This window comes from Polypterus senegalus, chromosome 18 (genome assembly GCF_016835505.1).
Source record: "Polypterus senegalus isolate Bchr_013 chromosome 18, ASM1683550v1, whole genome shotgun sequence".
Lineage (NCBI taxonomy): Eukaryota > Metazoa > Chordata > Cladistia > Polypteriformes > Polypteridae > Polypterus > Polypterus senegalus.
The window spans coordinates 56,157,729-56,403,748 of NC_053171.1; the positions used below are offsets into that span (position 1 = coordinate 56,157,729).

A 246,020-nucleotide genomic window follows, 5' to 3' on the forward strand; every position below is an offset into this window, starting at 1 on the left:
TGTAATGCGTTTTTTGAACAGGTTTCATTCATCGAAGTGATCACTACCCAAATTGGTACTCGTGAATCTAAGATGTTTAACAGGCATTCCCGGTATTAAGTTGTGGATTTGCCTGCGAATATTTTGTGGCAGCGTGTCTATGAAAGTAATTTAAACATAAGCTTTACATCTTGCTTTCCTATTGATATGTGTGCAAAGGCTTGTTCAGCGTCAGAGGGTTTCCGCAGTTGCTGCACTTATGAATATGCTAAGCACAGTCCTTCACCCTTGAATACTTACCTTATATGGTCAGGCACTCAATTACATAGGAGGCGTGATGATGCGGGACGCAACTCCGCCTCACACTGTGACCGAACTGCAGGCTATGGCTATGGCCGTATATATAGATGAAAGTAGGTTCCAGTTATGACCGTTACACGTAGAATTTCTAAATGAAACCTGCCTAACTTTTGTAAGTAAGCTGTAAGGAATGAGCCTGCCAAATATCAGCCTTCCACCTACACGGGAAGTTGGAGAATTAGTGATGAGTGAGTGAGTGAGTGAGTGAGTCTGTCAGTCAGTCAGTCAGTCAGTGAGGGCTTTGCCTTTTATTAGTATAGATCAGGAACTGAAATCTCTCATTCCTAGAAGTTTTCAGTTCTTTCACTTTGCAGTCCAAATTGTGCTCAAGTGAATCCAGTGTGCTTTAATTCTCATTGAGACATACCTAGAACCTGATAGGAGTCCACCGCTGGTCAGTTAAACTTAACTGACAGTTTACATGTATAGAAGGGCCCACAATTCACAGTGCATGTCAGTACAAACACCAAGCCATGATGTCCAAGGAACTCTCAGTGGGCCTCTGTGATCAAAGTGTGGTGAGGCATGGAGGAGGACAGGGGGACAAAGCTATTTCTAAAGCTTTGAATGTTGCCAGCAGCACAGTGGCCTCGGTGATCGTGAAATGGAAGAAGTTTCAAACCACAGAACTCTTCCTAGAGTTGGCCATCTGGTTCAACTGAGTAACTGGGCAAAAAGAGCCCTGATCAGAGAAGGGAACATGAACAGAACTTCAGAGGTCCTCTGCTGAGATGAGACAAACCACTGTAATGACAACCATCTTAGCAGCAACTACATCAGCTAGCCGAAGTGGCTGGATGGGAGCCACTCTTGTGTAAAAGGCAGGTGACAGTTTGAAGGACTCTGAGAACATGAAGAAAAATATTATCTGGTCCGATAAGACAAAAAAATTAACTTGATGGGCAAACTTCAAGCATTATGACCAGGCTGTGTTGATCACCTGTCTAATACCATCCCTATGGTGAAGCATGGCAGTGGCAGCATCATGCTATGGACATGCTTCTCAGGAGAAAGTAGACCATGAGACTGGTTAGAATTGAGAAAGAATGAATACTGCCAAATAAAGAGTGGTCCTTGAAGAAGACCTGCTCCTGAGACCTGAAGATGGCAGTTTACAGACACTTCCCACTCAATCTAATGGAACTTGACAGAAAGAATGGAATCTTCTTTCTCTTTCTGCTGTTCCCATTAGGGGTTGACACAGCAGATCACCATATCTTCCTGTCCTAGTCATCTTGCTCTTTCACACCCATCATCTGCGTGTCCTCTCTCACCACATCCATAAACCTCCTCTTAGGCCTTCCTCTTTTCCTCTTACCTGGCAGCTCTATCTTTAACATCCTTCTCACAATATACTCAGCATCTCTCCTCTGCACATGTCCAAACCAACTCAATCTCACCTCTCTGACGTTGTCTCCAAACTGTCCAACCTGAGCTGACCCGCTAATGTCTACATTTCTAATCCTGTTCATCCTCGTCACACCCAGTACAAATCTTAACATTTAAAGAATGGAACAAATTGTCCAAATCCTGATGTGCAAAGCTTCTAGAGACAGACCAAGAAGACTCAAAGCTGGAACTGGGGGCTTCTACAAAGTACTGAACTAAGGGTCTGAATACTTCTATTAATGAAAGATTTCAGTTTTGGATTTTCAGTAAATTTGCAAACCTTTCTAAAAAATGTTTTCACTTTGTCATTATGGATTATTGAGTGCTGATTGATGGACAGAAATGTCAAATGTATCCATTTAAAATTAAGTCTACAACACGGTAAAGAATGCAGAAAGTAGAGGTGTCTGAAGACTTTCTGCATCCCCTGTATCTGCTACGCTGTTAGAAAACTCCATTGGCCTGTGCATGTGGCCAACAGCCAGACTGGTTTGGATCAGCTCAAGGAGTTGGGGAAACTGGGCCAGATGGTGTTGACTTTGAGTCCCCAGTAAGTGTTGTGATGCAGAGCTGGCAGTGTGAATGTGTAGACAAGTAGAAGAGGGGGGCATGAGAAATCAAGTAAGACTGTAACAGTGCCATTGTCGTTGGAGGGTGGCCAAACCAGGGGAAAGCGGTTTGGGCTCTGGAAGAACAAATGGTCCGTTAAGGGTTACCTACCTGCCAATGCTGTCAGGGTGTTGATTCCATTTCTTTGTCTCAAACCCCCCACCTCTTCACCTCCTGGTTGTTACAATGTAAATGAATAACTGCTATGTAAAACTGAAAGATACTAAAAGATGTAAAATTTGGCAGATATAAAATGAATACAGTAATTTTACCACATTATAAGGGAATCAAGTCACTTTTTAAAAAAATGCATTTTAAGTATAGTGAACAAGACAATACTTTTTGCATTAGGAATGCACAAACATTTTATGTAATATGTTTTAACAGTTATTTTCAAACCTTCTTAATCCAGTTCAGGGTTGTAAGCAGGTGTGGCTGCAGCCTATCCTGGTGGTACTAGATCCAAGGCAGGAAAAGTGTCAGTCAATCACAGCTTATGCTCAGCACTCAGGTCAGGGACCAGTAAGGACACGACACACACACACAGATCTGGGAATGTGAGAGGCAAAATTGGAATACTTGAACATGCAGACTCTGCACCTTCAAACCAGCTATCCAATTCACCACTCTGCTGCCTTCCTTAATCAATCTTTCTATCTATCGATAGAGTGACTGGCCATCTTTATTAGGCACACCTCTTCAACTGCTTGTTAACACAAACATCTAATCGGCCAATCACAGGGCAGCAACTTAACATATTTAGGCATGTCGATATTGTCAAGACAACCAGCTGAAGTTCAATCCGAGAATCAGAATGGTGAAGAAAGGGGATTGAAGTGACTTTGAACATGGCATGGTTATTGAGGCCAGACATGGTGATCTGAGTATTTCAGAAACTGCTGATCTACTGGGATTTTCACATGCAACCATCTCTAGAGTTTACAGAGAATGGTCTGAAAAAGGGAAAATATCCAGTTGTCTGGGCGAAAATGCTTTGTTTTAATGTCTGTGTTTGTGTCCAGTCCCTCTGAGCAATCTGATTGGCCGGTTTCACTGTGGTTGCTCAGTTAAAAGCAATCGAGACTGGAATTTCAAGGCAGAAGAAGGATACCGAGGGAAGGTGAAGGAGAAACACTGAGAATCGCCATCAAAGATGGTAAGTAATCATAAGGACTATGAATGATTCTTTCACAGCAGATAATGGTGGCACGTCTAACATTAGTGGTATTCAAAAGGTGGGCAGGAGGTGAGCGAGGCCCCTCAGATTCTTCAGTCGAGAAGCAAGCTTTATGGTAATGTAGTTGAGATGGGAAGCTCCAGGCAACAGAGGCTGAGACACACAAGGACACCAAAGAAAGGTGAGGGAGAGAGGGATGCCAAGGGTACAGAGTAGGTAATGGGGGCTTGTTTACCATTGTGGGTAGTTTAAAGGCTGACAGGAAGCAAGCAATGTGACTTGAAATAACAGAGTCTGAGTAGCCGGCTTTACAGGAAAGAAAAAAAGAAAGGAATTGCCAGCCAAGACACACATTGGTATTGAGGAAAGGTGTAGGAGGAACACTGAGAGTCAAAGATGGGAAGTAATTACAAGAATATGAATGGTGTTTTCACAATGGAAAATGGGGGTCTGTCTAACTGGTAGTTAAAAAACAGACAGGAGGAGAGCGAGGCCACTTGAAATGACAGAGTGTGATAAGCCAGCTTTACCGGAATGCGATCAAGAAAGGAATCGCCAGCCAAGACAGGTTGAGACACGTGAGGAAAGGCGTGGGACGAACGCTGATGGTGCGCGTAAGGCAAAAGACATCACAAATCAAATATTTTAAAATGTACTCTGCTAACTTAGACAGATAACATCGGTGGTGTTATAAATTTGAAATATTTAAAATGCAGATCATTTTCTCCAGTCATTCATCACTCATCAGTACGTTTTCAGTTGCAAAAGGCAAAAATGAATCTGTCAGTTTTCCTACATATAGTGACTGCAGTGAAAATCTCAAAATCAGAAATCATTGTAGGGAAAGTCGTGCACTGCTGGACACATCCGCTTCCTTCATGTTTTGTCTTTTCAGAATGATGGTTGACAAGGACCATTGATGGCAGAACTGGGGGACCACCTGGACACGTTTAGCCTGTTATGATAAGTCAGTAAAATTTAATGTTTTGCTTTATAAAAAGAATCACAAAAACAATGCCATTGCACAACTCATGCCACTGACCCATGAAGAACAGTGGACCTATTTCCTTTTTATCTGTGACATTGTAGTCTCAATGTCAGCACTGCTACAATTTCCATCGGATGGAAGGATTTTGTTGAGGCTGACAGAAGGGTGCCTTGACAGTGCGCCACATGTTGGATGAGAAACGAATGTGAAAAAGTTTTAGTGTCAATTTATGGAAAGGGAAAGGGAACGGAAACTCATCTGTGTTGGTCACCACTATAGTGGGACAGTAGAAATGAAACAGTCGGGAGATCAAATCAACTGAGACGATTGATTCATAAAAAGATTTGATCTTCTGGAACGTTTGATACATCACATCACAGTAAGATCTAGTGGCAGAAAGTAACCAATAAACATTTTGAAGCCAACGTAACCTGTTCTCCAAAAATGTAGTATAAAGTTTGTATCTCTCTCTCTCTCTCTCTCTCTCTCTCTCTCTCTATATATATATATATATATATATAGTAACAAAGGCGCTATATATGCACCCGACCCGACACAGATTGGACATGGGAGGCATGTATAAAACTAAATAAACTTTTTTATTTTCTTCAGCTGGAGGGTACGTCTTCCCCGTGTCCCCCAGCCACAACACAGTCCCAAGCACAAACTCACAAATTAAACCGCACTTTCTTCTGCTGCACCACCACTCCTCCTAGGCAACCTTGTTCTCCTTTGCCCGACTCTGGCTCCCCGACTGTAGGAAGGTGGCCCCTTTCATAGTCACCCGGATGTGCTCCAGGTGCTCGTTGATGTCCTTCCGGCAGCACTTCCTGGTGTGGCGGAAGTGCCGCATGTGCACTCGGGAGCACTCCGGGCATCCCTGAAAGGTCCTTCCTCCACCTTGCCAGGTGTAGTGGAAGTGCAGATCTCCTGGGCTCCACAATGTTCGAAGCGCCCCCTGGCGGTGGCCACGGGCCCCAGTGGGTTTGAGCCTCCTTGCACCGTCCCCGTGGTCCCCTCACTATCCAGGGCAGTTGCCCCCTCGTGGCCCAGGGGACATATAGACCATCTCCCGGTCCTTCCCAGCCTCCTGCCACAATATACAGTGGTGTGAAAAACTGTTTGCCCCCTTCCTGATTTCTTATTCTTTTGCATGTTTGTCACACAAAATGTTTCTGATCATCAAATACATTTAACCATTAGTCAAATATAACACTAGTAAACACAAAATGCAGTTTTTAAATGATGGTTTTTATTATTTAGGGAGAAAAAAAAATCCAAACCTACATGGCCCTGTGTGAAAAAGTAATTGCCCCCTGTTAAAAATCACCTAACTGTGGTGTATCACACCTGAGTTCAATTTCCGTAGCCACCCCCAGGCCTGATTACTGCCACACCTGTTTCAATCAAGAAATCACTTAAATAGGAGCTGCCTGACACAGAGAAGTAGACCAAAAGCACCTCAAAAACTAGACATCATGCCAAGATCCAAAGAAATTCAGGAACAAATGAGAACAGAAGTAATTGAGATCTATCAGTCTGGTAAAGGTTATAAAGCCATTTCTAAAGCTTTGGGACTCCAGCGAACCACAGTGAGAGCCATTATCCACAAATGGCAAAAACATGGAACAGTGGTGAACCTTCCCAGGAGTGGCCAGCTGACCAAAATTACCCCAAGAGCAGAGACGACTCATCCGAGAGGTCACAAAGACCCCAGGACAACGTCTAAAGAACTGCAGGCCTCACTTGCCTCAATTAAGGTCAGTGTTCACGACTCCACCATAAGAAAGAGACTGGGCAAAAACGGCCTGCATGGCAGATTTCCAAGACGCAAACCACTGTTAAGCAAAAGAACATTAGGGCTCGTCTCAATTTTGCTAAGAAACATCTCAATGATTGCCAAGACTTTTGGGAAAATACCTTGTGGACTGATGAGGCAAAAGTTGAACTTTTTGGAAGGCAAATGTCCCGTTACATCTGGCGTAAAAGGAACACAGCATTTCAGAAAAGAACATCATACCAACAGTAAAATATGGTGGTGGTAGTGTGATGGTCTGGGGTTGTTTTGCTGCTTCAGGACCTGGAAGGCTTGCTGTGATAGATGGAACCATGAATTCGACTGTCTACCAAAAAATCCTGAAGGAGAATGTCCGGTCATCTGTTCGTCAACTCAAGCTGAAGCGATCTTGAGTGCTGCAACAGGACAATGACCCAAAACACACCAGCAAATCCACCTCTGAATGGCTGAAGAAAAACAAAATGAAGACTTTGGAGTGGCCTAGTCAAAGTCCTGACCTGAATCCAATTGAGATGCTATGGCATGACCTTAAAAAGGCGGTTCATGCTAGAAAACCGTCAAATAAAGCTGAATTACAACAATTCTGCAAAGATGAGTGGGCCAAAATTCCTCCAGAGCGCTGTAAAAGCCTCATTGCAAGTTATCGCAAACGCTTGATTGCAGTTATTGCTGCTAAGGGTGGCCCAACCAGTTATTAGGTTCATCGGGCAATTACTTTTTCACACAGGGCCATGTAGGTTTGGATTTTTTTTCTCCCTAAATAATAAAAACCATCATTTAAAAACTGCATTTTGTGTTTACTTGTGTTATATTTGACTAATGGTTAAATGTGTTTGATGATCAGAAACATTTTGTGTGACAAACACGCAAAAGAATAAGAAATCAGGAAGGGGGCAAACAGTTTTTCACACCACTGTATATACACTGTATATGTTATATATATATATATACACACAAACACACACACACACATGCTCACCGGCCACTTTATTAGATACACCTTGCTCATGGACCCTGTGATCATCGGGGGTGACTGTGTGAAGAGGGTGCAGACCTATAAATACCTGGAAGTACAGCTGGATGATAAATTGGACTGGACTGCCAATACTGATGCTCTGTGTAAGAAAGGACAGAGCCGACTATACTTTCTTAGAAGGCTGGCGTCCTTCAACATCTGCAATAAGATGCTGCAGATGTTCTATCAGACGGTTGTGGCGAGTGCTCTCTTCTACGCGGTGGTGTGCTGGGGAGGCAGCATTAAGAAGAGGTACGCCTCACACCTGGACAAACTGGTGAGGAAGACAGGCTCTATTGTTGGCATGGAGCTGGACAGTTTGATATCCGTGGCAGAGCGACAGGCGCTCAGCAGGCTCCTATCAATTATGGAGAATCCACTGCATCCACTAAACTGTATTACCTCCAGACAGAGGAGCAACTTCAGCGACAGACTGTTGTCACTGTCCTGCTCCACTGACAGACTGAGAAGATCGTTCCTCCCCCACACTATGCGACTCTTCAATTCCACCTGGGAGGGTAAATGTTAACATTATTCAAAGTTATTGTCTGTTTTTACCTGCATTTTTATTACTCTTTAATTTAATATTGTTCTTGTATCAGTATGCTGCTGCTGGAGTATGTGAATTTCCCCTTGGGATGAATAAAGTATCTATCTATCTATCTATCTATCTATCTATCTATCTATCTATCTATCTATCTATCTATCTATCTATCTATCTATCTTTTGCCTTCAGAACTGTCGTAATTCATGGCAGGGAGTCAACAAGGTGCTGGAAACATTCCTTAGTGATTTCGGTCCATACTGACATGATAGCATCACTCAGTCGCTGAAGATTTGATGTGAATCTCCAGTTCCACCACATCTTAAAGGTGCTTTACTGCAGTGGTCCCCAACCTTTTTGACACCAAGGACTGCTTTTATAGAAGCAAATTTTTCCAGGGACCGGTGAGGGGGGGTTATTCAGGGCGGTTTCGTAGGGCAGTTTTATACACAATTTACATTACGCTTCCATTATTATTAAGTTATAATATCCTAATAGAAATTATACAACTTATCATAATGCAGAATCAGTGGGAGCCCTGAGCTTGTGTTACTGCAACCAGACGATCCCATCTGGGCACGATGGAAGACAGTGACACACGAAGTGTGTTGCTTATGTTCAGTCTATTCCATAATCTCATTTTGGTTGCTGTCACTGCAGAAAACGCTGCCTCACAAAGATAGGATGTTGGAAATGGAAGCAGACTTTTCAGTGCTTTGGTGGCAACCTCAGGATATTCTGCCTGGACTTTAATCCAAAATGTATGGAGATCTGAAGTTGTCTCAAAAATACTTTTAAGGCCACCATCATTTGCAGCCTCAATCAGGCGATCCTCTTCAAGCACAGGAAAAGTTGATTCACCTGGCTTATTCACAAATGGGTCACAAATCCATTACTTCCCATTACGGGGATCTTTTGTGGTTGGGAATAATGTTCAAACTCTATTGAAAGCTGAGACAGGTGATCATGCACCAGCTGAGAGAAAGAAGTCCCTGGCTTGTTATCTTTAACAACCTCTGCTAATGTTTGAAACGTATCAAAAATCCCAATGTTCGCTTGTCGGCCCCAAAAATCACGTTTGGCTTTGAATGCAGCCACTTCATCTGCCAACTTGAACACAGTGGTCATTCTTCCCTGAAGTGACTGATTAAGTTTGTTGAGCAGGCTGAATATGTCACACAAGTAGGCAAGTTTTGTGACCCATTCTGCATCACTAAAATGTGCTGCTAGTGGTGAGTGTCTTTTCTGAAAAAAATCACTGGAACGGCTCTCGTAACCCAAAACCTCTGGTCCACTAGTGATCTTCTTTTAGAAAGCCATCTCAATTCTGTGTATAAGAGAAGACGTGTGTGCTCTGCATCCATCTCTTCACAGAGATGCACTTACAGACATGAGTTTAGGGCATGTACTTTAATGTGGTTGATCATTTTAATCACATCCTGCAAAACGTTGTTAAGTTCAGGTGACATTTTTTGGCTACCCAGCATTTCTCTATGGATGACACAATGCGTAGACTCACATTCAGAAGCAACCTCCTTGACTCGAGTAGTGAAACCAGAAAGCCGTCCAGTCATGGCAGCCACTCCATCTGTGCATATACCAACACAAAGTGACCAATTCAGTTTTCCTGACATGTAGTCATTCAGAGACTTGAATAGCTCTACAGCTGTGGTGTTGGTTGGCAACAAAAGTGCAAATAACATATCCTCATTCACATCCTCCTGAAAAATATATAGCACAAAAACAAGCATTGCTGCCTTGTTGTCAACATCAGTAGATTCACTCATCAGCCTGGGTTGCGTAACACGGTGACTCAATAATCCTTTCTAACAATTGTGCCTCCATATCCATTGCTGTTTCATCAATCCATCTGGTTACGGTGCTCGCTGAAAGAGGAACACCAGCCACCTTTTGAGCTGCAACCTCTCCTAAAAGTTCACGGCAAATGTCCTTAGCAGCAGGCAGGATCAACTCTTCACCAATTGCAAAGGGTTTCTTAGCTTTGGCAATGCGGTCAGCCACTACGAATGAGGCTTTCAGTGCAGACACATTTACTGAAGTGGTGGCCTTCAAAAATTGCTTCTGCTCTTCCAATTCATGTTTTTTTTTTCTTTTGAAAAACTCCAAAGTCTTGTCTTTTAATGCAGAGTGCTTGGTCTCCATGTGGCGAAGCAGTTTTGAGAGTTTTCATGGTTTCGTTGGATAGTCGCTCACCACATACAGTATTATACAAAGCAGGCATGGACAATGCGAATCACCTGTTGCAATGAACCTGTAATTTAAATAGGACTCTTGGTATTTTTTTTTAAATGCAGCTCTCTTTTTATTGGCAGTCTTAGAGTCTTCTGCTGTCTCGTCATCATTGGGTCTTTCCCCCTTTTGAAAGAAGCTTTTCAGTGATGTTTCTGTTTTACTCATTTTTGCCAAGGTGTTTAAAATTGTCACTGCCAAAACTCTCCTCCTTTGCCTTTAAGCACTCCATCTCACAGCTCCACACACGCCGGCTGCTTCCTTCAAGATGGTAGCTGCAGCTGCTAACTGCTGCCTCTCCTGCTGTCACCGCCAACCAGGTACCCCCTCTCCCTACCTCCGGGTATCTTCTGCCTCCGCCCCATGTGCTGCTGCTCCAGTGCCGCCTCAGATTTTCCTCCTCAGGCTCCTCTAGCCTGGCTGTTTACCGAGTCTGCAGGGTGGGTAAAGGTGGGGTGCCCAATAGTGCCTGTATGCCTGTAGTGCAAATAGTATGAGTTCGTATCTCTCTCAGCTTGGTCTATGTCCTCTCTCTGCGCCGCTGCAAAGCCCCGCCAAGTGTCATCAGTGAAGGGGGCAGCTATTTTGCTGTAGCCCTTCACTGAATGAGTCTCCGGCAGTTCTCTCGCAGCCCAGCTGTCAGACGGCTGGCTGTGGACCAGGAGTTAGGGACCCCTGCTCTACTGTATTGACATCTGGTGACTGTGGAGGCCATTTGGGTCCAGTGAACTGATCATCATGTTCAACAAACCAGTTTGAGATGATTTGAGCTTTTAACATGGCTCTATATCCTGCTGGAAGTAGCTATCAGAAGATGGGTACACTGTGGTCATAAAGGGATGGACATAGTCAGCAACAATGCTCATGTAGGCCGTGGCATTTAAACGATGCTCAGTTGATACTAAGGGACCAAATGTGTGCCAAGAAAATATCCCCCACACCATTACACCACCAGCACCAGCCTGAACAGCTGATATAAAGCAGGATGAATCCATGCTTTCATGTCGATGACCCCAAACTCTACGCCTACCATCCAAATCTCACAGCAGAAATCGAGACTCATCAGACCAGACAACATATCTCCAATCTTCTACTGTCCAATTTTGGTGAGCTCATGTGAATTGAAGCCTCAGCTGCCGGTTCTTAGCTGACAGGAGTGGCATCTGGTGTGGTCTCCTTCTGCTGTAGCCCACCTGCTTTAAAGTTCAACATGTTGTGCATTCAGAGATGCTCTTCTGCATATGTCTGTTGTAGCAAGTTGTAATTTGAGTTACTGTTGCCTTTCTATCAGCTTAGACCAGTCTGGCCACTTCTCTTCTGACCTCAGCCATCAACGACGCATTTTTACCGAGACAACTGCCACTCACTGATATTTTACCTTTGTCAGACCATTCTCTGTAAACCCTAGATGGATAGATGGTTGTGTGTTAAAATCCCTGTAGATCAGCAGTTTCTGAAATACTCAGAGCAGCTCGTCTGACACCATTAACCAATGCCACGTTCAAAGTCACTTCATTCCCCTTTCTTCCCTATTGATGCTTGGTTTGAACTTCAGCCGGTTCTCTTGACAATGTTTATATGCTGAAATGCGTTGAGATGCTGCCATGTGATTGGCCAATTAGGTGTTTGTGTTAACATGCAGTTGAGCAGGTGGCCAGTGAGTGTATTATTTTATATTGTAGTTAAAGGAGAAACATGCATCAAAGTACTTTTTTGTTTTTTTCTGAGCCTTCAACACCTGTCAGGTGTCTTCATTGGGGTCAAATGAGCGGACATAAGGGGAGAATGGGGCTTCGTGTGGAAGGACGAGGGTGTCATTGATGGTTTAGTGGCTTCATCTCTGAGCTGGACATAACCAGAATGCAGGCCAATGCATGTGTTACACAACTACAGCTCTTCTGCACTTTTCGGGGTTTCCCCTTGTCCTAACTCGAGCTACGGTCCAATCAAACTTATGCCCTGATGAGTCAATGTGGCTGAACACGACCGATTTTGGATCTTTTATCGTCACAACATTTTGATGGTCCTGGACTTGCACGCCCAGTTTCTTACACGTTTGTCCTACGTATGTGGCAGTGGCCTATGTACAGTTTATCTAAACGTTTAATGTAGCTGCTAAAACACCTAATGAATAAATCAGACAATTACACGCACAATTCTGAGATGACATTAAGAGGCTTACACAAGAGGTCCCTGGACACTGACAGATTAAGAAAACCTGTGTGCTCGCATGCAGCGGGAATCGTTTTCAAGTCATGAGCCATTAAGTATTTTACAAATCATCTCTTCATGGTTGGTTACTGTATGGTGCCCGTTATGGATGTACAGTAAATAAGTAAAAGTTCTTTGTGGAACCTTTGTGTGTTGAGGTCTTCCCCTCCGGTATCGCTCTGGCACCTTCGTTTCTAAGAGTGCAGACTCGCGGGGTCAGAGCCGAACTGCTTATGAACGTCTGCTCCACGCACGGACCTCACGTTCACACGCACCAATGTGCAGATCGGAGTGGAGAGACCGTAAAACACGCGCTCGTCGACACGAATGGAACCTCACAACGTACACCGTTTCCATTAATATTTTCAGAGTCAGTCGCCAATGGAGCATAGGAACATCCAGCCAGCGAAGACCCTGGAGAAAATAAATCAATGGTTGTGGTCCACTGTCATGTATAATACAAAGTCAGGTGAACGCCTCTCAGTTTTACGAAGAGAGTTTCGCAGACGGGCACAGCAGCTCGCCCACTCTCTTTTATTTCCCAGGCGAAGGTTTGAATAATCATAACGAGTGTTGTTAGATGTGATTTTAAAAAACAGCCATATCACGCCCATCTTTTTACTACACCGCCAGATTTCGTGAAATCCGAAGACATCGGTAATTTGAACTAAATACATCAGCACTATCTTCCTCCACGCGGGGTGAGTATGTGAAGCAGGCGGAGATTGCGGGAGGGTTAGCCAGGGCCTCGCCCTTCAATCCCACCCCTAACATTGGCAGCCAGTAATCCCACCCCCGGAGAGCCCTCACGGGCGGCACTGCTTTCCGCCTCGCAGGTTACGAATTGGCTGCATTTGCTGGCTAGAAATCTCCAGGTAGGCTTCTTTTCAAGATAAGCGATATCAAAAAATATGAAATATAAAAGGAGAAGTTAAACGGGTTAAAAACACAGTAGTACGGAAGCGCAGCTACAATGCAGTAAATGTGACGGCGAGACAGCGCAACGCCATCGTCCAGCTGTGCTACCCGCAGCGACGGATCGCCGCACACAGAGCAGGGAAGGAAGGAAGAGCCTATCTTCTGGAAAATGCGATGAATGCAGCGGAGCAGCTGGCATCAAAGAGGGAGTGCCTGGCATTACTGGAGGAATATCTCCCGAAGCCCTGCCCGAAAAGGCGTCTCGCCAGTACGGTCACACAGTCCGGTGAGTAAAGGTGGGCACTGCCGACGTTCGTTTAGGAGACGTGCCAGCGGGGATCAGCACAACTCGCCGGGCTTGGACCACAAGCACGGGGAAGCCGGGAGCGGCAGAAGACAAGAGAAAGAAGAAGCGCCGCACAATAATGAAGCGGCTCCTGCACGAACGACAGACACGGGAAGCGCCATAAAACCAACTTTAAGGCAGTCCAGATTCGGAACTTGTAGCTTTAAAATCTAAAACCTGGAGCAGTCGGTGCTTCTCTGGAAGCTGCCAGCCGTGAAATGCGCCGTTTATGAGAATGAACACAAAGTACTGGAACTGGAGGCACTCATGAACTTTGGGAAAAGCCCGGCGGACCGGACTTCGCGTAAAAGTTAAGAAACTCGTGCTCACCAGTTGCAGCGGTGACGCCTGCAGCATGAAATCCAGTCTCGTAAAGACAGCAAGGGGCGAGGCTGGGCATCCTCGGATTCTGCACATTCGGGGACCCCCTGAGCTTCTGCACAGAGCAGACCTCTTCAAACGAGAAGGGATTCAGTGCTACAAGGAGAAGAAGTACAAGGAAGCCATTGGCAAGTTTCATAGAGCTCTGCTGGAGATAAAGGGGCTGAATAGCCTACAGGGTGGGCCGCCAGCTGAGGGTCTGCCACCCGAGAGACCCCCTGGAGCGAAGACACTGAGAGATGAAGACAGGGAGCTCTTGGAGCACACGAAACTGGAGTGCTATAACAGCCTGGCAGGTAAGCTCTTTAACATGTTGGCTTCTGGGAATACTGGCAGACGACATGTATATGAATATAGTAAAGTAATATAGAGTATTAATTATATATTATATTAAGATTTATGATTCATCTTCTCCCTTTGTGCATTTCTGGCGAGCAAAGTGAGCAGGGGACACAGCCCCCTAGTATATATATATATATATATATAGTGACAGATAGGGGGCACTCTCGCTCCCTTGAACCCCTGTCCACGACTCCAGACACCAGGTAAAAGTCCAAATGTTGACTTTATTAAATTGCCACAGTGCACAAAGCACCCTGTCCACCACTGTACTCATAAACTACACAATAATAATAAACAAATACAATACAGTAATCCCTCGCTATATCGCGCTTTGACTTTCGCGGTTTCGCTCTATCGCGGATTTTACAGTATATGTAAGCATATGTAAATGTATATCGCAGATTTTTCGCTGCTTTGCGGGTTCTGCGGACAATGCGTCTTTTTACTTCCTGTACATGCTTTCTCAGTTGGTTTGCCCAGTTGATTTCATACAAGGGATGCTATTGGTGGATGACTGAGAAGCTACCCAATCAGAACACGCAGTTAAGTTCTCCTGACTGAGAAGCTAACCAATCAGAGCACGCAGTTAAGTTCCTGCCTGCTGAATGCAGTGTTAACCAGGAAGTCTCGTCTCGCTCATTCCGCATCAACGTGTTTCGCTGTGTAAAGAGTTGTGCTCTTTTGTGTTTATCTTTGTGCATAGTCAAGCCCTTCATTATGGCTCCAAAACGATCTGCTACTGCTTCAGGGGCCGTGCTCAAGCGCAAGAAGATGTTAACGATTGCCGAAAAGGTACACGTTTTGGATTTGTTGAAGGCTACGATTCTTTTTATTTAAAAAGTAGGAAAGGAATATAAGATCTACGACTGCAGTGTCCTTTTAACCAGGGTGCAAAACGAGTTGTAAGTGGATGTAATAAGGCAGTAGTCTGGATGGAATCTGCTTTAGCGATTTGGATTGAAGACTGCCAGAAGAAGAACAACGGCAGTGCTTCACAATCACCTGAAGAGGCTCCTTTAAGGGCTGTAACGCTCTCCTTTGTTGTGCAGTAAAATTAAATTGATCGTTATCGGACAAGTCAACGTGTCATTGTTGGTGAGTAACCATAATTAATTTTCTACTTACAGTACTTAGTACATGTACGTACGTTTAGTGTCACTGCACACACATTTACTGTATACTATTTTTATTGCATTGGACGTATTTATTGCTGGTGGCCTGTATATTGTAATGGCTGTAACATATGTGATATCGGAGACACTCAATATCTTTAAAATAATTTTTAGGTTTTACTGTATATAAACAGTGTGTTTACATACATAATTTCAATGAATCTTACCTAATATCTAAGAGAATACAAAGGGATTATGCCGTATAACTCTGCGGGGAATGTTTGTAAACAGTGTGGGAGAGTTTACAAGGGCTTAAAATATATAAAAATAACCATACAAACATATGGTTTCTACTTCGCGGATTTTCACCTATCGCGGGGGGGTCTGGAACGGAACCCCCGCGATCGAGGAGGGATTACTGTAAACCAATCCTCCAGCTCCCAGACGCGTTGCCACCCTTCCACCCAGCTCAGCTCGCCGTCTGGGAGCTCTCACAGTCCTTTTATATTCCCTGACCCGGAAGTGTTCCCAATCCCCAGTCTATGTGATCTTGTACCACTTCCGGGTCAGGTAAAATGTTCTTTTCTTCACCCTGGAAGCTCGTCACCCTTCCTTTGACGAACATCCGGGTTAAAGGGCACAAATAAGTCTTCGGTCCTCCCTGCAGCTCCCTCTTCCAGCCCCTGTGGTATCCAGCAGGGCTGAGGATGAAAACTACAACGTCCATGACTCCATGCTAGTCTTTGGGGCACCTCCATAGTGCAGGGAGGGCTTCATCTGGCGGCCTGGGCGTATTGGCCAGGATGACAAGCCGGCCACATCTCACAATATATATATACACACACACACTCTCATACACAAACACACACAGATATTAAATATACCCATCTATCTTTGAAACCATTTATCAAGAACAGGGGTATACTGTCAGTTTATTTTTAGGCAAACCCCAAAATGTTTAATATTTTTGATAAAAATTGATCATTTTTATGAAGACACTATTACATTGATTTAAACATATAGCCAAGATATTACTAATTTTTCTAATTGCAATTACTGCTTGAAATTATTTATTTTTATTATTCACATTTGACTGCAAAGCCCCATTTCAGTAGCCAGTGACCTAATGGTGCAGTTCCTTCCTTAGCTTATCTTTAATTATTCCTGCATACACGCTAATTGGTTATTAGAGAAACCTTTTCTAACTGCATTAGCGTCACTGAAGCCTGCTATTCTGTTCACTTGGGTTACAAGGTACTGGCATTATTAAAGGTCAATTCTGGGTTGAAAAAATGGCTAAAATGAAACAGTTCTCTTAAGAAACACGTCAATCTATCATTTTACAGAATGAAGGTCAGCCCTTGTGACAGATTGACCAGAATTTGAGTCAACAGCCATTAGCAACACTAGTAATGTCCTGATGTTTTTAAGTTAATTTGATGGTATCTTGATAAAAAAAAATATGAATACCAAAAACATTCAATTTATTTGGGTTTGTCTAACATAAAGTATATATTACATGTCTGTTCTTGCTAAACATGTTTCAAATACAGATGAATATATATATATATATATATATATATATATATATATATATATATATATATATATATATATATATATATATATATGGTCATATGAAAAAGTTTGGGAACCCCTCTTAATTCTTCGGATTTTTGTTTATCATTAGCTGAGCTTTTAAAGTAGCAACTTCCTTTTAATATATGACATGCCTTATGGAAACAGTAGTATTTCAACAGTGACATTAAGTTTATTGGATTAACAGAAATATGCAATATGCATCATAACAAAATTAGACAGGTGCATAAATTTGGGTACCCCAACAGAGATATTACATCAATACTTAGTTGAGCCTCCTTTTGGAAATATAACAGCCTCTAGATACCTCCTATGGCCTTTGATTAGTGTCTGGATTCTGCATGGAGGTATTTTTGACCATTCTTCCATACAAAATCTCTCCAGTTCAGTTAAATGTGATGGCTGCCGAGCATGGACAGCCTGCTTCAAATCGGCGCATAGATTTTCAATGATATTGAAGTCAGGGGATCTGTGACAGCCATTCCAGAACATTGTACTTCTCCCTCTGTATGAATGCCTTTGTAGATTTCGAACTGTGTTTTGGGTCATTGTCTTGTTGGAATATCCAACCCCTGCGTAACTTCAACTTTGTGACTGATGCTTGAACATTATCCTGAAGAATTTGTTTATATTGGGTTGAATTCATGCGACCCTCGACTTTAACAAGGGCCTCAGTACCTGAACTAGCCACACAAAACAGCATGATGGAACCTCCACCAAATGTAACAGTAGGTAGCAGGTGTTTTTCTTTGAACGCGGTGTTCTTCTTCTGCCATGCAAAGCGGTTTTTGTTATGACCAAATAACTCAATTTTTGTCTCATTAGTCCAAAGCACTTTGTCCCAAAATGAATCTGGCTTGTCTAAATGATTTGAATACAACAAGTGACTCTGTTTGTGGCGTGAGTGCAGAAAGGACTTCTTTCTTATCACCCTGCCATACAGATGTTCTTTGTGCAAGTTGCGCTGAATTGTAGAACGATGTACAGATACGCAATCTGCAGCAAGATGTTCTTGCAGGTCTTTGGAGGTGATCAGTGGGTTGTCTGTAACCATTCTCACAATCCTGTGCATATGCCACTCCTGTATTTTTCTTGGACTGCCAAACCTGAGGTTGAACATCAACTGCGCCTGTGGCCTTCCATTTCCTGATTACATTCTTTACAATTGAAAGTAGTTTAAACCTCTGAGATAGCTTTTTGTAGCCTTCCTGTAAACCATGATACTGAACAATCTTAGTTTTCAGATCTTTTGAGAGTTGCTTTGAGGATCCCATGCTGTCACTCTTCAGAGGAGAGTCAAAGGGAAGCACAACTTGCAATTGACCACCTTAAATATCTTTTCTCATGATTGGACACACCTAAAATCTCATTATATGCAGATGATATGGTACTGTATATATCAGACCCAGAAAATTCTGTGCCTGCAGTCTTAGCAGCACTCACAGAATTTCAAAAGATCTCTGGTCTCAGAATTAATCTGAATAAAAGTGTACTCTTTCCAGTGAATTCTCAAGCATATAATATTAGATTAGACACCCTACCTTTTATCATTGCAGAACAGTTTAAATACCTCGGGGTAAACATCACAAGTAAACATAAAGCTCTATATCAACAAAAGTTCACCTTCTGTATGGAAAAAATTAAACAAGACTTGCATAGATGGTCAACCCTTCATCTCACACTAGCTGGAAGAATTAACACTGTTAAGATGAATATTCTTCCTAAGCTCCTTTTTTATTTCAAAACATCCCAATATACATTAATAAATCATTCTTTAGGCAATTAGATTCAACAATAACCTCATTTATTTGGAATTCAAAACATCCACGCATCAAAAGAGCAACCCTACAAAGACAAAAGGCAGAAGGCGGCATGGCTCTACCTAACTTCCAGTTTTATTACTGGGCAGCAAATATACAGGCGATAAGAACCTGGACACAAATAGAAGAACATACACAGGCTTGGACCACAATAGAAGTAAAATCCTGCAGTACTTCTTTGTATTCCTTGCTCTGCGCTCCAATAAACACACGTTATCGGCAATATACAAATAACCCAATTGTGCTCCACTCACTTAGAATCTGGAACCAATGTAGAAAGCATTTTAAGACGGAGAAGCTTCTATCTGTGGCACCCTGGAAGAGAACCACCTCTTTCAACCTTCACAAACATATGCAGTTTTAATATCTGGAAAAAATTTGGAATTAACTTGCTTAGAGATCTTTATATAGACAACGTCTTTGCATCCTATGAACAATTACATTCCAAATTTAACATTCCAGCTACACATTTCTTTCACTATCTTCAAATCAGAAACTTTGTTAAACAGAACCTTCCAGATTTTCCTCATCTTGCACCCTCATCCATGCTGGAAAAATATTGCTCAATCTCAAGGACTTAGACTCCATCTCTACAATATATAAAATCATTTTACAATCCCTCCCTTTCAAAGATCCAAGAGGACACTGGGAAAAAGATCTCTCAATTAATATATCAGAAAAGGAGTGGAAAGTAGCAATGCAGAGAATTCACTCGAGCTCCATATGCAAAGCATACAATTATACAACTTAAAATTATATATCGAGCACATCTGTCTCGACTAAAACTCTCCAAAATGTTTCCAGGGCATGATCCAACCTGCGAACGTTGCAACCAAGCCCCAGCCTCACTGGGTCACATGTTCTGGGCCTGCAACAAATTAACATTATTCTGGACAAAAATTTTTAATTACCTCTCAGACAGCCTTGGACTCACAATCCTCCTAACCCATTAACAGCTGTGTTTGGTGTTCTTCCAGAGGGGCTTAAAGTGGAGAAAGACAAACAAATTGTGATTGCATTCACTACACTTTGGCACGCAGGCTTATTCTGATAAACTGGAAGAACCCAAACTCTCTTCTTTTAAGTCAGTGGGAAACCATGTGTTATATTATTTGAAATTGGAAAAATCAAATACTCAGTTAGAGGATCCGTACAGACATTTTTCAAAACATGGCAGGATCTAATCAGTAATATTTTAAAATAAGTTCATAAAGCACAGAGAATTTATTAATTTAGGTATGTTTACAAGCCTTAAATTTAACGCCGTTTGCCTTGCTGTCTCTCTCAGGGGTGGGGATCGATTTGTCCTTAACTTCATTTTTCTTTTTGTAAAAACTTGATTGCTTTGTATGGATCGTAGTAAAATTAATAAAAAAAAAAAAAATGATTGGACACACCTGTCTATGAAGTTCAAGGCTTAATGAGCTAATCCAACCAATTTGGTGATGCAAGTAATCAGTAATTGAGGAGTTACAGGCATTCAAATCAGCAAAATTACAAGGAGACCCACATTTTTGCACAGCCAGTTTTTCACATTTGATTTAATTTCATACCACTAAATACTGCTTCACTAAAAATCTTTGTTCGGAAAACACGCCAGTACTCAGATGTTCCTAGGAAATGAAAGACATACCACTGTTATCTTTTTTGTTGAAAGTAGAGTACATTATTATGCAGGCTTTAGAGAGGGGTTCTTAAACTTTTTCATATGACAGTATACAGCATGTAATATCAACCTTTAAAAAAAAAAGTGAGTGTCTGTGTGTGTCTTTGGTTGCTATATCTCTGTTATACGCCATTTGGTGTGAGATTTGTAAAAGCACTGCTAATGCTTCTGATGCACCATGTGTTAGAATGACAAATGCAGTGCATTTTATTAGTACACTAGCAAAATACCCGCGCTTCACAGCAGAGAAGTAGTGTGTTAAAAAGTTATGAAAAAGAAAAGGAAACATTTTAAAAATAACGTAACATGATTGTCAATGTAATTGTTTTGTGACTGTTATGAGTGTTGCTGCCATCAAGGATTTGATTATCATTATTTCTTTCAATCAGGTTCGTATTTGGAGGATGTGTTGTGTTCAAGTTACATTCCGTGTTTGTCACCCGTTGTAAAGATAACAGGTTTCATTCATTGAAGTGTTCACTACCCAAATCGGTACTCGTGAATCTAAGATGTTTAACAGGCATTCCCGGTATTAAGGTGTGGATTTGCTTGCGAATATTTAGCGGCAGCGTGTCTATGAACGTAATTTAAACTTAAGCTTTACACCTTACTTTCCTATTGATATGTGTACAAAGGCTTGTTCAGCGTCAGAGGGTTGTTCGTTTCCTACTGCATCAATAAGCAGCTTGTCTTCCTCTTTATCTGAGACATCACACACTGCTTGCACGGGTTTACCTTTCCCAGTCCTGCAAAGTCAGTTCATGTGAGCTGCTCGGAGTACATAAATTGAAGGTTCTCAGCTGTGCTTGTGCTATCTTGTGCGATCTTGCAATGTCCACGGCTTTATTTAATGTTAGCTCAGACCCGGCACTTAAAAGTTTCTCTTGCACTTTTGCTGAGTTTGTGCCAAACACTATTCTATCCCTGACCATCTCATCTTTGTTTGCATAAGCACAGTCCTTCACCAGCAATTTTAACTCCGTTACAGCAATTTTAACTCCGTTACAAAGTGATCAAAAGTCTCGTTTATACCCTGTGTCTTCTCATTAAACTTGTATCTCGCAAATATCGTATTTGTCGTAGGCATGACAAACGCCAGCGGCAGCCTGTCTATGAACTTAATTTAAACTTAAGGTTTACACCGTGCTTTGCTTCCGAAGTAGCTGCACTTATGAATATGCTTGTATGCATCACTCGCTTCATATTCTTTTGCTGCCTTCTCAATTGTGTAATGCGTTTTTTGTTCAGCACTCTTTGGAGCTCTTGCTTGTTCTCTGCGTACTGCGTTCACAGTCAGTTCATGTGAGCCGCTCGGATAACATGCATCAAAGGTTCTCAGCTGTGCTTGTGCTCTCTTGTGCGATCTTGCGATGTCCACGGATTTATTTAATGTTAGCTAAGACCCGGCACTTAAAAGTTTCTCTCGCACTTTCGCTGAGTTTGTGCCAAACACTATTCTATCCCTGACCATCTCATCTTCGTTTGCATAAGCACAGTCCTTCACCTGCGAATATTTAGCAGCAGCGTGTCTATTGGATTGCTGCTGACGGATGGCCTTATATGGGCAGACACTCAATTACGTGGGAGGCGTGATGATGGGGTATGCAACTCCGCCTCTCACGGCCACCGAGCTGCAGGCTATGGACGTATATATGTACGTAAGTAGGTTCCAGTTATGACCATTACGCGTAGAATTTCGAAATGAAACCTGCCCAACTTTTGTAAGTAAGCTGTAAGGAATAAGCTGGCCAAATGTCAGCCTTCTACCTACACGGGAAGTTGGAGAATTAGTGATGAGTCAGTGAGTGAGTGAGTGAGTGAGTGAGTGAGGGCTTTGCCTTTTATTAGTATAGATTCATTACAAATTACATTCCAATTGATGGTGCACTGCAAACATCAACGCTGAGGTCTATGTTAATTACTTAGATTCCAACCCATCTTAGACTGGTAGCACAGCTTGTATATTTTATATATATATATTTTAAATTTTAAATTTATATATATGTATATTTATGAAACACATCCACACACAGAGTCATGACACCCACTAATGATGTCACACTTTAACAATAGAGTTTTCATAGAGATACAATGAATGAAATCGAATAGCATCAAAATGCCATTGTAAGCAGTTGTATTACAGTATTAATATATTTATGAATGTAATACTATTATTGTATTTGAATAATAATTTATGTGATGTATATATTTTGGTTATGTTAGCTTAGGGCAGGTCAAGTGTATACTTCATGGGTCACTGCCGCAAAAAGGACACAGAGGCAGGCCCTTGTATGTTGCTGTTGCTCGGCTTGGTTTTCACTGCACACAGAATGCAACAACGCAGACACGATACCTTGAATTCAAAGTCAGTAAGGCGGAAATGACATCAGACATAGAAGGACACACACCTGACCCCTAAATATACGCTACCGGGCTTAACAATGAAATCGACTAACAACGCTATAGCCGGAACCATCCACCATCACTGAGCGAGACACAACCATATACAATATATTTTATTTTATATATATATATATATATATATATATATATATATATATATATATACACATAAAAATTACACACATATATATATTATTTAGAATAATTATTTATACTATACTGTACTATACTATATAAAAATTATAGTATATATAATAGTAGTAAATTCTCAAATCCACTGTGGTGGCATACAGAGACAAAATTATGAACATTTTGTCACTGTCCAAATACTAATGGACATGACTGTATATATGTACAATACTAATAATTATGATAATAATACATTTTATTTATATAGCGCCTTTCCCATGCTCAAGGTGCTTCACAGAGTCTTAAAAAACAGCAGGGTATATGTAACATTGGATACAAATGTTTTCCTGAATAGAACAATGAAACAGATGATAAAGCATTAAATAGAATAAAGGACAATAAACCAGAGTAAAATACTAAGTCAATACTAAAAGAAAAACCTAACAAATAACCTAATTTGTGATATAACACACACACAAATTATCCTGAGCACCTGGACAGAGAAGTAAACTGAAAGAAAGGGCAGAATGTTAAGTTAAGTTAAAAGCCTTCCTAAACAGATGAGTTTTAAGTTGTTTTGTAAAAGAATGTATGGAGTCAGCTGATCTAATTAATTTCGGGATGTCATTTCAAAGTCTGGGTGCTATGGAGCTGAAGGCCCTGCTATCACCCATAGAGTGCAGGTTAGTGTGGGGCACAACAAGATTACCAGAATCAGCGGACCTTAGTAGGTGAACAGGAGCCTAGTGCTTTAGAAGGTCACTGATGTAGTCCGGTGCAAGGCCATTTAAAGCTTTGTAGGTTATTAATAGAATTTTATATTCAATCCACAGGGACAGGGAGCCAGTGAAGGTGAAGCAGGATGGGTGTGATGTGCTCACTGTTGCTGGTTCATGTCAGGACTCGTAGCTGAGTTTTGAATAAGCTGGAGCTGTGATATAAGATTAGAAGGGGCACCTGCCAGTAGGGAATTACAATAATCGATGCGGGATGTGATAAAAGCATGGACAAGTTTCTCAGCATTAGAAAAGGAGAGGAACGAGCGAACACAGGATATGCTGCGGAAGTGAAAGTAAGAAAGTTTCTTAATGTGGCTTATGTGGGAGGAATAAGAAAGGGAGGAATCAAAAATGACACCAAGATTCCTTGCATCAGAAGAAGGTCTGATGAGATCACTGTCAAAGTGACTGGGAAGGAGCTCATTTTCTTAAGTAGCGCTTTTGTCCCAATTTGCAGGAGTTCAGTTTTGTTGCAATTTAATTTTAAAGAGCTCCATCTAGGTTTTAATTTCAGTTGTGAACTTTGTGAAAGTTGTGAGCTGAGAAAACTGTGATGAAGTTGCCCTTTTGATATTGACAGAGTTGACTGTCATCTGCGTAAAAATGATAACCCAGTCCATAGCTATGAATAATATGGCCAAGAAGAAGCATATAAATACAGAAGAGAAGAGGGCCGAGGACAGAGCCCTGAGGAACTCCTTGTGTGACTGGCACTGAGCTGCATCTGCTGTTGCGAAGACTAACAAACTCTTGCCTATCGGTCAGATAGGATTTGAACCACTGGAGGGCAGTGCCAGAGTACCCAGCATGTTCTCCATTCTGGACAGTAGAATGTCATGTCTGACAGTGTCAAATGCTGCACTGAGGTCTAACAGAATTAATATGTTGGTTTGTCCAGAGTCTGCTGCCATAAGCCATATATATAACTGCTCAAAAAAATTAAAGGAACACTTTGAAAACACATCAGATCTCAATGGTAAAAAAATCCTACTAGCTGTCTATACTGATATGGACTGGATAATGTGTTCGGAATGAAAGGATGCCATATCGTTTGATGGACGTGAAAATGATCAACCTACAGAGGGCTGAATTCAAAAACACCCTGAAATACAAAGGGAAAAAAATTATGCGGCAGGCAGGCAAGTTAATTTTGCCAAAATTTCATTGCAGCAACTCCAAATTGTGCTCAGTAGTTTGTATGGCCCCCATGTGTTTATATGCATGCCTGGCAATACACGGCAGGGTGGTGGGTCATGCTCGTAATGAGACAACAGATGGTGTCCTGGGAGGTCATTTTTCAGGGCTCTGGCAGTGCTCATCCTGTTCCTCAATGCCCAAAGGAGCAGATACCAGTCGGTCCTGCTGATGGATTAAGGGCCTTCTACTAGGGGCCCTTTGCAGCTCTCCTAGAGTAACTGCCTGTCTTCTGCAATCTCCTCCATGCCCTTGAGACTGTGCTGGGAGACACTGACCTTCTGGCAATGGCACATATTGATGTACCATCCTGTAGAAGTAGGACTACCTGTGCCAGCTCTGTAGGGTCCAGGTATCGCCTCATGCTACCAGTAGTGACACTGACCATAGCCAAATGCAAAACTAGTGACAAAATAGTCAGAAAAGATGTCAATGACCTCCACCTGTTAAACCATTCTTGTTTTGGGGGTCGTCTCATTGTTGCCCCTCTAGTGCACCAAAGCAGCTGAAACTGATTAACAGCCCCCTCTGCTACTTAACTGACCAGATCAATAGCCAACAAGTTTCATTGACTTGATGGTACACTCGGATTAAAAAGGGTTCCTTTTATTTTTTTGAGCAGTATATATATATATATATATACTAGTAGTGCTGGGCGATATGGAAAAATCATATATCACGATATGGATTATTTTATATCACAATAACGATATATATCACGATATAACACCCACAATAAAGTACGTTTCCAGTTATTCTCTGAAAAGTTTGACAAAAATATCATTGCATACTTTTTTTTGCAACTTTATTTTGAAGTGACATTTAACTGAACTGTCACAAAACCACAAGATGGAGTTTCTTTGCGAAAAAGTTCATTTTTATTCTTGATTATCACTTATATAAAGGGTAGAGTATGCATTGCATAGCTACAAGACATTATCATTCATTTGTCATAGCCTATTTAATGCAATATTTTCTTTAGTAATTGATAAAATTAGGTTAGAAACGATAGAAACGATAGAAGAGAAATAGGACGATAGACACTTTTCTATCGTCCCCACGATATATATCGCCATATCGCCCAGCACCATATACTAGACATTAAGCCCGTTAAAATAACGGGCGGTAGAACAGTAGTGCATAAACATTTGTATGAACAGTCTATATTAAATGGCAAGGGACCTTGTATGTGGCTGTAATATGTGTCACTGTATTGTGTGCCTTTAATTTTCTCTCTCAGTAATACTGGTTTGTATTTCCGTGAAATGCCTGTAATTTTGTCTGACAGTTCACGGTTCACGACCATAATTCGTTCCAAAACTCTGCTTGTAACCCGATTTGGTCGTGAACCGAAGTAATTTCCCCCATAGGATTGTATGTAAATACAATTAATCCATTCCAGACCATATGAACTGTATGTAAATATATATTTTTTTTAGTTTTTAAGCACAAATATACAGTAGTTAACTATACCATAGAAAGCACAGCGTAGTAGTAAACTAAATGTAAAAACATTGAATAACACTAAAAAAACCTTGAACAACAGAGAAAACTAACACTGCAAGAATTTGCGCTATAGCCTTATGACCCTCTTGCTAAAAACCAAGCACAGGGGAAAAAAATGGACATTTGAAAAATCTGTAATTTAATAAACAACCAAGAAAAGTAACATTGCAACAATGCACGCGTGTGTGTGTGTGTCTGTCTCTCGCCTGTGTGTGTGTGTGTGTCTGTGTCTGTGTGCCGTGTGTGTGTGTGTGTGTGTGTGTGTGTGTGTCTCTCTCTGCACAGGGAATGCACAGGAAGAGACTGAACACGTGCTGTGTGGCCCCGCGCATACGCACTTCACCAGGAGACACACACACGGACACCGCGCGCCTGTGTGTGTGTGTGTGTGTGAGACGCACGTGCACCTGTGTGTGTGTGTGACTCGCGTGTGCCTGTGTGTGTGTGCATGACTCGCGTGCGCGCCTGTGCGTGTGTGTGACGCATGCACGCCTGTGTGTATGTGACTCGCGCGCGCCTGTGTGTGTGCGTGACTCGTGCGTGCCTGTGTGTGTATCTGTCTCTCTCTCTCTCTGCACAGGGAATGCACAGGAAGAGACTGAACACGTGCTGTGTGGCCCAGCATGCATCACTTCACCAGAAGACACACACACACGGACACCTGGACGCACACAAGGGTTTTATTAAAGAGGATGATACACACACATATATACATACATACATACATACAGCCTTGTGCAAAAGTACACTCCACAAAACTTTCTTTCTTTTTTAACATTTGTGGGTATATTAAGATTTGATCCTTATTTAAACATCATTAGATACAAGTGAAGGAATGAAAAAAAAAACAATGAAAGTTTGTCATGGCAGTAATGTATTCAGTGAAGCATGATCAGATATGCCTTATGCATTTGTGGAAAAAGTATGCCCACCCTGGGCTCTACTAGCTAGTATTGCTCCCTCAAGTCACCATTTCCTCTAACTGTCTAGAAATCTCTAACATCGACTGATAGATAGATAGATACTTTATTAATCCCAAGGGGAAATTCACAGAGAGAAAGGTTTTCCCATTCTATAATGCAGAATGTGTGAGGTTTGAGGGGTGTCTTGCATATGATGCCCATTTACAATGCCCCAACCCCACCTCCATCCCACCCAGCATCCATGGGATTCAGATCCAAGCTTTGACTCTCAATTTCGTTCCTTTCAGCCATTCCTTGGTACTTATTTTGTCTTTTTTCGCTTTCTTCATCATGTAAAGCACTTTGAGCTACATTATTTGTATGAAAATACAATATATAAATAAATGTTGTTGTTGTTGTTTACTGGTATGTTTAGACTTATTGTCATTCTGACCTTTGGTTGCCTCGACCTTCTGACAGATGGGCTCACATTATCCTCAAGCATCCTATGGTACAATAAAAAAAATTCCTATTGGTTCTGTGATGGTCTGCTACCCAGGCCGTAATGCAGCAAAGCAGCCCCAAACTAGAATATTTCAACCACCATGCATTACAGCTGGCATCAGGTTCTTGTGGACAAATGCTGTCTTTGGTTTTTACCAAACATATTTTCATGTTCTGTGGCCTAATAACTGTATCTCTGCTTTGGCTGTCCATGGCCCATTGTTCTAGAAGTCCTGGGGCCTCATGTATAAACGGTGCGTATGCACAAAAATGTTGCGTACTTCCGTTTCTACACTCACATCGCGATGTATAAAAACTAAACTTGGCGTAAAGCCATGCACATTTTCAAGATAGCTCAAACCCAGGTGTACGCAAGTTCTCCGTTCGGTTTTGCAATCTGGCTGCACCCAGCGTCAAAGCAGTGCTACTCTTCCTGTGTGGTTTCCCTTTCCACATCCCTGACGCAGCTTTATCAATTACACTAAAATTAACCGCATATTGTTTATTAGTTTAAGGCATCTGATTGTAATTAACCTGTAACAATATAATGGTCCATGGAATGGTCAAACTATTCCAATTACCTTATCTGCTTTAGTGTTGTTGCTTTCATTGCACCTACTTCTTCTTCTTTCAGCTGCTCCCTTTAGGGGTTGCCACAGCGGATCATCTTTTTCCAAATTACTCTCACTGCACCACTCTGAGCATTTTTATCACTGTATCCGAGTGTGGAATCACAGCCGTACAGCAGCTGATCGGAAAGAGAATTATCGGTATACAGCATCAAGCACATGCTGCCTCAGCCATGCTGCCTAATTTGAACTGCTCTCATACGGAAAACGCTTCAGAGCCTTTCCTTCTAAGCTTACAGATGGCTTAATGTCTACTACAGAGCTGATTGTGTGGTGATTGGTTACTTGGAGAAAGAAAAGTAAGGACAGGAATTGGGGGTTAGCACGTTTGAAAGAGACAGTACTGCTGCAATAAATAATTTCATTGAAGGTCGCACATGGCGCAGCAAGCATGTTGCGTGAGGCAGGAACAATCTCTGGACGGGGTGCCAGCTCATCACTATCACTGCGCCACCGTGTTCCCATGTTTAATAACATGCTTTAACTCCTATCATCATGACAATGATATCAAGTATACATCTCAGTATTTTAATTATTCAGAGAGCTGTAACATCACAAATGTAATGGATTCTGTGTCCTGTCGGAGGAAGAGAAAGCCCGAAAGCATGTAGTGATTCACATACATAGAGCACAAAGAAGATCAAATACAAATCAAAGCATTTAAGGCGCACCTTTAGTTACAATGAGATTTGAGAAACTAGTAAATTAAATGATTTAAATATGAAGTTTATGATGTTCTACTTTAATGACAAAATGAACTACGTAATTAAAGTGGAAATTTCGAGATTAAAGTTGACATTTTGAGCTTTTTTCCCCACTGTGTGCCTATTTTTTTTTTCTCTGTACCCTAATAATCTTTCATATGACACTCAGACGGTGGGTTACAACTTGCCTTTTCACGGCGACTTTGATATCTGACAACATTTTTTTTATTGTGCGACTTTGTGAACTTGAGCTTTCGAGTTTCTCCGACACTCTATGTCACTCGATCAACTTCCTTTTGTTGTTTATACCACTGTTTAAACCAACAAATAGAAGAATTTCAGCAAATACCAAGTGGAGGCAAGGAAAAATGTACTATTTTCCCATTGGCTTTTGCCTTTGCCTTTGCCTCACAGAATGCTGAGCTTAAGGGCTATTTAAATTCATTTGCATATTCAAAGAGGCATAATTCTGGGAGGAGTTAAGGAGTGGCAGCAGGCGCATGCATTACTTTTCACGCTGACCGGGATTTATGTAGCAGAAGGACGTGGAAGTTGGCGTTCTCACAGATTTATGCATCTGAATTATTTTGTGGGTACACACATTTCCACTTTTGTGCATACGCCATGTTATAGTGTGAATTCTATGCATGCAGTTATGCATGAGGCCCCTGGTCTTTGCCTAGACATTCATGATAAAGCTTTAGCCTTGCCCTGACATTGTTTATGGTTTCATCAAGACACTCCTCCCTGGTAATTTGTGCAGTCGCTTTCTAGTGGTAGACTTTGACATCAACAGTGGCAAGGGTGAGCTGTAGGTCTTGTGGTGAAATTCTGGACTTCTTACAGATTTCTTTAAGCATCTTGTGCTCTGCTCTCAGGTTGGGGCAGCATGGCCTGAACAAGTAAGCAGCTGTTTGAAATCTTCTTCACTTGTAGATGAACGTCTGAGCAATGGAATAGCTGATTTCCAGTTGTTTGGAGAGGTTTTGAAATCTCTTCCTAGACTCCTGGGTATCTACTGTATAAACTTCTTCAGAAAGCCTCAGAAAACTCTTTTGCTTAGGCGTGGTGATAACGCACAGTTCAGCAACAAAGAGCCGACCAAACTAAATGTCTGAGGTTTCACTAAGAGGTCAGGTTCCTCTCCAGTGATGCTCTACTCATTTACACTTCATCTGGTACACCCGATTCCAACTTTAGGTATTCAGGCTAGTGATAAATGTAAGGTGTACTTACTGTTTCAACATGCAAACATTGCTCATTCTACTAGGCTTTTGTGGCACACTAGGCCTGTTAAGAAAACACATTTTACAGGGATGCAGGCATCCAGCTGCCCCTTCCTCAACTTGCATTTCAAACTAAGTGACTGAACTCCAGCTTGTGTCAGGATCTGCCTAGACTTGATTACAAAGTTTAAATTAGTAGTGAACTGACATCAATCCTGAGGATCCTCTGCAGACCTCTTGAGACGGAAGGCGCAAAATAGACGTATTCAAAGGCCTTCAAAGAATGGCAACGAAGATGGACAAAAGAACTGACCTGTTAGAAGACACTGGTTTTGTAACTGGTAGTGACGTTAATCCATCAGGAGAAGGTTCACTCTTCCTTTAAGGCTGCATGCACCCCATCTCTCAAGGAAGAAGCAAAGAGGGGAGAGAACAGCATGCTAAGAGAAGTTCAGGGGTTCTCTCTGGACACCCTCTCTGAAAAATGACTGAAAACATCTGAATCCTGATTTCTTAACCTAAAAGCTATGAGCCGTGCTTCCTTGGAGAAGCGAAACCAACAAACCCTTCACTTTGTGAGCCGAGAGCTGAGATCCAGTTTGCCACACTAAATAGTGGACCAGTCTGAAGGCTGAGGAGCAGCCATTGCTTCAAGAAGGGGACTTCAGCATCTAAACTCTTGGGCCTTTTCCGTCTGAAGTGGCAAAAGACAGCAGAAGGCAAGCATAGGAAGCAGCAATACAGCACTGACAAGAATCACACAGCAAAGAGAAAGAGGGCATCAAATGCATGAAGAATCCTCTACTTGAACTTGGAGCAGCAACAAAGGAAGAAGTCCACACAACGTCGGACATCATCCATAAAGACTTTGCACTGTAAATCTGTGCCAAGATAAAGTCGAACTCTAAATATCAGTAAACAGTCAGCCTATATGTTATACTGTAGGTTTGTCTGTCTAGTCTGTCTCCGTGCAGTCTTATATGTTAATATACGAGGGGGAGTCAAGCTAAAGTTAGAAATGACAGCATCAGTTTTGTTAAGGTTCATTCCATTTTCTGATAAATCCCATTTTCTAACTTTAGCTTGACTCCCCCCTCATACATTTGCAGTTATCGTACTTCTATAATCCGTGTGTTTATTAATAGATTGTGTTATTCTGTTTCTAAAAACAAGTGGGCTTCAGTTATCTTGATATAATTCTAATGGCTAGATACCTACAACAGAGAAAGGCAACATAAATAAACTTGAAGCCTTGCAGAATTATTGGATTAATGACTGGTATTGCTGGGAAGTTAAAAATTTCTTTTTCACATCCCACATTATTATGCTGTCCTCCTGGGTGGCATTATATTGATTATTATTTATCAACATTATTATGGCATTGCCTGTGCGGGCAGAGTCAACACTGAAATGACTTTTTCAAAGGTAACTCTAAGAGTTAAAATACACTCAGAAAGTGCAGAATAAAACAAGCAGAATCAAGCATTCACAGGCACATACATTAGATTAGGGGTCTCCAACTCCAGTCCTGGAGAGCTACTGTAGCTGCAAGTTTTCATTCCAACTCTTTTCTTAATTAGTGACCAGTTTTTGCTGCTAATTAACTATTTCCCTTTATTTTAATTGACTTTTCTTGAGACTCTGACCACGGAATTGATTCTTTTTTCCTTAAATGGCACCTAAACATAAATTTGATGTGAAGTGAGCCAAGAGCTAAATAACTAAGTTTTGGCCTCAAACTCCAACCAGCTTCATTCCATTCAGTTTCTTAACTTGAAGCCGATTTTTGTTGCTAATTAAACATGTTATTTATTTCCATGGTGCTCATTCTGCTATGGCAGACATTTCCAAAACTGTTGATTTTCTTTTTTAAGAGTGCTGTCAAAATGTTTTGTGGACCTGAGCAGATCAACATTAGTGAGGCCTTCACCTTTCTTTGTTTTCAGTTATTGTTTGATGGACACAGGTTGTTGTTTATGTGTTGGTTCAATCTGTGTCTTAATATTGCTTGGTTGCTAATTGAGGAAAAAGAAATAATTAAGGAGCCTAAGTCTTTTTATTTATTTTATTGATTTTATTGTAGTCATTCCATACAAATAGATCAATTTTTACAAAAAATAGAATTGAAAACAAATCAAACCCCGAGCAACCGAGCATGGCCAATGGAATAAAACTTAAAGCTAGTACAAATAAATAAATTGATGAGTTTAATAGGCGGATAAAGATAAATGGAGAAGGAAAAGAAATGGGAAGAGAATCTACTTCCTCAGTGCTTTATGAGCTTATTCTGAAATATTATTGATTATATCCTGCCAGGTTTTGAAAACGTTTTGCACAGGTCCTCTAAATGAGAATTTGATTTTTTCCAATTTCAAATAATGTAAAACATCAGTTACCCACTGACTTAAAAGAGGAGAGTTAGGATTCTTCCAGTTTAGCAAAATAAGTCTGCGTGCCGAAAGTGAAGTAAAGGCAATCACAGTTTGTTTGTCCTTCTCCATTTTAAACCCATCTGGAAGAACACCAAACACAGCTGTTAATGGGTTAGAAGGGATTGTGACACCAAGGCTGTCTGAAAGGCATTTAAAGATTTTGGTCCAGAATGATGTTAATTTGGCACAGGCCCAAAACATGTCACCCAGTGAGACTGGAACTTGAATGCAGCGTTTGCAGGTTGGATCTTGCCCTGGAAATATTTTGGACAATTTTAAGCGAGACAGATGTGCTCAATATATAATTTTGAGTTGAATAATTGTATGCTTGCTGCATATGGAGTTCGAGTGAATTCTCTGCATTGCTACCTTCCACTCCTTTTTTAATAATGTTGAGTGAGAGATCCTTTTCCCACTGTCCTCTTGGATCTTTGAAAAGGAGGGACTGTAAAATAATTTTATATATTGCAGAAATGCTGTCTGAGTCCTCAAAACCAGCAATATTTTTTCCAGTATAGAGGAAGGTGGGAGATGAGGAAAATCGGGCAGGTTCTATTTAACATAGTTTCTAATTTGAAGGTAATGAAAGAAATGTGTTGCTGGAAAATTAAATTTGGAATGTAATTGTTCATAGGATGCAAAGATGTTGTCTGTATAAAGATCTCTAAGCAATTTAATTCCAAATGTTTTCCAGATATTAAAGACTGCATATGTTTGTAAGAGTTGAAAAAGGTGGTTCTCATGCAGAGGTGCCACAGATAAAAGATTCTCCATCTTAAAATCCTTCCTACATTGGTTCCATATTCTGGTTGAGTTAATGACAATTGGGTTGTTAGTATATTGCCGATAACTTGCATTTACTGGGGCACAACGCAGGGAATATAAAGAAGTACTGCAGGATTTTATTTCTATTGCTGACCAAGCCTGTGTATGTTCATCTACTTGTGTCCAGGTTTTTATAGTGTATGTTTGCTGCCCAGTAATAAAACTGAAAGTAAGGTAGAGCCATGCCACCTTCTGCCTTAGGTATGTGTAGAGTCACTCTTTGCATACGTGGGTGTTTTAAGTTCCAAATAAATTAGGTTATGGTTGAATCTAATTGCTTACAGAATGATTTATTGATGTATATTGGAAAGTTTTGAAATAAAAAGAGAAGCTTAGGAAGGATATTCATCTTAACAAACCCAAATTTCTCTAATGTAGTGAAAAGGTAGTTCCATTCAATCATATCAAATACTTTTTCTGCATCCAACGATAATAATATCTCAGGGGTGTTTGACTTTGCAGGTGAATATATTACATTAATCAGGCATCGGAGATTGGAAGCTAAGTGAGATATTACCGAAGGCAGCACTTTCTCCATCCTTCTAGCTAGGACCTTGGAGAGTATCTTAACATCATTATTTAGAAGTGAAATTGGTCGGTATGATACACATTGTAATAAGTCCTTATTTTGTTTAGGGAAGACGGTGATTAATGCTTGGTGAAAAGTTTGAGGTGGAATTTGATTGTCTCTAGCTTCTGTAAATGTTGCTAATAGGAGGGGAGCTAGCTGAGTGGAGAATTTCTTATAAAATTTGACAGGGTAGCCAGCAGGGCCTGCTGCTTTCCCGCTTTGAAGTGACTTTATAGCATCTAGCAATTCTGATAGCACCAGAGGTTTATCCAATTCCTCTGCAATAAAAGTATCTATTTGTGGTATCTGTAATGTATCCAGAAATGCATTAGATTGTGTGTTGTCTTCTTTGAACTCAGTAGAATATAAAGATTTATAGTAGTCTCTGAATGTGTGCATTATATTTATACGGTCAATGATTTTATCTCCGTTCGTGTTGGTGATTGCTGGGATTGCATTGCGAACTTCTTGCTTGTGGATTTGTTGAGCTAAGAGCTTATTAGCTTTCTCTCCATGTTCATAGTAATGATGTCTTGAGTTAAAAAAGAGTTGTTCAGTTTCTTTGGTTGTTAAGAGGTTGAGCTCTGAATGCAGAGCCTGCCTTTTCCTATGAAGAGCCTCACTTGGACACCTGGCATGTTCTTGATCTATTCTAGTAATTTCACTGGTTAGCTCTGATACCTTCTTGGTTTCTAATTTATTTCTGTGGGAAAGATATGAAATAATCTGTCCTCTTAAGAAGGCCTTTAGAGTTTCCCAGAGTATTCCTGCAGAGACCTCTGAGGATGTATTTGTCTCTAGGAAGAAACTGTTTGTTTGGATATAAATTCAGTACAGTTCTTGTCTACTAATAGAAGCGGGTTAAGACGCCATCTGCGAGATGAGTATGTGGGGCATAATAATTTTAACTCAAAAGATCAGAGGGGCATGGTCGGAAATAACAATAGCGTTGTACTTGCAAGATTTAATCATAGGCAAGAAATTATTATCTATAAAGAAATAATCAGTTCTTGAGTAGCAATAATGCACTGGTGAGTAGAAGGAATATTTTCTTGAGTTTGGGTTTAGAAACTCTAGGGTCTGATAAGTTGTGGTCAGCTATAAACTTTGTAATTATCTTTGCAGTGTTAGATGTCATCCCCCCTGTGACAGGATACCTATCTAAGAGTGGATTTAAAACACAATTAAAGTCCTCAGCCATTATAATTTAATGAGTGTTCACATTGGGAATGGATGCAAATACATTTTGCATGAATTCCTATCATCGACATTGGGTGCATAAACATTTATCAAAATCACTTTACAGTTAAATAAGTTGCCCATGACAATCACATATCTCCCTTAAGGATCAGATACTACATCTGATACCACAAAGGAGACTGTTTTATGTATGAGAATTCCCACACCTCTAGTTTTCTTTGTAAAGCTGGAATGGAACATTCGGCCAGTCCAGTCTTTCTGCAACCAAAACTGATCCTTGCTTAATAAGTGGGTCTCCTGTAAAAATACTATTTTAGCGTTTAGACCTGTTAGATGAGAGAATACTTTCTTTCTCTTTAATTCGTGATTCAGGCCTTTAACATTCCAGCTCACAAAGTTAACTGTCCCATCATGGAGACATTGATTCTGAATTTTTGATGTCATTTTGTAGTCTTAACTGGAAGTGACACAGCTTTAACATTAATTTCCAGTTTTCCCACGAGTTATTGCGATGCAGGCTATTGTTACGTTGGATGTTATAATTATAAGGATTAATAGGATAGATTAGGTATAGCTTGCTCTCTTTCTCTCCCCCCTTATCCCCCCACCCCCTCCATTTTGCCTCCCCACGTGAGGCTGGACCCCACTTCACAAAGTCCCAGTCCTCTGACATACCTAAAGACAGAGCACGTCCAAAACAAAACAAGCCCCCAGCACTGGCGTTTGAGGATTAAAAGTAGAGATATCTATTGCTGATAAAATCTAGATACTATAAGCATACAATATAATCTTCAACAGTCTTGAAATATTAAGACATTAAACCCAGGGGATGGTGTTAAAAATGGCCCTGGATAAGCATAGTAAACCCTGATGCGATAATTACAATAACAATAAATCAAGGGTATGATGTTAAACAGACTCCTTTTACAATAGTTAAAAAAAAAAAAAAACTACTTTAATTTCTTCCACACATACGCATGTAATTGTAATTAAAACATAAAACAAAAAGTGGCTGAGAAGAGAAAAGGATGTATAATTATGGTACTGTATCGTTGCAAGCGGATCAGACAGTAGGTAATATCTTCTTGCCATGCCATGCCGGGATGCAACTCACTATCATTATTCAAAAAAGTAATTTATTTCTTTCTTCATATTTTTCTGAATGTCTTTCTTAAGCTCGTTTATGGCCATGGCCACTGTTCTGATCATTTCCTTCAGTTCGGACAAATTGTTTTGACTTTCGTGCTCTGCGGGTGAAGTGGCAACCCCCGTTACAGCCGATGCGTCTGTCTCGCGATGAGTAGATGAATGTGCAGATCGCAAGGCCATCTCTAGTTTTAAGTGATCTTCTGGAATTGGTGAGCTATCGTGACCTGCATCACTTGCCTTCGCCCCCATTTTCGTTCTCGACTGGAGATGATGCTGTGGAGCGGGGTCCTGGGAAATCTGTGCTTTTGCCTGCCTGTTCAAGGTCAGTCTTTGAAAGGCCATACCTTGCACCTGGGCTTGATATCTGTCTAGACTTGGGTGTAGTTTTAGGTTTTCTTTCCGTTTCTTTCTGACCCCCTTTCTTGTTATTCATGTTGTGAACGCTGGCCCGGACACAGACGGACATCGTTGGCTCCACCACACACTGTTTATTTACAATAATTATTTTACAATCACGTGCACAAACCCCAGTGCCTCTTGCACCGATCCCCCAATTGTCCAGGCCACACAGTCCTTTGTGCCTTTCTCTCTTGACCGCCTCCCGTTCTCTCTCCAGCTCTGTCCACTTCCACCCGACATCCACTCACGACTGCTGGGAGGCTGCCCCTTCTATGGGAACCCGGATGGGCTCCAGCTGCTTCCCGGTACTCCTCAGCAGACACGCCCTTGTGTGGCGGAAGTGCCGGCTGCGCACCCGGAAGCCGTCCGGGTGTCCCCTGTCGTCTTCCCCCCAGCACTTCCTGGTGTGGCGGAAGTGCTGGGCTCCAGGGCTGTTCAGGCAGTGGGGCGGCGCCTGGCGGTGACCACGGGCCCCTACAGGGCTGGGCTTCCATGCCCTCTACCCGAGGCCACCAGCGTAACCAGGACGGACGCCCCCTCGCGGTCTGGAGGAGGTACAAGCCCTCCTCTGGTCCTCCTGGGCATCCCGCCTGGGCTCCACGATGTTTATATACTGTAGTAGAAACTCCTCAAAGTCGCCGTGAAAAGGCGAGTCGTATCCCACCATCTGATTGTCATATGAAAGCTTATTAGGGTACAGAGAAAAAAAAGGCACACAGTGGGGAAAAACAGCACGAAATGTCAACTTTAATCTTGAAATTTCCACTTTAATCACGTAGTTTATTTTGTCATTAAAGTAGAACATCATAAACTTCATCTTTAAATCGTTTAATTTACTAGTTTCTCAAATCCCATCATAACTAAAGTAGCACGTTAAATGCTTTGTTTTGTATTTGATCTTCTATGTGCTCTATGTGTGTGAATCACTATGTGCTTCTGGGCTTTCTCTTCCTCCGACAGTACACAGATTCCATTACATTCGTGATATTACAGCTCTCTGAATAATTAAAATACTGAGTTTTATATGTCATATCATTTTCATGATGATAGGAGTTAAAGCATATTTTAAACATGGAAACACGGTGGCGCAGTGATTGTTCATGTCTCACGAAAGGTGCTTGCTGTGCCATACGCGACCTTCAATGAAATAATTTATTGCAGCAGTACTGTCTCTTTCAAACGTACTAACCCCCAATTCCTATTCTTACTTTTCTTTCTCCAAATACCCAATCGCCACACAATCAGCTCTGTAATAGACGTTAAACCATCCGTAAGCTTAGAACGCAGATTCTTCAAAACTTTTAAGGAACATTGAAATATCTTTGTAGTGCATGTTTAGTTATTATATCCATCTATCCTTCCAGTGTCGTGCCAGCACCAGCTCGCTAGCGCTGCAACACCGTGTCCTCACATGTTTCATTATTAACAATATAGATTATTTAAATTAAGTTAAAGTTTTATCTGTATAATATAATATACATGTTTTGCTGCATTTCATCTTAAAAATGATATCGTCATCCTATGTAAATACGCACTTTATGTGCAATATTATAACTGTATTGCAAGTTTACTGTGAGATGATTGTACTAATATGTACAAACAGTTCTACAAGGAGCACTTGATGGACTGATTGAGTGCGTTTATAGTTCTTAGGATGAAACTGTTCCTGAACCGCAAGGTCCGTACAGGAAAGGCTTTGAAGCGTTTGCCGTGTGAGAGCAGTTTAAATAGGCAGCATGGCTGAGGCAGGTTGTGCTTGATGCTGTATACCGATAATTCTTTTTCCAATTAGCTGCTGCAAAGCTGTGATTCCACACTCAGATTCAGTGATATAAATACTCCAAGTGGTGCAGTGAGAGTAATATGGAAAACGATGATCCGCTGTGGCAACCCCTAATAGGAGCAGCTGGAAGAAGAAGAAGGTGCAGTGAGAGTAACAACGCTAAAGCAGTTATGGTATTTAGAGTAGTTTGATCATTCTGTGGACCATTATATTGTTACAGGTTAATTACAATCAGATACATTAAACTAATAAACAATATGCGGTTAATTTCAGTGTATTTATAAAGCCGCGTCAGGGATGTGGATCTAAAAAAGAAAGGGAAACCACACTGGAACAGTAGCACTGCTTTGACGTTGGGTGCCGCCAGTTTCCAAAACCTAGTGGAGAACTTGCATCGCCAAGCATTTAGCTACTGTGAAAATGTGCCTGGCTTTACGGCAAGTTTAGGTTTTCTTCATTGCAATTTGAGCGTGGAAACGGGCTTACGCAACATTTTTGTGCGTACTCACCGTTTATACATAAGGTCCCAGAACTGGAGTTGGAGACCCGTGCAGTACATGATTTGTGGCCTACAAGACACTGGATTGCTGATTTGCATAGAAAGTCATGCAATCGCAGCATTAAAATGGGTGAAACAGGGAAATTGAACTTGAACTTGAACTAGTGATGCCTTGTTATTTAATTTAAAAAGGGTTTTAAAAACAGTAATTGGAAAGAGAGGCCCACTAGCTTGGCAAACTCTTTTTGACAGCAAGCTGGACATATTCCATCGAGGTTTAGTGTTTGCATAAAAATTCATCATGGTGCAGGAAGAAAAGCTTAAGGCCTTAGAAAAATGAATGGACATGCATATTAGTGAAAAAAGTAGCCTGCCAGCTCACCTACTTGAAACTAGTAAAAGTCTTCAGCTTCGCATAAAAGGGAAATCAGACAAAGTAGAATCCTTGCTTCAAAATGCAGAGGCAAATGAAAGGGGTCTGGGCAGCCAAAGTGAGACGCTGTGCATGCCCATATCTTTAGGTGATTGTGAGCAGCATTTATATGATACTTGATGACAATACTACAAAGACAATCAGATGGCAGCCACTTCTTGGTTCTAACATCAGTTTGGAAGCTGGTGAATGTATATTAAGATTAGTGGTGGTCTTGGAGGGCAAAAACTCACCTACATCTTAATGGTTCATTTTGTTTTCTTGCACTGTTATAAACACTGCCAACAAGTGTTCAGACATGTGCCTGCAGCACATAAATGGCCCTTGGTGGCGTAACACACATGGCTAAGTCGTAAGCTTAAGTATAAATCAGCTTTTAGGAGTGGCGATTTGTTTCTATCATCACTTGAGGGATGAGTGTTGTAAACTCCAGGTACAAGGCGACTCTCTGCTCTTTGTGATATTCATAACAAATCACCAGAATGGCATGTTTAAGGCTGGCACGTTCATTCAGTAAAACAATTCAAAAACAGACTATTTGGGTGCCACAAGAATAAAAACCCTGCGTGTGATGAGGAGATGAATGAAGCCAGTGGGAAGTCTCCATTTGCATGGCTTTCCATTTTGTTATCAAAAGCACAAAATTGAGCCATTACCAGTGAGTGGGTGTGTTTCACTGGAGTGCTCTGCTCAGAGCTCATTTGTAGTGCAATTGGGATGGGCACCAAATTCTCAAGATCCTGAGCTGGTCAGAAAAGAGATGCTTGGTTTTCAGTAAACAGGAAGCCCTCACATATGAATCTTCAAGTTATGAACTTTCAAAGATGCGAACGTGCATGTCCAATACATTAAAAATTATTTAAATAAGTGAAAAACTAACAGTTTTAGCATAATTTCAAATTTTAGTTAGATTGTGTGTCTGTCGCTAGGTGGAGTTTAAAACCCACACCATTATTGTTCAAATTCTCAGTCACGTGTGTGAATCCTCTGCAAGTGGGTGTGCTTTTCGCTATATCTCTGTTTATGTTGAGTTAATGTGCTTTATTTCAAGCCCAAGATGGCCATAATTAAGTGGGTACAACAAGAACATGGGGATACAGTTGGAAACTCGTTGAGAGAGAACCACATTAACATACAAAAGCAAATAGCGTGGTGGAGCACAGGCGCAATAAGGACCTTTGGCTGGATCTTGTGAGCAGCTTGTTCTCATCGACTTGTCCTACTATACTCTTAACATATTTTTTGTCCTTGCTTCAAATCCTTCCATGAACCTTCACTTACCAGGCATCAATATTAAGTGATGGACAGTAAGTGTTGAGTGATAATGCCATCTGATTGCTAACTTTGTGCATGGAGGTCGGAAGTGGACTTAAAGACAATCAGGAAGGCTCGTTCACTAGCGGTTACTGACAACAAAAATAACTTTTAGTTGTTAAAATGCAGTACAAATCTATAATTAAAATACAACTATTAAGTTTTAAAACACTTAGTGTACTGTACAGTACAGATCGATAGGAGTTGAAGAGAGGTAGGTTAGTTCTGCATATGTAGGCTACCTGATAGCATAAACAGTGATATCAGCTGACAGAGAACAAAGGAAACAAAAAATAACTTTATTATTTTTAAAATACACAAGAAATCTGTAACAAAATACAAATGTTAATTTATAAAAGTATCTTCTTATGTTCAAAGAGCTGTAGATGTTTGCTATAGGAGTTGAGGTTTGCATTGTGTTCATTGGGTTCCAAGGCTAACTTTACTGGACTTACGAACAAAGTGGACTTGCAAACACACACTCAGAATGGAATTTGTCTGGACTTACTGTAACCCATTTCTGCTTTCTCCCCTCAGCTTGTATGCTGCAAATGGAGTTGGTCAACTATGAACGTGTAAAGGAGTATTGTCTTAAAGTGCTAGTGATTGAAGAAGAGAACTTTCAGGCATTGTACCGCACAGGAGTGGCCTACTATCACTTGAACAACTATGAAAAGGCCATGATCTACCTAAAGAAGGCCAAGAAGCAGAAACCTACAGGTCAGTTTCAGATCATTTCAATTTTGTTTTTGTGATGAAATTTTTATTGCTAAAATGAAAAGGTACACAACAAAAACAGTTGGCAGGTACCTAGCACAAAAAAAGGAAAGCTGGACAGGAGAAACTGCTGCGAGAAGCAGCCCGCATCCTGTTCCTGACCAACTGAACAGCATGAGTCCAGCTGTGGACAGCAGACCTCGAAGAGTCATTGATCAGGGATAAAATGTAAATTTCTAGAAGGTTAAGATTATAAAATGAAGACTTCCAGATTGCATGATAAGATCAAGAGGTTTGCAATGAGAGGCTAAAAGCAACATATCTACAATTAGCCATCCCCTGTGGCTCCACCCGTGTAGTAGTGAAACAGGACAATGAGAGGAGGCTCTGCCTGGCTCCCCACTCGTGATGTCACGCTTCCCCTTCGCCTCGGTCTGCAGGCTCTGTTACGAATTAGCACAAATATATCGTTCATGTAAGCAAACTATGATTCTTAGTGGAATGAGTGAAGTCGCAAAATCGAGCGGAGTGTTAAAGCAAATTATAGAGTAAAACCCGATCTAAATCCATTAAGTAGTTCTCTCTTTCCCTAGCTAAGCAGAAGTAAGAAACGCCCGAGGCTGGCTCATGAGTGAGGAGGGCCCTGCCCCTTTCCCCTGGGCTGGTGCATGTCTCTCCGATTTGCACAAATAAATCGGTACTGCAAGTGAACTATGATACATAACACAATGAAAGAAGTCGCAAAATCAACTGGAATGGTCAAGCAAATTATAGAAAAAAAACCCAATCTAAATCCTTTAAGTAGATCTCTTGTGAAAAGTGGACAGACATACAGGCAGATGTTGGATTTTATATATATAAAGATGATAGCAGCCATTAAAAACTTCAGCTGTTGCAGAGAAGTGGATAGTGAGGAAACAGAAGAAACATCCTGGAGAAAAACATGAGGGGACAAAGGAATCGGGAAAGAAAGAATCATAGAGAGGGATTGAGGAACTGTAAGGGGGTGAAAATGACATAGCCCATTGCATGATGTCTCCAGTGGGAAGGGTACAGTCTATGGGCAAATTTAATTTGTGTTCTGCTGATTAGTATTTTAAGAGCATTTTTTCAAAATTCAAAATCAAATATATTTTCAAAAACAGTTTGCCACAAACGATGGAGAAAGGTTTTTCAGCGAACTAGACATGACTGGGAGAGTTTTGAGGGATGCTTTACAGAAGAGGAAGCAGAGAAGATTAGAGTAGAGATGAATAGGAAGAGGGGAAGTGGAGAGATAGATGGCCTAAATCAACACTCCGACTCCTTAAATACATCTCCCAGCACCAACATACCAGACTGACACCAAGGGGAGGAGGAAATTGGACAACCTCTGATATTCAGGGCAGAATTGCAGAATAAAAGAGTGTGGAGGTGCCGTCTTGGCAGTAGATCAGTTTTGCAACAAACCTTTTAATCTGAATGGGTTAGGATACAATTGGGCTAACAATAGGAAAAAGGAAGTTTAATTTATTAGAAACGGAAATGAGGTTGAGCAATGGGATAAAATATATTTTGTTCCTATAGAAAACCAGGAATGAGGATGCTAAGGATGGGCAGATCCAGCTCAGGACTGGTCTTAAAGTAAAAGCAAGATGGTATAATTTAAAATCAGGGAGGGAGACTCCACCATCCGACCTGTTGCAGATTAGAGTGGAGTGTTTAATAGATGGTCTCTTGTGACTAAAAAAATGAAGACACTGGAGGCTAAACTTTACCAGTGTACAGCTATGGTGCAATGAAAGCTCACGAGCACCAAGAACCACTAGTAGTAGCTATTTATGTATTGTATCAGGGATTCTACACAATACCCAAGACTCCAGAAATGGTTCCAAGGGACACTAGAGTATGTTCTTGCCTGGGGCCTATATTCATCTTTGAGCCATATACCTATTGAGACTGGAGTTGAGAGGTAAGGGCTTACATGCTGGTGCCTTAAACCGACCCCCCAGAATGCAGAGGAGAGGCTAATCATGCATTCTTAGCTTGTTACTTCGTATTCCTACAACAACTCCAACAACACATGTCATGGTCATATGCATTTTCCAAATCTGAACTCCTACAAGTTGGCACTAAAGTGCAACTTAATAAAATGAGCTCCTTCCCAGTCACTCTTAACGGTGATCTCATCAGACCTTCTTCTGGCACAAGGAATCTTGGTGTCATTTTTGATTCCTCCCTTTCTTATTCTGCCCACATAAACCACATTAAGAAACTTTCTTCTTTTCACCTCCATAACATATCCTGTGTTCGCTCATTCCTCTCCATTTCTAATACTGAGCGACTTGTCCATGCTTTTATCACATCCCGCATCGATTATTGTAACTTGCTGCTGGCAGATGCCCCTTCTAATCTTATATCACAGCTCCAGTTGATTCAAAACTCTGCTTCAAGAGTCCTAACTCGAACCAGCAACAGTGAGCACATTACAGCCATCCTGCTTCGCCTTCACTGGCTCCCTGTGCCTTACAGGATTGAATATAAAATTCTATTAATAACCTACAAAGCTTTAAATGTCCTTGCACTGAACTACATCAGTGACCTTCTAAAGCACTAGGCTCCTGTTCACCTACTAATGTCCTCTGATTCTGGTAATCTTGTTGTGCCTCACACTAACCTGCACTCTATGGGTGACAGCAGGGCCTTCAGCTCCATAGCACCCAGACTTTGAAATAACATTCTGAAATTAATTTTTTTTTAATATTTTTATTCATTTTATTGCAATCCATACAAAGCAATCAAGTTTTTACAAAAAGAAAAATTGAGTTAAGAAGAGATCGATCCCCACCCCTGAGAGAGACAGCAAGCCAAACAGCATAAAATTTAAGGCTTGTAAACATACCTAAATTAATAAATTCTCTGTGCTTCATGAACTTATTTTAAAATATTACTGATCAGATCGTGCCATGTTTTGAAAAACGTCTGTACGGATCCTCTGAGTATTTGATTTTTTCCAATTTCAAATAATATAACACATTGGTTTCCCACTGACTTAAAAGAAGAGAGTTTGGGTTCTTCCAGTTTATCAGAATAAGTCTGCGTGCCAACAGTGTAGTGAATGCAATCACAATTTGTTTGTCCTTCTCCACTTTAAGCCCCTCTGGAAGAACACCAAACACAGCTGTTAATGGGTTAGGAGGGATTGAGAGTCCAAGGCGGTCTGAGAGGTAATTAAAAATTTTTGTCCAGAATAATGTTAATTTGGTGCAGGCCCAGAACATGTGACCTAGTGAGGCTGGGACTTGGTTGCAACGTTCGCAGGTTGGATCATGCCCTGTAAACATTTTGGAGAGTTTTAGTCAAGACAGATGTGCTCGATAAATAATTTTGAGTTGTATAATTGTATGCTTTGCGCATATGGAGCTCGAGTGAATTCTCTGCATTGCTACTTTCCACTCCTTTTCTGATATATTAATTGAGAGATCGTTTTCCTAGTGTCCTCTTGGATCTTTGAAAGGGAGGGATTGTAAAATGATTTTATATATTGTAGAGATGGAGTCTAAGTCCTTGAGATTGAGCAATACTTTTTCCAGCATGGGTGAGGGTGCAAGATGAGGAAAATCTGGAAGGTTCTGTTTAACAAAGTTCCTGATTTGAAGATAGTGAAGGAAATGTGTAGCTGGAATGTTAAATTTGGAATGTAATTGTTCATAGGATGCAAAGACGTGTCTATATAAAGATCTCTAAGCAAGTTAATTCCAAATTTTTTCCAGATATTAAAAACTGCATATGTTTGTGAAGGTTGAAAGAGGTGGTTCTCTTGCAGGGGTGCCACAGATAGAAGCTTCTCCGTCTTAAAATGCTTTCTACATTGGTTCCAGATTCTAAGTGAGTGGAGCACAATTGGGTTATTAGTGTATTGCCGATAACGTGTGTTTATTGGAGCGCAGAGCAAGGAATACAAAGAAGTACTGCAGGATTTTACTTCTATTGCGGTCCATGCCTGTGTATGTTCTTCTGTTTGTGTCCAGGTTCTTATCGCCTGAATATTTGCTGCCCAGTAATAAAACTGGAAGTTAGGTAGAGCCATGCCGCCTTCTGCCTTTTGTCTTTGTAGAGTCGCTCTTTTGATGCGTGGATGTTTTGAATTCCAAATAAATGAGGTTATTGTTGAATCTAATTTCTTAAAAAATGATTTATTAATGTATATTGGAATGTTTTGAAATAAAAAGAGAAGCTTCGGAAGGATATTCATCTTAACAGTGTTAATTCTTCCAGCTAAAGTAAGATGAAGGGTTGACCATCTATGCAAGTCTTGTTTAATTTTTTCCATACAGAAGGCAAAAGTTTCTTGATAAAGAGCTTTGCGTCTACTTGTGATGAAATTAATTAGATCAGCCGACTCCATTCATTCTTCTAAAAAAAAAACTTAAAACATCTCTTTAGGAAGGCTTTTAGCTTAACATTCTGCCCTTTCTTTCAGTTTACCTCTCTGTCCAGGTGCTCAGGATAATTTTTGTGTCTGTTATATCACAAATTAGGTTATTTATTAGGTTTTTCTTTTAGTATTGAATTTAGTATTTTACTCTGGTTTATTGTCCTTTATTCTATTTAATGCTTTGTTATCTGTTTCATTGTTCTTTTCAGGAAAACATTTGTATCCAATGTTACATATACCCTGCTGTTTTTTTCTAAGACTCCGTGAAGTGCCTTGAGCATGTGAAAGATGCTATATAAATAAAATGTATTATTATTATTATTATCTACAAAGCACATGTAGACTGGGTTATCACGCTTTTATGCACCCTCCAGCAAATGTGGCAGGGAGAACGGCTAGTCTACTGTTCCCCGGCCAGGATGGAATCCACATTGTTCCTCCTGTATCTTTGGCTCAACCATCAGATAGATTTGTCCCTCCAAGACCTAAACAGGGGGACCAACACTCCAGTCTTCCATTCCAAGGGTGCTTTATCTACCCTCCATGTCCACATGGAGATGTCTACCTCTCCAGTCGGATTTCATCGACCCCAGCAGCCTTAGCAGTATGTAGTCCTCGGAACACCACAATGACTTCAGCAAAACTGGACATGTCCAATGCTGCCTCCTGGTAAGAAGATTGCGCAGTGGGGTGAGGAGTTCCTCAAAGGGTTCCTTTCATTACTTGACAATTTTGTACATAAGACATCAGCACCTCTCCATCCATGTTTAATACTGTCTGAGGAAATTCATGCCTTCCCCTCCTAAGGCGCTGAACAGTTTGCCAAGAACAATCTCAAGGTCACACCACAGTCTCCAAAAATGGCCCTTCCCGACTTCTCCCATTCTTGAGCTTTTGATTCCACAAACCCCTTTTGCAGCAGTTCTCTTAGCCTGTCTGGTCTCTACTGTTTCAGGAGATCCTACAGAAAGCATTTCTCTGAAAGCCACTTTCTTCAGTCTGCCAGCTTCTGTCACCTCTGGTGTCCATCATCGGGTCCTAGGGTTGCCACCATGAGATGCCCAGACCAACTTCAGACCACAGCTCTTAGCAGCCATTTTCATTGCTGAAGGCAAAACTTTGCCTCTTGGATGTTTACTTGGGATCAGAGACAGCTCGTGAGCACCCCTTCAATCTGCACTTGTCACATATTTGAGTGTAGGCCGAGATATTTTGCATATTTTTAAAGTCAGGTTGTTAAGCTGTAATCCACATTATTTACATTGAGGAGTATGAATCAGTACCACGCCCTGCCACTGTGCATTCATTGCCCCCACAGCACTATCTTGTTCTATTCTTGGTTCTTCCTTTGGCAGCGGTCCTAGCCAAAGCCACCACTCTAGACAATAAACAAAAGAACAGCAGCAGATTTAAAACGGTGACAACATTTTTCCACTCCGGTGTCAAAAATCTTTTCCTAGACTTGCTTTGTAAATTTTTTTTTGTTTTTAACTTGCAAAGTTCATTAAAGAGATTTGGGAAATCAAGCAGTAATTGTTGACTCCTGAGACATTTAATAAAGATAATCTTTTGCATATGCTATTTATTTATTAGTGCCATTTCCCCCCCTTTAGGCTTGCATAATCAGTGGCAACCAAAGTGTCCCGTAAGGTCGGTAACATGAAGACAACCAGCTGTTCTGTCAGACTCAGGTGTATTGATCTTCTACACAATTTTATTGAGTAAAAAGAACAAATGCACAAGCCTTCAAGTCCATGGTGTTCTGCTCTCACCTGCCCCAGAATCGTACTGCAGCCCCTGAGGGGTAAAGAGGCCACAAATCTGCTGGAATCTGATCTGATTTAGCATCTGATAAATGCTTTTTACTGTAGTGGTTTTCTACACACAAGTATGGATTGCTGTTAACATTTACAGACAAATACACAAACAAATACACAGTACAGTCAGCCTTCTGTATCTGCAGGGGATTGGTTCCAGGACTTTCTATGAATCCACAAAATCCAAGTCCCTTATATAAAATGGCATAGTAATCTGCTCCAAAAAATTAAAGGAACACTTAAATCGCACATCAGATCTCAATGAACAAAATATTCAAGTGGAAAATCTTGACTGAGTAATGCTGTGTAATTCATTGAGAATAAAATGAAGCAACAGAATTGGAAACCAAAATCACCAACCTATTGAGGGCTGATTCAACATCACACTAAAAATCAAAGTCAAAAATTGAAATCAAAGGCTGATCCAGTTTGTGTGAATTTCATTACGGCAGCTCCTAATGATCCTTGGGGACCTCTTCCAGGACCTGAATCAGGGCATCAGCGAACTCCTGGGCAGTTTGTGGCACTATTTGGCGATGTCAGATGCACCAATACACATTGTCCCATAAATTCTTAATTGGATTCAGATCTGGCGAACATGCGGGCCTGTCAATGGCATCAATGTCTTTGTCATCCAGGAACTGCCTACACACTCTGGCCAAACGAGGCCTGGTATTGTACTGCACCAGCGTAAGGTCTGACAGTGGCTCTAACAGCATTCAGGGTACTGTTGCTTAGCATTTGGAGGTCTGCGCAACCCACCGAGGATCTGCATCCCCAGACCATCACTGACTCCCCTGCCAAACCAGTCATGCTTGATTTTGCTGCAGGCTGTGTAACGTTCACCATGTTGTCTCCAGACTCTTTCACATCTGTCACATTTGCTCTTTGTGAACCTGCTCTCATCTGCGAAGAGACCAGGGTGCTAATAGTGAAGCTGCCACTTGTGGTATTCCCTGGCGAATGCCAATCAAGCTACACAGGTCCCACTAGAGGACATCTGGCACAGTTCTGGCAGAAACATGCACATCAGTAGCCAGCTGGAGGTCACTTTGTAGGGCTGTAGCAGTGCCCCTTCTATTAGTCTTTGCACAAAGGAGTGGATACCGGTCCAACTACTTGCTTGATATCCTTCTACCACCGTGCCCATCTCCTGGTATCTCATCTATGCCCTTCTGACCTTTTTGCGACGGCACATATGGTTGTGCCATCCTGGAGGAGCTGGACTACCTGGGGTACTGCCTGTTGCTCCCAGTAGTGACAAGGACACTAGCAAAACACAAAACTAGAAAAGGATCAGATAAGAATGATAGGGAGAGAGCAATTGTCTGTGGCCACCATTCTCTTCTTGGGGGGGTGTCTTGCTGTGTCCTCTCCAGTGCCCCTGTTGTCACTTTCATTTTCACTAATGTTGGTGAGGCTGATTCACAATCGTTTGTGCTTCCTAACTGGACAGACTGATATCATTGAAGCTTCATTGACAAGCCAAGGAGCTGGTGGTGGATTTTAGGAGACCCAGGCCCCTCATGGACCCCGTGATTATCAGAGGTGACTGTGTGCAGAGAGTGCAGACCTATAAATACCTGGGAGTGCAGCTGGATGATAAATTGGACTGGACTGCCAATACTCATGCTCTAAGCAACAGAGGACAGAGCCGAATATACTTCCTTAGAAGGCTGGCGTCCTTCAACATCTGCAATAAGATGCTGCAGATGTTCTATCAGATGGTTGTGGCGAGTGCCCTCTTCTATGCAGTGGTGTGCTGGGGAGGCAGCATAAAGAAGGGGGACGTCTCACGCCTGGACAAACTGGTGAGGAAGGTGGGCTCTATTGTTGGCACGGAGCTGGACAGTTTTACATCTGTGGCAGAGCGACGGGCGCAGAGCAGGCTCCTGTCAATCATGGAGAATCCACTGCATCCACTGAACAGTGTCATCTCCAGACAGAGGAGCAGCTTCAGCGACAGACTGCTGTCACTGTCCTGCTCCACTGACAGACTGAGGAGATCGTTCCTCCACCACACTATGTGGCTCTTCAATTCCACCCCTTGGTAAACATTAACATTATACAGTTATTTTCTGTTATACCTGCATTTTTATCACTCTTTAATTTAATATTATTCTTTATCAGTATGCTGCTGCTGGAGTATGTGAATTTCCCGTTGGGATTAATAAAGTATCTATCTATCTTGACTTGGTGTTAGACTGTGTGGATTAAGTGTTATATAATTTTGCACATTTTTCCATATACTTTAAATAATTTCTAGTTTACCTATAATACCTAACAACATAAATGCCATGTGAATACTTTTTGTACTGTATTGTTTATTGTGTAACGACTTCAGCAAGTGACACGCCACTTTTCAAAAGATCTATGATTTTTATTTTCTTATTATTACTTGGTTGTATTATTTTAACCAACACTCATTGTACTCTGTTATTTTGGTTATGTTATCTTAAATGCAACTTTCTCCCCTGCCTGTTCTTGTAGTCTAATTGTCTGGGATTACAGATATAAAAGAAAGGGTGAAGTGCTGAACTACATTAGCATTAGTTAATCCTGACAGTGTTCCAAGAGTATGGGATTTGGGACAATCTTACAATCTGCATAATAGCAAGTATACAGGGAAGAGCAGAGTCACCCAGGCTCCCATACATGAAAAACACTCTGCTACCATTTCCAATCCTTTTTTACTTGTGTTTGCACGTCACCGAATGTATCTGGTGGTGATACGGCCATGCAGTAAGCTCTATCACATGTAAGCTGCTAGACAGCTTGTAAACAGTTTTATGGTTTAATATATTCTAATGGACAGCAGACTTGGGATGGTATCATGGCTGTAATTGATACAGGGAGCCCTACCCAGCTGGGAGGCCAGTGCAATAGAAGGGCCATGGAGATGACGATCGGTGAATATTTTCTCCCTCAGTACACGAGATGGCATCATGCCTGGGTTAGGTTTCCCACACTGACACATGCAGGGCACGCTGGGAGCTGTAGTCCCGTATGACAGCCCTGTTGAGTTCTGGTGGGGGGCCTGCAGGGATTTACAATCCCTACATTCAGGGACTTCCGTTTGACCTGGATGTTCTTCCAGCGGGCTGCGCCCTAGCGCCACAAGTGCTTCTGGATCATAGATAAAAGTCACTCAGTCTCATCTAGGCAAGTCAGAGTTGGCAGAGGAATTGGCTTAGGAAGAGTGGAGGAGAAAGAAGAGAAACCATTTGCTTTGCTATGCAGTATTTTGACCAGAAGAAGCCTGTTAAAGGTACCTTGTTGAATAAAAGTACATATTTGAACCTGGGACTGCACTGTTCAGAGGTTGTGTTGGTCACAATGTCAAAAAAAGGTTTTTGATGTTTTTTCTGAAATAAATTGCAATCCAGTATAAAGGTTATAAAATGTGTAAAGTTATATGGCCGTACTTTCTACAATAATTTGAATATTTTGTGAATAAAGCAAATTGTACTTCAAACAAATACAGGGTGAGCCAAAATGAAGTACCTCATTTCTCAAAGTCATTGCACAAGGTAGAGGCAGACAACTTTGTTGGGGTGGGGGTCCTTTGATAGGCGATCCCTTGTAGTTCTCAGTCGGCCACATGCCTTGGTCTGATGTGTACTGTGCTTTCACTGTCGAAGTGTTCTTCAAAAACAACAAACCCATCATCACTACGCAATGCGTCTTCCCAATGCACTTCAGCATTCCTCCTAACAATGACGTCCCAAATCAGAAAACAGTTCTTCAGTGGGTGGCTAAATTTAGACAGATGGGTCCAACATTGAACAGAAAGTCTCTAGACTGTCCTCGGACTGTAAGACTGCCTGAAAACATCCAAGCTGTAAGGGCATCAATTTTGCAGTCTCCTAGATGTTCAGCGCGCTTCTGCCTTAGGCATTTCCAGCACATCTTTGATTTTGCATGAGGACCTTAATTTCGATCCATACAAAATGATGGTAGTGCAGGAACTCACTGAGAGAGACTGGGAGAGCCGTAGAGAGTTGTGCGTGAACATTCTGCAAACCGTTCATCGCGATGCCATCGTCATGTGCAGCGACGAGGTAAATTTCCATTTGAACGTATAAGTAAATAAGCAAAACTTTCGCTATTGGGCTGAAACCAACCCTCGTGAACTTCATCAGAGACCCCTGTACAGTAAGCGTGTTACAGTTTGGGGTGCCGTTGCAGAATTTGGCATTGTAGACCCTTACTTTTTTGAGGAGGGGGGAGCAATGGTCACTGTCACTTCAGAACGTTACATTGAAATGCTAGAGAACTTTTTGCAGCCCTAACTGGAAGAAACAGCTGTGGCGGATGCCTGGTGTCAACAGGATGGAGCAACAGCTCATACGGTCTGCGCAGATATCCATGCACGTTTTGTGGGAGATGTTTCTGGGGAAGCTGATCTCCCTGTGTGGCAATGTCCAGTGGCCTTCACGTTCACCTGATCTTGCTCCGTGCGTGTTCTTCTTGTGGGGCTATCTCAAGTCAAAGGTCTACACACACCAACCTGAAAACCTTGAAGCCCTCAAAGACACTATTTGCCACAAAATTGCCACTATTCTCTTTGATATGGCCGAACGAGTCACACTAGCATTCAGAAATTGTTTCAAAGAGTGTATTGCTTAATGATGGCCACCACCTTGAAGACATCATTTTTAAAATGTAGTGGAAAAAAATCTATTTTGTATACCCCTCCTTGTAATTAAATGTATTTTATCTTATAGCGTTTTTGTAGAATAAACGTTTGACATGTGGTACTTCTTTTTGGCTCAGCCTGTACATTAGTTATACTTTCCTGGATCCTACTGTGCTACAGTGTGTTGGGGGTCTGTAATGTGTGTCTTGGGATCTGTGGGTGCGTATGGCTGCAGAGCTGTGAGACTGCAGAATGTCCGTTGTGGAGGGAAGCCAAGAGAGAGCTTGAAGGTGAAAGTGACAGTAGGTGAAATCTCAGGTGAGAGAAAATGAGAGGTCAGGATCATTGCAGATCGGGTGCTGCAGGGAGGAGGCTTGGCAGTCGGGGATGATGCCCTTAGTGGAGCGGTGGCACTCTGGTGGTAGGGTCACTCCAGCTAAACTTTGCAGTGGAGCAGGTGAGGCCAACTGCTCTGGTAGATTCTTACGGATGCTGAGGGATGGTGATGAAAGAAGGGAGCAAGGCTCATGAGGTCCTCACAGATGCCAAGGGATGGCAATGGGTAAACAAGCCACTACGGGTTGACCGTGCTAGTCAGTTAGAAAAGGCAGGCTGGATGAGTACTTCTTATTATTCAGTGCTGGGTTGGATCAAACTGGATTTCCCTTTTGAAGTAACTTTGACCTTTTTGCTTTTTTCTTACAGATACAAATATTATCCGGTATATCCAGCTGGCAGAGTTTAAACTGAGTCGCTGCTCTCAGACGGAGAAATAACCTTTATCGGGTTATCACACAGGTTATTATGAGGCTATTACACATCAGTATGAGCCTTTTTTGATGTCTAAAGAGAAGAATTGGTGTTGACAGAACACGTTGGAAGGAAGATGTGAACTTGTGAATTCTAAAGAAGAGGCCGTGGTTATTTTCTGTTTTTGCAATTTGCACTTGACAACATGAGAAATGATATTTGCATGCAATCTTTCTGAAAAAATAATTTGTTTTCCTGGCCAGTCCACTGTTGCGGATCTCTGTCATCATTTTTTTAAGGGACTTAAAATTGTTAGCACTATATTTTATTTCTTTAATACTATAGACACTTTTAGGTTTCAGTTGTTTCTGAAATCTGTTTATTACATTAATAAGAGGATTTTTTTATGAGACATACTTTAAACTTTTGACACTAATGGTGCTTACTAAATCTTATTATGAAAACTGTATTGTTTGAATAAAGGGGCATCTCAGAAAATGTGCAATTTGTTTTGTCAAGCTAACCTGTTATATTTGAAGATAGCAGGAGCAAGGATGTGTCCGGTGGTATGGCAACGAAACCAGAAACTGCTAAGTGGAGCGGACCTGGGAACAACAGGGTTTGGCAAACCATAAGCCGTTTTTAGATTCTAAAACTTTCTGTGGGCCAAAGGCAAGTCAAATTTAAGGCAGCCTGATTCACTGATGAGCAATCACAGGTCCTGTTGCAGTCCCTCTTGACTGATTCATGAGTTACATAAGGTTGGGGTAGAGGTGTTTGGGCTCCAAGTTACTGTAATGTCAAGTCAAGCTTTTACTTGCCAGCAGAATGAATGTACAGGACAACCCCTTCACATTTGTGCAGGTTGGGTTGGAAAACTGCCTCCATTGTGAAAATTTGCAAATACAGTACACCCCCAAAATTCGCGGGGGTCACGTTCCTAGAGCACCCGCGAATTGCGAAAAACAATGACTTTTGGATGTGCTTACAAAATGCCTATTTTTATACAGTTGTGCTTGAAAGTTTGGGAACCCTTTAGAATTTTCTATATTTCTGCATAAACATCATCAGAATTTCACTCAAGTCCTAAAAGTAGATAAAGAGAAACCAGTTTAACAAATGAGACAAATATATTATACTTGGTCATTTATTTATTAACGAAAATGATCAAATATTACATATTTATGAGTGGCATGCACTTGCCTTAATGAGTTAATTGCCATTTAGTGGCATGGCAAGTGCACAGTGTCAGCTGGATAAGAAGGAGAGGGGCAAGTAGGAAAGAAGAAAAAGGAAATCGGGAGAAAAGAAATGGAGAAATGAGTGAGCATGCATGAGCTACAGGTTTATTTTCAGTCTACGAACTACAAGATGGCCCGACAAGGAACAATGCGATAGGCTGCTGGCATGGGGCATCAAACTAACACACAGACAAACACACTATACGATTTAGGTAAGTGGACCAGTTTTAAATAAGTCAAATAGGTAAACAGTCCTAAATCTACTGTATTATATCATCTAAATATCTACAGCGATAGCCTTAATTCTAAATATTTTAACACTCACCAATACATACATGAGGACAGGCTAATGATCTTTTTCCCCTCAAAGTCTTCACACTTCTGTATTCTTGATAGGAATGAGAAACACAACAAGATCCCACAGTCAAAAAGATGTCTAGCGTGTAAGCAGCTGAGACAAAGATGTGCAATGTGCTCCAGCCAAGACGTGTAGATCCCATAGGTTGTTTTTTTCCAAAAATAACATATTAAAAAAATCTAAAATATTATATAAAATATAATATCACTCTTTAGTTGTGGCCAAAAGCTTTGAGAATGACACAAGTATTGTCTTTCACAATTTGCTGCGTCAGTGTTTGTAGATCTTTTTGTCAGATCTTTCTATGGTATACTGAAGTAGAATTACATGCATTTCAGAAGTTTCAAAGGCTTTTATTGACAATGACATTAAGTTTATGCAAAGAGTCAATATTTGAGTGTTGGCCCTTCTTTCTTTTTCATGACCTCTGCAATTCTCCCTGGCAGGCTGTCAATCAACTTCTGGGACAAATCCTGACTGATGGCAGCCCATTTTTGCATAATCAATGCTTGGAGTTTGTCAGAATTGGTGGGTTTTTGTTTGTACACCCACCTCTTGACCACAAGTTCTGAATGGGATTAAGGTCTGGGGAGTTTCCTGACCATGCACCCAAAATTTCAATGTTTTGTTCCCTGAGCCACTTATAGTAGTTGTCACTTTGGCCTTATGGCCCAGTGCTCTATCATGCTGGATTGTTCATTTTTGGTCACCAAACTGTTCCTGGATGGTTGAGAGAAGTTGCTTTTGGAGGATGTTTTCGTCCCATGCTTTAGTCATGGCTGTGTTCTTAGGCCAAATTGTGAGTAAGCTCTGCACTCCCTTGACTGAGAAGCAACCCCACACATGAATGGTCTCAGGATGCTTTACTGTTGGAATGAGACAGGACTGATGGTAGTGCCCACTCACCTTTTTTTCTCCAGACACCCCAAACAATCGGAAAGGGGATTCATCAGAGAAAATGACTTTACCCCAGCAGTCCAATCCCTGTACCTTTTGTACAATGTTCTCATCAGTATATTACAGTTGTTGAAGAATGAATTATCAACTCAAAGAAAACTTACTACTCTCTATCACTAGTCACACTTGTTTTAGGGAGCTTTAATTATTACATTACACAAATCCAAGTGACAACTGTTGATTTGACCCAATAATGCTAGCTGATGCGCACTTTATAAAATTATTTTCCACAGAATTGATATTTCCTTAATGATAAATGATTCCTCATTGGGGAACAGCAAGGTCAAATTTAAGGGGTACAAATTATTTTGCACATTTCTCATAACCAATAAACTGCAGGCTAGAAAGACATCAGAGATGATTATCTTAATTTCTAAAACTGGTCAGAAATATACTAGATTGCCAAATGAGGCACTCTATAGGAAAAGACTGGCTTTACAATTCAAATTAAATTTAACTTTAAAAAAAAAAAAAACCACCAGAACAAATTATCTTTAAATCACACTAACCTCATTATGAATATGGAGAGCAGTCCAGTGACATTTTAGCACAATAAATACATAAAGAAGACATTCATAAAGCAATAGAGGAGTAAAAATATATAGCAGGATTAAACATATTGAGCACACAAAAATAACAATTACTTAAGGAATACTACAACCCTTATATTCCTCAAAATTTAAAGAGGATGAGGTTCAATCCAAGGACTTCTTTGCCTTAGCTTGATAATTGCTTGATCAACCTCCGATGCGCTCCGAAATTCAAGATGCAATAAAGTCATTGCAGAGAGAGAAAGCAGCTGGCTAAGATGGTCACATGAAGGAATTTTATAAAAAGTATAACTCATTTAGTGACATTATTGCCAAGTTAGAGAAAATAAAATTCTACTAAAAAGTTACACCAAGAATCAATTACTATCTTCCCAAAGAAAAACAAAGATTTGCTACAATGTGTGTCATATACTTTTGCCCCATCTGTTAAAACACATCCCTGGTGATCTCTGGGTTGGTATTTGTGGTTTCAAGTCCCCATTGTAAATGGTTATTTTTACTTAGGCATCCAGAGAATTCCTACTGCTAGATTTATGACAAAGTGTAAATAAATAAATAGCAGTTTAATCTAAAATCTGAATCAATTTTATCCAGATGGGCTTTAATTATTAAGTCCAGTTACTCTGGAATATTTACCAAAACATGTACTTTCTAGTTCCAAGCCATCCATTTTATTTGTACACTTCTATATTTTTGAACTGTGATTGAGCCCATACAAAAAAACTGAGCTAACCTGGTGGTCCATCCCAGGCTGGTTCCTTGATGCCACCAGATTAGGCATTGGCGCTCCACAACTGAAATGGGTCAGGAAGTGGGTGACCCTTCTAAGAGAAGATGTGTTTGAGGCCTGCAATGATTTTATCCATTGCCAAGATACCAAGATACATCCATAAGTGATGTCTCTGTAAATGAGAATACTATTAACATGAAACTATACCATGGTGTGAGAAGGCTTCCTGAGTTTTAAATTGCTGGGGAAAAAAGGACATTTGATTGTCATTTTAATGCTACAATTAGATAAAGGTAGTTCAACTTAAAATTGCACCATTAGGAAAACAAATTTTCAACAGCAGGCTGCTGTCAGGACAGCCAATCTCATGTCAGCATGGTTCTGCATCAAAAATCACGGTGTAACCACTTTCCATGTCTGTGCAACATCTTAGCAGAACAAATAGGGCGGAAAGCACTGCAAGGATGCTCTGGAGAATTCAGGACTAGGGGAAAGATAATTATCAGCCTCTGGCATATTGGTGACATCATTTTATTGTCTACATCACCAGAAGACAGGGATGCAGAGGAGCATAAAATGCAGATCAATGCAACAAAAATGAAAGTAATGATGACAAACACTGATGAGGCATATGAGATTGTGATGGATGGAGGAAAGTTGGAGCAGGTGGACTTGTTTGTGTATTTGAGATGATTAACAAATGACACCGACTGTGTGGTTTTAGGTAAAGTCGAGGTTGACCCAGGGCATGGCAGTGATGGCTAGGTCATCAGGCCCAGGAGAGTAAACGGGCAAGGAACACAGGGATTCTGGCCACAGCGGTTTACCGAGAGACCGAAGTGAACACAAAGAGGCAGCTCATATTTTCCAGGGAAATCCCCAGCACAAATCTGCAACCCAATAAGGCCAAGGCCATGAAACAGGGGATCCTCCTGGAATTAGCTGTGACCTGGTGGTTGACAGTAGCAAGCAGGAGAACACAGCATCTAGGTGGCTTTGGCTAAAGTGGAATGAGTAACGGCTGAATTTAGCTGGTGGAAGAGAGGTGGAGTGATCTGTGTAGTAACTGGTCTGGTGGGGCTAAAGGGGTAGATCCAGGACACAGGTTGTAATGTTGTGCCCCATCCAAGGTGTCATGAATGCAAACACCAGTGAAGAGATGTTCTCTTTTGAGAACTTGGTGAATCTCAAATGGTCCAGATCTCAAGTGTCTGCCCAATGGAGGAAGGGAAGAATGGAGAAAATGCTCCTAAGAAGGAATATAGGTAACATTTTAAAGCCAACTGACTCACAATAATGTACAGGACAATTCTTGTCAGGTGACGCAGTTGTGATGATTCCATTGTGTTTTTCACACAAAAGGCATTGGGGAAAAAAACAAGTCAGCAAGCAACACCATGAAACTACACTTGATGAAAAGCTTAGTGTGGCCAGTAGAGCCACTAGAGGCCTTGACACTGAAGTATGAAGGAGGGAGATGCATCCAGGCTTTTGGGAACAAATGCATCATAAAGTTGCTGAGAATCTCAGATGAACCTGATGACCACTGAGCAAGTCTTAAATCTAGTGAAAATTGAAAGCGAACTGCTGAGTCACATTAAAACCCACAAGCTAAAGATACTTCGGGCATGTGATGGGTCAACCACAGCATACCATTAAAGGCATGGCAGGTCTTTTAGGAGCCAGAAGGTGTAGAGGACCGAGAATATGCTGGAATGACAACATCACGGTATAGATTGGAGTGTTGGAGACTAACTTGCTTAGCGCCAGTTGAGACAGAAGGCGCAGGATGACAATAATGTAGAACATTTATATATATATATATATATATATATATATATATAAATAAAAACTTATAAAAACTACCTTAACTTGGGTTTTTCAGAATTCCCTTTTGTTGGTGCCATTTTAATAGATTATAACCAGTAACGCTATATTGTATACTTAAAGATTTACCAGGGCACCAATCACTACTTTTTTTTGTGGCACCATCATGTGCTTAATGTACTCTGCAGCTGCCATTGATTTTGGGAATGATATGGATGATTCAACTACTACATTACTGTACATCTTCAAGGAGAACGCATTACAACATTAATGAAATAGGTGTATTTTTGTAGGTGGTTGTCCAGCCTTTTGGTTTTGCAATACCTAGAGGTGATCTTTCCTCCAGCGTCCCATCAGCAGCAGTTTTCACCTCCCTGGCTATATGTTCACATCAGTGGACTCCAACTCCAAGAGCAACTTCTTCCAAACATCCAGGAACAGTTTGGTGACCAACAATACCTTTCCCAGCAAAATGGAGCACTGTGCTATAAGGCAAAAGTGATAACTAAGTGGCTCGGGGAATAAAACATCAAAATTTGGAGTCCATGGCCAGGAAACTCCCCAGACCTTAATCCCATTGAGAACATGTGGTGAAGAGGTGGGTGGGCGGGCAAACAAAAATCCATCAATTCTGACAAACTCCAAATACTGATTATGCAAGAATGGGCTGCCGTCATTCAGGACTGGGCCCAGAAGTTGATTGGCAGCCTGCCAGGGCGAATTGCAGAGGTCATGAAAAAGAAAGAAGGGCATCCCTGCAAATATTGATTCTGTGCAGAAACTTAATGTCGTTGTCAATAAAAGCTATTGAAACTTATGAAATAAATGTGTGTAATTCTACTTCAGTATACCATAGAACCATCTGACAAAAAGATCTAAAACCACTAAAGCAGTAAACTTTGTGAAAACCAATACTTGGGTCATTCTCAAAACATTTAGCCATGATTGTACAGACCCTTCATTTTTTCTTGAATGAGTTCCCTTAACACAAACAGGTATGACACCTCACATCGGCTGCACCGTGATTTCCTTTATTTCAGTAGTGTAACTCCAAATTTAGACAAACTAAGCAAGCACAATACATAGCTTTTAAATGATCATTTGATTTACTGAAGGAAAAAACAACACCTATACCACCTATGTAACAAAGTAATTGCCCCTTAAACTTAAGACTTTGCTGTGCCATCTTCATCGGTAAAAACTGCAATGAAATGCTTCCAGCAACAGGAAACCAGTGTTTGGCATTGGCTGGGAGTTTTGGCTCACTCTTCCCTACAGAATTGTTTTAATTCAGCCATAGTGATGGGGTTTCGACTATGAACTGCCCATTTAAGGTCCTGACACAACATCTCAATGAGGTCACTCCAAAAACGTACTTTGTTTTCAGCCATTTAGAGGTGGACCTACTCTTGTGCTTCAGACTTTTGTTCTTCTGCATAACCCAATTGCACTTAAGCTTCAAATCATGGAGTGATGACCAGACATTCTCCTTCAGTACTGAATTTATGCTGCTCTCAATTACGGCAAGTCACGCAGGCCCTGAAACAGCACATCATTACCATACCATCACATTGTCACCACTATGTTTGACTGTGGGCATTATTATAGTAAGCCGTGTTTGGTTTACACCAGAGGTGATGGGACCCACGTCTTCCAAGTAATGCTACTTTTGACTCGTCAGTTCACAGAACATTATCCTAAAAGTTTTGGGAGTTATCAAAGTGTTTTTTATTTTTTATAATTTTGGTTGATTGACTGACTATGGGGGTGGGGCAATTACTTTTTTTTACATGGGTGATATAGATGTTGGTGAACCTTTTTACTTCAATAAATCAAATTCATTTGAAAGCTGTGTATCGTGTTTACTCAGTTTGCCTTTTGTATTAATTTGGCTGGTGATCAGAAACAATTCAGTGTTATGCAGATGCAACAATAGATGAAATCAGGAAGAGGGAAAATTCTTTTACACAGCACTGTATAGCAACTAAGGCATGTAGCTGTTTGAGGCCCTCAGGAAAACACAATGGTGATACCTTGGAGAGAGTAAATGATTTTAAAGCCATTTCTAAGCAACTGTGACCAATCACTCCACTGATGCAAACATCTTAAGCAGTTTGGCATAGTGGTTAAGACATTGGACTGCAAACCCTGAGGTTGCAGGTTCAAATCCCACTACTTGACAACAGTGTGACCATAAGTAAGTCACTTCACTAGCCTGTGCTTGAATTGGAAATAAACAAAGGAAATGTAACCAACTACATCTCAAATGGTGCAAGTCACATTGGTTAAAGGTGTTGGCCAAATAAGTAAATAAAATCACTTCCAGAGCTGTTTGACCAGAATGTGGTTTGTGTTATGTTAAGTTATGGTGCTACTCATTTAAATCATGGTGGTTTGTTTGTCATTCTCAGGGTCTGGTTTGTCTTGGTGTGATGAATTCCACATTGTACCAAAAAGTACTTGGGGACAATGTGAGGACATCTGTCAAAGATGCTGAAGCTGAACCATAAGTGACATTTGCATAAAGAGACGGATCGAAAACACTCAAACAAATCCATGATAGGATGGCTTAAAAAAAAAAAAAGAAACTGAGGGTTACGGAATGATGGAGATTAACCAGAAATTTGTATCAGAAGCGGATTCACTTTTCCTCAAACTGTTGTCTGGCTGCTGTTAACAAAAAAAAAAAAAGGGTTTCGAAATTAAAAAAGCCAAATAAAATTAAAGCAAAACAAATTACATGACATTGGCATCAGTAAAATGGCTACTAATTAAGAAAGAGGCTACAATGAAAGCTTGCAGCTACTTTGCTAACCTAAAGAAACCCGAACTCTCATAAAAGTAAATATACTCATAAATGGAAACACTTATAATATAATGACTGAAAAAACAGACAGAACAGGAGCATTACCAAGACAGAGCAAAAGCCTGACAACTTGACTATGACAAGCTCCTGCTGTCAAGGTCAGAGGAAATGGAAACAACAAAATAAAAAAAAAAAATCAAAACAAAATGAACAAACCAAAGGCAACAGGATTTCATAGGAAGACAAAATGATAAAGGGCTTCAAAAGAACTAGAATACTGCAGAGCCATACTTTTCCAGGAATTACTTTATTAAGTTCCTTCAAGCCTATGTATCTTTATATAATACACTCACCATGATTATATGACCAATATCAGAATAACAAAAGAAAATTTTGCCTTAGAACCAAGCCTGCTTGGATTTCCTTGGTTTCAATCTAAGATCATAATGATTGATTCTCTATTTGTACACTTCTAAACCTATTACAAATAAAAGTAGTGAATACTGGAATATTTTTAAAGCGTATGTTTTTTACACAACATCTTTTTAAAATGACCAACATTTCATTTATCAACAGGAATCACTTAGAATAACAAGTAAACATTTATATGTGTTCTCACCTGTTTACAGATGGCTTTTACTGACCTTTGTGTGAAAAATTAAAATTTGTTCAAGTTCTGTGTGCACCAAAAAACAGAGTTCAGACATGAATGGCTGGAAGGGGTAATGGATATTTATAACCTGTAATCGAGGAATTCACATTTACAATATTGTATTTTATTAAGCTTGTACCACTGCAAAGAGAACTATACATGGAAAAAGGTAATCAAGACAGAGTATTTGTGCTCAAACTGTTGCTTTTATGATTTGATTTGCTATGGCCGGAATTCCATAGTTATAATAGTTTCTGTAAATAACAAAACTAATTTGGTGGACTTGTACTGAAGTTCACTGAAGAGCCACCTAAAAAAGAAGCTCTCAGGCTAGTATGAATTGCTTTGAAAGCTTTGTGTTTGGCAGCAAAAATAAGAAGATATCCCTGCCTTCTTTAATCAAAGTGAAAAATTAGTTTTAAGAATGAAACAACCTCCTTGAGGCATTTTAAAATTCTGGATTAATAAATTATTTGGCAAAAGATTTAGATCATCACAGGCTCCATCGCATAAGCACTTCGCTGTAGACACTATGCTAAAACATCTGGCAAATGCACAGTATTGGTTAAATTACAGAACTGCATCCATATTTTTGATCAAATAATTTAATAATCAACATTTACCATAGCCTCTTTTTCAACTACATTTGCTGGACGTTCTGTGCTAATAGTGTTCGTGCTTCAAAGGGTGGCCAACTGAACAACAGTCAGTACCGCAAAGAACATTAAAGTAAAAAGGTACTTTCAACGTTGAACTTTCTCAGCATATTAAACCATACTACTAAATTATAAAGGTATAGCTTATAAAGCTGCACGTTTTAATTTACTATGATGCACTATATCCCCTGATTAGTCTGCTTTTTAACCATGTTGATTACAAGTTGTTCCGGGTTACAGAGAACTCTTTAACTATACAACAGAGATTGGATGGGCTTGGTTATTATGAGCAGCAGAAAATAAATTATAAGGCCGGCTGCTGTATTAGATGCAAATGATTTCAAAAACAAAAGTGGACCAAAAAAATAAAATAAAGACAATGATTTTCTATAAGTTTTCCAGTTATTTTTAAAATGACCCATCATTAAATTGAAACAATGCTCTTTGGGATATAAAGTACAAACTAGTCTCGCTTCTGTTTTCAAAGACTTAAATAAGCATCTGCTAAGCACACATTTTGAAGTTAGCTTCACAATTCAATTGATGTTAATCTCCATATTATAGTACCTGTGAACAGATAAAAGTTATTTAGAAAGCTTGCTATTCTTTACTTTTTTTAATAGAAAAAATTCTCAAACCTGCTTGATCTACTTCTGGGTTGAACTTGGCTAAAGTCTATCTCAGCAGAACTGGGTTCAGTGTAGGAATAAATCCTGGGTCAGGATGCCAGTCCAATGCAGATCGCCCTGCTGCACATGTTGGTACTGTCAGTTCACTAACATCCATGTCTTGGGGCAATGGTTCCCAACCTGTGGTCCACAGCTGCGTTATCAATTTGGTATTAAGTGCTGTGAATTGGCTCCAATCCTTCCTGCAATACATGGCCTTGCAGTTTATAGCAGTTTTACTTGATAGGTTTGTGATGGGGCATGACACAATTGTTTACGAATGCTTTCTATACCGACAGCCCCAGCTATACTGTTGCTGCAAATGCCCTAAATCACTACCTGCAGTTCACTACAGATGATGAGATGATGGTGTGCATGTGACTAGAAGTGGAAGAATTATCTCAGGGATAATGTAAAGGGGTTAAAGGATAAGGTTGGTATTTCTCAAGTCAAAGTTATTTCTTCACAAACATGGTATATATCTTTTTACCATGAGAAATTGTGTTCTAAAGTTAAGCATTTTCTATAAATTTAAAGAAATATCTTGCCCTCACTGATACTTTACAATAGAGGCTAAAGGGGCAATGGGCACCACCGTAAAGAAAAGTTGCATTTTCTGCTCTTAATACTATTTAAAAAAAAAAAAAAAAAATCAGCTTTGAGAGGTCTTTAACTTCTATGAAGGGCTTGCCGTTGATATCTCCCGGGACTCTGCCGGCTGCTGGTTGTAACCCTCGGGGTGATCCTCTGCGCCTCTCGAGTGGGGGTTGGGGCTTCTCTGGTGACGGCCTCCCTAGGGTCTCAGCGCTCTGGGGTGACCTCTGGGCTTGGAACTCCCTCCATCTTCCGCACGTTTTTGGGGGCAGGTCTGTGGCCCTTCACACTCACTATTGGATGCTCCTATAGAGAAACCTTACACATACAAGCATGCGTATGCACACAGGTGCTCACATGTTGATTTCATAAGTATGACTTGGACATCTTCAGCACATGATCTAAGGTTGTGGTGGCCCTAAATGCCTTAGTAATAATTACTGTATGATTGTCAGCAAACATTTTTACTTTTATATATCTTCATGTAGCTGATGCAGCAATGTTTTTGTCTTGTGGTTTGTTTGTTTTTTTTTTTCCCCCCTCTTTCTGCAGGTCTAGAAGTGGACTCTGGTTCATTTATTGTTTATTCTATACGAAAACCCCCCCTTCCCCCTTTACCTCCATCTCTTCCCTCTCTCTCTTCTTTTTCTTTCACTTTTGTCTCCGTGTCCGGTTCGAATCTTAAAAACATCTAAAAATATTTTTAATAAAGTTTTGGTATCAGGCATGACGTCAGCAGAAGCTGTAACGCTCCACCTGAGAGAAAAACTGTAAGGCTAGTCGCCAGCATTCAGACATCAATTCTGATTGCTTCACAGCCGAACAGGACACGGTTATAAAAAAAAAAATAAAATAAATAACTTCTATGAAGTTTTATATTGGAAGGAGAAACTCAAGGCTCTCATTGAATATTTTATGATTCTAACCACTGAATTGCATCAACATATACAGTACAGAATTTAACCAAGGGATTATGCAACTACTAAATTGCACAGATAATTTGTTTTTCATTACTATTGCCTTACAATTTCCCTGACAATTAACTAACAACTTGCGATATTGAATAAAAATAAACAATGCTTTATGACATTATATTACATATAAACTGGTTGTCCACTACACTATATGCAGTTGTAAAAGTGGTCCTTGGATGTAAAAAGGTTGGAAACCATTGTCTTAGGGCAGGGGTGCCCACACTTTTTCGGCTTGCAAGCTACTTTTAAAATGACCAGGTCGAAATGATCTACCTGAATTAAAAATGCTATATATATATATATATATATATATATACATATATATATATATATATATATATATATATACACTCACCTAAAGGATTATTAGGAACACCTGTTCAATTTCTCATTAATGCAATTATCTAATCAACCAAATCACATGGCAGTTGCTTCAATGCATTTAGGGGTGTGGTCCTGGTCAAGACAATCTCCTGAACTCCAAACTGAATGTCAGAATGGGAAAGAAAGGTGATTTAAGCAATTTTGAGCGTGGCATGGTTGTTGGTGCAAGATGGGCGAGTCTGAGTATTTCACAATCTGCTCAGTTACTGGGATTTTCACGCACAACCATTTCTAGGGTTTACAAAGAATGGTGTGAAAAGGGAAAAAAAATCCAGTATGCGGCAGTCCTGTGGGCGAAAATGCCTTGTTGATGCTAGAGGTCAGAGGAGAATGGGCAGACTGATTCAAGCTAATAGAAGAGCAACTTTGACTGAAATAACCACTCGTTACAACCGAGGTATGCAGCAAAGCATTTGTGAAGCCACAACACGCACAACCTTGAGGCGGATGAGCTACAACAGCAGAAGACACCACCGAGTACCACTCATCTCCACTACGAATAGGAAAAAGAGGCTACAATTTGCACAAGCTCACCAAAATTGGACAGTTGAAGACTGGAAAAATGTTGCCTGGTCTGATTAGTCTCGATTTCTGTTGAGACATTCAAATGGTAGAGTCAGAATTTGGCGTATACAGAATGAGAACATGGATCTATCATGCCTTGTTACCACTGCGCAGGCTGGTGGTGGTGGTGTAATGGTGTGGGGGATGTTTTCTTGGCACACCTTAGGCCCCTTAGTGCCAATTGGGCATCGTTTAAATGCCACGGGCTACCTGAGCATTGTTTGTGACCATGTCCATCCCTTCATGACCACCATGTACCCATCCTCTGATGGCTACTTCCAGCAGGATAATGCACCATGTCACAAAGCTCGAATCATTTCAAACTGGTTTCTTGAACATGACAATGAGTCCACTGTACTAAAATGGTCCCCACAGTCACCAGATCTCAACCCAATAGAGCATCTTTGGGATGTGGTGGAACGGGAGCTTCGTGCCCTGGATGTGCATCCCACAAATCTCCATCAACTGCAAGATGCTATCCTATCAATATGGGCCAACATTTCTAAAGAATGCTTTCAGCACCTTGTTGAATCAATGCCACGTAGAATTAAGGCAGTTCTGAAGGCGAAAGGGGGTCAAACACCGTATTAGTATGGTGTTCCTAATAATCCTTTAGGTGAGTGTATATATATAGCATTTGAAGTCTGAATCACAATCTGATTGTATGAGTGGTTACCTACCAGGTAATGCGTGAGGTTGGTCTGCAAGTCTGCAAACATCTGCCACAGGTGCCCTCTCAGTTGCGAGAGGCAGATCATAGAATGTTACATTATTAACTGTCAAATAATGCAAAGAGTATGCTACATGTGATTTGCCCTATTTTGGGCTCATCAGGTGTAACACTCCACTGCACCCCTCATCAGGGATCAAAACCTTGGATCTTTGACAAATGCACTTTGATTGTGACATTGTGAGAGAAAAAATCCTCTTCCAATTCCAATTCCTACCCATACCCTCCCCAAACAATTTTTTTTAATTTTTTTTTTTTAAATCCCTTCTTTAGCCGATATAAATTGGAAGGCTAACTAGATCACAGCCGGAGTTTTGCAGTAGCTCACACGTTTGATCATGTGTGCGGGATGACCAGTGTGTTAGAAGAAAAGAGATCTCAGACTGGCCGCCCTGTATGTCAATCAAGAGGCAAAATGCCATAGGGAGGATATATGACTAATATTAAAATTTTTTTTTTTAATGCAATGCGATCCACCTGCACTACCTTTGCGATCTACTGGTCGATCGCGATCGACGCATTGGGCACCCCTGACTTGGGGCAAGAGGGAGGAAAATATGAGCACATGGAGGAAAGGCCACACAGACAAATGAAGAATGTACAAACTCCATACAGACAACAACTAGGTACAGGACTTGGACCTGTGAGATGGCTGTGCTACCCCCTTGAAGATTTATTGTTCACATAAAATATCTAAGAACTATTGTAGCAGTTGACTAAGAGGCCTCTGGTATATTTTTGTTTATGTAAATATGTTAAAATGATTTGCCACTAGCAGACTACAAAGCCAAGTTATTTGCATCTGATTACAAAGGAAAGTGGATGTAAATGGTTAATGCAGTGGTAGATAACATCACCATTTTGAAATACTGACTGGATACTTTGCTTTATGCTTATATATCGTCAATTATAACACTTTTCTGTGCTCTTGCAGCAAGTTCTTGCGCTTGAACTTGGCAACAGCTGCTCAGCTGTACAATATTTTGGACCTAAGAAGAAAAGGGAAAGTACTAACTAATTTTGATAAACACATAAATAAATGCATACATACAGACATATATGAATAAATATTCAGAAAGTGCATTCCCAGTGCGAGGCTCATTAAAATGAGAGTAGGGAAGACATGCTAAGACCAAAAGTCCTCCTTGAGCCAGTAAGGTGAAGGTTTAGGAGTGCAGTTTTCTGCCATACAGAGGGGAAGAGTTCCATCTTCGTTCTGACCCTCTGCATCCAGGTCTAGTAGAGTACGTTGGCAGGAAGATGGCGGTGGTAATATCTGACAGGCTAGTCCTGGCCTTTCCTCAGGGGCACTGCCACCACTACCTGCACTGTTGCCAGCAGTCCCACTCCAACAATGGTCCACTGTTGGAGGAGTACCAGTGCTTGAGCTGTGTGCTGGGGAATCGCTATTTCCTCTGCGAGGAGACATGAGCTGCCAAGAGTCAGGGCGGGGGCGACAAGCTGCTGTTGGACGTGGTCGGGAAAGAAAGTCCAAGGTCTTGGGTCGCTCCGGAGTAGAGTCATGTAAAGATGGTGCACGACGACGGGGGGTTGGTGGAAAAACCAAGTTTGGATCAGGCAGCCGTGGTATCTCCATGTTGTTGGGTTTTGGGATGGAAGCTGAAGAAGAAATGTATATATACAGTAAATTCTATGACCCCGTGAAATAATTTCTGCATGCTTATTAAATCAATTAGACTAAAGCACTGTGAAATATAAACTTGAAGATTGCTGATTTAACCCCGCCTCTGCCTCACAATGCAACCCTAAGTAAGTCATTTAATTAGTGTTTTTCACCCAATTGTTTGTCCATAACGTAGAAAATAATATATTCAAAAAAGGTCTTGTAATAGGTTATCTTTTATTAGCCTCCTTAGTGTTATGTTCCATTCTGGAAAAACATGCAAAAAACGCTGCATTTTTTTGCAACAAGGAAAAATTGATTATGTGCAACAGAAACATGTTAATACCAAAATGTCAACATAAGTACAGTAGGAAAGGTCTGTCTAGCCTCTGCTGCTGTTCTGATGCACATTTAGTTCACATTCTTCATAGCAGCAAAAACAGATCACTAATTAAAGGGTTAGTATGAATACCTACAGCCACTGTGGTCATCCAGGACTGCAGAAGGGGACCCCTGCTTCATAGGGTATGTTTTGAAACAGTTACCAACACATAGCCCAATATTGCACTGAAGACAATAGGAACATGCCCCTATGTGAACTTTTTTCTTAATATAATTTTTTTTTGTTGCTTGCATATGAGAAGGTAGAATATCAGTGTCTGAACATCAAAATCAAAGCCACTAATTATGTTATTGCAGACTACCATAGTGTAAGGCTTAGTGACTTCCACATTTCTCCTGAAACAAACATTTGACAGCTGCTGCATTGTGAACAGTGCTTAGGGGGCTTGTCCTTCTACTCGATCACAATCATTTTTCCTTTTTGTCACTTTCGGCAGCTCCATACAAACAAATGTATCACAGATTGTTCAGTCATACAGTGCCATATGCATCAGTTGCACTATTCGTATTAACCTCAGGTGACCAAAATTGTTTGATTCAACTTATGGTTCAATTTCAGTTGGCTTTACTGCTTTTCATTTACATGCCATTGTGTTTTTTGGTTGAAGATTTCACTCCATTCATGAATATTGATGAGTTACCTTAGAGTGGCAGAACACATGCAAAAAGGTTTTTTGGTAGAATATTATTTCATTCACAAGATGGCAGTAGGATATTGCCTGGAGAGTTATTTGGATTTAACTCAGTACAGAACTGGTTACCATCTGTAGGAGAGCAGTTTATAGGTTCTATAATACCAAATTCCTTTCTATTTTGCTATGAGATTAACTCACATTGAATGCAGTAAAGTTGCTTAAAGATGCTAAAATGAATTTCACATGGGATTTCACAATTGCAAAACACACTAAAAACTGCTATTTTCGGGAGTTTTTCGTTTTCCACCCCCACATTTCTTAGAAAAGAAGAGTCCAGAAGTGTGCATGGAGTTGGGCCCAACACCTCCAAAAAAGATTTACTACAGATATGATATGGGAGTAAAACAGAACTATGAATTAAATTTATCCAAACATTACTGGCTCATTATTAGTATTACAGTTCAAATTAAAATGAGATCTTTTGCTAGAGGTTTCAGCTATGTACTAAAACTCTTTTAATACCTCATATGTTAAATATCCACTTAACTCGGAAGAACTTAAGATGCTACATGTAAAACCTAGTATCTTCTTTCTTACTGAAACTTGGGTTAGACAATGAGAAATCGTACCCTTATGCCAGTCCTCGCCTGGTGACTATACCTTTCTTCAAAACTCTCAACGATAGATAGATAGATAGATAGATAGATAGATAGATAGATAGATAGATAGATAGATAGATAGATAGATAGATAGATAGATAGATAGATAGATAGATAGATAGATAGATAGATAGATAGATAGATAGATACTTTATTAATCCCAAGGGGAAATTCACAAGGAGAATTCAGGAGGTGGTGGAAATTGAGTAATTCCTGCTTCGTGATCAACTACAAATTTCTCCTTAATGCCTACTGAATGTTTGTTCATTGAGGTCCTAAGATTTGATACAACACTGAACCAAACAACACCATTTCATTAAATGATAGACCTTCAAGACCATATTCCTCACTCTTACTTGTCATTAACAACAGTTTGAGAAAATTAGCTTATAAAATGTGACCAAGAAGTCTTGATGGGCAACTTCAATATTCACATACTGGATGTTGAAATTTCATCTTCATCAAATATTTTCAAGAACGCACATTCTCTCTGTTGGGACTTGATACCACTCTCCTTGTTAGTTGGAGGACCCAGCAGGTAGGCAGCACTTTCTAGTCTTCTTCCTCCATCTCAAAGAGCGAGTGGCAACAGACTGCGTGAGAAGATGAAGATGTTTGATTACCATAGATCTTTTACTAAGATTGAGAACTGGAATGTGGCAAATAAACATGTAACAGCCCTAGAGAACACCCTATAAGGGTAGAATGCAGGTTAGCAATAAATATAAAAAGTTCATGCAATTTCAATGTGAATCGCATACACTGTGTTGTATGATTTATTTATTTTAGAATAAGGGCAGAAGAAATTTTCGGGAAAAATTGCCATCCACCCCAACACAGACTGTTAATTATTTAGACCTGTGTTATCCAAAACAATATTGAGTAAGAATATGAACATCCGTATGAGGCTACATACAGTACTATGCAAATGTTTTAGGCAGGTATGAAAAAATGCTATAAAGAAGGAATGCTTTCACAATTATAAATTGTAATAGTTTATTTTCATCAATTTACAAAATGCAAATTGAGCTAACAGAAGTAAAATCTAAATCGAATCAATATTTGGTGTGACTACCCTTTGCCTTCAAACCAGCATCAATTCTTATAGGTACACTTGTACAGAGTCAGTGATTTTGTAGGATTATAGTCAGATGTATGATTAACCAATTATACCAAACAGATGCTAACGATCATCATCTTCATATGTAGGTTGAAACGCAGTTGTTAACTGAAACAGAAACAGCTGTGTAGTTGACTTAGAATGGGGCAAGGAACAGCCAAACACTGCTACCAAGGTGAGGATGTGGACGACAGTTTCATGTCACAAGCAGGACTGAGCACAGCAACAAGACACAAGGTAGTTCTATTACATCAGTGAGGTCTCTCCCAGGCAAAGATTTCAAAGCAGACTGGGATTTCAAGATGTTCTGTTTAAGCTCTTTTGAAGAAGCACAAAGAAATGGGCAATGTTGAGGACCGTAGAAATAGTGGTCGGCCAGGGAAACAGTGCAGCAGAAAGATGCATCAAGTTTGCTTCTCATCGAAATCAGAAACCTGTGGGACCCAGGTACACCCATCTACTGTCCTGGGAAGTCTGGCCAGGTCTTCATCAAAGAACTATGGCCAAAACACCATAACTCCAACATGGAAACAAGGCTAAGAGACTCAACTATGCATGAAAACACAACAATTGGGATGCATAAAAATGGCTGGAGGTGCTCTGTACTGAGGAGTCAAAATTTGAAATATATGTCTGTAGCAGAAGTTTGTTTATCAAAGGGCAAAAATCTGGTGGAATAATGAGTTTCTGCAGGCAACAGTGAAGCATGGTGCAAATCTGGGGCTGCATTTCTGCAAATCAGGATTAATGGTGTCCTCAATGCTGAGAAATTGAAGCAGATGCTTATCCATCATGCAATACATTCAGGGAGGTGCCTGATTAGCCCCTAATTTATTCTGCAGCAGGACAACGACCCCCAACACACAGCCAATGTCTTTAAGAACGATCTTCAGTGTAAAGAAGAACAAGGAGTTCTGAGACTGATGGTATCACCCGCACAAAACCCTGATCTCAACATCAAGTGTGTCTGGGATTACATGAAGAAACAGGAGGATTTGAGACAGCCTACATCCACAAAAGATCTGTGGTTCGTCCTCCAAGATATTTGGAACAATCTACCTGCTGAGTTCCTTCAAAAAACGGCGTAGAAGTGCACCTGATACCATTTTCAAGGCAAGGGTGGTCACGCCAAATATTGATTGGATTTAGATTTCTCTTCTGTTCATTCACTTTGCATTGTTAACTGATAAAAAATAAATTATCAACACTTATTTATTAGTGTAAGTATTCTTAGTTTACAGCATTTATCTCACCTGCCTAAAACGTTTGCACAGTACTGTATGTGGAGTTGCACTGATTGGCTTTGTCCTGGCTGGCTCTGACTGATTTAACTGTTATTTCTAATGAAAATCGGCCAGATCGAATCTAACTGCCAGTTCTGTGTACTCTTGTTTCTTGTATTATGGGATCTGATCATAAGTACACTGTGAGGACTGGTGCAATATAATTTAGTTTATTGAGCAATTATCAAAATGTGTTTGAACAGCTATGAGCACTCCTTAAATGGAAGCAGTCATGATTTTCTATCTTTCAATAGTGAAAACTACTTTTTCATGTAGGAACATTATAGCATGGAATATTTTCAGTGTTTTTGCATACACTCCAGATGGAAGCAACTCGGTGAGGCACTGCTGCATAAAAGTATCATCAATGCAGTTTATGTTTGTAAATTACTTCAACATAGAAAGTTTACAAAAAAAAAAATTCTTTCCACACAGTAAAATACTACAGTCATCGGTGGAGGTTAAGTTCTAAAATCACCCACATAAAGTGAAAATCATAAGTACCTCCTGTTACGCACACAAAAGCTGCTAAGTTTAAAAAAAGGAAAAAAAAAAAAACATATTACATGTAATGTCAACTGTAGCATAGTAGCTAGCAAGCTAGCATTGCCCTTCACACCACAGGCCTACTATATAGAAGTCTTAAAATATAACTTTGGTATTTTTCAAGTTCAAGAATAATTATTTTGCCTCATGTGCCTTACAAAAATGCCTCTTACTCATGAAAACTGCATTCTAAAGTGAAACATATTTAATACATTTTAAAAGACGGCTAGCTCATTCTTACAATTTACAATGGTGCTTATGGATACCGGGGTCCCACTGTAAAGAAATACAGTACTTTAAAACACACCAAATATGTACATTTTTCAGGCCAAAAATGTTTTGAGCATTGATCCCCATCTTGAGATTACCCACATATTTCAAAACAGCGTATAATGTTGTTTTAAAAATATTAAAAAAAAAAAAAAGACAAAAACAAACCACTGTTGTGAGATTGATCCATTTTAAAAACAGACTGGCTGTGTGTTTTACTTTGTTTTCAGGCCCAGGTGCATTAATTCACCTCAGGAAGTCACTGCCAACCACCATTATTGATTCCCAGATGTGAATTGCAGTTCTGTACACAACTGGACAATACTAACTGAAAAAGGCACACTTACGATTATATTCATTGTATGGAAGCTTGCTCTTTTACTTCGCTAAAATACTATCTGCTGATGTTGGACTGAGTGCACACATGTGCCTCAGTGAGAGTGCACTTGCTTAGCATGGAATCAAGTGGCAAGAACTAAACATTACACTACATATTGTACTTTATGCATAACTTGCAATGTGACAAATAAAATTGTTTTGGTTTGAAGGACTAAACTCATAGTGAGCTACTGGAACCTATCCCAACAAGCATCGGATGCAAAACAGGAAGTCCAAATACACATGGGCTACTTTAACAGCATCAAATCAGTTAGTTTAGTAAGTTCAGTACTTATTTATTAACATAGGCAGAATGGTAAGGCAGAGCAGTAATTCCTGTCACAAAGCACCAGGGTCTGCAAGAGTTCTGCATGTTCTCCCTGTACTGTACATTTATGGACTGACTGGTATCAGACACGCTGAAGGCAGATGTATAATAGATACAGTACACCTGGAGACAACCATGAGAGAATATGTGCTTAAAACTAGGTGGGAACAATTAGGTAGCTCATTTTTAAACCACCAGAGTTGCTCTTGTTAACCTGGTCTGACAAACAGCAAGATTCGGTTTTTAATGAACAGTCTACAGTCAAAGTCTCCTTAAAAAAACCCTATTAGACATATAAATGTGTCACCTGTGTGGGGAGCACTTTGCATGTTTTCAAAGATATGAATGAACAAGTGGGAAGCATGAACATTTTCGCAGGTACTGTGTGTGGTCTCTGTTGTTCATCATTATTATGACAGAAGTGGAGGAGTTGAGGTAAGTTTGAAAGAATTGGCAGCTATATTCATGAAAATATAAACTGCATAATATGCATTTTAAGCAAATGGACTGTCACACCCCTTCAAAAGGACTGCCATTAAGAGAGCGTATATCGAAGAGCTTCAATCTACAGTGCTTCAATCTGGTGTCTATAGCACACGTTGACTTTGAGTTTTTTTTTTTTCTTTTATTTTTAAATTATGCATGCACAAGTCATGACAAGGAAAGGGAGGTGGAATGGCTCTTTCCAAAAATCTAAGGCTTTTATTAAAATTTCAATTTATTGTAATCAGTTCATATTTATTGTTGTGTACAAAGAACGACAAAACTCTTATGTGCTCTTTTCAACATGTTGCGATTTGATGTGCATCTTGCTCAAGAGCCAATGCAAAATAACTACATAGAATGTAATGAATGGGCTGGGATTCAGTGTTACAATGTCATATCTTTACCTACAACAGCTGTTGCAAGCAGACAAATGAGCATGGAATCTATCCTTTACCTTGAGAAAACAGGACCAAAAAATGTGTGATAAAAATAAATTTTTGACGCCTTTCATAATCAAAAGGATGCTTCAAAGTGTTATTTGCCAAGTTTTAAGGCTTTTTTCACCTTTGGACCCCAGTACATACAACAACACATTGTAAACTGCAAGAATAGACAAGGAATGTTTTAAATATATAAACAGAATTTCAAGTGGCAAATTAATATATACTCTGATTCTGAAGAAATAATTTTGACTTGAAAAACACCAAATATATCTTTTAGTAAAACATTACAAAAGATACTTATTAAAAGTCTTACTTAAAAAACATTAAAGACATGCTTAATAAAAATCTGCTGCCTTACTGTTCACTGCTATGGATATCAGCATACAAATACTAAGCTGAGTCAGTGTGTAGTGTTTGCATATTTTTATTGTTCCTGTGTGGAATTTGATCACTTTATTAATTTTAGTGTTGTGCATTTTGATCATTTCAATTTGGTCAAATAGTATCTGATCATGCACTTGGAACACCATCTTTGAAGCATTTTATGTACTGGCTGAAAAAACATATGTGATTTTTTTTTGGTATTTATTAGTGTAGCGAACCATGGACTGATTCATGCCATTTTTATGGGACACAGACACAAAGTACCACTTTTATCATATTCAGAAGTGGTACTCTCTCTTTTTATCTATATTCTTAATTGCACTAGAACTTCAGACAGGTATAAAGTACTTCCATACTGCAGATATCATTTAATTTGCTTTAGTGGAAGCAGCAAAGCCATATAGTATAAGTGCAGTGTGCACGCGAGCATCTTGCATCCCAACCCTTTCCCAAAGATTCATAAAAGTGGCAAAGAACTGGTAAGATGTATAAATTATTAATTTATTGATCACATATTTTGGGAAAACCCATCTAATTCTGATCTGTTGCAAAAAATAAATAAATAAATAAAAAAAATAACTGCATCACTAGTTCTTGGGGACTATGTATTTCTAAAGCTTATGTGGCATATAATAGTAGTCTTCTTATGTTTACCCCCTAAAAAATGACCCAGAAGTGTTGAAGTTTTTTTTTTTTTTTAACAACAGAAAATGTTATGTCTAATATTAAAACAATCTAGATGAAAACTGACCATTCAGCGCAACAAAGCTTGCCAGCCCTATCCACTTAACTCTTCTAAAAAAAACATTGAGTTTTGAAAGTCCCTAAAGTCTTACTTGTCTACCACACTACTTGGTAGCTTATTCCAAGTGTCTATGGTTTGCTGTGTAAAGAAAAACGTCATAATGTTTGTACAAAATGTAACCATAACAATTTACCAACTGTGTCCCCTTGTTCTCGATGAACTTATTTTAAAATAACGGTCTCGATCCACTGTACTAATTCCTTTTATAATTTTAAACACATCAACCATGTCACCTCTTAATCTATTTTTGCTTAAACTGAAAAGGATTGGCTCTTTTAAACTTTCTTCATAATTCATCCATAGCAGCCCTGGAATCAGCCTAGTCACTCTTCTCTGGACCTTTTCCAGCACTACTGTGTCCTTTTTGTAGCCTGGAGACCAAAACTGCAGGGTAGAATGACAATGCCTGACAAGTACGACCTGCACTGCTCATTGTGCTATTGTAGCCTACCACTGCAGAAGGCACAGTGACTTCCACATTTCTTCTGACGTGAACACTGACATTTTTACTGCATTGTGCTTAGGAAGCAACGAGCATACACTTTTTTCATGATCGTTTGATACACATCCCATGGTTTGAACAGTTTTGCTACTGGGCTTTTGGCTTCATTAGAATCATTATTACTGAAATGCAGGTATTTCAAATCAGTAAAAAGCGACACTCACTGATAACAGGCTGAAAATGGATGTCTGTAACAACCGATTTGTGGACAAGTACCACCTCTGACTGAACACCCGCACGCCATTAGCAGCAGCAAGCTGCCAGTGACTGCAACAAGAAGATGGTTACCGTGACTCGTGCTCAGCATAGCATAATTTCAACTACTATCATCTTCACTGGATTAGCATTGACAAACTGTAAATAGTCCAGATAAACATGACCAACATATTTTTAGGCCTGTGTTACACCTAAACTGGCAACGAGGAGGTGCAGGATTGTCAGCAGTAGTATGAAGCTCACTAGCACAAATATCACTGAAACTTGGCAGGTCGAAATCTACCTAATAGGTGTAAGTTTCAGTCAACGTCTGATGACCAATTCACAAGGTCAACACTATTCTCGATTTGAGTAATGGTTCAATTGCAGTTGATTCTAAAACTGGCTTTACAGCTTTTCATTTGTCATTGTATTTTTGGTTAATGGCTACACCCCACTAATGAACACCGATGTGTTATCTTAAGAGTTAAACATAAGGTGGCAGAATGCCTAGAATCATGTTGTTATCTCATCCACTAAATGGCAGCAGAATACTGTTCCGAGAGTTATTTGGGCTTAACATTGTAAAGTGGATAATTTCACATAACCACAAGTCTGACTTGGGCTTAAACATATTTATACAGAATTCTGAGCCCGAATCATGCTCTGGGGTAATGTCAAAGAGGTTAAATAGCTTATATAAGTGAACAGAACATCCTTATTGAAATTAATAAAGAAACAGTTTCCATCAACCTTACTTTGGCTCACAAGACCTTTGTTGTGTTTGTACAAAAAAATTTGCAATTCCACGCAATTTTGTGTATTTTATATTCAATATGCCTATTTCATTCTCTAATGCTACAGATATTTATATTTAAAATATACTCTGTTCTCATGTCTTTCCTGAACCGAGCTGTTGCAATACCCAAGTTTCTCCTTGGGATGAATAAAGTCTTACCTTCTCTTTTCTAATCTTAAATAAGACTACATTCACAGTATATACAAATACTTATGTAAATATTGCAGGCTAGTTTTGTGTGTCATTTTAGTGCTTTTGGTTACATGTAATGGTGTGTGCTGCTTTAACTATACTAGATTTCTAGCATTGTACAGCACTCTATAGCAGTACTGACCTCTCAATACATTACTTCTGTCTCCATCACATGGACATTCTTGCTTGATGGCTCCATCTGAAGGTGTCCGTCGAAGACGCCGAATGGCACTTGAAGCCAAGGGGATATGTGTAGGGGTGAGAGACTGATGAGGATTACGTTTAAAACTTTCCAAATGAGTATTGACAAGGGGGTTGGGTTTTGCAATGGGCTTGGACTCTGGTTTTTCCAGTTCACTAGGCTGGAGATACACAAGCAGCTCCTCACTGTCAGAGCGCAGAAGAGAACGTGTTGAGTTACAGTCAGACAAAGATGACAAGGACAAAAGAGTGAGAGATGATGGGAAGGGTCGATCCACAGTCTGGGGAGGAGGGTGATGGCAAGTGTCTTTTCGAAACAGCTTGCGAGTCGGAGGAACTCCAGAGCAATGAAAAAAGCTTTCCTTTCTTGATTGTCTATTTTCCTGGTAATTTCCTTGTTTATTCATTCCCAAAAGATTGAACCCAAGACCCACAGCAGCTAACAGTGCTCCACAACCAAGAAATACAAGTTCAGACCTACGAGCTTGTGTAGGACTTCTTTTTAAACTATTGACAGGAGTACCGGGTGTAGATCCAGGAGGGGGAGCATGTTCCCCATTGCCTTCCACAACATATCCATCATCTTCTGTAGTCCTTTGGAATGGAATACAAAGGTAAGAGTAACCAGCAGGTGTAGGTGAAGGAGCTATGTTCTCCATTGGTTTCATCGAACAAACATCTTTATTCTCTGCAATAAAATACATTCACATTAAAAATGAAAAAAAAAAGATTTTAATATATTATAATATATTACATATTTCATATAATCACCATTAAGAAAACTTTTACAAGAAATAATTTTATTGGCACTTTTATGCCACCACTTAAAAAATGAGGAATTATGAAAAGTAAATACCTAAATTTACTGGGGATAAAGTAACAGACACACTGCAAAAAACACAAAGTTTACAAATTAAACATACAATTTCATAACAAAATGAAATAGTAAGACAGGAGGAATTCAGATGTCAACAAGAACTGAAACAGTATATGAATGACCCTCTGCACAGAACACTCAGTTCCATAAACTTAAAGCAAAATGCGGATGTGTCAACAGGTTTCAAGGCAAACTGTTACCATTGTGCCTTTTTTAAATGTTATAATTTTCCTTCCATCCTGATGCGAGTCCTCTACTTGTGTTATTTAGATATGTAATTTTCCCACAGTAGTTTCCTCTTTTCTCTCTTTATTAGGGTCTTCTGGTGGTACTTGAGCTCTCCTATGTATTCCACCAGTTTGCTTTGGTTCTTTGTCGAGGCATTATTTACTCTTTGCCTTCTTTTTTGATGCTCTTTTTATGCTTTGCTCTTCATAAGATTTGTTTTTTGACTATTTTTGTTTAACATTTGTTCTTGGGATTATGCTCTTGGTTAAGCTGACTTGTTTTTGGTTATGTTTGGACTGCGCTGTTTGATGTTAATTTATTAATTTCATCCTTTGTATTTTCTTTGAGAAATGTATTTTGTATTTAGCATTCTGTTGCATTTTTAAATCTATTTTTTAATTGCAGTGGGTATTTAATAAATGTAGTGTTTAAGGTATTCTTAATTTGGGCCAGGTGTTTAGGGAACTCCCATTTCCCATTTTGAGAATTTAGGTGTTGGACTTTTTTTTTTTTGAGTTGATAGGCTTTAGGTCATTTTTGGAATTATTAAGGTCTTTTCTTAAAGACTGTAGGTCTTAGGCATAATATTAAATGAGTAATTCTTCTCAACTGTGGAGAATTATATTAATGTAAGTTGTAGGTAGTGTGGGGTGCAAGGAACGTGGTTGAACTAGAAATTAGGCATACTATATTATTACAATATGTTATGGCCACATATCATTGTTTCATCACAGCTCCAGCTCTTAAACTCTCTGAGCTCGAAATATACCTACAAACTCTACTGCAAAGTGTTTAATGTTCCTGGCTATGCATTAATGAGATGCTCATTTGAAATGAAAAGCAGAAAACCTTGGAGACAGAGAGAAAAAGGCTTACAGAACAGGCAATAAGATTTTTTTCTAGTAGGGATCACAATGCTGGGGTTTAGTTTTTCATAGTAATGTAGCATTTCTAAGGACACTTTGTCTTAAATAACATTGTCATTACTAGTCATACGAAACTGTCCAAAATACACTATATGAAGCATTAAATGAATATCTAATATATTAATGCATGATTTTAATGCATTTCACACTATAGTTGTAAAATGAATTGCAAAATTATGATATTACCTATACTAGGGGTGCCCAACTTCAGTCCTGGAAGACCACAGTGGCTACAGGTTTTCATTCTAACCATTTTCTTACTTAGTGACCTGTTTTTGCTGCTACTTAACTTCTTTTGAATTAATTTTAATTGACTTGCTCTTGAAGACTCAGACTCATTAGTTTATTTTCCTTAATTAGTTGCCAAACAGTAATGAGATACAAAATGAGCCAAAACAGGACCAGAAAGCTGTGTTCATCATACAGTATCTGAAAATAAAGAAAGATGACGGTCTCAGGAATGTTGATCTGTTCAGGTCCCCAAACTATTTAAAAAGTGCTCTTAGAAAGGAGAAAATCAACCATTTCGGAGATGTCTGCTATTGCACAATGAGAGCATCAAGCAGCCTTGGAATTAAAGAATGGGCTTAATTAACAACAAAGCTCAGTGTCTAATTAATCAACTGGTTGGAGTTTCAGGCCCTGACTTAGTTGGTCTTCTGTTGGCTCACTCACTTCACATTTCATTTCTGTTTGGGTGCCATTTAAGGAAAGAAATGAAGCAATTCAGAGGAATGAAGAAGAAATTCACAGGAACAAACCGTAAAAAAACAAAGCAATTACAATTAAAAGAAGTTAATCAGCAGAAAAAAAACAGGTCACTAATTAAGGGTTAGAATAAAAACCTGCTGCCACTGTGGTCCTCCAGGACCGGAGTTGTGGACCCCTAACAGACTATTTATTATTAGGGCTGATGATTCATTGTCGTTAATCCATGCAATTAAAGTGTTAAAACTTTCTATGATTAAACACTTTAATAAAAACACCTAAATGCATTAATTAAATCTGGTTAATATGACCACACTTCATATGCTATTATGGAATCAATGGCAAATGAATCCAAGTCTATTAAAAGTAGTTGTGCAGGTCACTGGTTCTCAATCCCTGTTGCAACATTACAGAATTACTGGGCAGAGAACAATACGTTCCTCCACTCAATGATTCTTCCAACAATCTGCCATCTTGAAGTCGGGATGTCAGGATTGCGTATGGTCCTACCATCTTTGTACGTTTCGAAGATGTGTTTTTGACCGAATGACGCAAACTGACTCAGCCTTTCATGATTTGAGAATTGTGACAGCAAAAGCCTCTATGCTTTAAAAGTCTTAGATGCTTATAAAAGGATAAAAGAGACAAGGTTTGGCAAGAACTATAAGTGCTTATGAAAAATTCTGACCACGTTGATAATGATCAACATACATCAGAATAACCATTTATTTAAAATCCCTGGATATGTTGTTAATAAAAAAAAAAAAAAACTGGTCTTCTTAAGCATTAGCTGAATTTAATATCAGAAAACCAATAAGGTCTTAACACGGCATTACTGACAGAACCAACCAAAGTGCTAGACGAATGTACATGATCATGTGAATTAACATTTATTGAGCTGTTGACCGATTAGTGTTATTGTTTATTTGACTCGTTCTGTTACACAATAAACTAAACAGAATTATTTAATATGGTCAGGCAAGTGGTTATTGAAACTGTTTTTCATTAGAAGAGTTATTTCTGCTAAACAGAAAAATATTAATATGCTTGAAGGAAATACACTAAATTTAGATTAAGATGCAGTTAATTTCAATGAAAATTATTTAGTCTATTCTATGGCAATTCTTTTAATAGAACAGCAGCCCTAACTTATAACTTTGTAGATGGATGCTGTCTAAGCAAACTAAATAAGAAAGTAGTATTGCTTATCCCCTACTATGAAAATGTCAGCATAAGACAAGGTTTAAACTTTTATTTAACTATGTTTACAAAATGAATCATGAAATTTGCCTTCTCAGTTGCATCCACATACACAAAAACAAAAAGCACAGAGAGACAACAGTTTACAAATTTTAAAAATTCAGAAACACATCATTTACTTGCATTGGTAATGCCTGCCAAATGTGTTCTGAGATTTTTCAGGTGAGGAAGACATAAGTTTTGAGGTAATTAGTAATACTCACTAATCATGGTGCCGGAGAATGGCGTTGTGTTGCATGTTGATTGGCACATGCAAGAAAGAATTTCACTGTACTCTGTACACATGACAGTAATGACCCTATAAACCTATTTGAAAACAATACTTTGATAAGTACTTCAGATTGGCAATAGGAGTTTACCTAGACATATTTATCTTACTCACAAACACACTTCATTACTACTGAATCTTTTCTAACTCTAATGTTTTTGTTACAATCTGCTGTATGACAAAGAATTGCTGAATTGTTTTTTGCGTGTCTTCAATGCAACTCTCCTGCCTAATTTAATGAAGGCAAAAATTATTTCCAGTTTCTCATTCACTGCCCTCTGACACATGCTTATCAAGTCATAAACACCAGCTCCAATAATTTTTCCTGCATGTCTGGTAACCTGCTGGAAATTTTTAAAATAAAATGTGGCTAATCAGATCACTAAATCAAAAAATGGAGCTCAATCTTCCTTGAATGGTCCAAGTTTACAGTGGAGAAATAAACTGCTTTTAAAATAGATAGTTTTTGTATTTATACTTCAGTTTAGATCATCATCAATATGGATTTTCCAGATATTTACATTCAGTCACTCCTCTACATCTTTTCTTGGGAGTACCAAGCATTGAACATACCAATTTTTGCCTATAAGACTCAAAAGCTATTTCTTTTGTCTTTTTGATATTCAGATATTCAATAAGCAGTCCATTCTGATTTAAGCAGCAGTCTTTGCCCTTCTCGGATATGCGTCATTATAGTGTCATCTGCATTCTTCTTAATGAAACAATGATCATTGTTACCTCTCAGATTACTGGCGTACAGCATAAATAATGTAGGTGACAGAACATGATTGACCTAAATGAATGACCTTTAAAAAAAAGTCTTTTTTTAACCTATTTGTGAACCATTTTAAAGGAAATCCAGATTATATAATGTAACATAAGAATTTAAAATCATACTTTTCAATTTTTCAATCAATATCTGAGGCTAAGTAGTACTGAGTACTGAAAAGAAAGTGCTCTAACATAGGAAATAGGCCTATAAAGAAATGAGTAAATATTATGTAACATATACAGTGGCACATCACCTGTACTTCTCTATGCACAATACCCAAAACTGGTGATTATCCTTAGAGGGCCAAGTATGTCATTAAGGCTGCATTCACACTAATTCTTTTTCATATAAAAACCACTGACTTTAGTCTTTATTTTTGCTTTCATTCACAACAACCTGGCATTTCTAACTCTCAAAAACATACTTCTAAAAAAGTTCTCCAGAACCATATACTTCTGAATTTGCTGGCTCAGCGTTGCAGTGTTGATACAGTGCATCCGGAAAGTATTCACAGCGCATCACTTTTTCCACATTTTGTTAGGTTACAGCCTTATTTCAAAATGGATTAAATTCATTTTTTTCCTCAGAATTCTACACACAACGACAATAATGACAACGTTGAAAAAATTTACTTCAGGTTTTTGCAAATTTATTAAAAATAAAAAAACTGAGAAATCACATGTACATAAGTATTCACAGCTTTTGCTCAATACTTTGTTGATGCACCTTTGGCAGCAATTACAGCCTCAAGTCTTTTTGAATATGATGCCACAAGCTTGGCACACCTATCCTTGGCCAGTTTTGCCCATTCCTCTTTGCAGCATCTCTCAAGCTCCATCAGGTTGGATGGGAAGCGTCGGTGCACAGCCATTTTAAGATCTCTCCAGAGATGTTCAATCGGATTCAAGTCTGGGCCACTCAAGGACATTCACAGAGTTGTCCTGAAGCCACTCCTTTGATATCTTGGCTGTGTGCTTAGGGTCGTTGTCCTGCCGCTGAAAAACATCCCCACAGCATGATGCTGCCACCACCATGCTTCACTGTAGGGATGGTATTGGCCTGGTTTCCTCCAAATGTGACGCCTGGCATTCACACCAAAGAGTTCAATCTTTGTCACATCAGACCACAGAATTTTGTTTCTCATGGTCTGAGAGTCCTTCCTTTTGGCAACACCAGGCGGGCTGCCATGTGCTTTTTACTAAAGAGTGGCTTCTGTCTGGCCACTCTACCTTACAGGCCTGATTGGTGGATTGCTGCAGAGATGGTTGTCCTTCTAGAAGGTTCTCCTCTCTCCACAGAGGACCTCTGCAGCTCTGACAGAGTGACCCTCGGGTTCTTGGTCACCTCCCTGACTAAGGCCCTTCTCCCCCGATCACTCAATTTAGATGGACGTACAGCTCTAGGAAGAGTCCTGGTGGTTTCGAACTTCTTCTACTTACGGATTATGGAGGCCACTGTGCTCATTGGGACCTTCAAAGCAGCAGAAATTTTTCTGTAACCTTCCCCAGATTTGTGCCTCGAGACAATCCTGTCTCACAGGTGTACAGATAATTCCTTTGACTTCATGCTTGATTTGTGCTCTGACATGAACTGTCAACTGTGGGACCTTATATAGACAGGTGTGTGCCTTTCCAAATCATGTCCAATCAACTGAATTTACCACAGGTGGACTCCAATTAAGCTGCAGAAACATCTCAAGGATGATCAGGGGAAACAGAATGCACCTGAGCTCAGTTTTGAGCTTCATGGCAAAGGCTGTGAATACTTATTATGTACATGTGTTTTCTCAATTTTTTTATTTTTAATAAATTTGCAAAAATCTCAAGTAAACTTTTTTCACGTTGTCATTATGGGGTGTTGTGTGTAGAATTCTGAGGGAAAAAAATGAATTTAATCCATTTTGGAATAAGGCTGTAACATAACAAAATGTGGAAAAAATGATGCGCTGTGAATACTTTCCAGATGCACTGTAGGTAAAAAAAAAAAAAAAATCAGGCCTGTGGAGTTGGCATACAAAACCTTCAACTCTGACTCCTCAATATATGGTAATATACAGGCAAGATTTCCCATATGTGGTGATTGTAAAGTGCTATATAAATAAAAAAAATAAAAATAAAAAAAAAACCCTGCTGATTTTGTTAAAATTTTTCTCGCCATTGTGACCTTATGCATGGTTTAAAACACCACAAATATTTTGAAATTTGGAGAAGAGATAAAACACCAAACACACACTAGCAATCAGTCTTCAATGTAAATTAAAATGTATCCTGAAAATGAAAAAAGTTTAATAAAATTATTATATGTGAAACTGCAAATTTTAACATATTACATTACAATTTACATTGAGTCAGAGTCAGTGCATTTTTACCAACTCTGACTCTGGTAACCCAATAACTGCTTCTGAGTTTGACTCCACAGCCCAGGCATAAATTAAGTTTTCTGAAAACAGACTCTAATCATGTTCCGATTTGTTTGTGCTTATTACATAGTCCTTCCCTAGCTGGATCCTGCTCATTAAAACATCTCATTCCCTAATGGGTCACTTTTTACAAAAGAAAACCATTGTCCAACAAACGAGGAGTTACTTTCCATGGTGATTGTTTTGTTGTTTACTTGTATGCATCTTATTTGCACTTTGTACACTTTAAATGCTGTATACACGTGCAAAAGACAAATAATTTACTGACCACTACAGTTTTGTGATAAACCCCGAAGCCAGAAACGTTTTCATGACTTCAAGGATTTTTCTGCCAATGTGTGCATGGTTTTTATAAGTAAACGTCTACATTAAATGCATTTTATTGTGGGCAGATATACTTTCTTAAATGTGAAAATACTAGTGTGGAGTGGGACGGTTTCTGTTTAAGGATGCCACTTTTAAATGAAAATGTCATAGTGTGGACATAGCCCAAAACATTATTCACAAAATGTTCAAACCATCTCAGTGCAATGGAAGTGAGGAATACTGCCATAGATCAGGCATGATACCACAGGCACCATTTAAAAACAACTGAAAACATGAAGATAAACAAAATTTGTGTTTTGTATTTATTTACTTACTTATCTACCTATTTATGCATGTATTTACTTAAAGAGCTTACAGTATGTAAAAGACAAATTTTTCCCAGGGTACAAATAAAGTTCAATCCAACTACTTGAAACAGGATTTCAGGAACCACGCTGATGAACTATCTGGCTCCACTGTCTTGTTGGCTCTGTCACCACAAAGATTTCTATACTTTAGCTATGTGGACCCTTATTCTTGTCATATTTCCAGAATTTTTACAAAGCTTCTTCTTTACTTCCTCACAATGCAATTTAATTTATATGTATTTAGTTTATTAGCGGAAAACTCACAATCCTTTTTTCCTAGAAAGAAAAAAGTATTTTTAGCACCAAACCAGTAATGATTTTTTATTACCTTTTAACACCAGCTTTGGATTTTAATAATTAAAACTCCAGTAGGTTTTGTCCCCATACATGATTTTAATTAAGTTATTTTAATTAATTAATTTACAAAGACAGTGGGGAACCACTACCACCAATATCTAGGATCCACCTGGATAATACAAAGAAAATCATTCTTGCACCAGTAGGGTCAACACACATTCGTTATTAGGTGGTAAAGGTGCGAGAGAGGCAGTTAGCCAGTAAGGGACATAGGGTGATTAGGGTCCAGAATGGACAAGCTGTGGTGGGCAGTTTAGCCATGACATTGGGGTAAACTGTACTCTTTTTGAAGAACAATGTCCATGGATCTGTCATGACCACAGATCGTAATTAACTCATTTCATCTAATATGAAAAACAATGCCAATTTTTACAGCACAGTGTCCCTGCCACTGCACAGGGGCACTGGGATCCACACACAAATCAAAGAATAAGCACCCCTTGCTGGAGTAATAAACACCTATTCTAGCAGCAACCCAAGCTTTTCCTAGTTTATGTCCACTCCAAGTACTGTTCAGCTCAAACATACTTAGCTTCACGTGGATTGCTTGTTGTGAAGTGCAGATTGTATGTTTAATGGAATTGTGCTATCTTTGTCTGTAAAACTAGCTTTCGTTTGCCTCATTTTCCTAGATACTAATTCCACAATAGGACTAACTTTATAATAATTGGTTATCAAGTTATTATTATTTGGACACACTTTGATAGTTTTTCCTTGATGATCATGGAGTCCTAGAAATTAAAATGCCAACTTACAGTATAAGTAACCTTAGTAAGGTTGTGGGAGGATGTCAGCATATATGGAGTGGATAGAGCAATTATAGCAGACTAAACACTAATGGACAGGGTGAGGCTGGATACATGGAGTGACAGAGACTTGAAGACCTAAATGGACAGCCTTTCCTCAGATTTCTGGAAGATTCTTTTGGGGATGGCAACAGAAGCATTGTAGCTATAAACTCTGTTAGGTAGATGAGCAGCAAGAACAATCAATCAATCAAAGTATGTATGTGGAGGGGGTACCTGGAAAATGGAAGAAGTAATGGGAACCAATAAGCTGAAATGAAAACTGAGGAGAATTTGTGCAGTTGGACAAAGGTATTAAGAGTCAGGTGTAACTACAAACTACTTGCCGAAGATGCGATGGTGTGTGAGCACCAACTCACTGCAGTGTCTAGATGCACATTTCTAGTTTCAGACATATTCTCCATGGCCATTAACAAACAGGCAAGTTTGCTTGGTGTGCTAAGCATACACAATTATTTTTTAGCAAAACAGAAAAAATTACTTTTCCTGTTTTTTTAAGGAATGAACTGCATATTCCGTGTGATGCCTCAGTCTTTACTGAATAAGTGCTACTTGACACTTCTGAGAGGGACAAGTTTGCAAAGGCACTCTAGGGTTAAGTCATTACCAGCACATAGCTGTTATGTATTAATGTATTTGTTGTCACACATGTGCACTTGGCAGGTACTCTAAAGGCTTAACTAAGGGTAAGACGTGGAAACAGGGGTTGACGAAGTCCACATGTCTTTTCTCCTTCTCTTAAAGATCACAAGTAGGGAAGCCCAGCTAAAACACTGCCAGCAGTCACACACCTTTCCTGACCACACCTCCCTGCTGACCTCACTTCTGTCCCATCCCTCATGGACCTGCCTCTCCTCTTCTTGTCCAGCACCTATAAAAACTCATCAACCTCATCTTATGAGTCAGTTCCATTTTGGACTCTGCACCAAACATTACTCTGACTTTTTTTTTTTTTTTTTTGAGAGAGAGAAATAATTGTTGTTTACAATATGCGGGGTGGATCCCCAAACCTTTTTCCTTGTTTGCCTATGTTCTTACAATGTATATATTTTATTGTCATTTTTATTATATTGTAGTAATTATGTGTTTTATCATTATGTATTTTCTGTTTTGTTACTATTGTTTTCTTGTTTTTAAAATATGCCTATGTTACTTATTCTTTGTGGGTGGTTCCCCAAGAGGTTGTGCCACCCTGACATCAGAGGTCCTGGGTACTCCTGTATTTATACTTGAGCCAGAAACAAGATTCAGCAGTCAAGCATTTTGGCTTAGAGTGGAGCTTTGCTTGTGTGGATTTACTTTTTTTTTTTTAATTATATTTTGCCTTGTTTTCTGTGATTCTGCCTTTGAACTGTGTTTGGGACATGTTTGCTGTGGATTGTTTTTCTAGAAACTTTTTTTTAACCTCTTTTTTTCTTCTGTTTAGCTATTGTGCTTTATTACCTATTTTTGTCAATAAATCTTTGATGTATAAAGTTTCTTTTTTTCTCTGTTAGCACACAAGCTGGAGGCTGACGGTAACCCTCCTCTTTGCAGAGCTTGTGTTATACTTCGGGACATTTTTTGCTATTTTGACATCTCAACTTGTTTGGTGTCTGCTAGGCCAGAATTCTGCAGTTAGACGCTTTAAGGCTAGCTAATTCTGGGGCGAGTCTTCTTGGTCAAGATGGTTAGGTTAAGGCTTTGCCTTTATGGTAATTTTAGGAGGCCTCATTCACTTTTTACTACATAAGAGGCTACAAATCACAACAGAAAAATAATAAATATGCCTGTTTATTTAAGGGTTGAACTTTTCATTCTCAATTTCTTTAGTCACATTCATTAGAATTGGGGGAAAGTACAGATAAAAGAGTCTGAGAGAAACCAGTCTATCAATGGAAAGATGGGATGCTGGAAAGACTGGTGTTAAAAGTGGAACAGAAGAAATGAAAGATCTGACATGGAGAGCTGGTACCATGCAGAAGGCCAATGGTCCAGCAAATTAAAAATGGAGGTGATCATCCAGTAGTCTCAGTTGCTCTCCATGACATGATTGTGTAAAATTTACCCCCTCCACCGGTTTGCCATTTACCAAAAATCCACAATGCTTCTGGTGTTGGTCTGTATGTGTCAGCAAGTATTTTTTAGAGAAATGGAAAGGCTTTCATCAGCTTCCTGAAAAGCTCTTTTCAGGGTTTAAACTACCCCAACTGTGGAATTTAAATCAAGATACTGTGATTATCAAGTTAGTTTGACAATCCAGGGGTAGGCAGGCATGCCAAGGGCCTGTCTGTGAAAACGTCCTTCGAAGGACTGAAGTTGCTAGGGGAGCCGATGTGCTGTAGGTGAGATTGAGGAAAATCTGCACAGTTGGAGCTCAGGTTATGACTGACTGTGATTAGTAAAACAGTAAATGTGGCTTATTTGTTAAATGGCTTAACTGCTCTTTCTTTGCGATGTCTCTGCCTTCCTTCTCTAGTGAGTGAGGAGGCTGGGACAACCGTGCTTTGAACTTCTGTCTTGAAAATAGCTGTAACTGCTATTATTAAAGAACCAGTTATATAATAAGTGAATAAAAATATATGTTGATCCATTGGGAAATTTCTTAGCTGCTAATAAGGACTAACATGTGAAGGAAAAAAAAATACTAAACTTTCATATCATTATAAATTAAATTAAAAAAAAAACAAAAAAAAACATCATATTATCAAACATTGCCACACCCCTTACCTATCTCTGTGAGACTCTGCACACACTGAATAGCAGGGCTGCTGTGTGGTGATCTCCCCAGATTCGGAGTACTTGTAGACCACTGCTTATTTGCATCAATTAGAACTCTGAGGCTTTAAAAACATAACATAAAATATATTATTACTTTTATACAGACAGAAAGCAAGTTGTATACTAATAAATAATTGACGATTCTAATCACATTTTTGTAAGCTTACTAGAACATGTGACTAACAATGAGGTATCTTCCTTGCCTGTATCATCTGGGTACACCAGGGAGGGAGTCTGAAATCATCTTACTCAGATAATGAATAATATCAACCCATTAATGGGAAACAGTCTAAATTAGTGATCTTTTAATTTTTGTGGCTGCAAAACTGTGTGTGAAACAATGCATCCAGACATACATAAATTTGTTCTATATAGCATGCATATATACACACACATATATATACATATATATACATATATATATATATATATATATATATATATATATATATATATATATATATATATATATATATATATACACACACACACATATATATATATATATATATACACATATTTTGAAGGATCCGGGGGCCTCTTCGGTTTTTTCCATAGACTTTCAGTTGGATTCTCTGAAACCAACTGAGAGTTTCCTTGGCTGTGTGTTTGGGATCCTTGTCCTGCTGAAATGTCCACCCTTGTTTCATCTTCCACATCCTGGTGGATGACAGCAGATTCAAGACAGGTCAATCAAGAATGTCCCAGTACATTTCTCCATTCATCCTTCCTTCAATTATATGAAGTCTGCCAGTACCATATGCTGAAAAACAGCTCCACACCATGTTTCCACATCCAAACTTCACTGTTGGTATGGTGTTTTTGGGGTGATGTGCAGTGCCATTTCTCCTCCAAACATGGTGTGTGCAATGACATTCAAAGAGTTCAATTTTGGTCTCATCTGACCAGACTCTATTCTCCCACTATTTCATTGGCTTGTCCAAATGTTGTGCAGCAAACTCTAAACAAGCTTCAACATGCTTTTTCTTCAGCAGTGGAGTCTTGCGCAGTGAGCGTGCATAGAGGCAATGGTGGTTGAATGCATTACTTATTGTTTTCTTTGAAACAATTGTACTTACTAATTCCAGGTCTTTCTGAAGCTCTCTGCAAGTGGTCCTTGGCTCTTGGACAACTCTTCTGATTATTATTTTGACTCCTCTGTCAGAAATCTTGTGAGGTGCACCTAGTCATGGCCGGTTTATGGTGAAATGATATTCTTTCCACTTCCAGATTATGGCCCCAACGGTGGTCACTAGAACATTCAGAAGTTTAGAAAGAAGTCTGTAACCAATGCCATCAGTATGTTTTGCATAAGGTTACAATAAGGTTGAGAGAACTCTCTGCTTTTTCCCATCATAAGATGCTTCTTGTGCGACACCTTGGTAATGAGAAGCCTTTAATAGGCCATCAATTAGGACTAAACCAGCTGATATTAAGTTGCACTGAAAGGGGGCTATCAGGATTGCTTTCTAAATACTGACAGAATTCAGCTGCTTTCTTGGAATTCCATGTCTTTTTGCACCTCCTTTTCTTCAAGTGTTTAATACTTATTCCCTGTGCCATTCCACTTTATTATGAATAATTTATGGACTCACAGTATTTGATTTCTTTGTATGTTTTTTCTTTCTTTTAATGGATTAAACACATTGTCTTCAGTTCTTTTACTACAGCATTCTCAGCAAGAGTGACTTACTGTGCATTAAAAATGTCAATAATTGTTTGTGGCACTTTAATCTGTTTTGTCGCACACTGTGTCTTTTTCATTGTTTTTATCATGCATGAGTTGAACACACCTCAAAAACTGCAATGTGCAGGTGTCTTGGCTCTATCATAAATCTAAGGGTTTTATTAAAAATATAATGGAGTGTTATTGGTTCACTTCAAATCTGATACTTGTACAAAATACAAGGAAAGTCTTACGTGCTCTTTTAACTAAGCTGCCACTAAGTGTGAATCTTGTTCAGCAGACTATGTAAAAATAACAACACAGAGTGGAATTGGCAAAAAATCTGACAAAACAATCAAACGATGTGAAGGCACATCTGTCTGTTATTTCACGCCTTGGAAAAACACAATTATGGAAAAAACAGAAATACAGAGGTACACATTGGATAATAAGCAAAATACAGCTTAATGCTGGGGGCTTATCGTGGTTGTCTCAAGAAAAATAGGTCCAAGAATCTGTGATAAAATAATTACTAATTGTTGCCTTTCGTTATCACAAGGATGATTTATAAAACATGAAAATCATGTTTTGCTAAATCAAAACCTCTGCTGCTTCAAAGTGAACATATAAGGTAGACTTTTTCATTACCCTGTGGGCCCATGTACCCTTTCGTCCTATTGTAAACTGCAAGAGCTGTGACAGAATAATTCTGAGGTAACAGTCAGTCAGTCATTATCCAACCTGCTATATCCTAACACAGGGTCACGGGGGTCTGCTATAGCCAATCCTAGACAACACAGGTCGCAAGGCAGGAACAAATCCCAAGCAGGGCGCCAGCCCACTGCAGGGCACACACACCCACACACCAGGGACAATTTAGGACCGCCAATGCACCTAACCTGCATGTCTTTGGACTGTGGGAGGAAACCTACGCAGACACAGGGAGAACATGCAAACTCCACACAGGGAGGACCCAGGAAGCGAACCCAGGTCTCCTTACTGTGAGGCAAAAGCGCTACCACTGTGCCACCGTGCCACCCATTTTGAGGTAACATTAGTTTAGTATTTTGTTTTGCAGTGCATATTGAAATATATAAATCATGTGTTTTAGAAATGTTATAAAGAGAGATACTGAGATGGTTAAGTAAATGCACTAGGAGGGAAGGTTGATGTAATACACAAAATGTACCAGTGGATGATTAACAGATCAGCAGATGTCCTGTAAACAACAAGATTGGACAGTTGTCACATACACAGAAATTTCAAGGATAATTAGCTAAACAACAAGAGTGTGATAAAATGGAATTTTATTTGGGTGTGTAAGCTAACAAACCTTTCGGAGTAAACATCAGGTGATTAATATACATTACTCAGCATTATTCTGTAAATTCAGTTGTTTATGAAATGGACCTCTGCATTTATTTCTTGGACTATTCTGTAACTGACAGCTGTGAGGAATACTCCCTCTTCAAGCATTGGCTGAAGAGATAGTTAAAGCTGCAACAAACAGGTTTTCTGAATGGTTTCTAACTCTGGCATTTTATCAAACTTGTCCTGGTAGAGGATACATTTCTTAATTTAATATGTTGATTTTTTCCACTGTTTACAAGTTTTTAAAATCTATTTAAAAAAAACAAACAAAAAAACCCTCTCTAGAATACTACTTTATGTGACAATTTAATATATGCTATGATTGTGAAGAAACTACTTCGATTTGAAAAATACAGAACTTATCCTTAAAATCATACTAAACATCTTACGTACTGAAGCTCTGTTTGGTATACAGTTCTAGAAATCTCTGTGAAAATGAAATTAATACTATTTTATGTAATGTGACCTTAATGTCTGACAACTCTTTGAATATACTACGCGGTATTATAACTAAATAAATATTCCAATATACTTTGTATTTAAGAAGAGAAAATAACTTTAGTTCCAAAATGTTTTTGTGAACAGATTTATCACATTTAACTGAACCAAAGTTCTGAGCCCCATTTCCCCAAAAAATTAACCCCTGCACCCTCACCACTCTTCAGCAGTTTCCTTGTTTCCCACAGGTACTGGCCCTGGCCCTGACCCAGGACCCCACATTCTGCTCTTCTTCTTGTGGCATCTTTTGTCTTCCTCATCACCATCTGCTTGGAATGCAACATTGCGTCCCCAGGCCTTGCTGCTATCACCTGGAGTCACTGGTGAACCACAATTGTGAAGAAAATCATCATTTCTAAATAATTATCAAGGGATATAGCAACTGTCATGGCATTATAAAAGTCATGATACTCTCCTTTTCCAAATTATTGTTACTAATTGTAGTACTTTCTTAAGCAACTAAGGTTCTACATACAGACAAGTAAGCACACTGCTATAGTGTTGCTGCTGAAAAACACACATTCTTGGTAAGAAACAGTTCTCTAATAAGAAGACATCAGCAGTCTGTGTAGGCATTGCAATGGTCTAAATTCCCATCCAGGTTTGATTTAAACCATGTCCAAAACCTTTGGCATTGAATCCAACTCCCCTAATCCCTATAAATCATACAAAATAATTAATAAAAGGAATGCTGTTTAATAGACGAGGAAATATTCAATAAAGATAACATTTTCAAAATGCATTTCTTTCTTCGTGTTTACTTGTATATTTGATATTGAATACAAAAAAGAAGCACACATTTCCTCATGCTCCGAGTAATAAAACATACATGTTGAGATGACAGTAAATTTACAGGATTAGAAATAACACGAAAGCAGAAAGCCGCTCAGTGAAACTACAAGAAAATCCTTACATGCGTTTCCAAAAAACACTTGAGGTCGTCTGCTTAAACCTGTACCTTACCTCTGTAATTCATAAATATATAAGTAAACTTCTTTGGAACTTTCAGTTTCTCGTTTGCAATTCATAAGCTACAATATATTTAGTCAGAAGGTTTTAGGACCTTGAATAAGATGAGTGAAAAATGAGGAAAAAGCTGCACTTTCATTTGCTCAAGCCAGAGAAGTAATTACCTGCATTATAATTTTCAATAGATGGGAGAAATATATAGCAGAAGTAGAGCAATGTAAAGCACACTCTTCTTCTAATCCTGACTGTTTCTCCAACTCTGGAGTCTCTTCCTCTAACCAGTTTCTCAGCATTTTCAACAACTCACATCCACACTCTAGACTCCATCTGATGCTGGCTGTCAGGAAACATCTCTCTATACCAGTGGTTTTTAAACTTTTCTCTCTCACAAACCTATTTCCTTTTTTTGTGTCTTCACGATCGACAATCATCACCAATCACCATTCCCTTATGGATTGGTCCCCCTTTGAAGAATTAACAAAAATCGTCATCCCAGGGGAGGTGGGGATGCCCTGTTGGAGAATCACTACTGATCATCATGACACTTCATTGACACTAGAATCCCTAAAGCTTACAAAAAAGTCGTAATCCCAGGCCACCTTAAATTCCTTTGCACCTCCACATCAGTGTCTTTTGTTTTGACAATGTGTCGATCAGCACAAGTATCAGTAAAAGTTTGCGGCTTCGAGTCCAGATGTTCCCGGTTTTGAGTAGTGAGCTGCTATTATTATTACTATAAAATTTAATAAAAAACATACATTTGATTTGTGTTTGTAACCAACTGTGTAAATTTTGGCTTCTTGTAAAAGTTAGCGCTTTCTACAGCATTGGTCACTGTTGGCTTTTATTATATCAAACGTTTTCTTTTTGCTCTGTTTTCTTGGCCATTGCAACCAACTTCATTGGGTAAGCAGCCTATAAAGAAACATTTTAGGAAGAACTATTCCTTTAATACATTCTAATAGTTTTTTTAGAAATTGAAGCGAGTACTCCTAAACAACAACAAAAAAGTTAAGTTTTCATTTAGAATATTTATGACCTGAGGCTGTCCGTCTGCAGCTGGGGTTTCTTGTCGCTAGGACAGAGGAGGACAAGAAAGCCTCTGACCTGCTTACCAACTTTAACTAGTAACAAGAATGCCTCTAGAACTGATCAAAAATACAACATGTTTGGATCTAGCAGTGATTTTTGTAGGGCAATTTAATAAATACAAAAGAATGAATTTACTTTTTACCTTTAGAATAAAGATGTACTCATCCCCCCACCAGGTTTTCCCTGCCAACTATGGCCATTCAGTAATCCACAAAGAATAATGCATTTGGTTTTTAGCTTATTGATTTAACAATGTTTCCACAATTTCCAGATTGTTGATGGGAGAAAAAAAAATCTTCATAATGTTCACAAATTCATTTTGAAAAAACTGAAATAAAAACAAAACTGGGAATCAAATAAATTTTGAATTCTCACAATTACAACTAAGCGTTCTTTTTCCATTCTAGCCCTTCCAATTCTGCGCAAATGTCGAATTATTTTAACTGTCCTTTTCTATGCAGCCATCTAAATTAAATACTACAATGATAAAGGATATATTAAAGATCATGTGTGTTTCTCTAATACAATATTTTTACAATTTGCTTCTCAGAGAATTAATAAAATCATTCTTACAAAGAACACACTTTCTCAATCTGTGTGACACACTGTACAGTAAAATTCAGTTTAGGACTGTACAGCCCATACACTTTTCTCTTGACACTGACCATCAAAAATGAATGTCAGATTACTACAGATGCAGCTAGTCACAGATGTTTTCAAGCATCTGCCTCTATTGACAATGTCTTCTACTTTTAAAAACTCCTGGAAAACAACGTTCATATACATACCAGACTGCCTTGGAATTACTAAAAACTCTCATTAGCTACCAGCACATTTTGAGATAACAAAAAACAAACAACATAGCTAAAGGATCCATTTCTTGTGACAATGTATACTACATGGTCACCATGTAACTCTGCTCCTCTGAAAGAAAGCCTACCTTCTACTTTTTTATGCATTTGGAAAATTCCCATATTTCATAAAATCAGAAAATGAAATATACAAAGGAAAAATTTCATATTTTTCAGCAAACTGCAGCCATTCATTAAAGCCATCTTTAACCAGCACCAATGACAGCAATCAGTCACCATTGTCAAGTGCTGTAAACCCTTTATAACTACACCTATTAATATACAACTCCCCTAGTGTATACTCTACACTCAAATAGGTATATGAAAAATTATAATATAAATTTTAATGTCTGTTGTATTTGTTTAGTTTTAAAGAGTGTATTGTCAAAAGTAACTTTTGCATAAATCTACTTGTTTTTTTCAAGGTCGAAGTTCATCCTGTGAACTGCATTTACTACTTTTTCTTATTTAAAACAACAAAAAAAAAGTTTGAAGTAGAATGTCATTTTTTAATAGTAAAATACACATATATTGTGCTGTTATTTGGTTCTATTCCTAATACAAACACCATGTGTCCAGATTTTTTTTTTATACATAGTTTTTGATCTTCAAAAAGGCATGTGGGGAGAGGGTAAAGATTTTTCACCTAAGTGGCATAAATTATTGTTTATTTGCTTTGAACTCAAAAAATTGTGTTGTTCTTCAAATAGGTTTATGAAAAAAAATGAACTGAAATAAAACAATCCGTTTTAATCCTGTTGTTTAAGAAAAACAGCCTTCATGAAATGACACTGAACACTGAGCATACACTAGAGTAGAAGGTAGCATGTTAAAAGTTGGACTTGTTTAGAAAGAAAATGGTGACTGACTGATGTCAAGGGTACCATATTCTGAAAATCTGTAACTGTTCAATGTGTATTTCATTTTATTTTATTTAACAAAATATAGGTCTTTGATGAGACAAAATTTACAGCTGATGCGAAAACTAAACTACCTCAAGGGGATATTTTTTCAATATTTCTGAACATTGCACCATTTTTAATTTTGATAAAACACTATATATGAATTACACGTATCTTTCAAAAACCAATTAGAAAATTTGTTGAATTAAAATGGAATGACAAACTAATGATTGTTAAGAAACTATTAACCAGGGATCTTTGCTTTCTCTTTTGACTTTAGTCTAAATCGAAATCTTAAAAAAACCTTGCAATACATTATTATTACATAAGTCATTTATTTTATTTACTTTATATATTGTTTTTTCATGCTGAATCAAGTAAAAATACTTTAAATAGGCTGTTCACCTTACTAAACAATTTTAAACTCCACCTTTGATGAAAAACCACAAATGATTTCATATATTTCTAAGCTAACATCAAAAGAAATAAAACTGCAATACATTATTCATTAATTTATTACACTAAATATGTGTGTCTTTTTATTTCATCCACTTTGTATACCCAGCAATAGTGCAGAACACACAGTATGAAGCAACAATACTCACACTGGATGGCTCGAAGACGAGGTATGATAGTAGGACTAGCTGGAGGACTCGAGCTACTACTTAATAAACTTTTTCTTCTGTCCAGTGTTGGGGATGCTTGCACTGTTATCTTGTGCTGAAAATCTGAACAGAACCATATGCATTGAGAAATTTTCTTAAAAGATTAATAGGTAGACATCTATATTCCTTCAAATAAAATAACTGCTCAAAATATCAGCTTTATGACTAGTGGGGTATTTATATTAAGAACACAGACCTGAAGGCAAGCTAATGCGATTCCCATCTCGAATTTTAAGTCGGCTCCTGCGGAATTTACCCTTGCGCCTCTCAACCCGTGGCTTCTCCTGATATAACTGATGAATAATGATGTTGAGCTCTCTCTCCAAGATGTCAATCTCACGCTCAGCCAGCTCTTGCTCTCTTCTTCGTAGTGCCTCCTCTTGGTTTTTCTGTTGCATTGCAGCACGGCTTAGCTCCTCCTCCCATGAGCACAACTCCTAGCACGGAGGACAAAAGGAAAATGGAAGTTTTAAAAGAAAGGAAAAAATATTTACCTCCACTTGAAATTCCTTCAGTTTACTGCATGGTTATGTTTGGATGTGAAATTAACCAACAGAAGTAACAATTCATTCAGTTTTAAATTTGAAACCAAAAATTCTTAGTGTGTACAATACAAATATGATTACAATTTGTTTAGCATTTCCATGTTTTCTTTAAAAACTGAAAGTGAATAAGATTTCCCAAGATTTATCATAAAGTGGCATCCTCGTGTTGAAGATTACTGATGGATACCACAACTTAAGATTCCCTGCTTCTGCTTCTTCTGACCTTTCTAACTTAATTAAACCTACATCAGCTTTTGCACTTCACAGTTCCAATACTAAAGCTTTGAATTTAGTTATATATAAGAAAGGGCACAGCAGGATCTTTATTAGGAGACTGTGTTCCTATAACTTGAACAGTGACTTGCTTCAAATCTCCTATGCACCCTTGTGATGGCCAGTACAATTTTCTATGCTGTTGTGTGATGGACTGGAAACAGCATCTTATAGATGTGTTTGAAAGTTTGTGAACCCTTTAGAGTTTTCAATATTTCTGCATAAATATGACCTAAAACATCAACAGATTTTCACTCAAGTCCTAAAAGTAGATAAAGAGAAACCAGTTAAACAAATGAGAAAAACACATTATACTTGGTCATTTATTTATTGAGGAAAATGATCGAATATTACGTATTTGTGAGTGGCAAAAGTATGTGAACCTCTAAGATTAGCAGTTAGTTTGAAGGTGAACTTAGAGTCAGGTGCTTTCAATCAATGGGATGACAATCAGGTGTGAGTGGGCACCCTGTGTTATTTAAAGAACAGGGATCTATCTATCAAAGTCTGCTCTTCACAACACATGTTTGTGGAAGTATATCATGGCATGAACAAAGGAGATTTCTGAGGACCTCAGAAAAAGACTGGTTGATGCTCATCAGGCTGGAAAAGGTTACAAAAACATCTCTAAAGAGTTTGGACTCCACCAATCCAGTCAGACAGATTGTGTACAAATGGAGGAAATTCAAGACCATTGTTACCCTCCCCAGGTGTGGTCGACCAACAAAGGTCACTCCAAGAGCAAGGCGTGTAATAGTCAGCGAGGTCACAAAGGACCCCAGGGTAACTTCTAAGCAACTGAAGGCCTCTCTCACATTGGCTAATGTTCATGTTCATGAGTCCACCATCACGAGTGGACAAACCAGATGGCTATTGGAAGAATGTTTTGTGGACGGATGAGACCAAAATAGATCTTTTTGATTGAAATGAAAAGCGTTATGTTTGGAGAAAGGAAAACACTGCATTCCAGCATAAGAACCTTATCTCATCTGTGAAACGTGGTGGTAGTAGTATCATGGTTTGGGCCTGTTTTGCTGCAGTTGGGCCAGGACGGCTTGTCTTCATCGATGGAACAATGAATTCTGAATTATATCAGAGAATTCTAAAGGAAAATGTCAGGACATCTGTCCATGAACTGAATGTCAATAGAAGGTGGGTCATGGGGCAAGACAACGACCCTAAGCACACAAGTCGTTCTACAAAGAATGGTTAAAGAAGAATAAAGTTAATGGTTTGGAATGGCTAAGTTAAAGTCCTGACCTTAATCCAATCAAAATGTTGTGGAAGGACCTGAAGCGAGCAGTTCATGTGAGGAAACCCACCAACATCCCAGAGTTGAAGCTGTTCTGTATGGAGGAATGGGGTAAAATTCCTCCAAGCCGGTGTGCAGGAATGATCAAAAGTTACTGGAAACATTTAATTGCAGTTATTACTGCAAAGGGGGGAGGTCACACCAGATACTGAAAGCAAAGGATCAAATACTTTTGCCACTCACAAATATGTAATATTCGATCATTTTCCTTAAAAAAATAAACGATCAAGTATCATTTTTTTGTCTCATTTGTTTAAATGGTTTCTCTTTATCTACTTTTAGGACTTGAGTAAAAATCTGATGGTTTTAGGTCATATTTATGCAGAAATATTGAAAATTCTAAAGGGTTCACAAACTTTCAAACACAACTGTAAGATAAACCCACTAAATCAACAAGTTAATTAAAATGGCAGGTTCACTTATGGGCCACACTCATGAGCCCCTGGTGGTAGTAACTTGGGAGAGAATGATGACAAAAAATAAACTACTTAGGAAATACAATTCTTTCACATACTGTATGTACAATAGATGAATAGAGAGATTGAAGTTTGGAGCTCAATGGTGCCCCCGATTCTGACACCCATGCAAAGATCATTTACAATACACTGTATACTGCAAATTCTTCCTCCTTCTATCCTCCAAGAGTGTTGCCACTACCGATCCTGACTTGATTGAAGTGAGGCAGCAGGCTCTCTTTTACCGTCAACCCAGGGAACTGCTTTCGGCTTCTTGTCTCTATCTTTGGAAGCACTTCCAGTTCATACACAAACCAGGGCAGTCCTCCGTTGACATCACCCTCTGGTGGTCCCTAAAGATCCTGATGGGGCTGTGTCTCTGGACTTGAACCACCATGCCACCCTGTGGGTGTCCTAAATTGTTCCAGCCATAGGGAGCGATGCTACCCATTGTATGTGGGAATTAGCTGCTCACAGTGGGTGTAATGGTGTGGGTCAGCTCCACTCTCCCACTTCTGTTTGGGAGTCTCTTGAACCTGCCATGGATGATAGTCATAAATGAGATGAGCCAGGCAAAGGAAGTCGCAAACAAGGGGTAGCAAGGGGTAGGTGCAAAAAGTGATAAATGCTTTCATTAAACTCAATGAAAAAAAAAAACAAGTGTTCAAAGGCGCAGTGCATCCATCCATAAATAACTAATCCATAAAAAGTGTTTGATAGAAGAGGTTAAAACAAGCCAAATAAATAGATCGATAAAACCGAGGATGAAGTCACTAGGCTGGACAGTGTCTCTTAAAACATAGTCCCCTGTGCATTCCTTTAAACCAATGTCTCCTCTGTTTACCTTGCACAATAGCCTGCAGACAGAAAAGACATCCTGCTCACAGGCACAGCCAACCTTCACTCCCAGGTTTGAGTCCCTGTGGTCTATGGCTCCCAGCAGGGTACTGTACCAAAACTCATTTCTCCTAGGCTTGTGTCCCTGCTGTCATCTGTGGCCCCGGCAGGGTGCCGTGCCGAGCTCCCCCCTTCTGACTACTGCTGCCCCACCTCAGTCTTGAACAGAAGAGTCACTTGATAAACGGGTCACTCCAGCTCTCTACACATTCTCAGCCAGAGCGATCCTCTTCAGCCCTCAAGTATCAGCCCTATGCTGTTCTAAGGGGGTCTTCCTTCAGGCTGCCTACTTCCTTTCCCTCACACTTTCTCTCTCTTGTTCCTACCTTGCATCTTCCTGATTCCCCTATCTCTTTTCTCTCTGTGTTTGTTCTCTTTTCTTCTCTCACCACTGCAGTTATGCAGGTTCTTCTTATATTTGGCTTTCCTAACTGGGCACGGGTATAATGCACTGCTCTGTCTAGAGGCAATAATGATGCCTTAACTGACACTCACATTCACACGTGAACATGCAATCAGCCAGGCAACCCAACTGTCCCAGGCACGAAGTAAGTGCATTCGCACATGCCCAATCAGAGCCTGCAGTTTATGGGCCGCGATTATTTATTTAAAATTTTTCCAAATACAAGCACCACTTATCACAGAGGGATTGTTAACCTGTTCCTTCCTTTATGGCCTCCTGACCGGATATGAATCCTTCCATATATTATATACTAGCCAACCCAAGCTGCTTCACCTGTGTAATAGTGAAACAGGACAGTGAGGAGGGCCATGCCCGGCTCCCCACTCCTGACATAACGCTTCCCACTCTCCTCAGCCCGCAGCCAGCGAACTCTGATTCTTAGCGAGAAGTCACAAAATCAACTGGAATGTTCAAGCAAATTATAGAAAACAATCCCAAACTAAACCCGTTAAAGTAATTCTCTAATGAAAAGCGGATAGACATACAGTGCATCCAGAAAGTATTCACAGCGCATCACTTTTTCCACATTTTGTTATGTCACAGCCTTATTCCAAAATGGATTAAATTAATTTTTTTCCTCAGAATTCTACACACAACACCCCATAATGACAACTTGTGGTTTTTGCAAATTTATAAAAAATAAAAAAAACTGAGAAATCACATGTACATAAGTATTCACAGCCTTTGCTCAATACTTTGTCGATGCACCTTTGGCAGCAATTACAGCCTCAAGTCTTTTTGAATATGATGCCACAAGCTTGGCACACCTATCCTTGGCCAGTTTCGCCCATTCCTCTTTGCAGCACCTCCATCAGGTTGGATGGGAAGCGTCGGTGCACAGCCATTTTAAGATCTCTCCAGAGATGTTCAACAAGTCTGGGCCACTCAAGGACATTCACAGAGTTGTCCTGAAGCCACTCCTTTGATATCTTGGCTGTGTGCTTAGGGTTGTTGTCCTGCTGAAGGATGAACCATCGCCCCAGTCTGAGGTCAAGAGCACTCTGGAGCAGGTTTTCATCCAGGATGTCTCTGTATATTGCTGCATTCATCTTTCCCTTTATCTAGTCTCCCATCTCCTGCCGCTGAAAAACATCCCCACAACATGATGCTGCCATCACCATGCTTCACTGTAGGGATGGTATTGGCCTGGTGATGACCGGTGCCTGGGTTCCTCCAAACATGATGCCTGGCATTCACAAAAAAAAAAAAACAGTTCAATCTTTGTCTCATCAGACTAGAGAATTTTGTTTCTCATGGTCTGAGAGTGCTTCAGGTGCCTTTTGGCAAACTCCTGGCGGGCTGCCATGTGCCTTTTACTAAGGAGTGGCATCCATCTGGCCTGATTGGTGGATTGCTGCAGAGATTGTTGTCCCTCTGGAAGGTGCTCCTCTCTCCACAGAGGACCTCTGGAGCTCTGACAGAGTGACCATTGGGTTCTTGGTCACCTCCCTGACTAAGGCCCTTCTCCACTGATCACTCGGTTTAGATGGCTGTCCAGCTCTAGGAAGAGTCCTGGTGGTTTTGAAATTCTTCCATTTACGGATGATGGAGGCCACTGTGCTCATTGGGACCTTCAAAGCAGCAGAAATTTTTTTGTAACCTCCCCCAGATTTGTGCCTCGAGACAATCCTGTCTCAGAGGTCTACAGACAATTCCTTTGACTTCATACTTGGTTTGTGCTCTGACATGAACTGTCAACTGTGGGACCTTGTATAGACAGGTGTGTGCCTTTCCAAATCATGTCCAATCAACTGAATTTACCACAGATGGACTCAAATTAAGCTGCAGAAACATCTCAAGGATGATCAGGGGAAACAGGATGCACTTGAGCTCAATTTTGAGCTTCATGGCAAAGGCTGTGAATACTTATATACAGTTTTATTATTTTTAATAAATTTGCAAAAATCTCAAGTAAACTTTTTTCACGTTGTCATTATGGGGTGTTGTGTGTAGAATTCTGAGGAAAAAAAATGAATTTAATCCATTTTGGAATAAGGCTGTAACATAACAAAATGTGGAAAAAGTGATGCGCTGTGAATACTTTCCGGATACACTGTACAAACATTGGATAGATATATATATTTACACACATACACACACACACAGTGGAACCTCTAGATATGAGTTTAATTCGTCCCAGCACTGAGCTTGTATAGCGAATTTCTTGTATCTAGAATAAAACTTCCCCATTGAAAATAATGGAAATCCAGTTAATCCGTTCTGCACCCTCAAAAATATCAACATAAAAATCAATTTTCCTAACAAATAACACTGATAAATAAGTGTGGATACACTTTGTCTGCTGAGCGTCATGTAATCATAACTGAGCTGATGGTTCTTTTCTCTCTTGCACGTCTCCCTCTCCTTATCTCTCTTGCTGGCGCGCCCCTCTCTCTCCTTATCTCTCTCTTGCTTGCTGGCCTTTCTCTCTCTCTCTCTCTCCTTATCTCCCTTGCCTCTCTCTATCTCCTCTTGAGGGTAGAAAAAAGCCAAGCAAAATGACACCTTTTATTGGCTAACTAAAAAGATTACAATATGCAAGCTTTCGAGGCAACTCAGGCCCCTTCTTCAGGCAAGATGTAATCAAAGCTTGCATATTGTAATCTTTTTATATCTCATAATTGTATACGTGTAAAAGAAAGTGCGAAGCACCTTAATATTAGTTTGCCGCGGTCTAGAAATGGGATCCCGTGTTTACAGTTGTCTGGGCTATAGCTCATGGGAAGAGGGAAAAAAATTAAAAGTGTTTACTTTCACTTAAGGCAGAAGCGCAGTCAGCATCCCAAAGGCTGGCACAGCTACGCACGCACGCACGCCGGCTGCCCAACTTTTGTAGTATTTTTGCAGTGCAGGAAACGACACTTTTTGCAGACATGTTCACGTGAGCAAAACTCTCCGCGCTCTTTAGAGGTCTTGCTTTCTCTGCGTACTGCGTTCATAGTCAGTTCACGTGAGCCGCTCGGAGTACATGCATCGAAGCTTCTGAGCTGTGGCTGTGCTATCTCGTGCGATCTCACGATGTCCACGGTGTTATTTAATGTTAGCTAAGAGCCGGCACTTAAAAGTTTCTCGCTACAGCAATTTTACCTTCATTACAAAGTGATCCAAAGTCTCGTTTATACCTCGTGTCTTCTCATTAAACGTGTATCTCGCGAATAAAGTATTCTGCGTTTTTCTTCAGCACTCTTTGGGGGCTCTTCCTTCTTTTCTACGTACTGCGGTCATAGTCAGTTCACGTGATTACGTGGGAGGCGTGATGATGTCACACGCAGCTCCGCCCCCCACGGCCATCAGGCTAACGTCCATTACAGTATATGGAGAAAAATAGATTCCAGTTATGACCATTACGCGTAGAATTTCGAAATGAAATGCCCAACTTTTGTAAGTAAGCTGTAAGGAATGAGCCTGCCAAATTTCAGCCTTCTACCTACACGGGAAGTTGGAGAATTAGTGATGAGTGAGTGACTCCGTGAGTGAGCCAGTGAGGGCTTTGCCTTTTATTAGTATATATATATATATATATATATATATATATATATATATATATATATATATATATATATACATATACTCAGCAAAAAAAGAAATGTCCCTTTTTCAGGACTGTATATTTCAACAATAATGTTTTAAAAATCCAAATAACTTTACAGATCTTCATTGTAAAGGGATTAAACAATGTTTTCCATGCATGTTCAATTAACCATAATCAATTAATTAAAATGCACCTGTGGAATGGTCGTTAAGACCTTAACAGCTTACAGAAAGTAGGCATTTAAGGTTACAGTTCTAAAAACGTTACACATTAAGTTTACTGAAGGTAAAAACAGTTGAAAGTCAGAGGACGTTTCTTTTTTTGCTGAGTATCACATAAACATTTAAATATATATATATATATATATATATACACACACACACACAGTAGTACCTTGGGATACGAGTGCCCCAACATACATGTTTTTTGAGATACTAGCCGTCACTAGGTCGATTTTTTGCTTTGAGTTACGAGCCAAAATTTGAAATACAAGCCATTAAAGAGCTTGTCGCCGCACATTCAGAGGAAGTGACGACGGAGGAGTTGACGGAACTACAGACATACGGAGGTTCTACAGGAGATCGGTATCGCGGAGGAGGCAGAGGCGGAGGAGGTTACCTCATAAAGTGAGATAAAGAAAGTGTTAGCAATTTGGGAAAATGTTTCAAACTTTAAAGAAAAGAAACACCTTGAAAAAGTTGCAACTGATAGTGCAGCGGCTCTATTTAATGACACTTGCCTAACGCTTGACTTTATTTAAAAGAAACATCCTGAAAAAGTTACAACTGATCGTGCAGTGGCTCTATTTAATGACACTTGCCTAACGCATTTTAGAAACATTCTGAAAGAGAGGATGAAACAGATCTCATTGGACAGGTTTTTATCGAAAACCCCTGCAGATGAAAGTGAAGAAGGTGCGGCGAAAAGGGCAAAAATCAGTGAATAACATTCAGTTATTCAGTTCAGCCTTTCTCCACCACCTCCGTCAGCATCTTCAACTCGTCTGATCTCCAAGGTGAATGCTGTACATTATACTGTAATAAACCAGTTTATTGCAGTACATTAAATTGTATTGAGTTTTTATACAATATTCGTTATTTATAAGTACATTTTTCTTATTTAAAAACGTAACAAAAAAATTGCAGTTTATTGGGGGTCTGGAACGGATTAATGGCATTTCAATTCATTCAATGGTGAAAATTGATTTGAGATAAGAGCATTTTGACTTAAGAGCTCGGTCACAGAACGAATTAAACTCGTATCTCAAGGTATCACTGTATGTATACATACATACATACATACATACATACATACATACTCATATAAATGTTTATATGTATGTATGTGTATTGTGATAAGAATGAGTCGGAGACATCATAAAGATTTGGGGCAGCCACCCGTATAATTGAATCGGCTGCAAAAGTAGTTTTAAATAGCACGATGTGCTTAGTTTGGAGTCCAGAATTGAACTGCCTGTACTGAGGCAAGATGGCAGTTTTAAAGGGCTGGAAGGGAAATGACGTCATCTATGCTGGAACTGGGAGTGGTGTCCTTGTGCCCAGAAGTGACGTCATCCTTAGGGCCGGCAACAGGCGGGATTTCCCGGAAAAGGTCTGCAAGGGACTGAGAGAGATAGTCGGTGCACTCCACCTCCCCATGGCCTGGCGTAGAATTACTAGTGCTTAGGCCCTTCAGCTGATTCCCATGCGCACGTGTGTGACAAGGCCGCCCCCTTAGCCCAGACCTACCAGGTCGGGCGGACCTGTCCGAGAGGTCGTAGACTCAAGAGAGGGCATCAGCATTGGTATGGAGAGTACCCTTACGATGAACGAGCGAAAACTTGTATGGTGGGAGGTCAAGAAACCACCTAGTTACCCGCGGATTAGACTCCCTGTGAAGGGCCATCCACTGGAGAGGTTAATGGTCTGTCACCAGAGTAAATTCACGGCCCAAGAGGTAGTACCTCAACTGTGTAATCGCCCATTTTATCGCAAGAGCCACCCATTCCATTGCCGTATACCTGGTTTCCCGATCCAGCAGTTTCCGGCTCAGGTACATGACGGGGTGTTTAACACCATCAACGCTTTGGCTTAGCACGGGCCCCAGGCCTGTGTCCGAAGCGTCCGTCTGGAGTATGAAAGGAAGTGAAAAGTTGGGTGCTTTCAACACGGGTGCTGACGTAAGGGCCTGTTTTAGGTCACAAAATGCAGCAGCAGTCTTGTCAGACCATACCACGTGGTTTGGAGCCCTTTTCTTTGTTAAGTCTGTCAAGGGTGCTGCTCTCTCAGAGAACCGGGGTACAAACTGGCGGTTGTACCCGGCCAAACCGAGGAAAGCCTGCACTTGCCGCTTGGTAATCGGACGGGGCCAGTTTAATATGGCATTAACTTTGGAACACTGTGGCTTCACGGCACCCCGACCCACCAGGTAGCCCAAATACTTAGCCTCTTTTAACCCAAAGAAACACTTCTTGGGATTAATTCGAAGCCCGGCATCACCCAGCGTCCGAAATACCATTTCCATCTGCCGCACATGGTCCTTCCATGTGCTGGAATAGATGACATCATCATCCAAATAGGCAGCACTGAACGCATTATGAGGCCAGAGCACTCTATCCACCAGACGCTGGAAGGTTGCTGGTGCCCCATGTAACCTGAATGGGAGGACCCGGTACTGCCATTGCCCACTGGGAGTGCTAAACGCGGTCTTCTCCTTCGCGGAGTCCGTTAAAGGAACCTGCCAGTACCCCTTTGTTATGTCAAGTGTGGTCAAATATTCTGCCTGTCCCAGCCTCTCGAGGAGGTCGTCCACGCGAGGCATCGGATAGGCGTCAAACTGGGAGACTTGATTCAGCCGACGGAAGTCCTTGCAAAACCTCCAACTCCCGTCGGGCTTACTGACCAAGACAATTGGACTGGACCAGGGACTATAACTTTCCTTAATCACATCTAGATCCAGCATGCGCTTGATCTCAAGCTCCATCTCTGCCTTCTTTGCTTCGAGAAGCCGATATGGCTGTTCTCGCACGACAACCCCAGGTTCTGTCATTATGTCGTGCACAATCAGAGAGGTCTGTCCAGGCTGCTCACTCACTACCTCCGGAACTGACGAGATCGCTAATTCTAGCTCACGTCTCTGTTTAGCATTCAAGTCGGGTCCGAAGTTAAGGCGGTCGGTCTGAGCAAAGAGAGCGGGGCTGAGCAGAGAAGGGATTGGGATCCCTCTCCTTCCACGGCTTCAGCAAGTTGACATGATACACCCGCTCGCTCGGCCGACGATTGGGTTGTTTCACCAAATAATCGACGAGCCCTTTCCTCTCCTTAACTTCATACGGGGCTTGCCAGTGGGCAAGCAACTTAGAATGCGAGGTAGGAACACCATGACGCGATCCCCTGGTTGGAACTCTCGGAGAGTCGTGCCACGGTCATAATAGTGGGCCTGTGCTGCTTGCGCCTCTTCCATGTGACTTTTTAACAAAGGTCGGATTTTTCCGAATCGATCGTGTAACTGCACGATATACTCCAATATATTGCTAGAGGGGAGAGCCTCTCCTTCCCATCCCTCTTTTAAGACATCCAATAGCCCTCGGGGTTGTCGGCCATATAACAATTCAAAAGGGGAGAACCCCGTAGAGGCTTGTGGAACTTCCCGATAAGCAAAGAGCACAAGGGGGAGGAGCTGATCCCAGTTCCTCCCGTCCCCGCTGACCACCTTGCGTAGCATCTGCTTGAGAGTTTGGTTAAACCTCTCGACAAGACCGTCAGTTTGAGGATGATATACTGCGGTCTTTAGGTGCTTTATTTTAAGTAACTTGGCCGTTTCCTTGAACGTCAGTGAGGTAAAGGGCGTCTCTTGATCCGTAAGGACTTCTTTAAGGATCCCTATACGAGCAAAGACTCCCACTAATTCCCGTGCGATCGCTTTACTAGTAGCAGAGCGCAACGGAACTGCCTCTGGATATCGGGGAGCATAATCCACGACAACTAATATATATTTGTGTCATCGGGCTGAGGGCTCCCGAGGTCCTACTATATTGACCCCAATACACTCAAAGGGAACATCAATCAGGGGGAGGGGAACGAGAGGAGCACGGTCCCTCCTAGGAATTTGCCGTAATTGACATTCTGGAAAAAGATATGCAAAAACGGCGAACCTCCTCGTTAATTCCCGGCCAATAAAATCAGAGCTTAATTCGCTCCAATGTCTTTTCAGTGCCTAAATGGCATCCCATGAGGTGGGCGTGTGCCATCTTGCAAACCTGCCGCCGGTAGGTTCGTGGGATTAGCAACAACTTCCGCACCCCGCCCTCATGCTCTGCTATTCGATATAACAGATCATTGTCTAATACAAAGTGGGGCCCGCGTGGCATGGGTTGATGAGTGCGTTGGCCATTGACAAGCATGACTGCATTTTTTGCAAACTTCAGGGAGTCATCATTCCATTGTTTTCTCCTGAAAGATGCTGGTGTTTGGTTGAATTGAAAGTGCATGTCGGAGAGAGGGACCCAGTCTGACCTCAAGGAGCGGGGAGTCCTCCTGACTCGTCGAGGCCCGGGTTGATGACGTATATATGTGCGACGGCCCAGGAGCCTCCCCATCCTCCTCGCAGTCTTCCGTACCCGTCTCCGCCGGCTGTTTACACGGCATGGAATCAGCTTGAGTTGGGTTATCCCCTTCCATGACTAGGCCTACAGGAACAAGGGGAGCAGTTATCCGCACTCCGCATTTACTATCAGACCAGTCCTGCCCTAGGATTATAGGAGATGGTGGGTGTGGGTAGACCGCCACGGGGAACTTTTTTACTAAGCCTTCGTAACACAGAGGGCGGTTTTGTATGTCCTTGTTTCCCCGTGTATGCAGCGTATACTGGTCTTTTCCCTCGTCCACTGTCGCGGTAGTACGTAACGGCAATCAACAACGGAGATGTTGCTGCCGGAGTCTAGAAGGGCTGTAACTCGAAATCCATTCAGAATCACTACTCCCGTATGACCAGTAGCCAGGGGGTTCGTAAGTGCACATAACCATCCTCTCCCCTTCCACCTGCATTCCCCCGCGCTCCCGTGCGAGCGGCCTACTCCGCGCCCCGGGGACATCAGAGCAGGCTTCGGTTTATGTGGAAGGGACTTATAATCCCTACGGAGTCCACTAGAGGACCGTTCTGCTCTCACAGATTGTGAGGCTGGCTTAGCTGTTAACTGAGTTATTAACTCATCTATTGAACTAAAGTCTCCCCAGACTGGCTGGGTAAAAGTAGGGGGAAGACCCTTAATTAAGATGAAGCAGGCCACCTGCTGCACAATTTGCAGGGTAGTTAATTCGAATGGCTTCAGCCATAAACCTACTGTTTCCCAGAGAGCATACGCTTGCTCCTGGGTTGATCTCTCCGGATCATATTCCCAGCTTTGTAGGTGCTTTACCTGCTGGTCTGGGGACAGCCCGTATGTTTCTGGAACTGTGGTCCCAACGGACGGCTCAGTCCTCTCCTCTGAGAGAACATAGTAAGCCCTTTTCGTTTTCCCCACAGGAACCAGTCCACGTCCGTGGGGCTCCTCCACATTCTTCTTGTGTAGGACTAGGGGCTCGTTTTCCATTGCTGGAAGCGAAGCCTGCACCGTGTCGCTCCGGACCGCCGAGCGTGCCCCCACCCGGAAACACGGCTCCGGTACTCTCCTACCTGAGTAAATCCATGGTTCCTTCCCGGTTTCTTCTGGGAAGGTTTCATCTTGCCGGCTACGCCACTGTGATAAGAATGAGTTGGAGACATCATAAAGATTTGGGGCAGCCACCCGTATAATTGAATCGGCTGCAAAAGTAGTTTTAAATAGCACGATGTGCTTAGTTCGGAGTCCAGAACAGAACTGCCTGTACTGAGGCAAGATGGCAGTTTTAAAGGGCTGGAAGGGAAATGACGTCATCTATGCCGGAACTGGGAGTGGTGTCCTTGTGCCCGCAAGTGATGTCATCCTTGGGGCAGGCAACAGGCAGGATTTCCCGGAAAAGGTCTGCAAGGGACTGAGAGAGATAGTCAGTACACTCCGCCACCCCCTGGCCTGGCTAGAATTACTAGTGTTTAGGCCCTTCAGCTGATTCCCATGCGCACGTGTGTGACAGTATATATATATATATATATATATATATATATATATACACATGTGTATATATATGTATTTATATATACAGAGCCCACCACTATTATTGGCACCCCTGGTTAAGATGTGTTGTTAGGCTTCTATAATAAATTGGCCAACCCGCAGCGTAGCATATGGCGCATAATCAGGCCACTTTTTAAATGATTTTTAAGCACAGAGAAAAAAATAAAAATTTGAAAAATCCGTAATTTAATAAACCACCAAGAAAAGTAACATTGCAACAATGCACGCTACGAATCAACATACAATTGTCCTTGACTGAAAACCGGAGGAGAGCTGTCGCGCTTTCTCCTTCCAAAGCGAAGGACGGGGTTGAATGGCGCTCGTTCAGTATGCAGTGCCCGCTTATGTGCCCGCCCCCAACTCCCTACCTGAGTCGCTTTCGTCTGTGTACAGTCCACATGCACCTGTGAGTCAAGTTGACTATTAATTTTCCAAACACCGCCTCAGTCGGTTTCCATGTTGATTTTTCATGGTTCTTTACGGTTCCGGCTGCTTTTTTTTTTTTTATATATAATCCACCAAGTCACCCGACCATGGGGGGCTTTACAAAGGGCAGGGGCGTAATCAGTGCGACCGTATGACCCGCACGTACTGGGAATTTCTCGTTCGTGGGGAACAATTGGAAGCCACGGTCTCCATCACGAATGGGGTCCAACGGCTTACCCACACCTCCCCATGCCGGGTAGACACACGTTGATCCATTCAGTGTAGCGTGCGTGCAGTACCGGACATACAAGTGCATCACAGACTCAATCTCAATGCTCAATCTCACGTGGCTGAAAGCCACTTGTCCCTCTAAGAATTTGGACGCCGACCGCTGTTGGGTCGTGTGACTATTTAGCAGGCGGGAGTCTTGTTCGTTTTCGGAAATAACCAGCCAAATCGCTCCACCAACTAAGAACTGCCATGCACCACCACCCACAGAATCGAGAAAGAGCTATCAATCTGTCAATCCTGTCCGTGTCTGGGCCGGGTGAGGTTTCCTGTGTTGATTCAAATGAAGTGAAAGGCTAAACACCTGGTGGTGCCCTTCCGTCAATTCCTTCAAGTTTCAGCTTTGTAACCATACTCCCCCTGAACCCAAAGACTTTGGTTACCCGGCTGGCTACCGATCGCCTGTTGCGGGGCCTGCATTGGTGAAGCAGGTGAGACGGTAATGAAACAGAGGCACAGGGCTTATTGGTTTTTAAAGACTGCTTCCTTCATTGGGTTTTAACCAATGCACGGAACGAACCAACACACAATCGTCCGTGCGGTGCTCAGGGTGGAACGGGAGGAGAGGAGAAGGACATCCACTCCGCTCCCTCCGTCATGCTAGTCTGCTGATTTCTCGTTCAGTATACACTGCCTGCTCATGTGCCCACCTCCAACTCGTCACTTGAGTCGTTGTCGTCTCTGTACAGTCCAGATGCACCTGTGACTCACGTAGACTTTTCATTGCTCTGTGCGGTTTTGGCTGCCTTTCTATATATAATCCACTAAGACACCCGACCATGGTGGGAGGGGGGTGTGTACAAAGTTCAGGAGTATCTAAGAAGACGCATGTTTGTCGCGGATACGAATCGCTGTATGTAGCGTGTAAAACAGTTTGCTATAGTGCACGCGGTCGTGCGTCGTAACCGAAAACTCGTTTTTTAAAGACTGCTCACTTCATTGTGTTTTAACCTCAGTTGTTAAGGAACGTTTTAAGGATCCCATGGGATACCCTCGCAAACAGTTTTACACGCCGCATATGGCGATTCACCTCCGCGAGAAACATGCCTCTATTAACAGTCAACGTGGGTCGGAGCTGCATGTGACCTCTACGACAGACGAATATAAATGACGCCGGTTTTTCTGTGTCGTCGTGTCCGAGTTGGTGGGCGTGGCTCTGTGAGTTGTCGTTGCATTCAATGGTCTTGGAGTTGGTGGGCGTGATTCTTCCTGCGTGCACCATAGGTGTATCACTTGTCGGCGGCTTAGTGAATCCACGCCCCTTCCAGCGTGGTTTCCATGGTTGTCTTGCCTTAGTGAATTATATATATATATATATATAGATTCTTTTTTTTCCCCAAAAAATATAGGCTCATAACATAAAAAAGAGAAAACTCCAACCTTTAATTAAAGTACATTTATTAATTGGGGAAAAAAATCCTACATTAAGAAAGACATTTTTTACATGAAATCACGTGTGCCACAATTATTGGCACCCCTAACAATTACTATAAAATAAATGTAATTGAAGCGTTTTTGTAATTTCTAGTTTAGTTTTTGAAGTTGATCAGAGTAAATTGGACCGTTTAATTAGTAATTAATGCCATCCTGTGTCCCTGGGGTATAAATATGACGTGACACAGAGTCCTATTGCTCTTAGCCACTCTTCAATATGGGAAACACAAGAGAACATGCTGTTCAAGTAAGGCAGATGTGTGTCGACCTTCATAAGTCAGGTAGTGGCTGCAAGAAAATAGCTCCTCGCCTAAACATTCCTGTATCTACAGTCGGAGGAATAATAAAGAAGTGTAAAATAACAGGAAGAGTTACAAACAAGGCTGGACATTGTGCCACCAGCACAATGAGGAGGATGGTAAAAGAATTTAAAAATTCTCCAAAGCTCAATCTTAGAGAATTGCACCAAAGAGTGGTATCTTGGGGTCACAAAGTCTCCATGAGAACCATAAGACACTACCTCCATGCCAACAAGCTGTTTGGGAGACATGCAAGAAGAAAGCCTTTTCTCACCTACAATCACAAACATAAACGTCTGGAGTTTGCTAAGCGGTACTGGGGCTTCAACTGGGACTGTGTGCTTTGGTCAGATGAGACTAAAATTGAGCTTTTTGGCAACAAACGTTCTAAGTGTGTCTGGCATGAATCCAAGAATGAGTATGCGGAAAAGTACCTTATGCCCACTGTAAAGTATGGTGGAGGATCTGTGGTGCTGTGGGCTGTTTCTCTTCCAAAGGCCCTTCTTAGGGTGTATGGCATCATGAACTCCTTGAAATACCAGGACATTTTAAATCAAAATCTGGTAATCTAGTGGCCTCTGTCAGAAAGCTGAAGATGGGTCGCTGTTGGATTTTCCAGCAGGATAATGACCCTAAACATATGGCAAACTCTACACAAAAATAGCTCAGCAGACACAAAATCAAGCTCTTGCCATGGCCATCTCAGTCCCCAGACCTCAACCCCATTGAAAACCTGTGGGTGAGCTGAAGAAGAGAGGACTCAGGACGATCTAGAAAGATTGTGCAAAAAGGAATGGTCAAAAATCCCTGTCTCTGTATTCTCCAACCTTGTAAAATGTTATAGAAGAAGATTAAGTCCTGTCTTGTTGTCAAAAGGGAGTTGTACAAAACATTAACAGCAGGGTTGCCAATAATTGTGGCACACATGATTTCATGTAAAAAACGTATTTCTTAATGTGGGATTTATTTCCTAATGAATAAATGTACTTCAATTAAAGGTTGGATTTTTCTCTTTTTTTGTGTTGTGAGCCTATATTTTTTGGGAAAAAATTTTTTATTAAAAGCCTAAGAACATATCTTAACCAGGGGTGCCAATAATTGTGGAGGGCATTGTATATGTATATGTGTATATACATACATACATATACACATACACACACAGAGCCCTCTATAATGTTTCGGACAAAGACATTTTTCCTTCATTTACACACGCTGCACAGTTTAAAATAAATCATCCAATTCAGATGTAATTAAAGTGCAAACTGCAGACTTCATTTAAAGGTATTTGCATGTATTTTGGTCACCCAATGTAGAAATTGCAACACGTTTTTATATATGGCTCCCCCATTTCAAGGCACCATAATGTTTGACAGGTCAGAAACAGTTTTCAGGAGGTAAATGTGTGTGTGTGACTGAAATGTTGCAAATGTGTTGTATTGGATTAGCTTCTATCCAATGCGGTTACCACCCAAGTTTCAAATTACCTTTACTTTTTGGATTTGTCTCATCCATAAGTGCAGGATAAATTGACATTGTAGCCCTGAATGACACACACCTCCTTGAAGAGAATTTGGAGGTGGTTTCATTTTTTTAAATAACATACTACTGACCAAGAACCAGTGCATTTAAGGAGTACAATTTGCTAAGAACTTGAGAAATTTGACAAACAACAGTAGACCATTCAGTCTATCAAGATACTTTGTTTAATTAATAGCTGAACTATCCCAATATCACCCAGATACTTCTTACAGATTCCCTTTGAGGAAAGAGGTACTACAGTACAACAGTTCAGATTAGCTCGTTGGCAGCTTGAACCTGTAGCCATTGATAGTCATAACCAGGAGGAGTCGGGGCAAATGAGGACACACACAGTCAGCAAGAGATGGTGAAAGGTGCATTAGTGATTTTATTTGAAACAATAAAGTGCTCACAACAAGTGCAGTGCAATTAACTTTCTTCAATAAATAGCTCAATAAATAATCATCAGCAGCTGTGGTCTTAACCAACAGGTCTCATCTTGACTTCCTCCTCTGGTGCCTGCCACAACATTATGAGCCGGCTGGTCCTGCATCTTCCACTAATGCTCTACTCAGCATCTTTGGGATCCCTAGGATGACACCACCTTCATCCTCCACTCCTCCATACAATCTCAATGTGGGGCAATCCTTCCCAGGAGCTCCACTCCTCTTACTCCCCGCACAAAATCACAGATGAACTGCCTCTTCTAACACACAATGGCTCAGACATCTGATATTGCTTTCCCAGTCAAGACTGCTTCCTCCTGTTTCTCAGCACAGGTTACTTTTTACGCTGCCTCTGGGGGCAGATGCTGCAATTGCCAACTCCCAGGCATAAACAAAGCACATGAGTGACCTGCTCATGTGAATGCGTGATCAGCCAGGTACGTTAATCAATGTACTGAACTAGTACACACTGACCAATTCAGTACACTGGCACCAAAAAAGTGGTTTCCAGGGGTCAGAGAGCAAGGAAACAAGGCAGGCAAGACAACCACAACTGCCTATCTGGCAGCAGACGAGACGGAAGTAGTCTTGGTGGAGGTGGGCCACCCTGTATAAAATGGCCATTCTCCCTCTTTCTTCATCTGGCCATGAACAGAAGACTACCTCCACCTTTGCCATTCCTCCATGAAGAGAGGACAACTCTGTCTCTGTAGACATAATGAGACTGCCAAGTTGATTGGACTCGTGTAGCTGATGAGTTGTCCAGGAACAGCAGAATGTACCTACAGGTTATTGTGTTACCTGAAATTGCAAATTTAGCATTAACAGTTTGTGCCTGCATGTAACCAACATTCATTATACTGTTCCTTATAATTTGGACACATTATCCATAAAAGAGAATTACGGTGAAACTCTCTTTCCTGTTTGCTCTATTGGTTGATTTTGTTGCCTGAAGGCACAGGTATAAAAGAGTGCAACACATGAAGGCTAAATGCTTCCATTTGAGACATTTCGTTAAAGTCTACACAATAAAGAGTATAAAAGGAGAAAATAGGGCCACCTAGGACTGAAAACAACAATATATCCTAACATTAAATTTGCCTTTTTAATAGCTTCAGTACCTTGGTTAAATAATGAAAATGTTGTGTAAAGAAAAAAAAAAATAGTCGGGAAACTTAGAGGCATTTATCATTGCCACTGGGAATTCTTCTAAGACCTGCTCCCACCAGATGAGCAATCAGTCAGTTGCCATCATCACTGCTTATTCATCAACCACAGCTACCAAAGAAAATATCAGAGGTTTACTCCATTCTAGTGTAAACACTGACTGCTGCTACCAGAAGAGGCCATATGGATGCTTAGGTCATCCCTTGGATTATTTAGTCATCCATGTTCAGCGCCTGAAAGACATCCAAATCAAACAGGATCTGCACAGAACAAATCTTGCTTAAGAGGCCATCTATTTTATTTATTCATGAATTTTCAGCTTGTCTACAAACAAAAGCATTTTAAGAAGGAAGAAATTCAATATCAGAATCCTGGAAAGCTTGTCCTCTATAGACAAATACGGAATAGCAGTCGAGTGTTCACTTTGTCATAATCCATGAAATAATGTACAAACCACTAGCTACACCTTGCATCAATACCACAACTGGTTTAATTTGCATGATACAGAAATTCAGGACCTTCAAAACTATAAAAGGAAAGTATTATGCATGTGGGAGAATTAAATCAGGAGCGTAAAAAACACCAACGCCATAAGTTATGGTCCAGTGGAACATTATATAAAATTAAAACATTAAATAAAGCAAGCTCTCCTTGTGGCTTAGAAATTCAATACCTGTCCCAGTTTAATGAGAATATGGGATGTCACAAGGCCAAATCCTTTGGTACCAAATCAGTAGCAAGGTGCCAAAAACATAATGGTACTGGCTTTTTTTTTTTTTGTAGTACTGAGTGAAAGTAAGCCATGCACTCATGCATGACTGCAAGTAGAGGTGTACTTCAGGAAGGCACAATAATGTGAGGAAAAAAAAAAAAAGTAAAAACTACAAATGAAAATGGCTCACAGTGGTGATGATACAGCACTGCATCAACACATGTTAAAAAGAAAAACTTTGCAGGTCATGTTTTCGAGTTGCAAAAGGAGACAAAATGATGGCATGATATTTATTAAAAAAAATAAATAAATAAATAAAAAAATATTATCATGTCCTCACAGTTCCTGAAAGTGAACGGTGCCTTTGCATTCATTCTCTAATCGGATCAAGCATGTCTACAGATGAACCACACACTGTTTTGCAAACAGGACTGTGCACACTGACTTTTTTAACAACAGTTGCAGCAAGAATGAAAAATCAAGGGAAGTTTCAAGAAGTGGCTTTTGGGCTTTTTTAAACTGACAATGAAATGGGCTGTTCTATTTGTCAGTACCAGCTCACAACTTAATTAATACTTCGAAGCACAAAGCAATAAGTTTATGCCAGTTAGCAGGATGGACAAAACTTCATTGCTAAACATGAATATGCAAACACTAAATTTCTGTCATTGGTTTGGTTTTTGAAGCTAAACTAATGTTCATTAGTACAACTCCTAAAAAATGACAAACAGTGAAAGCACAGATGTCATATATTTGAAAGATACGTTAGTGTAATATAGTCTACCAATTACACTGCGGGTCCAGTTAATAACCTAACTCTTGATTAGTACACAGGCTAAGCAATAACCAAGTCTGGTCAGTCATATAAGATTCTTTGAAAGCAACACAACTAGGAGTTCTGAAATAATGGATTAATGTAAAGCTGGAAATTAAAATTCACAAATGTAATAAAATACAATAAAATGGAGCAACATTTAAAAAATAAACCAATTTGTCTCCTCTATTAAATATAACCCTTTAGTAAGTTTGTAAAACAGCTAATGATGCAAATAGGTCTTATAGCAAATGCTACAAACCTAAAAGAGGGATTTTCTGACAAACCAGATTTTAAAAGCACATTGTTATAAAAATAGTTTTAAAGAGTTTGTTTAAATTAAAATATTCTGAATTATCTTGTAGTTCACCGGTTCAACAGTATAAATATAATGATGTTAGAATTTGTATTTGTAGCATTATTTGAAGTCACATTTTTCAGTTACTGGAGAGAAAATGTCACGAGAATAAATTTGACGTACACATGATATAGTCCATTGTTATATTCTTTATAAAATCCTATGCTGAAAACCCCATACAGTATAAAATTCTGCAATTTCTTGTTACAGTGGTGGAATCCTCATGTCCATCACACAAAATTCAAGCCCTGCATTGGTATTTTGACATTTATGAATGCCAGTACTGCCTTACTTAAGTAATAGTTGGCTAACTACTAGATGAATATACCACTACTTTAAAGCTGCTATTACTAGCAATATTTAATGCATGTATTTTAAATTCTATTACAGAGATGGCTTAATACCGTTCACTGAAATAATGAAGTTGCTTTTGATAATAAACGGCTAAGTAGAATTTCTTTTTTTCCTCTAGTATCAAATAGGTATCAAGTAGAGTGGAATTTTACTAGTATTGGTATTGAATTTTTATTTTTTTTACACTAGTACTGGGGAGCATCACCAAACCACACTACCAAAAGGCTAAGAGAAAAGTGATTATAATGACATTGATCAGTATCCTTGAGGTCAGTGTATGTGTTGTTTTTGTCTCCGCCAGTGAAGAACGTCCGACTACTCTAAACTTCTTTGCCACTTTCTGTGAGTTTAGAGCTGTACCTCACCATCAGGAAACCCAAGATGCACTACCATAAAGATTTCCCTGACCAGGCAACTTAGTCTTTCAGTATTCAACACCCCTGGAGAAACTCTGCAATGAATCTCCATACCATGGAGAAGGAAGAGAATCAAAACTGTTCTTCACTATTGAGTATTAGTGAGGAGGAGAGGGATGTCCGCTTAGCTATGAGTAGAAGCAATTGTTTTGTTCCAAAATGCATTAACAGTTGGCTACATGCCATTATTTATATTTCTAATTTTTCGATCTCTCTCACATAAATAATTTGTACCATAACTCCAAAAAGATTGCTACAGTAACTTCTGCAAAATACTTAATGTTCAGGAAGCCATCCAATTTTGACCAATAATGACAAGCGTTCAACGGTGACGTTTCAATCTTTCATAATTATTTGCAGAAAAAAGTTAGCCATATTATATTAGTATTAGTATTAATGAAACAGGACAGTAAGGCTCTCCACTCTAGATGTCATGCTTCCCCCTCCCCTCGGCCTGCAGCCTCTGTCTGGAATTAGCGCGAATATATCGCTCCTGCAAGCAAACTATGATTCTTAGTGCGATGAGAGAAGTCGTAAAATCAACCAAAATGTTGAAGCAAATTATAGAAAAAAAAAACTGTTCTAAATCTGTTAAGTAGTTCTCTCGTGAAAAGCAGACAGATATACAGACTTAGATTATATAGATATACTTTGGCTACTACAAAAAAACAACTCTCTGCCCTTGCATAGATTACTTTAAATTGTGAAAATTGTAAAATCCTATTTACATGTATAGTGGACCTGAAAGTAATTCTTATCACATTCTCTAGTGTATTTGATAACATTACTGTCATATGTACAGAGTACAGTAAAATTTATGTGTTTGCATGTCTAACCAAAATGCAACATATTGCTGTTCTCCAGTGCTACATTACTTATGAGCCAAATAACTGCTTAAAAACAGCATGAAGGAAGTGTGGGATGGGATGAAGATTATCACTGGCTGCAGCTCGAAGCGGGGTGCCACCATCGAGACAGACGTGGAGAGCAAACCAAATGAACAACTTCTTTAATAGGTTTGCTCATCCTAACCCACTCTCACCTCGGAGTACTGCATCCTCCAACCATCCTTCTGCTGATACTAGCATAGGTGAGGAATCCCCAACCACAATTACAGTAGCCCATGTGAGCAGAGAGCTGAGAAGACTTCGTGCCAGCAAAGCAGCGGGTCCAGATGGTGTATCGTCACGACTGCTGAAGGTCTGTGCGTTGGAACTGGGGAGTCCTGTACAGCGCATCTTCAACCTGAGCCTGGAACAGGGGAGAGTCCCAAGGCTTTGGAAAACATCTTGTATCACCCCAGTCCCAAAGATGTCACGTCCTAGTGATCTGAATGACTTCCGGCCTGTTGCTCTGACGTCACATCTGATGAAGACCATGAAGCGGCTGCTGCTTCACCACCTGAGGTCACAGGTCCGCCACACCCTCGACCCTCTGCAGTTCGCAGGTGGGAGCGGAGGATGCCATCTTCTATATGCTACACCGATCCCTCTCCCACTTGGACAGTGGCAGTGGTGCTTTAAGAATTATGTTTTTGGACTTCTCTAGTGCCTTCAACACCATCCAACCTCTGTATCTTAGAGACAAGCTGACTGAGATGGGAGTAGATTCACTATCTTACAGACAGACCTCAATATGTGCGTCTTGGGAACTGCAGGTCTGACATTGTGGTCAGCAACACAGGGGCGCCACAGGGGACTGTACTTTCTCTGGTCCTGTTCAATCTATATACATCAGATATATACATCAGACTTCCAATATTCCAATATGGACCATGTGATCATCAGAGGAGACTGTGTGCAAAGGGTGCAAACCTATAAATATCTGGGAGTGCAGCTAGATGACAAATTGGACTGGACTGCCAATACTGATTCTCTATGTAAGAAAGGTCAGAGCCAACTATACTTTCTTAGAAGGTTGGCATCCTTCAACATCTGCAATAAGATGCTGCAGATGTTCTACTAGACGGTTGTTGCAAGTGCCCTCTTCTACGAGGTGGTGTGCTGGGGAGGCAGCATAAAGATGAAAGACGCCTCACAGCTGGACAAACTTGTTAAGAAGGCAGGCTCTATTGTAGGAGTAAAGTTGGACAGTTTAACATCTGTGGCAGAACGATGGGCATTAAGCAAACTCCTGTCAATCATGAATAATCCACTGCATCCACTGAACAGTGTCATTTCCAGGAAGAGGAGTAGCTTCAGTGACAGACTTTTGTCACTGTCCTGCTCCACTGACAGACTGAGGAGATTGTTCCTCCCCCACACTATGCGACTCTTCAATTCCATCTGGGGGAGTAAATGCTAACATTATTTAAAGTTACTGTCTGATTTTACATTCATTTTTATTACTATTTAATTTAATATTGGTTTTTGTATCAGTATACTGCTGCTGGATTATGTGAATTTCCCCTTGGGATTACAGTAATCCCTCCTCGATCGCGGGGGTTGCGTTCCAGAACCCCCCGCGATAGACGAAAATCCGCGAAGTAGAAGCCATATGTTTGTGTAGTTATTTTTATATATTTTAAGCCCTTATAAACTCTCCCACACTGTTAACATTATTAGAGCCCTCTAGACATGAAATAACACCCTTTAGTCAAAAGTTTAAACTGTCCTCCATGACAAGACAGAGATGACAGTTCTTTCTCACAATTAAAAGAATGCAAATAGATCTTCTCTTCAGGAGCAGAAAATTTCAGAGGGAGAGAGAGAGAGAGCGCTCACAAAGAAAAGCAAACAATCAAAAAATCAATACTTGTGCTTTTAAGTTTGCCGCGGCATTTTTAGAGGAGCGTCAGGATCTTCTAAGCAAACAGCCCCTCTGCTCACATCTCCTCCGTCAGGCGCAGAGAACGTCAGAGAGAGAGAGCGAGATTAAAGCAACAATCAAAAAATCAATACATGTGCTTTTAAATATGCCGAGCACCGCAATAAAGCGGCATTTTTTTAGAGGAGCGTCAGTATCTTTTAAGCAAACAGCACCTCTGCTCACAGCCCCTCCGTCAGGCGCAGAGAATGTCAGAGAGGGTGAGAGAGAGGCAGAGACAAGCAAACAATCAAGCTCCGCGCGGGATGCATATCTTATAGCATTGAGGAGTTTTAGTTAATATGTAATACATGCTCTGATTGGGTAGCTTCTAAGCCATCCGCCAATAGTGTCCCTTGTATGAAATCAACAGGGCAAACAAACTGAGGAAGCGTGTAGCATAAATTAAAAGACCCATTGTCCGCAGAAATCCGCGAACCAGCGAAAAATCTGTGATATATATTTAGACATGCTTACATTTAGAGTGAAACCGCGAAAGTCAAAGCGCGATATAGCGAGGGATTACTGTAATAAAGTATCTATCTATCTATCTATCTTAACATTGCTGATTGCTTAAAAATACTCATTTAATGGATGCAGTAAAAAAATCTTCCATCCATTGTAAAATGACTAAAATAATAAAAACTACAATTACATACATACAAACATACTACAGTTTTATTTTGATTTGCTTTTTCCTTTAAACTAAAATGCTAATTGATAAAATCAAAAATAAGGAAAAAATAAAATACTGTATCTCATTTAAGTACAGTAGTTTACGGTCATTTAAATAACTTGAAAATATAGGCAAATTTTGTTGAAACTTCTGTAAAGATTATTTCATGGAGTATGGGGCTCCAGGTTTGTTGCTGCTGCATGGCATTCTGTATTAGAATTCTGCATGGGTCTCACCTTCAAGAGCCATACTCTCAATTAAAAAATAAAATAAAATAATAATAAAATAAAAAAAAAAAACACTAAACAAACAAATGTTAATTAACAAACTGAACCAACCTGCTAATTTAAGGACCATGACTTGACCTGTACCCTCAAATTCATTATAAGGGGGAAAAAGACAGATTAAATATCAGATCAGGCATTTGTAAATTTGTACTTCCCTTGAAGATAAAATTAATAGAACTAATCTCTTTAACACTAGAATTACCAAAGCCTACAAAACTCCTCGTAAATCCGGCCTATTTTTAAATCCCTTTGAACATCTCTGTCAGCGTCTTTTGTCCTGTAAATGTGCTGATAAAGACAAGCAGCAAGCAGCCTGCTATTCTATCACCGAACCGCAGAAGAACGTGCAGCTGTGTGTGTACATTGCAACAGGTACACATGTCGTAAATGTAGGAAGGGCAGTCCTTGCGTGTGTGTGTGTGAACTATTAAAATTTGAATTTGATGATTGCATATAGCGCTGAACTGACCTCTCTGTACTATTCTTTCCTCCGCATGTCCTGGAGTACAAAAGAAACAGCACCAGACAGCAACATGTGCAGACTGGCAAGATCGGGGTTTAAACAAAAAAAAAACCACACGGTCATTGATTACAACCGCAAGATGTTATGCAAATGAATATGAATAATGTTGCATCATGCCACAATGTTTTCCGAAACGTACTATGCAGGTCATAAAATGAATAACTCCAAATATCATATATACCTATGTCTCTTTTTTTGTCAGTGCTTCTTCTTTCTTTCTTTGGTCCCTAGCTGGCGTTTGGTCTGGACCTGGTCCTAAGCCCGTACGCTGCTGTGGGTGCCAATGGTTGTCAGATTTCATTTTGCAGGTGTTTCCATGCAAGGCGATCCATGGCGGCTGTTCTGGCCTCGTCGAGGTTGAGTCGACAGTTTCTGATGTCGTCTTCGACCTGCTTGAGCCACGTTTTCTTTGGTGCCGTTCTTTGGATTCTCCACTGGGTGGGGCGATCGCACCAGAGGAGTTTGTGTGGTAACCGGCTGCCTTCCATTCTGCAGACGTGGCCAAACCACTGTAGTCATTGTTGTTGAATTTGCTCCTCGATTGTTGGCTGTTGATCACACCGGCGACGGATTTCCTCATTTCGTATGCGGTCTCGGAGTGAGATTCGTAGGATTTGTCACAGGCATCGCATTTGGAAGACCTCAAGTTTGTTGAGATCTTGCTTGAGCAGTGTCCACGTCTCGGATCCATAGAGGAGAACTGGCAGAATCACTTTCTTCTCCTGGACCAGCGATCCAAGGTATTTAAATTCTTGGACTTGCTCGATCTGCACACCATCGAGTTGCACGTTGGTCTGTGATCCATCTGTCAGCACAGTGGCCAGGATGCCACTGTCATCTGCGAACATGAGATCAGTCAGAAAGCCATCCTCACCATACTGGATTCCTTGTCTGCCTTCGAAGACCTTTCTCATGATGGCGTCAACTACGACGTTGAAGAGCAGTGGAGAAACAACATCTCCCTGACATACACCAGTTCGGATGGTAAACTCCTCAGATAATTTATTTCGGATGCGTACTTGGCTGGAGGACCCAGCGTAGCTTTCCTGGAGGAGTTTGATGACTTTCTGAGGCACAAGTTCGGTCTCCAGTACTTTCCACAGTGGTGGCCAGTGGACGCAGTTAAAGGCAGATCGAAAGTCAATGAAGACAATGACTGCTCTTTTCCCGCATCGGATTCTTTCCTCCATCAGTTGACGGAGGGTGAAGATCTGGTCAGTGCAACTTTGACATCATGGACCACAAGGTGCATACTAATTCAGCGTGAGCAGGAACACTCAATAAAACTGAATAAAAAAAAAAAATCAAGTGACGGTGAGATACGAAGAAGGCAGGTTCACCAGTGTTTGTGTGTCAGCTTTTATCCATCAAGATTAGAGAATGTCCAGTTCCATTGCCTCAAAACACCACTCACATCTACATCACATACATTATTCCCAGTTTCAGATAAAAAGTAACAGTGTCAGATCCCCTCAGTAGTATGTATCGTGACAGAGAATAAAAGTGGAAAAAAAAGCTAACTTTTACAAGAACTATAAATGTACACCAGCTGTTACAGACGCAACCCAAATGTATGTGTTTACTGTACAATATTAACAACAAGAGCAGCTCACTACTGAAAACGGTAAATATAGGAGGCAGTCAGGATCGAACCGGGGACTCTTGATTACAAGTCAGCAATTCTTGCCGCTACGCCATGGAAGCTGTTGTATCGTCCTTGAACCTTTTGTGAAAGCGTTTGTTTTGATCTTTGGACTTCAGGCTTCACATATTATATAATTTATGCCTACATTTTGTCATTTATTACTAAAATATGAAAAGTGTTTCTGTTTTAACAATGTGTTTACACAGATTATTGTAGAAACGGAACACACATGAAATGCAAGTATTCCAAATAATGATCTATTATTTCCACTCTAAAATTCCAGCACTACACTCCCAGAAAATCAAGGCATGAGCTGGGAGAACAGAATTGTGCACATTCTGCGGCGGTGGGGGGATGGAATAGGAGGCTGATTGCTGCTTGTATTTACTGACACATTTATAGTACAAAAGACGCCGACAGTGAGGTGCAAAGGGATTTAAGGTGGGCCAGATTGACGAGTTTTTTCGTAGGCTTTGGCAATTCTAGTGTTAAAAGTTGGCACCAGAATTACCAGGTTTGCTAAGCTATGTGAGGCTGAGTGATCTCTAGCATACAAGTGGACACATATTTTGCATGTCTTTATCAATAAGCCAGACAAAGCAAATGTAATTAGATCATTTAATGATGCATGTTTTACTTTATTGAGGAGTATATACACTGGGGAAAATAGGGTCACCAAATGAAGGACTCCAGAAAGACTGATCCGAGGACCTCACTAAACCATTCAATCAGCAGTAGTGAAGGGAGATTTGTACAAAGGGGCAGGGGGACTTAATCTGGGAGAGTTTACGCCATGTACATACTGCAAGTTCTTTGTTTGTGGAGAACATTTTGAATCCTGGCTTGTCCCCATCATGAATGAGTTTCAACGGCTTACCCACACATCTGAGCAGCGGGTAGACACAGGTCGATCCACTCAGTATTGCACAAGTCCAGCCTCAGACTACTAAAGGCACCACAGGCTTATTATTACTTAATCTCACATGTCACTGCTGTGCAAAAGACCTCTCAATTTTTTTTTCTACTGCACCTGGCCACAAATAGGTATGAGTAGACTTCAGTTGTTGTAAAATGGGTCACACTTTTATAGAAGTGGATAAGCAAATCTGTGGGAACAGAATTCGTGGGGATTTACATGTATTAACATTTGAGGAGGGATAATCTGACCAGTTTATTACTACTGAATTACAGGTTAAAAATATTCAGTGCTGTGATCTGCACTTGGACATTGTACCCTCTGAACAAATCACCTTCTAAGTGAACACTTAAATATATTACAATGTCATGAACAGCTAATCAATTAAGAGTGTAGCAATTTGCAGTAATTGTATAACCTCTAGTCAATGTCTGTTTCTTCACTTGAATTATTAAATATCATTTGAACTATACAAGATACAGTATTAAGCACTTATAAATGTCAAAGACCAGACACTTGTACTTGGTTTAGAGTTTGTCAAATAAGTTTATGGATGAACTAATAGGTGTTTCTTACAAAATCATGAATAGATATGGCAATATAAAGGATAAGAATTAATAAAGAAATTAAAGTGGAGTAAGCACTGATTGATGCAGTAGTAAAAATAACACACTGAGAATGAAGTAAATAACAAGCATTACAAAATCTGTATAGTGCAAGCTGCAGAAAATTTCTAAGGAACACTATATAAAATTTACATTACAAACATCAAAATGATACAACAATCTCACACTAAATACAGATAACAACAATAACGAAGGCAACTACCTTCTCTTTTGCTCGGAGCTGCTCAAACATCTCTTGGACTTCCAGTTTCCAGTCGTCCTGAAGTGAGTGGAAGGATTCGGAGGGCATCTCAAAAAAGCCAGATTCCTCAATGGTAGTAAGTTGGTCCAGTACACTTGTGAACGATGGTCGGGCATGAGGGTCAGGGTTCCAGCAGTCTATGTTGGTGTGAGTGAGTCAGGGGAGATAATGACAGGTTCCAAAAGGGAGACAAACCACAGATAGCACCTTAATGAGTTTAAGAAAATTCTTGTCTAATCTATAAAAGTATAGTAACAGTGTTTTATTTAAATAATAAAGTACTCAATCTTATGAGCAATAAAAGCACATTCTGAAACACTATAGCAATGCTAGGACCGTGCTGACAATTGTTAGCTAACGGTACTCCAGATAACTAAATACTCATATGAAAATAATATTCTTTGTTTCATTAAATGATGCCTCTTTTACATACAAAACCCAGGAAATTCTCAATTAACCTTCCTAGGAATTACTCGATTCACCAATGTCAGTGCAATTTAATACCCAAGTCAATACTATTCATATAAAATTGAAATGATGTACAGTAGATATAAAGGAAGACCCTAAAACTCGCACACAATGTTTAGGACAACCAACTTCTGTCCAAGTAACTTCAGCCAGAAATCATGCAGCTTTACAATTTCCTCCTAAGCTTGAATGAAAAGCTCCCATATTTTAGGATAATTGTAATTTTTAGACACTTCCCAAAATCTAACCTTTAAAGTAAACCTCCATGAAATGAAAAAATTAGCCAAAGAATGCTACAGTATATGACATTTAGTTGTAGTTTACCATGTCTTATAACTGGATCACTCTCACCAACTTTAGTGCTTCTCTTGTATCGCCATCATTATCTTTCAGATGGAAGACCTGGCACACTCTCAGACATTATATAAGATCTTTACCTGGGAAGCTGCTGGGTTAATTTTGCCAAGATACTTTTACTGGCTTTGCCAACAGACTTCATATAATTTGTAAATTTAATATTAAATTTAAAATTTAATATTAAATTGAATATTTAATTAGGGTTCTTGAGGGTCCAAAAGCATGTAAGCCCTGAACAGTTCCAAAAATGCTCACTAGAGGAGGTAACACTGTCAAACACCCTGGCTAGACACAAAGGGCTCTGTAAAATCTCTATAAATAATTATTAATACAAAAATACTCTAATAATTAGAAGCTCCATGGAGCCCAAAGCGGAAAATGGAATTGCCCAAAAAGGCAATCCAAGATGAACAAAATCACAAAACAGTAATCCAAAGCAAAGTTGGAAAGGAAAAAAAAAAAAGCAAAGGCTCAAACAAAATCAGAAAATCCCAAAACACAGGAATATCACACTAATGAAGAGGACATAACTAATCACAAATACATTTAGATGAACAGTAACAAACGGTGGTTCACCATGCCTTTAAAGGGAGGAGGCTAATCCACCTGCCTATTGCTTTTACTGATGTCCAGGTTGCCCCGCCTTTTGGAGGACCCTCCACAAAACACAAGGAACATAACCAGGGCACAGAGAACAAAGCAGATAATTAAGAAAAGTAACAGTAACATAAATTAATGACACAAAAGGAGGAGTAGCCCTGGCTGAAATGTAACAATAGGAGTCAGGAACTCCGCAATCCAATAAATAGGAGTGCAATCTAGGATATAAAACTCTGCATTGTCCCCACTTCCTGTTCTAATTTACATAAGGATTTATTTATTTGGTAAACAAGCACTGTGGACTCAGAAATGTGTTAACACAGTTGGCAGAGATGAAAATTCAAATCTTTCATCATGTAGACAAGGAAGCAGAATTACTCCAACAGAGAAAAGTAATGTTTGGCAATAAAGTAACATGAAACTTTAATTGATTATTATTTGTGGAAAGTGTAGACCAACATAGCATGACTACACTCTCTTGAATTCTCTTTCACTGTTATTTCCTTCTCATTAAAATACAGAAAGGACATCTGGGAGTTACCATTGTACTTCGAAATCAAAAGTATCTATCTATCTATAAATTTATATGTTTAAAAAAAGCAAAGAAAAGGTAATTGGTAATGTGAAAAAAGGAAGTAATGAGGAAATTAGTCTCATCACAATTTGAAAAAAATAATTAGTAAGGTGTAACGGATTAGTTTCTCTGAGTCACTATCACAACTCTGGAAAGCACATTGTGATACCTTTCCAAGGACTTAGACACAAATAACTGAAATGCTTGCACACTTGGAGAAGGAGATTCCGTTGATCCGGCGTACCAGATGAAATTTTGCTTGCATTCTGAATATATTGTAATGTTAAGAAATAGTTTACCGGTATGGCAATTATTAGTGGAATATTTGTAAACTCGTTTAACTGTAAACACACACATAAAATGTGCAAATATGCGCATGGAAAAATGATAGAGAAAATGTGATTTTGTGTGTGTGTATTACTTTCTTAAAAAGTAAGTTCTTTGTGTATGGACTTCTACAGGTGCATCTCAAAAAAATTGAATTATCATTGAAAAGTTAATTTCAGCAATTCAATTCAAAAAGTGAAACTCATATATAGATTCATTACACACAGAGATATATTTCAAGCCTTTGTTTCTTTTCATTTTGCTGATTATGGCATATAGCTAATGTATAAACCGGATTCCAAAAAAGTTGGGACACTAAAATTGTGAATAAAAACTGAATGCAATGATGTGGAGATGGCAAATGTCAATATTTTATTTGTAATAGAACGTAGATGACAGATCAAACGTTTAATCCGAGTAAATGTATCATTTTAAAGGAAAAATATGTTGATTCAAAATTTCACGGTGTCAACAAATCCCCAAAAAAGATGGGACAAGTAGCAATAAGAGGCTGGAAAAAGTAAATTTGAGCATAACGAAGAGCTGGAAGACCAATAAACACTAATTAGGTCAATTGGCAACATGATTGGGTATAAAAAGAGCTTCTCAGAGTGGCAGTGTCTCTCAGAAGCCAAGATGGGTAGAGGATCACCAATTCCCACAATGTTGCGCAGAAAGATAGTGGAGCAATATCAGAAAGGTGTTACCCAGCGAAAAATTGCAAAGACTTTGCATCTATCATCATCAACTGTGCATAACATCATCTGAAGATTCAGAGAATCTGGAACAATCTGTGTGTGTAAGGGTCAAGGCCGTAAAACCATACTGGATGCCCGTGATCTCCGGGCCCTTAAACGACACTGCACCACAAACAGGAATGCTACTGTAAAGGAAATCACAGAATGGGCTCAGGAGTACTTCCAGAAACCATTGTCAGTGAACACAATCCACTGTGCCATCCGCCGTTGCCAGCTGAAACTCTACAGTGCAAAGAAGAAGCCATTTCTAAGCAAGATCCACAAGCTCAGGCGTTGTCACTGGGCCAGGGATCATTTAAAAAGGAGTGTGGCAAAATGGAAAACTGTTCTGTGGTCAGACGAGTCACGATTCAAAGTTCTTTTTGGAAATCTGGGACGCCATGTCATCCGGACCAAAGAGGACAAGGACAACCCAAGTTGTTATCAACGCTCAGTTCAGAAGCCTGCATCTCTGATGGTATGGGGTTGCATGAGTGCTTGTGGCATGGGCAGCTTGCATGTCTGGAAAGGCACCATCAATGCAGAAAAATATATTCAGGTTCTAGAACAACATATGCTCCCATCCAGACGTCATCTCTTTCAGGGAAGACCCTGCATTTTTCAACAAGATAATGCCAGACCACATTCTGCATCAATCACAACATCATGGCTGTGTAGGAGAAGGATCTGGGTACTGAAATGGCCAGTCTGCAGTCCAGATCTTTCACCTATAGATAACATTTGGCGCATCATAAAGAGGAAGGTGCGACAAAGAAGGCCCAAGACGATTGAACAGTTAGACGCCTGTATTAGACAAGAATGGGAGAGCTTTCCTATTTCTAAACTTGAGAAACTGGTCTCCTCGGTCCCCAGATGTCTGTTGAGTGTTGTAAGAAGAAGGGGAGATGCCACACAATGGTGAAAATGGCCTTGTCCCAACTTTGTTGGGATTTGTTTCGTGATTTATGTTCTATTCTGAATAAAATATTAGAAGTTGGCACCTCCACATCATTGCATTCAGTTTTTATTCACGATTTGTATAGTGTCCCAACTTTTTTGGAATCCGGTTTGTAAACCCAAAATTCAGTATCTCAGAAAATTAGAATATTGTGAAAAAGTTAAATATTGTAGACTCATGGCGTCCCACTCCACTTGGCTAATTATTCCAAAACACCTGCAAAGGTGTCATGGGCCTTTAAATGGTCTCTCAGTCTGGTTCAGAAGGCCACACAAGGAGGGCAAGCCACAAAAGGTCACTGCTAAAGAAGCTGGCTGTTCACAGAGTGCTGTATTTAACCATATTAATGGAAAATTGAGTGGAAGGAAAAAATGCGGCAGAAAAAGGTGCACGAGTACCAGGGATAACCACAGCCTTGAGAGGATTGTGAAGCACAGCCCATTCAAGAATTTGGGGGAGATTCACAGGGAGTGGACTGCGGCTGAAGTCGGTGTGTCAAGAGCCACGACACACAGACGTGTGTATCTAGGACGTGGGCTACAACTGTCGTATTCCTTGTGTCAAGCCACTCCTGAACCAGAGACAACATCAGAAGAGTCTTATCTGTGCTAAGAAGAAAATGGACTGGACTATTGCTCATTAGTCCAAAGTCCTCTTTTCAGATGAAAGTAAATTTTGCATTTCATTTGGAAATCAAGGTCCCAGAGTCTGGAGGGGAGAGGCACAGAATCCAAGTTGCTTGAGGTCCAGTGTGAAATTTCCACCGTCAGTGATGGTTTGGGGAGCTGGTGTCGGTCCACTGTGTTTTATCAAGTTCAAAGTCAGTACAGCCATCTACCAGTACATTTTAGAGCACTTCATGCTTCCATCTGCTGACAAGCTGCCGAAAGTACCAATACCTGGTTTAAAGACCATGGTATCACTGTGCTTGATTGGCCAGCAAACTTGCCTGACCTAAACCCCATAGATAATCTATGTGGTATTGTCAAGAGGAAGATGAGACACACCAGAACCAACTATGTAGACGAACTGAAAGGCACTATCAAAGCATCCTGGGCTTCCATAACACCTCAGCAGTGCCACAGGCTGATCGTCTCCATGTCACGCTGCATTGATGCAGTAATTCATGCAACAGGAGCCCCGACCAAGTATTGAGTACGTACATGGACATACTTTCCAGTAGGCCAACATTTCTGTATTAAAAATCATTTTTTATTGGTCTTATGTAATATTCTATTTTATGAGATACTGAATTTTTAGTTTTCATTACCTGTAAGCAATAACTAGCCAAAAATGGAAAAAAAACTTGAAATCTATCATTCTGTATGTAATAAATCTATATAATATATGAGTTTCACTTTTTGAATTGAATTACTGAAATAAAATTAACTTTTCGATGATATTCTAATTTAGTGAGATGCAGCATGTATACTAAGTGAGCCTACCCTTTTAAGTAAATTGTCCAGATGCATGGTTCAGGCTAAAGGGTGACACGATGTTAGTTTTCAGCCAACCATGATTCTCCATTGAAATAAGCAGGTTTAACAATGTAAGTTTGTTTAAAGCTGACAGTTTGAAGCAGGGAGAGAAAAAGACATTTTCAATTGTGTGTTTGCTTGGCATTAGTATGAGGGAGTAAATAGGGAAAAGGGGGAAAGCTGCTGTTTATCAGGCCAAGCTGGAGTGGTGAATACCTGCTATCAAACTAATTTGAGTAGCAGAATAGTAGCATACCAGTATTATGGTTTTGGAAAAATAAAGCAGACTTTGTTGTTAATGGAGGTGACCAGAAAGTAAAATGCTATCAAACACTAAGTGAAAATTCAGTACTCAAATGTAAGTCCCATCTTTAATCAAACCCTAAGACAGTAATCAGAACTCATAGTCATTACTTCAAAGCAAAACATTCCTTAACCATGAGCTGGATTTGAAAAGCAAGGCAGACATCAATAAGCAGAGTGGTTTTATTGGCAATCTCAGATAACCAGGTCTTTCTAGCACAATAACATAACAAATCAAAAAATAAAACCTAAGATTTAGGTTCTCCATTAAAAACCATAAACAGAACTCAAAACAACCATGAAGAAGTACAAAACACATATATCTAACTGAACCCATATAATAACAATCAACAGATAAGATATGCACGTGTATGTGCAACTAATCGCTAATAGAACTGTTATTGGTTAAAAAAAAAGTTTCAATCCGAAAAGAAATTCAAATAGATTATACTAGTACCTATCAAAACCATCAGAATTTTTAATTATACTATGATCATTTTTGGCCATACTGCCCACTTCCATTCACATGTCTTATACCCAACACCTTATTTCCTTTGGACAGAGTTGTTGTAAATGTTCTCAGACAATTTTTTCAATACTAGGCAGCTATGGCAGCAGTAGAATCAAAATTGACTAACCAATGGTGCAAGTGGTGAAAGAGCATTAGGATAATAAGTTGCACTACTACCACAAGAACTTTTTCAGGAACAAAGAATTTTTAAAAAGTCAGGAACTTCTGTACCTTTCCCACTGCAGGAACTTGGAACATTTCTAGTTAGTGGTACTCTCCTTTAGCTCTTTCTCCAAGTAATGTACTTTTCACTCAACCAGGAATTATTGTGGGTGGGGCTCAGGTGATGAACTGTGTAAATTGGTTAAATGCAAGCACGGGTGCCATCTTACAAATCTGTTACTGTATAGACTTTGGAGAGTTATTGGTGAAGATGAAGCACTGCATTTTGCAATGAATCACTCTTCATAGTGGTCTTCCTCGTGCACTGCACCATACACGATGGTGAAGCAATAATCTCCCTCATAAAGTCGCTCTACTGCTTGTAGAGAGTCAGGATTTGTGCCTGTTGTGGAATTAAATTCTGTTAATAGCCCAGCTTTTTTTTTTTTTGGACACAAAGATACTCCTATCAATCAAATATCTGGCTCATTTCCTTCTTCACATTTTTGATACAAGTTTCTTTTCACATTGGTCATCCTTACAAGGGGTAACCCAAAAATTTACCAATTTCCCAGAATCGGTCAATAACAGTATGGAGTAGGGAAATTCCCGTAGGTATCGAATATGATCTAGGTATCCTATGCGTATAAGTCCACACAGTTGCATTGCACAAGTTGATCGAGTGTGTAGTTCTGGTGTTTATTTTATAATCAAGTTCATGACATGAGTGATTTTTTTTCTCCAAGCCGAAAAAACACACATCAGATCAAATCAAACATCAAGATAATGATCATGTTTGTCATTAATGATCACTAGGGGGCTTTGCCCCCTGCTCGCTTCGCTCAGCAACCCCCGGGCCAATGCTACACGCTAACCTCTTTGCAGTTCTGCCACTTGCGTATGGGGGATACGGATGTAAAATTTAAACATAGCGTTATTTTCATGGGAATTGTTACATATACATAATAGAACTAACTATTTTACAGTACAGCGAGTAATTAACCATATTAAAAAATAGTAAAATGTAATAATTTGAAAGTAAATTATGTTTCATGTTGTGTTAGAGTTATTCGTAATATGATTTTGTTCTGTTTGGCTTTGTAATTAACATTTTTTTTAAGTTAAAATTTTACTGTAAAACTTCAGTAAAAACAAATTTTTGAATTCAATTTTCATCAATATCGCACTGAATTTTGATTCTGTGTGAACTTTCATTGTGTCAACGCAATGTACAACTGCCCGCGATTGAATTTAGTTTCTCTCTCCGTATTAAATAAAACAACTTTTTCGAATGTTTGGCTCTGTGATTTGTTAATTGTCTTTGCAAAAGCTATTCTAACGGGAAACCATTAACGTTTTAATACGAATGGCATATCAAGATCTCCTTTGTTGTCTAATGTTATCCGCGGAAGATGTACTACCTTTCTTGGAAACATCCTTCTTTCAACAGTAATTCGGCCGGTGGAAGACCGGATGGTGTTAACGGTTGTAGATATTCTTCGGGATATTATAAGTTGATGTTTTCATCTTCCGCACAATCACCACAAACTGTTTCAGCATAGTTTATTGATACGTATTTAACCAATTTGCTGTGTAACCGACCGAGAATTTTGGCATTAATTCGTTTGACTTCATTGTTTGTCAGTGCTAGGATTGCCCATGTACTTATTTTTGCTGTTGATAACCCTTCATGATGAAATTCTTCAATAAGATTTGGACATAAGTCTTCTTTAATTGAGAACTTAAAGTGAGGAAAATGTAAAAATTTCTAAGAGCTGAGAGAGTAGGAACTGTGTCTGTCAAAAGCATTCACATGAATGAGAGGTGAAGAGTACCATGTGCGTGGTTGAATATGGTTGAGAGGAGAGCATGACTTGAAAAAATCTCATGGCCAAAGTCTTGTCTTATGGGATTTGAAAAAATCTCTTAGAAAAAAATACTTGTCTCAGGTTTTTTTTTATATAATAGAGAGATGTTGTTATACTACATTTTTCTTTAATATTAATGTCACTGTCTCTATGCTCACTGGTATGGATTTATTCACATGTGCATCTTAAATTTGGCACACAGGGGCTCAGCAGTTAGAATTGTTAGCCAAGCATTGGATTAGATAGCCAAAGACAACTGGAGGATTGTATAGTCAGCTTAAACACAGAATAGTGTATTTCTGTCCTCTGTCAGTACAAAGTCTTATTTCCTTGTTGGGAGAATGAGAACTGGCATGTAAGCACTATGATATTTCTGCATTTTGTGGAGGAGGAGTTCAGCCCTTTCCTGCCCTTGTTTGGAGACAGAAAGGACCAGCAAGTTGAAGAAGAACAGTATAAAAGGCTTGGACAACAGCCCTTTGGGGCATGAGTCGGCAAAGTTCTGAAAAAACTCCCAGCGTGGGGACGAGAAATGGCAGCCTGTATTGATCCAGATTCCAACCTGGATAAAGTCTGTCCATATGCCTCCCGGCTGTAACCGCGTTAACCGTGAGTAAATGTAAGCTAAAATATATTTTTTCTCATGTGATTCTTGTACCGCCGTAATCACGATGGGAGGGATGTCGCCTTTTCTGGTATATTGCTATATTGTTTAGTTGCTTAATATGCCACAATTTCAAAAGAACACATTTCCAAGAGAGCTAATGCCTCTTCAGGAAACAGATGTTGACAGACTTGTTCAAAAACAGTTGGCTACTATGGATCGACTGTTAATCATTCACATTACACTGAACTGGTGAAATGTCTGTGGGAAAGCATCAGGAAAAAATATTCAGGAGTGGTAAATGCAAAAATACATTTTGTACCACGACAACGCACCTGCATATATCTTGTTCACAGTCAAGAGAGTTTTCCCCCCAAAATCAATGCGGCTGCTGCACTGCACCCCCTGTAGTCACCAGATCCCACTTCAAGTCTTTTTTGTTTCAAAATTAAAATTGAGAGTGACAGGAACAGGTTTTGCTATCATGGAAGAAATCCAGGGAAAAAAATGTAGGAAGCTCTAGACATGAGAAGAGGAGTACAAGAAATGTGTCCAGAAATGTGAAAAGTGCTGGGACAACTGTATTACATCTTAAGCAGAGTATTTTGAGGTGACTAAAAGGGAATTGCTGAAAGTATTTTTTTTTAATTTTAGCAATTCCAGAAATGTTTGGAACTCCCATTGTATACTGTATGCTTTGCTTGCACAACTGGTACATTTATTTTTCTTTCCACACTTATTTTGGCCTACCATGGTTTAGCTGTGCACAAAAATGCTTGGCAGCCTACTTCCTAGTCTTAATCATTTCACAAAATTAGCAGATGTTTTAATCCAAGGTGAAAAAATGGTTATAATACATTCAAGAATGATTAGAAGGTGCAAGCATCAAAAGCAGAGAATAAGATACAAAATGAGCAAGACAGAGTAACATAACTACTATACAATTATACAAGCAACTAGACCAAGACAAAACTGTCAGTTCAACAGCAGCGGTTCTATATTAGATAAAACTAAGCAGTTCCACAGTAATTAATGGAAAGGTGCTTTTTCAAAAGACACATAAAAATTAGTAAACTGGGTACAGTTTGAATAGACAAAGAGATCTTTCAACAGCTTTGATGCTAGAAAGGAGAAGCATTGTCCAGTCACAATATATCTGGCAAGAGAAAGGACAGCCAACAGATAAGCACAGGCAGAACAACAACTTCTTGAAAGAACATATGGAGAGGCCAAAGACTGGAGTTACTGAAAAGGAGAACCATTCAATGAATGGAGTTTTAAACTGGATCATGGCAGCAGCAGGAAGCCAGTGAAGGGACCGAAACAGAGGAGCAGAAGGACTGAAATGAGAAACAGAGCACACCAAAACACACAGCTGCTTTCTGGTAGATCCAGACAGGTCTGATAGCAGTTGAAGGAAGCCCTGTCATGAGAGAGTTGCTAAAGTCCAGAGAACAAGTGTCTGAGCAAGAAGTTATGTAGTATAATTGAGGAAATCCTCTGAATATTATGAAGAAAGAAATTACATAATTGGGTCAGTGAAGAAATACATTCGATGAATGAAAGTGAGAAGTCCAACATCATGCCAAGATTCCTGACTGTTCATGAAATGGGGACATCTTCAAAAGCAATGGTTAGAGACAAATCTGAGAAAGGAGAATCAAAAAGCAAACACAGGATGTCTGACTTTGAAAGGCTAAGTTTAAGGTGACGAGCATTCATTCATGATGAGGTGGCAGTCAGACAGCTAGAGATCTGTGAGTTCTAAGGAAAAATTAGAAAAAAACATCTGTGCATCATTAGCACAGAGGTAGTAGGAGAAGCCATGAGAAGAAACAACAGGAGTGAATGTAGAGAGAAAAGAGAAGCGGACCAGACACTGATCCTAACTGTTGTGGCAGACAGCCAGGGATCTTGTCCCACTGGGACACCTAGAACAAGGATGGACCAGGAGAGGGGCACTATTTTTCCCTGGGTGCAAAAGGGCAGCCCCCCCTGGATTCCATCAGGGCCACAGAAATGAAACTGGGAAGCTCAACCCTGTGGGGACCCATGACCACCACCAGGGGGTGCCTGGACGGTCCTAAAGCCCTGGAGGACAGCACTTCCACCACCACTGCTGCTCCAGGAACTGTGTGCTCCTTGGAGTGCTTCTGGGTGCAAGGGCAGCACTTCTGCCACACCAGGAAGTGCTGCCGGAAGACCATCTCAGAGCACCTGGAGCACATCCGGGGCATTATACAAGGGGCTGCCTCACTCCATTCAGGGAGCCAGTGTCGGGTGGAAGAGGACAGAGCTTGCGAGGAGTGGAGGCGGCAACTGAGTGAGGAGAAAGCGACTGCGAGTTGTTATTGTGCTAATTTGTGAATTGTGTAGTGTGGTGTGAATTAAACGTGTGTGCTTTTGGACATCTGGCTGTCTGCGTGTCTGTCTGTGTCTGGGCATCTTTCATATTGTATACTGCAGTGGTGTACTTTATAAGCAAAAGTCATAAGACTGAAATTTGTTAAGGCAGATTTACTGAATTTAGCAGCCTTTACTCTTGGTACAGATTGGTACAGTCATCTCAAACAGACTCGACCTTACTCTGAGGACACGCAGTAAATCATCATTGACAGAGTATCTGCATATGTAAAAGTTATTTTGGAAGTCCTTCTAGTTTGTACACATATAGCTATTACCATTCCATCTCAAAAATGAAACCATCAGAAGACAAATACATTAAAAGTACATAAACATAAATCACTAGAAGATCAAGAATAATTTGAAGCAAGTATTCTAGACTATAACCTTTTTTGTTTTCCTTTTATTGTCCAAGCAATTTTCAAATTTTAAAGTCTTTGTTATCATGCAGTAGCAGACATTAAATAAAATTAGGGCAGGCTTAAATATTCAAGAACTAACATATTAGATACAAACCTCAAGAACCTGAAAAAAAAAAAAAAAAAACGGCTAGTTCAAAAGTGTAAGGTAAACCAATAACCCTGTTAAGTTAGTGCAACCTTTTTAACTTACTCCTAGATCGCCCAAAAGAAACATTAAGAAAAATCAATCACAAAAATAAAATAAAGAAAAAGAAAACAAAGGTGTAATCTACTCAAGCAAATAAATCCAAATGCTGGGCGATTGCTGGGTGGATGTCATGAAAACAGTGTCACTCTCTCCAATCAGAGTAGAACCAATAATCTCATTCTACTCCAATACACAGCACACACATTTTTTGTAAATGTGAATGGCAGTCAGTAGGTCTGCCTAACACTTAGTAAACAAGCCGCAAACAACTGTCAGTTTGCCTTTTGACTTTTAACTATTGTATGGGTAAACAAAAGTCTACTTTTGATCATATATACTTTTATAGACATATACTGTATACTTTTTATGAAGCATCATGGTGTAATTTAGCAACTGATCTCAACCCTCTCATTACACAGCCTCTATAATAATTGGCATATTACATTGTTACATGATGCCAATTACTTTCCAAGTGATAAGCAAGCAAAAAAGAAAAATATCATGAATGTGAAAGTAATTGCTCATCTTTTACTCATTGGTAATCCTAACAGTCCTGTGCTACTCCCTAGGTATTTGTACTCAATACTGACTTGTTCTTACGTTTTTTGTGAGTATCAAACATGAAAAACAGTAGAACGTCTGATGGCAGAACTTTCAAATAAGGATTTGGAGTAAAATATAAAAAGTTGCAAAACTGTAAAGTGCCTGCAAGTAAATCAGTTAAGTGCCTAGAAATCTCAGTTTGCGAAGGGTTACTCTAGGTACAAAGACTATTTCCATTATAGCAATCACATATTAAATTTTATATATATATATATATATATATATATATATATATACATATATATATATATATATATACATATATATACACACACACACAATGAAATATCGGAAAAAAAAGTTTCAAATCTCTCCATTCAGCTTTGTGTTATTGCAGTCAACATGTCATTTGCTTGAGGACAAACTGGAGAATGTGTAGGGAGATAAATAAATATGTTGACAGCAAAATAAACAAAAAACATGAATACTATATTATTTACTTAATTGCCCCATGTCATTAAACCAAAGTACATTGTGAAGGAACTGACAGTTCTTTTTTCTTTTTACATATAACATATGTATGTACCGGTGTACTGCTGCCTATGCAACACCCTTTGATGCTTCATACCCTCTTATCAATTTGCTATCATAATCTATAATTCTCTGTTAGACACAATTCAGATAAGCCTTATCTTCAAATAAACTTTAAACGTTTAAAATTGGGGAACTATATAAATTTAATTTTTGTGGTTGAGAAGTTACGAGGAAGGATGTCATTTCTATAAATGCTACTACCACTGACATTTTAAAGGAATACACCACCCCAAATTTTTTTTATATATATGTTGCTCTATGCCGCTTGTAGTGATTGAAGAGAGAAAAAAAATTTGACATAACAGAATACAACAGTAACTGGTGACGTACCACAGCAAACAGTTTAAAACAATTCAAAAGCACAGCACTATGCAAATACATTTCCTTTTAATGATGTAACATTTAACAATTTTTAGCAAAAAACTCATGCATGTTGCACATTGAGCATACAGATGAATAATGGACATATGGACTAAACAACAAGTAATGTGAATTTTTTTTCTTTTTTCCTAATGAACGTTTGCCGTTGTACAGCACTGATCACCATTGGGTTCTAATATATCAAAGTTATTTCTTTTATTGTGTATAAAAAACACAATAGTTTTTATCTCGGCCATCACTGAAAACTACATAGGGTTAACAACATTAAAGAATATTTTTGGGGGAAGTATTCCTTTAAGGATCAGAAAAATAATCTCTTCTAGAATAGCCTTAGCCTGAAACATCATTTATGATATTGGTAATGGCAGTGAATAAGAAATATTTAAAGAATACCATAAAGCAAACTTTAGTATTGCACATTTAGCTATTTATTTTGAAAGGACACAGACTCTTGCAAGGTTTGCGTCTTTGGTCCTCCCTGTATGCAGTTACTCCCACTGTACAAAGACATGCAAGTTAGGTGACATGGTGATGCTAAATCGGCCCTAGTCCGTGTATGGTGTGGTTTTTTTTTTTTAAATCTGTAATGGACTGGCACCCTGTCCAGGGTTTGTTCTTGTCTTGTGCCCTGTGCTAGTTGGGATAGGCTCCAGGACCACACCATGACCCTGGTCTAGATTAAGCAGGTAAGAAAATGACATGATAAAGATTCTTGGTGTCTCAATTTACATCTACTACTTAATGAAAGACTCTTGCAATGTCTACACATCTCCTACATTACTAATACACTACATGCCGAGATTCAAAGTTTTTGTGAAGGGCTTTTTTAAAACATTTACATTTATTTGCTTGGCAGACACTTTTATCCAGAACAACTTACAAAAGAGGTAAACATAACTGAACAACATTAGAGCCTGTTTCTTCAGCAAGTGTAGTAGGGCAGGTAACATTCAACCAACTAGGAACTACACAGGAAAAAAGAGAGTCTGGATTGAGGCTAGATACATCACAGGGGTGGCATCAGCAGATGCAGCTCCCTGGCAGACCCGAGTGGTCAAGAATCAGCATAGCACCTCACCAGTGTCTCTATATACTTAGGTACTGACCTGTTGACTACTGGTAAATTCAAAAGAATACAAACAGGTAATCAATACCTGAATAATGTGAAATTTGGATATTATTATTAGATGTTAATAATTTTCATTTCTTTACATTGCTCACTCAAAAAACAGTATTTTGTTTTGTGTTTAACGGCAGTTGTATGTAGCCTCCTTTTAAAGTCCACAGATGCTTTCTGTATATATAAAGCAGTGCTTGAAGCAGACATACATAAGTGCCGGTAACCTGTGTGTACGAACGTGAAGAGTCAGCTCCTTCTTTGTAGTTTTCAGCACCACGACAGGAAAGGAATGGATAACAAAGATGAGGGCTTGTATGCATCTGGGAGTGCTGGTAGTCAACAGCAAAAAACAGCACTTGCCAACGATTGAGCTGTACTGTATATCTTCCTGAGCTTTGCTGAACTCTTTTGCAGAACACGATCTCTTTTTCCTGTCTAGGACACATCTTCATCTTCTCTAATCCATCCACCCTGTTGGTTAGGGGTGCTATTTATGTGGCTTTATCCCTCGTCTGCAGGAAGTACACTTTCAGCACAGTGCAGAGCAGGTAAGTTAGAATAATATTAATAAATATCGACAAATGAAAAACATGTATTGACTAATCTTTTATCTATCAAGTCACCAAATCTCAAATCCATCAGGGGTATTTTGACATTTTCGGATATTTAGTTCTTCTATTTTTAAGGGTTTTTGAGTTAGTTCAGACTGAGTTAGTGAGTCAGTCAGCTTTGCATTATATACATACTGTATGAGTGTCACACCAGACATGTACAAATGTTAAAACAAAACAAACAAAAGTATGCATAATAAAGACCAAACTCATTTAACTTTTAAAGACAAAAATCTTCAAATGAGATCAAAGCATGATGTGGCTTCCTTACAAAAAAGAATAATGATAAAGCATTCAATTATTAAACCTAAAATCTTTCATCCATCACATTTATCTTGTTTAAAATTGTGCAAAATGTATTCAGTGTAAGACCCAAACAGCGAGCACTGCATTTGAACTCCAGCTTAACTAAGCCACAAATTTTGGGAGTGCACCAAATTATCATCATTTGGGGCAAAAGTCTTTGAATGCACATCAAACAGCCTTGTTGTCATAATTACTGCTAACCAATTAACAGAGGTGTTTAGTGTATTCCCAAATGGGCTTAAAGTGAAGGACAAATTGATTGTAATTGCCATTTCCACACTAGTAGCATGTAGACTTATCTTGTTCAACTGGAAGAATCCCAAACGGAAGAATCCCAACCCACTTTTCTTAAGTCAGAGGATAACTGATGTTCTGTACTATCTGAAATTTAAATACTTGCTTTGAAGATCTGTTCAAAACTTTTTAAAATTAATACATACAATATTAGAATAAGCATTTATAAGCATTGGCAAACACGGGTATAGTGAGAGTATTACAAATAAACTTGATTCATTATGTTTAAAAATCAAGGCAGAGGTAAAGAATTCGGGGGTAATCATAGACTCTGACCTAAACTTTAAAATCGCATATTAAGCATCTTTTCACTAAAGGAATATATCAAAAGTGCTCCAGCAGACCCCCCGTGACCCTGTGTTCGGATTCAGTGGGTTGGAAAATGGATGGATGGATGGACCTCTTATAACTTTACAAAACACTGAAAAATTACTTCACACTTTTGCTTTTACTCGATAAGATTACTATAATGCACTCCTAGCAGGACTACAATAAGAAAGACATCAATTGCTGCAATTAGTGCAAAATTCAGCTGTGAGAATCTTAACTAGAAAAAGAACATTTAAGCACCTCTCGTCAGTTTTAACATTGTTACATTAGCTACCTATGACGTTCAAAATCGACCTTAAAATACTACCAATGGATTATAAAGCCTTAAATAATTTTGCCCCTTCCTATATTTTTGAATGCCTGTCCCCCTACACTCCAAGTCATGACCCTAGATATTTGAATGGAAGGCTGCTTATAATTCCAAGAGCCAGGCTTAATAGAAGTGGTGAGGTGGCCTTTTGCTGTTATGCACTTAAAATATGAAATACTTTACTGACAGAAAGTTTTCCAGACTAATACTGTGGAACGTGTTAAAAAAAAAACTGCAAAAACAAATTATTTTAATATTGCTTTTTCGTAGCTACATTTTAATTGTACTTTTAATAGACTCCACAGGCATAAAATTATCATATTCTTTAGCGATCCACAATCTGCACTAATCCCCATTATTCTTTTTTTTAATTGTTATTAACTTTATTACAATCCATACATAGCAATCAAGTTTTTACAAAAAAAAGAATTATGTTAAGAACAGATCGATCTCCACCCCTGAGAGAGAGAGCAAGCCAAACGGCGTGAAATTTAAGGCTTGTAAAAATACCTAAATTAATAAATTCTCTGTGCTTTATAAACTTATTTTAAAATGTTACTGATTAGATCCTAATCCCCATTATTCTATGTTGTTTCTTCCAGTGCTTCCGTGGTGGCGCAGCACCATGTAGCCCCCTGAGAGGGTGGAATGAAGGCAGGTGTCTCATCTGTCCACGAGACCAACTTCATCAAATTCCTACTACATGAAGCCTGAAAATGAAGAGGTTTGATTTAGGAACATTTATGTTAGGCAGGCTGCACAGGGGGATGGGGCGATCCTTTGGACTTGGAACACTTGCAGATTTTCTTTGCTCTTTTTTTTTTGTTTTTTCTGTCCCTCCAGCCATCTGACCTTACTATTTTTTGCTGTAACCTAAATATTATGGCCTAATCTCAATTGTTTCTTTTCTTGTAACTTTCTCTTTGTCCTCTTACAAATCACTTTGACATACATTGTTGTATAAAAATGTACTATAGAAATAAATGTTGTCGCCCTTGTTTCTTCTTACCAAACTTTTAGTATTTATTACGAACTCTGTGTTTGGTTCATCTCCAGGACTATTACCTTTAAAGGTCACTTACACTTTAAAAGGTCAAGATATAAACTACTACAAAAAAAACCATTTCTAAGGCTTTAGTAGACTATATTTGGACATGGGGACATTGAAAAGGGAATGTTGAACTTTATAATGGCACCTTTACAACTTTCTTGAGAAAGACAAGAGTTGCTTAGTGAAGTTGTGACTAGAACAATCCATTTTTGTATACTGCTTCATCAGCAAGAATAGAATCTGCTGATTCCATGTTATGCTGTAACAAATACGTTCAACTCAAAAGGTAATATTCTCATAGGTACAATAATTCCCTTGTGCCTCTTCACTGGCATTTATAACAAAGGAGACTTACAGAGAACTTTAAATAGGTGACAGGAAGAATTCAGTTGTGCCATGGCAATGAGGTACAGTGGATAGCTTAAGTAACTTGAATACTAATGAATAATACGACAATTATACAATTTTGAACTCTTGGGGGACAATTTATTTTTTGATAAGAAATAAACTGCTAAAAAAATTAAAGGAACATTTTGAAAACACATCAGAGCTCAATGAGGAAAAAAAAATTGTGCTGGATATCTCTGCTGATATGGAATGATATGGTAATGTGTTAGGAACAAAAGGATGCCACATTGTTTGATGGAAATGAAAATGATCAACCTACAGAGGGCTGTATTCAAAGACACCCCAAAAATCAAAAAGGGAAAAAAAAATGATGGGACAGGCTAGTCCATTTTGCTGAAATTTCATTGCAGCAACTCCAAATTATACTCAGTAGTTCGTATGGACCCTACATGCTTGTATGCATGCCTGACAACGTCAGGGTTGGGGGTGCTCTGCCTTGGGGCATGCAACTGTTACGACCTACTCTAGATTTTTGGTTTTTATATTCTAATTTGGTATTTACCTTAATTGGTTCCTGCCCTAATTACCCATTTAAGTTGCTTATTTAACTCACCTGGGTTATGGGTGGAGTGTAGGTTTTATAAATTAAGCTTCTTTGGGTCTGAGGTCAGAGAGACAGTGAGCGCACAAGGTATGGAGAGTTAGGGTTGGGTGGTCTGGCTTTGAGTTTTTGGTTACTTATTAAAGAAATATAATTGTAAGCTAGCCTTCTTAAGTAATAAATGCAAACAGTTGTATCTTAACTTTGTGAAATTAAGACATGTTAGTGTGGATCTCCTGCCTTGCTTGTTTTGTGTAATTTTCTCCATATTTTGTGTGTTGTGGTTTTGAAAATAAAATGGAGCCTGTTTTTATTTAGCTTTTTGTGTTTTGTCTCCCTCTCACACTTGTGTACGGCCTATTTACATATCCCTAGACTTTTTGGTAGGCTGTAACAGCAACTAATGAGATGACGGATGGTGTCCTGAGGGACCTCCTCTCAGATCTGGACCAAGGCATCACTGAGCTCTTGGACAGTCTGTGGTGCCCTCTAGAGCAGGGGTCGGCAACCTATGGCACGCGTGCCACACTTGGCACGCCAAGCAATTTCAAATGGCACGCAGACTCTTCACGTTTCCTGTATTAAGTTGATTATAAATTGATTAGCGGGGTTTCCTCGCTCATTTCGGCACTTGGGCGTAGCAGGGTACCAGCCACAGACTTGTTGTAACAGCAGTCTAAGTAGGTCAGGGGAACAGTCTATATGCGAAATCTCAGAAACTAACGACAGTAACGTCCACTAGCGAGATCAAAATTCTATTACATAAAAAATTGTGGCGCATTTGCTTTAAAACCTGTTGTGCGTATATCTGGATTTCGTTGTATACAAGCACATGTATAATTTTTCAGGTGATATTTTAACGATACCCACTATAGAACAACGTTGGTTTTTGCATTTTATAAATGTTTTCTAATATGAACATTGGTTACGACTTTCCGGTCATGTGCTGCAAATATGCAGATCTACAGCAGATCTACAAAGGCCGGATGCCGGTAGTTGAATAATATATATGGTTCATATTGATTAATCTAAATATATCCATTGTATAAAAAAACTGAGATGGTCATATTTTTATTAGTTCCTAGATCTACTTAGAAAAAACGTCAATATAATTAAGGCCCACGCTTCTAAACAAGCTGTGTACAGCGATCGGCATTGTAGTGTCATTATGACTAGTTATAGCTGACAGTTTACTGACGGTTTTCCTCTCATATGCACGTATGTAGATCTGTTGGACAAAAGAATATGGATTTGTTAGACAAAAAGATCGTGCTGTCTGTACTTTCTGTTGTGAAAGCGTTGTGTCGCATATCTAGTGTACAAAGACACTTTCAAACAAAACACCAGTCTAAATTTAAAATCTCAGAAGAGAAAAGTGAAGCTATCAAAAAAGCTATTTCTGGTTTCGAAAAACAAACTAGTATTTTGAGCAAAGCAGTTGGAATGAAGATTAAAGCTACTGAATGTAGTTATAAAATAGCTGAATGTTTTGCTTTGAAAGGGAAACCGTTTACAGACAGAGAATACATCAAAGAAACTTTTTTAAGCAGTGCTGAAATTTTATTCGGTGATTTACCAAATAAGGAGATTATATTCACTCGTATTAGAGAAATACCAATTTCTGCAAGATCAGTTGAGAGGCGCATAACTGATTTAGCTGAAAATGTAACAACTAAACAAATATCTGGATTAAAACAATCTCAAGTATTTAGTGTTGTGCTTGACGAAAGCACTGATTTAAACGATTTGTCTCGCTTAGCCTTGGTTGCAAGATATCCTGAAAATAATCACAATTATGAAGAGTTGTGTTGCTTATTGCCACTTCATGACGCAACCAAAGCAGAAGACATTTTGACTGCATTTATTAGTTATTTTGCTAAACATGACATAGACTTAAACAAGTTATTCTGTGTGACAACCGATGGTGCTGCTGCAATGGTTGGCAAGAAGAAAGGATTTGTAAAACTTCTTGAAAATCATGTTGGCCGCAAACTTTTGAATTTTCATTGTATTATACACCAGGAGAGCCTATGTGCAAAGACCTCATCTCTGAATTTGGTCTCTGTGATGACAACTGTTGTTGAAATAGTCAACTATATAATTTCTCATTCTTCACTGGTTCACAGGCAGTTCAAGTTTCTTTTACAAGAAATTGAGTGTGAATATGGAGATCTTCTGCTACACAGCAATGTTCGCTGGCTTAGTCGAGGCAAAGTTTTAAATAGATTTGTCAGTTGTCTTGGAGCTATTAAGGTGTTTCTTAATGAAAAAAAGAAACATTTTCCTGAACTGAATGATGAAAACTGGGTGTTAAAGTTGATGTTTCTGACTGACATAAGCACACATTTAAATGAACTTAATCTGAAATTGCAAGGACAGGGACAAAGAGTACTTGATCTTTTCAGCTATTGGAAAGCATTTACAATGAAACTAGACATTTTTACCTGTGATATCAACATCAAAGCATTCAGGTACTTCCCGAATGTGAAGAATCTCTCAAATCAATTTGAAGTAAATGTAGATGAGCTTCAAGAGTACATTGAAGCACTCAAAGCAGAATTTGATAAACGAAGTAAAGACTTCCACATTCATGGATCCTTATTTTCGTATCTCATTAAGCCTGATATAATTAATTTGGAAACTACCCAGTTGGAACTATTTAGTTGGATGGATATTGATGACTTTGAAATGCAACAGATTGACTTCAGATCTTCAGAATTATGGACATCAAAATTTGTTGAACTACGGAAGTCTCTGGAAAATGAAAATCTAGAAAAGTCTGCAGCTATTCTCAGCTGTTGGAGATCCCTTCCGAATTATTACATCTGTTTGAAGAAAATTGCTTTTTTCTTCTTTCAGCTTTTGGATCAACCTATTCCTGTGAGCAAATTTTCTCTCACATGAAAGCAGTGCTAAATCCACAGCGTAGTCGCCTAACGCCTGAACATTCAGAAAATTGTGTCAAACTCAAAGTGACAAAGTATGTTGTCGATATTGAGCAACTGGCCAAGACCATGCAAGGGCAAGGCTCCCATTAATAATAAAGTTTTTTTTAAAAATCTTTCAAGAAACTCTATTTCTTTTAATGTTGTTTACAACTTTACATATTATTGAATATCACTATATATGAATTAATTAAAATATAAAAATAAAATATATGGTAAAATAAGAATATTGACCTCGACTTGTATAAAATGATATGTGATGTTGGCACTCTGAATAATTTGAAACCTTAAGTTGGCATACAGTTATCAAAAGGTTGCCGACCCCTGCTCTAGAGCACTTGTTGTTAATTTCATTAGTGCCAAAGCAGCTGAAAGCGATTAACAACCCCTCAGCTCCTTATCTGACCAGATCGATAGCTCAGAAGTTTCATTGACTTGATGCTATACTCTGATTCAAAAGTGATCCTTTAATTATTTTGCATAGTATCATCACTATAGGAGGTTATGCTTAAGTTATAAGTGTGTATGCAATGTTGGTCTTCATATTACAAAAAGACATAGCAGTGCTACAAAAAGTCAAAAAAAGAGCGACTAGGCCAATTCTGTGTCCAAGAGGTATGAGCTATGAGAAAAGATTAAAAGTGTTGAACCTTTTCAATTTAACCTCCTTGGCATTAATCCCAAGAGTGACACTCAGGATTAACCTTAATAACATAGAATTATGAGCCAGAGTAACTCAGGGTGGCACATAATGATCTGTTTTACAGTGCAAACTCCAAACAACACTCAAAACAGAGGCAAAGCCTTCAATCAAAAACAGTGCTAGAGATGCACGATATATCAAGAACCCTATTATCAGCTGACGTTCATTAAAAATAATGACATCTGAATTGGTAAGATGTGCACATTTTAACCAATGCTGCTGACCAATATAATTCACACTTCCTAACTTTGTCAGATCACTAAATTTTTCAAATCTTTTTTTCATTGTTGAGTGAGAAAATACAAAACAAAAAAAACACAGGGCTTCCTAATTTTGCTGACAGGAGGTCTGTGTGTGTTTATTCATTGGGCAGGTATCATTAGTAAAACAGCATGTTTTACAATAACACAAAGGGTGGTGCTGATCATGTAGATAAAGCACTGACACTCTAACCTCTTACGCACACAAAAATATAAGAAAAGCGTGTCCTAACTGCAACGTCGGGCTGTACATTGGTGACAGCTTTAAACCATATCACATGAAGAATGTGTACTAAATCTGCAGCAGTATAGCAGTGAATACTACACAGACCTTTCCTTCTATATTTATGTTGACATTTTGACACTTACATGTTTCTGTTATACATAATAACATTTGCTTTCCTTGTGCGGGGAGTGGGGAGAGAGATACAATGTCTTTGGGACATTTTTCCAGGAGTAAATACAACACTAAGAGGGAAAACCATTCAGAAATTAAGGGATGACATGATTAAAGTGTTTCAAATTTTTATAAAAGGAATTAGTACAGTACATCTGTTAATTTAAAAAAAAAACCATTCCACAACAAGAACATGAAAGACTTGGTTGGACACCTAAGGGCAGATTTCACACGAATGTTAGAAACGTTTTTATTCATGAAACCATAAACATAGAGGGGAAAAAAATATACCATGCAGTGTGGCGCAGAACAGGGCTTTAGGGAACCCTCAAATCTTGACTTTATTTTGCATAATCTGCATGAATAAAATTGAGGAGCTGGTTGGGCTGAATGGCAATACTCATCTCACAACTGTTCTAATGCTCCGAGATATTGGTTAGAAATGAAGATCTACTGTGCGAGTGCTGGCAAGTCTGGTTACACGCTTTAGCAGGTGTGGGCAAGTCTAAATAAGAACTTTAGTACCTATGCAAAATTAGTTTAAGCTTATGTAGAGACACTATAAAAAGAAAAAAAAATCTTGAAGGTTTATATTAAAGATGAGTCTAGAAAGGGTTACAATGCCATTTCTAAGGCTTTTAGATGTCACTAAACTACAATCAGCATTATATTGTGAAAGGAACGCTTTTTTGGGATTTGCAAAGAGTGAATACCCTGTCATTACTTTAGAATGGGGGAAGAAATTTTGAGTTTTTGGACTGGCTTACACAATCCTATGTCCTATTATAATATTATGGGTAGGTTCTTAAATGAGCATTACCATCTGAAAAAAAGCATATGTAGCAAAGAGAAGGCAGATCAAAACTCTCAGTATGCAAGTTATATATTTTAGAACTACTGGTTTACTGTTTTTATTGGTGAGGTCATCATTGGTGCCATTATGAGTACCCATTAATGTGATAATGTGAAATTTCAGGAAGTGTGCATATGCAAGTGACACTTTGCAATATAGCTAATGTTATGATATACAAGGCAAACTTAAACTTTGGAGAAACAAACAGGGCTTCCACTGGAGCATTAAGTATTGCTCAGCAACGTTTAAAAACTGTTGTTTGGTTTAGTAGTTTTTGACATCCTGTCTGTTTAAATGACTTAAAGATTAACCTCTCATTTGCATTTGTTTAAATCATACTGCTACAGGAACTAACCCTGGCTGACTAACCACTATTTCAGATTAAACCCTAAATAGGAAAATTCTCCCAGGTAGCCAACAAGCTCTTTTCAAGGGCATTTCTATTGTTTAACAAATAAAAAAGATCAACCACTCTGCAAAGAGTTGCAAAGGGTAGTGAGGAAAACAAAGTGTATTACTGGCTCTATGACTCTCACAACAGAGTCCATACATATTCCCAATATTACAGAAACAGAACTAAAGCAATTCTGAGCAACTCTACTCACCATGGGCACAGTCTGTTTTCCAAACTGAAGTCAGGTCAGAGGTGTGCTAGTATCAAAGCTACCACACCTGTCAATTCAAGAACAGCTTTTACCCCTCTGCAGTCCATTTTCTCAATAACGTGCACAACAGTTTGAATAAGGAAATCTGTATATTAATATTACACATCCAACAACATGGTATGCTATCTAGTAAAATAACTGTTCTCTTCTGTATTTGTACTCTCAATTGTTTTTGTGATTTTGTATGGGGGCTATACTATGTTACATGCACCTAACTATACAGATTGAGGAAGACTTCCTATGTATACCTGTAGAAAAGGCAACTAAAACTTGAAATCTTGAGTATCAACATTTCATTATATTTGTAGTCAGGTTCCATTTAAGTTCATTTTAAAACAGGGTAGACAATCTTATAATAGTTATACAAAATACACACAAATGCAGAAACCAAACAGGGGATAAATACATTTTTACAGGTTACTGTTTGGTACAAGAAATTAAACTATAAAAGTGTACTCTCACCCTCCATTAGTCTAGCAAAGGGTTCCGGACATGTTGTTGGGATGGGGAGTGCAAGTTTGTTCATAGCCACTCCATAGGCAACAGCAAGACCATCAATTCCTCTGAAAGGCACCTCTCCAGTAAGCAACTCCCAGAGCAACACTCCATAGCTAGAAAAGAATTAAAACAGGAAAAAAAAACCTTTCATTAAGACATATTAATGGCAGCAGTATTTAAATATAGTAGAACCGACAAACAAAAACAAAAAAAAAAACCCACAACTCAAACCTTAACATAGTCTATGCAAAACGATTATCAGCAGGAAAAAATGAACCACGAAGGCCATGTTATTCACAGGATACTTACATTTCTGGATTTGCTCCAACAACATGAAGCTGAATTACATTTTGTGATTTTGTCTTGCATACCACTTTTGGAAAGATTTAACACAGCAGAGGTGCAAGTGGTGCAGATTTTTTCATTCTCTGTGAATACCTGAGCAAAGATTAATGTATCCAAGAAAAATAAACCAACTAAAGCTAAAAATTCTTAAATGAATGAAGTGCAGCGTCATGTTCTACTAACATACTCAATACTGGCTAATCAGTATCTGAGCTATATTGTCTTCTTTTGGCTCAACTGCTGCACTAATGACCATGCAACAGACCTCTTTAACTGTTCTATTACGGTTTGCAGATTTATGCTGGTGTACTCCTTTTTTATTTACAATATTTCTATAACTTCAGAGCACAGATACGGAACTTGCCGTCTCAAAAAATCAATGATTCCGAGTTCATAGTTACTACTGTGAGGGTAAGATGCCAAGTTCTACAGGCAAAACAGCAACTCCAAATAAGTAGGGACTTCAGTTTTTTCCCCATTTATCAAGGAAAGCATCAACACACTTTCCATAAACCATAAAAAACAAATAAGGAGAACATCGGGTAAGCTCACTTGAGCTTTGTATTAATTAATTTATTCCAACTTCTCGCAGTGCCAGAGAGTGAAAATGTGTTGCATGTTTAAAGAAATTAAACAAAAACAAACCCATTATAAATAGGTAACATTCTATAAAGTAAAAACAGATTTAACTTACAAGGTTCTGAACACTTGAAATACAATTCTTTTAAAAATATCATGCTGCTTCAAAGTGAAACGTGTTGTGCATTCAGAAATGCCCTTCTGCATACCTTGGTTCTAACAGTATTTGGGTTACTGCTGCATATATCAGCTCAACTGATCCTCCTCTAACCTCTGGCATCAACAAGGCATTTTCACTCAGAGAACTGCCACCCACTGGATATTTTTACAGTATCGGACCATTCTCTAAACCCTAGAGATGGTCGTACATGAAAATCCCAGTATATCAGCAGTTTCCGAAATACACAGACCAGCCCGTCTGGCACCAACAACCATGCCACGTTCATAGTCCCTTACATTATCCTTCTCAATTCTGATGCTCGGCTTGAACTTTAGCAGGTCATCTTAGCAATGTCTACATTGCCTAAATGCATCAAGTTTCTGCTGTCATTGGCTAATTTGATATTTGCTTTAACAAGCAGTTGTACCTAATAAAGTGGCCAGCAAGTGTATATATAAAATGCAATGACTAATTCATTCACAAACAAAAAACTATTTCCAGTTAAAGAGCTGAAATCTGTCAGGACAGGGCTGCAGGTATGCACTAAGAAAGGACATTTTGATGTATCAATATTTAGCAGTTTAAAAAAAAAAACAAAAAAAACTCACTCATAATAGAAAAACTAAATACCCCCAATATCTCAAAATGCCTTGAGGGATTTCATCAGCACTCACAACATTTAAATAAGAGCACTAATAAAAGAGGCTTGTCATATAAGGGACCTTTTTCTGTATTTTTTTCCTTAACCACTTTCGGAAAACAATTTCACTGTCTTATTGGATTACAGCTTTTATCTTAGAACAGTGTTTCTCAGCCTTTATGGACATGGGACCTAAGTTTTATCTTTTATTGGCAACACAAGTATAAAATTTGAAGAGCGGGAGGGATGGGTGGGGTTCCCTCCATTGTGAATTGAGTGCAATTAAATATGGGGGGCCCTTGGTAAGATGAGCATAGTTTGAAACGGGGGGAAAAAAAGATTGTGCTGCGTTTGATTGCTTCAGTGGACTGGGGGTTATTCATATGTGATAATAAATGTGAGGTAAACCGATCACATTGCATTTCTTATTAATAACAATAAAAAAAAACTGCACAGCCTTGATTTTTTTGAAAAAGCCAACACTGTTGTCCACCTGCACATTGTCATTAAGTTCACAATACCAATCAGTGGAGCCAAGCTATGACTGAATGAAATGAAGCACTATTTTTCTATAACTGATGGAGAGGTTGTTTTTCAATATATTGTAAGAAGAAAACAGGGTGGTGCTTTTGATTGAATATGAGTAATTAGCAACTTTTTTATTTATTGAAAGACATTTAGACTAATCTACAATACACTGAGGCAGGATTAATTTTAGGCTTTGATTGGAATGGAGAGTCAAGATTTCTGACAGTGGTTAGGTTTGCATCAATCAAGTTTAAATCGCCCTTGTAACATTATTAAATACCGCTTTAATAAAGAGTTCTGCTGCAATGTCTTTTACACCACCACCAAAGACTATGTAGCAAATTCAACAGTATGAAGATCAAGTGAACAAATATTAGACCCTGGTTTAAAAAAAAAAAAAAAAACCTACAAATATTATGCACAGAAAAGTACTTGGCTTCGGATATATTTGACAATCCAATTGCACTATAACAGAAGCCCAATGACACAAAATTTCCTGGGCAAAGCCAGGTAACACAAATAGTACCGTATTTCCCTGACAAAAGGCCGTGGCTTACACATTCAATTTTACAAAATGCGTATTGGGTGTGGCTTGCTTAAATGGTGCGGCCTATCTAAAAACATTCGATATAATGATAATTCAATGCACAAAAAGATGACATACTCAAATGATTCGTTGAATTTAAATGTATGGTTTGCTTCAAAAAAAAAAAAAAAAATCAGATAGTGATGATGTTGATAGATACAGTTAAAATAACTAAACACACAGTTTGAAAAGAATATGACTTATGAATTGTCCAGTAGACAAAAAAAATTGTCAATTAATAATGACGCCATCATTGGTTCAGTGATCACTTGGCGCTGCTGCACCTAGCCTCTTCTTCACATTCGTCTCTTTCAGGTTCATTGCTACAATGTAAAAATGGAACTTTTTCAGGGCTTTGCTACATTACATCTTAGTATATAATACAAGCTAGGAAAAAAGCTAAATTTAACAGAAATAAAAGGTACAAAAGTTTATTTTTGGCTGGGAAAAGACAAGTTTTTAATTTTTGTTTGAACGACTGGAGGGTGAGGGTACTGCAGCACAGCAATGTCAATCATCTGTTTACATGTACATTCTTCAGAATAAAATTAGCAACACTGAAATTTCTTCAAATCCTTTAAAATCAGATCCGTAATCGTTGTCGCCGCTGAACAACTCGATTGCGACCTGTGCTGCTTTGCTGTCGCTTTAGGACAGATTTTAAAATCCTCCTTTTAACATATAGAGCATTAAATGGCCAAGGTCCGGCTTACTTGTCTGAACTTATCATGACTTACAAACCAGAGCGCACATTAAAATCTCAAGATGCCAGTCTGCTTATGATTCCAAAGATAAATAAAATAACAGTAGGTCGTCGAGCTTTTAGTTACAGGGCCACTAAACTGTGGAATGGTCTTCCTGCTACTATAAGAGATGCCCCTTTAGTCTCAGCTTTTAAATCCCGGATGAAGACTCACTACTTCAGTTTAGCATATCCTGACTAGAGCTGCTGAATAACTGTACATACTGCATCTCTGTTGTCAGTCATTAGCACTAAAACATAAGTAACATGATAGTTACATTTGATACTAACCCTCACCTATTCTGTTTCTCTTCTCGGTACTCAAATGTGGCACTTGGTGCCGTGGCCCACCTGCCAAGTTGTTGTGCCTGCCTATGATAAAGTCATCCCTGATGTAGGATCGCTGGAATCATGGGAAATAGAGGTCGTTTCATCGGATTGGCTGGCGCAGCACTGTTTCAGCTGTGGAATGGCCAAACGGGGGAGGCAGCTTGATGAATGAGTTCTCCAGGACTCTAAATAAATCCAAATCGTATTATGTGATATCATCCACTGTTAAATTCTGCTACGTACTGTACTTCTAAAATTTTTATTTTTATATTGTATGAGGATTTGTTCTGTTCTGTGTAGTGTATTGTATGGTATTGACCCCCTTCCTTTTGACACCCACTGCACGCCCAACCTACTTGGAAAGGGGTCTCTCTTTGAACTGCCTTTCCCGAGGTTTCTTCCATTTTTTCCCTACTATAGATTTTTTGGGAGTTTTTCCTTGTCTTCTTAGAGAGTCAAGGCTGTTAAAGCCCATTGCGGCACTCCTTGTGTGATTTTGGGCTATACAAAAATAAATTGTATTGTATGTCAGACATACTTTCGTCACCGGTATCGCTCTCAGATATTGCAGACATTGCTTGTGCTGCTGGTAGGCTTGTAGGTGGAGGAAGGATTCCAGTTTTGCGAAAACCATTCTGTATGCATTCTGGTTTCACATTGTTCCACGCTGAAATAACCCATTCACACACTTGAACTTGTACGTTTGCACATCGCTGCCGGTCAGACAGAGTGAATGTATGCTCACCATCCGGCATCCATTCCCCCACTTGATCCTCACAAGGCACTTAAATGCATGATTGACAGCAATATCAAGTGGCTGCAGTTTGCATGTAAGTCCACCAGATCTTACAGCGACGTGACAGACAGAGTCGAAAATTAGAAACGACTACTTTGTGTTAAACTCCAGCTCCAGGCCACCTTCTGTAGCATTTGTCCACCCATTACACCATAATGTCTTCATTCATCCAGCCCTTCTTGTTCACTGAAACTTCGATACCCTTGGGTAGTTTTTCCTGTGGCATTGTCACCCTCTTAAAAATCACGAATGGCTTCAGCTTTTTGCCACTTGCTGGGCAAGCTGCAAAATCTATAAAACTTGTCCGCTCATGACCTGTAGTAGTTACTGATATGGTCTTTTTACCAACCTCATCGACAGTGCGTGTTAATGGATTATCCATCTGCATCGGGACCTCGTCCATGTTGATGACGTCATCCGGTGTTAGTTTCAGTGTCTCAAATTCCTTGCCGACAAACTCTCTAAAACTGTCAAGTTTCTTCTCCTAGCCGTCTGGCAGTCATCTGTCCCACAGTCGTTCTGGCTTGGATAGAGAGACCATTTCGTTTCATGAAGTGAGAAACACAATTATGACCCCCTTTGAAGTCTTCAATTGCCATTTCAGTCATCATTACTTGTGCCTTCAATTTGATGGCTATTGTCGAAACCATCTGATTGTTCTCACGCTGCGTGAGAATCCAATCTTTAAGTCGCTTCTCTAAGTTTGGCCATTTTGCTTCCCTTGTACGCCTTGCACGCCTACGTGGTGGAAGCGCACGCAAAGCTTCCTCATCTGTCCGCCAGTTTCTCACTTGTTTTTCTTCTGCTTCAAAGTGGTGTCCAGCTGCACGATTGCCATTTTCTTTCGTGAAAGCAACGACCTGGAGCTTAAATTCTGAAGCATGATACTTGCGTTGCAGCATGATATTAGTAAGTGCAAAATTATCAATTTAATTGTTCACACTATCTCGTCACTATATAGTTGCAAATGCCTACAGGGGCATGCCAAATTAGATGCTTTTACTTCAGATTGGTAAATTCAGTAACGCTGCGGCTAATAACATGGGGCTGCTTATCTTAAGAGTTCTAAAATACAAACTAGCATTTTCTGCGTCTTACAGAATGGGGCAGCCTCCAGTGTGGGGCTGCTTTTCGTTGGGGATTTACGGTATATTTTTTATAAAATAAAATAAATAAAATTTGCCTATCAAAGAAATCTAAAGCAAGCTCTTTGGAAAGGTACAACGTAGATTATAAACACATTTGAAGCTAGAGAAAAGAAATGCCACATAAAAGTAGCACCCAGCAATGACCTAAGTCAGTGTAGAGCAATGGGAGTGGGGGCTAAATTTAGTGAGAACTTTCCTGTATGCAGGAGTTATGTTCCCTCAGGTAAAAGCCATTGGCCTGGGTGCATAAGCAATGGCGAGTTTCCGTAAGGATTCTGGCATGGATCGGCTCATGGAGTTGGTAATGGTTAAGTACAGATGGTGTTGCCTCTGATCTCAGAAGGGGTGTTAAGTGTAGTCAGTGGCATGAATGTACAGTTACTGTTATTAGCCAGATGAGAACACATGGAACTACATGGCAGGACTTCAAAGCGGCAACAGTGTCATTCTAGGGCTGCCAAGGAAGGAGATGACAGTTTCATTCACGGAATAATCAAAGTACTATTGATAGTATCCCTATTTCAAGAATGGTAGATCTACATCCGATTATTAAGTCCTGAAATTGTGGTATTTCTGTACTTACGATATTGTAAAATGCCTCTTTGCTTAGGTCGTTTGAACTTAACTATAACTTTTATCTGTTATAACTGACAGATGAAACTCCAAGCACAGCAGTTTATTTTTCAAGTGGAATGCTGTTGGAGTTTTATTTTCTACTAGACATTAAGCCCGTTTAAATAACGGGCGCTAGAACAGTAGTGCATAAACATTTGTATGAACAGTCTATATTAAATGGCAAGGGACCTTGTATGTGGCTGTAATATGTGTCACTGTTTTGTGTGCCTTTAATTTTCTCTCTCAGTAATACTGGTTTGTATTTTCGTGAAATGCCTGTAATTTTGTCTGACAGTAATACAGTGGAACCTCGGTTCACGACCATAATTTGTTCCAAAACTCTGCTTGTAACCTGATTTGGTCGTGAACCGAAGTAATTTCCCCCATAGGATGGTATGTAAATACAATTAATCCGTTCCAGACCGTATGAACTGTATGTAAATATATATATTTAAGTTTTTAAGCACAAATAGAGTTAACTATACCATAGAAAGCACAGCATAATAGTAAACTAAATGTAAAAACATTGAATAACACTAAGAAAACCTTGAACAACAGAGAAAACTAACACTGCAAGAATTTGCGCTATAGCCTTATGACCCGCTCACTAAAAACTCTTTTTTTAATGAGTTTTAAGCACAGGGGAAAAAATGAATATTTGAAAAATCTGTAATTTAATAAACAACCAAGAAAAGTAACATTGCAACAATGCATGTGTGTGTGTGTCTCTCTCTCTCTTGCGCGCCTTTGTGTGTGTCTCTCGCGTGTGTCTCTTAAGCGCACGCCTGTGTCTGTCGCGCATGCCTGTGTGTGTGACGCGCGCTCGTGTGTGACTCGTGTGTGTGTGTGTGACGTGCGCTCATGTGAGACTCGTGTGTGTGACTCGTGTGTGTGACACGCGCGCTCGTGTGTGTGTGTGTGTGTGAGACTCGTGTGTGTGAGACGTGTGTGACTCGCGTGCGTGCGTGCGTGCACCTGTGTGTGTGTGTCTGCCTCTCTCTATCTGCACAGGGAATGCACAGGAAGAGACTGAACACATGCTGTGTGGCTCCGCGCATGAGCACTTCACAAGAAGACACACACACGGACACTGGACGCACACAAGGGTTTTATTAAAGAGGATATCTATAGAGAGAGAGCTACATAAAAGAACTGACTGAATTAAGTTGAACTGTATATTCCAGTGGGTGTTAGAGAGTATAATATCTATCCGTTGACAGCAATCAATTCTATATAATCAATGTAGAAAACAAAATCCAATAGTGTTAGGCTACATTTCTAAATGATGAAGACCTTCATAGATGCATGGTGATGAAAAAAAAATTTTTTAAAAGGAGAAAAAAACTGATGAGAGATAAAGAAACAAATACAGATGGAGGGGGGAAATTCAAAACCCTTCTGTGTTCGACAGCCAAAGTACTTCTAGTCTAGAGATTAGTGGGTGGTTAGGTGCATGAAATTTGAAGTTATTATGAGTAGATACCCAAGCAACCCATATGACAACTTGGCTGAAACACGGCACATGAAGGTACTCACACCTTCTGCTGTAAGAAAGACTGAGACTGTGCTACTAATGCTGGTTCTTCCATATATACTTTCTTTCAGTCCATAGCTTGGAGTGGGGCTGGGTGTTGGTGACTCGCATATATGACAGTACATGCATTCACTTGGGCAAAACATATGAGAAAATGCATGCATTAGCAAGTGAATGAAGGTTCATTATCCAGTCTATTTTGTTCACAATGTCAACTTCACTACTTAATTAAAAACATTGCCGACATTTTTGATTCTAGTAGACAAAGAAAGAGCAACTTATTTCTACATATCTGATGATGACTATACATTTATTAACCAGAGGGATCGCTAAGCTTGCAGTTCATAGGCTAATAACACTCAAATGTTTCAATTAAACCTGACTGATACTTCATCTGTATATCATTAATCTCTGTGTTTAGATGAAAGTTACAAGATCTTAAACACAAAAGAAATTCTGCAAAATGCAAGATAAAACACTTGAGAGGACTGAACTTTATTTTAGCCAAGAGTACAAAATGTAAACATATTACCACTGAGACCATTATGAATTTAATGAACGTTTGATAATGTGGTAAAAGGGTCACTTAGAGCACTGGGGAGCAACTTTGGTCCTTGAAGTCCACAGTGGCTGTATTTCTCCCAAACCAGTTGCTTAATCAGAAACCAATTCCCACAAATAACAGAACTTATTTAATTTCAGGGCTTGCCGTGTTGGTTCATTCTTATAATCATAGATTTATTTCCTTTCCAAGGACATCATCCAAACTGCCTGAAGCCTTAAAACGGACGTGTAATTCTCAGTCCTTCACTCTTTCCTCTTGAGGTTCCTTCCAAATATTTGATTAAACCAGATAGTTCATGCTAAATATGCACAGGTGTAAATGGAGGCAAGTTAGATGGACATGTACTGGTTCCTTTGTCATTTGCATCTTATTGCTAATGAGCAGCATTTAATAATAGTGAATGTAGCTGTTAAAGACAAAAATAAGTAATTAGGGGTGGGGAATCTAAAAATGAAGCATTACAATATTGCTTGAGCAATAAAGTGCATTATCAACAATAATTCACTTCTCACTAAGAAATTGGGTATGATGTTAAACAGCATCTGGCCCTGCAAGCAGGTCCTCCGATTTGCAGGGAAATCATGGGGGTTGGTGGCAGGATTGGCACTCCAGCCACTGTAAAACAAACAAAAAAAAAACACACAGCTCCGAGATGACAGAAAGGACTCCTTTTTGCTCTCCACAGGAGTACCTCTGCTCGCATCATGAAGGGGATGGGGGGAAAGCACTCGGGGGCCCCATCTCCAGAAGAGTCGAAACCGTTGGAGGGCCAATGGGGTCAGGTCTGTTGGGGATCAGAACTGGTGTGGTGCGGAGGCTTTGCCCGCTACATGGGAACACTGCAGTCCCAATTTGAGGCAGCCCATACAGGTAGGCGCAAGGAACGTCTTGTCTCTCAGGCAAGATGATCATCTTCCTCTGCTGTCAGAGGAGCTGCATAATTCTGCATTTCAGTGGAGGCAGTCTCTGAGGTGCGCAGACCTGGGACTGGCCAGATCTCTCCAGGTGGATACAGCTTTTATTGGTCTGGTCACTCTAATGGCCGTCATACTCAGGGAGTAGCTGTTGCTGTAGCACATTGGCTTCTTCCAGTGGTGTCCGATATCATTCCTTTCAACAAGCGTATTATGAGATTCAGATTACGGCACTCTCTGGGTGCCTTGTCTGTTGTCTCAGTGTATGCTCCGACTGCGGTGAGTGATGTCTCTGTGTGGGAGACATTTTGTTTGCAACTTCGCTTCGTGGTTGATGGGTGCCCACAAAGTGACAATCCTCTGGTTACTGGTGAATTTAATGCAGCCACTGACAGGGCTGGCTATGAGGATTGTCTTGGTCCCCATGGGTCTGGTGACCATGGTGAAAGTGGCTCCCGGTTCCTTGACTTTGGAAAAGGTCAGGGGCTGCAAAACACTGGATCCTGGTTCCAGTGCCCTGAGCCACATCATTGGACGTGGTACTCTAATACTGGTGGTGCGGTGAAGAATGATCACATTCTTGTGGGCAGAAGCTGGAGGCTCTTGAAAAACTGCAGGGCCTACAGAAGTGCCCATTCTGTAAATTCTAACTACAGACTTGTCGTTACACTTAGGATCCAGCTTAGGTCCAGTAGGTTACCACCTACTAGGAAAATGAGCCTGGACTTGGCCAGACTCCAAGACCAGGCTGTTTCTAATGAGTTTGCACACAGTTTGTATGAAAACGGGATTTCTTGTCCTTATCTAGAAAGGGAACAGTGATCGCCTAGGTTGCAGCAACTACAGGGGAATAACATTGCTCTCGGTGACAGGTAAGGTCCTTCCTAGGGTCAATAGGATCCTCAATAGGATCCATAATCACTTGCTCACCTACCAGCAACTGGAACAGTCTGGTTCTATGCTTAAGAAGTCTACCATCAACCACATCCTTGCACTGAGGGTTCTCGTGGAGCGCAAACATGAATATCGGCAGTTTCTTTGCAGCCTTTGGTTGATTTCTGTAAAGTATTCGACTCTGTGGGACATCCTGTGGGTTTGCGGGATCCCCTTGAGGTTGCTGGATATCATGAGCGGCCTGTACACTGGTACTGCGAGTGCTGTGCAGAGTGTAAGCAGAACCTCTGTGTTTTTCCCAGTTAATTCTGGGGTTCGTCAGGAGTGTGTTCTGCTCATACGCTGTTCAATGCTTGTATGGACTGGGTGTTGGGCAAGGTCACGGGGTCCAGAGACTGTGGGGCATCTGTTGGTGAGTGTCTAGGCTGTGAGTGCCCTGGATAAAAACCAAGATCCAGGCCTTTAATGACCTCTTAGGCACAGCCATCAGCAATGTATCCGTCTGCGGAGAGAGTGTCAACCTTGTCGAGAGGTTTAATTACCTTGGCAGTGGCATTCAGACAGATTGGGAGAGCATGGTGGGTCATGAGGCCGCTGGAAAAAGGTGTGCAGCACTCCCGATATCTATGCAAAAATTGAAGTCCAAGTCTTTAGAGTCCTGGTGCTTCCTGTCTTGCTATATGGTTGCGAAACATGGACGCTATCTACTGACCTGAGACGAAGACTGGACTCCTTCAGTACCGTCTCTCTCTGGAGAATCCTTGGGTACTGCTGGTTTGACTTTGTGTTGAAAAGCAGTTGCTCATAGAGTTCCGAATGACGCACATTACCTGCATTGTGCGGGAGCGTCAGTTATGGCACTACAGCCATGTGGCGCGTTTTCCAGCTCGTATGATCCTCATTTTTGGGGACACGAGTGGCTGGACAAGGCCAAGGGGTTGCCCACATAACACATGGCTACGGCAGATAGAGGGTCATTTTCGGACAGTGGGACTGTCAACCGGGATCCAGAGCTGTTTCGTCGTGTGGTGGGTGCAGCAACGCGCTGTAACCGTGCATGCTCCCCAACTTGATTTGACTTAAACTGGATTAGAACAAAAACCAGTAGCCTCTGCTGCCCCCCAGAATCAACACTGCTTACCCTTGATTTAGAGCATTAATATAATCAGACTGGATCAGACAATGTGCATCACTGAGGCATACTAATATTTTTTTTCCAATGTTTAAAATTTGGTAATACAATCTAAGCTTACTTTAAAATATCGCTAGCAAGGATCATTACTAAAATTAGGAAACAGATGCAACTCCATTTCTTATGTGATATACTGCCTTTCATGTAACTTTAGGGCAGAGTTTAAAAAACATTTATTTATATAGCACATTGTCATACAAAAAAGTAGCTGAAAGTGCTTTACATAATGAAGAAAAATAAAAGACAAAATAAGAAATTAAAATAAGACAACATTAGTTAACATAGAAAAATAGTAAGGTCCGATGGCCAGGGAGGACAGAAAAAACAAAAAAAACACTCCAGACGGCTGGAGGAAAAAAAAAAATAAATAAATAAATAAAATAAAAAAAATCCTCCACTTCACATATACTAATGTGAACAGATTCACCATTCGCCTCTTCCTATACCGCTACACACCTCATGCTCTTTTAGAACTTATTACTGCCTATAAGATCACAAGTCTTAAACGGCTTAGCTGCCTGCAACCTACTGAACTTAAAACATATACAACAGAGTAGTAAACATTTAAATGTAAACCTGTATCCACACAAACTTATTTTTTTCACTACATTTTTCATAGATCAGGAAAAGTATTTTTCTAGGAACAGCCTGTGTATCCAGTAAACAACCTTTAGTCTCAAAAGATTTCATGTAAGAGAGTAATACATATAATGTAATCTTTTGACGTAGGGAAACCCTTTTAAAGGTCAATGTTTATTGAAAGAGTCCCTCTTACAGCTTCAGAAAGGTGACTGCAAAATTATTCGAAATGTCTGATGTACAAATAAAGTAGGTTTCTGAGATTGAGCCAGGCTGGACAGTGACACTGTGCGCAGTACTGCCAGTTTCCAGAATATTCAGATTAAAACATATACTTGGTCCAAGGAGGTGTCAATCTTGTCCTTTACAAGAATCTTCAAAATCCCTAATTTATTGCATATACTGCATTAGTTTATCGCATGTTAAGTGGTGTTTACCTACAAAAGTGTTAAGACCCAGTACTTACAAAATGTAGTCTTTTGGAGGAAAATACATTGTCATTTGTCAATTTTCTTAATTTTTAGAGCTACATATTCTAATGCTATACTGTTCTATACTGTTAATAGATAATGAAATGGAATGAAAAATATGCTCATGTGTTCACACGAGTATGGATAGAAGTAAAGACCGTGTGCAGTGATATCCAAGTCCATCAACCTAAAATGTAGTAACACAAGATTTATACAAATTTTGGTTATAAGCCTAAGAGATCAAAAATTGGAAATAAAAAAATTTAAATTAAATGGATTTTAGGGTTCTGCATATTGTTGTTAAAGGCTGATACTTTGGGTACGCATAATGCTTTTTCCAATTTGTGACAACGGTTGAAATTGGTTATTAGTAGGTTTTTCCCTCTATCATTTCCTTTTTTTAAGCACATGGCCAAGTTATTCTCCAGAATTATGTTTTTGGACTTCTCTAGCGCCTTCAACGCCATCCAACCTCTGCTCCTCAGGGACAAGCTGACAGAGATAATAATAATACATTTTATTTATATAGCGCCTTTCCCATGCTCAAGGGAGATGGGAGTAGACTCACACCTGGTGGCATGGATCGAGGACTATCTTACAGACAGACCTCAGTCTGGCGTCTTGGGAACTGCAGGTTTGACATTGTGGTCAGCAACACAGGAGTGCCACAGGGGACTGTACTTTCTCTGGTCCTGTTCAGCCTAAATACATCAGACTTCCAATACAACTCGGAGTCCTGCCACGTGCAAAAGTTCGCCGACGACACTGCTATCATGGGCTGCATCAGGATTGGGCAGGAGGAGGAGTATAGGAACCTAATCAAGGACTTTGTTAAATGGTACAACTCAAACCACTTACACCTGAACACCAGCAAGACCAAGGAACTGGTGGTGGATTTTAGGAGGCCCAGGCCCCTCAAGGACCCCGTGATCATCAGAGGTGACTTTGTGCAGAGGGTGCAGACCTATAAATACCTGGGAGTGCAGCTGGATGATAAATTGGACTGGACTGCCAATACTGATGCTCTGTGTAAGAAAGGTCAGAGCCGACTATACTTCCTTAAAAGGTTGGTGTCCTTCAATATCTGCAATAAGATGCTGCAGATGTTCTACCAGATGGTTGTGGCGAGTGCCCTCTTCTACGCAGTGGTGTGCTGGGGAGGCAGCATAAAGAAAGACGTCTCACGCCTGGACAAACTGGTGAGTAAGGCAGGCTCTATTGTAGGCACACAGCTGGACAGGTTGACATCCGTGGCAGAGCGACGAGTGCTGAGCAGGCTCCTGTCAATCATTGAGAATCCACTGTATCCACTGAACAGTATCATCTCCAGACAGAGGAGCAGCTTCAGCGACACACTGCTGTCACTGTCCTGCTCCACTGACAAACTAAGGAGATCGTTCCTTCCCCACACTATGCGACTCTTCAATTCCACCTGGGGGGGGGGTTTATCTTTAACATTATTCAAAGTTATTGTCTGTTTTTACCTGCATTTGTATTACTTTTTAATTTAATATTGTTTTTTGTATCAGTATGCTGCTGCTGGATTATGTGAATTTCCCCTTGGGATTAATAAAGTATCTATCTATCTATCTATCTATCTATCTATCTATCTATATACTCGTGGATATGTTCTCCTGCGGATAAGTCGGGACTTGATTTTACTGTACAATTTCTGATATTTTATAACTTTGGTCATAAAAGTTGAATGCGGAAAACTCACGCTATTGGTCCGAGAGATTATAATATGATAAAGCCCACCTGAGAGATTAACCACGGAGCATACTGCCTTTTTTTTCTATTTGGGTGTGGAAATGTGCTGTATCAGCACATGCTCCTATTCTCTCTCTAGGTGCCTACGTGACCACATGGTAATACCCAAACTATTTTGAAGTGAAGTTTGCACTGCTTTGTGTATCTCACACCTTCATACACCTTTATCACAAGATCATCCCTTACCTACGATAGAGCATTCGATCGGAAGAAAATATGAAGCTGGTTTTAAATTAAATGACATTGATCTGGCGAAAGAAATTGGTAACTGTGCTGCTAAAACAAAATTCGATGCGTCTGAGAAACTGGTGGAGTCAAGGAGATGTATATATGATAATTGTCATTTTCTCATCATGATAGCAAAATCCCACTTCCTGCAGGGCAAGATTGTCCAAATATTGTTTCAGGTTTGTTCCAACACTGCTTTTATAGAGATAAAGGGTTTGTAGGTAATCAACTAGATTCATACCCAGTGGCATGGATAGTAGACTATCATACAGACAGACATCAGTATGTGTGTGTCAGGAACTGCAGGTCTGACATTGTGGTCAGCAACATAGGAGCGCTGCAAGGGGCTGTACTTTCTCCGGTCCTGTTCAACCTATATACATCGGACTTCGAATACAACTCGGAGTCCTGCCACATGCAAAAGTTCGCTGACAACACTATTGTGGGCTGCATCAGGAGCGGGCAGGAGGAGTATAGGAACCTAATCAAGGACTTTGTTAAATGATACGACTCAAACCACCTACAACTAAACACCAGAAAAACCAAGGAACTGGTGGTGGATTTTTAGGAGGACCAGGCCCCTCATGGACCCCGTGATCATCAGAGGTGACTGTGTACAGAGGGTGCAGACCTATAAATACCTGGGTGTGCAGCTGGATGATAAATTGGACTGGACTGCCAATACTCATGCTCTGTGCAAGAGGACAGAGACGACTATACTGCCTTAGAAAGCTTGGCATCTTTCAACATCTGCAATAAGATGCTGCAGATGTTCTATCAGACGGTTGTGGCGAGTGCCCTATTCTACACGGTGGTGCGCTGGGGGGGCAGCATAAAGAAGAGGGATGCCTCACGCCTGAACAAAATGGTGAGGAAGGCAGGCTCTATTGTAGGCAGAGAGCTGGACAGTTTGACATCCGTGGCAGAGTGACGGGCACTGAGCAGGCTCCTGTCAATCATGGTGGGTCCACTGAACAGTATCATCTCCAGACAGAGGAGCAGCTTCAGCGATAGACTGCTGTCACTGCCCTGCTACACTGACAGACTGAGGAGATCGTTCCTCCCCCACACTATGTGACTCTTCAATTCCACCTAGGGGGTAAACGTTAACATTACATAAAGTTATTGTCTGTTATACCTACATTTTTATCACTGTTTAATTTAATATTGTTTTTAATCAGTATGCTGCTGCTGGAGTATGTGAATTTCCCCTTGGGATTAATAAAGTATCTAACATGGGGACACCTGTAGGAACTGCTTGCATCAACTATCAAGGCTTCATTAACTTCCACTGCTGTAGAACAGCTGTCAGTTGTTAACCCATTACTTGTTGCCTGAAAAAAATTCTGAAAATTACATTATGTTTCAGTTTTTGAAAACCAAAACTTTCTTTTTTTAAACCTCTGGCAGTCCTTCCCCCCACACTTGCTTTTGTACTATTTCAGGTTATTTACTCGTCTTGAATTGTTTAAAATTGTATAAAAACTGGAAAAATTTGGGTAATCTAAAACATGTCCAGTAGTGTATATAACTACAATTTCAAACTGCAATGACTTAATAAAGTATCAGAAGGCAAAATATGCTGAACTACATTAATCATTAAACTATTATTAAATATCACTACAGTATCAGTAGTACACACTAGAATAGAGGATATATGAAAAGTATCAATCCCCACCTCCAAACATCACTGCCCTTTGAGAAGGTGGATGAACGAATGACCTCAGGTGCCATCCAGGCATAGGTGCCTGCTGCACTCATCTTTGTAGTGCGGTGCCATTCTCGTGCCAGTCCAAAGTCGGTAATCTTGAGGGTCTTGTTTCCCAGGTCCTCATTCTCCACTTTTTCCAGGATCAGGACTGAACACCCAGAGATGAACATTAGGTATTCAGGTAGTTTTGGATGGTAACAGTGGAAGTGGGACAAAATGAAAAAGGAAAGGGAAAGGGAAAAAATGGCAGCAGCAACAACATAATTTGAGTAAATGGGCAGATGACAGGAAGTTGGTATGGCAAAATACAAGGGGAAAGAAATAGAAAGAGAAAAGAATTAGAAGTGTGAAGACAGTTTTAGAGTAAGCTCTAGTATTTTGCTCCTAATTTTATAGTTTCAGTTAGCAACCTTTGGCCACAAATATTCCTTTCTCTCCCCTCTTACTACTTCTTTCATACCTCTGTACTCTCTCACACACCAAGTAAATTTGAAGCAAGTACAGTGGGCTAAAGGCAGTGTTAATACTAAAGAGTCCAAGTATGAGTGTGATTCCGGTAATGTCATCTGAAAGTAATCAACAAGTGAGATGGTGAATAACCTAATAAATCTATCATACCAAGTTGTCATTTAACACAGCCAAAGGCTTTGGAATCAAGACTTGATTCGCAGAAATGGACATGCCTTTGTTTACATTTCTATTCAATTTAATATATTGTAACTTCACAATTTATAACTATTATTTTAACCCGAAAACTCCCAATAGTCTGAATTCACTTCACCAATGTGTGTGTGTGTGTGTGTGTGTGTGTGTATATTTTATTTATATATATAAAACCTTTAACAAAATGACAGACCAAAGCAAACAGTAAATGAAACACTTTGTGGGTTTTTAACTCGACTACATTTGGGGATGTGAACACGGACAGGTTCTATGGTTCTTGTCTTTCATGAGAGCCATTTTTTTCAAACAGCTACTTCTACCCATGAGGCTGACAATTTTTTGCCAATCTCTTCTTTACTATATCACCAGGGGGCTGTTCCACGAAGCGAGCTTATAAAATTGAGGATTATTTGTAATAGCCTCGCTTGAGTTAGCCTAACAGTTCACTTCAGGCTCATTGAGTTCCACGAACAAAATTCAGGTGTATTTAATCTCCGCTAATTCAAGCCAAGCTTGATAAGCGAGGCTCGTGCGCGTCCACGCGATATAAAAGGCAGCCTTGTTAATCGATGCTGGATAAGTAAGAATAGAAACTAAGGAAAGAGCTGCGTTTTTTTCGCAGGCGGAGCAAGAATTATTATTACAAGCCTATGAGGACTACAAAGTTATAATAACTAGAAAGGGGAACACGAGCTGTATTATCAAAGCTCGTGAGGCTGCATGGCAGAAAATAGCTGACAAGTTAAATGCGTAAGAACATGATTTTAGTAACTTTTGTGTTAAGGAAGTCAAACTATTTAACAACTAAATGAGAACAGATTCAAGCCTTCAAAATGTATAGTCATTAAAATTTCCTTTTACATATGCATTTTGTTACCAGTTGTAAGGTACTTTAAACTGCACAGGCTACTACAATGTCACACGCTCTGTCTGGTGTAACTCTGAGATGCCGCAGGCAGTTAAACCTGGATTTTAACTGTCCAAATGTCATTTCAATGCGTGCCCTTGTCTTACAATGGGCATGGTTGAAATGTCTTTCTGCTTGTGTTGCAGGATCTGAATATGGTGTGAGAAGAAACGGTAGACATGGGTATCCTCTGTCACCAAGCAGCACACCAGGAAAAATTCCTATAATGGAAAGTAGACACATTAGACTGTAGTATAATAAACTATAGTATATTTGTGAATATTAGTTGACTTGCCTTGTCTGAGGCTTTGAGCCAGTGAAGACTCGCGAAAAATTCTGGCATCATGTACTGATCCTGGACATTTTGCCACAATGTTTGAAATTAGATGTTCAGCAGTGCATAACATCTGAAACATTTTAGGAAATGGTAATGACATACATTGCTAATGTTGGACGACTACACTTTCACCTCTTGTATATAAATGTGAGATATTATCAGTACTTACCTGTACATTAATACTGTGATATGATTTGCGGTTTATGTAAGCAGGCTCTGTTGGACCTGCTGGAGCCTTTATCCTCACGTGTGTACAGTCAATGGCTCCAATGACGTTAGGAAAGCCTGACAAATTAAATTCAGTTACTTATCAGGTAATGATTTATGTGATGTAAATGAGTAGATGTTTAAAGATTAAGCACCATTAATTCCAAAGAAAGTTTCCTTAATGGCAAGAATTCCTCGGTGGCCAGGAAAGGTAATGAATATATTTAAAAAGGACTTTAATGCAACGCAAACCTTCCTGATTTCACGGCACACTGTAGCTTTGCTTAAATTTTCAGCATCCCCCACACTGTACAGAAATGAACCACTGGCAAAATAACGCAAAGCGATACACAAAGACTGTGCAACCGTAAGGGCTTTAGAGCAACGTGTGTTTTTAGAAATGTAAGGTTCCAATAACTGACACAAATATGCAATACTGTGTCTACTAAATCTATAGCGCTCGTATAAATAATCATCCGCAAAATGCAACGGATCTATCCTGGGCCGAAGTAATTGTGGAACCTGTTGCCTTAAAGCTCTACGAATGAGCCTCGCTCCCTCATCAACTGGATTATGAATAAATGGGCACGCCATGGTTATTCATGTAAAAGCCTTCAATGCACTCCTTGTCATTTTATACTTTCTAAGTAATTAGAATCGCCTGCATGTAATCTGTAATAATTTTATATTGGTGGGTCGATGTGTGCGAAAGAGGGAGAGAACAGCAGCAGAATAATCCCAGCCCCGCAGAATGTCGTGCTGTGACATCACATGGCTTGTCCAATCATATTCATCAAGCTAAGCTAAGCTTCACAACTAACCTGCCACAGAGCAGGCTTGTCCAAGAGCATATGTTGACATAGTAATTAAGCAGAGCTTCAGGTTAGCCTCGTTCGTGGAACCGAATTTGGAGAAATTAAGACGGGATTATCGAAATAAACCTGGATTTTGAGGTTAGCTCGCTTCGTGGAACAGCCCCCAGCACTTGCATCAGATTTATGTTTCAGAGACATTCTTGAAGGGTGAAGACAAAAGGTTATGAGTTCTTCTGCACAGCACTGTACACTCTTATCACAGCAGGAAGGCACCAGACGTCAACACGTCTGATGTATAGGGTGGTCCAGATCTAATCACGCAATTTTCATTACGATATAACTTATTCCGTTTAAAACATTGAAAACTCACCCGAAAAATCCCGGACCATCGAGAAGTGTGATAACTGGCGGCATGAACAATCATCTTCACGCCGAACTGGAATTGTCCCTGCATAAATCAAAGTCATCCAGACGATCTGGATCTGCATAATTAGATCTGGACCACCCTGTACTGACAAGAGACAACTTCCTGCTATGTGCGTAACAGTACAAGCAGACTTTCTATTGAAAATGAATGGGGACAGCTCGAGGCGGTTCATCACCAGCCCACCTCACAGTCACCTCCACTTCAGTATGCTGCCTGCAGTGTCCGCGGCACCACCACCCCCATTCAACACGCAGCCATCCGAGGCACAGTACAATGCTACCCCCCGCCGCCCCGTTCACCCACAACCAGGTCACCACTTGCAGCATTACCAGCCGCCCACCGAGAATGAATGGGCAGCCGTGTGTGGTGGGCTGGCAGTGAAACCGCTTGCCGCCGGGAGCTGCCCGAGAGACGCTACACTGCGCGAGCAGCGAAATCGCCCCCCTCCAGCCTCTGTCCAGCCACCGCTTGCAGTGTCCCCAGGCTGAAGATGATGGAGCGGCAGTTACTGAGGCGCATGCATTACAGCTGCAGCCCGTTCGTATGTCGTAGGTCAAATGTCCGTAACCTGGGGACTACCTATATTTGATTTCACTTGCTTTTATATTCTACTTACCACTCTCAAAATTTTTAAAAACAAGTAACTTTGGTTGTCTCAGTAAATGCAGGGTGTGTATTCTTTTACGGTTTATTTAAGCTTACGTCACAATTGCGACTTATATTCATGGGGTATGTCAGATTTGCTGACAGCGGTCGCTGACCTCATCGTCAAATTATGTCAATTTAAATGACTGAAAAACTGCTGCCCTTGTCTACTTTACCAGGCTGAGCGCCACTGTGCTGCCGGACAGAGCCAAAACTGTACAAAGGGTTAAGAGTTGACAAGTTTAGCAGCACTCTTAGCTCTTTTTCCCTTTTTTTTACATGTTGTCATGGTACCTAAAACACGAGACATCAGACAAGCTTCTATGTGGTTTGTTAGGTCCAAAGCCCCCATGCTTCATAATGAAGCCGCCACTGTACAAAGGGTTAACACATCAATTTATAAGTTCTCTTTAGACAGCTTGACACCAGAGTTCTCAAAAAGCTATTGAACCAAATTTTAGAAGTTCTAACTTTATTCAAATTGCCAGTTCTGGTAACATGTATGACAAGTTCACCCACAGACCCTGCCATTTTTTCCCCCCTCTTCCATTCTGCTTTAGTACGTAAAACACTAGATATCAAAAAGGCAAATTTCTCTGCTGTCTGGGAGTTTCATAACATACCCGTTCCTTATCCGTTAGCACTGCATTCTGTGCATTGTACTTCTGAATGAGTATTCATTGCCTGTCAGCTCTCCTGCACGCATAGCCCTTCTCTACGGCTAAAGCCCAAATCAAACCTGCTTGGTTTTAATGAGGCGAGTTGCAGACTTAGTTAGTTTTAGTCATTAGACATGTCACGACAGGTGACTGACTTCACAGGAGTGAGAGGCACGGTGGCACACTGCTGCCTCATGGTAAGGAGACCTGGGTTCGTGTCCTACTTGCGTAGAGTTTGCATGGTACCTCCGTGTCTGTGTGAGTTTCCTCACACTGCACAAAGACATGCAGGTTACGTAAATTGGCACGCTAAATTGACCCTGGTGTGTGAGTGTGTATCTGTGTGTGTTCGCCCTACGATGGACTAGTGTCCTTGTCTAGGGCTTGTTCCTGCCTTGCGCCCTGTGCTAGCTGGGACAGGCTCTAGCCGCCTCACAATCCATGCATGGATTAAGTCGGTTAGAAAATGACATGGCTTCACAGGATCATGCCACTGACGCCTTCGATTCACTAAGATCATGAAAATGAATGCTTTAATACAAAAACCACTGGAAAAGTTGTCTAGCGTGATATATAGCCTTACCTGGTCAAGGCAATGGATAGATCAACCCACCCTTGCATAGTTCTGCAAAAACCATTTAAAAACAGAAAAACTATCTGCCAGAAAATAGGAAAACATCTTTCTAGTCTTGTAAATATCAATTCATGCTTATTTTGAAAAAAGAGAAAAAAAAATGATCATGACCAAATTATATTTGTTTCCACTTAAATGAATAGTAGGAATGAGGAATGACTAATATTTTTAATCTCAATATGTACTGTAAATATCTTGAAACAGAAAGGTATCAGATCAAAAAAAAAAAAAAAATTCAAACTTTTTTTTGCTGTATCTGATATCTCATGGAAATAGTTTGTGGTAGAAAAATTCCAATTTCAAAAATGGATTGAGCACACCAAAATCTATAAAGTTCACTGCTTTTTTTGTGTTGGGGGAGATTTTGGTGCAGATAAGTATTACCTGAGTTTTAGACCTCCAAGATGGTGGGCCGGAGCTTCTACGGCACTCACTTTGTGTGATAGCTGGGCTTTAATAGATTTCAGCTCCGTGGAGAATTTTTACTAGCTGAAGGATTAATTAAGTTAATGGTGCATAAAATACCACTAACATTTCTTTTAAGAACAGTCACTGTGGACAGAGGTCCAATCGACTGTGGATCAATCCAAGCTCTCCTTCTTCACCATTACAATTACAAACAGGTTGTTCATAATAAGAAAATTGTTTTAAACTTATGAATTTTAGGCTTTCCATGGTCAGCCAAGTTTTTCATATCCATTCATTGGAAAAGCAGGGAAGCAGAGTCCTGGGGGAAATTAAATTGGTATATTAAAGAGATTATTAGACCCATTAGAACTTCTTGTAGGAGTTTATTTACATGCACAAACAAAACCATAAGGTGAGAAACACGGTTAAAGGTTGAAATCAAAAACATCCACTTACATACATCAATACTTTTTATAAGTTCTCGTTTGGCAAAACACTATGACATCATTAAATTCTGGGAAAAAAAATAAGTTAAACATCATCAGCAGCAGCCGCTGTGAATCTGAAAACACTGTGAAGCCCATTAAAATTTTCTTGCCTTTTACAAATACATTTAGTCCTCCATTTGCTGTGAAGTAAATAACATCCATCCCCTTTTCACATTGTTGACCTGAGCCCCCGATGAACATTAGGAACAGTGGCTACTGCATAACCTGATTGCACGGTTTCAATATATAATAAATAATATTTCTTTACATTAATATAGTTCTTTTCTCACTACAGATGTAGAACAAAAGGCTGGATTAAAACTGACACCTTATTGGTTTATGTTACAGGATTGCACATAGCACACTTTTTAAATGCTTGGTTGTGCGATTAAACCCTACAAAAGGTCAGTGCTGCTGGGATAATAATAATGCAGGTATTTTACTTAAATAAGTATTGTGTTAGGTGACTTGTTACTTAAAAAGTAATTAGACTACATAAAGCACATTACACTTGTAATAACCTCAACACTTCTCCCAAGGTTGTAGGCTTAGCACTGTATGTTTAACTAATGAACATAACTTTAGTGATTTCTGAAACAGAGACCGATTACTTCAACCAGGAGAAGAAATAATGTGATCGTCCAAGCGTTAGCCACAGGAAATTATCTTGTGGATGCTTCTACCTGTGGCTGCTATAAGCGTGAGCGAAGCTGAACAGCTGAACAAATGGCAACGGACATGCACAGACCGCAAATCAATAAATGTAAGCCAGTTAAGGGTTTACATGGTCAAATAGCTTGCAGCGAAATCTACATGTGTAAACCTGGTTTCTCAGAGACCAATATCCCGGTTTCTTTAACCAGAATATAGTTTAAATGGCATTTTAGAAATGGGGTATCAATGAAAAAACGGGTTATTAAAGAGCACATAAATGCAATATATGAATGACAAAATTATATCAATATGTACTTTTTCTGATGTGTTTGGCAAGCAGAAGTTTCTAGAATAACTCCCACATCACAAGTATGACTGTTCTATTTAACTGTTTCCTGGAGATCCCTTACAAAGGGGACATATTTATGCAATGTGGCATCTTGAAGGGGATGTAATAATAATTCTTGGAAAAAAAAATATCAAAATGCCATTTGAATTTGCAGAACCGAGTACCATGGCTGAGCATTATGAATACTTAGGCAAATGCACTAGTCATCTTCCAAGGTGTCATTAATGCAATTTTTATGGGTATTGCCAGAATCTAAATTGTTGTGCACATTTATTACATTCTTATTTTTTCACAAAATAAAAATTGCATATTAATTGCACCACTGCACAAAACTTTCAAAGCCATGCCCTTCAATTCTTTCAAAGCTGGTCAGAGGTCACAACAAGCTTCCCAAATACACTTGGTTTACTGATGCCCAGCTTGTTCCTAAAAGACTGGATAAGGTCTTAAAGGCAGCGCAGGTGGCAAAATGCACTAACACAGCTGTGATATGCTTTCTAATTGGTATACAACTTTGAAATCTCATGTCTGTTCTTCTTAGCTGAGGCTGCAGTCTTTGGCAAATACAGAAAAGTATGAAGTGAAACACAAAGCACTGGACATTCACTTGCTAGCATTGAATGATCCAGGCCCAATCTTAATAGCTCCCATGTCAAATCTGTTTCTGAATCCAGACTAACTACAGCATTATAGAACTTCCTCTACCTCTCCGGTCTTGTCCTGATAACATATGGCTTCGAATATGGGCACTTACATCTTGATCAGCAGAAGTGCATTGAATGCATATTGAACCGACACATCCATCATGTTAAAACCCACCATAAAGGAAATTATCTGATTGTCACTTTGGAATAATGTGATAGAATGTAATCAGATTTGTATGGGTTTGCTAAAGACACACAAAAATTTCTTGTGTAAATGCAATACATGTAAAAAGTGTTTACAAGGTATCTGCATACAACTGGGATTCAATTGCCTGACACAATAACTTTTGATGAAGTGTTCAATCAAGTAGTTTAAACCAACAGCAAAGTAATGCCAATTGGAACTACAAGTAATTAAATCATCAATTGTCAATGATAAGGGTTATTGGAACAAGCCTACCTATACAGAAAGTACATCCAGCAGAACATCTGAACAGTTAAAAAAAAAAAAAATAGAAGGAACTTCATTCCCAAACAAGCAAGTCAGTTTTTACAAGTTAATTCCACGATCAGCCTGTTTATAATGATAAATACTTACCTTGTATCAACCTACCCACCACAAACCTCCATTACCTGCTTTGAGATCTACAGTTGTGCTAAGTACAGGATTATAAACACTACTAACTCTGCAATCTAAGACCCCAATTTACTTCTGATAAATGTTAAGCATTCATTTGAAGCAAGCTAAAGGTGGTTTCGTTTCTAATTAATATAAATAGAAAATAACGGTCATATTTATGATATTCTTTTTGGTAGTACAAGATCTATGTAAATAAAAAAAATAAATAAATATACAGTGGAGTCTCGCTTAGCCTACCTTCCCTTATCCAACATTCTGTATTATCTGACGTACCACCGGAAAAAAAAAAAAAATGCATCAATCGGCAACAAGAACTGCAAGTTGTGAGCGTAAACATAGTCTATTTTTGTTGCTCCCGACTCTTCGCCGCTAATTACAGTGGAACCTCGGTTTGCAAGCATAATTCGTTCTGGAAATGTGAACGCAGTCCAAAGCACTGGTACAGTATATCAATGCGAATTTCCCCATAAGAAAAAATGGAAACACAGATGAATCGTTCCACAACCCAAAACTACTCATATAAAAATGATTAATCTATACTAATAAAAGGCAAAGCCCACACTGACTCACTCACTCACTCATCACTAATTCTCCAACTTCCCGTGTAGGTAGAAGGCTGAAATTTAGCAGGCTCATTCCTTACAGCTTACTTACAAAAGTTGGGCAGGTTTCATTTTGAAATTCTACTCGTAATGGTCATAACTGGAACCTATTTTTCTCCATATACTGTAATGGATGTTAGCTCGATGGCCGTGGGGGGGCGGAGCTGCGTGTGACATCATCACGCCTTCCACGTAATCACGTGAACTAACTGTGACCGCAGTACGTAGAAAAGAAGGAAGAGACCCAAAGAGTGCTGAAGAAAAATGCAGAATACTTTATTCGCGAGATACAAGTTTAATGAGAAGACACGAGGGATAAACGAGACAGGATCACTTTGTAAGGGAGTTAAAATTGCTGTAGCGAGAAACCTTTAAGTGCCAGGTCTTAGCTAACATTAAATAAAGCCGTGGACATCGCAACATCACACAAGAGGGCAGCTCACGTGAACTGACTGAACGCAGTACGACTGATCACTTCCATGCATCAAACCTGTTCAAAAAACGCATTACACAATTGACAAGGTAGGAAAAGAATATGCTCCGAGTTGAGCTCCACAGCTAACGCGGTCTTGCGGAACCAACTTCGTCACGCTGCCATCAAATACTCACAGAAAAATCCAGAAGTTAATACACACACACATTATATATATATATATATATATATATATATATATATATATATATATATACACATATATACATACATATATATATATACATACATATATATATACACATACATACATACATATATATACACATACATACATACATATATATACACATACATACATACATATATATATATACATACATATATATATATACATACATACATACATACATACATACATACATATATATATATATATACATACATATATACATATACACATACACACTAGCAGAATACCAAGCCACTTGAGAAGTAATGTGTTAAAGAAGTTATGAAAAAGAAAAGCAAACATTTTAAAAATAACGTTAGATGATTGTTAATGTAATTGTCTTGTCATTGATATGAGTGTTGTTGTCATGTCTATCTATTTATATTATACATATACATATATATATATATATACTAGCAAATTACCCGTGCTTCAAAGCGGAGAAGTAGTGTGTTAAAGAAGCAATGAAAAAGAAAAGGAAACATTTTGAAAATAACGTAACATGATTGTCAATGTAATTGTTTTGTCACTGTTGTGAGTGATGAGTGTTATCATATATATATATTTACACACACACACATAAACATATATATATACATATCTATAAAATATACACATACATATATATATCTACATATATACACATACATATACATACACACATACATACACACACATATATACACACAAATACATATATATATACATACATACACACACATATAAACATATATATATACATATACATACATATCTACATATATACACACACAGCTATTTCGTATCAGTGCAATACGCTGCTTGTTAAAATGGATAACTCCGCTCTTACGTGCAAGTCTGCGTGGATATTATGAACTATCGTATTTGTTCAAGTTCTATTTAAATTTTAAATAGAAGGAATTTTTATTTAGTGGACAGAAATATCTTTGGTAGGAATGGTAAAAACAGACAGGAATATTATTCCTGAATAAATCAACTCAAACCTTAAACAACTTATAATATTTTGCTCTCCATAAAAATATATCCTGTCTAAATTATACAAGTTAGAAATAAAGTAAACATTAAAAGAACAAACATTCAAATTTCTTTACTGTTATGTAATTTTATATAAAAAATAAACTTAGATTTTAAATATCCAAAAGATTTTGCTCTCCATAAAAATATATCCTGTCAAAATTATACAAATTCAAATATGAACATGCTGCATAACAAAACCTGGAAATATAAATAAAATGTGTTCCTTTCAGCAATAACAAATCAAATCATTCAGTTGTCTTTGCTCATATGTCATTTTAGAGCTGGACGCCTGGCATCTTTTTGGCAACAAGTTCGTTTATGTTTGGTGTGAGGTTCTGTGTTGTGGAGATTCTCAGGATGGATTGCAGGTGCTCATCAGTGAGCGACTCCTGTGTGCTGTTTTGTTAGTCTTTATCACTGAGAAGAGCTTCTCACACAGATATGTGCTACCAAACATGCACAAGGTTCGAGCCGCATGTAGACGGACTTTTTGTTCTTCAAAGTCACCAAAGCGCCGTGCAAACTCAGTGCGCTCAGTTTATCAGCAAAGTGCGTATTTGGGAACACCATAGTGACGACTTGGTTTAACATTACTTGGCAACAGGGAAAGAGGGGAAAGTTGCACTGGTGCATTTGTGTCTCCCATAAAAGCAGCTTCACTTGAAATCACTTTGTGATTGTGCACGGGTAAAAACGTCCGCTGAAGTGTCAGATTCTTATTTAATTATTCTGCTTTCTGTATCTTCTGCATTGCATTCAGGTTACCCTGATGTTTTGTCTCATAGTGCCGTCTTAGATTAAATTCTGTAATTACAGCCACATTAGCTCCACAAATGAGACACACGGGTTCAGTAAACATATACTCAGCCTCCCATCTTTTAAAGGCTCTATTTTCAGAATGAACTTTTCTCTCAGCATCGCGTGAGCTAGCTTCGCAATAACTTGCAGCATCATAAGCTAGACTTGATTAACGCGGTAAGTGTTAAAGGCAGCTGAAGCGCTGCATTATGGGATCTGTAGTTTATTGTGTTACCAGCGCTTCATATACCTGGGCCATTAATAACAATAATACAGTATATAAAATGATCTGCGGGCGGATATAATTACACGCCGGGCGGATGTGGCCCGTGGCCCTTGAGTTTGACAAATATGGACTAAATAGAACTTGAAAAGATATATTTTTTGAAATGTGATCGCGCAATTCAGATAGAGTTGACGCGCACTACAGCCTGCATGCCTCAATAAGTCATCCTCCCCTCGCTCTTACTTTTTTACCGTTCATCTAATGAATACACTGAGTATGGCTTTACCAAAACAATCATTGATGGCGAATAAAGTATCCATTATTCGAGTATGTAGATCGGATATATATATACATATATATATATATACCCGCGTATCGCAGCGAGAAGTAGTGTGTTAAAAAGCTAGAAAAGAAAAGGGAACATTTTAAAAATAACGTAACATGACTGTCAATATACAGTATTTGTTTTGTGAGTGTTACTGAGTGTTGCTGTCATCAAGGATTTGATTATCATTATTTCTTTCAATCAGGTTCGTATTTGTAGGATGTGTTGTGTTCAAGTTACATTCCGTGTTTGTCAATCGTTGTAAAGATGACAGGTTTCTTTCATCGATTCGTTTCTTACTGCATCAATAAACAGCTCGTCTTCTTCTTTATCTGAGACCTGACACACTGCATGCACGGGTTTTTTTACACTGTCTTCCTTTAGCGGGACATTGACTTTTTCCACCGTGTGCTTTGTTTCCGCAGTAGCTGGATTTATGAATATGCTTATCAGGCGCTTCATATTTTTGCTGCCTTTTCAATTGTGTAATTCGGTTTTGTTCAGCGCTTTGGAACTGTTGCCTTTTATCTGTGCACTCGTCAGTTCACGTGAGCCTCGGTGTACATGCATCGAAGGTTCCCAGCTGTGCTGGTGCCATCTCGTGCTATGTCCATGGCTGTATTTAATGTTACCTTAGTCCTGGCACTTAAAACTTTCTCTCGCAGTTTCGCTGAGTTTGTGTCAAACACCACCCTGACCATCTCATCTTCCTCTCCATAAACACAGTCCTTCACCCGTGAATATTTAGTGGGAGTTTGCTATTGGATTGCCGCTGACGGACGGCCTTATATGGGCAGGCACTAAATTACAAACGCCAGCGCAGCCTGTCTATGAACTTAATTTAAAGTGTAGGTTTACATCGTGCTTTGTTTCAGTAGCAGAACTCATGAATATGGTTGTATATGTCACTCGCCGCTTCTTATTGTTTCGCTGCCTTCTCAATTATATAATGCATGTTTTCTTCAGCGCATTTTGGAGGTCTTCCTGGTTTTCTATGTACTGCGTGATTACGTGGGAGGCGTGATGATGTCACACGAAACTCCGCCCCCACGGCATTCAAGCTCATCTCCATTACAGTAAATGGAGAAAACAGCTTCCAGTTATGACCATTACGCGTAGAATTTCGATATAAAACCTGCCCAACTTTTGTAAGGAAGCTGTAAGGAATGAACCTGCCAAATTTCAGCCTTCCACCCACACGGGAAGTTGGAGAATTAGTGATGAGTCAGTGAGTGAGTGAGTCAGTGAGTGAGTGAGGGCTTTGCCTTTTATTAGTATAGATATAGCAAAATACCTGCGATTGGCAGCGGAGAAGTAAAAAGAAAAGGAAACATTTTAATAATAATGTAACATGATTGACAATGTAATTGTTTTGTCATTGTCATGAGTGTTGCTGGCATATATATTATATATTGGAAAGTTCAATATGGCGGCTGACAGTTGCGTCATACCACCGAAATAAGTATGTACATTGGTTTTGGTTAGAGCAGGAAAGACGCCTACAAAATTTCGTGAAGATGGGCCCATGAATAAGAAAGTTCATTATGGCAGACGTTGTTGACCGTTACGTGTAGAATTTCAAAATGAATGCTTAATTTTTGTAAGTAAGCTGTAAGGAATGGGCCTGCCAAATTTCAGCCTTCTACCTACACTGGAAGTTGGAGAATTAGTGACGTTTGGAAAATTCAATATGGCGGCCGACAGTGGCGTCATACCACCGAAATAAGTATGCATTACATCGGTTTTGGTTAGCACAGGGAAGCCACTTACCAAATTTCGTGTAGATGGGGTCAGCCTTCTACCTACACGGGAAGTTTGAAAATTGGTGATGTTGGAAAGTTCAATATGGTGGCCGACAGTGGCGTCATACCATCGAAATAAGTAACTACAGCGGTTTCGGTTAGCACAGGGAAGCCGCGTACCAAATTTCGTGAAGATGGGGCCATAAATAAGAAAGTTCAACATGGCAGATGTTGTCGACCGTTATCGACCGTTACGTGTAGAATTTCGAAATGAAACCTGCTTAACTTTTGTAAGTATGCTGTAAGGAATAAGCCTGCCAAATTTCAGCTTTCTACCTACATGAGAAGTTGGAGATTTAGTGATGAGTCAGTGAGTAAGTCAGTGAGGGCTTTGCCTTTTATTATTATACTAGCAAAATACCAGCTTAGCATGAGAAGTAGTGTGTTGAAGAAGCAATGAAAAAGAAAAGGAAACATTTTGAAAATGACGTAACATGATTGTCAATGTAATTGTTTTGTCTCTGTTGTGAGTGATGCTGTCATATATATATATATATATATATATATATATATATATATATATATATACACACATACATATATACATATACACATACTGTATATACACACACACATATATACATACTGTATATACAACATATACATATATATATATATATATATATATATATATATATATATATATATATATATAGGGTGGGACTCGATTAAAAAATTAATCCAATTAATTAGAGGCTGTGTAAGAATTAATCTTGATTAATGTATGTAATCGACACGTAAATTTGCCCCAAATCGCAAATGTTTTTTTTTTTTATTAAAAACGGTTTTAGTGGGCTTACAGAATCAAATAATAGACATGGACATGAATATTGTAAACTGAAGCTGTTTTAATTTCTGAAAAAAAGCTTTTAAACTGCATTTGAATTCAAAACAGAAACAAAAATATCATCCCTGGTTAAAATTGGGCAGACTTAAAAATAAAGTGGTAGTTTAAGTACTTTAAGTACATTTTCAGAATAGTATTGTCTTTAAATAATAATAACCAAAATTTCAACATAAAGTGCAGTTTTCTTCTTAAAAAATAAGTCAGAAACATAAAAGGTAATTTGACCAGCTTACTCTTTAAACTCTGAGTAACATTAGCCAAAATTATTTTGTACATTAGGCTAAAACAGTGTGATCATTGAACATTTTGTAATTAGATGTATTTAGAATTACTAACGGTCACGGAAGTCCAATGATCCCCAGTAAGAGCCACAAAGTCCGCTTTCTGTAATGCATCTAATTTTGCTTGCTTTTCAGTGTGCACAAAACCATGCTTTTATCAAGGCTTCGCTCGGGTAGTCGAAATGATCAGTCGTAGGAACGCTTTATTCCGACTCTAACATTTTTGTAGCTGTGATGTGTGCATCAGTGTAATGGATGTACCAGGAAATCATGCATTGACAAAAGTTCCCGTTTGCTTGGAATTGAAAGTGTGATTAAATGCGTTATTTTTAGCGCGTTATGGAGTACATGCATCGAAGCTTCTCAGCTGTGCTTGTGCTAAGAAAGGGAAAATTTTAAAAATAAGGTAACATGATTCTGCGTTAACCTAATATTTTTCATACGTCCCAAACCAAGGAGATCGAAGGTAAAATGAATCGGTAGCGCGACATAGTCAGTACACCCCTCTCGAATCGAACCTCAATGTCGGCGTTAGAGGCTAGACTCTACAATTAGCCACAGCGTGTGGCTTGTCTATGCTAAAGTATGTATTGTAGATCGGGTATATATATACATTTATATATATATACCCGTGTACGCAGTGGAGAAGTAGAAGTTATGAAAAGAAAAGGGAACATTTTAAAAATAACGTAACATGATTGTCAATATACAGTAATTGTTTTGTGAGTGTTATTGAATGTTGCTGTCATCAAGGATTTGATTATCATTATTTCTTTCAATCAGGCTCGTATTTGTAGGATGTGTTCAAGTTACATTCCGTGTTTGTCAATCGCTGTAAAGATAAGAGGTTTCATTCATCGATTAGTTCCTTACTGCATCAATAAACAGCTCGTCTTCCTTTTATCTGTGATGTGACAAACTGCATGCACGGGTTTTTTTTACACTGTCTTCCTTTAGCAGGACATTCACTTTTTCCACCGTGTGCTTTGTTTCCGCAGTAGCTGCACTTATGAATATGATTGTATGTATAAGACGCTTCATATTTTTTGCTGCCTTCTCAATTGTGTAATTCGGTTTTTGTTCAGTACTCTTTGGAACTGTTGCTTTTGTCTGCGCATTGCGTCAGTTCACGTGAGCCGCTTGGTGTTCTTGCATCGAAGGTTCCCAGCTGTACTGGTGCCATCTCGTGTAATGTCAGCTAAGACCCGCACTTAAAACTTTCTCTCGCAGTTTCAATGAGTTTGTGCCAAACACCACCCTGACCATCTCATCTTCCTCTGCATAAGCACAGTCCTTCACCCGTGAACATTTACCGCAGTGTTTGTATTGGATTGCCGCTGATGGACGGCCTTATATGGGCAGGCACTAAATTACAAACGCTAGTGGCAGCCTGTCTATGAACTTAATTTAATATAAACTTACGGTTCACGCCGTGCTTTGTTTCCGCAGTAGCTGTACTTATGAATATGCTTGTATGCATCATTTGCTTCATAATGTTTTTCTGCCTTCTCAATTGTGAAATGGCGTTTTGTGCTCATCGCTGTTTGGAGTTCTTCCTTGTTCTCTACGTACTTACGTAGGAGGCGTGATGATGTCACACGAAACTCCACGCCATCTCCAACTCAAGACTCCATTACATTATATGGGGAAAAATAGCTTCCAGTTATGACCCTTATGCGTAGAATTTCGAAATGAAACCTGCCCAACTTTTGTAAGTAAGCTGTAAGGAATAAGCCTGCCAAATTTCAGCCTTCTACCTACACGGGAAGTTGGAGAATTAGTGATGAGTCAGTGAGGGCTTTGCCTTTTATTAGTGTATATATATATATATATATATATATATATATAAACTGCTCAAAAATTAAAGGAACACTTTGAAAACACATCAGATCTCAATTGGAAAAAGAAATCCTCCTGGATATCTATACTGATATAGACTGGGTAATGTGTTAGGAACGAAAGGATGCCACATCGTTTGATGGAACTGAAAATGATCAACCTACAGAGCCCTGAATTCAAAGACGCCCCAAAAATCAGAGTGAAAAAATTATGTGGCAGGCTAGTCCATTTTGCAACTCAAAATTGTACGCAGCACTTTGTATGGCCCCTGTGTTCTTGTATACATGCCTGACAACATCGGTGCATGCTTCTAATGAGATGACAGATGGTGTTGTGGGGGATCTCCTCCCAGATCTGGACCAGGGCATCACTGAGCTCCTGGACAGTCTGAGGTGCAACCTGGTGGCATTGGATGGACCAAAACATAATGTCCCAGAGGTGTTCTATTGGATTTAGGTCAGGAAAGTGTGGTGCCACATTAGGCCGGGCATTGTCGTGCATTAGGAGGAAACCAGGACCTACTGCACCAGCGTAGGGTCTGACAATGTGTTCAAGGATTTCATCTCGATACCTTATGGCAGTCAAAGCACCATTTCCTACGCAGTAGATGTCTGTGCGTCCCTCCATGGATATGCCTCCCCAGACCATCACTGACCCACCACCAAACCTGTCATGTTGAACGACGTTGCAGGCAGCATATCGTTCTCCTTGTCTTCTCCACACTCTTTCACGTCTATCACAGCTGCTCAGGGTGAACCTGCTCTCGTCTGTAAAAAGTACAGGGCACCAGTGGCAGACTTGCCAATTCTGGTGTTCTTGAGCAAATCCTAGTCGAGCTCCACGATGCTGGGCAGTGAGCACAGGGCCCACTACAGGACGTCGGGCCCTCAGGCCATCTTCATGAAGTCTGTTCCTGATTGTTTGGGTAGAGACATTCACACCAGTGGCCCTCTGGAGGTCATTCTGTAGGGAACGAGCAGTGCTCAGCCTGTTCCGCCTTGCACAAAGGAGCAGGTATCGGTCCTGCTGATGGGTTGAGGACCTTCTACGGCCCTGTCCAGCTCTCCGAGAATAACAGCCAGTCTCCTGAAATCTCCTCCATGTTCTGGAGATTGTGCTGGGAGACACATTAAACCTTCTTGCTGCAGCACGTGTGGATGTGCCATCCTGGAGAAGTTGGACAACCTGTGCAACTTCTGTAGGGTTAAGGAATCGCCTCATACTGCCAGTAGAGATAATTACTCAAGCCAAAACTAGCACGAGTGGAAAACCAGCCAAAAAAGATCAAGAGGGAGAAACTTGAAATGACCTCCACATGTAAAACCAGTCCTGTTTTGAGGGTTTTCTAATTGTTGCCACTTTAATGCACCTGTCGTTAAGTCCATGAACACCAATACAGCTGAAAGTGATTAACAATGACCTCAGCTGCTTAACCAACCAGAAAATTATCAGACAGGTTTAATTGATTTCATGCCAGGCCCAATAAAAAAAGTGTTCCTTTCATTTTTGTGAGCAGTGTATATGTGTGTGTATGTATATATATATATATATATATATATATATATATATATATATACACACACACACACACACACACACATATACACATATATATATATATATACATACATACATACACATATATACATATATATATATATATATGTATATATGTGTATGTATGTATGTATATATGTATATATATATGTATATATGTATATATGTATATGTGTGTGTATATATATATATATATATATATATATATATATATATATATATATATATATATATATATATATATATATATATATATATATATATATATATATATATATATATATATACTAGCAGAATACCAGCTTACTGGCGGAGAAGTAGTGTGTTAAAGAAGTTATGAAAAGAAAAGCAAACATTTTAAAAATAACGTAAGATGATTGTTAATGTAATTGTTTTGTCATTGATATGAGTGTTGTTGTCATATCTATCTATCTATATCTATATATATATATATATATATATATATATATATATATATATATATATATATATATATATATATATATATAGCTGCGATTGGCGGAGAAGTAAAAAGAAAAGGAAACATTTTAATAATAACGTAACATGATTGACAATGTAATTGTTTTGTCATTGTCATGAGTGTTGCTGGCATCTATACACATATATATATATACAGTTATATATATACACATATACACACATACATATACATATATACACATACTGTATATATACACACACATATATACATACTGTATATACAACATATACATATCTACATATATACTGTATATACACATATATATACAAATCTACATATATATCTACTATATATATATATTAGGTGGGACTCGATTAAAAAATTAATCCAATTAATTAGAGGCTGTGTAAGAATTAATCTTGATTAATCGTATGTAATCGCACATAAATTTGCCCCAAATCGCAAATGTTTTTTTTTTTTTTATTTAAAACGGTTTTAGTGGGCGACAGAATCAAATAATAGACATGGACATGAATATTGTAAACTGAAGCTGTTTTAATTTCTGAAAAAAAGCTTTAAACTGCATTTGAATTCAAAACAGAAACAAAAATATCATCCCTGGTTAAAATTGGGCAGACTTAAAAATAAAGTGGTAGTTTAAGTACTTTAAGTACATTTTCAGAATAGTATTGTCTTTAAATAATAATAACCAAAATTTCAACATAAAGTGCAGTTTTCTTCTTAAAAAAATAAGTCAGAAACATAAAAGGTAATTTGACCAGCTTACTCTTTAAACTCTGAGTAACATTAGCCAAAATTATTTTGTACATTAGGCTAAAACAGTGTGATCATTGAACATTTTGTAATTAGATGTATTTAGAATTACTAACGGTCACGGAAGTCCAATGATCCCCAGTAAGAGCCACAAAGTCCGCTTTCTGTAATGCATCTAATTTTGCTTGCTTTTCAGTGTGCACAAAACCATGCTTTTATCAAGGCTTCTCGGGTAGTCGAAATGATCAGTCGTAGGAGCGCTTTATTCCGACTCTAACATTTTTGTAGCTGTGATGTGTGCATCAGTGTAATGGATGTACCAGGAAATCATGCATTGACAAAAGTTCCGTTTGCTTGGAATTGAAAGTGTGATTAAATCGTTATTTTTAGCGCGTTATGGAGTACATGCATCGAAGCTTCTCAGCTGTGCTTGTGCTAAGAAAGGGAAAATTTTAAAATAACGTAACATGATTCTGCGTTAACCTAATATTTTTCATACGTCCCAAACCAAGGAGATGGGAAGGTAAAATGAATCGGTAGCGCGTACATAGTCAGTACATCCCTCTCGAATCGAACCTCGAATGTCGGCGTTAGAGGCTTAAGACTCTACAATTGCGCCACCGCTTGTCTATGCTAAAGTATGTATTGTAGATCGGGCTATAGATATACATTTATATATATACCCGTGTATCGCAGTGGAGAAGTAGAAGTTATGAAAAGAAAAGGGAACATTTTAAAAATAGCGTAACATGATTGTCAATATACAGTAATTGTTTTGTGAGTGTTATTGAATGTTGCTGTCATCAAGGATTTGATTATCATTATTTCTTTCAATCAGGCTCGTATTTGTACGATGTGTTCAAGTTACATTCCGTGTTTGTCAATCGTTGTAAAGATAAGAGGTTTCATTCATCGATTAGTTCCTTACTGCATCAATAAACAGCTCGTCTTCCTTTTATCTGTGATGTGACAAACTGCATGCACGGGTTTTTTTACGCTGTCTTCCTTTAGCGGGACATTGACTTTTTCCACCGTGTGCTTTGTTTCCACAGTAGCTGCATTTATGAATATGCTTATCAGGCGCTTCATATTTTTGCTGCCTTTTCAATTGTGTAATTCGGTTTTGTTCAGCACTCTTTGGAACTGTTGCTTTTTATCTGTGCACTGCATCAGTTCACGTGAGCCACTCGGTGTACTTGCATCGAAGGTTCCCAGCTGTGCTGGTGCCATCTCGTGCTATGTCCATAGCTTTATTTAATGTTACCTTAGTCCTGGCACTTAAAACTTTCTCTCGCAGTTTCGCTGAGTTTGTGTCAAACACCACCCTGACCATCTCATCTTCCTCTCCATAAGCACAGTCCTTCACCCGTGAATATTTACCCGTGGCAGTTTGCTATTGGATTGCCGCTGACGGATGGCCTTATATGGGCAGGCACTAAATTACAAACGCCAGCGGCAGCCTGTCTATGAACTTAATTTAAAGTGTAGGTTTACATCGCGCTTTGTTTCCGAAGTAGCAGAACTCGCTTCTTATTGTTTCGCTGCCTTCTCAATTATATAATGCATGTTTTCTTGGCGCTTTTTGAGGTCTTCCTGGTTTTCTATGTACTGCGTGATTACGTGGGAGGCGTGATGATGTCACACGAAACTCCGCCCCCACGGCGTTGAAGCTCATCTCCATTACAGTAAATGGAGAAAAACTGCTTCCAGTTATGACCATTACGCGTAGAATTTCGATATAAAACCTGTCCAACTTTTGTAAGGAAGCTGTAAGGAATCAACCTGCCAAATTTCAGCCTTCCACCCACACGGGAAGTTGGAGAATTAGTGATGAGTCAGTGAGTGAGTGAGGGCTTTGCCTTTTATTAGTATATATATCGCGCTTTGACTTTCGCGGTTTCACTCTATCGCGGATTTTAAATGTAAGCATATCTAAATATATTTCATGGATTTTTAAGCTGGTTACGCGCTTTCTGCGGACAATGGGTCTTTTAATTTAGGTTACATGCTTCCTCAGTTTGATTGCCCAGTTGATTTCATACAAGGGATGCTATTGGCGGTTGGCTTAAAAGCTACCTAATCAGTGCATGTATTACATTTTAACTAAAACTCCTCAATGCTATAAGATATGCTTCCCTCGTGGTGCTTGTTTGCTTCTCTCTATCTTTCTCACTCTCTCTGCCTGACGGAGGGGGTGTGAGCAGTGGGGCTGTTTGCACAGAGGACACGGACGCTCTTTTACAAAATGCCGCTTTATCGCGGTGCTTCTGTATACTTAAAAGTATGTATTGATTTTTTGATTGTTTGCTTTTCTTTGCGAGCTCTCTCTCTCTGACATTTTCTGCTCTGACGGCGGCTCCTTTAAAGATAAGATATATTTGCTTTCTTTTAATTGTGAGAAAGAACTGTCATCTCTGTCTTGTAATGGAGCACAGTTTAAACGTTTGACTAAAGGGTGTTATTTCATGTCTAGAGGGCTCTAATAATGTTAACAGTTTGGGAGAGTTTATAAGGGCTTAAAATATATAAAAATAACCATACAAACATATGGTTTCTACTTCGCGGATTTTCACCTATCGCGGGGGGGGTCTGGAACGCAACCTCCGCGATCGAGGAGGGATTACTGTATATATATATATATATATATATATATATATATATATATATATATATATATATATATATATATATATATATATATGTATGTATGTATGTGAAAATCCGCGAAGTAGAAACCATATGTTTGTATGGTTATTTTTATATATTTTAAGCCCTTATAAACTCTCCCACACTGTTTATAAATATTCCCCGCAGAGTTATACAGCATAATCCCTTTGTATTCTCTTAGATATTAGGTAAGTTTCATTGAAATTATGTATATAAACACACTGTTTATATACAGTAAAACCTAATTATTATTTTAAAGATGTGGAGTGTCTCCGATATCACATATGTTACAGCTATTACGACAGACAGGCCACCAGCAATAAATACGTACAATGCAAGAAAAATAGTATACAGTGTGTACAGTGACACTAAACGTACGTACATGTACTAAGTACTGTAAGTAGAAAATTAATTATGGTTACTCACCAACAATGACACGATGACTTGTCCGATAACAATGAGTTTAATTTTACTGCACAACAAAGGAGAGCATTACAGCAATTGTGTAGCACTGCCGTAGTTCTTCCTCTGACAGTCTTCAATCCAAATCCCTAAAGCAGATTCCATCCAGACTACTGCCTTATTACATCCACTTACAACTCGTTTTGAACCCTGGTTAAAAGGACACTGTGGCCGTAGATCTTATATTCCTTCCCTACTTTTTAACTAAAAAGAATCATAGCCTTCAACAAATCCAAAACTTTTACCTTTTCGGCAATCGTTAAAATCTTCCGTTTGCGCTTGGGCATGGCCCCTGAAGCAGGAGCAGATCGTTTTGGAGCCATAATGAAGGGCTTGACTATGCACAAAGATAAACACAAAAGAGCACAACTCTACACAGTGAAACACGTTGATGCTGAATGAGTGAGACGAAACTTCCTGGTTAACACTGCATTCAGCACGCAGGAACTTAACTGCGTGCTCTGATTGGTTAGCTTCTCAGTCATCCGCCAATAGCGTCCCTTGTATGAAATCAACTGGGCAAACCAACTGAGGAAGCATGTACAGGAAGTAAAAAGACACATTGTCCGCAGAACCCTTGAAGCAGCGAAAAATCCGCGTTACATATTTAGTTATGCTTTCATATAAAATCTGCGATAGAGTGAAGCCGCGAAAGTCGAAGCGTGATATAGCAAAGGATTACTGTGTGTGTGTATATATATATATATATATATATATATATATATATATATATATATATATATATATATATATATATATATAAATAAATACACTGGTTTGAATAAATCTGTTTAAACATATACATTGGTTTGTATAGGTACAGTCTGATATATCTATCCAGAGAAAGAGAGAGATACATTTGTCCAGATATATACAGGGTCCCTGTAAGTCTTTCTTTGTTAATCTGCCATTACAATAGCATCTTTCAAACTTGTTTATTCTGAGCAGGGTGCCAAGTATGAGAGCAATTTGCAGTGCAGAAATGTTCAAATAAAGCTTCAGAGGGTGAAGCAACAAATTTGTTCCAGCACTGCTTTTATACAGATAGAGAGTTTACAATTAATTAACAAAGGTTAAGACTCCTGTAGGAATTGTTTGCATCACTTTTGAAGGAGCTTAACTTCTATTGGTGCAGAGAAGCTGGAAGCCGTTAACCCATTCCTTGTTCTAGAAAAACATCCACATTTTTCAGTTTTTGGTAATCACACACACATTTTATTTATAATAAATCTATACTAATAAAAGGTAAAGCCCTGACTGACTGACTCATCACTAATTCTCCAACTTCCAGTGTAGGTAGAAGGCTGAAATTTGGCAGGCTCATTCCTTACAGCTTACTTACAAAAGTTAAGCATGGTTTCATTTCGAAATTCTACGCGTAACAGTCATAACTGAATCCTACTTACATACATACAGTGGTGTGAAAAACTATTTGTCCCCTTCCTGATTTCTTATTCTTTTGCATGTTTGTCACACAAAATGTTTCTGATCATCAAACACATTTAGCCATTAGTCAAATATAACACAAGTAAACACAAAATGCAGTTTTTAAAATGATGGTTTTTATTATTTAGGGAGTAAAAAAAATCCAAACCTACATGGCCCTGTGTGAAAACGTAATTGCCCCCTTGTTAAAAAATAACCTAACTGTGGTGTATCACACCCAAGTTCAATTTCCGTAGCCACCCCCAGGCCTGATTACTGCCACACCTGTTTCAATCAAGAAATCACTTAAATAGGAGCTGCCTGACAGAGAAGTAGACCAAAAGCACCTCAAAAGCTAGACATCATGCCAAGTTCCAAAGAAATTCAGGAACAAATGAGAACAGACGTAATTGAGATCTATCAGTCTGGTAAAGGTTATAAAGCCATTTCTAAAGCTTTGGGACTCCAGCGAACCACAGTGAGAGCCATTATCCACAAATGGCAAAGACATGGAACAGTGGTGAACCTTCCCAGGAGTGGCCGGCCGACCAAAATTACCCCAAGAGCGCAGAGACAGCTCATCCGAGAGGTCACAAAGACCCCAGGACAACGTCTAAAGAACTGCAGGCCTCACTTGCCTCAATTAAGGTCAGTGTTCACGACTCCACCATAAGAAAGAGACTGGGCAAAAACGGCCTGCATGGCAGATTTCCACGATGCAAACCACTGTTAAGCAAAAAGAACATTAGGGCTCGTCTCAATTTTGCTAAGAAACATCTCAATGATTGCCAAGACTTTTGGGAAAATACCTTGTGGACTGATGAGACAAAAGTTGAACTTTTGGAAGGCAAATGTCCCGTTACATCTGGCATAAAAGGAACAAAGCATTTCAGAAAAAGAACATCACACCAACAGTAAAATATGGTGGTGGTAGTGTGATGGTCTGGGGTTGTTTTGCTGCTTCAGGACCAGGAAGGCTTGCTGTGATAGATGGAACCATGAATTCTACTGTCTACCAAAAAATCCTGAAGGAGAATGTCCGGCCATCTGTTCATCAACTCAAGCTGAAGCGATCTTGGGTGCTGCAACAGGACAATGACCCAAAACACACCAGCAAATCCACCCCTGAATGGCTAAAGAAAAACAAAATGAAGACTTTGGAGTGGCCTAGTCAAAGTCCTGACCTGAATCCAATTGAGATGCTATGGCATGACCTTAAAAAGGCGGTTCATGCTAGAAAACCCTCAAATAAAGCTCAATTACAACAATTCTGCAAAGATGAGTGGGCCAAAATTCCTCCAGAGCGCTGTAAAAGACTCATTGCAAGTTATCTCAGACGCTTGATTGCAGTTATTGCTGCTAAGGGTGGCCCAACCAATTAGGTTCAGGGGGCAATTACTTTTTCACACAGGGCCATGTAGGTTTGGATTTTTTTTTCTCCCTAAATAATAAAAACCATCATTTAAAAACTGCAGTTTGTGTTTACTTGTGTTATATTTGACTAATGGTTAAATGTGTTTGATGATCAGAAACATTTTGTGTGACAAACATGCAAAAGAATAAGAAATCAGGAAGGGGGCAAATAGTTTTCACACCACTGTATATACGGCCATAGCCTGCAGCTCGGTCGCCGTGTGAGGAGGAGTTGCGTCACCCATTACCACGCCTCCCACGTAGTTGGCTGCCTGACTATATTGCGTCCCCCATACCCACACTTCCCACGTAATTGAGTGCCTGCCCATATAAGGCCGTCCGTCACCAGCAATCCAATAAACACGCTGCTGCTACGAGGCGTTTGTCATGCCTAAAACGAATACGATTTTCGCGAGATACAAGTTTAGTGAGAAGACGCAAGGTATAAATGAGACTTTTGATCACTTTGTAACAGAGTTAAAATTGCTACTGAAGGACTGTGCTTATGCAAACGAAGATGAGATGGTCAGGGATAGAATAGTGTTTGGCACAAACTCAGCGTAAGTGCGACAGAAACTTTTAAGTGCCGGGTCTGAGCTAACATTAAATAAAGCCGTGGACATCGCAAGATCGCATGAGATAGCACAACCACAGCTGAGAACCTTCGATGCATGTACTCTGAGCAGCTCACATGAACCGACTGTGAACGCAGTACGCACACAAAAAGCAAGAGCTCCAAACAGCGCTGAGCAAAAAACGCATTACACAATTGAGAAGGCAGCAAAAGAATATGAAGCGTGTGACGCATACAAGCATATTCATAAGTGCAGGTACTGCGGAAACAAAGCACATGGTGGAAAAAGTCAATGTCCAGCTAAAGGTAGACAGTGTAAAAAATGTGGTAAATTGAACCACTTCGCTAAATTTTTCAGGACTGGGAAAGGTAAACCCGTGCATGCAGTGTGTGATGTCTCAGATAACGAGGAAGACAAGCTGTTTATTGATAAAGTAAGAAAGGAACAACCCTCTGAATCTGAACAAGCCTTTGTAGACACATAAATAGGAAAGAAAGGTGTAAAGCTCAAGATTAAATTAAGTTCATAGACACGCTGCCGCTAAATATTCACAGGCAAATCCACAACTTAATACCGGGAATGCCTGTTAAACAACTTAGATTCACGAGTACCGATTTGGGTAGTGAACACTTCAATGAATGAAACCTGTTATCTTTACAACGGGTGACAAAAACGGAATATAACTTGAACACAACACATCCTCCAAATACGAACCTGATTGAAAAAAATAAAGATAATCAAATCCTTGATGACAACAACACTCATAACAGTCACAAAACAATTACATTGACAATAATGTTACGTTATTTTTAAAATGTTTCCTTTTCTTTTTCATAACTTCTTTAACACACTACTTCTCCACTGCGAAGCGTGGGTATTTTGCTAGTGTATAATAGATAGATAGATAGATAGATCTATATATATATATATATATATATATATATATATATATATATATATATATATACTAATAAAAGGCAAAGCCCTCACTCACTCACTCACTCACTCCTTGACTCATCACTAATTCTCCAACTTCCCGTGTAGGTAGAAGGCTGAAATTTGGCAGGCTCATTCCTTACAGCTTCCTTACAAAAGTTGGGCAGGTTTTATTTTGAAATTCTACGCCTAATGGTCATAACTGGAAGGTATTTTTCTCCATTAGCTGTAATAGAGTTGAGCTGGAAAGGCGTGGGGGCGGAGTTTCGTGTGACATCATCACGCCTCCCACGTAATCACGTGAACTGACTGTCAGCGCGTGCGTAGAAAACCAGGAAGACCTCCAAAAAGCGCTTAAGAAAACATGCATTATATAATTGAGAAGGCAGCGAAACAATAAGAAGGGAGCAAGTGACATATACTACCATATTCATGAGTGCAGCTACCTCAGAAAGAAAGCAAGGTGTAAACCTAAACTTTAAATTAAGTTCATAGACAGGCTACGCTGGCGTTTCACTGCCCACAGGTAATGCACGGGATACAAGTTTAATGAGAGGGCGGGATATAAGCGAGTTTTGATCACTTTGTAACTAAGTTAAAATTGTAGGTGAAGGGGTGTGCTTATGCAAATTCCGAGACTGTGTTTGTGGGGATTGACAGTTAAGGTGGTTGGGGGAGTCACGTCATCATCTCCCCTCCCATTCATCTTATTTCACTCTGAGCTGAGCTCCGCGGCTAACGCCGTCTTCCGAAGCAACTTCGTCAGACTGCCACCAAATACTCACAGAAAAATCCACAAGTTAATACACACGCTCTCTCTAGAGTTTCTACACACTGAATCCTCCAGGCACTACTTACAAAAGGTCACATTGACAATCGTGTTACGTTATTTTTAAAATCTTTCCTTTTCTTAGCACAAGCACAGCTGAGAAGCTTGATGCATGTGCTCCATAGCGTTAAAAATAATGCATTTAATCACACTTTGCATTACAAGCAAAGGGGAACTTTTGTCAATGCATGATTTCCTGGTACACCGATTACATTGATCAGCGCATCCCGATTCATTTTACCCTCGCACCACCTTAGTTTGAGAAGAAGTATGAAAAAATATGAGGTTAACACAGAAAAACAGATCACCAATTCAAGCTTTATGAATAATCGATTAAGCCATCAATAATTGTTTTGGTAAAGCCATCCTCCTTCCATTTTATAATTTTTCCGCCACTAGCCATGATTAAATGAGCGGTAAAAAGTAAGAGCAAAGCGAGGGTGACTTATTTAGGCAGGCATATATATGACAGCAACACTCATGACAATGTCAATCATGTTACGTTATTATTAAAATGTTTCCTTTTCTTTTCATTACTTCTTTAACACACTACTTCTCCGCTCTGGCGGGTATTTTGCTATATATATATGAATGACCTCCAAAGAGCGCTGAGACTTTTGATATCATGAGCGTGTCTGCAAAACTGGGGTCTCCTGCCCAGCAAAAGTCGAGCAGCCAGCGTGCGTGCATAGCTGTGCCGGCCTTTGAGACGCTGACTGCGCTTCTGCCTTAAGTCAAAGTGAGCACTTTTAATTTTTTTCATCCTCCCTCTGCGCTATAGCCCAGACAAGTGCAAACACGGCACCCCTTTTCTACACCACGGCAAAATAATATTAAGGCGATTCACACTTTCTTTTGCACGTATACGATTATGAGGTCCTCACCTCGGATTATGAAGACACGCACAGGAGTGGAGGACTGACAGTGCCATCACAGCCGATTAATGGCGGGGACGTCTCACCAGTCTACACAAGACCCACCGCGACTGTCCCCAAAAGGCGATCATAACGTCAGCGAACACATCTCTATACTATATAAAAGAAAAGGCAACTTTCCTTTCTTTACACCTTTTTTCCTTTTATCCCAAACCAAAGCCTTTCTCTCTTAACACTGCAGAGGACACAAAACTAATTTTCTTTAAATGCCGGTAAGGCACATTACCAGAGGCACAAATTTGAGCGTTCACATAGAAAATGTAATTTCAATGTACCTGTACTTCTTAAAACGTTAATGTTTTACTGTTTAATAACTTATAGACTATAATTTATTATTTTCCCCTTGCACTCAGTGACCAAACCTATACACACACATATAGACACATACTGTACAAACATACACACAAGTATATGTATGTGTATATATATACACACACACATATATATATAATTTGTGTGTGTGTATGTATGTGTGTGTATATATGATGTAAATAGGTATGTATGTGTATATATATATATATATATATGTGTATATGTAGATATGTATATAGATATGAAGATATGTATGTGTATGTATGTGTGTGTGTGTGTGTGTGTGTGTGTGTGTGTGTGTGTGTGTGTATATATATATGACAGCAGCAATCCAGCTGTGAGAAAACAGTAAAAGGAGGCGTGTCAGACGTCGTGGTACATTTTCTGATGCAGCTAGATGAAAATAACTTTGTGACGCTGCCACCAAATACACAAACAATTACTTTGACAATCATGTTACATTATTTTTAAAATGTTTCCTTTTCTTTTTCATAACTTCTTTAACACATGACATGCACAAGCGGCCTTGGTATTTTGCTCTCTCTCTATATATATATCTATATCTATATCTCTATCTCTCTCATATATATATATATATCTATATCTCTCTATATATATCTATATCTATATATATCTATATCTATATCTATATCTATCTCTCTATATATATATCTCTCTATCTATCTATCTATATCTATATATACACATACACACACACACACACATACATACATACACACACGTCCAAAAAATATAGACTAGACTAAACATCCCTGCTAAAAATTAAAAACCACAATAACCATTTTTACAGGTGAGCCCAGGGAGATTTTAGGTTTTGTTGCTTTCCTTTTTTGTTAATACTTTTGTTTACATTTCCCTGCCATTCTTTGTACATTTTTTATTACAGAATAAATCTTTTTATAATCTGTGACCTCATTGTAGTAATTCCCATTACAAAAATTTTCAGAAGTAGTTCCGGTTTTGATAATGGATTTAAATCAAGAAAAATCAGTAATTATTCCAAAGGTTCCACATAGAATCTGCACAAACTTCAAACCCAGTGGATGCATTAGTAGTTTGGTTCTCTCTGTTGAGATTTCTTCTGTCCCTTGGCGCTCTGTGATTTATCGTTAAAACAGTTTCATCCTCAAATTTAAAAGCAGTGCAGAAAACAAAGCAGTCCTCAAATCAACCCATGTATCTAGCTATCTCAGAATAAATTGGATATAAAAAACACTTCAGTATATAATGTATTTTTATATTACAATATACAACTATACAATATACCACTTAAACATAAAAACAAAACAAAGCAGCCAATCTGGGGCTTTTTTTTTTAATCTAAATTGATGGGTATTAAAAGGTATAATATTACTCTTAGCTGTACACGGATGGTTTCATATTTCGTGAACATCACCTCACTTTATATAATTATACTTTGATATCAATCTAGATACTTAAGCAGCTAAGGATTAATAGGAATCTGAAGAATTATGCTTACTGTTGCTGGACTTGAGGTCACGGTGTAGAATGGGTACGATGGCCTCACAATGTAGGTAGTGCATCCCTCTTGCAATCTGTACAGCCCAGTCAACAAGCACATTTGGAGGAATTCTTTTTCCTGACAGTACCCGATTGAGAGAACCCCCACGAGCATATTCCATGACAAGGCAAAGGTTGGGCTCTTGCAAGCAAACTCCACACAGACCCATAATGTTAGGGTGCCGCAGCATTGCAAAAAGCTTTGCTTCTTGTCGGACATTTTCCAGCGTCTGGTCAACTTCTTCATCTGGGTCTCTTCTGGCTGCCTTGACTGCCACTTCTTCACCACACCAAACAGCCCTATACACTTTTCCAAAACCACCAACTCCAATAATCTCTTCCAGGACCAGCTCAGTAAAATCAATTTCCAAAACTGTCAAAAGGCAAAAGTGAAAAGAAAAAAAAATATTAGTACATATCAGCATAATCTGACTGTCAAATATATATAATAATCACATTAAAAATGTTTTTGTTCCACCCATAGCTCTGGTTTTTTAAACAAAACACTCTCCAGTACATATTACTCAAATGTGCCGTTCTAGGTTTGCTGAAGCTACACTTTATCATAAAACTAGCAAAATACCCGCACTTCGCAGCGGAGAAGTAGTGTGTTAAAGAAGTAATGAAAAAGAAAAGGAAACATTTTAATAATAACGTAACATGATTGACAATGTAATTGTGTTGTCATTGACATGAGTGTTGCTGGCATATACATATATATATATATATATATATACATATATATATATACATATATATATATATATATATATATATATATATATATATATATATATATACATATATATATATATATATATACATATATATATATATATATATATATATATATATATATATATATATATATATATATATAGTGGAAGTTGGCCCGGACACAGACAGGCAGACACGTTCATGTCACCCACAAACACGTTTATTTACAATATTTACAGATTATTTGGTCACACAGACCCAAATAATGGTCACTAAGACCCAGTCCAAACAGTGCACACAAACCCCAAACACAGTCCTGGCCACAATGCCTTGTCTTCGGGTCGCCTCCACTCTCATCTGCCTCGTCCTCCTTCCACCCGACTCCAGCCTCGAATGAATGGAGACGGCCCCTTTTATATGGTTCCCGGATGAGCACCAGGTGTTCCCGGCATTCCTCCTCTGGCCACGCCCCAGTGTGGCGGAAGTGCCGGCTGTCCTCCCGGCTGCTCTCCGGGCGCCGTCATAAACCTTCCCCCCAGCACTTCCTGGTGTGGCGTAAGTGCTGGGGTAACAGGTCCCCAAGGCATTGGGGCCTCCTGAGTGGTGACCACGGGCCCTACAGGGTGGAGCTTCCATACCCTGTACCCGTGGCCCCAGAGCAACCAAGGCAACCCCATGTGATCCAGGGTGGGTGCAGACCCACATCCGTCCTTCATGTCGTCCCGGCGGGTCATGGCCCCTGGCATCCCTGACAATAATAATAAATATATATATATATATATATATATATATATATACACAAAACCGGATTCCAAAAATTTGGGACACTATACAAATCGTGAATAAAAACTGAATGCAATGATGTGGAGGTGCCAACTTCTAATATTTTATTCAGAATAGAACATAAATAACAGAACAAAAGTTTAAACTGAGAAAATGTATCATTTTAAGGGAAAAATATGTTGATTACGAATTTCATGGTGTCAACAAATCCCAAAAAAGTTGGGACAAGGCCATTTTCACCACTGTGTGGCATCTCCCCTTCTTCTTGCAACACTCAGACGTCTGGGGACCGAGGAGACCAGTTTCTCAAGTTTAGAAATAGGAATGCTCTCCCATTCTTGTCTAATACAGGCCTCTATTTCCTTTACAGTAGCATTCCTGTTTGTGGTGCAGTGTCGTTTAAGGGCCTCGGAGATCACGGGCATCCAGTATGGTTTTACGGCCTTGACCCTTACGCACAGAGATTATTCCAGATTCTCTGAATCTTCAGATGATGTTATGCACAGTTGATGATGATAGATGCAAAGTCTTTGCAATTTTTTGCTGGGAAACACCTTTCTGATATTGCTCCACTATCTTTCTGCGCAACATTGTGGGAATTGGTGATCCTCTTCCAATCTTGGCTTCTGAGAGACACTGCCACTCTGAGAAGCTCTTTTTATACCCAATCATGTTGCCAATTGACCTAATTAGTGTTTATTGATCTTCCAGCTCTTCGTTATGCTCAAATTTACTTTTTCCAGCCTCTTATTGCTACTTGTCCCTTTTTTGGGATTTGTTGACACCGTGAAATTTTAAATCAACATAGGCCAAAATGGGCCAAAAAAGAGATTTAACTGACTCTGAAAAGTCAAAAATTGTAAAAAGTCTTTCAGAGGGATGCAGCACTTTTGGAATTGCTAAGATATTGGTGTGTGATCACAGAACCATCAAACATTTTGTTGCAAATAGTCAACAGGGTCGCAAGAAACGTGTTGAGAACAAAAGATGCAAATTAGCTGCCAAAGATTTGAGAAGAATCAAACGTGAAGCTACCAGGAACCCATTATCCTCCAGTACTTTCATATTCCAGAGCTGCAGCCTACCTGGAGTGCCCAGAAGTACAAGGTGTTCAGTGCTCAAAGACATGGCCAAGGTAAGGAGGGCTGAAACCCAACCACCACTGAACAAGAAACATAAGTTGAAACGTCAAAACTGGGCCAAGAAATATCTGAAGACAGATTTTTTTCAAATGTTTTATGGACCGATGAGATGAGAGTGACTCTTGATGGACCAGATGGATGGACCTGTGGATCAGTAATGGGCACAGAGCTCCACACCAACGTGTAGGTGGGGTACTGGTATGAGCTGGTATTTTTAAAGATGAGCTAGTTGGACCCTTTTGCATTGAAGATGAACTCAAAATCAACTCCCAAACCTACTGCCAGTTTTTCGAAGACACTTTCTTCAAACAGTGATACAGGAAAAAGACCATGATTTTTATGCAGGCCAATGCTCCATCACTTGCATCGAAGTTCTCCACTGCGTGGCCAGCCAGTAAAGGCCTTAAAGATGAAGGAATAATGACATGGCCCCCCTTCCTCATCTGACCTAAACCCTATCGAGAACTTGTGGGCACTTCTTAAACGCTAGATTTACGGGGGAGAAAAACAATACACCTCTCTGAAGAGTGTCTGGGAGGCTGTAGTCACTGCTCCACAAAAAGCTGATCGTCAACAGATCAAGAAACTGACAGACTCCATGAATGGAAAGGCTTATGACTGTTATTGGAAAGAAGGGTCGCTATATTGGTCATTCATTGATTGATTTATTTATTTTTTTTGAAATGTCAGAGATGTTTATTTGTAAATTTTGAGGTGTTTGTTTATTATTCTCACTATAACAGATAAAATAAACAAGTGAGATGGGAAAATTTTCATTTTTCCTTTAGTTGCATAATAAATCTGCACACTAATAGTTGCCTAATAATTGTGCGCACATATGTATTCCCTGATGATGTTCACACTCACATTTCCGTTGTGAAACATTCAGGTTTATTAACATTTTGGATTCACTGATAGCACTGTGTTTGTTCCATATTAAAATTAATCCTCAAAAATACAAATTGCCTAATAATTCTGCAATCCCTGTACATACACATACACACATACATACATACACATATATATATATATATATATATATACATACATATATACACACACACACATACACACACACAGTGGAACTTTGGTTCACAAACGTCTCGGTTCACGACCAAAATGTTCGCCAAATGAAGAAGCCAGTTTCCCTTTCTGTTTGTGCGCTCGTTTTGCATTGTTCTCGGTCAGACTGCCTGTCTGCTGCAGAGAGAGAGAGCGAGAGAGCCACGTGTCTGCTGGGGAGGGGGAGATTGCTGCACATGTTTGCCTGCCTGTCTGTGCCGGGGGTGGAGTTGGGGGATGGTTCGTGTGCACATACTGCCTGCATTCTGCCGAAGGGGAGGTGGGGTACAAGAAAGAAAGAAAGAAAGAGAGAGAGAGACGCTCCCTGTTCATTGTTCTCAGTCAGACGTGCGTGCTTTAACTACACTCTCTTTGTGCTCTACAGTATTTCGTGTGCTTTTGCAGTTAACTATGGCTTCTAAGCAAGTGAAGAGTGGTGAGAAGAAAGTTTTGAAGAAAACTGAAATCGAAGTAAAGAAAGAAATTATTGAAAAGTCTGAGCGTGGCGTTCGTGTTACTGATCTTGCCACCGAGTACAAGAAGTCAAAATCTACGATTTCGACTATTCTAAAGCAGAAAGAATCTATTAAAGCAGCTGATATTGCAAAAGGAGTTACAGTGTTAACCAGGCAGAGGCTTCAAGTGCTGGAAGAGGTGGAAAAACTGTTTACCAGTTTATTCATTTACCAATTTGAGAACCCTCATGCTTTCAAGCAGCACAATGTAAACAAAGCCAGACTGCCAGTAATGTGGAGGGCAAACACGAAGGGTTGGGTCACAAGAACTTTCTTTTTGGAATGGCTGCATGAGGCTTTCGCTCCCACCAGCTAAACAGCTAAAACACCAGAAACCCAAGAAATCACAAGAGAGAAAACACCTGAAGGAAAACACTTCATGCCAGAACTCGACTCATGCAAGGTTAGTTTTCTTGGTGGTTTTTGTATTACGGATTTTTCAAAGTTAATTTTTCAGTTCGTGGCGTGAATTGTTGCAATGTTACTTTTCTCTTTTTTCAAATGTTCGCCTTTTTCCCTGTGCTTAAAACTCATTTTAAAAAAAGTGTTTACAGCGATCGGGCTGTAAGGCTATACCTGTTTTTACATTCTGCTAATTATATTCAAACAAAGTTGTAACACTGTCCGACTTGGCTGATCATTTGGTGGTTCAGAGTCATCACAGAGCATTTCTTCAGGTACATGCTTGCACACTGCAACACACTTTCTGTGCACTATAGAGTGGCACATTAATAGAGTGGAAATACTTTCTATTTACATAAGCAGATTCATTCCCTGAAGGTGCCTTTATAGTGCATATTGCTGGAGGGGGTTTAGAGGGTTTAATTCCCTAATATAATAAAAACAGGTATTTCCTTTTAAAAAAAAAAAAAAAAAAGGGGTGAAACAGAGCAAAATACTCAAGGCCAATTCTTGTCTCAAGCCAACTGCTACTATCCCCAGATCCTTAGATAGGGTGGGACTGAGAAAATTAAGCAGTATTAATTACAGGCTTAAAAAATTATAAAACAAGAAAACAAACCTGAATTATTTAAAACAGCTCTCTTAGTAAGAATGCTAGAAGTGCCATTTTTTTTGCACTGTGTTGTGCTGGGCATTACTTCAGGAAAGGGCTGCTGAATTAAGAAGCTAATTAAAAAGACTGGCTCAGTTATGGGATGCACTTTCAACCCTCTGGCAGTAGTAGTGATGGAGACAATGAAAACCAAGTTGAGTGCCATTATGCCCAGAACGTTTATCAATCAGCATCCGGAAACTGCTCTCAAACTAGACAGGATGCCAGTCCATTGTTAGAGTCCACACAAATTCATACAAACAATTTGAATTTGCCAATCAACCTAATCAGCGTATCTTTGGGGCATGTGGAAAGAACACCAGAGTACTCTGAGGAAAATCTACATTAGAATACACAATGGGAGGTCTAAAACTTGCAAGTATACCATATGAGAAGGACCTGGGAGTCATAGTAAACAAGTCACAATTTACATTAAGACAGGGGACAGAAGTGATCAAAAAATTAAGAGGATGTTAGACTATATATTATGATCAGTGGAGTACAAGTCGAAGGGGATTATACTTTAGTTATATAACATAATATTGATGCCTCAGTACTGTGTTCATTTTCTTTATTATTGTTTGGTTTTCTGTCCTACTGTTAAGAAATATCTAGAGGACAAAGGCTTACCACTCAAGGCTCTCTTCATCATGGACAATGCTCCGGCTCACCCAAGAGACTTGGAAGAGTTGGCTGAAGAATTCCCATAGCTTACAGTAGATTTCCTCCCACCTAATACAACTCCTCTCCTGCAGCCTATAGACCAGCAGGTTATAGCTAACTGTAAGAAGCTATATACCAAGGAGGACTTTCTGAAGAGGAGGGGGAGGATCAACAATTAGTGCAGCAAATGTCCTCTTCTGAAATAAAGGACATCCTGAAAAAATGGACAGAGCTACAAACATTTGTAGAGAAGACCCACCCAGACAGAAAAAGCTAATCGTTGCATTAACTTGCTTAATGACAATGTCATGTCATACTACAGAACTGTGTTAAAGAAAAGACAGAAACAGGCAACCTTAGACCAGTTTTTATTTCCGAAAAGGTTGAGACCTAGTGAGCCAGAAGCAGGTCCTAGTGGGCTACAGCCTCTCCCAAGGAGAGAAAGGACACCAGAGAGGCTGAGTCCTGATGTTCTTAAGGGGGCTCTCCTTCCAAACAACCACCTTCCATTTCATTCTCCTCCTCCTCTGCAAGCCAAAGATGTCAAGTTAAATGGTGAGTACAGTATGAAATTGTTGTTTCTGGTAGGCTAGGCACTTTTGGTTGGTTTGGTAACTGTTTGGTTAGTACATTAGAAAAATTATTGGTGTTTTTGCTAAATTATGCACATTATACAACCCTTTTTTATTATGAAAAGTTTACATAAGTGTTGCTGTGGGAGGTTCGGAATGTATTATGGGTATTTATATTATTTCTTATGGGAAAAATAGTCTCGACTTACAAGCAACTTGAGTTACAACCAGCCCTCGTGAACGAATTCTGTTCTTAAGTCAAGGGTCCACTGTACTACAGAAAGGTTAGAGAAGAGCAACTAAGCCGATTCTAGGACTGCGAAGTATGAACCATGAAGAGAGATTGAAGGAGCTGAACCATTTCAGTTTAAGCAAACTGAGATTAAGAGGGGCTATCATTGAAGTCAGTCATCATCTAACCGGCTATATCCTAGCGCAGGGTCACATAGGTCTGATGGAGCCAAAACCAGCCGACACAGGGCACAAGGCAGGAAAAAATCCTCGGGCAGGGCACCAGCCCACCACAGTGTGATTGAAGTCTTCAATAAATTAAAGGAATTGGTATAATGCATCCCAGCTTTTACTGTAAAGTTTAAAACAAAAACAGGGGGAGATGGCAGGAAATTTAAGCGCAGATATTACATAAATGTTAAAAGTTTATCTTCACACAAATAAATGACCAAGTAGTGTTGTGGTTGAGAGTACGACTTCAAATCTCAACTTGATGAGATTTTGGACAGTCTAGAAGAATAGGATGGATGAGTTTGTTGGACTAAACGGTCTGTTCTTATCATAATGCTTCTAATGATTATCTGGGGGAATGTTCAAACAATATCAAAGTGTGGGATTTAAACTCAAGATGTTGCAAATGTGAAGCATTTAGATTTAGTAGCATAGTGAATGTCACTTTGACAGGAAATAACTGAAAAGGTTACCAAAAAAAAAAAGGCTGATAAATACAAAAGTCACATTGTGAATGATTCATTACCCTGCATGTAGAGTTTTTTTGGCTACAGCATTTATTTACTAGACACATTTCTGCCAACTGCTGTGTTTTCAGTATGCATCATTAAGAGAAATGTTTACAGACAAAGCAGCACATGGTTAGGATCTACTATTTTCACCACTGACTTGTCACATATGGCCAAATACTTTAATTTTGACAAGTTTTCAGAAGCATGAAGGTTTCCCGAAACAGCCTTAGTGTCTCTACTTCACCATAAAGAGGGGAATTATGACTAAAATGTATGTAGATCTGCAATTACTGCTGCCTTAACTGATCTTACTACTTGACACAGGTACAATTCACCAACAGATGGCATGAAAAGAAAAAAAAAAAAAGGGGGCAGATCTTTGTGTTTTCCAATTCTATATGATATGCTCTACAAATAGTGTTGTAACAGGGCTACATAAAATGTCAAATGTGCCTATTGTGTTTTGTAAGTCTTGCATTTGCTGACCTTTCTCCTTTGCAAAAATTACATGCATCTTCTTTGTAAATAGTAAGAGTGTAAGCAGGCTCAGTATTTGACCTTTTAAGAAGGTGGAATTTCCTGTGTCTACAGGATTCAGTTTTGTGTTATTAAGTTTAAGATTACCGTGTATTTCATTAAGAAAAAAAAAAAAAAAAAAATTGGTTCATCAATCTCAATTCTTCCTTCTCATCGTTCGAAATCATACATCTTTATTGCAACATGCTTTGGTGTTCACCAATTCTTTTTACGGACATACCTAACATCTCAATGCAACCAGTCTGGCCCTGACAAAAATCAAACAGGATTGTGCACATGTGAGAGGGGACAGTTAGTGAGTGTTCACCTGGAAGTATTGTAACGTATATGATGCAGCTACAAGAAACAAGGAAATCAGCATGAAACACAAGACAGAAAATTAGGGATGTGACAGAACAAACTGTTTGGTATCAGGTCAATATCAAAGTTCTGAAAATGTAACAGTACTAGCATTTTTAAAGCATCAGTAGTACAGAGAAAGTCGATACCATACTCGTGAATGAATGCACAACTACAGGTAGACAAATTACTGCAGAAGTCCTAATAAGTGGTTAAGACACAACACTGCATCAGCAGTTTATAAAAGGAAAAAAGGCAAGCATGACACACACGTGCACATGCTCCTTATTACCACTTTTATCCCATTATGCAGAAACAGATTTTTGCCTGCTTTGAGAGCGAACCAGCATTACCAGATCAGATGAGGTGTGATCATTTAACTTGAACTGTAACATGTTTGTAAGAAGAGATGAAAAGATAATGAGATTTAATGCTCCTACATAATCATGATATATAAAAACAGAGGCTTAGCATTCAATCCAACTGTAATGAGCATTTCTACAGATGTCTTAACACACGGTTTACTGAATAACATTTATTACATAAAAAAAGAATATTTGATTATTTTATAATATTTGCAGGATGACAGATGTTTTATATAGTAGATGCCACTGCATTGTATTAAAACAAGGAGCACCTTAGAATATATGTACATTCTGATGTGGTGATACATGTTAATTCAATTATGATTCATTTTGAATGAGGGCAGTGCTGTGAAGACGCAATGATATTTTGCTCCACATTTTGCAAATACTGTTAACTGTTCATTACTAATCATAAAATATGCATAAGCATGGAATGACGCTGAAGAACTGAAGAAGCAATACTTGAAGCCACTATTTAGACACCCTTCAAATTATGTGTTACTGAAATTATATTAATGTTCTCTACGCATGGTTAAGTAATCTGTTGGAAAAAAAAAAAAAACAGCACATCAAATACATTAGTGCATGGTAGTTCACCCAAGATAAAATAGCTACTGAATCAGGATATTGTGAACTGAAGTCGAATCAAATTGGGCTATCAGTCCTAACACCCAGCCCTAATCAATAGCTAAACTAATTTCCAAATTCAAAATCTGAATTAGTACACAGTCAAAAGCAGACAATCAAAAAATGAAAGTGTGACCACTCATATACCTGACAACAGCAAAACAAAGGCAGTTTTACAGGAGATCTGAAATCAAGAATTAATATACAACTGAAAAGATTGTTTCAACACTGGAAGTGTTAAAGTTGGGACAAATATTAAAAAACAAAACAGACTTGAAAAAATGAAAGAACCAGTAACATCATGCATAATGCTCAGTGTAGAACAGCAAAAAAGTAAAACTGTGCATACACACAAAAAATTCAGATGCAGAAAACCGTGCATAAGCCAACTTCCATGCACTTCAGCTCCATAAATCCCAGTCAGTATGAATAGGCAGGCACATGCATTCGCCTGCTGTCCCACCCCAAAACCTCCCATAATTTTGCATATTTTAATATGCAAATCAATATAAATAATCACCCGTTCAGTGTTTGGTTAACGGACAATGGCAAAAGCATGTGAAAAATAGAATTTCAGCAAATGTAAAGTGGAGGCAAGGAAAAACATTATTTGTTGGCTTAAGCAGTGGTATAAACAACAAAAGGAAGTTGATTGAGTGATACAGAGTGGCGTATAAACTCGGAAGTTCAAGTTAAACTTAACCTTAAAATCAATGTTACATTTACTAGAGTTTCTCAGATCCCATCGTAACTAAAGTAACACGTTAAATGCTTCGTATTGTATGTGTTCTTCTATTTTTCTACAGCCGTCTGGAGTTTTTTTTTGTTTTTTTCTGTCCCCCCTGGCCATTGGACCTTACTCGTATTCTATGTTAATTAATGTTGACTTACTTTGTTTTCTTATTGTGTCTTTTATTTTTCTATTCTTTATTATGTAAAGCACTTTGAGCTACTGTTTGTATGAAAATGTGCTATATAAATAAATGTTGTTGTTGTTGATGTGCTCTGTGTGTGTGTGAATCACTACAGGCTTCTTAAACGGGCTTTCTCTTGTTGCAGCTCTCAATCTAAATACTAAGATGTACAGCTGATATTTTCATGATGAAATTAAAGCATGTATTAAACATGGGGGCATGGTGAAGCAGTGGTAGCGATGAGCTGGTGCCCTGTCCAGAGATTGTTCCTGCCTCCCGCAAGATGCTTGCTGGGATGTGCACGGCCCCCCGAGGAAATAATTTATTGCAGCAGTACTGTCTCCGTCTAACGCAACACCACCCAATTTCTGTCCTTCCTTTTCTTTCTCCACGTAACCATTCGCCACACAAGAAGCTCTTTAATAAATGTAAAACCATTTCTAAGCTTAGAATGCCGATTCTTCAAAACTTTTAAGGAACAGTGAAATGTTTTTGTAGTACGTTTAATTATTCCATCCATCCAGTCCCAGCAAGCACACAGCGCGAAGCGGGACCAATCCCTGAATGGGGAGCCAGCTCATCACTACCATTATGCCACTGTGCCCACACGTTTTCTCATTATTTAAGTGAAGTTAAAAATTTCTGTATAATGCAATATATATATATATATATATATATATATATATATATATATATATATATATATATATATACTTAAATGCATTTCATCTCAAAACTATCATGAGCGCCAAGAAGGTCTATTTAGATTTACAAGATCTACTTAGAAGCCAGTCGTCATCTGTAAATACGTGCTCTCTTCTACTGAATTGTATTACTGTATTATTATTGAATGGTATGATCAGATTCAATATGCAAATCCTTCATAAAAAGGGTTAGAAGGGTATAGGTTTATGCGGCATTGGGACTCCTTTTGGAACAGATGGGACCTGTTCCACCACGACGGGTTACATCCAAACCGGAAGGGGAACCAATTTATTGGGGAGTCGTACAAGTAGGATAGTCGAGGATTGTTTAAACTAGGGAATGGGAGGGCAGGGAGTCCAGGACAGGCCAGGTTTAGATCTATGCATAGAGGTACAAACAATGGTGTAGAAATAATGTGTAGTAATGTAAATTCTAAGCAAACAGTTAAATGAAGGAGTAATGCCTTAAAAATAGCTTGCCTTAATGCTACAAGTATCAATAATAAGATAATTGAGTGGGAGTTGTATGTAGCAGAGCATAATTACGATATTATAGCAATAACGGAAATCTGGCTAAATAAACATTGGGATGAGTGTAACATAGAGGGATACACATTTTTTAGGAAGGATAGACAGAACAGAAAAGGAGGTGGGGTTGCTGTTTATGCCAAACAGAATTTAAATGCAAGTCCTCTTCAGTTGGATGATGAGCCCCATCTTAGTGAGGACATGTGGCTTCACCTGGAAAATATTAGGGAAAGGGGTCTTATTTTAGGAGTATGTTAGAGACCATCTAATTCAGACAGTAATTTCAACACACACCTTTATACGAATATCAAAAAGGCAAGTTTACAGGGGGTTATTATAGTCATGGGGGACTTTATCCAAATATTTACTGGGATAACCTTGCAGATGGAGGAGCACATGAACTTTTAGAAGTAATCAGTGACTTTTTTTTAACACAGTATGGTTAAAGCACCAACACAGGGTGAAGACTGTCTGGATTTAGTATTTGGTAATTAATCAAGATAGAATTGATGGTGCAGAAGTGATGTAACCACTAAGGTCAAGTGACCTTAATATAATACAATTCTCAGTATTTTGTAAGACTGCATATGCAAAGACTAAAATTGTTAACTTTGGTAGGGCAAATTTTGAGCAGATGCAACAAAGTCTAAGGAGGATAGACTGGGATAAGCTGTTAAGTGTGGAAACAGTCAAGGACCAGTGGAACAGGTTTAAAAATGTAAAAATGTAATTTAAATTTAAAAATGTAATGCAGGACAGATACATACCTTAATTTGGAATTAACAGGAAATTAAAAAAAAAACTCCACAGTGGATTAAAGATTTTAAAAAGAAGTTGCAAAGGAAAAAACTCCTTTATACAGGCATATAAGACTAATAGCTGCAAAGTGAATCATACAGTGTATGAGAACATGAGAGCAACCATTAACGAGGATATCAGGGAGGCTAAAAGACAGTTGAAGAGGAATATAGCAGATAAGGCAAAAGACCCCAAGAGATTCTTTCAGTATTTTAATAGTAAACAACAGTCAAGGAGGAGGTCAAGTGCATCAGAAATAGTAAAGAGGAATTAAAAGATACAGACAATGAAATAGCAGATGCCCTAAACTTACATTTTACATTGAGGTGTTCACAAGTAAGCAAGTGGATAACTACCCAGAGGTAAACGCAACTAGTAAGGAGGAACTGAGGGATTTGAAAATTGTAGAGGGAGATGTACTTCACAGATTAAATAAGCTGAAATCAAACAAATAATCAGGACCAGATATTTACCCATGAGTTCTTAAGGAGACTAGTGAGTACATATAAAAGCCCTTGACACATTTTTAGGAAGTCACTGCGCACTGGTGAGATTCCAAAAGACAGGAATATGGCAAATATCATTACATTATATAAAAAATGGTTACAGGGCATATCCAAGCAACTATAGGTCAGTAAGCTTAACATGCATCAGAAGAAAATTAATGGAAGGAATTAAGGATAATATTAAGCAACACCGGCCAGACAGGAGTTTTTCCGAACAGTCAGCATGGGTTCAGAAGAGGGAGGTCATGTTTTAACAACATGACGGAATTCAATGAGGAGGCAACAAAAGGATACGATCAAAGTGGAGCATATGATATTTATCTGGACTTTCAGAAAGCATTTGATAAGGTGCCACATGAGAGGTTGCGTATCAAACTAAAAGTGGGAGTTCAAGGTGATGTTTTTAGACGGGTGCAGAATTGGCTCAGCCACCGGAAGCAGAGGAAGATGGTGCAAGGAACCTCATCAGAATTGGCCGATGTTAAGAATGGTGGTCCACAGGCGTCAGTGCTAGGGCCGCTGCTATTTTTAATATACATATATAAATGATTTAGATAGGAATTTAAGTAACAAGCTGGTTAAGTTTGCAGATGATACCAAGATAGCTGATTAGCAGATAATTTGTAATCCGTTATCTCATTACAGAAGGACTTGGATAGCATACAGGCTTGGGCAGATCTGCGGCAGATGAAATTTAATGTCAGTAAATGTAAAGTATTACACATAGGAAGTAAAAATGTTAGGTTTGAATACACAATGGGCGGTCAGAAAAATCAAGAGTACACCTTATGAGAAGGATTTAGGAGTCATAGTGGACTCTAAACTATCAACTTCCAGACAGTGTTCAGAAGCCATTAAGATGTCAAACAGAATGTTAGATTATATAGCACAATGTGTGGCATACGAGTCCAAGGAGGTTCTGCTCAGCCTTTATAATGCACTGGTGAGGCCTCATTTGGAGTACTGTGTGCAGTTTTGGTCTCCAGGATACATAAAGGACATCAACATGAACCATCAACAACAAATCAAATTTATAATTGTTCAATATATGATTAAAGTTGAACAAAATCAGACTCTGCAGCTGCATGAATAAAGTACCACATCTGGTTAGCAGAAATAGCTCAAAAGTTGATAGAAATCTACATTTTGTACATAATATATGTATACAAAATTTGGTTGACCGAAGTGAAAGCGTACTCTAGTTACTCTCAGACAAAATTCCACAAATGGCATTTTCAGACTTGGGGAGGTCTAAAACATTGAGATTCATCAAAATCTCAAAGTTGAATTTTTGGACGATTCCAATACTGTCCCCTATACTTTGTAGATTAGAAAGTAAAAAATAATGTCACGTAGACAAATTCTTGCTACATTCCCCTAAAAATTTTGCAAACACATTCTGTATTTCTGGATCAACACAAAAAAAGGCAGAATCTGAAAGAACACCTTGTTAAATAATGCAGGAGGTGGTTAGGACGAACACCCGCACTTAAGGTGGTCCATAGGACTGAACTTGAGGACCACTCAGTTAAGGTTTGTGTTGCTAATTAGCTCACAAATTAAATGTAACATTGAAATAGCAACTCTGATTTAACATTCAGTAATGCACTCGTGTCTGTACTGCTCATCACTAATTGTCAATATCTGGATACAATAGTAAACTTCACAGGAAAAGGAGCATTAAAATGAAAAGCACAAGACACAGATAATTCAGAAATTTGCATTTTTTGCCTTTACATATAAAATATAGTAGCACATATTTCTGAAGATAAAATTAAACAATCATTTATAAGGCTAAACCATTTATTAAACTGGCTGAAATATAAACTAGCAGCCACATTAATACTCAAAAACTAAACCTGGACTGCTCTGCGCTCCAATAAACACACGTTATCAGCAATACACTAATAACCCAATTGTGCTCCACTCACTTAGAAGCTTCTCCGTCTTAAAATGCTTTCTACATTGGTTCCAGATTCTATCTGTGGCACCCCTGCAAGAGAACCACCTCTTTCAACCTTCACAAACATATGCAGTTAATATCTGGAAAAAATTAGGAATTAACTTACTTAGAGATCTTTATATAGACAACGTCTTTGCATCCTATGAACAATTACATTCCAAATTTAACATTCCAGCTACACATTTCTTTCACTATCTTCAAATCAGGAACTTTGTTAAACAGAACTTTCCAGATTTTCCTCATCTTGCACCTTCATTCATGCTGGAAAAAATATTGCTCAATTTTAAGGAATTAGACTCCATCTCTACAATATATAAAATCATTTTACAATCCCTTCCTTTCAAAGATCCAAGAGGACACTGGGAAAAAGACCTCTCAATTAATATATCAGAAAAGGAGTGGAAAGTAGCAATGCAGAGAATTCACTCGAGCTCCATATGCGCAAAGCATACAATTATACAACTCAAAATTATTTATCGAGCACATCTGTCTCGACTAAAACTCTCCAAAATGTTTCCAGGGCATGATCCAACCTGCGAATGTTGCAACCAAGCCCCAGCCTCACTGGGTCACATGTTCTGGGCCTGCACCAAATTAACATTATTCTGGACAAAAATGTTTAATTACCACTCAGACAGCCTTAGACTCACAATCCCTTCTAACCCATTAACAGCTGTGTTTGGGGTTCTTCCAGAGGGGCTTAAAAAGTGGAGAAGGACAAGCAAATTGTGATTGCATTCACTACACTGTTGGCACGCAGACTTATTCTGATAAACTGGAAGAACCCAAACTCTCCTCTTTTAAGTCAGTGGGAAACTGATGTGTTATACTATTTGAAATTGGAAAAAATCAAATACTCAGAGGATCCGTACAGACTTTTTTGAAAACATGGCAGGATCTAATCAGTAATGTTTTAAAATACATTTATAAAGCACAGAGAGTTTATTAATTTAGGTATTTTTACAAGCCTTAAATTTTACACTGTTTGGCTTGCTCTCTCTCAGGGGTGGGGATCGATCTGTTCTTAACATAATTCTTTTTTTTGTAAAAACTTGATTGCTATGTATTGATTGTAATAAAATTAAAAAAAAAAAAAAAAACCTGGAAACCCCTGTTGTAATGCAGTGGTTCTCAGGTTCAGTCCTGGGGGCTTCCAATGGATGCAGGTTTTTGTTCCAGCCAGTACTCTCAATCAGTCACCTTAAAGTGATCTCATTGTTTAATTAGGTTAGGAACATGCACTGATACAGTGCCAATCCTGCCACCAACCATCAAGTTCCCCCTGCAAGTTGGAGGACCTGCTTAAAGGACTGAATCCAGGTTAACATCATAACCAGGACAAAGCAATTGCAGGTTAAGGAGGGCCTTGCTCAAGGGCCCAACAGAGTGGAATCACTTCTGACATTTGCAGAATTTGAACCTCATTGCCACCACTCCACCATATATTTTTTAATCAGCTGACCCTATCCCCCATCAAGACCCCCTCCCTTGTATCTTGCATTTAAAAATTAGTGTCAAATTTACATTTAAATACATATCTGTATTTTGTTTCCTTTAGGGACTTATTTGGCTTTACTTTAATTTTTATTTTGGAGATTGCTATCTCTATTGTATCCAAATCAATAATTAATGATGAGCAGAGCATAAACCAGTGAAAGGACTGTGAAATGAGCAACAACTTTACAAAATAAAATTAAAAGGAAAAAAAAAATGTGTACCCATCTAACAAACATACATGTCTGCACCTTTTGGTAAAAATATAGCATCACCAGCTTGCAATTTGTAGTTGCAGACAAAAGAGCACAGAATCTAGGAAATAGCAGCTTGCTTAATAATGAGAAGAAATGGATAGAGACAAAACCCTGCAGGCACAGGAGGCTCAGAGAACTGAACTTGAGAACCTCTGGTATAATTAACTTGTGTCAAATTCAGAATGGATTCTTATCTTATGCCTAATGGTACAGGGATAAACTGCAACACCCCATGAACCTGAAATGCAATAAGTTAATCAATAAACTGGTAAAACTGAATAAAAAAATTAAGATATAATAATTATGTGAGTATACCTGTGCAGCAAAATGACATAACGGTTATGGCTGCTACGTATAGAACGCTCCATGCAAATCCCAGCATTGTTTTCGTGGAATATCCACGCCCTTTTTGTGGACTACCATTCCAAAGATATGAGATTTAGGTCACCTGGCATCCCTGAATTGGCACATGCTGCAACTGCGGGTGTTACCCTGTGTGTATCCTAATGGCATAACCACCTGTCCATGGTTGGTTTACACTTTGCACAAAGACAGGGACTACTCCTTAAGACACCGTCATGTTGGAGTAAGAAATAAAAAGAAGACAACCTGATCTGCGTGCTCATTATTATGGAACAATCATCATTAACTTCACCCTTCACAACCTGTGCATAAAAGCCTCTAAAAGGGAAGAATTGTAGGAGAAATTAAAAGGCTCAGTAATACCCCGGGAAAGGCTAGCTTTACAATAACAAAGTAGGGCGTAAGCATTTCCAGCAGCAGCAGAATCATCAGAAACATCTCACCAGTGAACAGGTGCTTCTGGGACAGCGAACGGTAACAAAGGAATGTAAAATACATTGCAAGATGATGTATGCTATGTGTGCGTGATTTTTTATTTTCCCCTTCCTTCCCAAATAAATGAGGCATGACTATGAAAAGGGAACTATAGCTTTTCACACAGGACATTTCAGCTCGGGGGACTGCCTGCTTAGAGATACAATACAGAAGGTCGCGGCAAATGAAACAAAACGAAGACAAAGGAATATACCAGTGGAAAGGCCCGTGAACCGTCCCACGTCTGTAACGGCGATTAATCAACTATACATAGTTAAGGGAATTAAAGCATTGTCAGAACTAGTAACTCACGGTGCAGGGGAGGTTGCTCGGCCCTCCTGGCCCTCAATGCGTCTCGGCCAAAGCACACGTAGCTACTTGGGAATATGCCGACGCGCTCCTCGATCTTCCCAGTCCACCATCCCTCGTCCCCCGACACCATGGAGTCCCTGGATAACACCTCCACCACATCTCCCCTGCGCAAGCTGAGTTCATCGTCTGCAGTAGCATCGTAGTCAAATACTGCCGTCCAGTAACGAGAGACAGCGGGGTTAAGACTCGAGGGTCGGAGTGTCGCAGCGGGCTCAGGGTCGGTCGAGGAGTCGCTATTATCCGGATTAAAGGGAATGTTGAATGCATCCATTGAAGACCCATAGAGACAGCCTCGGAGTCTCACTTATGGTCCCCGGTAATCACTGGAGGTTTATGGTAATAGCGTTCGAAATGAGCGGCATTTAGACCAATTTCAGGTTGACTTCCTGTACGGTCCGCTATAATAAGACGATTAACGCAGTGCGCGTGAGCACGACTCGCACCGAGAGCGCAGACAAGCGCCACCCCATGAAAATTACAAGCAGTCGACTACAGCAACCGTATGAGCGATTCTGACCACAATTGGCCGTCTTCGCCGAGCACAGTAGTTTATAATAAGCCTTGACGTCAACGCGGTAACGCCCACTCCACCACGCCTGTTGTTTGATTGGATGTTGTCCCCGTCAATCTTCGCTTCGACACACCTGAGGTGTGCGGAGCGTTTCCCGGTAGTTTTTAACATATGGCTTTTAAGAAATTAGCGTGTATTTATAAAGAAACATTGCTCTAAAGGCGATGCCTATGTTATCAGCAGAATGCTGTATTTTAATTTTATTGCAGTTTGGGATAATACGTTATTGCACCGCGAACATTTTTTTTTGCAACTTGAAAAATAATTCACAGCAAAAAGAGGGGCACGGAGTTCGACGGAAAAAAGGAGAAAAGCGAAGTAATCTGCTGCGAGGTGTTTTATAAAACGCACGTTTCTCCAATGGTACGTAGACCTGGGTATTCGTAAGCGATTCTTATTCAAGGTCACACTTTTTATATACAAGTATTTATGAATCTAACTAATTTCAGAAGTGCAGCGAGTTTAGTTCAGCGTATTGCTATACTTTGACGGGTTAAATATAGCCGTCTATTTTCGGCCTCGCTTAATCCAATTTAGGGTCGGAGCTGTATCGCAGTGTGTATATGATGTAGCCCCTTTCTTTTTTTCCGGGTCTTCTTGCTGTCAGTGTGACGTTATTCACTATTAAGACAATTTTTAATAAGATGTATTTAATATATGCTATTAGTCGAACACCTGATCCACAGTTTTGCAGATTATTGTGAAGGCGTCTCACACGTGCATCCAGCCAAAACTCCCATCCAGTTACACACTGCATCAGAAAATAGCCCTGTAGAATATAGGACTCTTCCTTTAAGTCAATGTATATGTTTTACTCGTCACTGAGCTACATAAATAAGATCAATCGAACATGTGTGTTGTCTCCCCGTAGCATTTTACACGAGTTAAAAATGTTAATCGGAGCACTCTTTTGATAAGCACATTCTTTACATACTAAATTGCTTATATCCATAATACAGTAAATTGCTATGCTACTGTAATAAATGGAATTGCGTAACAGGAGCAGATGCCCACCATCTTCCAGTAATATTCACTGCCATCACATTTTTTATAACCGGTTGAGTGCGATTTGAGTATGACCAATTTGTACACCACAATAATCAAATACGACGAATACATTTAAAATACCTTTTTTTAAAAAAAAAAAAAAAAAATAAAGAACTGAAGTGCCTTATGCCAACAAAATTCTTGTAAAAAGAATATACAAACCACACACAAATCATTAAGGGAGCAGAAAATAATCCTCTTCTAACTTATTAATAAGAATACATTATTACAAGCAAACCATCACATCCACAATTGTGAATAAATAAAATATCAACCATGAATTTCACATGCACAAAACATGCACCCCCTAGACATCTTAGACATCTTTAAAGCCACTTCACCTTTTAATCAACACTCTCCTCAAATGTAAAACACACAAACACCCCCTCCACATTTAAAACTAAACTTCCCTTTTTTAATCAAAGCTGGGACCTCTATCCATAGAATCTTGCTGTCTGTCCTTAAAAGTTCAGCTTTACTTTAAGACACGCTGGTGTCCCAGAGTGTCTTACCAGTGACCAACTTAGTAATTTAAAAAGATCAGCCCCCACAGCCACGTTTAAAAGAAATTATCCTTCAGTCCCAAAACTTCCAACTGCCTGAAATCCTCAACTCGGCCAGATCACTTTTGTACACCTTCCTTGGCTTTAGATTCGTACAATGAATCCCCCCTTTAGCATTTGCAAACCCCATCTTAAATATTCACCTTCAGTATGGGGTATCTTCTGTTTAATTAATCAATCAATTTATCACCAACATCAACAAGTTCATTAAACTACTGAACATTCAATGTAACTCAAAGTAAGTGAAGAAAACACTCAATAAAAAGACTCTTTAAGACCTGCAGTACATCTGATCAGAGTCTATATTTTTCAGGTGTTATAAAGATTTAGTTTTAGCTTTTTATTTTCACAAATGGACTGTGTCCTATCACCAGGAATCAGAGGTAATTGTGGGGTTTCTCTTTAGTGCAAGGGTTTCCAGCCCTTTTTTATGCAAAGGCAACCCTAACAGACAACCCCCCCCCACCCCATTAAATAATTGGCTTATGACATGTATCCTAAATAGATGTATGTGTGTGTGTATGTACAGTATGTATATTATATATACAAGGGGGAGTTAAGCTAATGTTAGAAAATGGGATTTATCAGAAAATGAAATGAACCTTAACAAAACTGATGATATAATTTCTCAATGTATTCTCCACCCATCTCAATGCACTTGTGCCACCAGCCAGGATTCCAGCAGAATAAAAGGCTTTTTTCATATCCTCACAAACACTTGTGCACAGACATTATCTGTCTTGAATTGATGACCACCCAGATGTTTTTTTAGCAATCCAAAAAGGTGGAAATGACATGGTGCCAAATCTGGCGAATAAGGAGGATGTGGCAATACCTCAGACTTCAATTTCTCCAGAAAAGCTTTGGTGTTCTTAGCAGTGTATGTGTGATTGTCTTGTAGCAAAAGGACTCCTTGAGACAGCAGTCCCGCTGCTTGGATCAAATAGCAGGCTTCACGTTGGTCTCCAGCAAGTCACAGTAAACTTGCACGAGTGACTGGAGTACCCCTCAGCATGTTGTGTTCGACAGTAACTCGGGTGTACGAGTATTTGCAAGGATAAGACACAACCTTTTATTCTGCTGTAATCCAGGTACTTCCAGGCAGGTGGCACAAATGCATTGGGAAGGGTGGAGACTACATTGAGAAATGGATTTATCAGTTTTGTGAAGGTTCATTTTCTAATAAATCCCTTTTTCTTACTTTAGCTTGACTCCCCCTCGTGTGAAAAAACCTGCATCACATAGGTATGATGTTGCAGAGGCTAAGAGACATCAGATGTGTTTTTACCTCAAAACTGGGTGTTCATTTTTCACTTTGCTCCAGAATTCTGGCAGGGAAACAACAGAGAATTTCACTTTCAAAGTTATGTCACTGGCAAATTCAATTCATTCCTCTAGTGACCTCAAATCAAAGTTCGCATTATTGGTTAGTATTTCTTATGTATTTCTGACTTAATTTAAATGAGGCTTGTCCAGGTTTAAGTAACAGTTGTTGAATAACAATATTAGAAGCCATATTCTGTCTGCTGTGACACTGAATATGCCAAGTTCCTAGTGAACTTGGGACATTTCTGTATTTTTTCCATTGAGCTTTCAATTACCAAAGTCCTGTTTTTTGGATGCAGGCTCAAACTTTATCTTACAAATTGGGAATGCTTTTGTCTCAACTCTGTTATAATGGTATAAAAAATAAATTTCATCATAGAAAATATGATTTTCATCCCTCCATTTCATTTTTCCCCTGTTTTGCTGATGACCCCCTGACAAATCTCCAGAGATCTGCAGGTTAGGAAGCCCTGCTCATGTAGAGTTACAGCGACACAAGTCTGGTCTCTTCTGTTTTGGATAGAGCTGGGCTGGTGACAGGTCTCAGCAGAGTACTCTTCCCCCAGTGCATATACAGTACACAGGTACAGATTTGATATCTTGTTCATTATTGAAGTTGGGTTTGTAACCCTCTGCTCATGTCACTTGTTTGAGGTCAAGCAATGCAACACCAACAACTTTTATTTTTATAGCATAGCGCATTTTCACAAATAAGTTTAGCTCAAAGTGTGCAAACAGTAAAAGAAATACAGAGTAAATAGATGAAAATAAATGATTAATAAATATATAGAAACATTGTAAATAAAACACAAATGGAAGTGTTTATAATGGAGTTAAGTATAACTTATTACTTTTAAATATACCGGGGATTCAGAAAGAATTCAGACTCATTCACTTTCTATGCACTTTACTATACTGTAGATTTAAGCTTACATGGAAAATTTTGTCCATCAATCTGCACTTAGTAACCTAAATGAAAAAGTGAAAAGTAGTTTTCAAAAAGGTTTTTTAAATTTATCCAAAATTAAAAACTGAAATCTTCCCTTTCTGCAGACACCTAATTTTGTCTTTGTAGAAGCCCTTTTTGGCAGCCTTTACAGCTTCCAGTCTTCTTGGAAAAGTTTCTACAAGACACTTGGATTTGGGCAGTTTATTGCATTCTTCCTAGCAGATCCTCTCAAGATCTAATAGAATGGATGGGACATGTCTTTAAAGTGCCACCTTCAGATCTCCCCACACATATTCGTTGGGGTTTAAGTATGTACTTTTGCTGGGATGCTCAAGAACAGTCAGAGTCTTGTCCTTAAAGTCATTCTAGTATTGTCTTTGATGTATACTTCAGGTCATTGCTGTGCTAAAAGGTAAACCATCACCCCAGGTTGTTGTCATATGCACTCTAGAGCATGTTTTCTTCAAGGACCTCTCTGTATTTGGCCACATTCATCCTTCTGTCAACTCTGACCAGCCTCCCTGTTCCTGCTGCTTAGAAGCATAACCCATAGCATGATGCTGCCACTACCATGCTTTACTATGGGGACAGTATAAGGCAAATGGTGAGCAGTGCCTGCTCTTTGCCAGACATAGTGACTGAAATTCTGCCCAAAGAGGACAATTTTCGGCTCATCAGACAACATAATCTTTTTCCTCGTGCTCTCAGAGTCCTTTAAACTGTGACATGCGTATTACGCAAGGGTGGCTACCATCTAGTCTTCCTTCCATAAACTGCTGAATGATTTTGAGATGGTTGTCCTCCCAGCAGGTTCTCCCATTTCAGCAGAGGACTTCTGAAGGTCTGTTAGAATGAATACTGGAGCACCACCCTGGCCAAGGCCCTTCTTGTCCGGTTACTCAGTTTTGCTGTAAATCCAACTCTAGGAAGAGTGCTGGTGGTTCCAAACTCTCCCATCTCACGATTATTAAGGCCACAGTACTCCTGGGAAAACTCAGCACCTTAAAAATGGTTTTCTTCCCTTGTTTTGATCTATGCCTCACCATAGGTTGATCACAGAGGTCTACAGAGAATTCTGTGGACTTAATAGCTTGGTTTTGTCCTGACGCGTAGTGTGAATTGTGGGACCTTATACTGTATACACAGATATATGTGTGCTTTTCTAAACAATGTCCAATTAATTCAGTATACCACCAGTAGACTTAAATCAAGTTCTAGATACAGTACATCTGAAACAGAATTAAAGCAAAAAGGATGCACCTGAACACACTTTGGATTGAATACTTTTATAAATGAGAGCTATCATTTAAATTGGTTTTTAATACATTAAATTGGTTTTTAATACATTTGCATACCTTAATAAAAACATGTTTCCACTTCTCCATTATGGGTTATTGAACATAGACTGTGTAAAAATACCACATTTACCTGTTTAAAATTAAACCTTCAACACAGTACTGTGTAAAGAAAGTAAAACAGTCTGAATCCACTCTATGGAGTCTTTAGGACCCTAATAGTCATAACAGATGGCCAGAAAAGGAAAACAAATTCTCCAGCTGGTGGATGCTGGAGAAAGTAAACTTCTAGGAATCCCAAAGCCATCAGACTGCCCAGCACTCCATACCCCAGAACTCTACAGTCCATAATGGGACCAAAATATTTAATATTGTCATAATGCATCAATCTGATGCACCATGCCCATCAGTAATTGCAGCATCCACATTCTTCACAGAATGAAAGACTCTGAAAAAGTACTTTGATAAAATGACAGTGGCAAAGAATGCCACCACAGAAAAATGTAATCTGTTATAGATTAAATAAATTTTATTAATCCATGGGGAAATTCAGAAACTAACTGTACAAAATTATGAAAAGGCAAAATGAGCAAAAGTGGGTTTTTAGAAGTATTTTGAAATGTTCCTCAGTTTTGGCTCAGTATTTCTGTATCATTATGCAGCCACACAGTCTGCTGGTGTTTCATTATCTTTTATTGGTAATCTGGTCACCTTCAGTAGCAGCTTTCAGATGTGAAAAAAAAGGAACCTATGTAAAATATACAAGTTTGTTAAACTGCTGTCAAGGTTATCTTGAAACTGTTAACTAGTTTCTAGTTTAACTTACACAAAATGTTTCTCTGTTTTAAGATAGATGAATTTGCACATTTGCTAATGCTTTTTAAAGGGTGATTTTGAAATTTTAGAACTTTATACAGGGTAATCTATTTGAGATATGTGAACAAAAATTGAACTGCAAATTTCCTTAAAGAATAAGAGTCAACATAACCAACAGAAACAGTTCAACAGAACTGGTCCACTAGGTGCCAAGTTGTTAATTGACAGACTGACAGACATAGGCTATTGCTATAGGTGTTTTATGCATTATATGTGAACACAACTAAAAACAGCTATGCTGTATAAGGTTTATAACATTAACAACTGCATCACAAACTGCAGGACATATGAGAGCAACCACTAGTAAGGATATTGGGTGGAAAGCTAGAAAGCTTTTAGAGAGAAGAGTGATTATTTTAAGGAAGGGTAAAGTGTACAAGAAACTAAATTATATATAAGTGAAATAGTGAATCTTAGTTTACAAATGTGAAGTACTCAATACCCTCCCAACATTATTAATAATTATTCTTTACATTTATGTGCTGCTTTCCTCACTAATCAAAGTGCTTCAATAAGTTTGGAGCTACTTCAACCACAACTAATGTGTAGCATGCACCTGGAGCCATTTTTGCGCCAGTACGCTTATCACATGTTAGCTGTTAGGTGGGGAAGTGGTGAGAGAGAGAGGCAGGGAATTATTACGGAGCCAGAATGACTAGGCTGTGGTGGGCAATTTAGCCTGGACATCGGGATACACCCTTCTCTTTATGAAAGATGCCCAGGGATCTTTTATGACCACAGGGAGTCAGGACCTTGGTTTTATGTCTCATCCAAAGACATGATCTGCAAATTACAGAGAGAGAAGTACTGCTAAGATTAAATAGGCTAAACTCTAACAGATCACAAGGACAAGATAATGTCTATCCCAGAATGCATAAGGAGGTTAGTAAGTACAAGTATGAACCTTTGATGTGTATTTTTCAAAAATATCTGAATAGTGGAAAAATTATTGAAGACTAGAAGGTAGCAAATATTATCTCACTAAGTAAAAAGGGTGATCCAGTTAACTTATCAGGCATTATGGGTAAAATTAATACAACCTGCTATTAAGGAAAAGATAGAGTATCACATGTCAAGAAAATGTTTATTAGCAAGTTGCAACATGGATTGAGATGAAGGAGACTGTCTTTTACCAATATGCTTTAATTCTATGAGGAAGCAACAAAAGCATACGGTAAAAGAGGTGCATATGGCATTATTTACCTTATTTTTCATAAGGTTTTTGAGAAGGTATTACGTGAAGCTTGGAATCAAAAGAAATGTGAATTCAGGGCAGTACATGGAGGTGGGTGCAAAATTGGCTTATACAACAAGATCAAAGGGTCGTGGTGGGAGATATCATAAGTGTTGTTCCCCAGGAGTCGGTTGCTGGGGCTGCTGCTTTTTTTTTTTTTTTAAATATACCTAAATTATCTGGTGTGGGCCACTAGGGGGTACACCAGTCACCCTACCAGACACAGACAGGCATGGACACAACTGCAGGTGCCACACACCTTTATTTTTCCTGTGGGAACAGCTTCCCCGTTTCCCACCCTTACATACAGTTCTTCCTTCTTTCCAACTTAAAGTCCTTTCTCGCCGCCACTCCTCCTCCAGCAAGCTTTATCTTCTTCTACCCGACTCTGGCCTCTGCAGTAGTGACGGTTGACCTCTTTTATAAGACACTTGGAAGTGCTCCAGGTGCTCGTTGACCGGCTTCCGTCAGCACTTCCGGGTGTGGCGGAAGTTCTGCAACACAGGGCTCCAACTAAGTCCAAGCTCCCTCTGGCAGTGGCTACAGGCCCCAGCAGGGTGGAGCTTTCAAGCTCCAAACCCGCGGTCATACAGCAAGCCAGGGCTACTGCCCTCTAATGTCCCGGGGAAGGTAATGCCCAGAACACAGTCTCTCCTCTGGTCCTTCTGATACAAGGGTGTCCCGGCTAGGCAAGGGTTCTGGTCATGTGTCACACTGGACAAGAATACGAACAACAGGTTTGTTTAAGTCTGAAGATGATACTAAAGTAGAAGAATAAACTAAATTGTTACAGAGGGACTTGGATATCAAGCTTGTGACAGATGGAATTTAATGTAAGTTAATGTAAAGTACTACATGTAGGAGGTAGAAATGGTAGAAGTGAATACACAGTGAGAGGCATGAAAGATAAAAGTAATCTTTATAATCAGGTTCTAGGTGTCATAGTGTATTTGTCACAGTTTATATCCAGATAAGTTCAGAAAGGTTATGCGTAAGCTTTATAACTCAATAGTAAGGCCTCACCTGGACTACTATGTGCAGATTTTGTCTCCATATTACAAAAAAAGGCACAGGCAGTGCTAGAGAGAGTCCAGACTTGTGCATTTACATGCAATGATTCCTTACCTTGTCACGTGTGGTGCTCACATGTCTTCCTAAATTATCCTGCGCATTGTGTCTTTAAAACAGATAGTGAATTAGTTGTTAAAGCCAAAGAAAAACCCAAAAGGCTATTTGTTTGAATCTGAAACTAGAAGTGAAAAAGTCTAGGTAAAGTGCTTTATTATACATTATTTAATTTAATTGGTTTAATCACTGATTTGAGTCATTGATAATACCATTAATAAACTAATTCTGTCAACCTTTATGTATTTCGGTATTATTTGAACAAAAATGGGGCTCATTAAGAGCTAAGAAATGCTTACATTTTATGATTAGGTGTTTGCATTATGAAAGTTCACTTTACAAAAGGGTTTTCTAAAACAAATGGGCTGGCTCCTTCCTAAAGCCAGGGAAGCCATTAGCTATAGCCCCACTGAGTTAAGAAACAATCATTAAGATTATTATTTGTGCTGACTGTGACTGCTTTAAGTCACCATTACATGGTTCTAGCTCTGTATATATAAAAACCATCTGTTTGTCCGCTTTTCACGCCAGAATTACTTAACAGATTTAGATTGGGTTTTTTTCTGTAATTCGCTTGAACATTCTGGTTGATTTTGCAACTTCTCTCATTGAGCTATGTATCAGAGTTCACTTGCAGCACCAATTCATTAACGGGAATCTAAGAGACACACAGCGGGCCGAGGGGAGGGAGAAGCAGGAAGTGGGATGTCAGGAGTAGGGAGCCAGGTGAGGCCCTCCGCACTGTCCTATTTCACTTCTACTTAAAAACCTAAATTTTAGTAGTTTTCTCATGGGGAAATTTTACTTTTTCTTAATTCACTTTCCATAAACGTCTCACTGCTTCTAAGTATGGCTATTGGGTACTTCATACAACATTACTGTTGAACCACCTCTTACAAAATACCAAATAGTGCACAGTTATAAGCCTTCCTACAAAGCAGTTGAAGACAGATTAAGCAAGCTCCCACAATCCCTCAAGCAGATACAGTGGTGTGAAAAACTATTTGCCCCCTTCCTGATTTCTTATTCTTTTGCATGTTTGTCACACAAAATGTTTCTGATCATCAAACACATTTAACCATTAGTCAAATATAATACAAGTAAACACAAAATGCAGTTTTTAAATGATGGTTTTATTATTTAGGGAGAAAAAAAATTCCAAACCTACATGGCCCTGTGTGAAAAAGTAATTGCCCCCTGAACCTAATAACTGGTTGGACCACCCTTAGCAGCAATAACTGCAATCAAGCGTTTGTGATAACTTGCAATGAGTCTTTTACAGCACTCTGGAGGAATTTTGGCCCACTCATCTTTGCAGAATTGTTGTAATTCAGCTTTATTTGAGGGTTTTCTAGCATGAACCGCCTTTTTAAGGTCATGCCATAGCATCTCAATTGGATTCAGGTCAGGACTTTGACTAGGCCACTCCAAATTCTTCATTTTGTTTTTCTTCAGCCATTCAGAGGTGGATTTGCTGGTGTGTTTTGGGTCATTGTCCTGTTGCAGCACCCAAGATTGCTTCAGCTTGAGTTGACGAACAGATGGCCGGACATTCTCCTTCAGGATTTTTTGGTAGACAGTAGAATTCATGGTTCCATCTATCACAGCAAGCCTTCCAGGTCCTGAAGCAGCAAAACAACCCCAGACCATCACATACCACCACCATATTTTACTGTTGGTATGATGTTCTTTTTCTGAAATGCTGTGTTCCTTTTACGCCAGATGTAACGGGACATTTGCCTTCCAAAAAGTTCAACTTTTGTTTCATCAGTCCACAAGGTATTTTCCCAAAAGTCTTGGCAATCATTGAGATGTTTCTTAGCAAAATTGAGACGAGCCCTAACCCTTCTGTCATTGGAGTACACCCCCTTCTACAACCGATCTTTCAGTCTTAAGGGTCTGTTGCCATATTTCAACAGACATCAAAGAAGTGTATTTACCAAAAAAACATACAACATATGCAGTTTCTGGTGCTTACTGACGAATTTTGTCAGATCATTTAACCCTGGTTTTATCGGGCTTTTTAGCCACTGCAAGGACCAAAGTGACAAAAATAAACTCTGTCCCCACCTATGTTTCTGCCTTTTCAACCTCCTTAGACAAAGATGCCTGCCAGTCAAGGTCATAACCTTGGGCCTCATGTATGAATGGTGTGTATGCACAGAAATGTTGCGTTAGAAGTTTTCCATGTTCAAATCGCGATGTATAAAACCTACACTTGGCGTAAAGCCATGCACTTTTCCACGGTACCTCATGGCCAGTCGTACGCAGGTTCTCCGCTCAGTTTTGAAGACTGGCGGCACTCAGTGTAAAAGCAGTGCTACTGTTCCTGTGTGGTTACCGTTTATTTCTTAGAACCACATTTCTGATGCAGCTTTATAAATACACTGAAACTAACCGCATATTGTTTATTAGTGTAATGCATCTGATTGTAGATTACATGTAACAATATAATGGCCCAGGGAATAGCCATAGTATTCCAAATACCATAACTGCTTTAGCGTTGTTACTCTCACTGCACCATCTTCTTCTTTTTCTTCTTTCAGCTGCTCCCTTTAAGGGTTACAGCAGATCATCTTTTTCCATATTACTCTCACTGCACCACTCGGAGTATTTATATCACTGTATCTGAGTGGGGAATCACAGCAGCAGATTGGAAAGAGAATTATCGGTATTGCAGCATCAAGCCCACGCTGCCAAAGCCACAGCAAAACATTTCAAAGCCTTTCCTATACGTACTTCACGGTTCAGAAACAGTTTCATCCCAAGAACTATAAATGCACTTAATTAATTGCTCCTTGTAGAACTGTTTGTACTTATAAGTACAATTACCCCACTGTAAACTTGCACTACGGTTATAATATTGCACAACCTGCGCCACTTTATAAAGCGCGTATTTACATATGATGACAATATCAATTTTAAGATGAAATGCAGCAAAATATGTTGATTATATTATACAGATAAAACTTTAACTTCATTTAAATAATCTGTATTGTTAATAATTTAACATGTGAGGACACGGTGCCGCAATGCTAGCTAGTTCACGTATTGTTCCTGCCTTGCGTGCTGTATATTTACTGAAGCTGGCGCAACACTGGAAGGATAGATGAATAGAATAATTAAACAAGTACAATGAAGATATTTCAGTGTTCCTTAAAAGTTTTGAAGAATTATGGTTTTAAGCTTACAGATGGCTTAACGTCTATTACAGAGCTGATTGTGTGGCGATTGGGTATTTGGGGAAAGAAAAGTAAGAACAGGAATTGCAGGTTAGTACGTTTGAAAGAGACAGTACTGTACTGCTACAATAAATTATTTCATCAAAGGTCGCAGCAGCATCTTGTGTGAGACATGACCAATCACTGCGCCACCGTGTTCCCATTTTTAATAATGTTTTCATTCCAATCATCATGAAATTGATACCACGTATACATCTCAGTATTTTAATTATTCAGAGAGATGTAGTATCACGAATGTAATGGATTCTGTGTCCTGTCGGAGAAAGAGAAAGAACGGAAGCATGTAGTGATTCACACACATAGAGCACATTAAAGAACAAATACAAAGCAAAGAAACTGGTGAATTTAAATGAATTTAAGATGAAATTTATGATGTTCTACTTTAATGACAAAATAAACTACGTGATTAAAGTGGAAATTTCGAGATTAAAGTTGACATTTCATGCTTTTTTCCTACTGTGTGCCTTTTTTTCTCTGTACCCTAATAAGCTTTCATATGAAACTCAGACGATGGGTTAGGACTCGCCTTTTCACAGCGACTTTGATATGTGACAGCTTCTTTTTTTATTTCCGGCACTGTGCGAATTTGTGAACTTGAGCTTTCGAGTTTCTCCAACATGCTATGTCAGTTGATCAGCTTCCTTGTGTTGTTTATACCACTGTTTAAATCAACAAATAGTACGTTTTTCTTTGCCTCCACTTGGTATTCGCTGAAATTCGTATATTTTCGCCCGTGCTTTTCCCATTGTCTTTTCACAGAGCGCTGAGCTTAAGGGCTATTTATATTGATTTGCATATTCAAAGAGGCGTAACTCTGGGAGGAATTGGGGTGGGACAGAAGGCGCGTGCACGTGCGTTAGTTTTCACGCTGACCGGGATTTATGGAGTGGAAGAACGTGGAAGTTGGAGTACGCACAGATTCCTGCATCTGGATTTTTCTGTGCGTAAGCACATTTCGGCTTTTGTGCTTAAGTCATGTTATAGTGTGAATTCTATGCACGCCGTTATACATGAGGCCCCTGAACTTGCTAAGAACAGCATGGGCAACACTTACCATGCTGCAGCTAACATATGAAACGATTTCCCAGACCTGATTTAATTTTCTAATTTGAGGCCCACCACAGCCATTCTCCATGTCTTAAGAATTTTGACGTTTCATTGGAAATTTGTTATTTCATATCATGTTTTTTCTGTATGTCTGTTATGGATATTTAAGAAGGTTAAACCTCAAGAAAAGTAATCATATTTGTATATGGTATAAATTATTTAGTTTAAGAAAAATATGCATATTTATATGGTCTAATTTTAAATGTGTGTCATTAAGCTCTTCCTAAATGCTGCCACCCAGGAGGCAATGTGCCCCACCATGAAGGTTCTGCTGTAAAACCCAGAGCAAGGCTTAAACCAGTGTCTCCCAACCTCGGTCCTGGGGACCCCCTGTGACTGCAGGTTTTTGTTCCAACCAAATTACTAATCAGTGACAACACTTGATACCACTCATTTAATTAGCAGCTAAAGTTTTCTTTTATTCTATATTCAGAAAAGCACAGCAGCGTGAGTTTTACATTTATATTATTATTATTATATTTTTTATTTATTTATTTTTTAACCAAAATTATTTTTCTAATTTTTATATTGTTCCCAAAACACAGAACCTGGGAAATAACACATCACTTAATTAGCCCAGGAGTCCAATTTAAAACAAAAGCTGGTTGGAAAAAAAACCTGCAGCTACAGGGGGGCCACAGGACCGAGGTTGGGAAACACTGGCTTAAGCTTTACATCCAAGGTTACGGATTGAAACCTTAAACGACGTTACTCTTTGTCATGGTAAGGTCCTAGTCCAGGGATGGGCAAAGTCATGCCTGGAGGGCTGCAGTGTCTGCAGTTTTTTGTTCCAACCCAGTTGCTTAATAAGAAGCATTTGTTGCACTAGTAACACTTGTGCTTCACTTTAGTTGTCTCTCTCGTTAAGATTATGAACCCTTACTGCTTGTTTTAGTCGGAAACAGCTGTTCTCTTGGTTTTTAATGTCTTTTTATTAGCAGTATGATTCAAATGACAAAAGAAAGCAGCATTTCTCCGTTTAGCTTGTTCCCATTTACACCTGTATGTTTTAATTAAATACTTTGGAGGAAGATGAAGAGAAACAAGTGAAAGATTGAGTATTCCTCATCCATTTTAGACTTCAAACCATTTGGATGATATCCTTAGAAAGGAAAAAAAATCTAGGATATGAGAATGACTTGACATTGTAGAGTTAAAGCGCTAACCATCCATCCATCCTCTTCTGCTTATCCAAGGTCGGGTCGCGGGGGCAACAGCTTGAGCGGAGATGCCCAGACATCCTCTCCCCAGCCTCTTTTTCTAGCTCTTCTGGGGGAATCCCGAGACGTTCCCAGGCCAGCCGCGAGACATAGTCCCTCCAGCGTGTCCCGGGTCCTCCTCCCAGTTGGATGTGCCCGGAACACCTCACTAGGAAGGCGTCCAGGAGGCATCCCGATCAGATGCCCGAGCCACCTCATTTGACTGCTCTCGATGCGGAGGAGCAGCGGCTCTACTCTTAGCCCCTCCCAGATTACTAAGCTTCTCACCCTATCTTTAAGGGAAAGCCCAGACACCCTGCAAAGAAAACTCATTTCAGTCACTTGTATTCACGATCTCATTCTTTCGGTCATTACCCATAGCTCCTGACCATAGGTGAGGGTAGGAACATAGAACGACTGGTAAACTGAGAGCTTTGCCTTACGGCTCAGCTCCTTTTTCACCACAACAGACCAAGGCAGAGCCCGCATCACTGCGGATGCCACACCAATCCGCCTGTCGATCTCGCGCTCCATTCTTCCCTCACTCGGGCACTCCACCCTTTTCCGGCTAAGGACCATGGTCTCTGATTTGGAGGTGCGGATTCCCATCCCAGCCGCTTCACACTCCTCTGCGAACTGATTCAGAGAGAGCTGATGATTACGGCCTGATGAAGCAAACAGGACTACATCATCTGGAAAAAGCAGTGACCCAATCTTGAGTCCACCAAACCGGACCCCTTCAACACTCTGGCTGCGCCTAGAAATTCTGTCCATAAAAGTTATAAACAGAATCGGTGACAAAGGGTAAAGCTCTAACAAGCCATGAAATTAAATTTATTGGCAAGGATTGTTTTCTAATTAAGCAACTGGATTGGAGTAAAAACCTGCAGCCTCTGTGGCCCTCCAGGACTGACTTTGCCCACTCCTGTCCTAGGGTGACCCTATTCATAACTTTACTTGTCCCTCCCAGTCTAGTTTTGGTTTTTTTTAAACTTAGAGGAATGTCTTGTCCCTGATATTGGAGCTCATATAAAGTAAAGCAATACAACCTTTCTCCATCCTTGGCCAATTCTATCCTTCCCATCACAGATGGCTCAAAGCATTTAACAGAAGTTTCCATCTCTCTCTTTCTCATTTCTCCTAGGGCACGAAGCAGAAAATGGCCGACAATGGGGTAACTCGCGTTGAAATCGTAGTTGAAGAACTCCAGGCACTCGAACAGATTCAGAAACTCCTGTCCCGACGGAGATACCTTACAAATCTGAAGGCCCGGCTGTTGGATAAACCGTCCTTGCCATCTGGAACCGGCGAAACATCAACCCCGCGTTTTGCCGACCTCACCCCCGCGTCTCGTAGGAGCGACGCCGCTGATGACCTCGGTGGATTTCAGCTATGCAGGCGGGGGTTCAAGGCCAGAGCCCCTCCATCGGCACAGGCGAGCATCCTATCTCAGAACCGGTTTGACCCTCTCCGCGTCCCCATTTCGCCTTCAGCCCCTGGTGATGTAATAGTGGTAGGTGATTCTATCATTAGAAACCTTAATGTCGCATGCCCTAATGCAAAATCGTTTGTTTCTTGTTTTCCCGGTGCTTGTGTCCGAGATGTAATGAAACGTGCGCCAGCAGTCTACAGAAACACAAGGAGAGGGCAGTTGGAGCAATCGTCTTGCATGCCGGCGTAAACGATATAAGGCACCGTCAATCAGAAATCCTGAAGGCTGACTTCACAGTTTTGATTAAAGACACGAAGGAGAGGACCCCATCGGCAAAGATCTTCGTTTCGGTCCACAACCTCTCGTCAGACGATCCAACGAGTACTACAGTCGTCTGCTAGGATTGAACAGCTGGCTACAGGGTTTCTGCAAGAAGAAGGATGTTGGTTTCATCAACAATTGGAATCTCTTTTTGGAAAGGCCGTGTCTCTTCAAGCGTGATGGCCTGCATCCGAACAGTTTGGCGCCGGTCCTCTCCGAAAACATATCGAAGGTAATTCGTTTTCTTGACTATCTATCTCTGCTCTTAACCCCTTCCGAAATAATACTGTTGTGCCAGGACATGATAAATGTTTAATAGAGTCTTCCGTTAAAGTGCACAACATTAATACTGTAATAAGCAATCTCAATGCACGTAGAAAACCTAGGAAATACGGCATAAACTCCAATAATCTAATTAAAATCACTATTTTAGAGGAACAATGTATTAAAACTATAAAACAGATCACAGATTAAACTAAAAATAATAATTTAGTTCCTATTCCAAATATCAATAACGCACATAGTACTCATCTCTGCACCTCCGAAACATTAAATATGGCACTATTAAATGTTAGAGCTTTAACTAACAAAACGTTTTTTATCAACGATCTTATTAGTGATAAAAAAATAGATCTTATTGCACTAAATGAAACATGGCTTAGTTCAGATGCGCTGTTTTAATCGAATCTGCCTCCGGATTACAGTTTTACTTGCAGACCGCCAGGGAAAAGGGGCGGATTGGCTAACATTTACTCGAGCGATTAAAATGTAAAGATGTCAGTTTTGGTAAGTTCAAGTCCTTTGAGTATCTCGCCGTTGTTATTCATGGAGATTCTCAAGTTCTAGTACTATCCGTGTATAGACCTCCTAAATATAACGCGTCATTTTTTGAGGAATTCTCTGACTTAATGTCAATTTTAATTACTAACTATGACACACTCCTAATAGTTGGCGACTTTAATTTTCATATAGATAATCAGTGTGATCTAAAAGTAAAAGAATTTATGAACCTCCTGGATTCTTTTGATTTGAGACAACTCATAAATCAGCCTACACATAAAGCAGGTCATACATTAGACTTAGTGATTACTAAAGGACTGAAAGTTGATATAAAACAGATCATTGATATTGGTCTATCAGACCATTTTCTTCTACTTTTAATATAGAAATAATGATAAAAACACTCATGAGAAGCATATTGTTAAAAACGCTTCTTTGACTCGCAGCAGCTTTAAAACTTAAAACATTTTAAGCAATCAGTCCGTTTATAGTGCCAGCTATAATAGCGAGGATAATGTAAATAGTAAGGTGGAAAGATTTAATACTAAAGTGAGAGCTGCTGTTGACATAGTTGCACCTGAAAAGACAGTGAAAAAATCTTCTAGCATTGTTATACCATGGAAGACCCAAAGAGTGTCTGATTTAAAGAGAACATGCCGTAGAGCTGAGCGTCAATGGAGGAAGACTAAACTTACTATCCACCATGAAATATTAAAAGTCAAAATAACAGAATACAATAACACTGTCCGTCTTGAGAGACGCTGCTATTTCTCAAGATTATAAATAACAATGCTAGTAATCCCAGAGTCTTATTTTCTACAATTGATCGCCTACTAAACCCAGGTAGCTCAAAGGAATGCCTCCTAAGTGCTTCCAGTGAAACCTGTGAGGCTATCGCTGTATTTTCAATCAAAAATTAATGATATTAGAAATAACATAGTATATCCCCCCAACACTAAGGATCCTCCTAAACCCCAGCATCCTGTTATAAACAAATTAAACTCTTTCACTAGGATAGATTTACCTGATTTACAAAAAATAATCTCTCAATTAAAACCCTCCACCTGCTCCTTGACCCAATACCAACAAGGTTTTTCAAAGAAGTATCAGGCGTGCTAATTGATAATGTTCTGACATAGTAAATTCGTCACTAGATACTGGGGTCTTCCCAGACTGTCTTAAGACTGCTGTAGTTAAACCCCTACTTAAGAAACATAATCTTGACCCTCGCTCTTGAAAATTTTAGACCCATCTCTAACCTGCCTTCTTAAGTAAAGTTCTGAGAAGGCAGTCATTATGCAGTTAAATGACCACCTAAATAAACATGCTATTCTTGATAAATTTCAGTCGGGTTTTAGAACAAATCACAGCACAGAAACTGCACTCGTTAAAGTAGTAAATGACTTTGCGTGAATGCAGACAGAGGCCATTTATCTGTTCTCATCCTCTTAGATCTGAGTGCTGCATTTGACACCATTGATCACAACATTCTTAGAAATCGCCTTAGTCAATGGGTGGGCCTTTCTGGCAGTGTCTTAAATTGGTTTGAATCCTACCTGACAGGGAGAAAATTTTTGTTAGTTGTGGGAATTACAACTCAAGACACATGATATCCAATATGGTGTTCCACAAGGCTCTATCCTGGGTCCGCTGTTATTCTCAATCTACATGCTTCCGTTAGGTCAGATTATCTCAGGGCACAACGTGAGCTACCACAGCTATGCTGATGACACACAGCTGTACTTATCAATAGCACCTGATGACCCGATTCTATTGATTCACTAACACAATGTCTGACTTGTATCTCAGAATGGATGAATAGTAATTTTCTCAAGTTAAATAAAGAAAACTGAAATTTAGTGATCAGCAATAATGGATACAATGAGGCTATTAGAAATAAACTGGATACATTAGGATTAAAAGTCAAGACGGAGGTAAAAAGCTTAGGGGTGATTGTTGACTGTAATCTGAATTTTAAATCACATATTAATCAGATCATTAGGACAGCATTTTTCACTTAAGAAACATAAAAAGTTAGACCTCTTATATCACTGAAAGATGCTGAGAAATTAGTTCACGTTTGTTTTCAGTCGACTAGATTACTGTAACGCACTCCTCTCAGGACTACCCAAAAAGATATAAATCGTTTGCAACTAGTGCAGAATGCAGCTGCTAGAATCCTAACTAGGAAAAGAAAATCAGAACACATTTCTCCAGTTTTATGTCACTACACTGGTTACCTGTGTCATTCAGGATTGACTTTAAAATTCTGCTTATGGTTTATAAAGCCTTAAATAATCTCCCCCATCTTATATATCGGAATGTCTGACACCTTATATTCCAAATCGTAACCTCAGATCCTCAAATGAGTGTCTCCTTAGAATTCCAAGAACAAAACTTAAAAGAAGTGGTGAGGCGGCCTTCTGCTGCTATGCACCTAAAATCTGGAATAGCCTGCCAATAGGAATTCGCCAGGCTGATACATTAGAGCACTTTAAAACACTGCTGAAAACACATTACTTTAACATGGCCTTTTATAACTTCATTTTAATCTTAATTTAACTTAATCCTGATACTCTATATGTTCAATTCATCATAATAACTATTCATGGTGGCTCTAAAATCCGTACTGACCCCTACTCTCTTTTCTGTTTCTTTTTCCGGTTTCTTTGTGGTGGTGGCCTGCGCCACCTCCACCTACTCAAAGCTTCATGATGCTCCAACAATGATGGATGGATTAAAAGGCAGAAGTCTACGTGACCATCATCATCATCAAGCCCTTCCGTGAGAACCCTAAATCCAAAGAGGACTGTTTCATTTATGTTAGGTAGAATGCCCAGAGGGGACTGGGCGGTATCATGGTCTGGAATCCCTACAGATTTTATTTTTCTCCAGCCGTCTGGAGTTTTTGTTTTTTCTGTCCCACCTGGCCATTGAACCTTACTCTTATCTGATGTTAATTAATGTTGTTTTCTTATTGTGTCTTTTATTTTTCTATTCTTTATTATGTAAAGCACTTTGAGCTACTGTTTGTATGAAAATGTGCTATATAAATAAATGTTGTTGTATCTGATTAGTAGGGTCACAAGAGCAATAACTGGCATATCCACCTTCCTTGCATTTTAAAATTAGATATTGTTAGATATTAATAATAAAAAAAAAATATCAACCCACTTGCTAGACATTACTCTCTGCTACAATCTTTTGCTCTTAGTGTCTGATTTTTCTTGTTAATAATTCATAGCATTCCACTTCTTCATTCAGTATCTTGGTTCTAGTGAAAATTTTGTCCATTTGTTACCAATTTTTGTTTAGGTTTAATTTTACAGTTTAGCGCTCTGGTGTTTTTGATAGCTGTGTCCATGAACATTTAGATATCAACTCTAATTGCATTTTCTTAAAAACACACACATCTTCCTTTATGTTTTAACATACCCCTGCGATTGTTCAGAATCTACATTGCTAGTAAGATTTCACCTAGAGCAGTGGTCCTCAATCACGGTCCTGGAGGGCTGCAGTGGCTACTGGTTTTCATTCCAGCCAGTGCCCTAATTAGAACTCAGTCCTTGCTTATAATGAAAGTTGGTGTTTAACTGTTTGCCTTGTTAGTGCTTTTATTGAAGACAAATTTTAGTTACTTTGTAAATCAGAGGTCCTCAATTTCAGTCCTGCAGGACTGCTATGGCTACAGGTTTTGACTTTAACCAGTTTCTTAATTAGAAACCTTTTATTTACTACCAAATCAATATTTTTTTTGGGCTTAATTTTAGTTCTCTTACCATTCAGAACCCTTAATTGCCTATTTTAGATTTTAGAAGCTGCATTTAAGTTTTAATTGTTGCCTGTTTTTTTAATCAGACATTAGTAAATAATGAGATGCAGATAACCAATAAACCAGCAGCTCTCCAGCTAACGTGCTTAACATGAAGTATCTGTAATAAAAAAATGTTAAGAAATGAGCGAGAGGGGAATTGAAAGGACCATTAAGTTTAAATCTATTCTGGTCCACAAAACACGTAGATAATGTTCACACAGAAGGAAACTCTACAGTGAAAGTCAAATTGCTCTTGGATGAATGCAAGCATTAACAAGCTAAATAGTTCAATACCAAGTTTCATTATCAGCATGGACTGTCTTCTAATTAGGAAACTAGTTGGAATAAAAACCTGCAGCCACTGTGGCCATCCAGGACTGTGATTGAGGACCCCTGACCTAGAATTTTGAAGCAAATTGACCAAGTTTATGCTGTTGTCCAGTGGAGCTGCTTTGGATACTCAGGACTAGCACAACACCATTCCTCCTCTTTTTTTTTTTTTTTTTTTTAATTTTATTAGTTTTATTGTAATCATTCCATACAAATAAATCCATCCATCCTCTACCGCTTATCCGAGGTCGGGTCGCGGGGGCAGCAGCTTAAGCAGAGAGGCCCAGACTTCCCTCTCCACGGCCACTTCTTCCAGCTCTTCCGGAGAATCCCATGCGTTCCCAGGCCAGCCGGGAGACATAGTCCCTTCAGCGTGTCCTGGGTCTTCCCCGGGGCCTCCTCCCGGTTGGACGTGCCCGAACACCTCCCCAGGGAGGCGTCCAGGAGGCATCCTGATCAGTTGCCCGAGCCACCTCATCTGACTCCTCTCGATGCGGAGGAGCAGCGGCTCTACTCTGAGCCCCTCCCGGATGACTGAGCTTCTCACCCTATCTTTAAGGGAAAGCCCAGACACCCTGCGGAGGAAACTCATTTCAGCCGCTTGTATTCACGATCTCGTTCTTTCGGTCACTACCCATAGCTCATGACCATAGGTGAGGGTAGGAGCGTAGATCGACTGGTAAATTGAGAGCTTTGCCTTACGGCTCAGCTCCTTTTTCACCACGACAGACCGATGCAGAGCCCGCATCACTGCGGATGCCACACCGATCCGCCTGTCGATCTCACACTCCATTCTTCCCTCACTCGTGAACAAGACCCCAGATACTTGAACTCCTCCACTTGGGGCAGGATCTCTCCCCCAACCCTGAGAGGGCACTCCACCCTTTTCCGGCTGAGGACCATGGAGGTGCTGATTCTCATCCCAGCCGCTTCACACTCAGCTGCGAACCGATCCAGAGAGAGCTGAAGATCACGGCCTGATGAAGCAAACAGGACAACATCATCTGCAAAAAGCAGTGACCCAATCCTGAGTCCACCAAACCGGACCCTTCAACACCCTGGCTGCGCCTAGAAATTCTGTCCATAAAAGTTATGAACAGAATCGGTGACAAAGGGCAGCCCTGGCGGAGTCCAACTCTCACTGGAAACGGGCTGACTTACTGCCGCAATGCGGACCAAGCTCTGACACCTGTACAGAGACCGAACAGCTCTTATCAGGGGGTCCGGTACCCCATACTCCCGGAGCACCCCCCACAGGATTCCCCGAGGGACACGGTCAATGCCTTTTCCAAGTCCACAAAACACATGTAGACCGGTCGGGCAAACTCCCATGCACCCTCCAGGACTCTGCTAAGGGTGAAGAGCTGGTCCACTGTTCGCGACCAGGACTAAAACCACACTGTTCCTCCTGAATCCGAGGTTCACTATCCGACGGACCCTCCTCTCCAGAACCCCCAATAGACTTTTCCAGGGAGGCTGAGGAGTGTGATCCTCTATAGTTGGAACACACCCTCCGTCCCCTTTTAAAGAGGGGACCACCACCCCGGTCTGCCAATCCAGAGGCACTGTCCCGATGTCCATGCGATGTTGCAGAGACGGTCAACCAAGACAGTCCTACAACATCCAGAGCCTTAAGGAACTCCGGGAGTATCTCATCCACCCCCGGGGCCCTGCCACCAAGGAGTTTTTTGACCACCTCGGTGACTTCAGTCCCAGAGATGGGAGAGCCCACCTCAGAGTCCCCAGGCTCTGCTTCCTCATTGGAAGGCATGTTAGTGGGATTGAGGAGGTCTTCGAAGTACTCCTCCCACCGACCCACAACCCGAAGTCGAGGTCAGCAGCGCACCATCCCCACCATATACGGTGTTGACACTGCACTGCTTCCCCCTCCTGAGACGCCGGATGGTGGACCAGAATCTCCTCGGCCGTCCAAAGTCGCTCTCCATGGCCTCTCAAACTCCTCCCATGCCCGAAGTTTTGCCTCAGCAACAACCGGCCGCTCCGCTTGGCCTGCCGGTACCTATCAGCTGCCTCCAGAGACCCACAGGACAAAAAAGTCCTATAGGACTCCTTCTTCAGCTTGACGGCATCCTCACCGCGGTGTCCACCAACGGGTTCGGGATTGCCGCCACGACAGGCACCACCACCTTGCGGCCACAGCCCGTCAGCCGCCTCAACAATAGAGGCACGGAACATGGCCCATTCGACTCAATGTCCCCACCTCCCTCGGACGGGTTGAAGTTCTGCCGGAGGTGGGAGTTGAAGCTACTTCTGACAGGGGACTCTGCCAGCCGTTCCCAGCAGACCCTCACAACACGCTTGGGCCTACCAGGTCTGACCGCATCTTCCCCACCATCGGCCAACTCACCACCAGGTGGTGATCAGTTGACAGCTCGCCCTCTCTTCACCCGAAAGTGTCCAAGACATATGGCGCAAGTCCACGACACGACCACAAAGTCGATCATCGACCTGAGGCCTAGGGTGTCCTGGTGCCAAGTGCACATATGAACACCCTTATGCTTGAACATGGTGTTCGTTATGGACAATCCGTGACGAGCACAGAAGTCCAATAACAAAACACCACTCGGGTTCAGATCGGGGGGGCCATTCCTCCCAATCACGCCCTTCCAGGTCTCACTGTCATTGCCCACGTGAGCATTGAAGTCTCCCAGCAAAACGAGGGAATCCCCAGAAGGTATGCCCTCTAGCAACCCTCCAGAGACTCCAAAAAGGGTGGATACTCCAAACTGCTGTTCGGTGCATACGCACAAACAACAGTCAGGACCCTTCCCCACCCGGCGGAGGGAGGCCACCCTCGCCCACCGGGTAAACCCCAATGCACAGGCTCCAGTCGGGGCAATAAGTATGCCCACACCTGCTCGGCACCTCTCACCAGGGGCAACTCCAGAGTGGTAGAGAGTCCAGCCCTCTCAAGGAGATTGGTTCCAGAGTCCAAGCTGTGCGCCGAGGTGAGTCCGACTATATCTAGCCGAACCTCTCACCTCGCGCACTAGCTCAGGCTCCTTCCCTTCAGAGAGGTGACATTCCACGCCCCAAGAGCCAGTTTCTGTAGCCGAGGATCAGACCGCCAAGGTCCCGCCTCGCCACCACGCAACTCACACTGCACCCGACCTCCTTGGCCCCTCCCATAGGTGGTGAGCCCATGGGGAGGAGGACCGACGTTACCTCTTCGGCTGTGCCCGCCGAGCCCATGGGTGCAGGCCCGCCACCAGGCGCCGCCATCGAGCCCCACCTCCAGGCCTGGCTCCAGAGGGGGCCCGGTGACCCGTCCCGGCAAGGGAAAACGTCGTCCAAGGTTTTATTCTTCATCAGAGGTTTGTTGAACCGCTCTTTGTCTCATCCCTCACCTAGGACCAGTTTGCCTAGGGTGGCCCTACCAGGAGCATAAAGCCCCGAACAACATAGCTCCTAGGATCATTGGGACACGCAAACCCCTCCACCACGATAAGGTGACGGTTCAAGAATAAATCAATTTTTACAAAAACAAAAAATAGGATGAAAACACCCCTAAGAAAGAAAGCATGGCCAACAGAGTAAACCTTAAAGCTTGTAAACATACCTAAATTGATTAATTTAAAAGGACAATAGAGATAAATGGAGAAAAAAAAGAAATGCAGAAAGAATTACTTCCTCGGTGCTTTAAGAGCTTATTCTAAAATATTATTGATTAGATCCTGCCAGGTTTTGAAAAACATGAGTTTCCCGCTGACTTAAAAGAGGAGAGTTAGGATTCTTCCAGTTTAGCAAAATAAATCTGCATGCCAATAGTGTAGTGAATGCAATCACAGTTTATTTGTCCTTCTCCACTTTAAGCCCATCTGGAAGAATTCCAAACACAGCTGTTAATGGATTAGGAGGGATTGTGACACCAAGGCTGTCTGAAAGGCACTTAAAAATTTTTGTCCAAAGTGATGGTAATTTGCTGCAGGCCCAAAACATGTGACCCAGTGAAGCTGGGACTTGATTGCAGCATTCGCAGGTTGGATCTTGACCTGGGAACATTTTGGACAGTTTTAAGCGAGACAGATGTGCTCGATATATAATTTTGAGTTGAATAATTGTATGCTTTGCGCATATGGAGCTCGAGTGAATTCTCTGCATTGCTACCTTCCACTCCTTTTCTGATACATTGATTAAGAGATTTTCCCATTGTCCTGTTGGATCTTTGAAAGAGAGGGACTGTAAAATAATTTTATATATTGCAGAGATGGTGTCTAAGTCCTTGAAATTGAGCAATATTTTTTCCAGCCTGGAGGAGGGTGCAAGATGAGGAAAATCAGGCAGGTTCTGTTTAACAAAGTTCTTAATTTGAAGATAGTGAAAGAAATGTGTAGCTGGAAAGTAAAATTTGGATTGCAATTGTTCATAGGATGCAAAGATGTTGTCTATATAAAGATCTCTAAGCAATCTAATCCCAAATCTTTTCCAGATATTCTGTAAATGTTGCTAATAAAAGGGGAGTTAGCTGAGTGGAGAATTTCTTATAAAACTCCACATGGTAGCCATCAGGGCCTGCTGCTTTCCCGCCTTGAAGTGACTTTATAGCATCTAGTATTTCTAATAGCGCCAAAGGTTTATCGAGTTCCTCCACACTAAAAGTGTCTATTTGTGGTGTTTGTAATGTATCCAGAAATGAATTAGATTGTGTGTTGTCTTCTTTAAACTCAGTAGAATATAAGGATTTATAGTAGTCTGTAAATGTGTACATTATGTTTTTATGGTCAATGATTTCATCTCCGTTCGTGTTGGTGATTGGTGGGATTGCATTGCGAACTTCTTACTTATGGTTTTGTTGAGCTAAAAGCTTATTAGCTTTCTCTCCGTGTTCATAGTAGTGATGTCTTGATTTATAAATTAGTTGTTCAGTTTCTTTACTTGGCAGGAGGTTGAGTTCTGAATGCAGAACCTGCCTTTTCCTATGTAGAGCCTCGCTTGGACGCCTGGCATGTTCTTCATCTATTTTAATAATTTCGCCTCTTAGCTCTGATACTTTCTTGGTTTCTAACTTATTCCTGTGGGAAAGATATGAAATAAATCTGTCCTCTTAAGAAGGCCTTGAGAGTTTCCCAGAGTATTTCTGCAGACACCTTTGAGGATCTATTTGTTTCTAGGAAAAAAATGATTTGTTTGGATATGAATTCTGTACAGTTCTCGTCTGCTAATAGAAGCGGGTTAAGACACCATCTGCGAGGTGAGAGTGTTGGGCTTAATGACTTTAGCTCCAAGATCAGAGGTGCATGGTCAGAGATAACAATAGTTGTCATACTTGCAAGATTTAATCATAGGCAAGAAATTATTATCTATAAAGAAATAATGAATTCTTGAGTAGCAATGGTGTACTGGTGAGTAGAACTAATACAGTATATTCTTGAGTTTGGGTTTAGAAACCTCCAGGGGTCTGATAAGTTGTGGTCAGATACAAACTGTGTAATTGTCTTAGCTGTGTTAGATGTCATCCCCCCTGTGACAGGAGTCCTATCTAAAAGTGGGTTTAAAACACAATTAAAGTCCCCATCCATTATAATTTTATGAGTGTTCACTTCGGGAATGGATGCAAATACATTTTGCATGAATTCCTTATCATCGATATTAGGTGCATAAACATTTATCAAAATCACTACAATTAAATAAGTTGCCCATGACCATCACATATCTCCCTTCAGGATCAGATACTACATCTGATGCTACAAATGAGACTGTTTTATGTATGAGAATTCCCACTCCTCTAGTTTTCTTTGTAAAGTTGGAATGGAACATTTGGCCAGTCCAGTCTTTTTGCAGCTTGAACTGATCCTTGCTTAGTAAGTGGGTCTCCTGTAAAAGTACTATTTTAGCTTTTAAACCTGTTAGGTGAGAGAATACTTTATTTCTCTTTAATTCGTGATTCAGGCCTTTAACATTCCAGCTCAAAGTTAACTGTCCCATCATGGAGACACTGATTCTGAATTTTTGATGTCATTTTATAGTCTTAACTGGAAGTGAGACCGCTTTAACCTTAATTTCCAATTTCCCCCACGAGCTATTGCCATGCAGCTTATTGTTACGTTGATAGTTGTAATTATAAGGATTAAAAGGGTAGATTAGATATAGCCTGCTCTCTTTCTCTTCCTCCCTTATCTCCCCACCCGTCCATTTTGCCTCCACACATGAGGCTGGACCCCACTTCACAGAGTACCGGTCCTCTGACATACCTAGAGACAGAGCACGTCCAAAGCAAAACAAGCCCCCATGCAGCGATGTTTTAGGATTAAAAAGTAGCGATATCTATTGCCAATATAGTCTAAATACTATATGCCTAAATAAAATCATTAACAAGATAATAAAAACCCAAGGAATGGTGTTAAAAAGTTGTCCAGAATAAGCATAGTAAGTCTTAATGTAATAATAACAATAACAATAAACCAAGGGTATGATGTTAAACAGTCTCCTTTATGGCAGTAAAAAAAAAATTAATTTCTTCCACACACACACATCTATAACTGTAAGGAAAACATAAACGGAAAGCATCCGAGTAATGAAAAGAATGTATAATTATAATATCCGTATCATTACAAGTGGATCAGAAAGCAGGTGATACCTACAGTACTTGCCATGCCATGACAGGATGTGACTCACTATTGTGTTTCAAAAAAGTGTCGGGATCAGCTTCCTTAATTCCTTTTCTGCTTCTTCCTTGCTGGCGAAGACATAGAATTGACCTTGCAATTCCACTTTCAGTTTGGCAGGATACAAGAGGCTGTCGTTTAATGTTGTAGAAGGCTGCTGTGGTGTTATGGGTCCACAGCTCGTTGAGAAAAGGCCATTCATTTTAAATAAATAATCGATGTGCTCACGGCTTAGCGAGGGGACGTTGGGCCATAGTGGGCCGCGGGACGATCCGTAGGGTGTGGGCGTTTCTCACCTAGTGCACAGGTGAGGAACTGCCCACATTCATGATTGTCCCGTGGCTAATGCTGCAGCTGCTGTGGCCCTTGTCATTTTAAAAAGAAGCGCGAGTCGGTTTTAGGGAGGTGTAAATACGATCGGAGAGAAAAAGGAAAGGAAAGAGAGGACGGAGGTTACAGGGATCGAGTGTGGAAGCAGGCGGTGCTGGAGAGAGACAGACACGCGGTGCGTGCATGTGGTGAGCGCGATCGGCTCGTGGGCAGCTGTATGGAAGCTGGGTGTTAGGCCAACACCTAGACGTTTGAGTTGAGGTTGCTCCC

The 246,020-nt window shown here is 39.6% G+C and overlaps 2 protein-coding genes across 3 annotated transcripts; one reads left to right on the forward strand and one right to left on the reverse strand.

Moving 5' to 3' along the window:
* Positions 1 to 12,744: 12,744 nt before the first annotated feature.
* Positions 12,745 to 53,926, forward strand: LOC120518683 (tetratricopeptide repeat protein 9A). Its single transcript, XM_039741602.1, has 3 exons — positions 12,745 to 14,261; positions 41,623 to 41,805; positions 53,381 to 53,926. The coding sequence occupies exons 1-3, from the start codon at positions 13,940 to 13,942 to the stop codon at positions 53,449 to 53,451; spliced, it is 576 nt and encodes a 191-aa protein (XP_039597536.1). The 5' UTR covers positions 12,745 to 13,939; the 3' UTR covers positions 53,452 to 53,926.
* Positions 53,927 to 67,580: 13,654 nt separating this feature from the next.
* Positions 67,581 to 218,094, reverse strand: map3k9 (mitogen-activated protein kinase kinase kinase 9). Of its 2 annotated transcripts, XR_005631310.1 has the most exons (12): positions 217,524 to 218,094; positions 199,820 to 200,233; positions 169,080 to 169,260; positions 152,751 to 152,899; positions 127,979 to 128,154; positions 98,635 to 98,875; positions 98,379 to 98,501; positions 94,117 to 94,279; positions 90,374 to 90,486; positions 78,311 to 79,057; positions 70,921 to 71,030; positions 68,652 to 68,737 (listed from the first exon to the last, which is right to left on the reverse strand). XR_005631310.1 is itself a non-coding variant. In XM_039741833.1 (11 exons), exons 1-11 carry the CDS (start codon positions 217,852 to 217,854, stop codon positions 68,244 to 68,246), a joined length of 3,132 nt encoding a protein of 1,043 aa, XP_039597767.1. In that variant the 5' UTR covers positions 217,855 to 218,094; the 3' UTR covers positions 67,581 to 68,243. The 2 variants fall into 2 exon arrangements, 1 of the variants encoding a protein (XP_039597767.1); XM_039741833.1 differs by lacking the exon at positions 70,921 to 71,030 and having other exon boundaries at positions 67,581 to 68,737.
* Between the last annotated feature and the right edge of the window lie 27,926 nt (positions 218,095 to 246,020).

Bases quoted from the DNA above. Each gene is read 5' to 3' on its own strand.
- map3k9 (XM_039741833.1), bottom strand. From the start codon at position 217,854: ATGGATGCATTCAACATTCCCTTTAATCCGGATAATAGCGACTCCTCG. The intron at 169,261-199,819 runs GTAAGCATAATT...CTGGGTGTTCAG, and splicing joins TGACCTCAAGTCCAGCAACA to TCCTGATCCTGGAAAAAGTG. The intron at 128,155-152,750 runs GTGAGAGTACAC...ACACCAACATAG, and splicing joins CTTTGCTAGACTAATGGAGG to ACTGCTGGAACCCTGACCCT.
- LOC120518683 (XM_039741602.1), top strand. From the start codon at position 13,940: ATGAAATCCAGTCTCGTAAAGACAGCAAGGGGCGAGGCTGGGCATCCT. The intron at 14,262-41,622 runs GTAAGCTCTTTA...TTCTCCCCTCAG, and splicing joins GTGCTATAACAGCCTGGCAG to CTTGTATGCTGCAAATGGAG. The intron at 41,806-53,380 runs GTCAGTTTCAGA...TTTTTCTTACAG, and splicing joins CAAGAAGCAGAAACCTACAG to ATACAAATATTATCCGGTAT.